Here is a 261100-nt window from a genome sequence, read left to right as displayed (position 1 = left end):
GAAAATTTTGAAACGGAAAATTTTCCGATTCATAAAAACATACTCCACTTATTCCTACATCCTTGTATAGCCGTGATGTGAAGTGGAAAATTTTCTTCTATACTTTTCCGGAAAATTTTCCGTTCTTAACAAATATCAGTGATCAAGTAACAATTCCTCAGTATTCATAAAATTGATTGAATTTATGTATAGAAATGTTAAAAATTGAAAGATCGTTTAAAGAATCTGAAAATGTTCATGGCTCAGACAATTTTCTGTATAACAATGCTTCATAAATCGAAATATTTTGTGTCTTGTATGCAAAAATTGAAGAACTTTTAATGAGTCGGAAAATTTTCATCATTTGGAACAAAAAGTAAAACAACTTTTTGTGAATCGGAAAGTTTTATTTCTCTGTAGAAAAAATGTAAGGAATTTTCATGAATCGGAATATTTTCATCACGATGTAGAAACAAGTGAAAACACTTTTCATAATCCGGACAGTTTTTTATATTATGTATAGTGATGTTAGGTGGAAAATTTTTCACTATATTTAACTGCACATTGAGATATACTATTCCTGTAGAGGAAAATTAGACAGCAACAAATTATAATTTTCCAATTAGATTACGGGAACCAGAAAAGTTTCTAATATTTCAAGTTGGAAAGTAAAAATTTACATAGTGTTTTTCTCTACTTCTTCAATTTTTCCATATGACAGAAAATATTTCGATTCAGAAAAAATTGTTTAACTTGATCCTACATAGTACTTAAAATTGTCTGACCCATGAAAATTTTCAGATTCTTTAAACGATCTTTCACTTTCTTACATTTCTGTACATGAATTCAACCAATTTTATGATTGCTGAAGAATTGTTACTTGATTACTGGTATTTTTTAGAACGGAAAATTTTCCACCTCACATCACTAGTCATGATGTACAGTGTTGCCAACGTTTGAGGATAGGCCTATATGAATCTTGATTGTAGAATAGTACGTACAGTACAAGATTCAAACTAGTTAAAACCAAAATATGAGCCCACCAACAACAATATAATCACTGAAGTACAAACATAAGGGACGAAACACAGTGTCGAGGCAGTTTAGCCCAAGTGAAAAATCAGAATTGTATCAAACACAACACTAACTAACTAACTCTATAGCCTATGGAACCCGCAGGTTCAGTGCCGCGTTCACAAAAGCTCTCCACTGACTTCTATCCTTAGCTAATTGCATTCAGTTTCTACTTTGTATTCCTATCTCTGCGAGATCCATCTTAATATTATCCTCCCATCTGCGCCTAGGTCTTCCTAATGGTCGTTTTCCTATGGGTCTTCCAGTCAAGGCTTTGAAAGCGTTTCTACTTTCTTCCATTCTAGCTACATGACCTGCCCACCTAAGCCTCCTAGACTTGACGACCCTAACAATGTTGGGTAAACCGTATAAACTATGTAGTTCCTCGTTATGAAGTTTCCGCCATTCCCCATTCTCGTTCCTCTTGGGTCCGAATATTCTTCTCAGGATCCTGTTCTCAAATACTTTCAGTCTATGTTCTTCCCTCAGAGTAAGTGACCATGTTTCGCAACCATACAGAACAACAGGCATGATTATCGTTTTATATATTTTAAGCTTCAAATTTTTCGACAGAGTTCGCGACGACAAGAGATTTTGAACCGAATAGTAACACGAATTCCCTGCTTTTAGTCGACATTTAATTTCTTCGTGAATATGATTTTCATCTGTTAATATTGATCCTAAATATTTGAAAGTATCCACTTTATCAAAAGTATTATTTAATATTTTAACGCCCCCACAATTTGCCGTATTACGGTCCCGACGCACTTCCATGTATTTAGTTTTCTCTGCATTTACTTCTAAACCCATGTCCCTGCAAGCGTTTAAGAAGATCTCTGCATTTATTTCTACTGTTCTCCTATCATCCCCTATTAAATTTACATCATCAGCATATGCCATCACCTGGTGAATACCGTTCAACTCTAGGCCCTGGTTGCTATCTTTGATTTTCCTTATAGCGTATTCCAGCACAAAGTTAAATAATAATGGCGACAATGCATCTCCTTGTTTCAGGCCATTTTGGACATGAAAGCTCGTGGACAAAAATTTTCCTACCCGGACTTTACTTCGGGATTCACTTAAGCAATTCTTACCTACTACACATGAAGTTTCTAACAAATTTTCGCAGTGTTAAAGTTTAAATTTGAAATGCATCACAATTGTCTTTAACGTAGCCTATGCTAACTTTATGAGTACGTCGTATTAATGTTAGAACTTCAAAAAGTGCCGGCGTCAGACCAATATAGCGCTGAGTCTGGGGTAAATGCTCCCCTTGGTCCACCCTCGGGACGGCTCTGCCTAGTCAAATTACAGTCTTTCAGAACCTGCAAAACACTATCTACAGATGCAACTTATTTAATATTAGACATCAGAGATTCAAAAGAAATTCGTCAAGAATCACAAACGATTTCATTTGGTGGCAACTTAGAAATAAAGTAGATTCTTTTTAATATAGAAAAATAGTAGAGATTTCTACAGAGTCCTTGATCAGTGTATCAAGAATCAAGTTAACATAGGCGTCCTTGGCAAATGCGCTAAGATTCTAGCACTGCGCGAAAGAGTCAGAACATAGTCTACCGAGTATACAGTATGGATTGGTTTGGTTTAAATTTTAAAAATAAGGGAACAGTAGCTATGTGTCAAAAATATTATTAGTTTATAATTACATAATTAAATTATTCGCGGAGTCTACTGACAAGTATTAAAGAGCACCAGGGAATACCAGTACAAAGTTCACGATCTATTGACGATCTACTGATTTAAACTGAATCACAGCAGCAGCAATGACTGTGGGACTGAAACGTGAAAAAGAACGAAGAAAGATTAAGAACTAACTGGAAGTTCAACTGTTTGGCATAACGTTCGAGTACTTATAAACGAAGGAGAATCAGTGTGGGAATTGAATATTTTCCCTAGGGAGGATGAATTCACCCATATAAGCCCAGTCACCACATATTGTGTACATTTAATACCATTACAAACCACCCCTTCGTGTAGTATACACATGTAACTACTACTTTATAACGTATGGTTGTATTGAAAAAAAAATGAAATCTTTAAGTTTTACGTCCCACGCTTATGCCGGTTAGGCTAAAGGAGACGGTGATGATGAGAAATGAATGAAATGATGAAATGAAGAGAGTGGGAGGAAACGGGAGAACCCCGAAAAACCCACGAGCACGGTGTTTGTCCACCACAAAGTCCACACGGCGCGAGCTGGGATCGAACCAGAGACCCCAAGCACCGGTGTATGGTTGTATTGAGTTTGACGGGCAAACATATACCTACGTATAGTGACAAGTGTAACCACGTGAAGAAGTGGTTTGTGGGTCTTTAATTTTCTCAATTAATATTGAGACCAAAAGTAGTAGTATTTCTACCACTCTGGTTGTAGTAGAGAAAGATTAGACTGAAGAACATATTATTGGGACGCTTCACTAATTGCAGAAAATAACTTCTTGCTATCTATGACCGCTTTTACTCTATAGCGATGACTGTTAAAACCAGAAGTGGACAATTTTCTGCCACAGGAAACCGCTTTACGCCATCTATTACGGGATTTAATTCTATAACGAACAACATTAAACTCGGAAGCAGTTTATATCTGAAACTTCCGATTTCAATAGTGTTAAGACAGAAGATATTTCCTATTCTTAACAAGCTAGCTCGATTTTTAAATAAAACGCTTGTCGCTTACTCTTATCATTTTTGGTCTGTGTAGTGGACTTTTACTGCTTCTAGTATTAGTACAGAGCAAAGAACAGGGGCGGATCCAGGACCGACTTTTGGGGGGGGGGGCGGTGGGTTGTCATACTGCTACTTTTAAGGGCTCCAAACTTCGGGATGGGTTTTATTTATATATATAAAATAAGAAAGTTTCATCTTCTGGGGGGGGGGGCGATCGCCCCGATCGCCCCCCTCTGGATCCGCCCCTGGCAAAGAATATATTTCTAAATGAAATATACTCTTGGGATGTTTAATCGATAGCGGCAAAATCGCTTTTCAATATGCACATGTTACCGCTTTTGGTCTGCAGTGATCAACATACAAACCGGTATTTATTCAGTTTTATTACCGGTTTTGATTATTGCCTATCTAATCGAACTCGATTCCTACCTTTTGCAGCGGCGTAGCATAAGGGAACGCCAGTACGCCAGGCATTCCCTGTTAAAAAAGTACGTATTTCATTATATATAAATTGTTTGCTTGTAATTATCACAAATATTTCCACTGCAATCTTCTGAATGCGCTCTCTCGTTTTACTTTGACAAGCAGAACCTACGCATGCGCGTCACTCAAATGCACATTTATTGTTTCCTCTTGTACGCTATGTTCCTTGGGCATCCAGGCCTACTACAAGCATCGGGGTTTTCGTCTGCTTTCTGTGCAATGCGCATGCTCAACTACTTGCTTTCTCACTCCTCTTCACCCCTCGCAACTCTACATTTTGCTTTAGATATAAGCTGGCATATTCTCAAGTATTTCCAACTCTATCTATTTTGAACTAAGCTATACAGAACGTACGAGTGCGAACTGCAAGGAAATAGAACAAAACAGAAATGGAAAGTTCAATGCCTTTTTGAAGCACGTCGGTTATGTAAATAATAGTAGTCTATAAAAAGAGTTATGCTTTAGTCCTAATTAAATGCATCGTAATGTAATCGTAATTAAACGCAAACTTTTAATCTTCATCACAAATACATAGTATGCCCAGTAGCGTAGCAAGAAACTCTGAGGGATCTCACACACAAGCATAGATATAAAGCATTATGTAGAATCACGGTCACCGATCTGGTAGGTCAAGAGAGCCCCGTTCTTCGCAAAGATTGCTTGGACCCTTCGAGTCTGGATATCTGACAGCAAAATAGACACTCAGAAACAGGCCCCCTGAGTTATTTTAAGTGCTTTCTACATCTTCAAATGATATATGTATACACTGAGTTCCGTCGGAGTTCCGGACCCAAGATGACAAATTTCTAGGGGCGACATATATATATAACGAGATTGAGGGATGGTATGTGAAGAAAGAGAAAGAAGCTTCCCACGAAAAAGGAATGAAGGGAACTAAGTATACTGAAAACAATGTTCATTCAACAATGGGGCAAGTTTTCTTGTCACAACGGTAGTGGCAAGAAGGAGCTGATACAATTGCTTGTTAGCTTCTAACGTAATCCACGCATTTGCTTCTGTATGCCCCACTAGGCTACCAAGTAGGGTAGCCTGGCCCCCTAATTTTTTATAATCCCATATTTCCTCGGTATCGTATATTTCCTTTCGTATTGCTGATTGCAGCAGTATTGTATCGCACAAATGACTAACTTTGGCATCCCCATTTCGGAATACCACGCTACGCTACTGACCTTTTGACTAACTACTTACTAAACAACTTTGGTGGTAATGTATCAAGTAATCCTTAAAATATTGTCATCTTGTGGACGGACGGAGACACGGACTATATAAATAGGCCTATGTAACGGAGTTTTGATAAACCAATCTCCTGAACAAGATTGTTCCTAATTCTAATACATTTGTCAAAAAAAATCTTCCTTGCACCTACAAAATAAAAGTTGTTCCTTGTTTATTTCCTCCTGAAGATTCAAAAGCATTCTAGAAGGTGGAGGGTTAACCGTGTAAGGGATGAAAAGTTTCTTCTTCAATTGGGCACACATTTTTGTCAGTGTGAAATTTCTAGCATTCCCCCGTCAATACGCATACTTGTAAGAATAAACGCTTTAACACTTTAGTAACAATTTAGTAACATCTATGAAACGTAGAAAAAAAATTGCTCAGATTATTCATTTTCTTGGTGTTTAGGAAATCCTCGAATACAAACGATAATCAGTTGGCGACTTTCTAAAGTATGATTTCTTCTGAAGAAATTAGAAGGAAATTAATCTTAAAATCAGAAACTGTAAACAAAGAAGAGCACACAATTTTATTTTTAAAAATAAACAAAAGCACCCAGTGGGATTCGAACCAGGTTCAAAAGTTTTGAGTTCCAATAGAAAGAAAGAACTAAACACCCACGACTACCGAAACACACTCTAAAAGTATCATTCCTTTGTATTAATAGACATGAAACTCCTTAAAAAGCTATTTTTTTCACGATTTTCTTTTCGTCAAAAGCTTGGACGGTTTCTTTAACACAACGACGTTTTCTGCATTTTCCAATGTACTATTTTGTTCTGAAACTAACTTTACATTAAGTAATTAAAAAAAAAAATCTCAACATTTCAAACAGTAAACAAGGAGGTGTGTTGTTAAGGCTTCCCTATTCTTCCTTTCTTCTTACTTCCCCTCCTATAACTTCCAGCACACTGTTGCCAAACTCATAATTTTAAAGGACTCAGAAACATTCACACACGCAAATATACTTTGGAGAAGTGTACATTTTTTTTTTATTTTACACTTACGGTACTTTCTTTCGTTACTACACAAAAACTTTACAACTTCCAACACTGGTCATGATCTCGAAAATATCTACACAGAACACACTTACATTTGTTTCAAGTCTCAGGTCTTTAACGTTCTTGGTCGAAAAGATATACGCAATCAAACTTTGGGTTGAGCAAATTTACGAACACACTGTAGTATGCCATGTACTTTATAATCTCGGTGTTAGAACACAAAAACTGAAAGTAAACTCAATGATAACAGATAAATATACCACACTTTTAAGATCATATTTCAGAAGAATTTCTGCTAAAGCAAGAAAAGAAAAGTTAATTTGAAATAAGCTGTGTGTGTTTTCGATGCGTGAGAATCACTCCTATTAGATATAATGAAGATGGTGAAAGGTAAATGATGAAAATCTCCCATTAAAGTCGTTTTGACGTATGATTAGCGTCATACTAAAAGCCCGGCTACTGTAGCAAACATATATTAGTCAAACTCTTTATTATGGCACTAATCACGCATCAGAACGACTGCATATTGCTCAATAACTCTAGTATTAAAGATTACAGAGCTCTTCTCAGTCAGATGATACACATTCAACTTGGTGATATGTGGTCATTACATTGATTTCTAACGCCATTATACATAGTGATTTTGTTTCACAATCCAGTAAATTTTTACTGAAGTATTCCCGCAGCCGTATTGAAGCACTTGATCGAAAAATCTTATAGACCTACCACCAAATCGAACCTTAGAATACGCACACGTTTGAAGAGGAATATAGAAACCATTAGTCTTCTGATACAATGAAAATATGTTGTCTGTAAGCTCAACATTCGAAATTTCGGTTCGTTTTTTTTTTTTTCTTTTTAAATCCAAATATACAATGTACAAAAACAAATCTGTCAGCGTGTTCTCGAAAGCGTCACTGACAACGTTTCGACACATGGCCAGTTTCAAACTGAACTTATAATATATCAGGACTTGAAAACCATGCACAGTATTAAATGACGCTGGGCATTTTTTCTATCATGAGAACATGTTTCTGAGAACATATTGGTAAGAGAGAATGATATCCTTCTGGTTTTTCTGTAAGAGAACGTTCGCTCTTGACGTTGGTGATGAGAGAGAGTAAAGTGAAGTACTTTGGCAGAAAAGCCCGATCTAAGCTTGTTGTGTAAGAGATTAAATAAAGACCAGACTGTCTTTTGTTTTTGCCAAGTTCTTTCTTTCTTTCTTTCTTTCTCTCTGGTCGTTCCTATCATTCTTCAGACACTACAAGGACTTCAAACGAGGTCAACCAAAGAGGCACAAAACAATACCATTTTAAAATTATGTTCTGCAATTGAAACTGAATTATAGTTTCCGACAGTCTTCACAAGAAACTCAGCCCGCGGCACATGTAACAAGCTAACTCAACTCTCTAACAGAAAAGAAAATTTTAACTATTAATAGTTATGTTTGAACTGTCTCTAGAATACAACTTTTTTATACTACAGTTTAATATACAAATCACCCATGCAGGGGCGGATCCAGGACCGACTTCTGGGGGGCGGTGGGTTGTCATACTGCTACTTTTAAGGGCTCCAATCTTTGGGATGGGTTTTATATATATATATATATATATAAAATAAGAAAGCTTCCTCTTCTGGGGGGGGGCGATCGCCCCCCCCCCCCTGGATCCGCCCCTGCACACATGTACGGTAACATAAACATAGTAGAAAAATATTAATTACTTATGTTTATAATGAAGCAATAATTTTTCAGTTATTGCATAGATGTAAACCACTAATACCCGGTATAATACACCACACACACACACACACACACACACACACATATATATATATATATATATATATATATATATATATATATATATATATATATATATATATATATATATATATATATATATATATATACTAATTCTATCGAGTTCCCTTGTGACTATATGGTTATCGTAGTTTCTTCAACGCGTGAGAACCGGTTCGATATCCGCCAGTAAATCATGTAGTATTTACTCACTGCATACAATTCGGTTATGAATTTCGACGCCAATAAAAAAAAAAACTCCTTTTCAAGAATCTTTAAGTACTCCTTGTAAACGTAGTAGTGACTACAGAAAGATGTCTTGTGGTTCCACAAAAAAAAAAAAAAAAAGTGTTATTGTATATCTCTATGTAAATGTATTCATAACAACTGTCAAAATTTACCTACGTAAGTTTCAAAATTTGTTATTTTTAATTATCACAACGTTAACGACTTATTTCTTATTTCTGTCAATGATTAATATATATGTGTTTTATAATGGTCATGCTATTATCAATTTAATCTCTTAAACAAATAACCCATTTCCAAGTTTGTTTTTTTACCTTTAAAGTGATGGAATCAATAGCTTTTATAATAAAGCTTTAAAAAAATGGCGAGTAATTTCCTCCTTTAACCTCCGGAATTTCATTCTTCAGAGCTTTCTTAATTTAAATCATCAATCAATCTTACAGGTTTTTGAAACGGAATGTAGCCTAGTGCCCGCTCTAGTATATACATTTTATTTTCTAAAATTTTATTGGATTTAAAATCATATTAGATGATTTGTTTACTTTTAAAGCATTAAAAAATAAATTTGAAATTAACATTATTAAGCTTACTCCCCACAAGAATTTTGTTTAAAAAATAATCGCTTAAAGTACGTATTTATTTGATATTTAGGCTTTTAAAGTAAATTTCCACCTCTGTTGCTATATGATAGGAGGAGCCACAGCACAGTAGCTTAGTGGTTGAACGCTCACCTCAGATGTATGGGGTCCCTGGTTCTCTCCCAGTTCGTGCCAAGTGGGCTCTGTGGTGGAGAAACATCGTGTGTGTGGATTTTCCCGGGAATCTCTTGTTTTCTCCCATTTTCTTCGTTCCACAACTTCACTCATTATCTTCATCATCACCGTCCTTCTTAATGTCAGTACATAATCGTGGGACGTAAAATCAGGTCTTCCATTTTATTTTATGAAAAAAGACCAACAAGCTTGCTTAATATGAGATTCAAAAACATGTACTTGCAACTACCAAAACTTGAATCAAAGTCTTTCACACCAGAGACGAGAACCCAAACAATTACGTTAAATCATTAGACACCTTTAATGGATCTTTTTTGTTGCTTTTCGAGTTCGTTCCTAAATGACTTTTCCCAACGTCGAGATCTAATTTAAATTTTTTGAACCCCAAAACGGTCGATTAATCACAGGCAAAGTCGATCCTACGATTTCTAGACCAGAATTCTGAACTCGCTCCAAAATTCAACTTTCCAAAATTGTAACCTGCTTAAATCGGTTTTGTGTACTTGAAAATAATGTATTCATCGCACTTCATGGAAATATTTAGGTAAACTTTCATCTAAATGAATTGAATTATCGATAATCATCCCAAAATAACTATTTCCAAATTTAAACTATCACTATAAATCGGCTTCTCAAAATAGAAAGATATTTACATATATTCATCCTATTTAATGCAAATTAATAGGTAAAAACATCAGCGCTGTATAGTCTGAAATGCACTTTTTCCGAATTTGTTCTTAAATGGCTTTCCGCTAAGTCGGATCTAATTAAATTTCTTTATCGCACCGGAAAAAAAAGATATATTCATATCATTTTATGGAAGTTGTTCGTTAACTAAAATTAGTTAATTTGCTTCCGTTTCACTCCGGTCAATATTTTTATCCCTTCTCCTCCGACTCACAACATCACAAATATTGAATTTCTACAACAAATTGCAAGTGGATATTCTCTAAATATACCATTACATTCACCAACTCAATTAACACCTCGCGAGATGCAATAGACCATCTATCTCCATTTCGTTCTTTTTATCACCTTCTCTAAAAACAGACCCTAAGTGCACGGCTATTCAATATGTTCGCAACGTGTTTTTATGGATCATGCGTACGCTTGGAATACACTGACCATGTATTTAAATGTGGATGGCTAATTACAATGCGCTACAAACGCGAAAGCAATAAAACGTGCAGAATACGTCGGCTCGAGCGTATTTGGTGCGTTTCGGAACAATAGACCTCCTGCTGTTTCGGAATCAGTAAAATATATCCAAAGGAAGGAAAAAAGGAAAGACGTGTTACCAGACATGGAGATTTTAGCAACAAACAGCTGCTTGGAAGATGCTTTGTGCAGAGTATTGGAACTCTGCTATCATTAAGTATGTGCTCTATAACAAATGAAAAATCACAAAAATACAAGGAAATTCCGAAAAATTAGCTAATCATAGAAAAATCTATGTAACATAATAGGGTTATTTCTCGTGGTTCTCACCAATGAGAATAAGGGTGTGGCAGTAAGGCCTGGAAACCCTGACTGGCTCACAGGAAGATTTATAACTATGACGAAAGTAAAATTACCTATTTCGCTTTCGCTGCGGGGGTAACGCATCAGAAACGCATAGCCATAGTTTAAATACTATTAAATGTTGTGGTTACATCCGTTAGATAAGAAGTTGCCTGCGGGTCAAAGACCGCTTCCAATCTACTTCAGGTTAATTTCTTTTTACAGTCTTTATTACTTAGCACCTAAGAGTTACAATATTATATCGAGTGTCATTTCGTTCAGTCAAATGATTTTGAAGATTGTTTGATCAGTTAGTCAGTGTTTTGTTTTATCCCTTATGAATAGGCTTGATGACCAGACGCCCCCTTTTTCCTTCAAACAGTCTTCCGGTTCCGAGATAAATGCAAGCAGAGCACAAAATGTCCCTTTTTCATATAAAGAAAAAGAAAAGGAGGCCTGTTTTTGGCTATAATTACGTGTAATATAATTTTTACAAGTTCTCGAATCCTAATAATTGAGTTTCTATTTGGAAAGATTTCGAAGTTTTGTAAAACAGTTTTATACATTTCAAATAGATAGCTCCACATTAAACTTCATGGTTTATATGCAGAATCGTTCTGACGCGTGATTAGTGCCATACAGGGCCGGATTTAGGGGGGTGTAAAGGTACACGTGCGCCTCCCCACTTCGTTGTAAATATACACTATCTAAAATGAGAAGCTAGCAGTGAAAATAGCAACTCATTCCGAAACTTTTTGCCATCGTGTTTCCGTTTGGGGCTTAAAAGGAAGCAGAGCTTTGCAAAAGTAAGTTTAAGTTGATTTTCTGAAGGTTGAAGCAAAAGGATTCACCAAGCAAAACAATATAACATTTTTTAAAGTAGGAAAGAAAATAGAAGGCAGAAGAAGAGAAGGACATTTTTGTCCTTGCGACCCTCTTTAAAATACCCCCCACTCCGTTGCCAGAGATAAAGAATATTGTCACATGTCACTTTGAAGAGTTTCAGTATGCTTGGTTATTTTGATAGTTATTGGTGCACCCCCCTCAGACAATTCTGGATCCTGCCCTGGTGCCGTACTAAAGAGTTCAACTAACATATGTTTCCTGCAATTAGTCAGGTCTTTAGTATGACGCTAATCTTACGTCAAAACGACTCTGCATAAGGTGGCATATTTCCATAAACATGGATAACCTTACATGAGTCCATCGAAGATTCATCTTCCTTCCTGGCATAAATAACGACATAACGATGACTATACTTAACTGGACTGTCCAATTATTCCCATTTGCCGAGTGTTTTTTTTTTTCTAAATTTAGTCATTCTAGTGAAAGCCTATATTATTAATTACATTAAAAAGTTTTAAACTATAATTAAAGAGATTTATATTTATTGTCGGATGTTTACTGTGTTTACACATAAAGTTTTCACTAATTAAGAGGATTATGTTTTGCTATTCTTCCTTTGTTTGCAAACTTTCCGTGTTCCTAACCAACCAGTTGAAAAAAAATTATTGAATTTACTAAAAAAAATGACTGCAGGAACATTTATACGCCTAACTACCTGGAAAATGTAATTTTCACAAAACAGTTAATTACATATATATTTTCTACTTTTTTAATTTTTCAATTAATATCGTATTAAATGAGTAAGCAATTTCTGTTCCGGTATGATGCATCTTTCCATGATTTATTTGTTGTTTTGAAGTTCACAGGATTTGTTCTAAGGTAAAGTGTGTTAGTAGAATTTTCTTACTTTTTTTGTTTTTGGTTACAAAAGAGCATTAAAGTATCTTAACGACTACTACTTTCTGTCTTAAACAGTTTAAACATTCAGCGGACAGTGGTTGGGAAGCCAACCTTGGAATCCTACTTTCAACTATCAAACTGAAGGTTGGAAGGCACCCTCCTTGCACAAGATTCCATCATGTATTTCAAGTTAACATTTCCAGTTTGAAATGGCTTTGAGTGATAGATCTGGAGTCTTACATATGCTCCAGAAAGCTATCCCCGCATCCAGAATGGAGATTTTTCTTTAAAAAAAAAAGTTTACAATAAATAGATGAGAACCATTACATCTTCATAATATTACTACATACGTAACTATTTACCTGCACTACTTTTTTTCTACTTCTGTATTTGAATTAGACTTATATCTCTTTGCTGTCACCAACTAGAGTTGTCTCCTGTTCCAAATTTTAAGAAAATTTTCAGCGTCCCGAATCACACCTAAGAGGAACGTATTGTATGATCGAACACATAATCATCCAAAACACGAGAATGGCATTTCTAGATTTCGACCTACGACGTGTACCTATGATTATTGAAGTATCGGTACGGCTCTATCGTTAATTTTTTATGTTATTTGCAGTGAATTCCCAATATGCTGACGTCATGAGATCTCTGTTTCATACGCTTCCGAAATCATGTACTGACAGCGAATGATATTAGCGTAAAGGAAGTCACATATACACCATTAAAAAATGAATTTTTCAACAATGTATATACAATGGGTGGGCGAGCAATTTCCTACAGGACGCTGAATTCTCATATATACTCGTACTTAAAAGTGGGTCCAAAGTAAGCTAATAATAATAATAATAATAATAATAATAATAATAATAATAATAATAATAATAATAATAATAATAATAATAATAATAATAATAATAATAATAACAATAACTAGCTGAATCTGTGCTCTCTACACAGCGCATCATTCACATATAAGCATGAATCTTCTTGTCATTCCTCACAACATCTGTATGTCCCTTTCAGAGATGGAGTGGGTCAGTGGGTCGGTGGGTCGTTTTCTGAGTGGGTCAGTGGGTCGTGGGTCAACAGCATGTGACCCATTGCGACCCACCACCCACCATGACCCACTGCGACCCACCACCCACTGCGACTCACCGACTCAGTATGATCTACCGACCCTCTCTGCTCACTGCATTGTAGAGAGTATCTTCTGAAGACTGGTAAATTTGTCTCCGTTTTACTTTCAAGATCATTTCCCTTTCTTTTCCACTTGTTTCTGTCTACTTATCTGAGGTGAGTATATCTAACCAAGTGAAAAAAGAACTTCAAGCACTTTTGGATAGTGATATTTTTAATAGTATTAATAGCAATAGGACTTACACTACTACTTGGCTTTCGAGACCTGTGGGTTTTTAGAGCTAACTACTGAAAAAACTACATTTTTGAATTACTGTACTATATAAATTATTTATAAAATATTAAATGTAACTATGTGCACCTGATCATCACGGTCAAATTGCAAAGTCAAATGAAATTATTTTTGGTATAGTTAGGCCTTAATCCAAATTGGGATGTTATATTGCTTTTATTATAATGCATAATATCCTAAGGAGGTAGTGACGATCCGAATTTTTGCGAAAAAATGAGTATCTCGCAAGCCGTTAAACTTACGGAGCTGACATTCAGTGTAGGCCTATTAACTCTTTATTGAAAATAAGCAGAATGTGTCCTAGCATTTTTTTAAATTCTCCTTTATGTGGGGGGGGGGGGCACTTTCTATATATGGAAAATTGGTAGTGAGTTGGTTTGTAAAAATGATCGAAAACGATCGATGTTATTTAAGAAAAAAAAATCAGAAATAAAAATTACAGTGCTTGGCTTCATATATCCATTACTTTCTGCTATAGTAATTGCTGAAGCTTATGTTTGTTATATGGAGCGCCCACAGCACAGGGCAATCAACCCATAAAGTTGTGAGAAAAATAGGCATAAAATTTGTACTGTAAGCTTAATTACACGGAAATTTGAAGTTTGGATTGTACGCATAATTCTATGGAAAATTTTACTTTTTTTCCTTTACGTTAGTCTACTTACCTTGATTTGGAACTTTCAAATTTCATCCCTTTTTCCACTGAAAAGTATTGATAACTCAACAAGGAAATAATTATACTATGATAATTTAATTGAAATTCATCGTAATTTGGCACATGGCAAACAGCAGTGTGGTAATTGAAGGGGAAGAAGGAGGGAAATTCCCATTCACCTCTGGATACTTTCCAGAAACCTCGTTCCCTTTCGCTTTCTAGACGGGGGAGTGAACTTGGTAATGGTATCAAACCTTACCAAATGGTAATGGTACCAACCTTAATGGTACACAAATTAAATTTATAAACAAATAAGAAATCATCAGTTTATCAGGCTTTAATTGATAATTTATTCACAAGATTCCCTATCAAAGGCGTGATAGATGAAGTTTCTGTTCTACATGAGTCGACATTGCCAACTGACATGGTCGATATGGAAAAGATGTTGTACGGTGATAGAGACATGACACTTCTTGCTGAGTATTTCAAACCTGACCGAGAAAAATCGTTATCAGACTTAAGTCTAACAAGTAGATTTTCGATGAGAAGTTGCAGAAATCGGGTAGAAGTATTATCAATTTCCACTACAGAGTGCGAACGGGGATTTCTCCTTATGAATTTACAGATGACTGATATTAGAAATAGATTAAGTGCTCAAACATTGTCTAACTTGTTGCTCATCAGTGTTAATGGCCCACCGCTAGACAAGCTCAAAGCAGACGAGCTAGGTATTTCTTGGCTGAAGGATGGACATCATTCCATTGCGGATGATTTACCGCCAAAAAGTTACCAACAGGAAATAAATCCGATTTCAGATTTGTTTTAAGGTGGAAAATTACGAGTTACGGAAAATGTAGAAACTTCCTTCTATTACTAATGGCTTATTTATGTTATTCAACTTTGTACCTACTTTTTAGGAAGTCTCTTCTTTGCTTTAGGTAAACTACTTTGAATAAATATTCATAATAATTGCAATTGTGCATATTTGTAACTTCAATTTAATGTGGTGTTTTAGTGATTACACAAATTACAATTATGAGCATACTTTATGGAGATTCTCTCACATAGGGTACCCGAGCACCTTTATACCCTATGAACAACTGATTTTTCAAGTCTTTTGTGAGAAAAATACTGTGAACTGAGAAACCATAACCTTTTCCATATTGTACAGGGGTATTTTCCTGCTTATAGAAGTTTCTTTTGGAATGCGTTCAGAAATTAACACTTGCAAGAATACTCTTAGTACAAGTATATTTTAGCCACACACTAATTTCCCCCACCTCGGACTGTTTCAATTTTCTCACTGACAAACACTTTAGCATTTTATATCGTAAAGGTCAGATCCACCGTTATTGTAACAGAGTGGTGCTTGAGCGATTGACTAGAAATTCAAACTCCGATTAGTGACAATTTCACAGTCTTGTTTTATTACAAGTGTAAACTCTTTAGTCAGTTCAGAAGAGGCCGTGGATCGTGTTCAGAGTTGATGACGATGGATTTTGGTGAGTCAGAGTAGGTCAAAGTGGATGAGAGTGGTTCATGGTGGATGGTGGGTCACAGTGGGTCAGAGTGGGTCACGGTCGGTGGTGGGTCAGAATGTGTCACCGTGGGTGGTGGGTCATGGTGGGTCATGGTGGGTGGTGGGTCAGAGTGGGTCATGGTGGGTGGTGGGTCAGAGTGGGTGGTGGGTCAGAGTGGGTCATGGTGGGTGGTGGGTCAGTGGGTCGTGGGTCACGGTGGGTGGTGGGTCAGTGGGTCGTGGGTCAAGTTTTTGTTGACCCACGCCAACTCTGGTTCCTTTACAGACAAAAGTGGAAGACATCTTGATAAAAATCGGTAAGGGGTATCATAAAGGGGATCTTTTTCGATTATTTTTTAAATATCTCGCACCGTTTGCAAGATTTAAGCCTACTTGCGATTGGAGTTTCTAATTCATGTATGATAAGTGTTTTCTTTGTTCTTGTATGCAGTATTTAATAAGCAAATACATTAGATACACAATTAATTATAATGTTAGTGATATATAGTGTTCATTGGGCAAAACGCTCCAAACAATAAAGATTCATCTTAGACTGGGGGAAGTAGTCATCCATCCTTTTTTATCATTTGGCCATGAAACAAACGCCTGAGATATATACAACCTCTTATACAAATATGTGGTGTCGGAATGTATAACTCGTAGGATATGGTACTTAATTTTTATAAAATTCAACACTTGCAGTGTGCCCGTAAAAAATGTAATAAAGAGATAACGGCCACGTTTTTTTTAAATATTCAATTAAACTTGACAATCCACAGAAAATTTGGAATCGACCAGCGAAAACGGTACGTTTCTAGCACTTATGTTTTTCGAGATCTCATTGTCGAAAGGATTGGAGACAAACATATAAACATTTCTTGACCACAAACATATAAACCTAGCATTTTAATATAAGTAATAATAATAATAATAATAATAATAATAATAATAATAATAATAATAATAATAATAATAATAATAATAATTCATGAGAACAGTGAACATGGACTGCCCCGTCGAGAAAAAGTCGAATATATTAGGGACCCGACACCTCCACGAATTGTTGTGTTCGAAATAACGTGTGCTGCAATGATTTTTTCATGCTTTCGGACAGCCCTAGTTCCGAAATTATGCACTTTTTCCCCACATGCCCACATAATCTTTTGTTTTTCTTATTTTAATGTGAAAAATCACCTTTTAGAGTTTGTCAGTACAATTTATTAACACCTCGTATGCAAAATTTCAGTGTTTTTTTTTTTAATCAGAGTTTAGAAGTTCATAATTAGCATAAATAAAAAAAATCTTCGTTCATAATCTTTTCAGTAACACATAGTTTCGTTTCACAGACTTATGCAATGTATGAATTTTCTCACTGCCAGTTAGTACCTTCGTCTGTTTTCTCCAATTTAAATATTGACAAATTTATCTTGCACAACTGTAGCAAGTGTCACAGGAAAAAATGAAAAAGCCAAATCAATGATACTTCGAGTTTTCAAGAGCTCATTCTTGGCTAAGCGGTTACCGTACGCGCCTTTGGCGTGGAAGATCTGGGTTCGATTCCAGGCGGGAGCTCATATGGTTCGGATTCCACGTTAATCAATAGGTCCACGTGTCATATAGCTTCGCTGTTAAACGGGACGTTAAAAATCAAAATCAACTGAATCAACTTCAAGTTTTCAACCCTTAAAATGTTATTCATTATTCGTGGAGAAAATTTCGGACTAAATACATTGTAGTGAGAGGGGAACAATCCTACAACACTAACGCCAACATGACCCGAGAAATATATATATATTTTCAAAACTGAGAAGTAATTTATTGATTGATTTTACTATTTTCAGTGTGTATATTCTTTGTATCTTGACATCTTTCTGTTTACATAGTACTGAAATTACAGTGTTAGTATCACATCAACATAACTGTATTCCAAGATTTGTAATATATCTTTAATAAATTTGCAATTAGCAAAATAAATATTTTTCTCTAATAGAATATATAACTGGCAAAATAAATATATTTCTGTATTAAAATTTGTAATTGGCAAAATATATAGAACATTTTTATGCAAAATTTATGCAATATACCCTATATTTATGTTAAAAAAAAACGTTTAGACAAAAATAACGCTTGCCACTAACAAGTTTGCAACGAACTGTCACTTGTGAACAACGTTTGTTTTCAAAATGTGACTTGTCCTAGCTTTAGTGTCTTGTCCAAAATATTTTCCTAAACATTTGGGAAATAATTAGTATAACTTTGTCAATTAGATTGAAAATAAACTCTTACTAGTATAAATATATCATACATAAAATATTTCATTATTCCGATAAGTTTTTGAAGCGTTGACAGTTTGTTTTTTCCTTACCAAAAGATTTGTAAACTGGACGCGAGCTGTTTCGAAAATACACTCGACAATTGCACCAGATGAAAAAGCATATAAATTCGAGGTTCAAACAAAATTTACAGATCATTTTTGGATGCACAGGTATTCTTTAGATTTTCAGTTTTCGCAAATTAAAAGCCCAAAATATTTTGGACATTTAAAATGACATGTTACTCCAATCAACCAATTGATGCGTTCAGTTTACAACGGAATCAAGTTCACTTTTTGGCCATTTCATCTTTAAGATCTCTAATCGAAGTTCCTTTGAAATATTTAAAGATTCGTGTCCAGATATTGTAATTTGCTCTTATAAATAAATAAATAATGAATGAATGCTAACAACGGACATCACCCAATTGTCCGACTCCGATTTCAATTTTTCTAGCTGATAGAGGACATATATGTATTATTTGAGATGACAGAAATTTTTTGCTATGGTGCATGTTTTTCATTTTTTATATTTTTTAAGAGTTGTGATGTGGTTATTAGAGATTACTGCAGAAGTCCTTTACTAACCTTTGTAAACGGAGCGTTAATGAAAGAACAACCATGTTGATACATATAAGGCCTAAGGGAAGTTGTATGGTAGGTATGACCTTGACGGAAGCCATCTTGAAATCCGCCATTTTGAATTAAGGTCAAGTTTTTTAAATAGGAACAGGGTAATGTGATACATCATTTCGAGCTAGAATTTAATCAGGAAGACAATGGTGAAGCTAGTTTTGAGATACACTTATTTGGGGAAAAGTTACAGGCATTTAGATAATTGTTCACTTACTACGTGCGAAAGTCCATTACCTTCGCTTCTAACCCGTGTATTAATGATAATAAGTGAAGAAAAGCTTCGGTAATACATATTATGCCTAGAGGGAAGTGATACGATAAGGGTATTCTTGACGGCAGCCATCTTGAAATCCGCCATTTTGAATTAAAGCGAAGTTTGAAAAATGAAAACCATAGCATGTGACACCTGATTTTAATAGCAAATTTTCTCAAAAAGCCAATAGTATGCTTATTTTTGTTCTATAATTAACCAGTGTGAATTTAGGACTGTTTCTAATGTGCACCAAACGTCCATTATTCGATCTTTCAAATTGGCAACACTCCTAATTTTCATCGCATGTTTTAAGATTCCAACTGACACTTTGCAATTGTTGCCATGGCTCATGTTTTCTAAATTTATTACATTTTTTAGGAGTTGTGATTTGTCAGTTCGTGAATATTGTTGGGATAAGCATCCAGCAATCTTTCTGAATTTTGAAGACTTGCAATGTAATTATTTATTTTAAACGAGAATACATGAAGAACCTATGGACCTATGTGACGTAAAGAAATACAAGTGAAATTGTAACAAATTGGTGTTATACGAACACAAAATTATCAGGAAATGTACCCTACATGTTGCGCAAACGACAAACAATAAAATATTTTTAATAAATACAACATTAAAGAAACAGCAGCAATGCTAGAAAATATCAAAGAGGCATTATATGACTGTTCCCACAACATTGTTTGTACCATGAACGTAATATGAAAACAGGTAAGTTGTTTATATAGAGGTGTAACTTAATTGAGTGCCCGATCTATACTGATCATGAATCATCGACAACAATCGCTAGAAAACGAATGATTTTTTTTGTCTGACTAGCTAAAAAAAATTGCCATAGAAAATAAATAAATATACAATAAAGAAATAAATATAAAAAAAACAAAAGACCGTTGATTTACACAACAATCATATTTCGTTTTCCTTTTTGAAGTGAATTTTCATTTGATTTTTCGTCTCATCTACTACACAAGCTACGTTTTTGGTATTACCTGAATGCAAAGTTGGAGTTGTTTCCTTGTGCGATGATTCATGTCAGTAAACGATTTTTTGAAGGGCAGGTATAGGAAAAAAATAATAACATGTGCTGTAGCTGAAACATTACTCAATCTTATAGTACAATATTTATAATATGTAACGTTTCATTGCGCAGTAGTTAAGGGAATGAGCTAAAATGTGTACTGACTTCCGGGTGGTGATCCACCTTAAAGGAGCAGTTCGAGTTAAAAACAAGTTTGGTGCAATAGAAAGAGTAACAAAAAATAAGAGACCCGTATTTTTTTATATCTTGCTAGGCCGTCTCGTTCAGCTACTACAGACATTTGTTTTTGATGAATCGTAAATAGTGACGTCACTGGAGGGATACGCGAGAAACTCAATATGAGTCAGCAGCCACTCCCTTGTATGCAGCTGATAAACCTTTAATAGTGCATTGGATTTAATATATTGTGTTTTGGATTTGTTAGTAGTCTTGCTCTGTGTTGAATTTGTGAGGGAAGTTTTTGTTAGTTTGTTTTTCCTGTAGCGTTACTTTAAAAAAGAGTAGAGAGAGAGCAGTAATTACGTTTGTTGTGCGAAACAGTGTTTCTTCCAGACATGTTTTTAGGGTGGCACTGTCTCCCGGAGCTCTGAGAGAATTCCCCCGGAGGAGACCAAAATAATACGTCTATAATGTAATAAATATAATTGTACTGTGTAAAAATAATTTGCCTCTGCGAATACTAAGTGTCCCTTCCCCCCCCCCCCCCGGATTTTTTTTCTGAAAGAAACACTAGTGTGAAGTAGAAGACACGTGTTAGTACAGCGCGTGCTGTGTCTGTGAAGTGAAGTTGAAATGCCTAACACCTGCTGTGTTTTCGGTTGTAATTCTTGTGCAATTAAAGCTGAGGACGTAAAGTATCTTTTCTTACGTTTCTAAGTCGTGAGAAATCTTCAGATCGATATAAATTATGGCTCAAGAAAATCAATGGGAAAAAAATGTACCAAATAAAATCACTCGTGTTCCAAACATCTTGAAGAGCCTGCCTTCGAGAAGTCAAGTTTACTGAAAGAAAAGTTAATGCCAGTGGCGGATCTAGGCTGGGGCCGGGGTCTAGGCCCCCAGCGTTTGAGTGACAAAATTGATTTAATCTATTGGGTTCTGACTTCCCCCCCCCCTGAGTTTTTACCGTCTAGATCCACTTCTGGCTAATGCCAGGAGAATTATTTACACGCAAACTGAGAAAGAATGCTGTTCCAAGTATATTATTGAAAGGTTTAAAATCCGAGCCATTGAACAAGCACCGATCTATGTCCAGTTACCAACGTACAAATATCGTACAAGACGCAATTGACGGTTGTAGTCAAGACGAGGCATTAGAGGGTAATAGAGACGATGTCACTCATGATTCTGAAGATACCGCTTTAGAAATACGCTATACAATGTGAATTAGGGAGTAAAATACACCGGCTTGTAGAAGGAATCAGTGACGATGACTGTTCCTCAAGACATTGATTCATCGTTTAATTTCTCTGTATCATGTGACAATGATGAAACGGGTGATGAGAGTAGTTCCGAGGACAGCTATGAGAATAAAATAAATTTAATCGGTGAAGTGTTTTTCGTATTCTGGCAAACTTTACAGATGTTATTTCATTTTTGCCTCATATGTTGCGCTCCTGTACATACCTTGAAGCACAAAATTATAGGGTCAGCGTTAGAAATTGCAACAAAACGTGAAAATGAACATACTTATGTTTGGGAATCGGAAGAACGCTTAAAGAAAAGGTACTTAGGTGTTGCAGCAATCTCGTCCGCCATCTATTTACATATTGGTTTCGATTTTTTTTTTGAAACGCTAAACTCATGCTTTATAGGATACGTTTTATAATATTATAAAAACGTTTATACAGCCCACCATCAGATATCATTTTCAACATGTAGATGATATTTGTAAGCCTTTGCAATCAGTTCTAGAAAAGGAAACCGCACTTAGAACGTGCCACCGCACCTGTCACAAACGAAATGCTTGGCACTGTGTAGTGTGTAAGCCTGCTCTCGCTCCTTGCCCACCTATGACGTCATCACAAAATCTTCCTTCCTCTGTTACTCGCTAACGACTGAACGTATCGCGATCAAACAAACACCATTCCTTTTAGAATTTTCAACTCTACAAATGGAAATAAATTGTAAAAAATGTATTTCTAAGTCAAACTGCTCCTTTAATATGCGGGTTAGAAGCGGAGGTAAGGGACTTTCGCACGTAGTAAGTGAACAATTAAATGCCTGTAACTTTTCCCCAAATGGGTGTATCCCAAAACTAGGTTCACCATTGTCTTTCTGATTAAATTCTAGCCCGAAATTATGTATCATATTACCCTATTCCTATTTTTAAAAAAACTTCACCTTAATTCAAAATGGCGGATTTCAAGATGGCTTCCGTCAAGGTCATACCTACCATACAACTTCCCACTAGGCCTTATATGTATCTACATGGTTGTTCTTTCATTAACGCTCCGTTTACAAAGGTTAGTAAGGGACTTCTGCAGTAATCTCTAATAACCCCATCACAACTCTTAAAAATTATAAAAAATGGAAAACATGCATCATGGTAAAAATTTCTGTCATCACAAATAATACATATATGTCGTCTATCAGCTAGAAAAATTTCATTGAAATCGGAGCCGGAAAATTGGGTGATGTCCCTTTAAGTTTTCCATTTACTTCAGCATACTGTACAAATGTTTCTCTTTCTCACAACTATGGCAGTTGGATTTGATTCCCTTGTACTCTGATCGCCCTAATCATTGAATAGTTTTTAGGTATGCTTGCTAGTATTTTGTTTCGGGGTGTGCACTTTACTTTGGAGGTGCTTCATTCCCCTCCCCTCTTAATGGTGGATCTCATTAAAACACTGATTAAATCATAAAAATTCAAATTCCTTTGAAGTCCTTGAATCACAGTTTAATGGTCCACTCGAAACTTTCGTTCTATAAACTGTTTGGTTGTCCACACTAACACACTATGCCTTCTCCTGAACCATCGCCATCTTGTAATCAACTGATTACTTGTTGTTTGTGAGACACTGGCAGCACAATATTGCCAGTTCCAAAATTCTAAATTATTATGCCGATTTTGCAAGTTATTTCATAGTGGCGCGACTCACTTTTTTGAAATCTACAATTTGTTCCAAATGCGACGGCGGTTTAAAACTATCCTGTAGACCAGAGCTGTCCAACTTGGGTGTAACCTGGTAGCATCAAGACTGCCACGAGAATTCTTGTTATAAATTCATACGAAGAACTTGATGAAATACTACTAAATTTTCTTCTTTTCCTTTAGCCTGAACTATGTGATTGAGATGTTGATTTCTACAACAAGTAACGTTCAATTATAGCACTAAATGTCCCTGTTCTTAATGATGGAACGTACAACGTCCTTCCGGCAGGATGTAAAATCCTAAAAGTCCTACTATGTTTGTCTATAAATTAGAGTACTTTGTGTACTTCAGCACGTCAGAAAGTTCTTAGTAGCAGCGCAGAAAAAAAACATGTTGGTCCAACTGACAGGACGGCGACTCTGTACAAAAGTGCTTAAGGGGGCAGACTACTAAATATGTTTCAAAAGTTAACAATTTTTCTTTTGCCCGTTTTCCGTAAGTTAAAATTCGATAATGAAAGGTAACTTACCACAATAACAGATCATGTTATTCTACACCTCAAAATACGAATCAGAAGAATAATCAGTGTTGCCAATCATAGAAATGACAGTGGGGCCAAAATTTGAATTACCCAAAAAAATTTGGTTGTCAGAGACTAGAAAAATAAACTCACTGGTAATTGATGACTTATCATGATATCTGTGTTTCTTGTTAACTACTTTTTAAATATTATTTGTATTTATTTTGTAATAACTTATTTATTTTGTAAAAGCTTACGTAAGTTATTACAAAATAAATACAATTATTATTTAAAAACTACTTAACAAGGAACACAGATATGGTGATAATCATCAATTACCATTGAGTTTATTTTTCTAGTCTCTGTCTTAACCAAGATTTTTGGGTAATTCAAATTTTGGCCACACTGTCATTTCGATGAATGGCAACACTGATTATTCTTCCGATTCATATTTTGAGGTGTAGAATAACATTATCTGTTATTGTGGTAAGTTACCTTTCATTATCTATTTTCACTTACGAAAAACAGGCAAAAGAAAAATTGTTAGCTTATGAAAAATATTTAGTAGTCTGCCCCCTTCAGAAACAGCATTCCTGAAGGACGTAGGTTTGTACGTTCTATCATTGACGTGGAAAGAATAAGAAAGTGAGACTGTATAATGAGAAATATCTACCAAAATAAGGGAAAGATAGGAAAGTACTTCTGTAGAATCTAGAAACAGACTTATTTATTGTAATTTCAAAAAAGACTATCCAACATATTTGGCTTTTATTGTAATTTAGCTGATCGCTAGGTTACCAATAATGAGCAGTAGAATTTGCAAAAAGAGATTAATTAAAATATAGTTCTATATTTACTTAGAATGACTCGAAGCTCTTCAACACCATAACAAAAGCTAATAGAAGAGATTTATTTGCGGTTGTTTGAAAGTTATAATCTACTTATTATATTTTTATGTAATAAATTTGTAACCGTTTCTTTAGAGCTTTAATCGTCGTAACGAATAAATATGACATCATTGCACTGGTATGCACTTGCATACATTATGAGTTACACTTTTTTTATATAATACAGGGTGTCCAATATACAATGCAATCCGGAGTTTGGGATAGTAGAACTTTTGAACCTGAAGCGATACATAAATAATGGTTATGCCAAACTAAAGCTTTGTTCATGTATACATTTTTAAAGTAGGAAGCAACAATTGAAGTACACTAGGAACCACACAGTGTTGCCAGATGTAGCCGAAAGTGTAAAACTATTATTATTATTATTATTATTATTATTATTATTATTATTATTATTATTATTATTATTATTATTATTATTATTATTATTTTCCAAAACATGTAAATTGTCTCACAACTCATACGTAATGGAGATTCTATCGTTAATTTTCAGTTTGTTTAGTTGGAGTAGCTTGGAAACTATGGAGCAGAAAAAAGATTTTTTTTATTTCCATCGATAACTAATCGGGTGAGACCTCTGTAAGGAGGAACTAGGAAAATCGTAGTTTTCATAAATTAACACTCTGAATTGGCAACATTACTGATGTTTCAGTGCATCAAAAGGTGTGTTAAGGATCTGTCTATGTTATGCAATTCCTGAAAACAATGAAAAAGAAACTTTGAAATTACCATGATAAAACTTTTACTTACATGCACCCGGCAACACTGCTATTCATTTCTATGGGGCTACTTAAAGCAACACAAGATCTGGAAACGAGTTTTGCAGTACCATTGAGAATATTAACACTTCTACCCTTCGTAAAGTTGCTACCAACATGGTGAAACGTGTGAAGCAGTGTTTGAATCAAAACAGGGGACACTTCCAGCATCTGCTGTAGAGCTGATAACTCATTGCGTGGTAGTAGCAGTGTTACCGGGTGCATATAAGTAAAAGTTTTATCATGAGAATTTCAAAGCTTGTTTTTAATTGTTTTCAGGAATTGCATAATGTAGACAGATCCTTAACACATTTTTGATGCACTGAAACATCAGCAATGTTGCCAATTCAGAGTGTTAATTTATGAAAACTACGATTTTCCTAGTTCCCCCTTACAGAGGCCTCACCCGATTAATTATCGGTGGAAATGAAAAATCCTTTTTTCTGCTTCATAGTTTCCAAACTACTCCAACTAAACAAACTGAAAATTAATGACAAAACATCCATACGCATGAGTTATGAATCAATTTACATGTTTTGCAAAAAAAAATATTTACACTTTCGGCTACATCTAGCAACACTGTGTGGTTCCTAGTGTACTTCAATCGTTGCTTCCTACTTTAAAAATATATGCATGAACAAAGCTTCATTTTGGTATAACCATTATTTGTGTATCGCTTCAGGTTCAAAAGTTCTACTTACAATTTATTTGCACTTCAACAACTGCAAAAAGTATGCGTTCTAAAATTATCGTATATTCAGCTATTACCGCACGGACATTGTCGTATATAGCATTAAGGCCTAACTTATCATATATCATGATAAATTATCATATTGTTTGGCAAGCCTGCTCAGAACAAATCTGCAAATATTTGCAACGAATATTTTGCATTTTCAAGTATATATATATAAACACCCTTTAACAGTACTTACAGATTTTTTCTATATTGTAAACAACATCGAAGTAGGTTAAAACACTTGATCAGGCATGCACGTGTTTAAAAAAGATAACCAATAACATCAAAGAAACTATAAATCTAAAATTTGATCAATGTGTGTGTCTGTTGAAATGAATTTCTCTCCGATATACCTGGAACCTATCATTCGGTTCCAACTGAGTTGACAAAATGAGAAAAACAATAAAATAGATAAAAAAAAAAAAAATTACACAACAAAACTGCAACAGATTGGAAAATTACGATGCGGTTCATATTGCCTACTAATTCATCGAAGTTTAATGCTAATGAAAGGAGAGAAAAAAGTGAGAGCTGATATTATTGCACGGAACAACATATCCTATTAGATATTTTATATACTTCCTTCTTCAAAGTTAATGGCAATTAATGGCTACTTCAGAAGAAACTTCGTCGGAAATTCTTACGTTCTACTTTATAATTATAAATTCGGTCAACATTGTTTGGATAATATTTCTTTATTTACTATTTGAACTTGAGATGTTACGATATGGCATGTAAAATGTGAAACGCTATTGTATTATTAAATAGATTCTAATTAGTAAGGTGAGCTTTTACAACAAATCTATACTTGAAGAACTGGACTTCCCGGATTTCATATCACGTCCTGTTTCTCGCGTTCGCTGCGGGTATTTGCGAAACACTCATTGACAAGTGAATCTCTTGGCAAATAATATCTTGTACGGAAGAGTTAAAGTAAAAATCCAAGTAGCCAACTTCATATTATTTATGTTACCAAATTATAGATATTAAATATCAAATTTGCTATATACATATAACTGTGGCCTAATATTTTAAATACCAAGCACCAAAGCCAGATGTTTTACTAGACGGCCAGCAAGGCACATTGGCCTATGGAATAACACGTGAAATGTGGATGACATATATGCGAGTGACCCCAGTAATAAACGAAGTGTGAATATGCACATGGTGCTTAAAGTGATAATGATATCAAAGATGATTTCAAAAGATGTGTAGGGGTGGTGGAATCCCCCGTACTTATGAAATTTCTCCTTGGGGGGATTTCGCGATGGAACTCAAGCTAGGTTCCATCTTGAGTTTTATCACCAGGGCGTACCATATTTTTTGTTACTTGATACAAAACAAGTCCTCATAAATAAACCAAACATCTAAAGAAAAAATGAGTGATTGTTGGTTTTCAACTCTCAAAGTACAGAACAACGTTGTAAAAAAAATAAGAAAAACAAAAATTTTGATAATGACCATATTGATTGATTTGAAATGAATTGATCTCATAGAATAATGCAGCTTAAAAGTTAAAAAGAACATACCTAAAAACTTTTGGAACTGCTTCCAAAGGTCTCTCCCGTCCTTTGTTCTTGACATCAGGGCCGCTCACAGGGGAGATGTATGGCGCAAGCTGCGCCATTGAAAAAAAATTTGGGGGGGATTGTACTCTACTTTCGAACTAGCAATTTTACTGTCGGAATAGCGTTAAAACACGATTTTGAGAAGCTAATTTTCAAAAATTTTCCGGGGTGAACCCCAGTACCCCCTGCTTCGATACTCGATGAATGAAGTACCGCGCAAGTAGCCGTATGAAAGGAAAGGTTGGTTCGTTTTAAGAGAGAAGGGCCGCCCACAGGAGGGATGAATGGCGCAAGTTGTGCCATCGAGAAAAAAATTGGGGGGAATAAAAAATTGGGGAAGAATTTTACTCTAATGTCGAATAAGTAATTTTGCTGTCGTCAGAATAACATTGAAACACGATGCGATCTTTTTTTTTAAATCTCGAGAATGAATCCCCCTACCCCCTGCTTAGAAACTCTATGAATGAATTACCGCGCAAGTTGCTATATGAAAGGATGGCGCCAAGTTCTGCTGAACAACAGTTACAAACACTCAAGGAATCACTTTCAAATTTAGATTTGAAACTTGCCTATGTTGTCTGTTGAAAATTATAAAGTAGTTTGAGATAATTGTGAGCTAGTGGTAACCATACAGACAACAGCCAAGTTTCAAATCTAAATTTGAAGTGAGCCAGTGAGTGTTTGTAACTGTTGTCCACCAGAACTTGGCGCCTATTTTTGTGATTTCAATTCTTTTTAAGGCCACTCGTACTTGGCTCTTCTAGAGGAATGTTTTTTGTTGGATATCACTTCTTTTTGTAGGCTAATTTCGAGGATAACGTTTTCTTTTGGTATCAAACTCAATAACTTGTAACTTGTGTCTTATTTTTCATGTACAAGGGAATTATATCAATATTTTGTAAAGAAAAAATCATACTACTAATTGTAAAAAAAGAATACCTGTGCCACACACAGAGTGTAGAAGTTTTTATACCCTTCAATATCCTTATAGAACATATTTAGTATTGTACACTACCAAGACTACTAATAAAAGTAATGCCTTTTTTATAATTACTACTGCCCCTACTACTACTACAAGCATTCTATAATACTACTACAGGAAATAAAAACAACAACAAAAATAACAATTACTAGTACTATAAAAACTACTGCTACACTGGGCAATTGTTTTTAGAGGACTTGAGTTCTGAGGAGGGAAGAGATTATTAGTTTTGGGGGAGAGTGCGCCATCAGCTTTGGGGGGGATGGGCACCCCTGCTTGACATCATCTATCAAACACCTTGCTTTGATCTTCGTTTCTTCTGATTCATGTATATGTACATCAGACTTTGACATTATCTCTTTATCAACAACGAGAATTGTCGCTTTGCACTCTTGCCTGCATTTTCAATGTAACTTCTTTGTCACGCCTGTTAATGCGGTACAGAAAACCACTACAACAAAGCAATTTTCCACCGTTCCACTCAATGCTCCTTCAAACCTGCGTTTTTGAATTGAGGAAACAACTTGGGTAGAAATAACTTTGTAGTTTTTCTGCCTAAATGCAGAAATACTTGTAATATTACAAGTAGAGTAGATAAGTAAGTTCAGAATAGCATTAATGCTGGCTATTAAATTCAATTTTGAATGCTTGAATTCATGTCCAGAGTGGTCGATAAGAATCGAACCAAAGGTAGCAGAGGTGAAGTGAATGGAGTCAGTTCTCTCCCTCGTTCTTTCTACTTGAATAAATTGAGTACGAGTTTCTCTGAATGAAGAAATATAGAAGCTGTTTTGCTTTGACAGTACGTATCTAACACGGCTCTCTAGTAAATGGCGGAATAGGGTGAATGGGAGCTATAATTGCATTTCAAATCTGAATTTCTTTAAACTTTTTAAAATCTAAATTATTATTTTCTATATCAAATTTCTCATGAAGGAATTAGTTTTATAGGATTAATGGGCCGAGCTATGCATTGAGTCAAGGCATAACGTTAAAAGAGAATATGTGATAGTAGACAACGACGGGATTTGAATGTTGGTTAATCAAATTTTAAAATATGGTAACACACACAATTTACCTTAATCATAACCTTTAGAATTTTTTTAAAAAACAAAGTTGAGAAATTTAAGCATATAAATTAGAAACACTTTAGAGAGAAGCCAGACAGGAACCTATATTTTCCGATATTTACACAACTCAATAATTATTTAATTATTTTTTTCAAATGGTTTATTACGTTATTTATTTATTTAATTTAAATCGCTTACTTTAGTTTTATTTTAGCTGGAATTAGCAGGGGTTGTTAAAATGATCACTTTACAAAGTAAACAAATGGAGGATTGTGATTGGCGAAGGGGTAGGGCCTGTGGCCAATAAAATATCATATTGTCCGTTTGCTAGAATCATGTACAGATGCCGACAGAAGTATTCGAATAATATAATACTTTACATATACAACGTAGTATTTATTTAGTAGTGTTGAATTTGTAAACATATAAACGTTACAATTGTGTGTCTCCGAAACTATATTTAAAATATTATAATACATGTATTTAGCACACAATTTATACATACTGTATTTATTTTGAAGTCCCACTTAAAGGACGACTTAAGTTTTCGAACGTACCGAAACGAGTGGTGAGACACATGATTGGATGGATGCTTTATGTCCCCACCACACAGCCATTGTATTTACCCAATGTATACTGCACCTCGCAACAGCAGCTCGCAGTTGTGCTGTACTCGTAAGCGTTTACAAGCACTGTTGCCACACTTGGTACAATTGTACCAAATTCAGACCTTTTTGTCATTCATCGGCCCGTTGGTACCACGCTGGCATTTTCAGCCCCTTCTGTGGAAAAGTTGGTACAATTCTGCCCAATTCAGCACTATTTAACAAATATAAATACACATTTTTATAAATGTCAGTAAGACTTTTCCTACATCTCACGTTGCTCATACTGTGTGTTGGACTCTGAAAAAATGATGTTGAACATTTATTCTTTGAAGTTGCATCGCATAACGCCATGAACTTTGTGTGCGAAATTCGTAATTCGAACTATACCGAGAAACAAGTGATGCTAGATGGGCGCATCCTGATAATTTATTTATATTTTTATATTTTATTATAACGTACTGTTTACACGTGAACTCGGAGGTGATTGATTTGTTCCTCGTTTTATGGATTTTTTTTCGTATATAGCCTTAATACCGTTTAGGTTTATTTGTCACTTTGGAATAGAGGCGCGTTTCTTTTCCTTACAATACATACCGAAGATGATAACTGTTTTCCCTTTTAATTAGCGTCTTCTGTTATACTTCCTACGTATGAGAAAAGCTTCATATACTTCCATGGTTGTTCCGGATCCTCCTATTTGGATGTTTTTATTAAAGTATTTTTTTAAAAAGAGCACTTTCTTTATTTAGACTCTTGGAAGAGGGGATGAGTGTTCTAGAACTTTATTCTTTTAGGACCATTAGTGTAAAGAAATGAATTCAGCCCTTTTTGTTTCAATTTGGTACTATTTTTCAGCCCACTCCAGGGCTAGGACTGTGGCAACACTGTTCACAAGTAAAACGTGGCGTAAAGGTAAAGAGACAACGATGGAAGAGAGAAATGTAATTAATTTGTACAAACAACACAAATCCCTTTCCGAAATTGCCAGTGCAGTCAACAAAAGCAGAACCACTGTGTTATCCTTCATTCAGTGCTTCAAACAGACAAATAGTATTGTGAATAAGATGAGAAATGCTGCTCCTTCTAAACTTATTTCTAAAAACAGGAGGCAAATAATAAAAATGGTGATGCAGAATCCACGGGTGACGACATCGAGATTAGAGGAAGCTTTGAGCACTATTCTGGCAGTGTGGTGCACACAAGAACAGTTGAATGGGTTTTACAAAGTGCTGGTTACAATGCCCGTATTCCTAGAAGGAAACCATATGTCAATCGTGTGAATGAGGAAAAGCGTCTAGAACTTGCTAACCAATATATGGGGAAACCAACAGAATTCTCGGATCATATTCTCTGGTCGGATGAGAGCAAATTCTGCTTATAGAAGGATGATGGACGTATTACACTGTGGAAGACGTACACCAAAGGCGATGGACGTATTACTGTGTAAATTGTACCAAATGCAGAGTGGAAACCTGAGAACATAGTAGCTATAGTGAAACGTGGAGGCGGCAGTGTGGGGCTTCACGGCTTGGCTATGGGTATGGGGCTATGGCTTCATTAGGCGTTGGGGAACTGGTGTTCATAGATGGGATCATGGTCAAGTTTGAATACAAGAGGATTCTTGAAAAGAATCTTAAGAAGAGTGCAGAAAGAGTGGGATTGGAGAATGATTATTACTCTCAGGGAGACAATGATCCTAAGCATTTTGCGGAAATTGTGAGGCTTTGGACCGTGTACAACACTCTCCACACTTTGAAGACACCGCCCCAATCGCCAAATTTAAATCCTATAGAGAACATCAATAAAGAAATCGATGATCGTGTTAGGAAACATTACATCAGACCTAAGGACCATCTGAAAGAACTTCAAACAGAGATTAGAAATTTGGACTCTGCAGTCTCCAAAGAACATGTACAGTCAATGTCCGAAAGACTATCGGAGGTAATTCATAGAAAGTGAATAATAACTAAATAGTAGCTGTTCTCTGTTTGAATACTTATTCCAGATGTTAACAAACTATTTTCGTTCTTTTTAGTAGTGCAAATAAATATCAGTTGCTTTTCATCAGTTTATATGTTTGGTAGAAGACAACTTTATTTTGTACCAGTTATATTTATGTCTACTTTCTTTGCATACCTATAGCAATGATAGAACTAGTAAACATGTTTATATTCGAATACTTATGTCGACCTTTGTATTTGGCTAGAATCACAGTCAATCACGTCAGAGCTGTTGCTGGCATTGAGAAATAAACTTGTTCATAAATCTTTGTAAAATAAAATATGTCAGACAATAAATACCCCTCGTCGAGTGAGTGTAGGCAAAACGGGAATAGGCCAAACGGGAATACCTATTTGGCCTACATCTAAGATGAGATTGAGATAATGATATATATTGCTAGAAGATCCGTAGGCAAAACAGGAATAGGCCAAACGGGAATGAACCAGCAGCTATCGGTGTATTCCGAACAGCAGATCTGAGGCACTTCATCAAACTGCTGTGAAAAATAAATGAATAGGCTGATGAAAGGAGATATATTAAAACAGTGCTTACCCAACCTTCTCGTCTTGACCCAATCTACACGTACAGGACTTGGACGAAACAGTTTAACAATCAGAGAAAGATTTCAATTCTTAAATACCTTTTTTAAAATTATATTTTTAAACATACATTTGCTCTCTTTACCTTCCAAAAGAAAGAGACCAAGGATCATTTCTTTGATCGACTTTATTATTCAAAGGAATCTGTAAATGTGTACTATAATCAACCAATAATAATAATAATAATAATAATAATAATAATAATAATAATAATAATAATAATAATAATAATAATAATAATAATAATAATAATAATAATAATAATAATTTAAAGTTTTGATAATTTGTAAAATGCATAATGGCTTTCATCTAAATAAAATAAAAATTAACAGATCATGAAATTTCAAACGTTCCTTAATCAATGAATCGCCTCTTTCTGTTCTATTACCCTGTTCGGAAACGAGAACGCCCCCTGGGAGGTGTTAATACTCACATTATTAAACATAGAAAGGTTTGTTCCTCCAAATTATATAATATCGGAACACTAGCGCCACTATAAGTAGTATTTTGCATAAACTTTACCAGTATCAATCGTATTTTTAAATTCTGGGAGATATTTTACCGTGTCTGGGAGACCGATACACCGAATTCAATTCCTGAATTATCTCGGGCGGCGCGGTGGCTCAGTGGTAGAGCGTTCACTTCCGGTGCTTGGGGTCCCTGGTTCGATCCCAGTTCGATCCCGTGTGGACTTTGTGTTGGACAAACACCGTGCTCGTGGGTTTTCTCGGAGTTCTCCCGTTTCCTCCCACTTTCTTCGTTCCACCATTTCACTCATCATCACCGTCTCCTTTAGTCTAACCGTCATAACCGTGGGACGTAAAACTTAAAGATTTCATTTCATTTTTTTCTGAATTATCTCATTTGAATGTTGCTTAATTCTAAGTACGCACAGTGGTGCACACAAGCAGCTTTTAGGGCGCAGGTTGCGCCCATGAAATTTTTTGTTTTGGTGGAGAGGGACAATTTTTCATTGAAAACAGCATAATCGAACTTTAATTCTAGCGTAATGATGCTTTTAAGAACGCAAACTGTGGGTGTGAAGGAGAGCTTAGTATGGATAACATTTTATAATAATTAATTGTCTTAGCAAAGAATACATTCTCTTTTGATGGAACTGATATAAACTCTTTCTGCCTTAAAAGAAAGGACAGAAGAGTTATTCCGTACCTAGTGAAACAAGCTCCTATGTGTTTAACTCATACAAATCAATGTAGAAACTCATTCAGTTGATATTGAGTTTAACGTGCCTTTCAGCAGCGAGGCTATATGAGACGGGACCTACTGATTAACGTGGAATCCGAACCACATGAGCTTCCGCCTGGAATCGAACCCAGGTCTTCCACGCCAAAGTGTAGGAACTCATTATCTTTTATTGCGGGGACGGTCTCCTTTGTTACTTTCTTCTTGTATGTGTGTGGGAGGAGGGAAAATAGTAAAATTGGAGGGTTGCACCCAAGCACTTGAGGGTAGCGATGGGCACTATTGAGTACGCCTTAATACATTACTTACGTAAGTAGGCAACAAATTTTGTCAGTAAGCAACACTGTAACTAAACAGTTCTTTTTTCTTCTGTTTGCCACTTACCATTAAAGAAAATACCACTTTTACAATCATTGATTCAAACAAGCCAACCAACATGTTAAGCACAATGACAGCAACGATAATGCGAAACAAAGCGTGGGTGCGAGATGTCCGGAACAAAACGATTGAATAGGTCTCTTTTTATCATAATTACACGATTCGGTAGCTGTATCCTTATCATTCCAGTGACCCTTTCAATCGTCCATCTACCGAGAAGTCATCGAAATGGTCGCTAATTGTTATTCTTTTGAAGAAAAACAAGAGAAACTTGTATAATTCATTTTGATATACGCAACCGATTGTTACAGTTAGGTGAGCAGGAAGAAAACGAGGAAAAAAACTCAAAACATTTTAAACTGTAGATTAGTGTGTGTTATGTAGTTGAAGCGTGCAGTGCCGATATGAAAGTCCGAGTTTCTCTTCTTGCGGCATATGCATCGCTCTTCTGTTCATTATTTCATATTCGGGAGACATCGCAAATCATCCATAGAAGGAGGGCATATGGCGGACAGAATTATAGTAAGTAAACAGTTTTCTTTGTGTATACGTACAGTGTTATTCAAAAAAACATGGTCACCCACAAATCATTGAAAAGTCTTCTACACTTATACTTATCCACAGTTGGCACTGATGGATCTAGCCCGGAGCTGGGGGGCGGGCTAGACACCCCAGTTTTTTGAGTGACAAAAATAATTTAAGCTATTATTTATATATAAGGCAACCCAAAAGCATAAAAAGCATAATGGCATTTTACACATATGGTTGGTACTTTGAACATGGTTGTGGTTGTCTAAGGGTTCAGAAGAAACGAATTTTAAAAGCATAATTTTAGAAAATAAAGCATAATTTAAAATATATAGCACAATTCTTGGAAAATTCTGTTGGAACAATTCTTTGAAAATTCTGTTTAACTGCAAGTTTAACATACTGTATTAATATTTTTAAGGCCAATATTTACAATGCAAAATCTGAAAACATAACAATGCAACAACGAAAAACTTATTTTATTTCTGTAAACTTTTCGGTGTAACCCTTTGAAGTGGAGAAAAGAAAAAAGGAAAAGAAGAAAACTTTTCGCCAACAATGAATAAACAATAGTTTTCTTCTAATTATAACTATGCAGTTATGTACAGTATGATGATTCGAAATGTATAAAAAATGCACAAGAACTCCACGCTATATTGTTATGTGTACCTCTTGAACTTGAGCACTTTCTGTACTTTTTGGTGGCATCTTTTATTTTTTCTTTCTGTATATATACACCTCTAAGGCGCACACAAGTGAGAAAAAAACTGACTCGAATAAAGCATCTCTTTACAGTGCATTGAGTAGAAAGTTCATTAAATATGCAAGAAACTGATTGTATAAAATGTTAATAAATAGATCAAGATATTTAGAATGTTTAATGTATAGTAAATATTATACATTATACACGATTAATGTAAAACGATTGAAATTAACAATAAAGCATAAATAAGCAAAAATAAAGCATAATGTGGGTTGCTCTATTTATATATTTTTGAGAGTTTATAGTAAATTCATGATATAGCTACCTATCATAGTCTGGGTCCTGGCTGCCCCGCCCCCAGTTTTTACGTTCTAGATCCGCCACTGACAGTTGAAATTAAATCCAAGAAATATAGATATTCTTTGTCCAATTGCGATCCTTATTCAGATTATTTAGAATTAGAATTTTCTACGTTCAGTTGCCAGACCATGATCTTCTAAAAGCACGGTGGGTGGCCAATACTTTTTGAACAAGATTGATATTAATAAATAGTATAATGATGCATGCAGAAATCAGTTATCCATATTAGCAGAGCACGGTGGTTCAGAGGTAGAGAGCTTATCTTCGGTGTTAAATGGCCCTGGTTTTTTCCCCAGGTTCCGTGAGTTTGTGGTAAACAACATTGTATTTGTGGGATTTTTAAGGGACTTTCCCGTTTCTTTCCACATTGTTATTCCATTAATTATTTCATAAATAATTAGCATTCAGTTCCATTAATTATTATCAGAGTCATGTGGTATACAGATTAATCATGAGACGTAAAAGTAAAAATTTGATTTCATTTCATTCCATATTAGTAATTTTCAAACTTTCGAAAAGCACTTTTAAGAAATAAAATTTACTACAAACAATAACTGGATAGTGTAACATTTACTGCAGTTCATTACAATTATGTTCTCAGAACACAGTTTGAGTTATTGTTTGTTGAATTTGAGTTATTGTTTGTTGAGTTTGAGTTATTGTTTGTTGAGTTCGGGTTATTGTTTGTTTAGTTTGGGTTATTATTTGTTGAAATTTATCGTTCCTTTTCAGTACCAAAGCTTTATGAGTACGTTGGTACCTACAGTTTAAGCAGAAGCAGAGGGTGGGGAGGGCAGTTGCCCCCTGAGTTTGAAAAGCACATGCTTTTCAATAAATTGAATACTAATATATTAATTTTTTAAAAAACGTGAAACTCATATGACGGTGAACAATCTTGTCCCTCCTGGCAAAATCTGCTAATACTGAGTTTATTGTACAATCCGAATCGCATAAATGCATTCCAATTTCAAAGGACTCCCACCGGAAAGTGAAACCGGGACCCGTAACACAGTTTGGAAAACCTAAATCTATATCGACTTCTGTAGAAGTGGAGAAAAGCTGTATTTAATTAGTTCTATAATAGCGTTGGTGCTAGTTCTATAATAGTTTATTTCTCAGTATGTTGTCTTAAGCCTCATAGCCTACTCTTATGAAGACGCTTGCCTTCGTATATCCTTATACACTAGTATATTCTTACTTTATATAGGGGAGGGAGACCAGGATATTGCCGAACACAGGATAATACCGAACATAATCCCAGTTTTCGTCAAAACATGTTTTTTGAAAATATGACATAGGAGGACTTAGTAACTTATAGCTCACACCTCGGTGACAGTCGTTGGCGATAATTAGATATTTTGTTGTTTTCGCCTGTTGCCTTATAACTTTAAGCTTACACTCTGGTAAACTTAATTTACTTCTATTGTACCTGGAATGTTACAGATCAGACTACACACATAATTTTAACCAAGGTATTTAACCAAGACGTATAGTCTGCACTAACGCCGATTCAATCAGAGGTTACAGTTTCAAAATTTTTCACCGAAGTCTGCAGCACATAGAATATCATTACTGAATTTATATGAATTAACAAATAAAGACTTTCAAGTTTACAAGATAACATAGAACTCTCTGAATAAAGAGCATCATACTAATTAAACTAGATTTTAAACTTAAGAATGGGTTGAGTTTCCGCTATCCAATTTCTTGTTAAAGGTCAAGATTGAATTTTACACTTGAAAGTGAAATTAAATCTTAAGTTTTACGACCCACGATTATGCAGACTTGGCTAAAGGAGGCGGTGATGATGAGAAATGAATGAAACTGTGAAATGAAGAAAGTGGGAGGAAACGGGAAAAACCCGAGAAAACACACACACACACGTTTGTCCACCATAGGGCTCACTTAGCGCGAGCTGGGATCGAACCAAGGACCACAAGCACCAGGGATGAACGCTCTACCACTGAGCCACTGCGGTCCTCTTGAATCTTACACTATTCTACCTATATAATTATACATATTGCTTCCTATATTTTGTTTTTATATTCTTTACAAATGTATTTTTCTCCATCTCACATGTAATTATCTGAGCAAAGGGAATACACGTAACAAGCAATTATAAATATTTAGAGAATAGATTTCCTGAATCCTTAGTTATATAGTATCTCTTAACACTTGACACATTTGTAAAATTTTAGTTAACAAATTCTTGATCTTTTTCTCTATCAAAACATAATGTTCTCCAAGAGTGTTCGTAAGAAATACCAAATATGGCACCGTTCATGCGCTGAGGGGGCGCCATGTTACATTAGAATCATAATAATCATTTACATGTAATATATATGCAATTATAGGGTTACAATCACAACATTGTTTCTCTATCATATTGATTTGATGTATTAATCATATTAATCCAACCGTAGATTCCGCTAAATATCATACTTGAAAACCTCATGTTTTGATTTAAACTTAGAGCAGCAGCTGCTGGTGGGGGTGGATTGCCCCGGCGTTGATACTAAGAGGGCGCCGAACGAGCAAGCGTAAGGAAAAAGCGTTGGAAATGAGTAAACGACGCGTCGCCCCGAAAAAGTATTGGCACCTTATTAAGTCAATATTGTTGTCGGTTTGCAAAGAAGTACATTTAGTAAAAGTTTTCTTGCTCCCTCCGCTTGCAACCCAAACGTTTCAATAAGAGCCACAACAAATTTTCACTTATTACCTAAAGAAAATTATTATATATGATTTCTTAATGAAGATATGATATACAAGTTGCTAATGGTGTACGCAGGAGCGTTTTCAAAATCAGAAACGATCAAAGTCTGAAATACGTATTCGGCGTTTTGATGGTGACGAGTTTGGTTAGTTAATTCTGCTTTTCTATCTAATCGGATTAATAACGATGGTGAGAATGAAGGTATGAAAATGAGAGGAGTGAAGAGACACATGCAAGCTGTTGCTTGCGAGGCAATATTGAAAATGAAGGTAAACAAAGGAAATAATAACATTTTCAAACTTGAAGCACTGTGTAGAACAGAGGCTTAAGGAATCAGAACTTAACCCAACGAATTTCGTCTTTTTGTAAGACTGATCACTACCAGTGATTTGTTTTATTCCAATGACATGGAATATTTCCAATTTGAAGGAATTTATTAGATCATTTCTCCATTAACTACTTGCATCGCCAGAATATTTTTTGTGCATATCTATCTGCATACATACAAAACATATACATACATTATATATATTTGTATGTGTATGTGTGTTAGTGTATTTTAATACGTTAATTAATAATAAATAACCTTAAGTTCATAATTTTCATTAAGAAATTAGTAGGGCCTAATTACTGTAATTTCAAATATATGTAGTAGCCAAACTATATTTTGGATTTTAAATACAAACATTAAACATATATTTCATCTCCATCGATCAATATTGAGAAACTCGCAAGAAGACTCGTTCTGAATTTCCGTTACATTTCACAAATATTTTTTACAGTAAAAGAATCGATATTAAAACGCTATTTGTATGGTCACATACAGAATAAAATTACAAAGGTTTACAATTATTACTGGAAATTAATGCTGTTACCCATTTCAAACATTTTAAAAGCACAAATGATCGCTTTTAACAGTTGCAATGACCTGTCTAAACAGCTTGATAAAAATTCACCGTAGCACAACAAAGGCTGTTTCTCTTATATGAAAAAAACGAAAAACTTGATAAGGGGCGCCGAATTCTGTAGCTACGGCTCTGTTTAACCTATAACTAAGTATACTCGTAAGTTGACAGAGTGAATTTACAGTTTCCCTAGTTGGAATGGCTACAACATTCATTTATAAGGGAATGCAACAATTGCCTGAGAAATTACTCAAAAATATGTGTAGTACTGAGTTTTTATTTAGTTACCTTTTTTTTTTACAATTATGTTTACCTGGTTGTGGATGTGAGCGGTCGGGGTTCGATCCACGCGTCTTAGCAAACGTTTTGGTCTTAAGTACTCCTAAATTGTCTATATATCTTGTCTAGGGATGGCCAATTCCGGAATTTTTACTTTCCGGAATCCGGAAAGTAAAATCGGAAAATTCCGGAATTCGGAAAAAATCCGGATTTCGGAAAAATTCTGGATTTCGGAAAAATTCCGGAATTTGAAAAAAATCCGGAATTCAGAAAAATTCCGGAATTCGAAAAAATTCCGGAATTCAGAAAAAAATCGGATTTCGGAAAAATTCCGGAATTCGGAAAAAATCCGGATTTCGGAAAAATTCCGGAATTCGGAAAAATTATTTCTTTTTGTAATCCTAAGAATTTTGTTCAAATGCAAACGAACAAATTTCCTTTTTGTAATCCTAAGAATATATGATGCAAGTTAAGCTGAAACATCCTAAGTATACACTACTCAATCTTCCCATGGTTAATGAGATGTAGTTCAAAAGTATGATGTACTTCTAATATTTAATTTTTGTTTTACTGTGATATTGTCCAGAGGTAAGACATATATCACACTGAGATAAACAACTTGACATAATGAAGATGTTATCATACGTAGTTTTCCAGAAAATCGTGAGAAACGAATTTTTATGAAGTTAAAATATGCGTCGCTTGTTGCCAGTGTGATGCAATTGATAACTTTTATGCGGGAATATTATTATTATTATTATTATTATTATTATTATTATTATTATTATTATTATTATTATTATTATTATTATTAATCGTTTATTTACTGTAAAAGAAAAATATGAACCGTTAAGTAGTAGATTTTATATGTTGTTTTTTAATATCTTCTAACAGTAATAACAAATTGCTTTTAAATACGCAATGATTATCAAGGACAATGGCATATTATTGTAAGGACTACTCTGCATACTAGCAATAAACAATAAACAATAACAGATAAACAATTGTTGCAAAAAAAAAGTAACTAACTTGGGCACGTCAGGGGACATCCACATTGCGCATTATGTTCGCGAGCATATAGGGACGCATTGGGACTCTAGCAAAGAGCGTGGTGTTATTATTACTCAAAGGGCCGTACGATGGAGGCATTAACGTTAATGTTAATGGCACTAATGAGCACTTACTTGCTCTAACGGTTAACCTCATTTTTGAGATGATTCTTAGAAGTGGGCGTGTTGGCATGCAAATAGAAGACTTATATCTATTATTTAAAAAGCACACGTTAGCTGTGGAGTACTAACGATTTGCGTCACTATCGAACACTAACGTAGCACTAGCGACGTTTAAAGTCGAAATTGGGGTCTGACATAAGTGGCTTGTCAACTTCACGGACATTATATTTTCCTTGAATGAAAGAATTTTGCGCCCGAGAAATTTGCGCCCTACCACAAAAATAGGGGAAAATGCGCTCGCAATATATTTGCACTGGGATGTTTGCGCCCTACCCCAAAAATAGGGGAAAATGAGCCGGCTATATGTTTGCCCTGTGATGTTAGCGCCCTAAAATTCAACTTATTTTTCTATTGTGTAAAGTAACTTCCACTCTCACTTGAACTAGGCTTGCCTCTCATCGTCTCAGTGAGTTACTCCATCCGTTATAATATTCCGAACAAATGAAAAAAAAATACAATTTTAGTTCACTAAAGGGCAATCCATACAAATACAATTTTTTATTATACTACAAAATTTACAGTAAAAATATAAATGACTGATATATAATTATTTATTAATATAATCAAAGAGTATAATGTAATCTACAAAAGGCTGTTTGGCTCTACCCAGATATCTCTGTTCACAATCCTTGCGAGTTGTTTGGCTTTTCAGGACACAAAATATAGAAAAGAAAATGTAAAGTGAATGTAAAATCAGTTCAGTAATATTATAAAGAAAACTATGTACAGTGTGTTTACTTGCTGGAATTACACTTCAAACACACAATTGCGTTCAGTCGTTCTTTCAGAAAAAAATGTTCCGGTGGGCACACTTAGTATTAAGGAGGTGGGTCACTGCTGGTACTATTCTATTTATTATTATATTATAGACGTATTATTTTGGTCTCCTCCGAGGGGACACTCTGAGAGCTCTAGGGAGGCCAGTGTTCCCCCAAAATCATCTCTGGAAGAAGCAGTGATTGCGTTGATCCGTTGTGTTCTTTTGGCTTATATTGAAGATTATTCTCCCCTTATATAGTCACAATGAAAATAAATCACACATAGCATGGCTGTGGGGGAAGATTGTTTATGCTGTAATGTCAGCCACTCCGAGCAAATGCGTAAGCTCGAATAGGTTCTTTTATTTCGCAGGGCTCAAATTTCCCGGTAAAGGTACACCGCCGGCGCAATTTTCCCTGTTCTTGAGGTAGAGCGCAAATTTCCCAGGCGCAAAATTCTTGACACCGTTCGAATGACCTCGGAAGACTATATCTTTTTCAATACTTTTTTATATTCTTTTACTCGAGATTTTTTCATAGCTTCTTATTAAAATACTTACTAACATATCCTCATTTTATTGTCCTAACCAATCAATATGGTTATGTTGTCAGTAAAATATTTAGATTGATCAAGCTCCTGGTGTGTAACCACAGTATTTCATATCATCCCCCCATTAGAAATCTTGGCTAAACGAACCAATATACGTTGCCAATAAAATAGTTTAGAATGATTGAGCCCCTGGTAAATAACCACAGTATTTCGTGACAGACCCCCCCCTTCCTGTTACCATATTCTAGCTACGTGCCTGACTCAGCTAATTCTCTACATTCTTTACCAAGCACATATTTTCTAAAGCGGAAAATGCTCTCTCAATACCTAAGCTCATTATTTTCAGCAGATGCACAAATTGGGTAACATTCTATCTACATGAATGTTATATTTGTCGATTACTGGAATCCGCTTCTCGCTATCTATTACCATATTTACTATATAATGATTAACGTTAAAACCGGAAATGGTTTATTTGTACCGCTTCCGGTTTGAATATTACATTCATCAGGGAACTCGATTCTTAACTATTGACTCTGTACATCATGGCCAAAATTGATGGTAATCCATCAGATAGTTCTTGAGATTGTTTCTTTCACTGACGGACAGAATGAATATATGGCTATAGAGTTTTGATAAACTAAATTCATTAATGAGTGATGATGGAACAAATATAAGAAAGGGAACCAAGAGTACCACCAGGAAAATTTTCGAACACAAAATTAGCCATCGAAAACCCACATGTCCTGGGTTCGAATACCATAGATGAAAACTCTACCACTGAGTCATCAATCACCCGCTTATTAGTTTTATTAATTATTATATTAATACAAATTAATGAATGCCTGCTTATGTTAATTATTGAGCAATTACATTGTATACTTCGTAAAGTCAAAAATTATAAATTTGTATTTACTGTACATAGGTATGTTGATAATAAGCGAATGTTATTAGAATATTTGTTGAGATTTCTTTTCCTTCACTGCCTTTCGTCTGGTTAAAAAGTAGTTTGCAGTGCTTTGTAGCAGCTGCAGGTGGGAACGCGATAATGTTTGAGACATACCGGCGACTTTTTTGTTTGTGAAAATGAGACCTTCCTCATAAAGCAGTAAATAACTGCAGTAGCAATTGTCTACGTAAGTGATAAAGACATATATAACTACAAGAAACTAATACAGTATATATATTCATTATTGTGTTTTTCTTTTAACAGCTACTAGCTAGGGATGGCCAATTCCAGAGTTTTTACTTTCCGGAAGCCGGAAAGTAAAATCGGAAAAATTCCGATTTTTTTTCTAAATTCCGGATTTTTTCCGAATGTAGGAATTTTTCTGAATTCCGGAATTTTTCCGAAATCCGGATTTTTTCCGAATTCCGGATTTTTTTGAATTCCGGATTTTTTCCCGAAATCCAGAATTTTTCTGAATTCCGGAATTTTTCCGATTTCCGGATTTTTCCGAATTCCGGAAAGTAAATTTTCCGATTCCGGAAAATTTTGGCCATCCCTAGTCTTGTCTTTACACTGTTTCTGCCACGTTTATCTTTTTATAATTGTATATAAGAACTACTATTGTGTTTGGGTATACTTAGATTGAGACTGTTATTAACAATGAATTGTATAATGATGAACAGTAGTTCAGATTTGTCGCTGAGTAGTTCAGATTTGATCATTGTTAATGACAAACAATAAACAACAACAAAACTTAACAGAAACAACATTATGTTAACTACAATCTTTTTTCTTGTATCACATTGGATAGGATACATAAAATTTACTTTTATGTAATAGGAACTAAAAATATTTATAATATCCTTTTTATTTTTTGTGAAACGCTTAATTAATATACACACTTCTATTTTTACTTGTGGTTTTATTCTATTTCCTGTGCAGATCAGCTTTCCGCTAATTTATACAGGATTTTTCCTGATTGAAACATCAGATACACATATTGGGTATTTCACAGGAACAAGGATACTACAAGGAAGAGAGAGAGGAAAAGATGATCATAAAAGCTTTTCCTGTTCAATAGCTGTTCAATAGGACATGATAGAACAATAAAATTATTCACTTTCATTACCCATTCGTCTCATTTGGCGTGGGACGATTAAAAAACAAAGAAGTAAGCTATTTTAACAAGCAAACAGCATAATACAGTTTTTTTCTTGATTATAAAAAGGGTTCTGTTTTGAAGTCACATAGTTGCCACAAATCTTCCCTCGAAAAGCTTACGTTTTTTTTAGGTCTTTCTTTGTGCCAACAATACATACCAATCTACTATGGAGGAGACATATGTTATTGGAGTCTGGCTCTAGAATTGGCGACAAAAAAAATCACATTTCATAGCATTCAATCGGCTTTAGAAATGCAAATATCAACTTGTTATATACCGGCGAAAAAAATATTATTTCATATCCATGTAAAGCAATAAAATAAATTAAATAATTTCCATTTCCATTGCTGCCGAAAATGCTATTCTAAAATTATAAATTCGGATGCAAATTTAAAATTGCTATACAAAAAGCAAAATCTATAAGAACTAGTGCTGTCGAATTTTTGAGACATTTGCGGTTTTCGGTTTTTGAGGAAACCGGTTTTCTGAAAAGCAATGCGGTTTTCAAAACCGATATTTCGGTTTTATGAAATTTCACTTTTTTCAAATACCTGTTTTCGGTTTTTTCAAATTCGATTTCGACAACCCCCATATCTATCTATCTATCTATCTATCTATCTATCTATCTATCTATATATATATATATATATATATATATATATATATATATATATATATATACAGTAGAGCGTCGATTATCCGAAGTAATTGGGGGACATGGGTGTTCGGAAAACTGGTTTGCTCGGATAATCGAACTGTACATGTTTATTTGCCCAAAAGAAGTACTGTACAGTAAATTTATTCATAAAAAGAAGTGTGCTGATTGTTGAAACCGGGTGTTCTAAAAATGGCACCCACGAAACATAGAGCACTATTCTACAGGCCAAAATAAAGCAAAAATGTGTGATGGTTTGCCCTCCGAGGCCTCCTTCACCCGCCATGGTTAATCAAAATTTCACAATGTGGCAACGTCGTAGAATAATTTTATAGAATAAGTTCACCAATATCATCACTCTACAAATAAGCTATATCAAGCAGTTAAATCGATTGCTACACTAATAAGTGATGCTACTATCAATCTATATAGACTTTAGCTGCTATCTGGAAAAAAATCGATGCAACTATTTGATAGATTAGTAGATCTATATTTGCGGCGTTGCCACATAGTGCAATTCGTGTCTCCAGGAAAGGACCCTTTTTGCTTTATTATGGGGAGCAGGTCAAAACTCCCACACTCAGAAAATGTCAAAACACCCACACAAATGGTCATAACACCCACACAAATGGACAAATCTCCCAAATTCACGAATGGTCATAACTCACACAGCCAAAACTCCCACACTCAGAAAATGTCAAAACGCCCATACAATCGGTCATAACTCCCACACAAATTGACAAATCTCGCGAAGCGCGAACGGTCATAACTCCCACAGTCCCACACAGATAAGCAGTCATAACCCCCAATTGTCATAATTCCCACACAAATGGACAAAACTCCCACACGTAGCAACGGTCACAATCCCCACACAAATGGACAAAAAAAAAACAACCACACAATCGGACAAATCCCCTACACTTTGAAATGATCCTGGTTGCACGTCTTTTATGTTTCACACGCTGAAAATAAAAAGAAGTCCTAAAAACGCTTATGATCCAAAGTGGACAAGGTGATAGGTGGACAAATTCCTTAGACTTTGGATCAATAGCGCTTTTTGGACTTCTTTTTATTATTTTCATCGTGTGAAACTTACAAGACGTGCAACTAGGATCATTTCAAAATGTGGGAGATTTGTCCGATTGTATGGGAGATTTCTCCATTTGTGTGGCGGTTGTGACAATTTCTGCGTGTGGGAGTTTTGTCCATTTGTGTGGGAGTTTTGTCCATTTATGTGGGGATTGTGACCGTTGCTATGTGTGGGTGTTTTGCCCATTTGTGTGGGAGTTATGACCGATTCTGAGAGTGTTTTGACATTTCTTGAGTGTGGGGGGTTTTAGCTGTGGGAGTTATGACCGTTCGTACATTTGGGAGATTTGTCCGTTAGTGTGGGAGTTATGACCGATTGTGTGGGCGTTTTGACATTTCTTGAGTGTGAGAGTTTTGACCGTTTGTACATTTGGGAGATTCATCCATTTGTGTGGGAATTATGACCGATTTTGTGGGCGTTTTGACATTTCTTGAGTATAAGAGTTTTGGCTGTAGGAGTTTTGACCTAGACCCTTATTATGACTTGTCGAATAGCGCTCTGTGGTCTGTGGGAGTCATTTTTAGAACACCGGATATATATCACCGGAACACACAAAACCTTGAGCTAATTTCTTTTTTACTGATGCACTCATTTTTACTTTCATGGCTGGCAGTTTTCTATTTTGTTTTCCTTTGATTGTAATTACATCTATTGATATTCAATTAAATTTATTATTGTTGGATTTATCGGCTTTTTCTTTAATTAATAAATTTCTGTATTGTGAAAAAAATGTTCTTTATTGATTCCTTTAGCAAATCTTTATTATAGGAACACATTCCATTTATAATATAGGTAATTAACCATTTCATAATTTAATTTTTTCATGCCCCTTGAAAATTTGAGAAAGTCCTAAAACCCAAATTTGATTATCGCGAACTCGGGACTCACAGTCAGAGGTCTGCACAAGAAAATACTTTATATTCGTACTATAGTTCGTAAAGATCTGCTACTGTGCCAAGTTTGACGAAGATGGGATGATAGTATACGATATACACGTACTATTCTTTATTTTTGATCTCTTTATCAAAACTATTCAAACGAACTACGAGATAAAAAGAACTCAAACATTTTAATTTGAAATAATAATAATCATCATTATAGGTATTCTGTCATTATTGACAGGTCACTTCCATGCTCCACTGTCTTCAGCTAATCTCTTCGTCTTCACGTACGATCTTTCTGTTTTGATATCGTCCATTAATTGTAGTCTCCTTCGTCCCCTTCCTCTCTTTCCTACTACCATACCCTCTATCACGTCCCTCATGATACAGTTCTTTCTTATCCAATGTTCCAACCTGTTTCTCTTCCTCTTCTTAATAATATCTAAAATTGTTCTTCACTCCCCTAGCATTTCTAACACCCTCTCATTCGTTTTTCGCTCTACCCAGCTAATTCGCTCCACTCTTCTCCACACCCACATTTCGAAAGTTTCCAGCCGTTTTTAATCGCTTTTGTGTAATATTTAAAATAAAATAAATAAATATTAATATGAAAACTAAAAATCAAAACAATTTTAATTCAAATTTGATTGAATGATGAGTTTAATGGTGATGTGGGTTTAAGTATCTGAACTACTAAAGATGGCACCCTCGTCACGATATGGCCTATTAATAAACAATACGTTGAAAGTAACTTGATCTTTAAAACAATCTATTAAATCAGTGGTGCCCACCCTCCCTCATATCCATGACGAACCCCCCCCCCTCAATTGTCTATCCGTAGGTGTTCTTCTATGAAAAAAAAATCTTTTCGATTAATGTTTACACCCCATCAAACATATTTATATAGATTTTTAACCTCCCCAAATATTTCAATGGCGCAGTTTGCGTCATAGCCCCCTTTTGTGGGCACCCCTGATTAAATCTTAAATTACAAACCTGTAGAATATTATAAATTGTCAACTTTTTGAACCCTAATTTGAAGCTTCCTTGTGGCTATATTATTACTGTACATATCTTGGACGGCAAGTGAGGTTTTGGTTCGATTCGCAGTGGGAGGTCATGTGTTTGAAATCCCACTGTAAGTTGTAAGTTTTCGTATCATACAGTCTCGATGCTGAAAGCAATGCTATACTGCAATCCAACAAGTTCAATCTAATTTTTTACAACGAGCGTGGGAGTTGAAAATTGAATATGAAAGCGACGATTAATCAGCCTTAATATATTCATGGGTTGTCCTCTTTAAAATATTCGGAGCAGATTTGGATGAAATGTGTTTATAAACATTTGAATTTATAATAAACTCACTCATTTCAGGTCCCTAGCCATCTCGAAAGTTCACTTGTAATACACAATGTTTCATATTTGATTCTCGGTCCGAGGTTTTCAATCTAAGCATCATATGGTAACTAGAACGTTGAAATATAAGAAATAAGTAATACTAAACTACATGTGGCTGTTTCTTAAATCAGAATTTACAAAGATGAGTCGTAAGTCTTGCATTGTTTTGGTATACAACATACACCTACTTGTATTTATTACGGTACACATAATGGAAGCAGTTAACATTCAAATATACACCCTTATGCTGGACTATCTGCAGTCACTTTCCTGCCAGTTCCTCGATACCACATCTATACCACACTTTGTTCTTAGAGGCGAAGACGTCAGAAAATCTAATGGACAAAATCTTATGATTGTGAAAAAGAACAAATTCAAAGTCTCACCGAATTTATACATTTTGTACATACCTTCTCATACGTGGAGAAGAGTATTTTCGTTTTCGATATCCGCCTCTCTGTTTCTGTATCCTCCTTATATCGCTTAACCTCAATTATGGTAAAACACGTAAATTTTCAATCAACCAATGACTTGAAAGATCTTCCCTTCCCTAACAAATTTAGTCCTTTTTCCTCTGGGCCTTGCATCTTTCCCGACAATTTCATAGATAACAAAACAAACATTGTTTGTTTTACAATAGCATTTTTCAATGAGCAATGTGTCATTTCTTACTTTTTTTGGGGGGGGGGGGGAAGCAACATTTTTTTCTTTTGTACAAATTGGCGTGTCAAACAGTTGAACATTTAAAGAAATTTGCCATTAATCGCGGTAACACAGAAGCTCTGCAATTGATCCAACAGTTACAAGCAAATTTCGAACAGAAACTGGTGTCCGTAGGACATACACGGCAGATAACTATTACGAACTTTTCCCCAAGAATTCATAATTGGTAAGATTGTTCTCCACATTTTCAGCATAATAATCTTGGTCTTGGTCTAGGTGGTCTTGGTCTTGGTCTTACACATCCAGTCTTGATCTTGGTCTTGCACTGGAATCTTTGGCCTTGGTCTTGGTCTTGCACATCCAGTCTTGGTCTTGGTCTTGCACATCCAGTCTTGGTCTTGGTCTTGGTCTTGCTGCAAGAGTCTTGCAAGTCTTGCTTTTAAGAAATCTTAAGCTTTTCATACGTAAATTTTACTCTGGATAAATTCTACAATGCGCCAATAGTAACGGAAATGCAACGTACGTTTCTGAATGAAATATAGTTTACCTTCGTGTAACTATGATGATAGTATACAACATAGGTGATAACCTTTATTTTTTTTCAATCGGTCCCACGCTTCACTACTTACAAAATAAATTACAATGTTTCGTATTTTTTTTTTTTTTAACAGATTCAATACTCTACTGATTCCCAAATTGGGGACACGCATAAAGAAAATCAATACGGCAGAAATACCATAAATTGCTAAATTATTTTTACACTCTAAAGGCGTCAGATATTTTTTTCTTAATTTTCAACTAAGATTAGTTAATCTTTCTATTGAATAAACTTCCAATTAAATATAGAGATTTTATTTTCCTTATTCCAATATGTACTCTATGGAACAGAAACATGGACATTATGCAAAAGCAATGAAAAAATATTGGATTCTTTCGATAAAAGGAATTAGCTGGGTTGAACGGAAAACGAATAAGAAGGTGCTAAAAATAGTAGCAGTAGGGGAGAAAAGAAGAATTTTAGATGTAATTAATAGGAGGAAAAGGAACTGGTTGGGACACTGGCTGAGGAGGAACTTTATTATGAGGGAAATGCTAGAGAATAACAGGGAGGGGGCACAGGAGACTGTAGTTGAAGGAAGGTGTTAAAACAGAAAATTGCTACGTCAAGACGAAAAGACTAACTGAGTACCACCGTATATCAAAGCTTCTGAGTTGCATCAAGTGATCTGCCAATAATGGAAGAATAGCATCGATTATAATCAAACCTCTTAATATTTTAATATAACTAGAGTAAACTTGAGTCTTTTGTGTAAACTCAACTTATACAAATACTTTTGCCTATATTAGAAATACAAAAACAAAGCATCAAACTCCAAGTTATTTAAAATAACTGTACAAAATCACTCGCACTTGTAAATATGGATTATTTATTGTTGTGTAATGTTATATCGCTCAATCCTCGTGTCCCATATACCTGAGGAAGCTAAAAGTTATATTGATAAAAATATTCAACGTATAAGCACCTGCCCATGAAATCAAACTTACGTCACATACACAAGTTTTTGTCATTTCATGAAAATGTTATTTCGATATTAATTTTTTGAGCACACATTAGAAATTTCTAACGGATGCTTGATCCTTGGAGTCAAGGCCATATCCTTGTAGCCGGTACCTATGGTGTACGGAATTACCGATGTTCAATACTACATTTCTCTTTTGCTTTAGAAGAAGAACACCATTAATATTTTGAAATGATGTAGTATCTAGCTTTATTGCCACGATTATGTACCGAGGCAAAGAGAGATGGTGATGATGAGAAATGAATGAAATGCAATGAAGAAAATAGGAGGAAACGAGAAAACCCCGAGTGAACCTATGCACACGGTCTCTATCCACCAAGAAAGCTCTCATGGTGCAAGCTGGGATCGAACCAGTTATTCCAGCACCAAAGGTGAACGCTTTACCATTGAACCAGTAGTCTTGGTCTTGCAGGTACGGTCTTGGTCTTGGTCTTGGTCTTGCATGCAAGACTCTTGCTAAAACTGCAAGACCAAGGCTCTTGCGCTCATCACTATTTAACAGAAAAAAATTTCTCCTTGATCCCTCCCAATAATTCAAATAGAGTACTAAATAGAGTATTTTCATATTGAATTTTACGTATTTACGCTCATACACAATGTATTTACTGTATATTACTGCATATAATTACTGTTGTGAGAAATTATATTTCTGTAACTTCTTTGTAACGGACAAAAAATCATGTCCCATTGGTGTCCATTATTCAGAGGTTTTACTGTACTTACAGTAACATACTTTCTACATATTTCTCAGAATTCAGTTTCTCTTAAAATTGTATTCTAATCAACGTTCTCTCTTTATAATTATTTCACAACATCCTCCTTTTCCATCTCTGTTCCTTCCGTTTTCTGATATGCACATTTCGAACGTAACCCTCGTTACATTTAGTACGCATACCCTTAGTACATGTGACCTTAGGAGCAATTTCCGATGTAGGCGTTACCATTTTCCTCGTTAATCCAGCATCATGCGATAAATGGGGAAACTACTCGAGTTGAAAAAGTTAGACTTAGAAGGGCAGAAATAATTCAGTTGGACTGACCATACCTCCTCACCTAGTGTTACTTCCTTCATCTGGCAGATCACAGCTGTTTGTCGGGTGTAACGCTAGACGATTTAGTTGGAATTATAGTACTCGCGCTGAGTCGTGAATGAGTTGAGTTGATTTTGAGTTTAACGTCCCGTTCAGCAGCGAGGCTATATGAGACGTGGACCTACTGATTAACATGGAATCCGAACCACATGAGCTCCCGCCGGGAGCTGAGTCGTGAAGCTTGGGCTCTAACCAATCACAGAAATATTTTACTTGAGCTCCGATGCATCGGAAAACTTCAGTACAATTCGTGGAGCCGCTTCCCGAGCGCGCACTTGGGGAAACATCAAACAACTGAAATCCATCAACAATGTTGCCAAACTTTAAAGACATACTAAATGAGTATTTAAAAAAAGTCATTTAAAAATTACCAAAAATAACACTGAATAATAATAACCACTGTAACAGTTATTCTAAAACGGTAACAATAGCACAAATAGTAACAACGAAAACATAATGCAACAAAAAAGAATTAACAAAACGAGAAACTTGACGCCAATCTGACAACACTGTACTCTCGGGAGATGTTTTCCATGTGGCGCGAGAGAAGACACTGACAAAATTTGGTGGGTGCGGGTTGACGACTGGAACACACCCTCGCGTTCTATTGTGTGGTGAAATCGGTAGATCTAGGTCAAGCTTCACGACTCGGCGCGAGTACTATAATTAGTGTTGTCGACGAGGAGAAATTTCTCGTCTCGAGAACAACAAAAAAGTCGAGACGAGAAGTGCGGTTTCAAATTCAAGACGAGACGAGAAGCATGACAAATTCTTGAGTCTCGTGGGCAACATTTGTTCACGCAAGTCTTAGATCTTGAACACTGGTTTAGTGTTACATAATTCATAATAAAAGAAAATTACTATAAATTAATGAAGTGGATTGTACGAACGTAATAATGATCATTTGTCATTCTTTAAAGAGACTCTAGTAAAGACACAATATAGTTCAATAATAAATATGGGTTAAACGTTGTTATACCCAAGGATCTTATAAAATAGAGGATCTGCCACGAGGCTCTTGTTTCTACTCTCTATTTTACTACAAAATCTTGAAGCCATACGTCACAGCTTCGCCACTCCTACTCTGTCCACTCCGCCCAATAGAATCGCAATGTTTTGAGCCAACAATCATGGCGGAAACGAAAGTAGCCAATCAGACGATGGCAGAAACGAGAGCAGCCAATCAGACGTGCCGATGCTCGTTTGCTTTTTGGCTTTACCGATTTAATAGGATGAAGATACATATGGGCAGATCCTCTATTCATAACATCCATGGTTATGTCATAATCTTTGTGGACTTTTCTTAGCGCGGAAGGATTCTTGGAACTTCTAGATGAAATTAAGAAGAAAAATTAGGGCATACACTTTGTACAGTCAACAAGAAAAAGGATTTTTCCGTTTGGTAAAATTTATTTTGGGAATAGCGATGTTACGTACACAGTTTCACCGGGTTTTGAAGGCTGGGATGTACAGAAAATTACATTCCTTTCAATTTACTGAAAACTGTACTCAAATTGTCCTTCCATTCTGAAGTTATTTACTAATATAATTTCATCAAACTGAAAGAACTTTTGTTTATGACTGTACATACATTTATAAAACGAGACGAGAAAGAATACGAAAGTTCTGATTAAACTGGTAATTCATGATGAATAGATAAAAATTTAAGCTCTTGACATATTTGTATGTATTTTATGAACAGTCAAAGCAATTTTTGGGATTTGTTTTTATGTTTTATTATTGAAATAATCCAATCGAGGATATAAAATAAACAAAGTTGATTTCCTAATTCAGAGCCTATAAGTACGTCACATTCAGAGATTCTCTGCTTTTGAACAATGGAAAGTCGTTAGAAAGGAAAATAACTAACAAAGGCTCGGGGAGGGGGGGGGGATTTAACGGGATGGCAATACTCTCTGGCTTAGCAGTAAGAGTAGCATTTTAAGAGTGAACTCTTGTTTTCAACGAACTTAAAAATTCGTTACTGAATTTTCTTTCTTTCTCTCTTTCTCTCTTTGTGTGTGTGTCTATCTGTCTGTCTGTTATTTGCGACTTTTTTAATTTTGAGCAATCCATTCGATAGAGCATCAAAAACTGAAAAGGTGATAGTTTTTTCGCGTCACTCTTACCGTTCCTGAGATACTGGCCAAAAAATCACCGATTTCAGGAGATTTAAGGAGCCATATCTAGGGGACCATAAGTTATAAATAAATGATATTGGTGTTGATCAATTCCTAAGAGGACGATGAATATTTTCGTACCAACCGGTGGCCAATATCCAACTGGCCACTGGTTTGGCCAGCAGCTACCAGTTAATATCGATACCAAAATGTTTACTATCCTCTTAGGTATAGATTAACACCCATATCATCTCTCTATGACTTACCGTTTCCGAGATATTGGCTAAAAGTAGTTTCGATTTCGGGAGATTTAAGGAGCCCTATCTTGGGAACCATAAGTCGTAGAGAGATCATATTGATGTTGATCAATTCCTAAGAGGTTGGTGAACATTTTGGTACCGAACAGTAACCGATGGTCACTGACAAACACCGTTCCCAGATATTGGCCCAAAAAGTTCGAATTTCGGAACATTTAAGGAGCCGTATCTCTGGAACCGGAAGTCATAGAGAGATTATAATATGCGAATTTTTGCAAGAAACAGAAAAAAAGTGCGGTTAAAAAGATTTAGTTTTACATCTAGGAACAATCACAGTTATCCTTCCTGCTCGATCTCTCCATTCTTTTTAACTTCGTTCCGGCAATGCTCTTGGAGCATTCTCAACTGGTTAAGTACTGAATCTTAAATTTACCAAACGTATACACTCACTTATTAATTAATGTAACACAGTCACATGATAACCATTTTCTTTTGCTAATTAGCTGAACCATGCACTAAATTGTTAACCATCTCTAAAAGATGTTATACTTTTTTTGAGAAAGGAAGTAGGCTGAAGAGAAATATCATGCTATGTTACTTCTACTGCAATTTTTGATCTATATCACACATCGGATAATACGTTTTTTTAATAATGCAAATCGCGCTGGTATCAGATATAACCATTGAAATTTGACGGTTTTACTTTCTTTCAACCTGAATAATTTACGTCCCAAATCTTTCTTTCTCGTTTTCCCCCTTTTTGCATGTCTTCCTTCTAATGAGATAATTACTTTTTCATGATTACGATTGTAAAAATGACTTTAATATAACATTTCTGACAATTTAAACAACCACTTTTTCTTTAATATTTCATCTTGCACTATCAACTATCAAAAAAGCTTTCCACAACGTTAATATCACTAATCATATCACAAGAATATGCCAGGCACTTATTTATATTGATTCACTGTGAATAAGTGGTAAGTAGCTATTCTCATCTTCCAGACGAGCGAGATCTCATATAAATTCACTGATGAAAGAGAATATTAAGCTCCAAACAAACAAACACAAAACATTCTAAATTTCACGATAGCTTCGTAAATTGACATAATTACATTTCCTCTTTTAACGCAGTCCTTAATATTACCTCATTTTATATAGGTACTATTTTTCCGTTATGTTACGCCATTAAAGAACCGGCTTTTAATATACATAAGGAAATGTAAAGATTAATTGAAAACTAGAACCACAATATGCTTACCATTTTCAAAAGTATTACACATAACTTCTCGACTCAAACTGATGTTATGGCGTAAATTTCATTCATAAACATCTTTATTGAGCTTTCATTAACTTCTAATTTTCTTTGGTCTGTTTTAACAAAATACAGGCTATAATCAACGCATATTTTCAAATTTTCAGTTTTAATACTCTTAAACTTAGCCTAAATTAAGAAATGCATTTTAGCAGGACAATATGCTTTCAAATACATAATTAAAAGTAGAGGTTGCTCCTGAGGGAAGTTACAAAGTTAAAAAAATAAAGTTTTCTTTCTTCAAAGTAAGGGCAAAAAGTAATCTAATAGACTTAGAAGATGCAGGCCTGAATGGGAACACTATTGTGGAGCTCCAGGTTTCAGAAAAACATGTAAAGAAATCGCGTTAAGACTATATCATCCCGGTATTCACGGAGGTGTCATATCACTTAATAGGCCTATTTTTTCATCAGAAGTTGGAAACGTAAAGAAATAAAGAAACTATTGCAGAATTAACTTTAGAAAATATTGCTTATTTGTTAATACAAACTATTCACTCCCTCAAATTCTAGATAGAGTCCAACAGGCTATACGTTTCCTTGTTTGTCCATTTGTATATGAGATCCCGTACACATGGAATACTTACAGAAAGTATTATAGAACATGCGTTTTCAGCTATACGTTTGTAGTCCAAAAACTACAGGATTTACAAATGTAACATACGATTCCCTGTGGGAAAGTATTGAACGACAGTGGTTCAGATTCCACGTTAAAACTATAAGTCAATGTCTCATATAGCCTCGCTGATGAAAGGGGACGGTGAACGATAATCAATTAATCAATCAACAGTATTTCAAATTTCAGCTGCATAAACAACCTATGACTTGTAGGACTAGTTCATTTTCTTAAAGCAGCTGTTTTAACGAAGTTTAGCATTAATGTGTCAGGTATTTCTATGAGATAAGAAAAAACATTATATTGTAACTAAATGATAGCTCTATCCACATAGATTCTGCAAACAGAAACAATGAAAATCGATATAAAAGTGACTCACATTATTTTAACAAAAATCGATTTAGATAATAGTTTGGGCTGCCGCAAAAATAGGAAAAGTTAAAAAACTCCGATTAATTGTAACAACTCCATTAGGGGTTGAAATTGGAGGGAGCATACGCCATTAATCAGCCCATTAAGGTGTACAAGCTCGCGAGCATGGCTCTTGCGCTCAACTGGGCTCGGGCTCAATAATTGAGCCCGAGCCTCAATGAAACAAGTCAGTGCGAGCCCAACTCAGAGAAGTGAGCCCGAGTGCAATTGAGCTCGAGCCCCAATGAAATACGTGAGCGCGAGCCCAATTGAAGGAACTGAACCCGAGCACGAATGAGCGTGAGCCCAATTGAGAGAAATGAGCCCGAGCGCGAGCGCAGTCGAGAGAAGGGAGCGTGAGCCCAAGTGAGCGCGAGCCTAGTTGAGACAAGTGAGCGCGAGCCCGAGTGAGTGCAAGCCCGATGGAGAGAAGTGAGCGCGAGCCCGAAAGATTGCGAGCCCAGATACGATTAGTGAGTGCGAGCGCGAGTGAGCGCGAGCCCAGTTGGAAGAAGTGATCCTGAGCGCTAGTGATCGCGATTCCAGTTAAGACAGGTGAGCGCGAGCCCAGTTGAGACAGGTGAGCGCGAGCCCAGTGGAAAATAGCCATCTACGTAAGAGACGCATCCAGAGAGTAGGTTCTGAAAGTGCCCGAAGATGGCACGAGTGATCTGAGTGGGATGCACTTGCACAGGATAGGAAGAGGAACACTTGCCCACAAACTTGTCCGAAAGCAGTTTTGTGTGTGCAGTCAGCAGTGAGTGAAATGCAACTGTATGGAGAGTGCAGTTGGCGGCGAGAGAACTGTGGTACGATAATCTTGGCTTTTCGCCGAGTGCGAGGTACGTGTGGTAGTTAGGAATCTGCGCACTAAGGATCTCTCGGCATTAGATATCCACCGGTAGTTGCGTGAAGTATATGTTATGCGAGAAGTGGTCAGAAGATATTGCAAACAATTCACAGTAGGCGTGATCAATCATTCATGATTACGCCTGAATTGGTGAAAGAGTGAAGCAAACAATTCTGCACAACCAACAGTTCACAGTATTCGAACAATCGAACAGCTTTCGCAAATATACCGTTCTCTGCTGCATGAGATCGTCACCCAACGACTGAAATTATGCACACGATGAGTTGCAAAACAACTGACAGCGCTGGACAAGATGGAGCATCTTTCGTCTCCTTTGACCTTCCTGCTGAATAACCACCAGGAAATCGACCAATTCCTCGATCGAATCGTCGCCGGAGACAAAACATGGGTATCCATATAACCTCACCTTGCAGCCTCGACCTCGTTCCCAACGTCTTTCACCTGTTTCTCCGTCTGAAGCGATTTTTGACTGGACAACATTTCGACAGGTGTCATGCAACAAAATTCTTTCACATAGGCATACAAAAGTTGGTGCTGCGTTATGACAAATGTCTCAACAAGGGTGGTGCATATGTTGAAAACTAGATTATACTGTATATCACTAACTACACACTAACAAAATCGTTTCCTTCTTATGTTTGTCTTTGATTTTACAGTCCATCTGGAATTAGCTTTCTGGATGCACGTGTACTAGCTCCCTTATACTCATTGATACTAACAAATGATGAATAGTAGTGATCAATCATTCCATGTTTTAAAATCAACCATGCTCTCTATTACGCATCTCTGATTTAAAGCTTACATCACAAAATTTAGATACAGTATGCAATTTGAAAATATTTGCATTTTTATAATAATAAAAAAAATATGTTTTCATGCTTGGGTGATCATAGTATTGAAAAATATATAATGCAGTAACCCTTGTAAGTATAAGGAAAAACTTACTTTTTTTTCCCCACGGTTCATCTTCATTTGCTGAGGTGCAATTTTTAACAAAGGAACTCATTTTACAAAAAATTTTCTTTTTTAGCACCTGACTAATAAACAACCTGATGTAACATGTTTTTGTTTAGCTTACACGTGCAGTTTCATTATCAATATTTTAGGATCTTTAATGTCTTTACATCTATTCTTCTAGCTTATATGCATTGCTGTAATACTCTTCTTTGAACATGAGCCTAAAAAAGTTGTTTTCTACGGGAGTACTAATTTCCTTCAATGGACAATAATGCTCCAACTGTCATTATGGACAAAACTCCCAACTGTCCTTTTGGACAAATTCCCGAATACGCATCGTCAAATAACTGGATTGTATAGTAAATAGTCATAAGGAAAAAGAAGTATTTATGAAGATCAAGCTAGAAATGCAGAGTAATTAGTGAAAAGAAGTGAAGTTATCTCTCAGTTAAGGAGAAGATTTGAATAGCCAAGTTATTAGGGTCTATAGCAAAACAAAATAAATTGTACATTTTATAAAGATCGGGGAGATGTAAGACGGAAATATTCAATAAATCGTACATGTTTCTATTCAATGATTGTGATAATTTGTAATTGTGTGTGTTGGTTTTGATGAATTCCTAAGTTTTTTTTTTTTTTTTTTTTTTAATGAATGTTGTTATTTGCTGAAATTTAGTGTCCATTTTCTGTGCGAGGTTATATTGTCCATGATGTTCTGAAAAATAATGTTTTTTTCTTTCCCTATTTGGCGGGATCATATTTACCCATGTAATGCTATTGTTATTCCATTCCGACAATCTTTGGCGCGGGAGACCCGGGTTCGATTCCCGGCAGGAGCTCAAATGGTTCGGAGTCCACGTTAATCAGTAGGTTCACGTCTCATATAGCCTCGCTGCTGAACGGGACGTTCAACTCAAAATCAAATCTACTCCATTCCGACAATTTTATGCATTATACCCTATCCTTTGTATACGCAAACAAATAAGTTTATTATTATTATGTTTATAATTGTAGACCGAAGAACTATGAGTTCTGGAAGTTAGTTCCAATTATACTATTCTTTCTATGCTAGACCTAAGAGCGGAATCATGGTATTAAATTAAGGAATATGCCCCCTCTGCTTCTGCTAAATAGGGAAAGAAAAATTAATATATATATATATATATATATATATATATATATATATATATATATATATATATATATATATATATATATATATATATATATATATATATATATATATATATTACTTTTCCCTGCGGCATGGAGAATAAATTCTGCAAGTTTTGTTCCATTATGACAATTCTTTTTGGAATATGATTCTCTGTCTCCTCTTTAGATATGTAAATAGATAGTTTATTTTTTTAATTTTTAATCGTAGGCTGAACAGCTATGGATTCTACAAGCATCGTTCCAATTGTCCCAGTGTTTTTAGGCTACACCCAAGACACGAAACCTAACCAAAATCATTTTGGCGTCAATAGACGGGGTTGGGTACCTAGCGCCTATAAGAGATACCTCAATAACTCTCACTTTCTGTTATCACTGACACTGACGATTAAGACTGGCGCCAATCAGTGGGGCTGAGATGAAAGTTAACATTGTTTTGTGTACAAAAATTTGAAACTATTATGGTGAAATTGGGAAGAGAAGGGGAAATACTGTCTGAACGGACATGAAAGTCGAAGTAATGCATTATTAGCAAATCAGATTTCAACAGCGCAAGGATACAAATATTTTTTTTTCGTTTATAGGCAAGCCAGTACAGATAGTATGAGTGTAATTTCTTTATCACTTGATAATATTCAAATATTTGAAATAAAATTGCAAATTATGTTCATCCTTAAAATTAGATAACAAAGCAGGTAAGGACATCGTACAGCCAACAGCCAATAAACTACATATAACCAAAAGGAGCAATAAAAATTGTTATATTTCTTTCGTCTCCAGTGGCAAGGCTTGAAGGGAGAAAGGGTAGGCAGCGTCTACCCTTTAGGATTTTATACGTATTAAGGTTAGTTCTTTACCTAACTTAAGTATCCGTAGATTTTCTCGGGGTACTCTCGTTTCGTCCCACTTTCTCATTCCACCAATTCTTCCATCATCATTCACTTGCCTTAGTCTTCGTCTCCCTTAGTCTAAAGGGCATAATCGTAGGACGTTAAGCTGAAAAGATTTTTTCCTAACTTAAAATTTTCTATAATTTCTTTTCATGTTTTTAATGTTGAAACTAGATCCTTTTCTAAAACCTTCTTCAATCTAAATAGACATATCGTCCAAGTGGAACCTTGAACATTACCCCTGTGTTGGATCCATATTTCTTGCATCAATCTTATAAGCGTAGGAATATCAGCCGCAGCGAAATGAAGTGCCAAACACTCAGTGTATAGAATTCTTAAAAAGACGTTCGGTATTCTGTCCATTACAGGGTTGCCAAATGATAAACTGCCAAACTTCTATCGTCGTGTCGCCCAGCCAATATAATGAAGCTAATACTCCCTGTTTGGAGAAGCAAACTGATAATATTGCAGAAGAACTGTTGAACTGTATGAGTAGTTGTATAGATGCACCAGTGATGTATTTCTTAGTGCTGCTCACAAAAAGAAACGAGACGAGATATAAAATTTTCTCGTCTCTTCTCGTAAATTTTGTAGAAGTTTCATTTCGTCTCGATTCTCTAAGAATTCTTTCTCGTTTCGTCTCAATTTTCGAAAAAGCTCTTCTCTACTCGTTTTGTTTTGCAAATTTGTGTTCAATTTTCTTTTTGGACATTTTCATCTTGAAGTTATCAGAATCCCCTCCGTGTCACGATAAGTCCAAGTAGGGTGTGATATAACAACATTCAAATCATATTTAATATTTATACAGGGTTTTCATAAAGTATGGACGGATTTAATTCGCTTATAATTTACATAAAAATGCTCATATTGAAATCAAATAAAGTGCAAACGGTAGCGGAAGGATTAAATTTTTACATGTAATCTGCACCAGCTCAGTTCATTCACCGCCACACCACGGTTGTCTGTGGAATTCTGAGTTCCATGGACCGTCTAGGAATCGACTTCTGTGGGCTGTTGATGATGCTTTCCCTTACCCTGCTCACTGTTGCAGGCGATGTTGGCGGCCTCCCACTTCGAGGACGGTCCAGGACGCTTCCTGTCTCCAAGAACTTAGCATGGCACTTTCGGATTGCACTCTCAGTCGGTGCCGGCTTTTTAAACTCTTTGGTGAACTTTCGACACACCAGAATTGGTGATTTTAGCTCTGCGTACCACAGAACACATTGCGCTTTCTCTTTCACCGACGAAATCTTTGATACGGTAAAAAAAATAGTCTTCTCAGAGGAGTTTTTTATTTATTTATTTCTTTAAAAGACACACAAACCAATACAGCTTACAACTTACTTTTAACAGTCAACATTGAAACAACAATGGATGGAATTTGGTAAGAAACTGACCCTTGCCCTCCCTCTCTCAACGTGTTCAGACTTGCCGCTTATCTAACAGTGTTGCCAACTAAAAATTTAATCCTTCCGCTACCGTTTGCACTTTATTTGATTTCATTATGAGCATTTTTATGAAAATTATAAGCAAATTAAATCCGTCCAGACTTTATGAAAACCCTGTATATGCTATGTAATGAATTGCGTATCTTTAAACGTTAATAAATACTCATCAATTTATAGCTTTTATACTACGAACCATGTAACACAAAACAGTGTTTGAGATCTAAGACTAAGACTGACTAATGTTGCTTACGAGACTCTTGGAATTTCTCGTCTCGTCTCGAATTGAAAAAAAAAAGTATTTTTGTTCTCAGTTCTCGCCTCCTTTTTGGTATAAAAATTTCTTTCGTTTCGTGAGTAACACGAGCATGTGCAAAACCATCAATTTCGTTATCCATATCCTTGTTTGCCTTATCCCCTTCCCTCCTTCGTTCTTCTCTGCATTGCTGTTCTGAGCGTCAAGTTATGCTGTGACGTTACACTTCGACCAATTGCAAATGACTGGTATAGATTAGTACTGTTAAAATTATTCGAATAACTTTTGTGCTGTTATTTTAATATCTAGGTATTCTGATATCCGAATATTTGTTTTCAATATTCAAATAATGAATATTGCTCGATTATTCAAATAATTAATATTCGAGGAATCCATTATTCAAATATTCGAATCATGAGTATTATTCAAATATTCAAATAAGGAATATTCGAAGAATGCGTTATTCGAATATTCGAATCATGAATATTGTTCAAATATTCAAATAACAAATATTCGAATATTCGAATCATGAGTATTGTTTGATTACTCAAATAACGAATGTTCGAAGAATCCATTATTCAAATATTCGAATTATGAGTATTGTTTGAATATTCAAATAACAAATATTCGAAGAATAAATTATTCCAACACTCGAATAATCGATTATTCGAATTTTAACATTAGTATAGACAAGTAGCAGTCTATACTATAGTATAGACAAGTAGCATTAGTATAGACATTAGTATTGCGGAGCAGTTTAATTAAACGAAGGCGCGGAATATCCACAATGACAACATGTTCCTAATATTAGATCACTGATGACGATTATGACGTATTTTTTTATATTTAGAATAAAGAAAAGCACTAACGAAGCAGCTTCGCTTCAAATCTAAAAACTGTCGACCATGTCAATATTTGTATTCTTTCTAATATTGCTGTCACGTATGACTCTGATAGTTGCGAATGACTCAATATCTTCTTAGTCATTCTTGACCATCGAACATAAAATCATAGAGATATTTGTGCCTGGGATCGGTACATTTCAAAACTTATCTTTAAACATAAATCTGCCCTTTCCTCTTCATCATTGCAGTATTTTCTTTCAATATTTTAACATTTTTTGAAAACTTAGTATTAACAGTATTTATATAGCCAAAAAAAAAAAAAAAAAAAAAAATCAGTGAATAAATTTTATTGGCTGTTTGGAAATTCAATAAGCAAATTTTGTTCAGTTTTTCAGTCTTAAAATTGTTTTAGAAAAGAAAGAATAAAATGTAATATCGAAAAGCAGTTGGAAAAGCCAACAACACCAGGATATCACGTTTCTTCGATGAAAATGTCATTGACATTGCTTTCGTTTTCTTTATGGAAGTTTTATACATACGTAATGATATGAACTTTCTCTTATTGAATTTTACTTGTGAAAAAAAAATGTTAAACACTGAACAATGGTGACATTGGTAAAGATGAAACGTCGTATACTTCATTCATTGAAAGAAGTTATTAAATGTTTTCTAAATAATTTAACTTCTAACTATAGCATCAACTGAATACATGTTTGTATTTAAGACTAGCTTAAGTGTCCGTTCTTCGTACGAAGAAAATAGGTTTATGGAACTTATTTCAACTTATTCTCCCCTTAGGGTGCTTATGGGCATGAATTTGAACTTAACCGGACTTGGGATGGTCACTATTCATGTCAATAACACGGAAAGGTACGGATTGGACACCAATACCGGTCATTTTCGATTTTTTTTCTATATGTCACCCATTCATGCTCTTATCCCTCACATCTTCATGCCGACGGGGATGAATTTGGACTGGAATGTAAGTAAAAGTCTCAATGCCGAAAAGTATGGATTCGGCACTGTAAATCGTTTTCGAGTATTTATATATGTCTTCCTTCTCTCCTCCTGCCGAAAATATTAAAACCCTAAGTTAGGTTAGGGTCTACTCGTGTATCAAAAATAATCAAAATGGCGTAGTCTAAGAGAAGTTAGCAATCAAACACCGATATTTCCTTTTTATTTAGGCCAATATAGATTCAGTTTATACTTCAGTATGAAATGTGTGTCTAAAGGATAGGGTTATTAATAATGTAATTTGACCTGTTTTTGTTAATCATTACCGATTAACAAGATCATCCACAATCGTAACATTGCAACCACTAATCATCATCATAGGTATTCTGCCATTATTGGCAGGTCACTTGCTGCAACTGACAAGTAACACTTCACATCGTTGCTGCCGGTCTGACGCTAAACTATACATTTTCGGAAAGCACTAGTCCTAAATAGGATAACTACACAGTGCGACGGTCAGACGTTGCCGCGTTCAGGACTTATGGAGCGTCAAACATTAACATGGGGTTTATGAGAGTTACAGGAAACGAAGAAGAACACAAGGTTTGTGACGTTTGAATCGACGTTGTCTGATTGAGCACTTGTTTGCGTAAGTTAAAGGGTACAATCAATGTGCAAATCGTCGAACAGAGCATGAGAGATGCAAAGAGTGCGCTCACAGTGTGCACACTTGACGAACGGTAGTTCGCCGCACGTGAAGCACACGTCACCTTCGTCGAGGGAGTCAAAGCAGTACTCGTGCGGAGAGATCCACATTCCCGGCTCCTCGTCCAGATAGCCAGCCTTGTGGAAAGCGTACCGGATCAGGTTCTTGAATCGGGGTGCGCTGAACTGGTAGAGTGAAAACGACTGTAGTGCCAGGAATCGATCGCGATGCCAGATATCCATGACACTGTCCATGGCCAGTGTGTCGGTCACAAAGCGTACAAAGGACTTGTACTGACGGAAGAAATGCACATCTAAAGGCTGAATCTTTCCAGTGCAACCACCAGGAATCAGTCTCTTGTGCAACGCAACGTCGGCAGGCTTCAGTGCGTTCGATAGATTGTCGTCCTTGTTCAGAGTCCACGAGTCCAATAGCAAAACGATCTTCTTCCGATCATCAGGCATGCTTGGCCAGAACACTTGCTCGTAGAAGTCCTTAAGGTCGTCCCTGTTCATGTTGGACGTTTTGCCAGCAAATGATTTGATGTTCGGTGGATCTGCAGGCTAATACGACTGCTACAACACAAATGTTAGCACAGAGTTCAAATGCAAGACGAATTAGCATGAAATAATACGACTGCTATGGTTACTCTCATAAACCCCATGTTAATGTTTGACGCTCCATAAGTCCTGAACGCGGCAACGTCTGACCGTCGCACTGTGTAGTTATCCTATTTAGGACTAGTGCTTTCCGAAAATGTATAGTTTAGCGTCAGACCGGCAGCAACGATGTGAAGTGTTACTTGTGAGAAGCTTCCGTGCTCCACGGTCTTCCGCTGACCTCTCCGTTTTTACGTATGACTTTTCTGTTTTGATATCGTCCATTAATTGTAGTCTCCCTCACGTCCTCCCTCTTATCCTGCCACCATACCCTATAGCAGTGCTATTCAACCGGGGGTACGCGTACCTCTAGGGGTACGCGAAGATGTTTCTGGGGGTACGTAATCCTTAAATAAGCATATTTCCAATATTTATTGAATGATCATAGTTGGAGATTTTTTCTTTCCAATGGACAATTTTCGAGATGACGTCACGCGCGTCAAATATTTCCAAAGTTCCCAAAATACTTTCCAGAAATCGAGCGATAAGATAAAATACAAGATTTTATAACAAATCCTTTTTAGTACTTCTACATTGAATAATTATAATATTCCTTTGAAGTTAAAAGGAAGGCTGGTGGAAATGTCTGTTGACAGTTCACTGCAAATGAAATTCGATAACTTGTCAATTTGTGACTTTTGTATTTATGCTCGAAAAGAGTAGAATGAAATTAGGGACAATGCTATTTCACAACTTCTTCCATTTCCATCAACATATTTGTGTGAACAGGGTTTCTCTGCATTACCATCATTAAGCTCACAAATTGTTTTAAACCAGAATCGGCCTTGATTCTGGCATTCTCGAAGATTCGACCAATAATGGAGGAGTTGGCATCCGGGAAACAAGCACAATCATCTCATTAACATTCTAGTTCTAAAGTTACTTTCAGTTCTTTAATTTTTAACATTGTCCTCAGTGTGCGTTATAAGTGAGGATGAGAGGAAAATCTGTTCAGTAGAACTGGAAATCTCTCATATGTTTTGAAATTTCCCAAGTTTTTCGGAAACGCACTTTATTCCCTTGTAATTCTTTTGATTGGCCCACTGATTGACCTTTTCTTGGGTTTCTATATGTTTTCCTTTTCAATCAACAGAACATATGTATTATGTTTAATAAGTTCATTTCGATTTAGTTTCTTTCAAACAGGTTCAGGGGTACACAATTGGATGGCGAATTGTGTCTAGGGGTACACGAGAAAAAAAAGGTTGAATAACACTGCCCTATAGCAGGTCACTCATGATACAGTTCCTTCTTAACCAATGTTCCAACAGTTTCTCTTCCTCTTCTTAATAATGTCTAGAATTGTTCTCTTCTCTCCAACCATTTCTAAGACACTCTCATTTGTTTTCCGCTCAACCCAGCTAATACTTTCCATTCTTCTCCACACCTACATTTCGAAAGCTTCCAGTCGGTTTTCATTTTTGCGCAATGTCCACGTTTCCGACCCATACAGAACAATACTCCGCACAAAGCATTTTGCAACTACTAGAAGTTCCCGATATTGTATCTAAGTGTTAATAAATTTAATATTAGGTCTAATGTTAATATAAATATTCCTACGTTAACGCCCATGCATTCTGTGCCCGCTATTTCAGTTTCCGATATGAATGCTTGGCTCGGATGTAAACTCGACTACCAATTTCTATTTCCACTTCAAACGGGTGATTCTGTTTCATATAACTTCTGGCTGAAAAAAAAACAACTTATAAATTGCAATCAACCATTCGAATTATTTAAAAAAATAAAATAATTAGACCAATAACATTAAGTAAGTTTCTTTTCGTTTGCTTACTCGCATCAACTACCTTAACTTGACCTAACATGTTGTTACGACCAAAAAAAAATATATATATATATATAAAACCAACATGACATAGAGTTATATTAATTTATGTTTAGAATCTTTTGGTAAACGTATAAAAGAATACGTTTCAAATTTCAGTATTTTCAGATTATTTTACAAAGTAACTTTTGGTGGTGAAAAATTAATACTAAAATTTACATTGTATTGGGTTCTACTGTATAATAAATATCCTTAATTATAATAGATATTTTCATATTAGAATTTCAATATTTGACTTTCGAGGAGGGTGAAAGTAAATTTTACTTACTTATTTCAAATTTACTTAAATTTTTGACATTAAAAAAATCCAGCAAGCTCTGAACCTGAGGAGTGCCAGATTTTGGATGATTATATGTATTTTGCCTGTACATTCCCTTCAAGAAAGAAAATTACATATTACATGAAAACAAGTGAAATTTTAAAGTTCACCAACCAAATAAAATTGTTCCTAACAATTTTAATTAAAAATGAAGATCCTCCGAATTATAGTTCAATCGGTAGTTTCTCAGTATTTCTCAGTATTTTAAGAAGATCCCCAGAATTTTAATTTAACTAACGTAAGTAAAATAGTTTCTCAGAATTTTAATTCAACTAAATCAAATAGTTCATTAGAATTTTAATGATTACTCTGTACTGTAACCTAAAAAAAAAAAAAAAAAAAAGCTAAATAGCAGATTACCTTTCAAGATCATCATCATCTTCATCAATTACAGTGACAAGTTTTTCACCAATCGACTATAGCGCTATCAAAACATTAACGGCTTGCCATATCCAGAAAACTAGTATGCCAACGCTGTAAATTTGTAAATTAACTTCGAAATTCATGCCGGAAATCTGAAACAATCGGATTATCTAGAGTGGGGCGTTTATTAATACCTATGCATTGATTATAATGTTGCGGTATTTACGTTAGCTTATAGTCAATGAAATGATTTTTTTTGTTTTTTAGTTTATCGTCCCACAGTTAAGCAGTTTCTGCTAAAGGAGACGTATGGTTAATGAAAGTCAATTTGATTTTTTTTGGTGCTCTTTCACCGGAATCTAATTCGCTAACACGTGCACCAAAAATGCACGCAATAGCGACTAGACCCAGCAGATAGGGCTAATATCTTGAAGTAGACTTATTATTATTTGAAGGACTTGAGCCGTGTTAAGCACAGTAGTTCGACTGCTCTTGTTTCTGTAAAATTAAACAAATATATTTCAGCTATAACACTGATCGTTGGGCAAATGTTGGGGAACGGTGAATTCGTAGAAAAAATGATTGTTCCAACATCTGTGCTAATTTGATCTTTACTTGTACTAAAATTAATTTTGTGGTAGGTTCTTTTAATACACACAACATACTATCTGGTCAATATGCAATGTGTGAAAGTTTTGAGTACGGATATAAATACCACATGCTCATTAAATAACACTGTATATTATGTTTTCTTGTGTCAAAGTATGTGTAAATTACTACGTAATACAATTTAAAGGTAATTTCTAACTTATGCAATTATTTATTTTTTTCTTATAAAAAACGATTACATTAATTAAAGAATGAGATGTTTTTAAATACAAGGGTTTGAGGGAGAATTCAGTACTTCTGTATTTGCATTCTTTTCACTTGCGTTAATGTTAATTTCACTTTCGTCATGTATTACTTAACAAAGTAGTTTTCTCTTCAGTGCTGCTGATTCATTGAGGATCTTCTTTCCTTAATTGTCTCCGATATTATTATTTCATTTTGGTTCCGCTCTATATCATTTTCTCTTGCCGCTGGTTCCATATGATCGCAGAACTGTAAAATTATTATTCTTTAAAAAAAAATAATATGTGGTTGTAACGTTCTATAGTGCGTGCAGATATTTACCGGCAAAACGAAATTTAAATGTTAGTTTTTTTCAATGTCATATTACTTTTTTTTAGTAGTTAACAGTCAATTCCAGATGGTACGATTGCTTTATACGATTTTGAGGTAGACGAAAGATATATTACCTTTAGAAAATAAATAAATCATATTTTTATTAAGTATTGTTCAAATTTATGTTTTATTTCTTTTTATTTGTTTAATTGACATTAGACACTGAATTAACTGATATTGAAATTTCTCCTGCTTGGTTATTTTAGTACAGAATTAAACACAAGTAAGTAATCTCCATGATAGTACAACCTCCGAAGAGTTCTAAAGAGTCCTAATAGCTTATTAACCCCTTGCATTCCAAGTACCATTTTCCTATGTGCGTGCTGTAATACCAGGTTTTCATTTACTGTTAAAAGACTGTCTAGACCAGCGTTTCCCAACCGGTGTGCCGCGAATGGACCGCTGGTGTGCCGCGGGGAAATCGAAACAAAATTATTAATTCTATAGCAACCAAATTGCAAGACATAGGAAAAAAATGTATATTTTTGTATTTCACATTACTATGAGTTTCCACCATGGAAAAAATACTGTAATTGTAATATATTATTCTACGTCTATTACTGTGTAGCAGACAGTATTTCGGCTCGTACACATTTCCACGGTTAGCTGCTATGTTACGCTTCAATTGAGAGTGATATTAACACCGAGAAATGGAAGCACTTGTACGGTGCGTGTCAAGTGAACGTTCGTAGAACACTCATTCGCACGTGAATGACAGAACAACACTTTGTTCAACAGGTGTGTTTTAACTTCGACTCATCGCAGGCTGTATGATTGCAATAATATGCACCGGTTTTGGTTAAAACAGCAAAGTTAAAAGTACAATATATTTGTTTGTTCGTTCGTTATTTAGTGATCTTTGTTCTTAGTGAAAGGCTGAATACAGTGTTCGAAAAAGAAAGTGTATTTTTAAAAATCTGAGTCCTATATTTCATTGCAATTGTTTTCTATTTTAAAATTAGAATAAAAAATAATCATAATGAATTAGCATAGGGGAAAAACAGTGATCGAGCTTTCATCTCTGTGAGGAGATCAGTAATCACAGAAACAAAATTACCATTGTATTTTATATTTGCAAATAATAATAATAATATCTATGTGTGTGCCGCGAGAATTCGTTACACCCGTAGTGTGCCGCAAGTTGGAAAAGGTTGGGAAACGCTGGTCTAGACCATTATATAGGGTATAGTTATTTGTATACAGTTCAATGAATATAATTTTTTGTACAATCGCACACACACACACACACACACACACACACACACACACAAAACATATATATATATAATAAAATTGTTTCTTTTTGGATAAATTATACACACCCATACAAACACATACACACACGCATGCGCGAGGAGGGCATTGAGATTACTGATAAGAAAAAATATTTGCATTGCGGAACATTTGGGCTGAAATAGGGAAATTTTGATATTCTGAAGTGATTTTATTCTTTTTCAGGTTAACAACACTGACCGGAGATTAAATACAAAGTTTTTTCTTGTTTTTCTTCTTTTACATGTCGGGCGAGCGGTGGCTCAGCGGTAGAGCTTCACTTCCGGTGCTTGGGGTCCTTGGTTCAATCCCAGTTCGCGCCGTGTGTACTTTGTGGTGGACAAACATCGTGCTCGTGGGTTTTCTGGGGGTTCTCCCGTTTCCTCCCACTTTCTTCATTCCACCATTTCACTCATCTCTCATCATCACCGTCTCCTTTAGCCTAACCGCCATAACCGTGGCAGGTAAAACTTAAAGCTTTAATTTCGTTTTCTTCTTTTCCATGTCGAAATACTACCTCGAAATTGCCAATTGTCAAAATAAACAATGTGTGTGTCGTAATTGTATACTATCTTCGGCCTGCCATCTAATAAGAGAAATATATATATATATATATATATATATATATATATATATATATATATATATATATATATATATATATATATATATATATATATATATATTAATTTCCTGTAAGTAAGATATTGTCACCTAATGAGAAATAGTATGACTAACACGTTCCTTACGTCCGATTAAAAAAAATACGAATTCCAGGATTAATACGATCCCCAATAAAGGATACGTTTTCATGACATGCCAATATATGGAACTGGTATTTTGCAATGAAGTATTTTATGACATTCACTTGGACGTCACTGGGACGCAAGGGTTAATTGCGTTATGTATGGTCAGTACAATCAACTTGAGTCGTCGTTTTCTGGCTTTCCAGATACTAACAAATAGTATGCGCGTAAAGGAGTGTATTTACTACCACCAGGAAAAGTGAAAAAAAGCAACAGATATACAGTCTGTTAGTAAATTGTATAATTTGCTCTCGATACATAGAGTGCATAAACAAATAACTATTTCTTCCATCAAAATAAAAATTGACAATTATTATTGGCAATAAACGAACAATTTTAGCACCACAGGAAGTATTTTTAAAAAGATTTTTGGAAACTTCGCATGAGGATTCATCCACAAGTATGATATTTTATTCAATTTGATGTGACCTCTCGACTGATAAATGTCTAATCTTTAGACAATATTTCGGTTAAACAGAAATTATAATTTAAGAAGTAGTAATACTTTTAGGCTATATCATATATTGTCGTTTTGCTAGTATCACAATTAAGAGCTTATTGAGAAAACACTCCCATATCAATTTCACTTCAACAAATGACATGCTTCTCGTATAACTTCATTTTTTTTTTTTTTTTTACCTTTACAAAGAAATGAATTTTTCTGAATTTTCTCCACAACTACGTAGATATGAGATTTTACACTTATACGTATCAGTTTATTTAGCTGTATGAGATATGTTGATTGGTATATGTTTTATATTTAGACAAAAGTTTTTCTGTTAATCACTAATTACCCCTCATTTGGAAAATTCTACAATTTTACTGGGAATCGAACTCGAGCTGGCATGGTGGTAATTCCCCCCCCCCCGCGCCAAAAGTCCATTTTAATGTCCATGTCATATTGTAAAAAATAATTTTATAGTTCTATTCAGTTTCAAGTTTCAATAGTTAAAACATCCCTATTTTAAGTTCAGTATTTGCGTGCTTTGAGAAGGAAAACTTGAAACGATCGAAACTTATTCATATTGAATAAATTATATCACTATTCATAGGGGATGAAAATAATGAAAATAAATGTTAGAAAGGCAAAAGATATAGTGTCAAAATATAGAACTGGGGAGTGGAAGAAATAGAATAGGTTTACAGGTGACAGTTTTCGATAGTTAGGTAGTATTATTAGTGATTATATGAACTGCGAACTTGAAACAAAAGCAAGGATAGGAATGGTGAAAGAAGCCTTGAGGAGGAAGAAAAATCTATTTTGTGGTATGTTGAATAAAGAGTTAAGAAAAAGACCCATAAAATTGTTCGTGTGAAGTATTGTACTATACGGGGCAGAAACATGAACATCACGCAAAAATGATAAAAAAAAAGAACGACTGGAAGCTTTCAAAATGTGGTTGTGAAGAAGAATGAAGAGAATTAGCTGGGTCGAGCGGAAAACGAATAAGAGGCTGTTTGAAATGGTGGGGAAGAAAGGAACAATTTTACATATTATTTAGAAAAGGAAGATAAACTGTTTGGGACATTGGCTAGAAGGAATTGTATAATGAAAGACGTGCTAGAGGGTATGGTGACAGGAAAGAGAGGGAAGGTTCGAAGGAGGTTATAATTGATGAACAATATCAAACAGAAAAATCGTACGTGAAGATGAAGAGGTTAGCTGAAGACCGAGGAGCATGGAAGCTTCTCAGTTGTGGCAAGTGACTTGCCAGTAATGGCAGAGTTGAGTTTGATTTTGAGTTTAACGTCCCATTCAGCAACGAGGCTATATGAGACTTGGACCTACTGATTAACGTGGAATCCGAACCACATGAGCTACAGCCGGAAATCGAACCCGGGTCTCCCACGCCACTGGCGCATACGCTAACCGCTTAGCCACGAAGGAGCTCTCCAGTAATGGCAGAATACCTATGATGATGATGACTATAATTTATGACTTTAATACACAAACACTTCAAAAATAAATAAAATAAAGATAAAAATTATAAATATAAAAACACAAAAGTTTTGTTAATATTTAACTCTCGCATTGTTACAGTTCTCACATTGTAATTTCTGTTCCGGTGGGGACATGTTTAGGAGTACGTACAAGATATTGACTTAACATGAGCTGTGACACAAGGCTATCAAGCTGGTCCTCTATTTAACCCTAACAAGCAAGGTCCACAATGAGGCACACTCAGATCCGACTCAAACTTCGCCCAGAGGGCACATAATGGAAAAGAAGAAAAAATGCCAAATTGGAGCTGCCCAATACCAGAAACACCGGAGTTATGCTCCCCAACATAACGCACCACGCGGCAATATGATATAAGGTAAACGTCGCAAGATACCCGTTTAGGTCGAAATCGGAAAGGACGGGAAGCACCGAGATGATACCAAGATACCTGATATGGTATAACACAGACGCCATCTTGAAAGCCGTTTTCGTGAATATATCGTAAGGTATTGAAACGTGAAGGATGTCTTGTGAAAGATCGATGTCGGGTAGAATTAGAAACTGAAACCAATGCCCAAACTCTAATAACGTATCGAGCATGGTATTAACGTGAAGAGGAATTCATGCAAGCAGAGTATGGAAAACCAGCTGAAGTTATGTTGTTAACACGATGAAACAGAAACGGCCAAAGGAACCCAGAACACATGGATGATGCGACAAAGAAACATACACGCACACACAGAGAAAAACATATACATTTGAGTTGGAATGCTACATACACACACAGATATACATAAATACAGATATATAAGATTGTACCTATTGTTGAAAATCTCGGCAGTAGTGGTAGTGAGTAAAGAAATGGGTGACACACAGCTCCCGCAAACACCAAGCACATTTGATCACAGAAAGTTCTGGGCACTCGTCTTTACAACATTCACGCTGTCGTAGATTGAAACAAAAGTCAGTTGTGTTGTACTGGAAAGCAACGTCCTCTGCTAATCCAGCTAGTTTCCACCCGCATTGATGTGTCATATGAAATCGTGGACAACAAAATTGGTTGTGTAGCAGTGAATGCAGCTTAAGAACGGTGTCTCGCTGGTGAAGGTTCACGTTGGTATGTCACGCAATGCCTCCGAAATCCGTCGTACCATGTGTTTATACATACGGAAGTAATACAGATCCAACGGTTGGCACTGCGAAGTAGTTTTTTCAGGTATAATATGGATGCGAATATGATCGGCGGTGAAACCACTTTCATGAACTAGCCTTGCAAATGTGTCTCTGTCCTTGTGAAGTCCATATGAATCTAGCAACAGAAGACTTTGTGTATTGGGAGCATCTGCTGCTACTTGTGGTATTACGCATTCTTTGATGAAAACCGAATACGCTTCCCTTGTCATTTTACCAGAAGGCGTCCAGAATACCACTAAATTTGGTGCGGCGAACATATTGTCCTGAACCCTAGTACTTAAAGCTACGGGTTCCTGGAGAATGACAAAGAGTTTATCCGCCACCACCCCTGCTTTCGACAACAACGGCACCACAGTGTACGTATGCGTCGTTGCATGCACAGACTGGACACAGCCCTGAATGTGCGATGATCCTCTTCTGGCTAATGTGCGCCCACTTGTCAACTCTTTCGCAAAACCGGATTCATCAGCATTCCATATATTTGCATTCTCAAACCCCTCCATGATGGTCTTGGTTTCGTCACGCCACCCAGCAATAACCAAATCAATATCCTCCTTGTCGCGTACATACTTCATTGTGACATATGACGTGATTTTAGGGCTCACGATATTGTTTTGTTTTTTGAGTGCCCCAATCCATCCGTGACTGGCATTGAACGTACGGAGACTACACTTCAGAGCCTGCTCCTTTGCCCATAATTTAAGATCACTGTCATGGACAATGTGGTTATCACGTCGCGCAGTTATAAATTGTTGCAGCACATGTTCTGTGATTTCGCGATACACTTCGCGTTTTGTTTTCAATAAGCCTTTGTCGAGTTGTTCTTTCCATTTAAACAGTGTTCTCACCGAGGGACAGTTGCGGAATCTGTGTTTCATCGAGCGATATGAACGATGTGCGAATATTTGACGCCCTTTGCCTTTTACGTCAAGCCAGTAGTGTAACATGTTAACTTTGTCCTCTAGCGTATAATATTTTGTATTACCTTCGTTTCCATTCGGCTCATAGTCACTGTCGGACGAGAACGGTATTGCCTGTGGTTCGGGCGAAGAATCACTCCAAGGCAGCGTGCTGTCACCACTATCCGCGGCATCCTTTTCACCTGTTTGGGCCGGACCGGGTTCGTTTCATCAATGTCGAGAGTCTCATCCACATTTACTTCTGTTACATCGTAGTTGTTCAAAAACTCCAGCATGTGTTCAGCTGCTTTTCGTTCCACCACTGTAGGTTCTGTCGATTGAACGTACCCTTGTTTTGAAAGCTCCCTTTGCATAACTAACACCACATTGAGAGGGTTCATATTGCAGGTCTACACTGGCGTTTTTAGATGAACAATAGTGCGGACACATTCACTATACAGAATATTGCGCGTTTTGACTCGCGTGTGCCACAAACACACTATCACTTCTCACGGGCTAGTATCTGCTGTCACGCTCACTTCGTTCCATCTGTGCCAGTGAAACCCGTAAACACAATTCGAGTGGTCTCACTGTGTGGTAAATTGCAACAACTCATGGAACTCGACTCCGCAGTGCTGCCTTTCACTGATATTGTGATTCTGTTTGGGACCGTCGAAAAATAAAAAAATGAAATGAAATCTTTGAGCTTTACGTCCCACGGTTATGCCGGTTAGGCTAAAGGAGACAGTGATGATGAGAGATCAGTGAAATGGTGGAATGAAGAAAGTGGGAGGAAACGGGAGAACTGCGCGAGCTGGGATCGAACCAGGGACCCCAAGCACCAAAGGTGGACGCTCTACCACAGAGTCACCGCGTCTCCCGTCAAAAAACAGTGTAGCACATTGCGCAAAAGAAAAGAAACATTCGTAAAGAAATGTCAGCGAGAACATGGCTGGGCCTTATCACCCATGCATACTTTGTTTCAAATACTGTTGTTTAAACAAACGTAGGCCGAAATGTCCTTTGTTCTCACGGAACAGCAGGAAAAGTGAATAAGAAATGTACAAAACGTTGCCCAGGAGTGAGTTTCGATCCCAGGTAGATCCTGCTTTTGGTAACCAATCCAATATTATATTACCTACTCTCCCGATCGAGCTGCCTTCATGCTGTTTCACAATAAATAGCCCTTTGTAGTTCCTGTAGTCTTCAAACGAACGCTCGTATCGCGGGTGCAACTGTGGTTTTTACTGTACCAAGCCGGGTCCCAATATCCTTGAAAGACATAATGCGCCAATGCGGAGACACTTCCATGTACAGACACTGTTACGTTTACTTATTGCGTACCATTGCCGTGGCATGTTACTCAATGCCGTGGCGTCGTCTGTCCTTCGCATACACGTTTGTTTTACTCGAGTCTTCTACACTTTCATCATTCCAACATTTCATTCATTTCTCATAATCACCGTCTCCTTTAGCCTGGTCGGCATAACCGCGGGATGTAAAACTAAAAAAATTCATTTTTTCTTCTACACTTCATCACGTCCTCACCATTACACATATGTTTTTCGCAATTACATAATTGATTTTCATTTTGCATTTTACCTTACATTGATATATCACACATCCCACTTCTCATTTCAATACCTTACGCTATATCCAAGATCGTGGCTTTCAAGATGGCCGCCAAAACATTGTTATAACATATCAGGTATCTTTTTGATATCATCCCGGTGCTTCTCGCCCTTTCCGTTTTCGACATAAACAGGTATCTTGCGACGTTTAGCTTAGATCATATTGTTGCGTGGTGCGTTATATTGGGGAGCATAACTCCGGTGTTTCTGGCATTGGGCAGCTCCAATTTGGCATTTTTTCTTCTTTTCCATTATGTGTCCTCTGGGCGAAGTTTGAGTCGGATCTGAGTGTGCCTCGTTGTGGACCTTGCTTGTAAGCCAAGAGTGAGCTTTAATTAAAATACATGTTTGTCATTGCTGAAAGCAGATTGTTTACTGAAAAAGAAATAATTGCGTATGTGTACAGACTAGTGTTGTAAAATTTCCGGAAATTTTGAAACGACTGGTAAAAACAAGTTTTTTTCCGGTTTCTTTCCGGAAAAATTGAATAAAAAAATCTTTGTATTAGGTTAGTTTTACTAGTAATGGAACCATTTTTTTCGAAGGTGTGAGAAATGTAAATTGAGAAGTTTCAATATTGTGAATATTTAAAAAAAGAAGCATTCGAGAATGAAAATTAATAGTCTGCGCTCATTTCCTTTATGTGCCTTCTAGTCGTTTACTCCTGGTTGTGCATTAATTACAGAAATTTTACATACACATCTACCATCATGAAGCCTTTCTGTTGCAACAAATAGGGCTCTTGAATGAAACTGAGTTCTTAATGTGCTCTTTGTTCTGGTGAAATTTTGTTAATTTTAACCAAATTACTTCTTAAAAGAAAGAGCAGTAGGCAAATTTCACTAAGACATATAATTACTATTATTTAATATTCAAATACCGACTTTAATATAAACTTTATGTACAAACTTTTGTATGTAAACAAATACCTGTTTTCTAATGCGAAAATGAATCTACATATATAAAATGAAAGTGGCTATATTTGTAACTTAACAACTCTTGAGCCACCAGATTGATCTCGATAAAAATTTTCAACACAGATAAGGTTCGGGCCTGGGATGGATTTTACCATTTCACTTTAAAAGTGCAACTTGGAGGAAGGAAGTGTGGATATATATTGAAAATAACCGATCTTAGTGTCGAACTCATGGTTTTCGGAGTTGCTGAGATAAACAGTGACATTTCCGATGTTGTTTAAATAAAAATTCAGGCCCGCAACTTAGGGGAGGGGGAAGAACAGATATATAAAAATGATTGAAAATAGCCGATATCAGTGTCGAGTCCATAGTTTCCGGGGTCGCTGAGATGAACAGTGACACATCTAATGCCATTTAAATCCAAATTCAGAGCCGTGATCTAGGGGCAGGGGAGAGGGGAGATATACAAATGATCGAAAATGACCAATAGTAGTGTTGAAATCACAATTTTTGGGGTTGTTGTGATGAACAGTAACACTTCCGATGCCGCTTAGATCCAAATGCAAGCCCGCAACTTGGATAGGAAGAGATATATAAAAATGAATGAAATGGCCAATATTAGTGTCAAATCCATAGTTTCCGGGGTCGCTGAGATGAACAGTGACATTTCCTATTCTGTTTATATCCAAATTCATCCACGCAGCTTGGGGGCGGAGAGATATATAAATACGATCGAAAATGACCGATATTAGTGTCCAATCCATGGTTTTTGGGGTCGCTGATATGAATAGTACCACTTCCGATGCCGTTTAAATCAAAATTCATCCTCGTAACTTTGGGGCGGAGGAGAGGGAAAATATATTAAAAAATGATCGGAAAGACCAATATTAGTGTCCAATCCATGGTTTTTGGGGTCCTGAGATGAACATTTAACATTTCCGATGCTGTTTAAATCCAAAGTCAGTGCCGCAACTTGGGGGAAGGAGGAGTAGTAGATATATAAGAATGATCGAAAATGGTCGATATTAGTGTCGAATCCATAGTTTTCGGGGTGGCTGAGATGAACAGTGATATTTCCGATGCCGTTTAAATCCAAATTCAGCCCCCATTAGTTACTCCTAAAGGGGGAAAGTGACATGTAAAAGTAAATAAAAATGACTGATACTAGTGTCGAATTCATAGTTTTTGGAGTCCGTAAGTTTATTGGTGACAGTTTATGCCCTTTATACCCAAAATGAAACGTATTCTTCCCGTGCAGAGAAGGGGTATTCTGTTAGTCTTTAATAATAACGAACGGAAAATTCACATGTTAAATTCTTTAATATATTTGTCGCTGCTCAAATGTATGCACTTCTGCGGTGTGTGTGTGTATGTAAATAAGATAATCTCTCTTTTTGAATGGTTCGAAAGAAGAGGGATTTTTTGCCAGAAATCAGAAAACTAAAAAGTAAAATTAAAACCTGCTGCTTTAAGTACTTTTCCTGCGAAATACGTTGTATATATGCTGGAGACACGTTACAGCAAATAAGATTAGTATCAGGCGAAGAAATAGTTCTCAAATTATATTTTCCAGATTTTGCCAATATTTCCGAACAAAAGATTTTTCTAATAGGCTCAAAATTTCTAATGGGAAATTTTACACAGCACAAGCACAATACGTATCTCCATAAAATATATACTATATTTGATTTTAACATACTGGTATTAACTAAAATGATTCTGGGCCCGTTATTTAACACTTCCCTGCCATAAAACGGTAACTTTATAAGATTATTTAAGATAATTTAAATGCGTCTATATTAATTAATCTAACTAGGATTATATTTTAGGATCTTTTGTAGTCATAACTCCATACTATCACGGCGCTAACGTTAAAGGAGTGGTACAAATATATTTGTTGCCACAAAATTTGCCTATTCTACTAGAAGAAACATAACTAGTCAATATACTGTATACTGTATACTGTAAACTAGTTTTCATTTTAAAAGCATAGTGTAGTAAAATATTCGAAAATTTCAATTTTTCCCAATATTTCCTGTTTTTATCAAGTTCGGGAAAAAACGGTAAAAAAACTTTTTTTACCCAAAAATTTCGTTTTTTTTTCCGGGCCTTTACAACACTAGTACAGACAAATACAATACATTCATTGGAAGTACAAAATATCTCTTAAAGTGTAAGTTACAGCCTTAGAGATTGCACATGGAAATTCAATATACTTACACTCTCTACTAATTTCTGACCATGACTATATTAAATTCGAAAAATATCCCTTAATGTGTTCTAAGTGTTTGTTTTGTGATATGGGATTACGAAGTATTTGTGTATTGTAGTGCGGCAATTTTATAACTTGTAAACAAATTCTTATTAAGTTTCAATGCACATAATGTTATTTTATTTTACATTTTTCTGTAACATGTAACATAGTAGCATCAAATACAATAGATTATACACAACATGGCCTCGGCCAAAACTATTAATTTTCTTCAAAGGTTAATATCAGCTAAGAAGTAAAACGGTATTTTATTGTTAAGCGAATTTATAAAAACATTTTAAATAATTATTTCTTTTAATAAATATCCATGATGATAACTTGTAGACTCATGCAATTATTTTATTAATTTAGATACACTAAATGAGAGCATCAACACAAACAATATATGGCCTCATGATGGAGAATACAGCTATGGAAATGGAGAGAAAATAGAACCAGGAGCTTCATGCCTTCGAACCTGTGGAGGAAGGCCGAAAGTTTGCTATTTTGAATTTACGTTGGAAAACTATGCCACTTTTACTGAGTAAGTATAACATATTTATTATGTGTACATTAAATGAAAAGTTGAGAACAAACCATCTGCATCTCGTAACAGAAGTTGTGACAATGTTTTGAGAATGAAAGTATATGTCGATAAGTTATGTATCTTCATCAGAATCTTTATTCAGGACGTTGCTTTATCTTGTCCATGTATTATGTTCAAAAGCAGACTCTGGTTTACTGAGCTAACGTAGATAGTTTGTACGTAACACTAAATAAGTTGAGCAGCTGTAACCCCACAGCACAGACAACATGCCCAACAGAGGGAAACAGTAGGTTAGGTAACTACCAACATTGACCCCACAATGTTTTGCGTGATTTGTGGTATATGTGCCAACCAAGTCAATTGCCAACGGTGCCTCTATAAAAGAAGTAAAAATGTGTAATTGGAAGTGAGAGGTTGAAACTCTTGGATAATAAATTGACGTTAAATTATATATACACTTTAAACTATATTGGACAAACCTAATATTAGTCGTATTTTTCAACTTTATTTATTTATTTATTTATTTATTACATTTTCTAATTTTCAAATATGCCGGCTATAATCCTACATAGAACCTATCAAATAAGCTGCTAGGAAAGGTGATTTAGGGTCCCATTCCAAAACGATTTGCTTCAACGCAACGCAAAATCTGCTTTTAGTTGTGATACTACGCATAGAAGTTGTATTTGATTTTACATGTTTTTACGTCACTTTGTGTTGCGTGGTGCTCCACAATTTTTGCGTAGGTTAGTATGGGATGAGCTCCGTAGTTCTTTTTACCTGGAGTCCAAAATTGTACTGTATATGGAAATCTCAATGATGATGGTTTGAAGATAAAGATAGATTGAAAATGAGAATTATATTTATCATGTACACTAAACAAATTATGATCTATTTACAGAGATTTTGATTTACAAGATAGTTATATTCCTCTGATATAATATACGCTGACTTCTAATGGCATCAAGAAATAGTATCTTTCACAAAGACCCTTAAGAACTTATTGAAATATAAGCATTTTAAAATATTCATTGCATTAGAGGAATGTAAACTTTAGCTTTGCTCCTCCTTTCTCATTAATATGGAAATGGCTCACTCCAGGCCCGTATCCAAGGGGGTCTAGGGGGGGCCGGGCCCCCCGTAAATTTTGGCTGGCCCCCCTACAATTTTCACAGTAGGCTTGCAAATGAACTATAATGTGGTAAATAGTTGGATCGGCCCCCCCTAACTTCAGCCGGGCCCCCCCTAAATTTTGGGGCTGGCTACGGGCCTGGCTCACTCTGGATTTTAACATTTTGCATATAGTATGTAACATTATTATTAAGATAGTGGAACTTTTGCTTTATTTTTCCTTTTCTTCTAATTCTAACTTTCGATTTTGTACAGTGATTTAAATTATTGTAGAAATATCTAAAACTTCATCACGTTAAATATATCAGTGAACGGTATATTATTAATTTAAAATGAATGTATAGCTGAATATGCAGATATCTCCTGCAATTATTATACACCAGTGAAGTCTTTGATGCCTTAAAGAATCGCAGTTCAGATATGCACTCAATGCTTACACTCCTCGATTCTCTAAAGACTAGACGTCCCCATTAAACCTCAATCAATCAGTCAGTCAATCTAAAGACTCTAGAGTCCCCATTAAACCTCAATCAATCAGTCAGTCAATCTAAATACTCTAATCCTTCAACGAAAGCATAATCGTGGTCTTAAAATTCGTGTTTTAAGTCAGTGGTTCCCTTAGTCCCATACTATGTGTCACGAAAATTTAGAATTTAAAAATAAATTTTGTCATTCACGAAAGCTCTGAATATACAATATACGATATCATTATTTGGAGCCAGTCACCACCTGCAACAATTCTGAGTTGCTACAGTGAATTTAAGATTTGCAGCTTTATTTCTCTGTAAATAAATAAAATGACAAATTTTCAGTATATTTTTCGTATATTTACTTTCAGTTCTACGCGATAGAATCATTAAATTAAAACTTTTGATCTAAAAAAAAAATATCCATTTTATTGTGAACAGGTCTTCTCGGGCTAGCAGCCAGGTATAAATACTGTTATATCTTACGACGTTTCCATTTTATTATTTTTATTTTGCAAAATTATACTGTATATCAGTTTCCAAATACGGTATTATACTTATTTATTCTTGTAATTTTGATAGTGCTTGCGGAGATTGTCCTTCAAATCGGGCAGATTGCTTCAGACCGCAATGCATCACGGCAGATGGATATGAACGTGCCATAAAAACAGTAAACAGAATGTTGCCAGGTCCTGAAATTCAGGTGAGTTTAATAATCGAATAATGAATGATCAAATTTTTCAAATACAAATAATCATCATGATCATAATACAAATAATTAATTTTATTATTTGTTGTTTGATATATTCAGTTATAAACGACTAACTTAATTGGTAGGATTAAGGTATTTCAATTTCTACTTACTTTGAACTATTGCTACAATTTTCTGATAACTTTTCAGTTCTTTACTGACAGATAAACTACCAAATATTTATCTTTGATTTATTACATGCTATCAGAGATGAGAGATCACAATTTCACTATTTGTCTGAAACTAAACATTTATTAATTTACGAAAAGATCTTAATTTTAACTTTAAAAAATAATATTATAAACCAAGTTAGAAATAAAAATGTCTACCCTTTAGTTTTTTTTTTTGAAAGTCTTATAAGTGTTAAGAAAATTTAATGTTAAAATTGAATTTCTTTTGGATTATATATTTTGCAATTGAGTAAGCATGGACCATGTACTTTCTATCAGTCCCTCCAATATCCATTACCATATATAACATAATTAAGTCGATTTACATCTCCAAGACTTTTACACTTAATTATGCCTAAGCAACTATATAAAGCCAAGCATAATCACATATTTTGATCCGGATATATTTATTGCTGTTTGCCTTCAATTTCCTAGTATTAGTTACCATTTCAATAGTCTACGAATTAATTTACACATACATATTACGTAATTTGTGACATCCCCTCTAAATCTACAAAATGATATAATGAAATCCAAATTACCAAATCATCTTGCTACACATACATTTTATTTTAATTGTTTGCACAGACTATCTCCTAACAAATCATAAACAAAATATAGGCAATATTCATAACACTATGATTCCATATCATATCATAGCTTCATTCCATACAAGACTCATTCCCAACAATAAGTAGATTTTTTTCCTGTAGTACAAACGAATTTGAAAATTAACCATATCTCTCTGTTCACCGAAAATTTTCATCCTTTTTGGAAGCTCTTGATGTAACTTTACCCGTAACAAGAAATTTCAAAGTAATATGAGTACCCAGATTGTTTCTTATCTTGATCGAATGTAGAGGGAAAGAGGGTATAGTGAGCATCCACTTTATTTATTTTTTTTTTTTACATTTCAAAAATTGACTTTTGAGTTTTTTTGTTCAAAATTTTATGAAAACTTTAACCACAATACTGTTAAAATATAAACCATTTTGAGCAACTTTCAGGATTTATAAAGACATTGAAACCAAAGTAAGGGTAGTATTTTATTCATTCGACAGTAGATAACGTGTCTGATGAAGGTGATTTTATATTGCCGAAACTTTACAGAAGTGTTATTAATGTATATTTAGTGCTTTGGTTAGTTTTGTTTTATTAATACTGTCAAAGTAAGCAATTTGCAGGAAAAAGTTTGGTGCTGGCATTATGAGCCCATTAGAAAAATAAATAAAATACCTCTTTTTATAAAGATGTATGATAAAAGACCTCGCAATTTTATCGAAAAATGGCTTCCGTTAAATTTCCTACATGTGTGATATTTCCACTCTGCATGTCTTTTTAAACTTAAGTTATAACGAGCACAACAACCTGAAAGTCCTTATTGAGGCACTATATAAGGTTACTTAAAAACAATCTTTATAACTTCAACATGATAATTTCTAATTAAATATCACTTTAATTTGACACATCAAAAAATTAAGTTGTTTAATATACTTTATTAATAAAATAGTTGGATAATTAAATTATTACATAGCTGGGTATCCAAAGATGGATTTTTAATACACTCATGGTCATTAGGGATATCAAGAGAAAGTGATTCACAAATGAAGACAGAAGATCGATGCAAATACTTTCAAATCTAGGACCAATATCAACAGACGAAAACCATATTCACGAAGAAATTAAATGTCGACTAAAAACAACGAAGTCGTGTTATATTATTCAATTCAAAATCTTTTGTCGCCGCGAATTCTGTCAAGGAATTTGAAGCTTAAAATGTATAAAAGGATAATCATGCCTGTCGTTTTGTATGGTTGCGAAACATGGTCGTTTACTCTGAGGGAAGAACGTAGACAAAGTATTCGAGAACAAGATCCTGAGACAAATATTCGGCTTCAAGAGGGACAGAAGTGGGGAATGTCAGAAACTTCATAAGGAGCTACATAATTTAAAACCGTTTACTAAACATTGTTAGGATCATCAAATCTAGGAGGCTCAGGTGCGAAGATCATGTTATCAGAATGGAAGAAAGTAGGAACGGTTTCAAAGTCTTAACTGATGGATCAATATTAAGATGGATCTCCCAGAAATGGGAATACAAAGTTGAAACTAGACCCAGTTGGCTAACGACATAAGTCAATGGAGAGCTCTCGTGAACGCGGCATGTAACCTCCGTGTTCCATAAGCCATAGAGTTAGTTAGTTAATACATGCGTTACTTAGTGACTTCCCTTATGTACGAAGGAGAAGTGTGAAGGGGGAATGCACTAAAATTCAAATTCGAATTTAAAAATATGGTAAAGTCTCATTTTTGGAATCACTACATGATGTAATATGTAAGAAAGTATGATTTAAATAATATGCGTTAAAAATTCATGTTGCATTTAAGTCAAACTCGAATGTATTCAAATAAAGAAGAATATAGATTGAAATATGATGTCGCATACGTCAATTTGATGACAACGTATTCAATAACTATTACAATGTACTTATTTTTTCTAAACCAATACATCTATAAATTTACAATATTAGTAGTTTGGAAAATATGCTTCTATATGTTTGAAAATGTCATTAATTTAAGATGATTTGTTCAGGTTTGCAGAGGAGATACAATTGTTGTGGATGTAACAAATCATATGAAAGCTGAGGGTACAACAATCCACTGGCACGGAATTCAGCAAAGAACATCACAATACATGGACGGCGTTCCTATGGTTACTCAATGTGATATTCCAGAGGGCTCTACATTCAGATACCAATTTACTCTCAAAGAAGCTGGTACCTTCTTTTATCATTCACACTCAGGTAATGCGTATTATATACAAATATTTTTTTAAAAAATCTCTGCAACATGGACTACCGTAGAAGTGAATAAAATGTTACCGTAGAAGTTTTGAGGTAACATATTAAGTGTATACAAGGGAGCCTATTTCTCATTATCCAAGAGAGACTTTTGGTTCCAAGGCCAAACCCTCTTTTAAACTTTAGAATCACTAAACTGCTTCTTCAGTTGTTTTATCGCTTTGTATGTTTGTTTTATCTCTTTATATCACTCTAAAATTGTTTTCCTTTCGCTGCTTTTCCATCTTTATTTCCCTCAGTAATTGTCCTACTACTCTAATTTTCTACTGCCATTTTCACTTTCCTTTTCATCTTATTTCGGTTGATTTCCAAATATGTTTTTTTTACCCCATTTCCTTACATTTATAATTTATCTATATTTTCACATTTGCTTCTGCACTATGCTTACCTTGTTTTGTTGGTCTCCATTCGTACTTCGTCATTTAATACTATACACGTACTTGTCGATCCTTTTCTCTATCTTCTCAATATGTCTTAAGTAAATCATGTCTTCTCAGACCCTCTATACGCAAGATTAAGCTGATTTCTGTGTGTAATTTTTCTGAATATGAATGTTTTTTTCTATATTTTTAAATGTATGTATCTTACTTCAGCCGACACTAGTTGCAATCTAAATATCTGCAGATTCAAAGAAAATACTCACTTTCTTCAAACTATTTCAAAACTTTTTCTGCATCATGACATTAATATACTTGGTTCTTGTGTTCATTTAGTAGGGACTTTCAGCTAAAATATTTATCATATGCTGGTTGAGCAAAGTACTACAACCCTTTCTTTCCTATTACTACAACCTTTATCCGAAAAGTTTAACACTAGTAAAATAACCACAACAATATTGTACTCACTAATTATTTGTCCTGAATTCCTTCATTGTATTCTCTTCTGGAATTGACACGGATCTTAGAACGTTTCTGCGAGCTCTGGTTGTAGTTAGAGAAAGTCTGTTGCGGAATTTTACTTAACCGCGGAATGATTTGTCGCGGCCTTCTGGAACTACAATGTGACGTTTTTGGATACAGTCGTGCCTAGGACAAATGACTGGTGAGTACAATATTTTCGTAGTCATTATTACCAATCTCGAAACTTTCCGGACTAACGGTCATCTACAAAAAACTCATTTGCCTCTCTCAGTTCTTTCTCCTAAATTTAATTTACGCAGTATATTATCTTCCTAATTTTCCTTCATTTAAATTATGCTCCAATCTTCCATTTAAATTATCTACACAATTCTTTTCTCTGAATCTTATTTCTTTTCCCCCTTTCTCATAGTTTTCTTCCAGTCTTTACGTATGCAATTTTGGAACATGAAGTCCTTCTTCCTCCCTTCAGGTTTAACTAATATGACAATATCCACGAAATGTACTTTCATTGCTTTTTTTTTCAATTGCTTGTTCAGAATCACTGCCATAGTCCAAATCTTTATGATTCAAATATAATCTTTGTAGTTATCTCTTTGTACTTCTCCAACACCTTTCCATCTAATTTCACATATCTCCACCAAATCTAAATTATTTTGCTTATTCTCTTATTTCAGAGTTTCTTAACTTTTCTCTCTTTAAAATTGTACACATATTGCATGTTTTAATTCCTGCTCTGTTTATCTTTCTCTTTCCTTGTAACGTTTCCCTTCTGTGATATTCTTGAACAGTGGTCTTCTCCAAGACATTCCTATACTGAATATCCGAATCGGGAAATATATATATTACCTCCGAAATGTTTTGCTGTAGGAATCATCAATGTATATATATACAAATCTGTTAATAGCATTTTCCATTTTCTTTTGTCGATAGCTGTACATATTTGATTCTCTTTCTATTTTAGCAAAAGAGGGAATATAATGCTATATATATTCATTGCTTTCGACACTATAATGTTTCACTGTAACTATACCTGAATGTAATGTCAGGTAGTCATACCAAAATAATTTCCATCAAGTAGAGTACTGGAAGGAGTGTTGCGTTCTTTCAAATCATTATCATTGTGATAACGTCAGTTAGACTAATTCTTTATGAGCGGTTCTGCTAGTAATACATTGTCCTCAGTTTAGCTGTACAACGATCTTCCCTAGCCAACGCATGAGAGAGTCTGCATATGGTGATGTTTATCAGATACACACAAAATTAATATATTTGCTCTAGTAGAATATTCATGTGTTACTGAGCTTCGGTTCTAGTTAGTCAAATTACAGATACGGTGGAGTAGTAAGAGAAAAATAATATAAATACAGTTCTGGATTCCACAGATGTACTAAATAAGATAGTATCTAATTCGTAAGAGTGTGCTTTTGTGAATTAACGTATTTTCGGTTTACAAAGACTATATACTGTTGTTAATTGATATCTTTTAGGTCTCCAAAGACTTGATGGCATTGATGGTGCTCTAATTGTGAGAGAGCCAAAGAGTGAAGATATACATGGCCATTTGTATGACTATGACTTACCAGAACATTACATTTTGATTCAAGATTGGTTTTATGAGTTGGGAGCAGAGCACTTACCTGGGAGAAGAGTACGGGATATTACTCAGTTACCTCGAAGTATTCTTATCAATGGAAGAGGTCAAGGAAGGGTAAGCATTTTCTATTGAGAGAACTAGGTTTAGCGCAAGCGTGAAATACTTGTCCATTGATTAAAGCAAAACTTTGTTTTGAGCATACAATGCAATAAAGAACTAAACAACATAAGTAATTTTCATACATATAAAAGTTTACTATTTCCCATTGGTAAACAGTCTTCACAGTGAATTGAAAGATAACTTTAGCACAATACGCCTTTTGATTATTTGGATCAATCTGTACATTGCATATGTTTTATATCAGTGAGTTTCAACTGCCGGTCCGCATTACAAAATTTATAGTTTTTACTTATACTATAAAGACATAAGTAAACAGACGCCCCAAGAAATGAACTTATATTATTGCTACGCACTAGTGCGGAAAGGAAATCATTCTGGATCCTGTGGTTAGCACTTGGTGAACCCATTTCTTGCTGCAGTTGATGATGCAATCCTACACTGTCCAGTAAGTCATTCATAACATCCTGTGACAGATGGTACCATTCGCTGTCATATAGCACCTCAACTAACTATTGTATGGTCTATGTTTGTTTGCAAAATTGCAGTTGTAGGGGGTGCCAAACTTTTTCTTTAGCATTTATGCCCGTGTATTCTCTAGGCCACGGTGAAATTTAAACTCCATTTTGACTCTTCCAGCTAGTAGTCAGCTTTACCTTATGACATGGTGCTACGTTATCAATGAATTGCATGGTGTTCCTTGACCATACCCAGGGCCAGAACGGTTAATTTCAAAGTGCGGCATTAAAAAAAAAAAAAATCGAGATTGAGTTATAGTATGAGGCGAAAACAGGTTGTCCACGAGATAAAAAATTAATGTCTGCTAATCTCACCCTATTTTATTTAAATTTTACTAAGACAATGAAGAACATGAAAAAAATAGGAAGTAAGCCAGATAATGTCTAAAAATGTTATTTAATAAATTAATAACAAATTTCCAAACTTTGTATTATAGACCAAAAATTTGACTGTACAGTTTATGACGCAATTTTGTTGGGCACCCGAATTTCTGCATGGCTACTGGCACCAGAAGGAGCTGAGGTTATTGTTCATTTCCTCTCAGCGTAATACAAATAAATAATGGGGGAAGGGTGCAAAATTTTCATAGGTCCACAAGTGTAAAATACCTGAATACGAGCCTCGCCTGCTTCAAAAAATAATTTTAAAAAAGGTAACAGCATATCTTGCAATATAAAATTGTATTTCCCAGTATTGGTGTGCTCATTCCAAAACAAAAAGAGATTACAATTATCTCTTTTTTTAAATAATACCCTGCACCATGACATTTATGCCACCGTACTTGACTGCAGTATGGTGAATTGTGGCGAAATACAATATGCCGGTCGGTCATACATCAGTGCATTCCTACAGTAGAAATACGATGCATACTAATCTGGCTGCAATGTCATTTGGATAGTTGAGCCCTTGCAATAAGTCCGCGTGCCATTGGTCCCAGTTGATCCGATCTTGAGTCTACTCACGTCTTTCTATCCTATTTGAACTTCACTATATTATTGTTAGGAGTTACTAAATACACGTTATAACTTTAATTTAACTTTGCATGTCCTTGTCTAATATTTTGGAGGTGGGATAGAATGAGGGGTGACATAAGACCTACCTTCATACCATATTTGTATCTTACTGTGGTACGTACAAAGACAAAATATGTATTGAAACTGTTTTCAAAAAAGTGGGTACTTTCTGAAGAGTGATTCTAACTTTGTTCATACTAAGACCTTCTAGGTATTGTAAATTGACGCAACGTTTCTCACTAGTACTATATCACTTGTTTAAGATATTATTATTATTGTTGTTGTATTGTCAGCCCTTGACTGTAAGAACTTGTATTAAAAGAACTTGATTGATGCACCTACTATTGGATTACTAAGTCGCATAAATCAATTTTGTAAAAGATTCTCTCACAATCTTTCATTGTCTAAAATCTGAAGCACTAGTTATATGATCCAAGTGAATCACATGATACTGATCATACTGTATAACATTGCTTTGATCTTGACATATTTCAATGTGTTTATTATTTTGTTTATTGTGCTTAGATTAAGTGTTACTCTAGTCAAAAGCAAAGCGAAAACGATACTTTCAATTTAACATACCATTCCATTGAGCATAAAAGGATGATTTTAAATTTTAAAAAAACGAACGAATACAAAAGAATACGAATAAATATGATGGGAAGGAATAGGAGAATAAAAGAAAGGAGTAAATCACCATGCGGTTCACTACAATTTGGGATTGAAGCAGGAATCCTTCATATCAAAGGTAAAGTTTTACAGAAGGGAAAATTGTATTGTGTTGCTTGGCAGGATCCAGTACTACAAATCGTTATTTTTGTTGCCTTTTTGAATGAGAAAATATACTATCCACAATTATTTGTCCCTGAATAAGTATAGCATGATAAAGATATTCAGAGGTCAACATTTTAAATTATATGACCGTCAAAGGCAAATATTTAGGCTTAATTGGAGGAATGAATATCAATTTGGTATACATACCATATTTTCAATAATTTATACACTGTACTGAGCTAACCTAGTTTCAAACATCCTGCTTTACATCTTAAAAATATAATTTTCAATACTCTTCACGTATCTTATAAATATAAGCTTGTCACCATTCGAGGATCCTATAAATATTTTTAAGCTTGTTACTATTTCTTCATTCTTATAGGATTTGAGAACAGGTGAAATATTCGATTCCCCTCACCATGAATTTATTGTGGAGCCCAACAGAAGATACAAGTTTCGACTTATCAATGCAGGATCTTTGTCTTGCCCTCAACAATTACAAATTCAAGGTCATCGACTGTTGATCATTGCCAGTGATGCAGATCCAATAGAACCTATATATGTGGACACACTAATCTCCTTCTCAGGTAAATTTGATTTTGTTCACTAGGAAATCAGAGTTCTATGTAGTTTGAATATACCATATGAAAATAGTCAGGGCCAGAGGAGATGGTACAAACAAGGTAATACAAGAGTTAATTGCTTCCTGAGAATTTTACTCCGTCACAATGTTGCTCTTCATAAGCTGGAGATATATTTCTTGTAATTATATTAGTTCTCATTTATGTAATTATCCTAGGACTCTTTTTCTTGCTTCTCTTTTGTGTACTAAAATAACCTGACGTGAGAATTAGTCAAAACATCATTTAGGAGCTGCTGAATAGTTGGCAGATTGGCATTCAGCTGTCTGTGAGCGTGATCCTAGGTTTGATTCGAATTCTACATTCAAATTCGAAGTTTCTTGTAAATCTCCATGCCCAAAAGATAATTAAACAAAGGCATAGTTCGTTATTTTAAATTGTGAAAATCAAATAAGAGGTTTTAAGCTCTCTTTGTGATAATTTACTATTTATCTTACGTTTATTCATATACTATCGTGTGATGAAAACGGACCTCACAGTCGATATTTACCTACCAACTGAATCAATATTTTCTTACTGAATAGCACATACCCCAAATGTGTGTTATGAACGCAACAACGTTATGAAAAATATTTCTCTGCCTTTTTCTTTTCGAGATACTGCAGAATATAAAGTACTTTCTTGCAATCAAAGCTACATATTATCGTCATAAACTGATAAAGAAATAAATAATTTGCTTTATACTAATGCTTCTAATATTATTCGCATGTATAAAAATTTAGTATGACGCATGATATTTATTTATTTATTTATTGCGCAAGTCACCAATTACCCTTGCTATTGTCCATCTATAGAAAATAACACTCTTTAAATTTGAAAAACATCTAAATGCGGCCTTGTTTGAACTGAAACTCGTTAAGGAGTTCGATTAGTTTTGAGTACTTTTATTTTATATATATATATATATATATATAAAGTCTATATAAAATCATTTTATTAGTTTCTTTTATATCATTTAAAAATAAATCAATTAGAAAATAATCTTTAAGTTTTCAAATGAAGAAACTAATAGCTTTAGAGTTTTATTATTATATTGTTGCAAAAGAAAGTGTGGTTAGAGTATATTTTATATGTGAAATCTATATATAATTATGTTCCAAACAGATATTGTATTGTTAAAAGAAACCTGATTCGATGATCTGAAGCTTCATAAATTACCTTTAACAGAAGCAAGAATAGCATTCTCATGCATTTCATAAGTACGCTAAAAATGAAAACGATTTTATGTTTTATATATAAAGGTTTTTAAGGAAACAAAGTTGAACTATACTTAAGAGCAAACTTCTAAAATACAACTTGAAAATGCATTGTGTGTAGTATTAATATTATTTTATATTGTAACATGGTGTTAATTACACCTGGATTCATATTAATTGTATACTTGCACTATCAGGTTATCTTGTAATGTTCGAAATGAAATGTAGTATCATATATGTTGGAACTCAATATTACTATCAGTAATTTCTAGGGGCATCTGGTAATAAATAGAATAGTAAATATTTAAGATAGGGTAAGGTAGTGGATAATAATACTTGATGTAATTTCTGAAATTCTAGAACTTACCAATGATAGAGGAATTTTCTGAAAATCGTATATTCTTTACTTTTCTTTATTTAAGAATAGCAATTAAAACACTATTTACTTAAATTGTAGGAGAAAGATATGACTTCGTTCTAGAAGCCAAACCTGAGCCAGGGTCATTTTGGATTCAACTTAAAGGGTTAGCCGAGTGCGAAAATATAACAAGGCCTCAACAACTTGCCATGTTAAATTATGCAGGAGCAAATCGAAACTCGATTTCACAACAACCTACCTACGATACTAATTTCGAACAAGGAGTGGTATGTACTCTATGTATTTAGATTAGAAAAAATATATATATTTCATTTCGCACCGAAAAGGGGAAAAATCAAGATTTGAGGTCTTATTTGGATTTATTCTGATTTAATGAAAGCTGCATAGAGCATTGGAAAGAAAAAAAATATTATTTTTAATTCCATAATTACATTTCATTTTAATAATTATGAACCAATCCTTAACGAGGGAAGAAAATATTGGGAGACAGAACTTTCAAATTTTAAAATGTATTCTCAATATATCACTAATATTGTAAAACAATATCTTGGTAATATATGAAGAACCCACTTTGAAAATGTGATCCTTCATACAAATTTTACAGAGATCATAGAAAATATTATTTTTAAAAAAGTACAGTTGAATATATCTATTATTACCACCGTTTGTTGTATTGAGAATGATACAAGATAATAAAAAAAAAATATTCTCCTATTCATAACATCACACTTCTGTAATTGAAGAACGTAGTAGAACTCAGTGGAAAGGTGCCTATAAAACTTCCATTTTACATTCATATAATCTCAATGGTATCATTGATTTTTGGTTGGCTCAGTGGCACAAGCATTTCGTTGTCGTGTCTTTGGAACGTTTTATATCGCGGTAATACGCATAGCCTTCACGTAGCGTATACAAAACCGTTCTCCCATTACACTCACAAATCACCCTCGCCCAACAGAACACCATTATACAAAATATCTTCTGTACCTCGGTCATTATTTTTGTTGTTGTTGTTGTTGTTGTTGTTGTTGTTGTTGTTGCATAGGCGCATGCGTCAATTACTAGTGCATTACACGAAATAAAACTCATTTCGTTTAGGTACAAGAGTTAGTCATAAGTCTTGAAATATTTCCACAATTCAAAGAGCAGGCGCTTGTATACGTCGTGATTTACTGTAAGTACAAGATCAAACTGGCCCAAGAGGTTGTGTGGCAAGTGGACTATATACCACGAAGGCCGCCATTCCGTCAGTACCTTCAGAAAGCCTTCAGTGGCAGTGACGATAAGTGCTCAACAACGTCTGATACGTGAACTGTTACTATGTGTGTGCGAAGTCTGGCATAAGGCTGCAGCAGCAACTCAAAACATCTCTCATGCGAAAGGGGAAGATGCAGGAAACCATAGCACAGCAACTCTTTGGTTCCAGAAATTTCGTGTAGGTTGAAAAAATGTTAAAGATCACACAAGGTCTGGCCATTCCAGTGGGTACAAAACCTCGCAGCCACAACGCTGCGGGCCATAATTTCCTGTGGCCAAAATTTCTCCGCCCAAAACCTCACGGGCCAAAATCTCGCAGGACGAATCTCGCCTAGCTAGAAACTAGCGAAACGAAATCTCGCCATCCAGAATATCACGGGACAGAATTTGACCACAGCGATTTCTTCAGTGTAGAATGTTCAACCTTATACAATTAAGCCTCCATTAACAAACATTTCCATAATTGGGACAGACTTTTGTCCCCATAAGAATTATTAAGGGACAGATCTTATTTTTATGGACGCTCTCAAATATGGATACGAACAGTCTTCTTGCCCCCAGCAACATGTTACTGTCATATTATTTACATCCTCACAATTAAAAGGGAACCATTCTCAATTCAAACGTATTTAACACAGATAACTTCACCTTTCTGCACTTTAAAAATAAATCTGAATTCAGTACAGTAGACAGAAAATTCATTTCATATGATTCAACTATTGTTAAGCAATGATGGCACTGACAACGTCAATTTAAATGTTGTCTGTGCTATCATTACTTAACAACAGTTGAATCATTTGAAATGAATTTTCTGTCTACTGTACTGAAGACGTTTCCACTAATTTTTAATGAGAAATTTATATACTGAGTTTCCTCTTCTTAACTTAAAGGATTTCTTATATGAGATGTTTTAAATTTTTTTGAACGCCCGGTGGGATTCGCAGTTTACTCTCAATAAAAAAATGATGAATAAAATATCTGCTAATTTGGGATTATTTTACGGTCATATAGCCTTTCATTTTGAACCGCCAATTTTTTTTGTCTCTAGTGTATTATGTTCTGTCTGTATGAGATTTCTTCTTGCGAAGTTTTGGGCGGCGAGATTTTAGCCACGAGAGATTTCGGCCAGATGAGATTTTAGGCGGCCATGTCTCGACCACAAGATTTTGTCCGTATACCCCTCCATCAGCGCACGACGATTGTCAAACCAATTTGGCATGCCACAGTCCACTGTAGTGCGTCATCTTCACAAACTCAGGAAAACTATCCAGAGCTGCCGCATTATGTCACATGAATTGGCTTCAGTTCAAGCATAGAGGGGAGAGGACGTGTTCCGGTAACTACTGCGAAATTCACCTGATGTGCGTTTCCCAAAACGGATTGTCACATGCGACGAAAAGTGGGTTGCTTTTCCGAACTCCGAATGTGCAGAAACAGTTTTTGAGCAAGGGCCAACTTCCAGAACCGATCACCACACAGTGTTGTTTCGAGCATAAAGTCATGCTATGTGTGTGGTGGAACGACTCTGGGGTAACTTACTTCGAGTTCATTCCTAACAATCATACCATCAATATCGAACTTTATTCTGAACAAATGGAATGGATGCCTGTTGCACTGTACCATAAATATCTTACATTGGTGAACTGAAAGCATGCCCTCCTGCAACAGGATAACGTAGAACCACACTCGGTTATAAAAACGTAAAAAGAAAAAAATGCAGGAAATTGATGGCATCGAACTTATATCACATTCTACACATAGTCCTGACTTTTCCCCTTCGGATTATTACCTGCTCCGGTCCATGATGCATTTCCTAAAATTACGATGCTTCATCAAGCAGCAGCGACTGACTTCTTTATCTGTAAGGACAACACGTGGTATTAACGTGAAATCCGGGAACTGACAGGAAGGTAACTGGAGATACTATATTTTAACACGAGGAGCTATGTTTTAATTTTTGACATACTTTCATTGTACTGTAATAAATGAATCCATTTTTTTTGTTAAAAGGGCGTATGTGCAATAAAAAAAGTTGTCGGGAAACAACAAAAACTGTTTTCTTACGAGACGGTTTGGTTTATGAAAAAAGAAAAGTACCTTATATTTATAACACGTTTCAACAAACACACGTCCTTTTAACACAAATTGTTACACTCTAAAGTTACACAATCTACCTCTAAAGTATTCATTTTTTTTTAAAAAAAAAGTTAAAATTGTGAAAATGTTACATACGCCCTTTTAACAGAAAGCAATTCAAATATAAGTATTGTATATTAGTATAATGCACGGCTAATGACTCAACCTTGAAACATATATTACTTTATTATTAACCATTAGCATGAAATCACTTCTAAACAAAACAGCATCAGATTATGTAAAGAGATCTTAAACATTTTTCATTTAAAAGGACAATATTTCAAGTATCCAACAATAATTGTTTAGAGGACATGTAATTTTTCGAAAGTGTAGCTCTATATTTCTTCATGTTTTCTATTGAAAACCTTCCAAAAATAGTTGCAAAATGTATACATGACTGAGGGTAGGTATCTATTACTGACAAAGGTATTTCACAAGTGTGAAATAGGTATACAAAAACTTGTATTTAGTAGATCCCTTGAAGGAAGTAGAACTTTTGGCAAAGTTGTAGCTGCTAATGAATAAGTACGGTAGATTATGCACAACGTAATTTACGGATCGTAAATATAGACAATAATATTTGCAAAAGAAATAAAAATCTCAGAACAAAGCAAATTTTAATTGATATGATACAATACCCAGGTATTTTACTGTGTCTGATGAACTTAAGATGTTTAGTTTGCTGACGAGACTGTTACACAATTATAATTTTTAACTAAAACTTGTTTTGTTCAGAGACTTATTTCTTTTGTGAAGTTCTCAAGTAAAGCAAAGCTAACATGAACCAGATAATAATATTTGGTTTTAGATAAATACAAATATCTTCAAATGCATATTGATGAGAAACTTTTGTAATATAGCGTATTTTACAGAGTATGTGCACAAGCGTTATTACAAATGTCGTAACTAATGCGGCCATCAGAAACTTGTTCATTTTCAAATGGTCTTATATGTAATTATTAGGCTATATATCCAGAATACTTACAGAGGAGTAAACAAAATATACGTGTGTCAGAAGAAGCACTACTGTGAACTTTAGAGCTGATCTCCAGAGTGCAAAATATATGAGAAAACTAGTTCATCTTTATCGAAATAGTTTCGAACAGGTTCACCCTAAGTTAAAAAGTCTCTCTTCTTTTTAAGTTTTACGTCCCACGGTTATGCCGGTTAGGCTAAAGGAGATGGTGAATATGAGAAATGAATGACATGGTGGAATGAAGAAAGTGGGAGGAAACGCGAAAACCCCGAGAAAACCCACGCATACGGTGTTTGTCCACTACAAAGTTCACTTGGCGGGAGCAGAGTTTGAACCCGGGACCCCAAGCACCAGAGGTGAACGCTCTACCACTGAGCCACCGCGGCCCAAGTTAAAAAGTGTATGAAGTGAATAAATAGCGTAACTAGAAAGTATAACTATCCTTCACTAAATTCCGTAAATAATTATTCCAGCTCACGCTTCACGTTCATCGTATCAACTTCATGTTATATGCTACTGGATTAGAGAAAGTAATTATCAACGAGTTAGGTCATAAAACAATAAAAGATTTTTCTACGTTATATATTAATATTTTATATGTATATAATTCTTCATTTGAAAACAAAACGATTAAATAGCATAGAAAGTCTAAAGATACTCTCGTACCTATTTCGCAACATTATATACGATATACTGATACCGCTTGTGAATAGTCTGTATAGTGTAAGTACACTGTTTTACCAAAACTTCTTATTGATTCCTCATATGTATTTGAATATTACCGTTAAGAAAAACAATTCTCGAAACTAAATAAATATAAAACTACAAATTGGTGAGATTATTATTATTATTATTATTATTATTATTATTATTATTATTATTATTATTATTATTATTATTATTATTATTATTATTATTATTATTATTATTATTATTATTATTATTATTATTATAGATTTAAGAATTCAACACTGCCTCTGTAACACTTCATGGGATCTACTAAACTTGCTCTTTGATCCCTTTAACTGACTATGACCCTACTACAACTAAGGGAATGCCAGTCACGAAGTTGGTGATATACGTGGTTATCTGAATTTACGTAAAACATGTTAAATTTAGTTATTTTAATTTTTAACACTAGTTCTTACAGAACATTATTCCACATTGGTAGTGATGAAATTTACTAAAATACTGTTTCTGTTGCTCTTCCAAAATATGTAGCTCCTAAACCCACTGGAAGGTGATTGTGGACAAAACAGAACCCCATCGATGTACTGCGTAGCAGATTTGAAGAGTAAAATATCAACTGATTATATCTTGCGTCGTGATCCAGACTTTAAAATGTACATTCCATTTGGATTCTACCAATTTAATACTACAGAGCTATTTTCTTCTGGGAGATATGACGGCTATTTTAGTAAGTAGAAATACAATATACAGTTCAATAATGTGACTTTTCATTAATATGTAGCATCACAATTGCATAAAGAAGTATAGAAAAGCGACGCTTTATTTTGACATATTTTTTTTAAAAAATGAAAGACAACCCAATAGTATCCGTACATACAAAATATCAGCTTAAAATAGAAATGTCACGAGGTTCTCAATTTAACAGTCTTAGACTGGAAGATACAAGTGAAAATGAGTTGATCCAGTTCCAACGAACACGCACCAGATATTTTTCATGATAGCACCCTTCGACAATACATGTTTGAAGATGATTCAAGTTTGGAATCTTCTTCTGGTAGATCAGTGACTTAAATGACTGTCGAGGTAAAAAATCAGGAGTTGTGAGTTCTGGTAAACAGGATGGTCATTCGACAGATCTCGATGGTTTGGAAACTGATTTACAGTCGTTTACGCATTGAACGAGAGTAATGGAACTTGTCCTGCTCACCACAGAATCATTTTATTTTCTGCCATGAGAGCTTGAATATGTATTTTCCATTTAATAATATGCCAATTATTATAGGCTCAATTGTCCCTTTCGTCACCACAAGCTACAACCAACTAACCGACACCTCTGATTTCCTACTCCACTTTAATTTCTCTTGTTTCAAATTCCTCTATCGAATGTTCAGTTAGTAAAGATCTCTGATGTGTAAACATGAAGCTAGTCGGAGAAGAGTACACTAACATCAAAACAAGTATGGACAAATTTACCGTACATCCATTCCGTAAATTCGATACGTTTATCGTAATAATGTACAGTCAGCTTCTGCATTTGTAGGGATGCCACTTGTTCATTTTTACTATTCAGTTTCAGATAACTACTTTGGCTATCTCCGAGCTTGATACATAGCCATATTACTTTTTTTTTTTGGCTTCTCAACGAAGGAATAAGTTGTCATAATTTTATCGCTAGTAGTCAATCAGCGCTGATCTCCACAGCTCCGGCCGGAGCTCTAAAACTTTACGTTGACTTTGGTTATATTTATGTAGCTTCGTTTTGAGAACGCTTGGGCATCATAACTACTGCTGTCTGACCGTCCAAGAAGAAGATCTTGATGTACTAGTGAAGAGCCAATTGTAGTTTGGGTTTTGGCGTATATGAAGACAGTATTTTTAAGATGATTTCAAACAAACGCACAAATCTTCATACAAACCTAACAGAATGCGAGGTGAGCTCCATCATGATACAGTCCTATGCAATTCCCTGCTACCGAATAAGTACCGACTAAGGTAGCAGATATCTTTTAGTTTTGTCCTATTATATAACTCCCTAATGCATCTGATAACACCAGCGGAAAGTTTATGCATCGTAAACAAATACAATTTGATTTTCAAAAATGGGAATAGGTCAAAGATCGTACCTCGTGGATGCAAAAATATTAATTGTTTCATTGTCGACTGGATTTTCCTTAAACTTTTTCGATTTTAATTACGTAGTCTTGGTTTCGCCACCCAATGGAATGAGATTTCAGTTCTGGCTAAACTCGTCAATGACACACTATTGTTTAAAATGCGTCCGTTTCTTCTCTATATTTTTGAGAGACTTCTTTGCAATGTTAACATTTCTGCACGTTACATCATATAAACAATCTTGTACAACTGCTGTAAAAGTAGATAATCTAGCACCGTACGTTTAGTGGTCTTCCTAGGTTGTGTTAATCATAATTATTTAGAGTGCATGTTTTGAAAGTAAAAGGAAAATAAGCTAGAATTTATTTCAATTTCCTTGTTAATCGATATCCATAATTATTAAACAGTATACGATGTATCATCCACCAGAACAAAAGTCTGGTTACTATACTGATCATATCCAAAAACGTTTACATACATTACTGTTGTTCCTAGGTAACACATGGGTTTCTTTGTCATGTAAACATTGAGAGGGACGACTAAAACAAATAATACTTGTACCCAACTAAATTTTCGTTAAGACTCAACTAAAGTTTCGTTAAAATCGCGAATTGAATGCAATGATACTTGATTAAGAGCAAATGGGATCCGATTTCTACCTCTACCAGTACAATTAACCGTATTTGTTTCTATCACTAGTAGGTCACTTGCTAATGATCTTTAGGAAATTTTTCTTGAAGTAGGAAATAGTGAACGTGACACTAAATATTGATTATTGAAGATTGTTCTACCATTTTGCGTTTCTTCCACACGATTATTTATGACACCTGCTTATCGCCAAGAAAGTTTTCGGTTATATCACGAGAGACTGCAGCGGGAAGGAAAATGAAGAGTGGTGGTACTGATTGATGAGAATAGTTTCTATTTTATATACTGTGATGGTTCTGTGCTTCTATGTAAGTTAGCAATTGAGAGGAAAATTCCAGCTTGTTTTCACTGGTCATATAGGACTCAAATTTGACTTTGTTATTTGATAAAGGAGGAGGAAACGCCTCTGGTCCTTATTCAGGGGTGTATTACTAAGTATGTCGTGCATTCGTGATGTCGTCAATCTAGTCCTCGGACTTCATACGAACAAGCAGAATATCATGCATCACCATACCGCCAGGTGGAGCGGAAAGCGTGCCAGGTGCACATTTTCTACACTAGAGCCTGCAAGGTCTCCGCATCTAAGCCTTGTCGAAAACGTGTGGGGTATGGTGGGACTGGGTCTGATCATCAGCCAGCTCCGACAATGACAATTTCGTAGACCTAATCTATAGCATTTGGCAGGCTACACGATGCAAACAGTTGTTCTGCCGTTTGAAGAAGTTACATTTTTAATGAAGATAAGTACTTTATATTCTGTGACTTGCTCAGGATGTGCTAAGGGTGCCATGTTGGTAACAGTATTATCTATCATTGCCTTCTTGTTGATTGGGTCGATTCGTGAATTCCTACAGTGTGTTTCTCAAGGCTCTTCGCTATGCTAACCCCTGCTCTTTTCAATTTTAGCTATCAAATTAAAGACAATTAAAAATATCAAAAATGTAGAAAATAATCAAGATAGTATCTACGAAAACGCTATTATGTAAACTGATAATTGTTTCTAAATCCTTTCATATAATGTTTTCATGTGGGTACCTGAAGGAAGGAGCGCCTATTCTGAGGGAAGAACGCAGACTAAAAGTATTTTTGAATAAAATCCTGAGTGAGAGGCCGAAGAGTAACGGGAGTGATGAATGGCGGAAACCTCGAGAAACTGCATAATTTATACCGTTGTTAGGGTAATCGATCTAAGAGCCTCAGATGCGCAGGTCATATGTAGCCAGAATGGAAGTAGGAAAGCTTTCAAAGTCTTATCTGGAAGAAAAATCGAAAAACGACCATTAGGAAGACCTAGGCGCAGATGTGAGGGCAATATTAAGATGGATCTCGCAGAAATAGGAATACAAGGTACAAACTGGATCCAATTGGCTAAGGACAGAAAAAAGAAATGAAATCTTTAGTTTTACGTCCCACGGTTATGCCGGTTAGGCTAAAGGAGACGGTGATGATGAGAAATGAATGAAATGGTGGAATGAAGAAAGTAGGAGGAAACGGGAGAACCCCGAGAAAACCCACGAGCACGGTGTTTGTCTACCACAAAGTCCACACGGCGCGAGCTGGGATCGAACCAGGGACCCCAAGCACCGGAGGTGAACGCTCTATCACTGAGCCACCGCTGTCATTGTCTGTAAGTTATTTAGTAAAATTCAAGAAAGTAGTGTGAGCTTATCAAGGAGTTTCAAATGCGTTCCGCAGTCCTCATATATTTTATTTTTGTTTATTTATTTTTTAGCTAATGAAATCATAACTCTCTATATGGCAACTTTTTGATCGTTTGATTACTAACTTCAAATATTTCTTTTTTTACCCTCCTACTTCTTAATAAACGCAATAGGTATGTCTACAATTCCATTCTTCGTTTTCCTGTCTCTTCTTGAACTTGTCTCTTAGTATCGCAAATTGTCTGCCATTCTCGTTTACTTTGTTTTATTTTCTAAAATCAAAAATACAGCACAAAGTTTATTCATTCTGTTTGGCAACTTGGTGTATCCTTTATATGTGTCTCAAGGTACTTTTTTGCTCATATACTTTCTTCAATATAACTTTGTTTTCATACTTTTATCTCCATATTTTCAGAAGTTTCTTCTGTAACCCATGATTCTTACGTGTTCTACCTTCATGATTGCGTACCTTACTCACTTACTTCAAAATACCTCCACAAGCTAGTTTTAGTGTTATCTTCTCCCTCTCAACTCAAATACTTTCCTTTGAGATTTCAAACTAATTTGTTCTTACTTCCCCATCTTTAAACCTTCCAATATCAAACTTACGATCTCTTACTTTTCTTCCTGGCTATGCTTTTCAGTGGGACTAAAGTTTGGTCAAGATTGTGATTTGACAACTTTTGCGCTTTTCTTCTCACTATTACCATTCAACATAATTTTCTACCCTACTAGTAAGTAACTCACTACGAATTTAGGAGTTTCTTCCCACAAAGGTAATTAGAGACCGTAGCCTCTCTTTGTCTTGACATAGCAATTATATGCTTTAGCACTATCCATTAATTTTAATCTTTCTGTACCTTTCTTGTTTCAGTTCTATCGTAACACCGCATTCGGAAGGCAATTCCTATTCAGAAGACAAGTTTCATATAACTAGATACACAATGTAATATTACTACTTAACAACAGATATAACATTCATTTTTGCCTCCCATTTCTTTACTTCTTCCATATAAGTACTTAGCCTTCAGCCATTTCTCCTATGCAAAAGTTTGGAAGGAAAGTGTCCTCCCGCCCATGGTAACACACCAAAAAAGAATAGAGGAATGCGTCCAAACTCAAATGATTGGAAATGCAGAATATGACGTAAAAGATTTCCAGCAGCTCCCTCAGTGTAGTACCGGGGATTGTATGGACAGTTTAAGCACCTGTTTGGTCAGGAATACTTGTTGAGTAAGCACCTCTACATCTTGTCAACATCAAAAGGCGCAATATAAACATGGGACTGCGTCGGAACGAGTCCCCATGTTCAGCCTACTTGAAGGCAGTTTCTCGTACCGAGGAATTGGTACGTTTATATGGCATGCTAAAATAACAGTCATGTAAAAGCAATTGAGAAGAGAGAATAGTACAAAACGACAGTTGGGCAGTGAACCGCACAATGATATTACACCGGATAAGATTATATATAGGGTGGCCCAAAAGTAGGTGTGCAGTACCATACTGATCAGCCCATTGCATTTGATATCATTTCTTATTGTTATCCCATCAAGTAGACTTAGTTTCTTTACTATTTGTTTTTAATGTGTTTTTACTTACATCTTAAGCTCGGAAGAGCCGAAGCAAGTAAACCCATAAACTAGAATGTTATACTTTATCAATGCAGGGGTGTGTACCTACTTTTAGGCCACGCTGTAGTTACTGTAGTCCGCAAGGTCGTGATGGATTGTATATCGTCGTTTACAGTGTTTACTCGACTCTAAAGCACGGTAATAGGTGTAGATGTATCTGCATCAAGGGTATCTTCTGAACGATGAATTGGGGACAGCGATACCTTGCTCTATTAACCTACCTGCACCTATTAACCTTCCTGCATCGGCCTCTATTAACCTACAACCACAAGCACCTCAGGTTGCAATGGACGCGTAAACACCATTGCTGACAGATTGAGATGCAGATGTCCGAGAATCTGTCATATAATGATGGTCTCGTGTGCGTTAGACGTGATGAGATCAATCTTTCAGAGTGCAGTGTAGAGTGGTATAGCAGCCTAACGCAGATGTGATGGTGGCATTGCTTAATACTGCACGTGATTGTTACTGCTACGCATTGAGAGAATTCTTACTAATATCCACTAGATCAGCAAAGTCAGGCTGGGATCTTATTCTTCTTTCAGATAGCTCCAGACCCTATATTTCAGCAAGACTGTACCCAATAACATAAGTTTCGAATTTTGCCATCCTTGTTCTTGGGAAGACGAATGCACTTCCTTCCATGGCCTGCACGGTTGCCTGACATGTTGCCGAGCGGATTTGGTTGGTTTTCGTTATCCAGTAGATGGTATGTATGTCTTATGAACTGTCAGATAAACAGCGACGATTCATCAGGAATACATCTAACATCTGTTTAATTCGATGTCATGACATACACGAACTGATTGCAGCAATAGAGGCTCTACGCCATTGTGTTTTACCGGCATTAGAGGTGTTATACAGTTCTCTAATTGTAATCATTACTGTATAATAGTGTAACCATCTAATTTGTAATATAAATTTCATTTCACTCAGCTTTTTCTCTTAATGTCGAAATGTTTAATAAAGGAGTGCATGTACTAGTTGTTATTATACAATATAATATTTCCAATGAAACATTTTAGATACTTAAATGCTAAGTTTTTAAACATTTGAGAGCGAAAACATGTATAGGTTACCTGCCCCTTCCCTTGAAAGTGAAAAATCACATGTGGGCACATACAATTCATCCATAGAGATTGACATTTGTAGCTTCGTAGTTAACATAAGCGATTCAAGAGAAGGGAGGTTTTTTCTTTGAAGGTATACAATCTGGTCCATAATTTCGTGTATGACGTTTGACTGACTGTAGTATTTGTAATTCTGGGCAGAAGTTTCGATGTGGCAACACTGTGTAGCCTGATAATAGGAACAACGGTCACTGGATTTAGAACCGTTATTGTATGCCAGGCAGGATGGAGAAACGGTTGTCTCTGGCACAGCGTGTGCGTTATGTACGTTTGTATTCCGCAACAAACAATTACACAAAGGTGAGACAGAGCATGGTAGTCGAGATTGGAGGAGTTCTTATGGGATGTTTTAAAGGACAAAGCGTATCAACATCCGTACGCAATTTGGCCAGTACGAGTCTGTCCTCAGAATACCAGTACATCCACAGGATACCAGTACGTCTGTCAAGCTGCTTGTGACAACGGTACTCTTCGTGTCCAGGCACGTATCGATTTCGATGGTGCATTAGTGGACAATGCCATGGAGAACAGAGATTAAAATTCTTGTAAGGAAAAGTATGATAGTAATGTGTTTATATTCAATTTTATGTTCGTACGCGCCTTTGGCGTGGGAGACCCGGGTTCAATTCTCGGCGGGAGCTCATGTGGTTCGGATTCCACGTTAATCAGTAGGTCCATGTCTCATATAGCCTCGCTGCTGAACGGGACGCTAAACTAAAATCACCTCACCTCACCTCAATTTTATGTTCAAGTTATGTTGCTAGTTTCTTTACCGCAGTCTTTGAAACATAATTATGGGCCACGTGTACAGTTGTTTTTTATGTACAATTGGTTGAGTTGGGGCTTAGCGTCCCTTTCAGCACCGAGGGCATATGAGAACGTGGATCTACACCTTAACGTTAAAGCCGAACTACGTGAGTGTATGCCTAGAATCGAACCTAGGTCTTCGCTCCGAAGATGCGTACGCTAACCACAAAATCAAGAAGCTCCTTTTTTTGTATCAATGCAAAGTTTAAACTACTTTTGACAACTATAAGTTGCTATAGTATTTATAAGCAAAACTTGCGGAAGAAAGAAAGGAATCAAAGCTTACAAAATTCAGATTATAAGGTTAAAGAAGTACTTTTTTTTTTGTATTCCATGACACTGAAGCTAGAAAATTTTTAACCAGGTATTTCATTAATTCCCTGACACTTGGCGGAATTTTGAACAATACGAAGTTCACTCTATTTAAAATTGTGTTATTTAGTATGATTTCTGAAGTTTAAGTACGGAGCTTTTCCTCTCTCTTGCCTCTCCGTACTCACAACAATGATAGGTGCAAGAGCTCGAAATATACGTTGAGTGTGCAATGCTGTTCAATGTATATTTGTCAATCTGATCGCATAATCGTCTTACTAGACAGACTCGTATAGTCGCCTGTTTAATATATAGAATACGCAAACATATAGGAAATATAGGCTTGCAAATCCGTGGTAAACTTATTAAGTTATGATGCCTCTGTAAAAAAAAAAAAAAAAAAAAAAAATCTTTTGTACATGTCTGGTTTGGAGGAGATATTTTTATCGTCCCCAAACCAGGAGGTAAACGCCTTCCAACGAAGACTACCTTAGCCTTTGTCCTCGTTGTTGAAGAAGTTCTGGAATTAGCATCTGATGGATGTCAAAGAAGATTGATATGCTCTTCAAATCATCATATTTCGTCAACTATACCGAATTATTTTTCGACACAAATAACCTTGAATGTTCTTCTAAGTTGAATTTACAAGCTTAGCAAACAGTGATGAGTCACGGGCCACTGGGTCACTTAAGTCACAACTTTTGTCCAGGTCATCCGCATTTGGGTTTCGGTTCTCTGATCCAACTTAACCTTGAGACCTATACAGACCCGTTGACATCTATTGACCTGAACAGACCAGGCGACCAGGAAGCAGCCGAACTATCTATCATCTCTGCAGCATCACTACAGAATGTTATAGTTGATTAATGATGGTCATTTGTCGAGCATGAACATTCATTTATTTGATTCCCCGTATGACCTTTCATAATCAAGGTACTGTGTCTTGAATATTTCAAATATATTTCCATGTTTATTCGTCTTCCCATAATGAAAAATAATACAGTATGTTTTGAACATAGACTATACAAAAAGATTTAACAAAACACTCTTTGAGCTCAGCTTTTATATACCAAACGGTACGTTTTACAGCTTCGTACGATTAAACTTCGACGATTCCTCATAAGAGAAACATGTAGCTTATTTATTTCTGTGATTGTCACGCTTTTGTGCTATGCTAAATCTTGTAGTTATCTTTCATTGTAATGTTTTGTTTCATTGTAATACAAACGAAAACAGCAAGCAAGAAAAAAATTATAGATTTATTGAGAAGACAGAGAGAGGATTGTTAGAATTGCATTAGCATCCTCATGTGTATAACAATGTTCAGGCGTGTTCGAGTCATACCGGATCTGCCCGGGCCATGGATCTGTCCGGGTCATTCAGGATCATGAAGCAATCCAGGTCATGAGTCTGACTGCTTCTGAGTCATCCGAGTGGCGGGTCACGAAATTCCTGATCCATTCTATCATTGTTAGCAACGCATCATTCTCTGTACGAACAAGTGACTACAAATAATTATTCTAACAAAATCGTTGATTCAGTAAGGTAGCTTTGAACTGAAAATTATATCGTGTATGATAAAACTACGCGACTTTTGTCTATTAGCCTCCTGTGTCATACACAGTAATTCCTATGTTGATTGAATTATCAATATTAACTAATGGCAATGGGTTTAGGTTCTCTCCGTTAATTCTCAGAAAATTTAGGATATAGGATGATAAGAGGTTGCATATAGTATGTACATATGTCATTATACTTTGTCCTTTTCGTTCAATGATGTGAGAAACCCTTCATTCGAACCCATCAACTGCTTCTGCATTTTATCACCAATGGATTGTAGCAATGATTGAATCCTAATGAGTATTATTCCACAAGTTACGCTTATGGTGCAGAGAGGTAGTAGAGCGATGAACAATTCGTTCCAAAAACCTACAATCTTTTGAGTCATCCTGGTGGTGATATCCTTAACAGGTTTATCAACTAACTAACGGTTCTCTCCTTTGTAGATCCTGCTATAGGAAGACCAGAAGAAAGACTTCCATTAACATCAGTGCTGATGAGTAATCTGTCATTTTCAAGTCCACCGTCACCTCTGCTAAGTCAATGGTCCGATATAGAAAAGGAACAATTTTGCATAAATGATCGGAGGCCTCAAAGGTGCGGCAATGAAGGACCATGTTACTGCACGAACATTGTCACCATTCCCTACAGATCAGTTGTAGAGATAGTGTTGGTAGACACAGGTAAGTTCAATACAGTACTTGGCTTATATGCTTCAACTTGCGAATTAGTAATATCAATGCTACTTGCCTATACTTTGAATAGTAATGATTGTTTTCGGACTAATAACTAGATTCGGAGAATAGCTTTCATTGTTCTTTAAAAAATCACAGTATTAGTAATCCTGGATAGAGGTAAACATAACATAGTCAACGTTACTGCATTATCTAATTTAATAATGTTCGAACTATTTAAACCAAAAGTTTAATTCTTATTTGACAGTAACTCTCAACGAAATCTATTTACAATTCGCAGATCTCAAGGTCACCCAAGTTATAAAATGACGCTTTAAAATAAAGCAATAAGAAGTTTTGAATTCATTACTTATGGTTGTACAGAATATGGGGTGAAAACAAAAGCCATGTAGACCAAGGGCCACGTAGCTTGGGACTCCCTATCATCCCCTAGGAATTTTTTCACTTATGTATCCTTATGCAGGATAGTCTAAAAATGCATTGTTAGTTGTTTGCCCAAAAATAAGTTGCACGTTAATGTAAGAGACAAACTTGAATGGAGATTTTTTAATTTTCGACAATAGAATTATTAAATATTACATACGAAGTTTTCCAACATAAGTAAAGGCTATATTTTATATTTTCTCTTCTTTACAATGAAAGTTCAATAAAATGCTTAAAATAGGTTTCGTGAGACATAAAACATCATATATGTGCATATACACACTATCTGACAAAAAATACCGGACATTTTAAAATATATTTTCCACACTGAATAATACAAATGTAATATTTTTAGCATATTAAAATTTACACATTAATTGAGTAACTGACGTAACATTAATTGACGATTAAAATGACGTAATACACATGAAATATTAGTTTAAGAAGTGTTTTAGCGACAGCTTAAATCTGCAATCAATGTAAGTTTTATTTGCGTATGCATATGAATGCAAATTAATTTACATATGTAGCCAATTAACTGACATTTTCTACGTGCATACTGATATATAAAGTCAAACACATGAAAGGCTCTTTTTGGCTCGTAAAATTCTTATAGTAAAAAAAAAAAAAAACTATATTATGTTGGTTTACACACTGTAGATATTAATAGGCACGTAAAAGGAACACAGAACACATCATCTGAATTCAACTTTAAAATAAAATATTTTAGTCAAAGTCTGTGTCTAATATTAAATCTGCATGCTCTTCGGCAAAACATTATCACCGTTATAAGTATCGCTGTCAGAATTATCAAGATTTTTCTCAAAATTTTCAGGAAGTATATCAATAACTTCCTTGGCACAATATCATTTGTCCACATTATTTCTAACTGATTATCTCCCAACTTCCAGCCATGTCCAATAGGGCTTGGTATATTGGAATTTCTAGTATTAACCTTCTTCCAAATTAACGATTGATAGTTAGCACGAAGAACATGCAAATTAAGAATTGACTTACAAGGCGGTATCAGGCTAAGATCAGTGCCGTCTGTTGGAATTAAGAGTCCGACTTCTCGAGAGCTATATCTTTCCATAAACATATTGTATCTCAATTTGTTGATATCATTACAAAAACGTTCTACATACAAAGCACAACTAAATTCTTCGGTCAAATCATATTGCTCTTCCGATAAATTCTCATTATTTTCCAGTTCTTGAAATAACTTGACGAATTCTGGTTTCTTCTCCATAATATCTTTAGGTTTGACTTTTCCCTTGCTAACAAACGCACCTGTTGACTTCCTGTGAAAGCATGAAATCCCAAAAAAGCTTTACAGATATCTTCTCCATTCTTTTCAATCACAGTGTTTATATTTATCAACCGACTTTTGTTTCACGTGCCTGTGTCAAAATAAATTCTCTTTTCCGGTAAGTTAAAACTATGATGAAGCAATAAGAGGAACATGTCAGTGTCGGGAGATCTTACAACAATATTAGATTCTGATTCTCTTATAGAATGATAACAATGAAGAATCAACCTTGAATCAGCTACTTCCTGAGTAGAATGTAGTTCTTCAAAGAAGTAACAGATGTTCTCACTCCATCTAAACTGGTTAAGCTCATGCACGATTCTTCAAGAACAAAAAGCAATTTACGACCTTTCAATTATGGAGCGTACATATTCTGTTTCCACTTGGAAAATAATAACTTCAGAAAGTTCAACTTATTGCTATCATTGGAAAGAAATGATTTCCAATTCTTAGGAACTTTCGTGGTAGATCCTTTCTCAATGTATGGAGCACTTTTTCCTCCACTTGCTCGTTCACATGACTTTGTAGACAGTTTCAAGTAGTTATTTGTAACAAAATCTGCTCTTTTTAGCTTTGGGAAGGAGACTGAATATCTTTTGAGGTACTTCTCCAAATGTATTTGGTAGCTGTGTCAAAGTATGTATTACAGAATTCCCATCAATTATATGAACTGAATCTGACTCTGACTCAATTTCCGTGCAAACTGCTCCATTTTCTAGTTGATGAAGAAGTTTTGATTTGTCAGTTTTTACTGGAAAGCCATCTGGGGTTCCCAAACTAAATGGGACAGTACTTAATGGATAAGATAGTACTTCCTGCAAATTTACATTATTACTTTCACAAAGAACGAGTTGACAAAATACATTTCTTTGAGCTGATAACTGTACAAGTTTATTTTCAGTTGAGGTTATTTTCTTTACTTTCGTAAATTCAGCGAATGTTTTCTTATTTAACTTTTTGATAGGAGCATGGAAGTCTTTTTCTTTTCTTTGTAATCTTTGCTCCACAAATTTTTCAAAGACAGTCTTTCCTTTTGTATCTGCATTGAGCAAACCATTTTCAATTTCCCGTGTAGCAGTGACGCCAGAAAAATTGAGAATAAGGTATTTTTCTCATCAACGTCAAAGGGGTTAATGAAATGTTTTATTGAACGTTTTGTTCGCTATGCGTGATGGAAGATATATGGCAGTCTTTGTGACCATCGGAAGAGTCGTCCATGTCAGAAATTTCCATCAAGGCAGTGGTATAGTTTGCTCTTTCATGTTGTGTTGAACACCATCGAAAATATGCTAGAAAGTTTCTGCTAAATTCAATAACTCCTCCTCTTGTTTTCGCATGACGATTTATTGTTTGCTCTCTATTGTCATATCCGCAGGTATTCTGCATTCTTTAATTGTTGATCTCGATACGCTGAATATTTCATTTCTCATTAATTCTTTTGCTCCAGGATGAGTCTAATCTAAATTTTGTAGTACTGATATATAAACAGATAAATGTCTTGCATAGTTTTGATGGACAGCAGCAAAAATACAGGACACATAGCAGTTAAGCTGGTAAGGTAAAGATCAAAATCACATTGATTCATTGATCTCAATAACTTCAATAAACACGCTACTCTATCCATGTATTGAACCCAAAATTGAGTTTTCCCCAGTGCTCCATTTCGCATTTTATCTTTGAAATTCTTATATCTCTCAAACATAACTTTTACTTTGTTCTCGTTGTGAAGTTCATCTAATGCTCCAATAATTTCAGAATTACGAAGTTCATTAATTCGTTCATAACAAGAAAGCTGTTCGTCATTAGTTTCTTTCTCAACAAATTTCTTCAACGAGAGTCTTTCTAACGCCTTATAGAAAGTCTTACGATTTCTAACTGATCTGTTATAATGTTTTCCATTGATAACATTTTCAATAGAACCACTTGCACATATTGCAGATTCAATTATTACTTCAGAAAAAGCACTTCCATTTAAAAATTTTCCAATGCATCCTAAATAGGAACATATTATATGAAAGGAACCAAGGAAAGTTGACTGATGTTGCCACACAACAGAATATGCAATCCTGGCAGCAGCTAAATCAAGAGTAACAAATGTATAATCTTGCCCCAACTCAGAGGACACTTGTGATATTTTAAGTATATGTTGATCAGTTTTATTGTCAGTGATCGAGTTTGATATGGGTGGCAAATAAGATATCGTTGATGGTAAGACTTGTGTATTCAGGACTTTGTCCCTCGTTTTACTGATCCAACCAGACCAACTTGGAACACACTGCTTATTAGAAAACTTCATCCGTGCAAGTTTCCAGAGAAAATCTGATATTTCAGATATGTTCACGGATTCTGATGTGATGTTAATTGTTGACCCCATCTGCAAACAAATATCACCTTTGGATTTCAGGAAACATGGTTCTAAATCGGATTGTTTAGGAGAGACAGATCGTTTTATTTTTTATTTTTTTTTGTTCGTTCTTTTGTTGTTTTGCATTCACTACCTTCTGAAGAACTAAAAAGAGTTTATTTTCTCCTGAATAAGGATTCCACGTGTCGAGTGAGTTGTTCCACTTTCTGTTGGTGTTTCCTCATTAATATCAAAATTATCCCAAGCAAAATTCGTAATTAGATTTGAATCTGATCTTATTTCAGAAGGCACAAGCCAGTTTCTGTCGATTATTTTTTTCACATATAGTAGTTTCTAGTTCGAAAAAAGTAGAATAAGAAACACAATGTCTTAAACGATTTAGCAAGCAAATCATTTCTGCACTTCCTGTAATGTGTCGAACTGACATTCCTAGTAGCAAATGTTTTGGCATCTTCCATTGTCCATTGGTTAATGCATAACATATATCTTCAGCGATCGAGTGTATCAGAACTTTCTTTCTATCAGATATTCCATCATCTGCATTACTGACTATCATATGTTGAAGAAATGTGATTAGGATGTTTAGAACTTTCACGGATTCAGATGTAAGAAACTTTGCAGAAGGTGGCCATGACAATTCGTAGGAACTGCTAAACACGTCGATTAAATGTCTGCGCAATATAGATGCTGCTTCTTGTAAGCTTCTATTATCAGACGATGCAAGTATGAAGGTAGATTCTATAGCCTGTCCGTTGGGAACTTCTTCAGAATAAACAAGTTCACTTCTGTACTTTGGTTGCCAAAAACATACTCTTTTTCCAAAATGATTGCTTAATCTGTCTTTTAATTTGTCTGTTTTATAATTTGGATTACAAAATGTTAGGGAATGTGTTTGTATATACGATAAATATTTCTTCAACATTGTCAAACTCTCTACCACACAATCACCAATCTATTCGTCTCTACATAATCACAAATATATTTGAATGCTTGCTCATGATGGTGTTGACTCAGGATGGGATGGGTTTCTGTCTTCTGATCGCGTATAATCTCGCCTGCAGGTTTTATGATAATGTGTCTCTCTTGCTATGAAATCAACGTCACAAATTTCACGAAGAATATTTTAGTAATTTTTAAGTAACGCAGCGTTTCGAATTGATTTCTGGGCTGATAGGGTAACACACTTAGTTAATGGTTCTAAAACATGAGTTCTCTTTTGTTTCTACTGTACCCACTTTTTATCTTTTCCACAAATTATGCACACATTAGAAGGAAATAGTAAAGTATTCGACTTCTTTTCTCGAGAAATTCTCTGCTTCTTCGATGTTGATGGCTTTTCTTGTCTATGTAGGGAACGCTTTAGGTATTTCACATTTGTGAATAGTTGGTAACATTCTCGATGGAATCCGTGAAACTTAGCGTCTAACGTTTCCGGAATTAACTTGCAAATCTCATCCAGACTTAAAGATGCGCTCGATTGTTTCTTGCGAAGTTTACGCACTTCTATTTTAATTCGAGTCGCTGGAGTCAGTGGTCTCACTTCACTATTTGCTCCAATTCTTGATAAGTGTATAATACATACAGTGTACTCACATTGTCTTTAGGCAACACCTTTCGCCTAAGTTTTTGCGTATATTTTAATTGTACAGGATATTCGTCAGTCATTTTAGCATACTACATTATACTCTGTAATGATAGAAGTTGATGGTACGCATCAGTATCATGTCCGATGATAAAATTATTATTATTACTAAGCAAAATATAATTTCGTAACAATAAATAATGAATCATTAGTTAGTAATTATAAATATGTTATCAATTGCTATCAATATTTTCCCCAATTTAAAAACAAATTTAAAACATGAGCTAAGAACTTCCTTGAAAAATTTCGCTAAAACTACCTGGAATTTCCCTTTTCTTCGACTAGAAAGTCAAATTGAAGACCAAATATTCTAAAAATAAAATATATATCATAAGAAGACCAAAGAACTTCATTTCAAGAATGAATCACAAGACTAGAGTTTGAAACTTACTCCCCGAAATACCCCGAAATTCCCGGAAAATTACCTTTATTTTGTCTGAAAAGTCAAATTGTACAGCAGAAGTCACAAATTAATTTTATTTCTAAATAATAAATCACTATTAAGAAATTCGTTTCATATTTCATTTAGAAAATGTATTTTCAGACAAGAATGTTATAACTATCTGGGAAATGCCTATAAATTTTCCTTCTTCTTGCCAGGGACGTCATATTGAACAACGAGTGCTATAAATAAATATAAAAATTCCATAACCTCAAGACAGTAAAGAAATCATCAATTATAATGATATAAAGACAAAACTTTTCAGGGCGTTCAAAAAGAAATAAAAAGTTGATATCTGGCAACACTGGCACGTCTAGTAACTTAACGTGCAAGACTGTGGAAGACAAACAAGTTGTATCGCTTTTCAAATTAAGTAAAGTAACTGAAAAATCCAGTTTAAGAAATTCCCTAGGCGGGAGACATTTTGCCCCCCCCCCCCCCTAGCTCATCGCCTAATGGTAATTGGAACGAAACGGTCAGTGTCAAATATAGAAGTAGGAGAAGAGAAAATAGAACAAGTGACTAGTTTTCGTTGTCTGAATAGTATTATTAGTGATGATATTAAGTGTGAACGTGAAATAAAAGCAAGGGTAGGAATATCGAATGAAGCCTCTAGGAGGTAGAAAATACTGTTTTGTAGGACCTTGAATAAAGAGTTGAGAAAAAGACTTATAAAATGCTTCGTATAGAGTATTGTACTGTATGGGTCAGAAACATGGACATTATGGGGTGAGCTTTCGAAATGTGGGTATGGAGAAGAATGGAGAGAATTAGCTGAGAAGAGCGGAAAACGAATGAGAGGGTGCTAGAAATGGTAGGGGAGAAAATAATTTTAGATATTATTGAGAACAGAAATAGAAACTGGTTGGGATGTAGACTAAGAAGGAACTATATCATGAGGGACGTGCTAGGGGGTATGGTGGCAGGAAAGAGAGGGAGAGGCTAAAGAGGCTACAATTGATAGACGGTATCAAAAGAGAAAAATCGTACGTGAAAACGAAGAGGTTAGTTGAAGACTGGATCATCGAAGCTTCTCAATGTTAGCAAGTGACGTATCAACAATGGCAGAATACCTATGACAGTATAATGACGATTATGATAAAGGTAATACCTTGAACAAGTTCCAATTTGTGCTTTGGTGGGGTGCTGAGAAGAAGTCACAATTTCTCCTAAATACAAGTCCATCATACTTTAAAATATTCTTTAAAAATGAAGATTTTTCAGTGGTTCTAAATCTGTAACACTATTTTGTGAACTTCGAACTCATGTAGCTTCATTCGGTCAAATTTGATTTACACAGGATGATTTAATGGTAACTTTTGGTACGTAAATGTTTTCCATATCATTATTATGATCGATTCCTTTGATTAATAAACTGACTCATTTATTTATTTTTATTTATTCATAGTGCAAGGAGCCAATCTTATTCACCCATTTCATCTGCATGGTTACAAGTTCCTAGTTCTATGCCAAGGGAGGAAAATGGACGGCATGATGACGTTAGAAGAAGCCATGAACATGGATAATGCAGGTGGAATCGTTAGACACTTGGATTCTCCTCCGTTCAAAGATACAGTCCCCGTGCCAAGTAACGGATATACAGTCATCAGATTTGTTGCTAATAATCCAGGTTCGTTAAAATTCAATACATATTTAGGTCTGTCGATTGAAAGAAAAATGCCACCTTCTATGATAGATTAAACGAGGACTATATAAACTGATTGTCATGAAGTGTGATCTTACTATCTTAGTGTTCCAATGGATAGAGTGCCTTACTTTTCAAAAAGATTGCTTTTAGGTCAAGCCATCATTTAATCTCGAGTGAACATGAAGTGAAATTTTAATGGAAATGAATAATTGTGGTATTCATTTGCGTTTTCTTTCTCACTGTGCAAGAGTCACTTTATGCCTCTTGCTTGTATATATTTTAAAAAAACTTAATATCGTAGGTATATATATATCATTAGTATTATTATTATATGTTTAAAAAATAAGATGGGGATCCCAGGCCTGGGTAGCATATAATTCATATATTCTGATTAGCATATAAGAATTTATTAATAATATTATTATTGTATATATGTTTGAATATTCCATGTATTTTTTCTTAGAGATTCTTAAAGAATTATTAACAAAACTGTTTTGTCTTGGAGTGTCAATGGATTGTTTCTAAGGGAGGTCAAAGGGTCCCTTTGGGTAGTTCCCTATAAATACGAGGAGGAGCTGTCCTCCTCATCTTCATTTTTGGCTAGACTTTACGATCGATGCCTCGAAGATCATTTTTGTCACAGCTTATCCTGGCTTTTTCTGCCTTAGTGATGGCATTTTAGGTTATGTTAGGTTCCTTAGAAGTTTAGCTCTTTTTCGAGACTCAGATGAGTGATTTTGAGACAGGAAGTTTCTCAGCTCTTTAAATGAGAGGCTGTGTTCCTGTGTAGGATAGATTTGGTAGGGTAGCCCTTGGTTAGGATTTTCTTTCTTTTCTGAATTATAAGGAAGTTTAGTTAGAAGTTATTATGTTATTATATGTGGTTTTAATCCTACTCCTATTTTGGAAATTGGATTTTTCTTAAAGTTTCTCTGAGGCTTTCTGAGCTCTCAGTTACGTCTGGTTTCTACTTGAGGGCCAGCAGCAGGTTAACTTGGTACTTACGGATCCTATGGTTTTTGGGTTCGATTCCCCTTTTTGAAGGCAGGTGTCATAATCGGCCTGCCGGATAGAGTTTATAGGTCTTACTCTTGAGCGATAGAGATTATGGGCCTATATCGTTTCGTTAAACATCTTACAATTTAACCAGTTCCGTAGTGAGGGACATATTTATTTCCTACTTGAGGAAATATTACCTTACCTTTAACCCTAACCAATCCTTGTAAATTGATTAGATAGAATCCTTATTTTCTAGTACTGCCTCTGACAGGCTGTACTGCGAGTAGTGATGAGCAAATGCAAGACCAAGACCCGGATGGTCTTGGTCTTGCACACCCAGTCTTGGTCTTGGTCTTAGTCTTGCTGCAAGAGTCTTACAAGTTTTGCTTTTAAGAAATCTTATGCTTTTTATACGTAAATTTTACTCTGGATAATTTCTACAATGCGCCAACACTAACGAAAATACAATGTATGTTTCTAAATGAAATATATTTTACCTCCGTGTAAGTATGATGATAGTATAGAACATAGGTGATAACCTTTATTTTTTTTTCATTGGATCCCCACGCTTCACTACTTATAAGATAAATTACAACGTTTCGTAATCTTTTTATATTTTTTTAACAGATTCAATACTCCACTGGTTCCCAAATTGGGGAGACGCATAAAAGAAAATCAAGATGGCACAGCTTACTGAAATACCATAAATTAGTAAATTATTTTTACACTCTAAAGGCGTCAGATATTTTTTAATTTTCAATCAAGATTATCTAATATTTGTATTGAACAAACTTTCAATTAAATACTGAGATTTTATTTTACTGATTACAATATGTACTCTATGGAACAGAAACATGGACATTACGCAAGTGATGAAAAAAATATTGGAGGCTTTCGATAAAAGGAGAGAATTAGCTGGGTTGAACGGAAAACGAATGAGAAGGTGTTAGAAATAGTAGCAGTAGGGGAGAAAAGAAGAATTTTAGATGTAATTAAGAGGAGGAAAAGGAACTGGTTGGGACATTCACTGAGGAGGAACTTTATTGTAAGGGACATGGTAGAGGATATGGTGGAGAAAAAGAGAGGGAGGGGGCAAAGGAGGCTGTAGTTTAAGGAAGGTATTAAAACAGTAAATTGCTACGTCAAGACGACGAGACTAGCTGAGGACCACCGTATATCGCAGCTTCTGAGTTGCAACAAGTGACCTGCCAATAATGGCAGAATAGCTATGTTGATGATATGTTAGGAATATTGGCCAAAAAATAAAGAGAAAAATTAAAATAATAACGATTATAATCAACCTCTTAATATTTTAATATAATTTGAGTAAAAACTGAAAACGACTCAACTGTCCATGTCTTTTGTGTAATCTCAATTTATAAAAATACTTTTGACCTAAATACCCTATTAAAAATACAAAAACACAGCATCAAACTCCAAGTTATTTGAAATAACAGTACAAAATCACTCTCACTTGTGAATATGGATTATTTATTGTTATATAATGTTATATCGCTCAATCCTCTTGTGCCATATACCTGAGGAGGCTAAACGTTATATTGATAAACAATTATTCAACGTATAAGCACCCGCCCATGACATCAAACTTCCGGTCACATACACAAGTTTTTGTCAATGTCGTAAAATGTTATTTTGATATTAATTTTTTGAGCACACATTAAAAATTTCTAACGGATGCTTGATCCTTGAAGCCAAGACCATACCCTTGTACTCTGCACCTATGGTGTACGGAATTACCGGTGTTCAATACTACATTTCGGTTTAGTTATAGAAAAAGAACAACTCTAATATGTTTTGAAATGATGTAGTATCTAGCTTTACCGCCACGATTATGCACCGAGGCTAAGAGAGATGGTGATGGTGACGAATGAATGAAATGGTGAAATGAAGAAAGTAGGGGGAAACGGGAAAACCTCGAGAAAACCTAAGCACATGGTCTCTATTCACCAAAAAAGCTCACATGGTGCAAGCTGGGATCGAAGCAGGAACCCCAGCATCAAAGGTGAACGCTTTACCACTGAGTCGGTACTTGTGCAATACTCTTGCGCAAGTCTTGGTCTTGGTCTTGCAGGTATGGTCTTGGTCTTGGTTTTGGTCTTGCACCCCTTAGTCATGGTCTTGGTCTTGCATCGGGATTCCTGGTCTTGATCTTGGTCTTGGTCTTGCATGCAAGACTCTTGCAAACATTGCTAGACCAAGACTCTTGCGCTCATCACTAACTACGAGTTAGGCCAGGTTTCTGAACGAGTGCTGAAGGAACCTTTGAAAATTAAGGGCTCACTGGAAGGCGTGTAAGTGAATGCAAAGAAGGTGAGTCCGTAGGCCCCAAGATTTAGAGTAACTTTAGTTAAATTAAGGTTTCGTTTAATGTTCTTTAAAGAGATATCAGAGTAGGAGCTATATCTCGAATACGGGCTGTAGTTTGGAATATAGTTTTCCGAGAGCCAACTTGTGGACTCGATAACTCTTTTCGGATTAGATTGATTCAAAGTTAAGCCCAAAGATTTTCTTTCATAAATAAAGCATAGAGAGGAAAACATTTAAGACTTTTATTAACAGGGTGTGTTCCCGTATGTAATTTCATTGGATTAAATTTATACTTCTACACAGCCGGAAACTGATATCCTTTGGGTTAACAGGATATTTGAATTTGTATAATATCTTTATTATATATCTTTTAAAATATGCAAGAGATTTGGAACATTTATTCTTAAGATTTCGAGTTAATTAATTGAGGTTGTAAGGCGGGTTGCCTAACATAATTACAATCTCCCGAGCGAGGTACGGTCAGTACCCCATTATTATAATATATACACACAGAAAAGATTTAATACATACACACTCCTCTCTATCTTTTCTTTTCTTTTCTTTTCTTTTCTTTTCTTTTATTAGTCTTGCAACTGGTAATCAAATCCGGGACACGTGCACCAAGGGTACACAGTCTAACCTCTATACTAGTAGGAGGGTATCATTTAATATACAGGGTGACCGCGTGACTATGTTACAAAATTTAAGGGATGATTCCTGACACGGAAACAAGAAAAAAAGTTCAAATACACTTTTGTCCAACGTACATCATTTCGGAGCTACAAGGTGCCGAAAGCGTGGGAAAATGACATTCAAAGCTCTATAGCTCGAATATGGTGAATGATAGAGCTAATGCGGCATGGTCACGTCAAAGACACCGAAGCTGCTGTATTCAGAAATGCTTAGGTCGAGATCGTGCAATTCGTGCACAAGGGATTCCCCAAAGGAGCGTAGGGATTCCCGGATAATCTGTCAAGAAAGATGGGTCGAAAAGGATACGGATGAATAGCTGTCCCAACTGCTAGCAATAATGCGTCTGTACTAAGTCGATATCTCGCACAAGCACAAAATGGCGAACAGTTTTATACGTGCCATGTGTGGTTGCATAACGCGCACTAAATAAGAGTGGGAAACATGAAAGAAAAATGTGAATAATTTGGTACAAATGGTAAATACACGATATTACGCTGTCCTATCATTGAACAGACGCTTTTAATAAAAGGGAATAATCATGAAACGTACTAAAATCTTGTAAAAGAATCACACTATTAAAGTCTGTCTTTCATGTATTGTTGTCATTGAAAACAAATAAACAAAACTGAACGAAACAACCATAATGCAAAAGAGGTTGTTTTCTAAAAACAAAAGTCACAAGAATGGGAATAATGTCTTCAATCAACATTTTACAGCAGGATTGAATGCAGCCAAGAACATCATCAATTACCTGTAAACGAGACAAATCTCCCAATTATCCTACAATAGGTGATGGACATGGCGTCCCTCTACTTCAACACAGGCGTTACAGCGTCGCAGTAAGTTCTGACGCATCCGCTGTAACAACCAAGGAGCTGTTCTTATAGTATCACAGGCAGCGAGTATTCGTGCTAATAGTTCTTCTGCGTTGTCTATAAGCGTTTCATACACAAGTGTTTTGACATGAGCCCACAAGAAAAAAATCAAGTGCATTCAAATCTGGGGAACGTGGAGGCCAATTACAAGGGCCACCTCTTCCAATCCATCTGTCACAAAACGTTTGATTCAAATACTCTCGAGCACTAGCTGAAAAGTGGGCTTGGGCGCCATCATGTTGAAACCACATCCGTTGACGAACACCGAGAGGGACACCCTCTAATAACTCTGGAAGTATGTCTCGCAGGAATCTCGTATACACTGGTGCAGTTAATCGTGGTGTTAGTAAATATGGACCTATTATCTGATCACTGATAATACCCGCCCACATATTTATGGCGAATCGGTCTTGGTGGCCCCTTTCCACAATTGCATAAGGATTTTCGTCTGCTCATACATGACTATTGTGACTATTAAATATCCCGTCTTTCGTAAAACAAGCTTCGTCGGTGAAAAGCACGTAGGAAGCAAACTGCGTATCAATTACAGAGCGTTGAAGAAAAAACTCACAAAACCGAACGCGAGGTTGAAAGTCAGTTGGACGTAAGGCCTGAACCCTCTGCGGATGATAGGGGTATAACTGTTGCTCGTGTACTACTTTCCAAACAGTATATTGTGCTACTCCCCTTTCACGTGCTATCCGGGTACTTACTGTTGTGTCTTGGGCGAAACGATCAAGCACTTGTTCTTCAAAGTCTGGAGTCCTTGTGGTTCTTCATCTTCCTTGGTCGTAGTATTGAGGTTGTAAATCCCCCGTGTCTCGTAAGCGTTGCAAAAGTCTGGCAAACATAGTATGGGCTGGATGTCTTCTTTGTGGATACTTCAGTCGATATAACCTATCAGCTTCTCGACTGTTGCCATTTGCTTGACCGTATACAAATATCATATCCGCAAGTTCTGCTATCGAATACTCCATTTGATCTCACATTCGAACAAGCAAAGCACAAACTGCACTAAGGAACTCGTACGCTACGAACAAACCACATGAAGAATGACCTTCCACCTTCCACAACGCCTTCTAGTAGGGTTGTCTTATACTTTCCTTACCTTCGATTGTTTTTTACGACAGAAGGAAGAACAAATGCTTGTGATCGAACCTGCAAACTGTGGCGTACTTAAGGTGATAACACCGTCTGTGAAAACAAAATATCTTCTAAACCAGCGTTTCCCAACCGGTGTGCCGCGGCACAGTGGTGTGCCGCGAACGGTTCGCTGGTGTGCCGCGAGGAAATCGAAACAAAATTATTAAATCTATAGCAATCAAATTGCAAGACATAGAGAAAAAAAGTATATTTGTATTTCACATTACTACTATGAATCTAAAATTTAAAGTTTCATACTGTGTTACTTTTCTGTAGAACATTTTTCTGTACATTTCTAATTTTGAAAAAAGTATTTGTTTTCATTGTTATGACCATTATTGCTTCTTTATTGTTGCAGACTATTTCGTAACTTGAAATTTTAAAATATTATTCAATCCTTCCGGCAAAGTAAACATGCATACGAATTGCTTACATTTGTGTTTTAAAAGTAAAAGAGGTTTGTTTGTTCGTTCGTTATTTAGTGATCATCGTTCTTAATGGAAGGTTGGATACAGTTTTCGAAAAAGAAAATGTATTTTTAACAACTTAAGCCCTATATCTGATTGCAATTGTTTTCTATTTTTAAATTAAAAAGAAAAATAAGCACAATGATTTACCACGAGGAAAAACCAATGATCGAGCTTTCTTCTCTGTGAGAAGGATGTCAGTAATCAGAAAAAAAATACTACAGTATTTTATATTTTTAAATAATAATAATAAGAAATAATAATATGTGTGCCGCGAGAATTCAAGTTACCCTGAAGTGTGCCGCAAGTTGAAAAAGATTGGGAAACGCTGTTCTAAACGATATCAATATGACGACATGTTAAGCATTCTAGACAAAATCTCGGAATCAGTCCTGCAAAACATCGGAAGCAGCGACTAAAACAAACGTCCTGATAAAGTGTTTTTCCTTGTTCTTTTTCAATGTTCGGGTAACGCACATTACGGCTAATGATAAGAAACGGATATTTGACTGTTGTTCTCTGGCAGTGGTCACATTAACATGGGATGGCGGAACAATCCCCCTCTCGTAAAAAGTATCCTCGGCTCGTATCATCAAATAAAATAAGATTTCTGTCTGGAAGAAAGCACCCATATCCCCCGGTTCTTCCCCTTAGTTTTACTTGCTTTCAAGAACAAAACTACATGGAAGAAAACAATGTTAGTGTGATGTTTGTACAACATTTTAGTACGTTTCATGATTATTCCCTTTATTAAACGCGTCTATACGTACAATGAACAGGACAGTGTACTATCATGTATTTACCATTTGTACCAATTTATTCACATTTTCCTTTCATATTTTACCACTATTATTTAGTGCGCGTTATGCAACCACACATGGCACGTATAAAACTGTTCGCCATTTTGTGCTTGTGCGAGATATCGACTTAGTACAGACGCATTATTGCTAGCAGTTGGGACAGCTATTCATCCGTATCCTTTTCGACCTATCTTTCTTGACAGATTATCCGGGAATCCCTACGCTCCTTTGGGGAATCCCTTGTGTCCGAATTGCACGATCTCGACCTAAGCATTTCTGAATACAGCAGCTTCGGTGTCTTTGACGTGACCATGCCGCATTAGCTCTATCATTCACCATATTCGAGCTATAGAGCTTTGAATGTCATTTTCCCACGCTTTCGGCACCTTGTAGCTCCGAAATGATGTACGTTGGACAAAAGTGTATTTGAACTTTTTTTCTTGTTTCCGTGTCAGGAATCATCCCTTAAATTTTGTAACATAGTCACGCGGTCACCCTGTATAGAGTCATAGAGTAGCTCAATTTTAAATGATGGATGCAAGATAGTTTCCCTTTTCTTCCTTCTTTTCATTTTTTATTAATAAACACACACAGAGAAAAATCCGTTCTCCAGGCAGCGGTATATTGTACAAATATACGGTATCCTCGTGCTTACTATAGAAATCAGTACGGAGCATACGTTATCCGTATGCTACATAGGCACTGCCCTTAGATGTTACATCATGCCGTTGCAGGATGTCTATAACATCTAACAGTTTTCCGTACATCACATGCATATACTTATGTTACCTTCGTCAGCTATATGTTATATACGTCTATTTGTATGTGAGATCCTGACCGCCTATGTCGTTTAAAACGGAAAGTACGTATAGATGGAACACTTATACAGAAAGTATTATAAAGCATGCGTTTTCAGTTATACGTCTGCTGTACGTTAAGTCCAAAAACTACAGGAATTACACATGTAACCTATCTTTTTAAGTACGTCACCTACATTTTTTTTCTCAGTGCACTAAAGCTTTTTTGAGAAGTAGGGCGTAATGCACGACATGTCATACTATTTAACTATCGCATTAAAATTGTATTGTTTAAGTGCTTTGGTGCCCAAACTCTGAGTGTGTGTGAGTGCAAAATTTCATGAAGAAATTGATGAATATCAAAGAATGGTCACAATTTAGAAATGGTCATAAGTTTGCTTACGTTGAGAGCGTGAAGTGATATTTAAACTCTTAACAAAAAAATGTAAGATAATAGGCCTCAGCGTTAACGAAAATTCCGCTCCCAGAAAGGAAATGGAGGAGCTATTTCTTACTAAAATTTCCGATTCGTTTATTTATTTATTTATTTAAAGAAAATGCCCAATGTAAGGATTCTCTTAAGTTGGGGCTGTGAACTTCTCCGCCCCCCTAATAAAATCTAATTTAAAATAAAGGGCTTTTTCAGAGTATTCGAATATTCCGCTATTACAGGAGGGAAGAAGACAATTCCTATAACTTTTAATTTCCACTTCTTTATGCAGAAAAAGCCTGATGTAATGATTTGTTTCAGTTGAAAGTGCGAAATTCACTATTTACATTCTTAAATGCAAACAATTGCATACACGTTGTAACGTTTTCAAAAATTCTACTCCTCAAAGGGAAAAAAAGATTTTTTAATAATGTTAAAATTCTCCATTCTTTATGAAGAAAATTATGAATTGGGAATTCGCTTATCTAAGAGATGTGAAATTCGGTGTATAAGCCCTTAATTAAAAATGAATGAGTTTCAAATTTACGGTATTTTATTAATGAAACCTTATTCGAAGCACGTGGAGAATAGGTATTTCTGTTGATATTTTCCCTCAAAATTCCGTATCATCCACAACGCTTGTAGTTGAAACCGGTCAATAATCAAGGAATGAATTTAGCCTCTCTACCGAAATAAATAAATTGGTAAAACTTCTCCGATTTTTGTCTCAGTGTGAGGTTTCTTTGAAATTCAGAGGGAAGGGGTTGAATTTGCACTCCTTATAAAAACATGTTAATCAGTGTGTATAGTGCCACTTAGCTTAGGCTCTAGCTTTTGTGAATAGCCGCTAAGACTTTGGGCACTAAGATTTTGTAAAGGGCCGATAAACCAGGGGCCAAGAAGTTGTAAATGACCACCATACAGGGTGCCAAGATTTATGTAAAGACCCTTAATATATAAGGTCATTAATTATGCTGATAAGCAGAAGATTGTAATAAAAAGGAAGTGTTAAGGGAGTGCATGAGAAATTATCAAACGTAGATTTAAAAAATGTCTTCTTTTGAAATATTAACTCTGAAATTAATTATATATATAAGTAAAGTTTTACTACCTTCCTTAATTTACCTCCTGCTTAGCATAATTACAGAGTCGTGGGTAGAATTTTTTTCATTCTTTACCCCTTGGAGATGTGCCATAGATACAATATTTATGACAGAAACATATAGGCACAGGCACATTAATTGTTCCTGGAAGAAAACCCATGTACACTCATGTCCAAAATGATTGTCGCATATCTATAACTGTCTTCTTGTAAGAATATAATTTGATAATGATTTTGCAGGGTACTTTCAATACTGATGCTATGTGTATAATCGGGAAATGTATATTTGTAGTAAATTTCATAGGAAAAGAGTTATACATACGAAAATTAGAATGAGTAAAATAAAATGTTACTAAATGGACAAGAAAGTTCTGTTTTCGATTTATTCAATTGCTCTTTTGACATAAAATTTGCCACATACATGTCTTTGCCGATTAATAGACTTACTAACATTATAACAAATACCGAGCGAATTCGTTATCAAATTATATTCTTACAACAAGAATATTTATAGTCACGCGACAATAATTTTGGACATGAGTATGCAGTCACTGTGGACTTACTTTTGCTGGTTAAAGACAGGAACACTGAACACCCAATTAGCAGGATACTCCTCAACATTTATTTATTTTCCAATGTAGACGCGATATGATCTAAACAAATCATGGGAAAATGGACGAATTTACCTATTTTTTAGTTTAACGTCCCACGATTATGCACCGAAACAAAAAGAAAAGTTGATGATGAGATTTATGATAATGGTGTAATGAAGCAAGTGGGAAGAAACGGGACAACCCACACACACATTGTGTTTGTCTACCACAAAACCCTCTTGGCGGAATGTGAGATCCAACCAGGAATCCCACATACCAGAAGTTAGCGCTCTACCATTGAACCACCGCAACCCTTTACCTATTTTAGGAAATTAAAATTCGCTTAAGAATGAGAAGTGAATTTATTTCATTAAAACACATATGTTCCACGAAAAAAATTTCTACCGTTTTTGATTCTTTTGCTTGCTTCTACAGCACTGGTGTGGATCATTATATCAAGTATTCTCGGATAAGCAAGATACAACACTTATGTGGGAAACACGTACGAGATATATGTTTACAAGGGTCCAGTTGGCGTAGTTTTGGATAAGGGATCTTTGGGTAGGCATAGAAGAACGAAAAGCATTATAAAACGACCCTTGTCACAGAAAGTTTCGATTGGATTTGTTGGCACAAGATAACATTCAATTTTCGTACTTTAGTTTCTACAATAATGAATATCGAGGTTCATTAAGCCACAGAGTCACTTAGACTTCAAACTGTTTAGATGTTTATAATGCGGATTATGTCAGTCTAGATTCTATTGCTTTCTACAAGAATGAATTCCCTTTTCTTTCTGCAAGGATAAACTTAGGATTCATTCCCCTATAAAGCAAATTCTTGTCTGTTACACCAGGAAGAAATCACTGCATAGTTTCTAAATTGAAGTACTAATATAATGGATTTTAATTACAGATAATTGGTTTTAATAAAAATTCAAATAACATTATTCTTTCAAAAATACTCATTCTTCTTTTGTTTAGGTTAAGTTCGCTTAGTTCGGAGTTTCTTCCGGAAGTCCAACTTTACGCTTCTGCATTCTTTTATGGTTGGTTATAGATATGGTAAAATTTAAGGGAATAAACTAGTAAATAAACAAGAAATAACTTAAATTTGCAACAACAGTACCGGTAGCGTACTTAGGAAGTAAAGGAAGAATATGAGTTGCTAATACTTATAGGCCTTATCAGTTATATTACAAAGTTTCACTATTACAGCACTTTCACTTTAAGGCATCTCAGCAGCAAGAAGAATGTTTACGAAAATAGAGGCTGGCGGTTACTTTTGCGGAGTATTATAATTATTTTCCATCGCTTGCAGCAAATTTAGAAGCTCCTTGCACTTAAAGTTCACAATTAACCAGTATTTTACTAGCAGACTGATATTTTTGTTAGGCCCAAATATATGTTTCAAAGTTGAAAATATAATTATTCTTCGCCTATGTGAAGTTGGCCCTCCAAAAGTTTGGGCTACACGAGATCTTTATTGGGCCAGAGAGTACTTTATTTGGGCTGTTTGGGCTAGCAACTTTTAGCGTTGGGCTACTCTGAAAACAAAGCTAAAGCTTCACAAAGTCTGAGGGGCCAACTTCTCGTTAGCCCCCCAAGTGTTTGAGGCAGACGAGATTTTTATTGGGCTGGATAGTACTTCGTTTGGGTTGATTGGGTCAGCAACTTTTAGCGTTTGGGCTATAATAGTGTCCGAAATATGGGCTATTAAACTCTTTGAAAAGTGATTTTCTTGCTTTTTTTGTCGGGGTCAACTTCACTAATATGACATTTCTGACAAATACGATTAGTAGAATTGGCAATACTTTGTGTTGACTAGCAGTTTAGGAAGTTTCAAGATTTGGGCTGTATTTGAAACAGAATTAGAGCTTCACAAATTTTTGGGGGGTCAACTTCACATTAGGCCCCAAGTGATTGGGCCAGACAAGATTTTTATTGGGCTGGATAGTACTTTGTTTGTGCTGATTGGATCAGCAACTTTCAGTGTTTGGGCTATTATAGTACATATTCAATTATGTATGAAAAGGAAGAAGAAAGAAATAGAAAAAAATAATAAGGAAAATAAGGATAATTAGAGGACAGAGTGTATCCAGAAAAAAAGTAAACTTTTAATCGGACACGTGTGCAGCTAAAAAGTGAAAGTGAAAGCCACACAACTGTTACTTTTTAATGAAGTGGCGGAGCCTAATTAAAAGTTGATCTCCGGATAGTATATAAGTGTTGTGGATAGCGTGGTGGCCTCTAATAAGCCCCTACGCTGGGTGGCCACGTTGTGGATAGACGAGTGAGCCTCAGGCTCGGGTGCCAAATGTAAAATAACCTCTCAATCACAGGTGTGCTGAAATTTGCATATGACATGAAGTGTCAAACATGTAAATTAGGCTGAGGCTCTGTAGAGAGAAGAAGAAGGCGTACCAGTGATGGTGAGGTGTGTCTCTCTCTCTACATTTGACAGCAGTCTTACATCACACCTGGGGAGACTGTCTGTCATCGTGGGTCCCATGAACTATGAACTTTTTAGTTGCGGTAGAGACTGAATAAAAAAAATTGTTGAGACTCTTTAAAAACAAAAATTTAATTTAGATAAAATATCCAAAAATGCCCCTATGTAGATCTATGCTACTTTTAAAATTAAAAAGAAAAAACCCGATTTTGAGATCTACACAGGTCTCATAGTTCATGTTACCTACCCTGATTTTACGCTCTCGAAGTGACTCATGGGCTACACAAATAGTAGCGGCTCATGCAACATGAGACTGAGTCGAATGATTACCAACAGAATACACATAAACAAGGAATACTATTTGCAGTACGTTAAATGAAGTCGCCGAACGAAGTCCACCTGAAAAAACAGAAGTTACAAAACATTTTATATATATATATTTGTACTCACCAGGCAGCAAGTAACCCTTCAGGATTCGTACGGGAATTGTAGTATAAAACGGACGTAGAAATAAATTTTCATAAAGGTTTAATAGATCCTCGGCGGAATTGAATTGAACTATGTACACTAGGTTTCACAAAAAGCACTGTACACGAAAAAAAAATACTTATTTTTCAGTAGCTACAGGGTTTACTTATACCAATAGTTCTAGTCCACGCGTGTTTTAGTTTGTTGTCTTCACAGAAATGTCCTGCATGATTCCAGTCTTCACTGCAGTCTGGTTCCTCCAATCTGCACGCATTCTTCCGTATATGCGTGATGTACTTCTATTCCACATAGTACGGTTTTTGACGATCAGTCTTGAAGATCACGCTGTCTCCGTTGATTTCTGCATTGGGATCTCTCTCTCTTAAATGTCGAGAGTAACTGTCATCACTATCACAGTAAAGGTGACATAGGCTCGTCACGCCTTACTGTATTTGGTGCTCTGTGGTGCAAAAAGTCCCACTACTTAAACTTTCACAGGTTAAAAAAAAATATTGTTCGTGGTGCACTAATTGGCGATGCACAGGTTAAAAAAAATAAATGTTTCTGCTGATGACAGATTTTCTAACATGTCTGTGTATTTTAAAAAAAAACAGACTGGTTGGAAGTGTGCTCATTGTATAGGTGAGCCACACGGTGAGTCCACCAACACACGTTAATGATCTCGTTTGAGTACGTACATGTTCTTCAGTTAATAGTTGGTCTTGGTGTACCACTAACACCCCTAACTATATGTACGCAAATGTAACTACAGAAAGTTACTTAAAAAAAAATCACTCCCGATGGGGTCATATATAGAAGATATTTCCCCTTTTTCTATCTAAGCACTATGTTATACTCTTCATCGTTGCTGCTATTACACTAGCAAAGACTTGATAATAGAATGTCACTAAATGAAGTGTTCTATGAACTCAGAACTCAAGCGAAATGAAGTATCACTGAGCGACGTGTAGCGTCTCCTGACATGGAACGAAGTGTGTTTTTGACTAAAAACGAAGTGTTCTATGAACAGACCCGAAGGGTCTCGTCTCTCTGAGCGAAGTGTCCTCACTGAGCGAAATGTCTTGTTTCGATGCTCTCAACGAAGTGTCTTATGAACAGACCCGAAGGGTCTCGTCTCTCTGAGCGAAGTGTCTCACTGAGCGAAATGTCTTGTTTCGATGCTCTCAACGAAGTGTCTCGTGACCTCTCTCGCGACCGTAGATATCAGGCTCGCTGGAACTAGAAAAACCTAGACTCACCTTTGGTCTACCGGTTTTCTTATGGTCAACGTTCTCTCTCTCTTGTGGTAACTACTGAATTCCTAAATAGGTCACCACTTTTTATGCCGTAATATAACATTTATATACACGCTCTGGTGAGTTTCAGATAGTTTACATGATTCTTTGATCTTTTACGAAGATTTTTATATATAACACTACATATGTTATGCCTCGGAAGACTGTTAAAACAATTAAGAAAACAAAACATATTGAAAAAAATACATGTTCCCCCTTCCATCAAGCACTCACGTGACAGGTAGTGACATCTATAAACAAACACTGTCTGCAGCGGGGTGTAATCTCAATACAAACTTTTACTTAATTTCACTCATCCCTGCTTATTGAACATATATGCTGCAAAATTAAACCTTATATTAATAACATTATACAATTTACTTGATAAATATACTATAATACATGACTGTCATTACCTTAGGGGTGGTTAATTAATATATTTGTCTTCCGGATGCATTGGTAGGCAGAAAGCCTCTTCCATCTTTGCAGACGAACACCGTCCAACGGGTTCAAACAACTGCCTGTAAATAGTACTGTTCAAACGTACTGAAAGAGTACGTGATACTGTCGGACATGTGACATACCGTGTTAAATAAACATAATTTATAATCGGTTGCATCCAAGAACCTTTTAAATTTGAATAAAATCAAATTTCTCAAAACCAACTCACAATTTTAAAAACATATTACTCCGCGGCGTTGCTGGTGGTAGCTTCGTTTTTATCGGTAGCGGGGGAGGCGGGTAAGGTGACAAAAAACGTCATCGAGTTCGTTTGTAACACCTTATTGTTCCCAAAAACCAACACCAATGTGTGACTAGTATACAATAGCAATGTTCACGACTGAACGGCGCTATATTGGAGAGTAGCCAACCCATCTCTCATCCACTAGTCCTTGACATACAGTTGTAGTTCTGCGTACAACTATCTCTGAATAGTCCAAACTCTAGTCTAGAAAATCATAGTAAGCTGGAAACAGTGTTACTATGTCAGATGCTGTTCGTGTGTGTTCCGCTGGAGGCTATGAGTTCGCTGAACTTCAGGTTGAAAATTTAGAAATGCTCTCCAGAAAAAAAAACTTAGTACTCGAAGTTCTTCCATCTCTTCTCGTGAAAATAATATGAATACAATATAAAGCATATACATATTGTTGGTTTTTAACATTTAATTATGCATGATTAAATATTTAAATGATTTGATATAAAATATATGTGGTTACATATTTACATATAATTTCCATTTTGATATGCAAAGATTTTGATATGACATTTGCATATCAAAACTTAAATGACGTACGCACTAGGTCTTTACAAATTCCCACCTTTCGATATGTTTTGAGAGTAAAGATACTTTAGCTATCAAAGCTTATCGAAACACATCATTACATACAAGTATATACAATAAGTGCGGACGTAATAGAAAATACTTTAACACAACAATACTGGTTAATACATAATAAAAACATTAAAGAAAAACTTGTTCCCATAATCTAATGCCATAATACATACACAAAAAGGTTAAACTATTAATGTTACACGTAAAAAAAAATTTACATGAATATAACACGAAGAGCTCAGTTCTTCTTCGTTGTTTCAGCGTTCTCTTCTTCAGTTGCTGTAATTTTTCTCTGACTTTCAGGTTCTCTTTCTCTATACCGCTTAAGCAAGTAAGCGTTTCTTTTCATCACTGCCACTTTAGTCTGTGGGTCAGCGAGAGTATACACATTCTTGTCAGTTTTAGAGAGGATCAACCAGGGTCCAGAATACATTAGTAATATCTTTTTCGAAATTCCGGCCAAAGCATCAGATTTCGGAAATACACGTGCTAGCACCAACTGTCCTACATCATATTCTACTAAAGTATGATGAGAATCGATGTATTTCTTCCTGGCTGCTGCATTCTTCTTCAAATTCTTGTGTGCTACTTCCACGAAGTACTCCTTATCTACTGGCCGTTCAACTTCGGGTATTTCAAATATTCTGGCAACGTCAGCAGTGGACGAAACTCCCAGATGCAGCTCATAAGTTGAAAACCCTGTACTTAGATGTTTAGCACTATTCAAGCATCTTTCTACTTTACTTAAATGTCTTGGCCAATAACGTTGATTGTTATGGCAATACTTTGTCAACATCCTGGTTGTACTCTTCACTACTGTCTCTGCAGGTTCCGCTTGAGGGTAATAGGCAGTAGACATGTAATGTTTCAGTCCTAAGGCCTGAATCTCTCTCTTCCACTGATTACTACAGAATTGAGAACCGTGGTCCGTCAATAGAATTTCAGCTCGCGGACACAGTTTGAGAAACTGTTTCAATTTCTGTAAGGCCGTGTGTGTGGTTGCGCGACGACATGCAAAAAGACCAATTAATTTGGAGAAAATGTCAACAAATACAAGTATGTATTGGACACCACCAATACCTCGCACTAGTGGTCCACAGAAATCAGCTGCAATGAACACACCAGGCTTTTTAGGAATAATTGAGTTTAGTGGCCCACACATGTAGGTGTGTGGGGCAGTAGCCTTCTGACAAATGACACATGACCCGCAGTATTTCCTTATCTGCTCTCTCATCTTGGGCCAAGTGTATGTTTCTACAAGCTGTGGTATCAGCTTCGAAGCGGATAGGTGCCCACTTTCATCGTGGTGGTACTGCAGAAGTGGTCGAACCAATACTTCTGGTATACAAATCTTTACACCATCCTTATCTCTCTTACATAACCTTCCACTAAACAAAATATATTCGTGATGCTGACTCTTGATTTTCTTTGAAGTTTCGGCACTCTGTGTCGCCTTCTTCAGAGGACCGTAAAAGGCATCTGACGATTGCAGTTCTGGCAACACTGCAATTAACTTTCGAAGTTCACACGGAACTTCCTCTAACAATGACATTAATGTCTCGCGTAACATAGGCTTACTGTCAAAATTTGTCACGGTACTAGTCTGCGCTGGGTAGCGTGAATGATAATCCGCTTTATTGTCTCTTGAGCGAACAAATTCGAATGAAAAATCTAAATTCGCGAGCCCCAAGGCCCAACGTGTGATACGTTGATTCGTCAATCGACAATGTAAAATGAACTTTAATGATAAGTGATCGCTGCGAACTCTAAATTTCCTTCCTATCAAATAATATTTGAATTTAACGACACCTTCTACTAAGCTCAAAAGTTCCTTCTCTGTTATCGAGTACGCCCTTTGGGCACTATTGAAGACTTTTGAAGACATTCCAATGATCCTGTCTTCACCATTATCGTCTATCTGATATAGGATACTATTACAACTCCTATCACTTGCATCCACTTCTAAAATGAACTCTTTATCTGGAAGTGGTTTCTTTAAAACGATTTCTTCTTGAAAAATCTCTTTTATTTTTACCAAGGCATCATCATGCACTTTTCCCCATTTAAATTTCGTATTCTTCTTCAGAAGATCAAATAGTGGAATTAGTACCTCAGAATACCGATTACTAAAAGGACGATAATGTTGGAGGAAACCTATCAACTGTCTAACTTCCTTCACCGTCTTTGGAGGTCTAAAATTTACTACTTTCTCCATCTTTTCCCTGTCTTTTCTGATTCCTTCAGCAGACAACTCAAAACCTAAAAGTTTGACATGTGTGCGTGCAAAAACACATTTCTTTAATCTAAGCGTTATTCCGCCAGTTTCCAGCCTAGTGAAAACTTGGTCTAGATGGTCTAAATGCTGTGTAAAATTGTATGAGCCTACCGCTAGGTCATCGACGTATGTTTGACAAAAGCTCTTTACATCATCTCCTAGTACTAAATCAAGTGCCCTTATACAGGAAGACAGAGACGTCTTTGTACCAAATGGTAGTCTGACGAAGCAATATGAAATGCCTTCGTGCACAAATCCTAGATACTTCTGAAATTCCTCTTTTACACGTACTTGAAAGAAAAAATCGACTGCATCGAAAACAGAAAAAATATTTTTGTCGCTCAACTCTTGTAAAACATCAATGGCGGGGATTGGTTGGTCTGTTTCTGCTAAAGTGACCCGCGAAAGAGGGCGTCCGTCGATACATAGGCGTAACTTCCCATTCTTCTTCGGTACTACCACTAGTGAATTGCTATAAGGCGTGGCAGCCTTTTTCACTATTCCCCATGCTAGAAAACGATTAATCTCATTCCTGACCTGATTCTGATAACAATGTGCAAACGGGAACATTTTTGAACGAATCGGTTTTGTGTCGGTTAGATGTATCTCATGTTCATAACCTCTAATGCAACCGGGTTTCTCATCAAACAGCTGTTTATGTCTTATGAGGAGGGAGGTGAGTTCTGCTCTCTGATAATCAGTGAGATCAGTGTAGCCATCTACGTGCTCTTTAATATCACGCTCACTCGCGCGTGTTTGAAAACATTTCCACTCTTCTGGTGAAAATACGGTTCTGGCTAATTCTGTGGGCGTCGGGTATCCTCTAACCTGCGACTTTACGGGTGGGTTGCTCTCAATTAGCCTATTCTTCCCTATCTCCGTACCCATTTCATGATTGCCAACTTGTCTACCTCTTACAAGTGAGTAACCGTTACTTGGATCTCCGCCTTCGAGATCGTCAAAACTAAAAATCTCCTCAATATTTCTTAGCACTAGATCTTCATTTGATATTTCGACGTCTTTGAAACTTACATCTACTTCTACTGGCTTCTTCAAACTGAACACCCCTCTCCCATAGTCTAACACAGCGTCAGTCTCAGCAAAGAACTGAGAATCAAGAATCAACTTTCTATTCAACCCTTGCACTACTAATGACACAGTTTCAAACTCTTCTCCATTGATCGTTACTTGCAATAAAATTTGACCAAGAATCTTAGCCACACTACTTCCGAATGCTGAAGTTACTTTCATATTATTTGTTCTAAGGAACGCAGGTCTGGGGTTACTATTCTGTACTGTTTGCCAAAATTCACTACTGATCGCGTTGATACTCGAACCTGAGTCCAACAAGCCAAGTACCGGTTGAGCGAACACGATAACTTCAATTTCAGGTAAAGTTATCACATTATTTCTAACAACTAGGTCATCACTAGTATCTAATAAACTATCAAAAATAGCATTTGCTTGATCATATTCTGTTCGATTCAACAGTATTAAGTTTCCATTTCTCAATCTCAATTCTAATTTCTCACTATTTGTATCAAAATTAACTAAATTTTCCTTAAAATGATTTTTCTCAATAATTTCCTGGCACTGATTACAATTATCACTAGCATTTACATTTACTTCTTTGACCAATGTCTCATTTTCATCTATTTCATTTCTCGAAATTTCCAGCACACATTCAGTTACATCTTTTGACCTCATTGGTGTGTAATCGCTATCCTGAGATTCCACGCTAATGGGATTCCAAATGTGTGCCGAATGTCCTCAGTTACGAGAAACATTCAGGACACGCCCATTGTTGTCGGACTGTACTTGTCTCGAAGTACTTGTCCGAGTCTCGTCTCGTGTATCGTACACTTCAAGAACTTGTATCTGTTCATCTCTGCTGTTTCTCATCTGGTGGTTAGGCCTATTCCTATTGCCTCTGTTGCTACCTCTTGTACCTCGGTACGAACTAGTTCCGTTACCTCTGAACCGATTTTGTCGGGATTCATTTCGAGGATTACTACTAGGCTCACTATTCTCATTAGACCGTTCTAGCCTGCCCCTACTATTTCTAGTATACGGCCCCTGCTGTGCTCTGTTACGTCTCGTGTTACGTTTGAAGTTCCCCCCTGCTGATTGATTGTTTTCTACCACTTCAATCATGTTTATGTTTCGACGCTGCTGGTTATTACCGTTCTCCCTGTGCGTTAACTGTACTTCATTTACTAACGCGAGCAGCTCTGAGATGCTTTGTGGCTTCGCACTAATCAAACACCTACAGATCCACTGAGGGAGCTGTCTCGGTAGTAATTTCAAAAGATTTTGTTCGGACAAGGGAGGGTCCAAAACAGCATTTCTCTGCAGCTGAGTGAGAAGGTACTCACTAGGCTGTCTGAAAATTCGAGGGTCATAATGACTCATTAGCAGGGTTGCACGCAAGGATGCTAAACGATCCGAGCTTAAGTAGTTTTTCTTAAACTCCTCTATGAAACTAGTATAATTGGTGATCTTGTGTTGCATCACTTTGTACCATTGCAGACTGATTCCTCTTAACGAGCGTGTTAAGAAGCTCAGTCTATGCTCTGGCGCTACTCCAGTTAATTCGAAATAATTATCTAAATCGACTAGATAATTATGGGTAGCTGATTCGTCCTCATTTCCATTGTATGTCGGTAGTTTCAGGTCTCTGTGCAAGAACGAGTTCATTGCAGTGGCAGTTGGGCAGCTTCGCCACTACTTTGAACTGTGTGAACGCTTCCGTGTCCTCCCACACGCGATGTTGATGGCACAGGTTCCCTACTATTACTCGACAACAGGACAGGCGGGGCTAACAAATAGCTCGTGCTGGGACCATTTTCGACAACTACTCTTTCCTCAGTTTGTTGTGTCTCGTTCTCGCTAGAACGAGACGACAACCCGTCTCGTGCAGTTAGTAGTGTCTCTATCTCGAGTCGTGAACTCTGTTTTACCTTTTGTATCTCACGAGACATTTCGTCTCGGAGGTCCTTTATTTTGTCTCCCACCTGTGCTGTGGATTCAGATCTCAGTGCAAAGTGAATTTGCACTGTCTCAAGTTCAGCTCTAATTTCGGCCTGACTGCCTACAATGTCATCTATACTACGGTTGACTCTCTCCATTCGCAAGTGCATGCTCTCTACTGCATGATCGATGTCTGTTTGTTTGGTGGAGAGGTCGCCTAACCTATCACCGAGGTCCTTCGATCGATTCTCTACATCGCTTATTTGAACTGTCAGTGAACTTTGAGCATCTTTCACTGACTGTTCAACTTTTCGGATCTCACTACTACATGATGCAATAGAGACTTCATTAGACTGTACCCTGTCACTAACTTGTTCTAATGAAGCCTGTATCCTTTGACTTGTACACACTAGCTGTGTCTGCAGCTCCAAGTTGGAGGTGTCAAGTCTCCGATTGACTGAAGCAATTGACTCGTTCAATTGTTCAAACTTCCTATTGTTCTCTTCTACAAAAGAATCTATTTTCGCCGTAAACGATTTCTCTAGCCTTTCATTGGCCGACTCCACTTTCGCTGAAATAGATTCCAGAAACCCGTTCAAAAGCCTGGATAAGTCTACAGCCGTGACGAATTGAGCTCCGGACTGCCCACTTCCGGTCTCTACGACTCCACTTCCGGTAGGTACTACATCGCTTTCCCTGGGTGTTGCCTCAGCTGTGTTTTCCCGGACAGGTTGGCCACACTGTCCATCAGCTGGGTCACTGTTTTCTCTCTCAGTGACGTCACCGGAACGGAGGTGACTGTCACCGGTTCCTGAACCTTCTACATCTTCAGTGATTCTTTCTACGCGCGTTTCACTATGCAAATTATCTATTTCATTTTCATTCTCTGTGCTATTGACGGTAACATTAGTACTAGTTCTATCTTCATCCAGCTCAATACGCTGAGCGTACACGTCAGATCTAAATTCAACGCGTCTGAGCTCTCGTTACCGGCATTTAATCAAAAACAAAACAAACTCTAATTTGCCTATTGGTTCTTAAACACAAAATCTTTCCCCCCTAATTTTATGCAAATACACATAAAAAAAGTTTCTACTCATAATAAACACTTTCAAAAACAAATATATCACACTGTAACAAGGTTCTTGGATACCATGGGGACTGTGTTTCAAACTATCACGCGGCATAAGAGATAATAATAAAAAATAAAAAGTTACTGCTCTACCCTTGTACTTCTGTTGGTGTATCAAGGTAGGTACCCTTTTCGGCTTACGCTACAAGCGTATGCTTAGCCCCTAAAGCTCGGGCGCCACGGTGTGGATAGCGTGGTGGCCTCTAATAAGCCCCTACGCTGGGTGGCCATGTTGTGGATAGCGTGGTGGCCTCTAATAAGCCCCTACGCTGGGTGGCCACGTTGTGGATAGACGAGTGAGCCTCAGGCTCGGGTGCCAAATGTAAAATAACCTCTCAATCACAGGTGTGCTGAAATTTGCATATGACATGAAGTGTCAAACATGTAAATTAGGCTGAGGCTCTGTAGAGAGAAGAAGAAGGCGTACCAGTGATGGTGAGGTGTGTCTCTCTCTCTACATTTGACAGCAGTCTTACATCACACCTGGGGAGACTGTCTGTCATCGTGGGTCCCATGAACTATGAACTTTTTAGTTGCGGTAGAGACTGAATAAAAAAAAATTGTTGAGACTCTTTAAAAACAAAAATTTAATTTAGATAGAATATCCAAAAATGCCCCTATGTAGATCTATGCTACTTTTAAAATTAAAAAGAAAAAACCCGATTTTGAGATCTACACAGGTCTCATAGTTCATGTTACCTACCCTGATTTTACGCTCTCGAAGTGACTCATGGGCTACACAAATAGTAGCGGCTCATGCAACATGAGACTGAGTCGAATGATTACCAACAGAATACACATAAACAAGGAATACTATTTGCAGTACGTTAAATGAAGTCGCCGAACGAAGTCCACCTGAAAAAACAGAAGTTACAAAACATTTTATATATATATATTTGTACTCACCAGGCAGCAAGTAACCCTTCAGGATTCGTACGGGAATTGTAGTATAAAACGGACGTAGAAATAAATTTTCATAAAGGTTTAATAGATCCTCGGCGGAATTGAATTGAACTATGTACACTAGGTTTCACAAAAAACACTGTACACGAAAAAAAAAATACTTATTTTTCAGTAGCTACAGGGTTTACTTATACCAATAGTTCTAGTCCACGCGTGTTTTAGTTTGTTGTCTTCACAGAAATGTCCTGCATGATTCCAGTCTTCACTGCAGTCTGGTTCCTCCAATCTGCACGTATTCTTCCGTATATGCGTGATGTACTTCTATTCCACATAGTACGGTTTTTGACGATCAGTCTTGAAGATCACGCTGTCTCCGTTGATTTCTGCATTGGGATCTCTCTCTCTTAAATGTCGAGAGTAATTGTCATCACTATCACAGTAAAGGTGACATAGGCTCGTCACGCCTTACTGTATTTGGTGCTCTGTGGTGCAAAAAGTCCCACTACTTAAACTTTCACAGGTTAAAAAAAAATATTGTTCGTGGTGCACTAATTGGCGATGCACAGGTTAAAAAAAATAAATGTTTCTGCTGATGACAGATTTTCTAACATGTCTGTGTATTTTAAAAAAAAACAGACTGGTTGGAAGTGTGCTCATTGTATAGGTGAGCCACACGGTGAGTCCACCAACACACGTTAATGATCTCGTTTGAGTACGTACATGTTCTTCAGTTAATAGTTGGTCTTGGTGTACCACTAACACCCCTAACTATATGTACGCAAATGTAACTACAGAAAGTTACTTAAAAAAAAATCACTCCCGATGGGGTCATATATAGAAGATATTTCCCCCTTTTCTATCTAAGCACTATGTTATACTCTTCATCGTTGCTGCTATTACACTAGCAAAGACTTGATAATAGAATGTCACTAAATAAAGTGTTCTATGAACTCAGAACTCAAGCGAAGTGAAGTATCACTGAGCGACGTGTAGCGTCTCCTGACATGGAACGAAGTGTGTTTTTGACTAAAAACGAAGTGTTCTATGAACAGACCCGAAGGGTCTCGTCTCTCTGAGCGAAGTGTCCTCACTGAGCGAAATGTCTTGTTTCGATGCTCTCAACGAAGTGTCTTATGAACAGACCCGAAGGGTCTCGTCTCTCTGAGCGAAGTGTCTCACTGAGCGAAATGTCTTGTTTCGATGCTCTCAACGAAGTGTCTCGTGACCTCTCTCGCGACCGTAGATATCAGGCTCGCTGGAACTAGAAAAACCTAGACTCACCTTTGGTCTACCGGTTTTCTTATGGTCAACGTTCTCTCTCTCTTGTGGTAACTACTGAATTTATATATAACACTACATATGTTATGCCTCGGAAGACTGTTAAAACAATTAAGAAAACAAAACATATTGAAAAAAATACATGTTCCCCCTTCCATCAAGCACTCACGTGACAGGTAGTGACATCTATAAACAAACACTGTCTGCAGCGGGGTGTAATCTCAATACAAACTTTTACTTAATTTCACTCATCCCTGCTTATTGAACATATATGCTGCAAAATTAAACCTTATATTAATAACATTATACAATTTACTTGATAAATATACTATAATACATGACTGTCATTACCTTAGGGGTGGTTAATTAATATATTTGTCTTCCGGATGCATTGGTAGGCAGAAAGCCTCTTCCATCTTTGCAGACGAACACCGTCCAACGGGTTCAAACAACTGCCTGTAAATAGTACTGTTCAAACGTACTGTCGGACATGTGACATACCGTGTTAAATAAACATAATTTATAATCGGTTGCATCCAAGAACCTTTTAAATTTGAATAAAATCAAATTTCTCAAAACCAACTCACAATTTTAAAAACATATTACTCCGCGGCGTTGCTGGTGGTAGCTTCGTTTTTATCGGTAGCGGGGGAGGCGGGTAAGGTGACAAAAAACGTCATCGAGTTCGTTTGTAACACCTTATTGTTCCCAAAAACCAACACCAATGTGTGACTAGTATACAATAGCAATGTTCACGACTGAACGGCGCTATATTGGAGAGTAGCCAACCCATCTCTCATCCACTAGTTCTTGACATACAGTTGTAGTTCTGCGTACAACTATCTCTGAATAGTCCAAACTCTAGTCTAGAAAATCATAGTAAGCTGGAAACAGTGTTACTATGTCAGATGCTGTTCGTGTGTGTTCCGCTGGAGGCTATGAGTTCGCTGAACTTCAGGTTGAAAATTTAGAAATGCTCTCCAGAAAAAAAAAAAAAACTTAGTACTCGAAGTTCTTCCATCTCTTCTCGTGAAAATAATATAAATACAATATAAAGCATATACATATTGTTGGTTTTTAACATTTAATTATGCATGATTAAATATTTAAATGATTTGATATAAAATATATATGGTTACATATTTACATATAATTTCCATTTTGATATGCAGAAAATTTTGATATGACATTTGCATATCAAAATTTAAATGACGTACGCACTAGGTCTTTACAGTGTTGACCAACTCCCAAGCAGCCAGAATAAGTGGAACTCTGATGAAGACACAGTTATTGTGTTGAAACTGTTACGTGATAGTGTATCTTACATATTATCACATAACCTTGCTCAGTGTGTTATTGTGTATTAGTACAAAATGGAAACAAGGCCTGATAGAATAGTGATATTTTGGTCATGTTAAATACACCACGTTACAATGGTAAAAATAAAATTTCCCTCATACGTGAATGTGAACTTTTTCATGTAAATTTTTTCGTGGTCGCTATCTCTGTGTCTTAAATTATCTGATAACAAAATGAGAACTACTACCTGTATCTACACGTACAGAAGTTTTTGAATCCTAATCAATAATCAAATCAGGTCGATTTCAGAAGATTTCTCCCGGGAGGAATATCAATACACTGGGGGTAAAAACTAGTACTATGTAAACACTAGAAAATCCACATTAAGGAATCCCGGCCAACACCCAAAAATAATTACTGATCCTAATAGTTGCAGATGTATCAACTCACAATTCTCTCGGTAGACACTGGAGCTTTCCCTGCGAGTGGGAGCTGATGTGATTGGAATCCCCATTAAAGCTGTAGATTCACGTCTTATATAGCCTCGGTTCTGAAAGGGACGTTAGACTTCAACTCACTAACTAATCTCGGTAGATTCTAGATGAAATAGTAGGGGGCAATGGTTCAGTAGATAGTCCTTCTGCTAGTCTAGTGAGTTTCGCAGGTGCCTTTAACGTAGTTAGTCCGAGGTTCGATTCTCAGTGGAGACCCTTTGGAATTTTAAATGTCCTCGATATTTCTGTGTACGTGTTCCCGTAGTGTTCGATAGCCCTAAACAGTTGATAAACAATAAAATAAGAGCCAGGAAGTTGATTTTTAAAATAAAAAGTGGTAGAGCTCTTACCTTAGGTGTGGAATCCCTGGTTCAATCCCAGCTCGCGCCAAGTAGTCCTTGTGGTGAATACTGCATTTGTAGCTTTTCTTGGAGTTCTCTCGTTGCCTCCCACTCTATTCATTCCATCATTTGCATCATTATCATTTCCATTTTCTATAGCCTCGAAGTATAGACGTGGACGTTATTTTTTCTAAAGTAAAGAAAAAAAAATAAACATGCTGTACATAAAAGCTGTGATTACTTTAAATGATGCTTAGAACTCCGGGAATTACTGTGCACTAAACATATGATAATTGTATCAGTGGCGTAGGGAAGAGGGGCCCAGAGGGCCCCCCCAAAGAGGTCCGACAATGTTTGGTATTTTGATGTTTGTAATTTTTTATATATTTTTATGTTTATATATTTTTTTGTTTGTAATTTTTCTATGTGTACTTATAACACCACTTGGCCCCCCCAAACACACATCCTGGCAACGCTACTGAATTGTATATTACTATTTTACAGGTTTCTGGTTGCTCCATTGTCATCTTTCGATCCACGAATCAACAGGAATGATGATGGTAGCCTATGTAGATGGCTTTATTCCACCCGTACCTGAAAATTTCCCCACTTGTAATAGCTTCAAGCCACCTATTGGGAACAAATTTACCTCATATGGATAGGAGAAAGAAGACATTTTCTCTGTAACTATTAGAAATAATGTATTTACTCAAGATAATTTTTTAAATTTAATGAATGTGTAAATTTAAGTAAATATTAAATAATTTCAAATTGATGTATCATTCTTTTAATTTTTTTTCTTGTTGCTGAGTTTAAAGCATTTTACATACGTACATAATTGTATAACTATACAGTATATGTGCCAGGCAATATTATGCCAGGCAATATTATAAATCCCTCTGGACATAATCTCCCCCGGACATAATCCCCCTTGACTGAACATAATTTCCCTTACATTTACTAGATTAACAATAAATCTTACTTGGACTAAACCTGAGCATAGCGCAAATACACTAATTGCAAGAAATGGTTTTACATAATTTATTATATAAGCAAATGACAAAAATATGAAATTCAATTACGTTATTTCGCTTACCTTAAAAGTCGAAGACAGAAGTAACTTTCTTTTAGATGAGGAATATCAGGCATCCTGATATACCAGAAATCTTAGAGCTTTTAAAAATATCTGACCATTTTTGAAACAGATTAAATTAATTTTCAGAGCCTGTCAAATAAATACTCAGGTATTCACGTATTACTTTTATTTCACCATTAGTCCACTCTACTCGCCATCCAAATCTACTCATCGTCCAAGTCTACTCGTCATTAATCACGTCAATATATATATATATATATATATATATATATATATATATATATATATATATATATATATATATATATATATATATTTACAATAACCCACCATTAATCCTGTAAACAGAGATCACAATCTGAACGTTCATACTTAACACATTTTCTTACAAGCAAATTCTACAGACTGCAACAATCAGCTTTCATTACACTAAAAAGATGTTTAGAATTTTACATTTAAAAATATCTCATATAATGGGTACAATACACCTAGTTTACAATACGAATACATATATATATTATATGAACAGACTAGCATAACACAGTTCATTACATAATACCAGAACTAACTTTCTTAATCTGTTATGATTTGAAGCCGGGATACATATTCGAAGTCAAACATAGAGCAAAGTAAACCTATATTAAACCCAAATCTATTCGTCATTAATCACACCAATACTTAATACATACTTTTTAAATATCCGATCATTCATCCTCTAAACAAAAATCACAATCTGAACGTTCATACTCACCACATACGTTTCTTACATGCGAATTCTACAGACTGTAACAATCAGTATCCGTTACACTAAAGAAATATTTAGAAATGTACATTTAAAAAGGTTCTATACCTTGTATATTTTTGGTAGATCATGAATAATGAGTTAATTAGCTAATTAGTTGCTTTACAGTTTTGATAACATAAAAAGCAAAACATTCAGTCATCATCACGATACAACATAAGCTGACACACTATCTCAAAAATTCCCGACAATATGGCCTACAGCTTTGAGAAACTCGTTTACACCAATCTCTTTACGCCTATAACTGTTGCAAACTTCGACTAACTGCCGTTGATAAGGAAGTTCCTTCTGTACAGCAGCATTCCTTGCACAGTTGTTTTGATAGCAAACTACGGAAGCAGCCTCTGCGTCGCATAGGAGCGCATCAATTAATCTCCATATACTGGGCTGAGAATACCCAATTGTCTTCTTTATTTCATTATTCCAGCCTTCGCCGATGTTGTTTGTCCTGCTTTTCCCGTTGATTGTAGAATCATACACATTCCATATACATGGAGGGAACTTTGGAGATATCCTCTGCAATCGGATAGTATCATCTGTTGGGATGTGGCGGAACGATCCAGTTACGTACGTTACATCAAAACATTGTAGTAGCTCTTGTCCCTCTTCTGGAGAAGTTTCGATCAAGTGTCGCATTCCAAACCCAACATCATCCTCTGGCAGAAACGCAAGGGAACCGACTTTCCCAACAAACAACTTAAACTCCGGACCATTCTTATAATGGTTCACCAATCCTAATTCTTGCACTTTGCGCCAAGTAGATTGTCGTAAATGAAAAAAGCACCCATGAATTCTTACGTTTTCACCAAACACTTCGGCAACAGCGTTCATTGTAGCAATTTAAAAGTCCATAACAACTATCGAAGGAGATAACTCCAGGCCTTGCCGAGAACAGTGATTCAAAAGTTCACTAAATAATTCGCGATATGTCTCCTGATTCTTTTTCTGCAAAAGAGCATATACTACTGGAATAGGCTTTTCATTGACTTTAATATGGATGGTATATAACTGTCGGAATCCTTTTGGTGCCACTTGAAAAGTCCCATATACATACCAAGTACTGTGCTTACTTAATTCTACCAGTATACCTTGTTGTGCAAACATTATCACCGTATCCTCACTTTCAGTCCCATTATCATAAATAAGAAAAGGTTCCTCTTCAACTGTTCCAGTTGTTTTCCACCGCCCTTCAATATGGAGGTCCTTCAAACATGCTGGTTCTTGTGGATATTTCTTACATCGTCTACGTCTTAAGGTACGCTTTATAGTCTCCTCAGCAGGCAAGGAAGATTTCGCAGAGCTAGACAATCCTCGCACACTTTCGGATATACGACAGACGGAGTATCTCGAGAAATAGTAACACGGTCCTTGATAACTTGCAGGGTTTTGCAGACCTAAAAATATATTTAAGAAAATAAGAAAACCATTAAGGAAGTACTAATATAAAAGTACTTTAAATTACTTTAATTAAGTACAACCTAGTTAAAATAAAAACACACGTTCAAGGATAATTATGATTTAGCGTTAATCTAGAAAATAGGTTATTCACATTCGACATAAATCTAATGGGAAACATGTTGGATATACATACAAAAGTATCACTCACCTCAATTTTTGTATCCTCTGATCTATGTTTATGGAGGACTGTCTTCAACACACGCGTTATTTCCTGATTCGTTGTTAAGAGATCCTCTGCAGTGTTCTTTTCGTTTTCGAACGCATGTCCAACGAATGTTGCCATTATTTGCTTCTTTTTTCTTGGTGAATAAAAACCTTTTATCATTTTCACGTTCCTTCCACTTATAACTTATGATGACTAGTACACTATTACCTTATGACATTCAACACACAACACTCCCTTTAAATAATAAACTATTAGCTTGCATTCACGTTTCAGAAACCACAAATTACAGCGAAACACTCTGTTCTTTTCTTTTTTTTAAGAAAGAAAAAATAATGCGCCGAAGAACTTTGACAACAGATATTTAAATTCTTGAAAAGTGAAAGGCCACGCCCCCACCGTCTCCCATTGGTTCTAAAGAGCCAATCAGGAGCTGAACAACAGACATAAACTATTTCTACAAATAAACTTTTAATTGTTCCCAAATACCTTTCACTTTCCCTCGTTCAATATACCCAACAACAAAATTTAAGTATTTAAAATAAAAGAAACAATCCGCTCCAGTAATTTTGACTGTCAGGCAGTCTTGGGAAGTAACGTAACGCTAGTAAGCGTTACTTGTAACGCGTTACTTTTTAAGTAACGTTTCCTAGTAACGCGTTACATTTTTCTCAGAGTAACTGTAACGGTAACGCGTTACAAATTTTTTAGTAACGTAACTGGTTTGCGTTACTTTTCTTGCGTTACATTTCAGAAGAGTAACTACAATATAGGTATATTTTTTTCGGAAACAAATGTTTCTTTTCTGCAAGTGAATTTCTCAGAATAGATCAATGGAGCATGAACTACGTAGGGTAAAGTAAGGTATGTTCGTGGTATAAGTAATTTCGTGATATTTTTTTAAGCAACTGTAGTAAAGAAACTTATCCCAGTAAGATTTCCACTTCTTGCCACAAGATCGAGCATGGATCCAGTTTCATGTGTTGGCCGGCGCCGCTGGGTCATGTGCACAAATAGGTTTGAAAGGAAACAAACAAGACAGAGGAAGGAGTATTGTTTACATTGTGCGGAAGATTGTGTCACGTCTGTTATTTTCATGAGATAACAACGAAAGTAAAACGAGGCACGTAAATATTGGTGTTTGGTTTCATAACTGATATATTAATTTAATTTTCTGCGGTAGTAGTGTGTCTGTGTGTCGCTTTTTAAACATTTTAGACTCTAAGGGTGGCGAGCACCAAACTAGTGTAAATTACTCTTGTAGTAACTCTTACTTCTTTAGTCTGGACTACTTTAGTAAAGTACTTCCGAAGTAATATACTCTTTTAGTAACTGTTGGAGAGCTCAATTTCTATTTACTTCTTTAGTTATAACTAAAGTATTTTTTGGTCTAGGAATTAATTCGTGCGGGTGGACAAGAGATGGCGCAACGATCGGAGCGTCCCACAGTTCCGTGTATCCACACATGTGTTGCAAACCCCTGTCATCGCGTATCGTTCGTAGTATAGGGCAGTGGCTTAAAGCGTCAACAACACCAATTTGTAGTTAAGTGAACATGGCGCAATTTGTGCCTGATAAAGTGTTTTTGCGGGGTGTCCTGCTGCATTACTTTAACATGCAGAAAAGTGCGACTGAAAGTCATCGTATTTTGGTGGAAGTGTATGGTGACCATGCTCTAGCTGAGCGAACGTGTCAGAAGTGGTTTGCACGGTTTAGAAGTGGTGATTTCGGCTCGGCAGACCAAGAGCGAGCTTGACAGCCAAAAAAATTTCAAGACGAAGAATTGACAGCATTGCTCGAGCAGGATTCGTGTCAAACGCAGGAACAACTTGCAGCAGCATTAGGCGTTGATCAAACAACAGTCTCCAAACGCTTGAAAGCCATGGGAATGATTCAAAAGATGTCACATTGGGTTCCACATGAATTGAAAGACAGAGACGTTGAAAGACGAAAAACCATTTGCGAATTGCTGCTTCAACGACAGAGCAAAAAGGGGTTTCTGCATCGAATTATTACGAGTGATGAGAAGTGGATCCATTACGAGAACCCTAAACGAAAAAAGGCCTGAGTGAAACCAGGTGAACCAGGTCCATCACAACCAAAACGAGATATTCACTGTGCAAAGGTTATGCTGTGCATATGGTGGGATATGAAAGGTGTGGTGTACTATGAGCTGCTGCAACCGGGTGAAACTATGAATGGAGAACGTTATCGACGACAATTAATGCGTTTGAAGCAAGCTCTGGCCAGAACACGACCAGAATGGGAGAACAGACATGATAAACTTATTGTTCAACATGATAACGCTCGCCCACATGTCGCAAAACCGGTCAAAACCTATTTAGAAAATGTCGGATGGGAAATTTTACCCCACCAGACGTTGCTCCTTCGGACTACTACTTGTTCGATTGCATGAACAACGATTTGATTGGACAGCGGTTTACTTCTTCAGAAGATATCGAAACATGGGTCTCTGACTGGATCGCTTCCAAGGATGAGGACTTCTTTCGCCACGGAATCCGTACATTGCCTGACAGATGGGCGAAAGTGGTGGCTAGCGATGGACAATATTTTTCTTAATGTATTTATGTATTTTGTGTTTGTACTACAGCTTCAATGTGTGCGTACCAACCGCACGAATTAATTCCTAGACCAAATAGTAACGCCTTTTTACTAAAGAAGTAAGCTATTTCTGCACTGCTGGCACGTGCATTTCGTTTTCTATCGGCAGCTGAAGCTTATCGGAAGATACACCTATGAAGAAAGGCAGAGAATATGGGGTTGTAGTGAAGAGCACGAAGTCGTTGGAAAAAGCAAACTAGCTTCATTCGTTAAAAATGCGTTTAATACGAGAGGAATATAATGCAAAAATGTTGTTAATTGAAAGACAAAGACAAATCATAGAAGAAGAGCATAACCTTAAATGGAAAGTTCAAGAATGAAATGGAGCAAACTTCAGGTTCCGGTTCTTCAGGCAATATGTTCGAGAAGTTTATGTTTTTTGTAAATAAATATGTTTGATATGTATAAAACATATTTTATTTGCTTGATATTTTTCTAGTGGTTTATGCGTTTTTGTTTTCCACATGACATAATATTTGTGTATATTATTTCAGTATTAGTACATTTAATTTTTCTAATTACCACATTCTAATATTAATTTGTGTTAGCAAAAGTATAAAAGTAGACATTTTGTTTTTCTTAGAAATTATCAAAACACCTTTATTGTATAACTTTGTGTACTGAAGTAAGAAATAATATGAAAAATATTAATTCCCTAATTGCAAAAAAGAAAAAAGAAAAGAAAAAAGTGAGAAACGTTACTATAAAAGAAATAAAAGAAGTGCCTTATTTATTCATTTAAGAAGGAAGTCTTTACACTAACTTGTTATTTTACTAGAAAATTAGGTAAAATTTTAATTAAAAACAATTAAGTATAATACACCTTCTGATAGATTGCCTTGTAGCATCTGCTTCTGTATGAAATGCATATTGGTTGATGCCATTCGAATCCATAGCATTAAGGTGAAACACGCCTTCAGTTCTATTCCAAAGTAGTGTAGAACTGCAGCAGCCACAATAACATTCCCACACGTGTTCTGTTTATATCGCATTGTTTTAGTAAGAATTTGGAAACGTTTCTTCCAACACCGAATGTACACATTTTGTAGCAATACGAGCTATAGTCTAGCGCCCTTCGGCTCCTATGTGGGGTAGAAATACAGAAGTCATAAGATGTTTGGAGAGAGCATGTCCACTGTCTCCTTAACCCTCTACTATTATCCCAAATGCGTGCATCATGTGTGGAACCCAGCCAACGGCTTACCATGTTCAAAAATTTCATATAGACATCACAAATGATGTGTGTATTGATAGAAAAGAAATGTTTGCTATTTCTATATAGTTCTACTTGTGCTCCAGAAGGACAAAGTATGGGTTGTAACGATTACTCGTTAAATAATAATATAAAAAAGAGAGAGATTAAAGAGCATGTATGCGGAGAGGTATTTATTTAATTTCTGCGTATAATATATTGTTTATTTTTGACTTATCAGGAGGCTAGCGCGCTATCAATTTTTAATACTACTTAGAGCGCCACTTGTAAGAGGTGGTGGAATGCCGAACTAGGCTGAAAGGAAGAAGCGCGCTGGAGTTTGCCCGGCCATACAAGTGTGAAATTGGGAACGGCTAACACTTCGCCTATGAGCTCGGATAAGATTATAGTTACATTGAAGTGAACCCCGAGTTTATTAAAAGTTATGGAAGTAAATCGTATTGGGGCAATGATTACCGATATAAAGATATAGTGCAATCCGAAATCTAAATGGTGTTAAATTACACTATAATGGATTGTCCGTGGAAGTACTTTCTTAAATTATTTGGTTAGTTCATCAATATTTCCATTTTGACAATCTATTGATTGGATTGAATTTTTCCGTGAGTGGACTGTTCGTGTTGGTGAACAAGTGAAATCAGTAATTATACCGATTATCTGAGAGTGTTTTTCGTTAATATTGCTATTTCCGCAATCTACGAGTTAAGTATGGAATTACTCTCCCACTTCGGCAAACTATTATGCTATTTAAAGATGTACCTAGGCATAAATGTGGAGTCCTATGTAACGAAGAATTGCTGTTCGTAACTTAGCCTATACAATCTATTAGGTAAGTTAAAGACTTACTTTCTAATATTGTATTTAATCTTCTCAATAAGTGCAATTCTGACTACTAGTTGTTTCAAATAATGAGGTTATATAGCATAAGATAGATATCATTGTATGTGGTTAGTTCACATTCTAATTATTGAAATTACTTTCAGAAGTATAACTGAAATAGTTGTTTTGCAATAACATTACTTATACCTTAATAATATATCTATATTATTGAGAAATTGTATATATCTATTTTGTATTCAATTGATACGATTCTTTATTATAAAGAAGGTTCGTTTAAATTCCTAAAAATTTTATTTTTGTCTAGTATAACCCACGTCATTTCATTAGATTGAGAAAAATTAGTGGTAGGAAGTCATTCGAATTGCATTACATGTATGGAAATTAGTATTTTAATATGAAATATAAACAACGTGTGTGAGATAAGATATTGGACCGGAGTTCCTCCAACATCCGCATTTCACCTTTATTTGTAATACTAAAAATTATACCCGAGGGTAGGATGTTATGTTTATGTCGTCAAGGTTCCATTACGTCATTTTATATATTTACTTATTATTGATCAAGTGGTTGAACGAACATAAAGAGAAGTAGTTTTCTCTTTTGTTTATAAGGATTAAAATTACACACATTAACTGATGAAATGAAATGAAATCTTTGATTTTTACGTCCCACGGTTATGCCGGTTAGGCTAAAGGAGACGGTGATGATGAGAGATGAGTGAAATGGTGGAATGAAGAAAGTGGGAGGAAACGGGAGAACCCCGAGAAAACCCACGAGCACGGTGTTTGTCCACCACAAAGTTCACTTGGCGGGGGCTGGGATCGAACCCGGGACCCCAAGCACCAGAGGTGAACGCTCTACCACTGAGCCACCGCGCCCCCGCACACATTAACTGATGACATTTGTTGTATTCCTAGTTTATATATTTGCTAGTTTAGTAGAAATTACCATGAACAGCAATTCTTCGACATTTTTTGCCTATCCTGGTCAGCTTTGCTTGGGGGACTTTACAAACGGAGACCATGGTATATTTATAAGGTCTCCTAGTGAAACACTGATTAGTGATTTTTCGAGGCTTTCATTGTCAGAATTGTCCTTGCCGGACCTGGGTATAGGTAGCCAAGTAGGGATTTCCGGTCGAGATCAGGTCCCCGGTTTTAATCCCCGTGGGGCTCAACAAGCTTGGGTTTCAAACGATGTAGTGGACCTGAATTTGGAAGTAGCTCAACCGTTACATTCGACATTAGATCATGTTAATGAGGTCCTGGGTTCAGGCCCGCCTGTCGGCTGTAATGAGAAGGAATTGAATAATAAGCAAGATTTGCACGTTGAACATGCCCAGTCGGTACCTCCAGTTAGAAATAATACAAATCCTTTTCTGAATGACATAAATGTACAGATGGGTGTAAGTGATAATGTTACACATACAGGTGAATGGGTACCACCAATACCCTATGTTATGCAGGAGAAAAAATCCATTTTGTCATGATATGAGTACTCAAGCAGAATTAAGTGATAATTTGATAAAGGTTAAGGAAGCTTGTATGGTTTGTTTGGATGCAGGGACTTTTGTCAAACAGCCATATATAACTTCGAATAACCCGAATTTACAAATTTCGAGAGAAAATGGGTTATTAAACGTAGCTAAACCCTTTAGTACAGACTTAAGTAAACTTACAGTAGGAATTGCTACAAGTAACTTGACTGGTTTAAATAGAAATATTCCTTTTGCGGATGGAAGTGACGATCTAGTGACGTTTGCATTTTTGTTAAGCGTGTATAAGATAGTTAAATCTAATGTTTATCCCCGTGAAGCAATTTTAATGGCTTCTATCGGAAAGAGTTCCCAAGCATTGCATGATCAGATTTTAGCCTGTTTAGAATATACACAGGATTGGGTACTGATATCATACAGGGTGTTTGAAAATGTCATCACCTCTATTGGGAAAAAATTAATATTTGATCAGTACGTATATTGTATTCAAGATCCAAATGAGTCTTTGATAGACTATGTAAATAAAGTGATGGACAGTTATTGTTTAACACATGGGAGATTAGAGGATCATAGAGTGAAGGACATTATCATGAGAGGATTGAACCCACAAGTACGTTTTGAAATTTTTAGACACTCAGTGCCGTAGAATTTGTCTACACTAGTGACTGAACTCAAAGTATATGCGTTACACCGTAGAAATGTTGATATGTATACTGCTGCAGTCAAAAATACCAGCCAAAAGACTCGACTAGTGTCAAGCGTTTCTCGTAACTTCTCAGGTGGAAGGCCACGGTTCGATTCCGGTCGTGTGTCTGTATCAAACTATGTTTCAAATACTTCCTCCAATAAGGCACAGAGGAGTCAAAGTGGTTTGAGTCGACAAAATAGAAACTTAAAATATATAAATAATAGTACTCTTGTCGTTGGGGAACCGTAATCGAGTCCAAGTCTAAGGGGGTCTCAGGTTCAAACTCCGTTTATGCAAAATGACAGTCAGGTGCGTTCAAAATGTGATAAGACACTATCTACAGGATCTGAAGAACTTAAATCTTTAGTTGCAGCTTTTGTTAAAGTGTATATTTTAGGACAAGATATTATTGGTGCTATTGATTCCTGTGCGAGTTGTTCATTAATTAATCTGGAGTGTTTCACGTTGTGGAACAAATCCCTCAAGAAAGCAGTAGAAGTTAAAACTGATAATTTTTCTGGAGTTGGTGTTGGCAATTTTAAAATACAATTGTCACAGTCAGTCATTCTTCCGTTAAGGTTCAAACAGAGAGTCTATCGTTTAAAATTTTATTTAGTGCCTGATTTAAAACCAATTTTCATTATTGGTGTAAATCACTTAAAATATTTACACGTTCAGATAGATATTACTAATAATTTTCTGTATCTTGGCCTGGAAAAGGTAAGGGTGCCGTTGTATTATAATAATCCCACGTCAATAGATTCCTATCGGGATTTAAGGTCGCAAAAGGGGATAGAGTCATCAAGGATATCATGTTATCCTCAAGATTCGGTTGCCATATCGAATCTCTTTTTGAGTGATGGAGTTATTTCCGGTCAAGAAAAGATTTTTCAACCAGTTGCTGATGCTGGGTTAGTTTCTTCTCAAAGGGAGAATTGTCTTAATACCACACCTTCGACTCTAACCAATGGATTTCGTGCTCCTACGTCCAAGGGAACAGCTGGTCCTGAGTATCTCATAGGAGATGGAGGTTCTGAAACGTCTACACACAGTGTTGCCATTGGTAATAAAATTCCAACAAATAGAAAAAACTCTCTTATCACAAATAAATACGCTATTTCGAGTAATTCTTCGAACATTCCGAAGTTTTCTGAAAGTTTAGGTGGACTTAGTGTATATTCACAATACCAGGAGATCGGTGTTGCCACTTCCCATAATAATCTAAAAGCATCCCATAAATGCAAGGGAAAAGAACTTAGCCAGGATTTCAATTCGTTACCAAACCACACCAGATCTAACCCTCCTAAAAACAAGTATTGTACATTGGGTAGGTGCTATGTTGCCAATTTTCATAGTTTTCCCAAAGATGATTGTAATGAAAATAATAATGTTTCTTTTCAATCTTTGGACTCGCAACCAAACTTCATAGTTTTAGACAAACAAGTTCAAGGAGGTTCGAACTCACGATTATCCAGTGTTGCCAATTCTATTAAAATAATTGATGATACATTATCTGGTGCGAATCAGTCTGATTTAAAACCTTTAACGGGAAGTGTAACGACCCAGGGTCTAAATAAACTCCAACCTAATAATAGTTGTTCTCAGCTGTCCAGTGTTGCCAGTTCATCCTCATCATTGATAAATAGTGCATCAAATGAACTCGGTTGTTCCATTAAAACCTCAGATGGAAACAAGGATTTCCCTAGGCCAAAATCATCTAGCCATGGTGAACTTTTGGAATCTAGCAGTGGTGCTAACTCACATGTTAGTAAGAGTGGTGATGAATTACATGAGAAGTGTCGTCCTAAATTAGACTATAACAGTGGTGCCAGTTCATTTGAATTTAATCAACCACTGGCTAATGATCAATCTTTTAATTTTCGTGCCTTGGTTGATTCATCGGACAAGTTTCGGTTTATGGAAAATAAGTCAGATGGTTTTAGACATAATGAGTTTAGTAGTCATATTAATCAGTCTGGGGAGTTTTGCAGATCACAATTGAAGACTGAAGTGTTTGAATCAGAGAAAGCTGATGAAGGGTGTCCCAACATCGAGATGGATGGTGATACAGGTGTCCAAGGACAATCAGATAATGGATTACCTTGTCAAAAAAAAATATACAGAATTTTTTTTCCGAAGTGGGGGATGTGTGTAACGATTACTCGTTAAATAATAATATAAAAAAGAGAGAGATTAAAGAGCATGTATGCGGAGAGGTATTTATTTAATTTCTGCGTATAATATATTGTTTATTTTTGACTTATCAGGAGGCTAGCGCGCTATCAATTTTTAATACTACTTAGAGCGCCACTTGTAAGAGGTGGTGGAATGCCGAACTAGGCTGAAAGGAAGAAGCGCGCTGGAGTTTGCCCGGCCATACAAGTGTGAAATTGGGAACGGCTAACACTTCGCCTATGAGCTCGGATAAGATTATAGTTACATTGAAGTGAACCCCGAGTTTATTAAAAGTTATGGAAGTAAATCGTATTGGGGCAATGATTACCGATATAAAGATATAGTGCAATCCGAAATCTAAATGGTGTTAAATTACACTATAATGGATTGTCCGTGGAAGTACTTTCTTAAATTATTTGGTTAGTTCATCAATATTTCCATTTTGACAATCTATTGATTGGATTGAATTTTTCCGTGAGTGGACTGTTCGTGTTGGTGATCAAGTGAAATCAGTAATTATACCGATTATCTGAGAGTGTTTTTCGTTAATATTGCTATTTCCGCAATCTACGAGTTAAGTATGGAATTACTCTCCCACTTCGGCAAACTATTATGCTATTTAAAGATGTACCTAGGCATAAATGTGGAATCCTATGTAACGAAGAATTGCTGTTCGTAACTTAGCCTATACAATCTATTAGGTAAGTTAAAGACTTACTTTCTAATATTGTATTTAATCTTCTCAATAAGTGCAATTCTGACTACTAGTTGTTTCAAATAATGAGGTTATATAGCATAAGATAGATATCATTGTATGTGGTTAGTTCACATTCTAATTATTGAAATTACTTTCAGAAGTATAACTGAAATAGTTGTTTTGCAATAACATTACTTATACCTTAATAATATATCTATATTATTGAGAAATTGTATATATCTATTTTGTATTCAATTGATACGATTCTTTATTATAAAGAAGGTTCGTTTAAATTCCTAAAAATTTTATTTTTGTCTAGTATAACCCACGTCATTTCATTAGATTGAGAAAAATTAGTGGTAGGAAGTCATTCGAATTGCATTACATGTATGGAAATTAGTATTTTAATATGAAATATAAACAACGTATGTGAGATAAGATATTGGACCGGAGTTCCTCCAACATCCGCATTTCATCTTTATTTGTAATACTAAAAATTATACCCGAGAGTATTAAATAAGATTGTGTAGTGGGCATTTGAGTATTTTATTATTCTAAGCTCACTGGCCGATTCAGAATTCGTCCCTTGATGAATTTTGTTACAGGGTATATATATACATAATCTATGACCCCTATGGCATTTGGGAATCCACCAATTCGATAGAATTCCCTTTTGTTCATTGATATATATTTTCTTGGTTCTGTGGAATGGATACATACAGTGGCTTTAAGGCAATAGAACTCTCTATCACTCTCTTAAAAGCTCTTCCAGCAGTTAGTGAGATCCCCTGCTACAATTTGATAAGTATATACCAGTGCGAAATATTTGCAAGCCACAAAAGAAGTTGCAACTAGGAGACAAAGCACGGTTCCTGTCAGCATACGAAATAACGCAACGACTCGAAAGATTTCGAAAGAAAACCCAAACCGCTCTTTGAAATCGTTGTCGCTATACATCGCAAATGGATCTCTTCTCTCCATTAAAAGCCTCATTCTTTGTATGTGTACCTCTTCTGCCATCTCCTTATATTCTTCATAGACCAGGTAATCCATAGAATTCGATATTTAACACACAGAAACCAAAGAACTTATCTTACTCTCTAACTTTACTCCTACTACTGCCTAGGAGTAAATTTTGGCCTTATTTACTCCTAAAGTTACTAATGTAGTAGTGTACTCTTCTATGGTGCTCTCCACCACTTGTGGAGTAAATAAATTTACTACAGTAGTAAATGAAAATTTTACTTCTGTAGTAATTTACCCTTCAGTTCAGTACCCTCTCGACTGGAAGTCACCGATTTCCTTCTCTCTTAGTAAGTTACTACTTTAGTTTCACTTACTCTTGGTTGGTGCTCGCCACAAGAACACATGTAAAATTCTTAATTAACATTTGCATCTACGGACAAGTTGCAAAGTAGCTTGAAATCAGGGCTTCATTTCTGCTAAGAAGGTCAAATTTTCGTAGTTATCGTGTTACAGGATAGTAGTCTAATAAATATCACGTGTAATTATCAGTTTGATTCTTGTGTAGAGGCTATCACGAAATTACCTTACTGTAACGAAATTACCTGTTCTTTATGACAATAAAAATACCTCGTCCACAGTATTCCCACATTAAATTAACTGCGCACGCAATTGAAAACTCCATCAACGATAAATAATTGCCTAAAGCTTAGATCAGTGGCGGATCCGGGGGGAGGGCGATCGTCCCAATTGCCCTCCCCCCAGAAGAGGGAAGCTTTTTAAATATATATATATATATATATATATATATATATATATATATATATATATATATTGTTACGTGCGGAAATTTTATCCACACTTTAAAAAAAACTTGGAGTGTATTGCCTGAGGAGTATGCAGCCCGAAATAAAGATGTATTTTTTTAGCGCCTCTGGCGGAAAGTGGTTAATTACGTACCTACGACGGTGCTTGAAGAGGATGGCTTAGCCATTCGATTGCTACTGTTACAACGACTCACCAAAGGTAGTCATCAACCTGGTTCGGCTAATAATATAAGTAGATCTTGAGTGGTAGTATTTGTTTACACATTAAAATATCTTCTGTGATTACATTTACTAGTATTCTCACCTTTTATATTGAAATTACAAAACGATGATACGTTTTAAACAATTTTATTCGTTGATTCTCTTTGAACGAATATGTACATAGACTGTATTGCAATCGTACATGTTTGTTAGGTATCTATCAACAACAACATAGCAACTAATTATACAATAATGTATGTTTCTTACATATATTAAAAACATTCTTCTTTTGTTATTATTAAATTAACATTATATCTGGTATAGTGCTTATGTAGAAGCACTTTCTGCCCAAAAATACAAGTAATTATCAATTTATACAAAGTATCTCGTTGTATAAAATGTCGCCCGACGATGGGACTGAATATAAAAGTTACAAGGGAGCTTGGTTTTTATATTTAAGAACCACTGGTCCGTTTATAATAACAATATTCCATTAATTATGTCCTATACATTTTGATCGACCCTCGCATATATATAACATTATTTATTTTCATTCATATAAATATATTTATAATAAATCTTTCATTTCATTATCATTTATCCTTTATTACATTAATATATATATTTTATTATTAAAACGTCGTCGCTTATTTATATAATTAACGAAGGGTACGAATTCAAAATAGTAAGAAGCAATTACATTTTAAAACATGAGTCACTATGATCAAGGGCGCATTATATAGTAACTACTTTAGATGATATTCTACAGTATGCATTGTATCAATTAAGCGTCAGAATATAGAAGAATCTTATTCAAGTAACATATAAGATGGTGCATGAAGACAGTCGTCGAATAATTAGCTTAATAGAATGAATCATATACTTAACATAATCCTTGACAATTAAGTTTCAACACAAATCAAATATACTATAAATAACCTTTGCTTTTAATGAATCGAACTATAATTCTTCATATTAACGAGAAAGAATTAAAATCATTTGAAAATTATCATTTGTTGAAACAAATGTGATAAAATATTTATGAGTCCATTAACTAATCCTATCAAGTATAGTGCTTGTATATCGAAGTCATAAGAATTGTTTTCATTATTGATATTAACACATAAACTTAAAAATAAATGTTCACAAGAATCTATAGCTGGTATGGGTTTAACCCTTACTTCATTAACTAGAGTCAGTTTAAATTTGTACTAGCATATGATTCTAATAAAGTACATTGTACTGCACAATCATGATTAGGTTCCGTACTATTTTGTACATGTATTGCGTCGTGATTCTGATTTTGATACGAAGTGCCATCTCTTGAACAACGATTATGTCTATACATAGGATTTGTAGCATTTCTAGAGTTTCGCCATGTATTTCGATTGTTTTTGTGTCTACTTCGGTTGAGTGATCTGACATAATTATTGTCATGATTGGTTAGGTTAGGTTGATTCCCAACATAGCTTTGCCTATTTTGCTCGTGCTGATTGCTTGAATTTACTCGATTTAAGTTTTGTTCCGTATCGTTCACACTACGGATATTTAGATTTCGAACAGGTACAAAATAATCTGAATTGTTTTTAATTTTATCTACTCCCGCTTGATGATTCGGTGGGAATAATAAATGAGGGATTAGTTTCATATATTGCGATCTATCTATACACATTATATTGCACTCGTCCTGAAATTTTTCTAGGAAAGAAGTAGCATTTTCGTTACATTTACCAATGCATTTACTCATAACACGTACAGTATTTCAGTCATATTTACGCTTAACTTTACCTTCCTTTTATCATTCCGTGTTCTTGTTGAGTGACCATTCCTATCTACGGCATGATGTGTAGATCCACTGTCTCTTTTCCGCTCAATTGTATTCTTCGGATGGATTTCTTCCAAAATAATGTCCTCATCAGATACGGGTGAAGGCGAGGTCATCTCTTGTGAACAAGGAACTTCCACACAATCATTAACCATGTTGTTATGACATGCATAATCTTTAATCAGCAACGTCTTAATTTCTTCATACTGTCGGCTGGATTCCTTGGATTTCTGCTGTATCATCTGCTTTAATTCCTGCTTCATGGCTTCCATATCGTCTTTTAGGCTTTGTTCATGCCGCTGTAAAGCTAGTATGATTCTGTCTTCTAATGTCATTTCTGGTGTTGGATTTTGTTCACCGCTACCACTGTCACTGATTTTTTTCTCCATTGCCTCACCGTTCATTTTTCTTGTGATTATTCTACCACTTTTAAGTCTTGTCAAGTTCGTAGTCATTAACCTTATTACAGAAGTAAATTCACCCTTACTTTACTTCGGGATATGAATTTACAAGAATCCCGGGTGAGGTAAACCAAAATTTTTACAACGACTCACCAAAGGTAGTCATCAACCTGGTTCGGCTAATAATATAAGTAGATCTTGAGTGGTAGTATTTGTTTACACATTAAAATATCTTCTGTGATTACATTTACTAGTATTCTCACCTTTTATATTGAAATTACAAAACGATGATACGTTTTAAACAATTTTATTCGTTGATTCTCTTTGAACGAATATGTACATAGACTGTATTGCAATCGTACATGTTTGTTAGGTATCTATCAACAACAACATAGCAACTAATTATACAGTAATGTATGTTTCTTACATATATTAAAAACATTCTTCTTTTGTTATTATTAAATTAACATTATATCTGGTATAGTGCTTATGTAGAAGCACTTTCTGCCCAAAAATACAAGTAATTATCAATTTATACAAAGTATCTCGTTGTACTGTGCAAGTGGGCACTATCTGTTCTGCTATATTCAACTGTGTATAAGGTTATTATATATATCACGCGTTTCAGAATTAGTGAATTTTACAGTTTATTCCTGAAAAAGAAATTTATATTCAGATATTTTCTAAAGTATTGGTATCTAATTTCCGAAAAGTGTTATTTCGGTTTGGCGATATTGTGTGGATGAAAAGTTCTGTACTGTGACACCAACTTAATTAAATCGGGAGTGAATGGAATTATATATCACTTTTGTAAATGGGTGAGTTGTTATATTAATGTGTTATCTTCTCTGATTTAAGGTATTACATTAGTTAGGAGTAAATATATTTTATATCTATTTGAATTATTTAACAGCGTGTTATTGAAACAATTTTGAATATAATTTTTTTAAAGAAAATTAATGCTATGGAATTGTGGTAGGGTAGATGTTGCTACTCTATTAGACTCCTTAAATATACTTACAGTAAAAACAGTTTTTTCCAGTATAAAAATATATATATCAGGATATAAATTTACATATGTAGAAACTACTATTCTTGTTCAAATCCATTGAAAGTATATATTGCTTGATTGAATTATTGTTATAAAGTTTTCAATTCACATATATAACCTTTTATTTCAATATCCTAACAGCATATTTTTGATTAGTTATATCATGTTTTTTTTGTTTTGCTAAGCTGAAACACGTAGAAATCCTATAAATGAGAATTCATATAGAAAATATAGTTAAGATTTGCACTAGGAGGATCTCACATAATTTCCCTCATTTAACAATTATTATTGTAGGGCATGTTTCCCTTTATAGATATTTGTCCTGGTCATTAACGGCCGGTGGCCCACGACGGAGTCATACCTAAGGCACGTTACAATATATATATAAAACCCATCCCAGAGTTTGAAGCTCTAGGTAACAGTATTACAACCCACCGTCCCCTCAGAAGTCTGTCCTAGATCCGCCCCTGGCTTAGATAGGCTATGCCCCTATCAAATAACCTCGACTGTGGTCCATTTTCCTTCCAATATGTCTATAGACCAACGTCCTGCTTATCTTGACCTTTTCGCTCCTAGTAAATATCCATGATCCCATTTTGTCAATATTGTGTTTACATTTATTCATAGTGAATAGCTAGACCTATTTAGGTTGTTTCAGATACCACCCACGAAAGGAAAATACCGAACATGTGAGCAGAAATACTTTGTGAGGGCAGCTAAAATGGTGATATTTCATTCCCATGTTCAATCAGCATTATTATATTGTACTAATTACAGTGTTATCACGAATATACCTACCCACTATCACGAACTTTCCTTACCTCTCACGAAATTACCTATGCATGTATTCATTTTATAAACTAAATTGATACACATTACAGATTGTATGCAGAATATACAATACAGCGGAACAGTATAAAGCAATGTACGCACTATCTATATGCAGCCTTCCTATTTGCTTAGGTTTTAACTTTTAGTAGAAATATCGACTTTATAGTGATTTATCACGAACATACCTTACTTTACCCTATATCAGTGACCGACACTCAGAGAAACAGATAAGATCACAGTGCCACTTGCTGTTTTTGAAAATGAAGACAGCCTCAGCGAAATCAGGTGTACTGATTGCAAGCACCTGAAAGATTTTGTCATAGATTTTGACAGCTCCAAATCAATACATTCAGTGAGTAAATTAGGATTGCAATGGTACCGGTAGTCTATTTTACTTTGCTTGGTGTTGTTTTTATAAAGATGGAGAACGAAAATATTTTATCGTTCGAACGTTTGAAAGAATACTTTTTGTTAAAAGCTTAGGATGATGGTGGACAGAATTTAAAAGTGAAGTGTCTGAAGTGCCCCGGCGGGAAATATTTATCATAACTAGGGTGCTTTGATTAAAGATAGGCCTATACAGTAAGGGGTTAATATGAATAAACTGTGTTCTGATGAGCAGGCCTACTTTATTGATGTAATGTTTGTGGTATGTAATATTGGATTTCTTTCAGATCAGTTTGCGTATCTTAGAGTCCCGTTGACTATAGAATTTGGAACAACTAACTACCTTTAGAAATCATGTAGGGAGTTACTGGCAAGTTTTGATTCACCCGCAGTTCATGTGTTCTCATTTTATTAGTTGTAGTGCAATGCTTCTCTATATTCTGTATTTTTAATTTTACATAACATTGTTATTATATAATTAGTTTAGCAGAATAATAATAAGCAACTATTTTTTCTTATACGAGTCAAGCTAAAACTCGACTCGACTCGAATTCAAGTCGAGTTTCGAATCGAGTCAAAGGTAATATTCTCGAGTCGAGTTCCGAGCCGATTCACTGTTTTTGACGTCGAGTTTGGAGTCGAGTCGAGTTTGATAAATAGCTCGCTTGTTCAGCTCGTTTTGAAATCATGGCTTGATTACACTGGAAAGCGAAAGCCATGAGAAATGTAAGCAGTAATATGAAATACTTTTAATGTTGCTCACGAGAGAGGACACTGCTTGCATTTCGTCTCGTCTCGATAACGAGACCACAAGAGATTTTTCTTTATAGCGAGCTTAGTTGCTCGAGTCGACTCGCTTGGGGTGAACTACCGGATCGAGCAGGCTTGGTTGGGATGAGCCATCTGCTCGGTTCGTCTCAACTGAGCCGAGGGCTCCAGGCGGCTCGGTTCGGTGAGCTGTTGACTTGGCTCACTTCTCGATTTGGATCGATAATGAATGAGCTGTGAGCGAGCTGTTCGAGTCGTTGACAATTCTAAACCCGGGACGAGAAGTGTTGAAGGTATTTGGCCAGCGCCCTATAACTTTTAAGAATGTTTGGCTCGGGCCCGAATACTCAACCTAGACCCTGAGCCCAAATTCAGAAGCTTGTGAACAATGTCCTTGACTCCTATACTTCGCGGCTACCGACGTTGGCAATCAACTAGTTTTTTAGTACTAAGATGCAAACCACTTATCTCATGTTTATACACAGTATTGTTATAATTAATATTTTATTATTAATATTAGTAAGAATAATAATAAATGTAGTAGTATCACTGATAATAATTATGTTGTCTATGTAGGATACTTGAAGAGAGTACTCGAAACTACACACAGGATTTGACGCGATTGATTGAAACTTGACCCAAATTCAAGTCGAGTTGGAGGAAATTTTTCGAGCTGTTCTCGGGTCGAGCTCAAAGATATCTGTTTCTAGTCGAGTCGAGTTTCAAAGGAAACTTGCTCGAAGTCGCTCGTGGCCATCCCTACGAGTAACGCAGTATGGCATGTTCATATAGCTGTCAAGTAAGAATTTGTTCTTACATCTACATAAAGCGATTCAGAATGTGCAATAATAATAATAATAATAATAATAATAATAATAATAATAATAATAATAATAATAATAATAATAATAATAATAATAATAATAATAATAGTAGTAGTAGTAGTACGGAAAATTGAAGTAATATGATTTTTTTCACATATTCAGAGGTTCGGACCTAAAAGTAACGCGTTAGTAACGCGTTACTTTCGAAGTAGGGTAACAGTTACTTTTTTGGGGGCAAGTAACGCGTTAGTAATGTGTTACATTTTAAGAGAAAGTAAAGTAACTTGTAACGCGTTATATTTTTACAAGTAACTTACCCAACCCTGCTGTCAGGGGGGGGATAATGTCCTAGTACAATTTTCTGGTAGGAAGATTATGTCCTACAAAGATTTTTTGTAGGGGGTTTTGTCCGAATACCCGTGAATTGGTACAAAAAGAATATATTTTTATATTTAATAAATGCTTAAATTAAGTAAATATTAAATAATTTCAAATTGATTGGTCATTCTTTTAATTTTTTCTTGTTGTTGAGCGTGAAGAATTTTACATATGTACACTCATGTCCAAAATTATTGTCGCATGTCTATAAATATGTTGTTGTGGGAATATAATTTGATAACGAATTCGCCCGGTATTTCTTGTAATGTTAGTAAAAACTTACATGTATAATCGGCAAAGACATGTATGTGGCATATTTCATGCCAAAAGAGCAGCGAGTAAAAACAATAAAACCAAAATAAAACTTCCTTGTCCATTTACCATCATTTTGTTTTACTCATTCTAATTTTTGTATTTATAATTCTTTTCCTATGAAATTTACCACAAATATACATTTCTCGATTATACATATAGTATCAGTATGAAAAGAAACCTGCAAAATCATTATCAAATTATATTCTTGCAAGAAGACAGTTATAGATATGCGACAATCATTTTGGACATGAGTGTACATAATTGTATAACTATACAGTAAATGTACCAGACGATGTATGTATATTTGATTAGGGATAGAGTAGTTCTATATTGTGAATTGATATAAAAAGAATTCACTGGACAAATCGCATGGGATTCATTGAAATTTATCGGAAAATAGTCCTTTGGAAGGGCTAAAAAGGTGAGAGGATAGTATAAACATGGATCTTAGGGAGGTAAGTAAGAATTGTAAATGAATAGGAGTTGCTCATGTCAAAATCTACCTGCAATCTCTTATTTCGATATGCAGAAACTAACATTACTGGGACAATCCAAATAAAATAGACCAATTTTAGGAGGTGGAAGGACCATAAATATTCTCTTGAAGTAAGGAAACGGCATCCTCCTACGTTCCCTCACACTCTTTATCCCCTGACTTTGATTCTAAACCAGTGGAAAGTGTCGAGAGATCAAAATGCAGGACTGGATATTCAACCCCTTAATTCTCACGAACACTCTCAGCCCACACAGATGTAACAGTGAGCTTTTCTTACAATGACGTAGATTAGGAAGTAAATAAATGAATTGCACGAATGTCATGGCTCTCGCACTAAATCATAATCAAAGTATGTAAAAGATTCAGATGAATTGTTTTATAGAAGTGACTTTGTCAGTATGCTGTACTGAAGACCACATGCTTCATAATTGTAACCTTGGAGAAAAAAATTGTTTCGTACGTTTGTCCTCTAAAGCAATGTGTGTTATAAACGTATTTATTAAAACCAACTAGATTGTAATATTTAAAACTGATTACTTCCGCTTTTTTTTAACCATGGAGACGCGTCTTATGCAGGTATCAGATTTTCTGTCAGTTTTAACAAGTTTGAATGTTTGAAAGAAGAACAAGTTAACGAAGTCACTGTTGAAGTAGAATCATTTTAATCTCAACTAGAAATCCAATCAGAAAAACACACTAGGAAGAACTAGAACATGGGAGAAGAATATTTAAGATGGATCTAGCAGAAATAGGAATACAAAGTAGAAACTGGATCGAAGTTGTAAGAACAGAAGTCAATAGAGAGCTGCTTTTGTGAATGCGGCATTGAACCTTCAAGTTCCATAGGCCATAGAGTTAGTTGGTTATTTCATATTATACGTTTTACTAGCTGAAATGCTCTTTCTTCGTATAGGAAGAATTCATTTACGGAAAATATTTCAAATATACAGGGTATTTCAAAACAACACCGACCTTGGGAGGTGCTTCCTGACACCAAGATAAAACAAAAAGTATAGACCAACCTGAGTGCACAAATGCTTCCTTTCAGAGTTGTAAGCTGCCGAAAACATGGAACTATGAACCTCAGAGATCCATAGCTCCAAAACTATGGGACCTACCATAATCGGGTCAAGACTTCACTTAGGAACTAGTATGTGCATTATCCAAAAATACATGTTCCAGAATCATGCTGTACTCACACATCAATTTGTTTGAGTTTGGCTACGGGCATATAATTTGAAGCATTCACCAACTACCTCTATAAAAATAGTTGCGAAATTACCGCAGGATTATGAAGCTTGGGATATTTGGATAGGGCACATACTAGATCCTATGTGAAGTTTTGACTCGACTACAGTAGGTCCCATAGTTTTGGAGCTATGAGCCTTTAAATGTTCATTTTTTCACGTTTTCGGCAGCCTATAATTCCGAAAAAGGAAGCATTTGTGCATCCAGGTTGGTCTATACTCTTCGTCTTATTTTGGTGTCAGGAATCATCTCTTAAACGTTGTCGGTATTGTTTTGAAACACCCTGTATAATTGAATCCTCTTAGGGTGATGTATTTGAATCGAACTGAAGTGACAGAAACCCAATTTGACCCAAGTGGTATGTTCAAAAATTAATTAATTCCAAATAGTTCATGGTTATTCTTTGCTTAAAATCTAACCTCTATCCCCCTTTGGGATACGCATTTCAATCCAAGTATAATGACAAAATCTGAGGTTAATCTAAGTATAATGACAAAATCTGAAGTCAAACCAAGTGAATACTATACCTATACTAGGTATTCAAATAATCCGTTTCAAACGGTTCAATCGTTTTCTAACTTTAACCATTTTATAAATACAAAACGGGAAATTAAGATATTATACACTTCAAATTGCCCTCTTCTTTGCCTCAGTGCGAAATTTTTGAAATCACTGAAATACGCGTCCACTTACTTAATATCTATCTACAAGAGATAGTAAAAGAGCCTACAAAAATTATATATATATATATATATATGATATGGCGCTTGTTGTGGAATCTGAAGAGAAGAAAACTTTAAGAGTTGTGGAGAATATGGGATGAAAATAAATGGTAGAAAGACAAAAGCCATGGTGATTGGACGAAAGAGTCAGTGTCAAATACAGAAGGGGAGAAAATAGAAGAGCTGACTATTCCATATTTGGGTAGTTTTCCATATCTGGGTAGTATTATTAGTAATCATATGAAGTGTGAACGTGAAATATAAGCAACGATAAGAATGACACAAGAAGACTTTATGGAGTTGTCTATTTTGTGGGACCTTGAATAAAAAGTTTCGGAAAAGATTCATAAAATATTTCGTGTGGACTATTGTTCTGTATGAATGAGAAACATGGATATTACGTAAATTATTAAAAACAACTGGGAGCTTTCGAAATGTGGGCGTGGAGAAGAATGAAGAGAATTAGCTGAGTCGAGCGGAAAACGAATGAGAGGATGTTAGAAATGGAGGTGGGAAAATGAACAATTTTACACATTATTGAGAAGAGGAACTGTATCCTGAGAGACGTGTTAGATGGTATGGTGGTAGGAAAGAGAGGGAGGGAGCAATTGGGACTACAATTAATGGACGGTATCATAACAGGAAAATCGTACATGAAAATGAAGAGGTTAGCAGAAGACCGTGGAGCATGGAGGCTTCTCAGTTGCTGCAAATCACTTGCCGACATTGGCAGAGAAAGTAAATATTTCCCGAAAGAAGATAAATGTGTGTGGAATTGATAATTCTGAAATAATGTGAAAAAGTAGTATCCCCAATTCAAAACTTAATAAAAGCAATATGCTTAATAATGTCGTTGGAAATTCCTTATATGCTTGTTCTAAATGTAATCAACTTGCAATTGGGGCGCAGATCTTTCCGACTCCAGGACGAGAAAGAGGATCTTGAATCAATGATAACAGGTAGTATATTTGAGTTAACTTTTACTTTAAGTAGTAACTTATTTTTCGAAGACGTTTAAGTCAGCATATTCTTCTGTATTGCTGGTCGAAACGTAGGATCTCACTAAATTGATTTGTCTATCCGTGCATGGATGTTCATTCCTTGGTTGTTTATCCACGGTGCCCCACAATGAATTTTCAAGCCTGCCAAGATTAGACCTTGGGGAAGACCTTATGTGAGTTTTCTCTTTTTTGCTGATTTACCCAGCAGGATGATGCACCATGACCTTGATCGAGGCAAATTGCAGATAGTGATCCTCTTTCCTAATGTTTTTCATATATTGTCATTCTTGTTGTTTCTATATTTATTATTAGGGACCGGATTTTAAGGTGCAAAAATGTGGTAGAAAAACGGGAATAAAAGGCGCTGAAAAGTCATTCAACAAAGTGCAAAAAAGGTGCTAATAAAATATCTTTATTAAATGTTATAGTACACAGTTACGTGAACATTCTTTATTCATTACACTAGCAAATATTGTTAAAAATTTGACTTTAAACATCTGACATAAATTGCAAAATTGTTTTATTTAATATAAAATGTGTATAACATACAACATTCTTTAAACAAAAGAGACACTGACCAAAGCTTAATATCCACTTTATTTTAAATTATAACTTGTAACTGTTTCGGATATCGGTCATCGGAAGAAATGATGGAGGACGAAGAGGAAGGAAGGAAGGAGAGCATACAGAAATTCTACAGACAGTTAGAGAAGAACGGTTACAGCAAGAAAGAGTTAGAGAAGGAAGAAGAACGCAGGAAGAGGAAGAGAGGGAGAAAGAAGAATGAAGAGGATGAGAGTGGAAAATGGCATGGAATAGAAAGTATGGGAGAAGAAACGGAGAAACTGAAGAATTTATTGAAGAAAGGAGGGGTCAGAACTTATAGAAAGAGTGGAGAAACTTTATTAAGATCAATAAAGAAGAAGAATAGAAAAGGAACTAAAAAGATTAATGAAGAGGAAGAAGGGGTCATCTACAGGGTATGGTGTGAGGACTGCGATATGTCATATATAGGAGAGACAGGAAAGAGAATGAAAGAAAGGATAAAACAACATGAAGATGATGTTAGGAGGAAGAAAGATACCAATGCCATATTTAAACATGTTAAGGAGACGAATCACGGAATTAATTGGGATAAGACGGAAGTATTGGAGATGGAGAAAAGAATGATAATAAGGAAGTGGAAAGAAGCGGATTGGATAAAGAAGGTAGGAAGAGATAAACTGATGAACTGGACAGGGGGCTTACCAATTAATGAATTATGGCAAGGAAGTTTGAATAGCATAGAGAAAAAGAAAATTGAGAAGAAAAAAAAAGGCCCTTATAAGAACCAAAAATGAAGGAACGTGATTAATTGGAAAGTGAACACGAAGACTTATAGGATTGGCTGACGGCCTCAGTAAATAAGAGAAAAAAAAGAGAAAAAAAGAAAAAGAGAAAAAAATAAAAATAAAAAAGTACAACAATGACTATATTTATATGTCTGTTAAAAGAATTTAAACTTTTTTATAACAATGACTATATATATGACGGTTAAAGAATTTAAACTTTGTTATAACAACATTTATATATATATGTCTGTATTTTCATTAATTTCGATAGTATCTGAAGAAGGATATGCTAGATATCCGAAACAGTTACAAGTTATAATTTAAAATAAAGTTGATATTAAGCTTTGGTCAGTGTCGCTTTTGTTAAAACAATCAATCCAAAGCCATGAATAGTCTTACAACATTCTTGTAATAAAATTGTGGTTAAAACTAACTCAGTGTTCAAAAAACATTAATTTAGCAATATTGTGGCTTGAGAAACCATCATATATTACTGGGTTTTTGGAAACTGGTTATTCTTGATTATTTCTATGGTTTCGAATGTCAATTTCTGTCGTTTGGAGTTCAGGTGATCCTTAAACATTGCACGACATCAATGGAAACCAGTGGTGCATATCTTGTAAGCACATGTACAGAAAGTTCAGTTGACGTTGCAAAGGTTTCTACGTCCGGATTGTTTCTCAAATTCAGTTCAAATTTGTTACTAACAAATCAGTGAAGATTGCGTATAAATTTATGGAATATAATGTGTAAACCAGATTGAAAATAAAACATATTGTTCTGTCCAAATTTAAAAATAAATAGAAAAAAGGGACAATAAAGGTGCTGAAGGCTAAAATAAGTAAAAAAAAAAAATGTGGGGAAATTTTATTAATTTAGCAAAAAAGGTGCAACATTCACGAAAAAGGTGCAACGAAGTGCGTTCATTTCAGTTCGTTTTATGCCCGGAAATACATATTTTGAACTTTAGTTGTTAAAACAACTACATTTTTAGAAAAGGTGCTGCACCTTAAAATCCGCTCTCTATTTAATATTATTACTTGTAGTGTTATTTCTAGTATTACTCCTTGATTTTTGTACGTTTCGTTTTTGTGGCGTGGAGTTATGTGCGATCATCAAAGGAAGTTCGGCCATCTGAAGATATCCCGAAGATATCACGATAAAATTACATTATTATTTAGTTTTAATAACTATGTTAAAACTATTTTGTTTATTACAACCTCAATATAACTATTATTTAAAAAGCAATTCAAGGAAACCAAAACAACATGATATACAGTACAACCCCTCAAATCTGAACCCCAAAAATCCAAAAACCCGGCAAATCCGAACACGTTCTCAGGAGAAAAAAAAATAACTATAGCTGGAAAATGAAAAAAAAATACATTTAATCTCACAAATTTAGTTTTTTTTTAAGGTTTTAACATTTTTAGACTTAAGGCTTATTCAAAATCATTATTTAAGTATATTCTTCCAAAAAGACAGTTATAGATATGCGACAATCATTTTGGACATGAGTGTACACCCGCCAGTCAAGGTCACTGCCCTTTCGACCACTGGGCCACCCTATCTAACCTCAGCCGTTGTTTTACCGCAAATTCAGTGACGAAATAAGTACGTAATATTATTTCCCGGATAATCCGAACCCCCCGGAATCCGAACAGGCTTCAGCCCTAATTAGTTCGGATTTGAGGGGTTGTACTGTATAATCAAATGCAGATTAATTCGTTCCTCTAGTCGCTGCCTTAACTTAGATTTTTTGGGAAAATGTTATTCTGGCAACACTGTAACTTCTATCAATGGCATCACTGAAAATTCTTCAGGTTCATATTTGCTGTTGTAGAATAGCATTATCTATGATTGTATTAAGTTGCACTTCATTATCTCCTTTCATTTGTGAGTAAAGAAGCAACAGAGAATAGGTAAATTTTGTATTACTTTTAGGAAGGCAAGCTCTTATTGAAATTTTTGTTTTAACTGTTCGTATATTAAGGTGACCAATTGGTTTTGGTTTTTTAATTGAAGTAATAGATTTGAGGCCACTTCTCAAGGATGTTATAAATAGAGGATCTTCCCATATGTATCTTCATCCTATTATATCGGTGAAGCCAAAAAGCAACCGAGCATCGGCACGTCTGATTCGCTACTTTCCTTTCCGCCATGATTGTTGGCTCAAAACATTGCGATCCTATTGGGCGGAGTGGGCAGAGTAGGGGTGGCGAAACTGTGACGTATGGCTTCAAGATTTTGTTGTAAGGGCAGATCCTTTATTTTATAAGATCCTTGGCACTTCTTGAAGATACTTCGGTAATACATCCTTCTTCTTCTCTGCTGCCCATGATTATAATGTAGCCAGATGATCAAAGAGCATGAAAAAGTTGGTGGGGGTCCTCATTTATGCGGCAAGAATATCTCGTTAAATGCAGCATATCAAACGAAATCTTAGGTCCTGACTCAATCACGTTGTCTGTATTATCTATTTCGCCCTGACAAGTATTCTTCCCTGTAATGAACCAAATTTACTAGCCAAAAATGTGCCTAGTAATTTTTTTTAAAGCCATGGCTTTAAACTATTTAAAAAAAACGTCCCGTAGAAAATTCACTGCCCAACCGACTCGATCATCATGTAATATATGGTAGATTTAGGATTTGTTGGTTAGGAACGACCCTGCCCGATGCAGCGCAAAGATTGTGAGGAAACCTCTTTCAGAGCAGTTAAGAGCTAAGCAGATCAGAGGTAAGGATAGAGGAGTCTCTCCAGCCAAATGCGGCTTCGAGAGATAGGTAGCATGTGAATAGTTAATAATTCTTCTTCTTCCTTCAAGTGTATATTTTTATAACCAGTCTTTAGAGGCGGAGAGTGTGTAGGTGTTGAATGGGTTCTCTTCGTATTTCTCTGTGTCTTTTTCGTGTTACCTCGTGATGATATCCGTCGCTCGCTTCCAGGTGCTTGTGCTGAAACACGTGATTTTATATACTAACACGATGGATATTGCTATACAGGGTGTTAATGAACTATATCCCCACAAACTGAAACAGCTGATTTCTTACATCAAAATAAGAGAAAAAGTTCATATTAACCTGTGGGGAAAAGTGTATAGTTTCAGAGCTAGGGCTGTCCAAAATCGCGAAAAGGCCAAATTTCAAGACCTAGTTCGAATTCCAGTAACTATAAATGGTGGTTCGTATCAGCGTAAAGGAAGTCACGCATGCCCAATTCAAAAATGCATATTTCATTAATGTTCAATTGGTGTACAGAGTATTCTCTGCAGGGTGAAATACCCAGACAGAATTTTGAGATATTCTCTGACTTTATGAATGGTCCACAGTAGGCAAATAATAAGAGTTGACAGCAATGAACACAGACACCTTCGGCGGGATGTCGAAAGTGTTAAGGATCGTCAGCAGCACGGTCCCTCTTACTCGGGAAAACGTATGCTGCGATGTTTCTTTCACGCTTATTAGTGAAGAAAACGTGAAATATACCGTGACGAAATACATGGCAGCACAAGCTATGCCGAATATGAAAATACATGGAACTGCCGGTTCCTAACAATTCCAACTTCCTCCGCATAATTGGTTGTCCACAATTCCTGTGGCATGCATTGTGGCAACAGTGTACCGGTGGGGGAGATTGGTTCGAGGGGGAGCTTGGAAACAAACTTCTATTTCGAATGTCCTATTCAGGTTCAACCTCTCGTGAGTGTGAGTTTGAATACCCTTCAGGACAACAACCTACTGGCGGAGGTGAGCCCTTGGGTATCCTCTGAAATGGGCGACTAACTCGTGCCATTGGATCTGGGAGAGTACGTGTGACCCTATCACGTTCTCAGTGGGGGAGGTAGTTCGGCTGCCGTACCTACCGGCGGGGGTGAGCCTCTGGGTATTCCCCGAAATGGGCAACTAGACCGTGCCCTTGGGTCCGGAGGATAACGTTTCGTGGTACCCCAACACGCTAAAAAGAGTGGGTAGCTGGTGTGTCCAAGAGTGTGGGCGGATCCAGCTCCCTACCGGGAGGATGATGTAGGTACTGCCATCAAAGAGAGTGTAATGCATTCTCTTGGGTTCGGGATGGGATACTTAGTATCCTAACGCATACTCGTACCTCAGGAGCGCTGAGAAAGTGGATCACTCCTTCGTCCCAGGTTTTCTGCGTTCTACTGGGTGCAGGAGCCACGACTCTACCAGGGGAGCCGCCGCTCCCAAACGGCCATTGTCTTTAAAGGTAGACAGTCTACGTCAGTCATTGGGTCTGGTAATGTACGGTTGACCTCTCACGTAAGAAGATGTAGTTCCGTATTGTTTGAACGGCCCTACCGAGGAAGGGTGTGGGTGTCCCTTCTAATGGTGGTTTACACGTACCATTGGGTTTCGGACAAGTAGGTTAGCTACAATGTATACGTGGTACCTAAACACGTTAAAGATAGGTAGCCCCGTATTGTTTGGGCGGGCCTGCCAGGGAAGACACGGCTCCCAAATGACAATGTCTGCCTTTGAGCAAACGGTCTACATCAGTCATTGGCTCTGGTAATGTACGGTGTACCTCTACCGTAATTAGAGGAAGTCCCGTATTGTTTGGACAACCCTACCGCGGGGGGAGTGTTGGATTCCTGCCTGCAGGGGGACCAAACGGAGGTGGGGAAGGGGCCAATCCCAGGAATCTGGGTAACGGTTCTGATCCTGCTAAAGGGAGGAAACTCTGTGGAATATGGGCCGGCACCAAACTCAAATGGTGACTTAACACGTACCATTGGATCCGGGATGAGATACGGGAGTATCTCGACGTGTGCGTGGTACCTCTACACGACAAGGCGGTTGCCAGTTGAACGATAGAGATAGGCAGGGTTGGGATCGAACAAGCCACCTCGGGCATTGCGTGGGACCCCGGATTTGGGTTGGACTTTGCCGGGCTGTGGTCATACCGTGGGATTCGGTAGCTTGTGGGAGCCAATCCCAAGAATCTGGGTAACGGTGAACACGAGCGGGAGGTGAGCTTGCGTTATAACGCTCGGGCGCCATGCCTGCAGAGCATGGTAGGACTGGCTCGCTAGCAGCCTGCCTCAACCAGTAGGTCTACTGGTAGGCACTCAGGACTTCGGTTGGCCGTGCAGTAAGTGTATCCCACTCCCTCAGATAATGGGGGTTACATCGCTTACGCGAGTCAGAATTAAGGGGAAAATTCTGACGGTGCACTTGTGCACGAGTAATCAATAGCGTATTGAGGAACTACGGCGGGGTGCATTACATTCTTGCGGAACCCGTCCATTAAATAGACCGAACGGTCGCGGGCATGCTCCCCATGCATGCAACCAAGCATGGAACAGTAGACTAATAGTATCAACGTGTTGTTAAGTCTAACCTCCTGCCTACTTTCTACCCTCCTTAAAATCAGACTATATCAGAAAACTCTATTGAGAGCTTATCTGAGAATTACATCCTGTGGGGAATACTCTATATACCTATTGAAAATGGATGAAATATATACTTTTGGATTGTGTAAGAATGACTTCCTTTACGCTAATAAGGACCACCATCCACAGCTTCTGGAATGCGAAATAGGGCCTCTGGAAATTATGCTTTTTCGCGGATTTGGACAGCACTAATTCTGAGGCTATGCACTTTTCGCCATAGGTCCCTATGAAGTTTTTCTGTTATTTTGATGTGAGGAATCACCTCCTACAGTTTGTCGGTATAGTTCATTAACACCCTGTATATCTATATCAATATATATATATATATATAAAATTCAAAATATTATAGTAAAATATATTCCGTTCCTTTAAAACCTTAATGCTTTCCATTGTTCCTCTTTATAAATCAACATGATTTTATTTAAAGGTATTTTCCACTTTTGTGCTTCATATAAAATTCTTTTTTTTAAAGAAAACACTGTAACTTCATATAACAAATGCAACTACAAAGTTTAACAGTCGAAAGAAGTTATAAATTACAAAACAGTTTCTTTTCACCTTTTCCAGAATTTGGAGTCTATTTTGATTCGTGAATTAGCAACTTTTATCTACAGTACCGTGCTTGTTACAACTTAGAGCAATTCAACCTAGAAAGTAGTTCAGTTTTTTTTATTCATCATGTATACGATTCTTTTGGCATGTAGGTTACGTCATTATGAATTTTTCTCGCATACCATTAATCATTAATACCCTGTTCCTTTATCATACTTTTTTCCAAAACAAAACAAAAATCTTTCGCTGGTCGTTGAGAGGGTTCGAACCACTGACCTTGAGTTGTATAAGGGACGATCAATTAAAACCCGTTTGTTCCATGTATTATTGGTATATAGTGTAGGGGGATATTATTGAATAGCGTGTAATGGATAGCGTGAATAGCGTGGTCGGCCCTGTCTGTTGGGTGTAGGAATGCTGTTGATACGTGTTTCCGTTTTGCAATTATAACGAGTGAAAGATGGTGTTCAAGATCCCCAATCCGTCCAAACATGACCAGCGTGCCGTCCGTCGTCAAGAACCAGCTGAAGTGTTCCGGTATATGAAAGACGTGTATGGTGATGCATGCGTCTTCCAAAACAACAGTGGTGGACTGAGCCAGAATCTTTCGGAAGGGGCGTGAACAAACCACTAATTATCCTCGTTCTGGTCAAGCCCATGTTGTTGCCACAGAAGACACGCGTGAAAAGGTGAACTATAACTGCGGCTATAACTGCGAATAGACGCATTAGTATTCAATCCATAGCTGTGACTTTCACATCTGGGCCTCTAAAGAAGGCATTGAAAGATCAGATATTTCAAAATGATAGTGAGGTTCAGGACGCTGTGCGTGATTGGTTTGATAGCCGTCCAAATTTTACATGGATGGCATTTGTAAGTTAGCGACACAGTGTGAAAACTGTCTCAACGCTCATGGTGACTCCTTCTGAACAATATTGTAAAATTCTTTCAGTTTATAAGGGAAGAGCAATTAATGTACTCGTGAGTTTGGACTTTCCCTTCACCTTTTATTATAAAGAGTCTTCTTCAAATACAAAAAATATAATAAGTAGTTCCTCTAATATATTGGGTAAAATTACGATAGGAACCCGGTGACTAAGCGTCGTGGGTTTTTGCAGTTGAGGTTTCTCTCGGTGACCAAGCGTCGTGAGAGGGGTTAAGATGAGGTCTCTCTCTCTCGGTGACCAGGCGTCGTGAGAGAGGGTAGGAACCCGGTGACCAAGAGTTGTGGGCTTAAGGAAAGTACCTCTCGGTGACAAAGCGTCGTGAGAGGGGTTTTAGGGGTTCGATCAACCGGGGCAGATTAATGATCGATGGTCCGTGCTGTTCTTTTTTTATCCTGGATTGTCGGCACCCATCGATGATCTTCGTTTTGCCGAGTACTGGCGAATGTGGGCGACTCCTCTTCGGGTCCGTCGTCTGCGATGTTTTTTGTTTACCATTAGCACGTGTTAGTACACATGGTTATCGCATGTTATGAGAACATGCGGAAACCTTCACCCCCGGGGCGTGAAAAAATAAGCCACAAGGTTATTTTTTGCCATTATGTAGAATCTGCATATTGGTAGCAGTATACACTTGAAATGCACTAAAACACTAAAACACAAAAGCAAAATTAAAAGCAATGGTCACTGATATAACACTGTATGAGACACTATCACACAAATAAAGGTTAAAGTTAAGTTGAAGTTGGAGCACTAACAGTTTGTCCTCTAATCCAAGCAGGATCCATATATTACGTCATCTCCCTGAAACGAGAGGCTATCGAAGCTCTGGTGTTAATAAATATTAATTACAACTACGTCACTGATGGTAATATCCGTAGCATATTGCTGTGAAGTTCCCACGTCATAGGGTGCTATTATAAAAGGTTTCTAATATCGATCTAGTTCTTACTAGTCGTAGCAAATGTATGGCAGAACACACTCATATAATGGGTAAAGTCACTACGATGGTGAACGAAGTCACGCCGGAAGAAAGTTTGTCAAATGAAAATCCTGAATTTCTGAACATATTGGTTATTATGTTAGTGACAATTACATGATTCGCGGCGGAGAAACGAGAAAAAATGTTTCTGCGGCCTTGTAAAGTTCATTCGCTGGAGGCGTAGAGAGAAATGCAGGCTTGCAATTTTGTTCATAGGAAATTGTACGTGTGCAGGCCGTTGGAATGGCAGAATGCAGGAAGGTGAGGAATTATATGAGTGAAAAAAGATAAGGGATCTATTGCAATGTGAATATTAAGGTATGTACTAAATTTGGCCACTTCAAATATTTAGGCTTATCATATTTCATATCTTGTTTACTGGTACTCCGTGTGTTGTTTCTTTCCTTTTTTTGCCACCAAAACGTAAAGAGTGCTCGTCGCTTATGGCCGGTTCGTATCTGCTGGAATCATGTTATTCTTGTTTTCATCTCTTCTTATCTCTTCTAATCTTCTTCCTAGCTGTTACATTCGTCATCATTATCCGCGTATATGTTCTTCGGCGTCATAATATGGTTTAATTCTGTCGATGGAAATATTCTGTTCTGTTTCCCTGAAATTCCTGGGCATGCGAACTTGGTAGAGATTGTTATTTAGCTTTGAAAGTATTGTGGCCGCTCCGCAGTACCTATCGGTCCATTGTGACGACTCCCCGACCCTTCGAAAGGAAAAATAAATTAATACTTATCTCCATTGTGGAAGGTTTCTTGCTTATGTTTTTTGTCAAAATGCTTCTTTTGCTGTTCATGTGCCTTTAGTAAATTCTGCCGTATTTTTCTCTTAGTTTTACTAGTTGGTCTCGTTCCAGCTATAGCTGAGGAGTCTCTAATTGGCAATCGCTGATTGACCTAGGTTCGTACCCGTACATTAAAAACAAACTTGATTTCTTCGTTCCTAATTGGACGAAACTGTTTAAACCAAAAGTGATGTGAGGTAATAGCTTTGGCCATGTTTCATGATTTTGTTGGACGAAAAATTTTAAAGAATTATATATAGCCTTATTCAACTAATCCTATATCCTGGTGATTAAAAGCAGGCCAGAGTTTAAATTCAAAATTGTATATTTCTGCTAGTTTTTGAAGTTTCTTCCCTCTGTGGACTGGGTGTTTGTCCAGATGAAGGAAACGAAAGGCGCCAAATTTTAAAATAATTTATTCCAGTAAGAATTGTTCAATTGTATCTGCCGTGATGCTATTAACAGCTTTCGTCACTATATAACGAGTGCTTGTTTCAATGGCAACTAAAACGTATTTTGATTTCCCTTTTTCGTGTGGACAAGGTCCTAAACCGTCAAACATCCATCGTTCTCCTATGAGGCCTGGCGGGTGGCGAAGGAGTTCTCCTTCTGGCTTTTTCGGGAGTTTCTTTAGTAGTTGACACTCTCTGCAGTTCTTGGTTCTAAATGTTAAGTATGATTTCATGTTTTGCAGTAGTACTTATTGAGGACGGTCTTATATGTCTTCGAAAACTCGAAATGAGGCGCTGACGGGTCTTTGTGAATAGATTCGAACCACATCCTGCCAAACTTTTTGGGATACAATAAAAGATAAATTAACCCAAGTTCTGGATTATTTTGTGTACGATACAATATGGTGTCTTTTAATCGAAAATACTTAGCTGCTCTCATGGTAGAAGTTTTTGTTGGTTCTTTCCCTTCCAAAACTGCTATTATATCAGCGTATGCGTCATCTTTGCGTTGTTTTTCCCGTAAGTTCTTCATAGATCCTGGGTGTTGTATTTGGAAAATGGGTTCTTTTAGAGAATTGGATCTGTATGCATGCAAATCCTCGGTTGCCTGATATAGTCAGTTAAGAAATTCTATAGCGTGTGTATTTTCCTACCTTGTCCGGGTGTGTACGCAGAGAAGTTAGACATTTTGCGTCTGTAAACAATTTAAATTTACGGCTAAGTAGGAAATATCTGAATTTGCGTAAAACATATATAATAGCGTATAGTTCTTATTTCCAGACGGAATTTTTAGACTCGCTAGATGTAAGGCGACATGTGCAGTAGAAAAAATCGTTTCTTTGTTTGTTTTGGGGTTATAACAAGCTAATAAGCTTCCCAACTGATGTGAGAACGCATCTGTCTAAAGCCTTATCTCTAGGTTTTCGTCGAAATGGTAGAGAAATGGGGCACTCAAAATGTCTTCTTTCAGCTTCTCAAATAATTCATCGTGTTTTCGGTCCATTTAAATTTAGCATTTTAGTAAGGAGCTGTTGAAACGGTTCTACCTTGATCGTGAAGTCCTTAATATGACTCCGAAGATAAGAGCAAATCCCTATAAAGCTCTTAAGTATTCGTTTAGTGGTCGGCTTCTTAAAATTCTTGATCTTATTTGCTACTGGTATTTTCGGTGTGATGCTTATCTGTTCTCCGGACACAAGAAATCCTAAAACTCGGAGTTCTCTATGTAACAAGTGCGTCTTCTTGGGATTGGCTCTAAAGACATACTTCCGTGATTTTTGAAATAAAAGTTCCAAATCTGAGAGTTGTTGTTCCCACATATATGAACCAATCACGATGTCATCTGCAAAATTGGTAATGCGTTTTGGTAAGCCGTGTAATAGCATTTTAATGACAATAGTCAAAGATTGGGAGCTAGAGGAATGGCCCATTACGCCTCTAAGAAATTTATAGCTTTTGCGTGTATGATTCACCTCAAAAGTCATATATTTAGTGCTTTTTGGATGCAATAATATTTGGAAGTAGGATTGGGAAATATCCAGGTCTGTAATTAGGGTTTTCCCTTTTAAAACCTGGAAGACGTCTTCTGTAGACTGAAACGGTATGCTTAAATATTTGGTATAACTATTATATTCCTGTAGATTCAACACAAGTCTGAATTCTGAACTATTTGGCTTTTTGATCGCAATTAGAGGCGAAGAGTAATTATTCGTCTGTGTCTCAGTTATGATTTTGGCATCTAACATTTGTTGTATCTGCCTATCAATTTGATTTCTTATTCTTAATGGAATAGGCGGGGAAAGGTAATGGAATAGGTGGGGAAAGGTGATGGAATGATGCACTTTTATCTATGCGTATTTTATGCTCGTATCCCCTAAAATAACCTATATCCTCTGGATCATATGAAAAACATCCCTGTATTTGTATAATAAGCTGCTTACAGCTATTCGCTGGTATTCCGGTAAATCAGGATTTATATTAAAAAGGTCAATGTTAAAAGTTTCAGCGGTTTGTCTTAATCTTTCCTGTATCACTTCTTGTGTTCTGAATTGATGTCTTTTCGTGTCGTCTTCTTCTATTTTGAAAGAAAATTCTTTCGCGTCGTCCTCTGAATACGCCACTGGCGTGGCTTTATTTACAGTTATTATTCGTGCTGTAGGATTTGTGATTAATAACGTAAGGTCCTTACTTGGTATTTTCATGGTCATTACCTCCAATCCATATCGTTCTAACAATGATTGCAGTGGAGTAATTATGTAAAATGCTGCGTCATGATTTTTCTTCGGAATTGAAACAGGAAAGTAGAAATGTGATTTTGCTGGGATCGTGATTTTACTAGCTGTGATTACATTTGCGTTTCTCTGCAAGTACAAAGAACGGGTAGTTACTTTCGCCATTTCCTCCGTTTCTTTTTTCCTTAGGGAAAGCAGACTTCCTAAGTTTTCTATATAACAATATGAAATTATTTTCCAGGTCTACTTGAGAAAAAAAGTCTAATGAGAATGTCGTTCCCAAAAATTGGACTGAAGTCCACATCTATAATGCGAAAATAATGTGAAAAAATTGTGATGTCAATTCTAAATTTAATTAGAGCTATTTCCTTCAAAGTCAGAACTTTGTTAGCGATGCCCATTAGTTTGAAATGGTACTAATTGGCAATTTGGAGGTACGTCTCTAACCATAAACTAAGATTAGATCCTATATCTATTATTATTGGTAGACTGCTTGAATTTACTGTAATATTAAGTAGTCGTTTATTATTTTCTGTCGCCAGCTTAACATGTTCTCGGTGATCGTTGTACGTTGCCTGAGTGAAAAATTGTTCTCCGTATCACTAAAAGTGTCCGTTATTGCCTGCTCAGTTTGAATGTGTTGGTGCTTTGATTGTGGTGGTTTTTTTGTGGCCCGCGCCGACTTTTCTGAAATGGCCCGCGAGACTTGACTTTTGCCTGCGAGCCCATCTATGCGTTTACCTGGTTGGAATTTTTTGATTATTCCAACACGTAAATGCACCGTGGTTCTTCTTATATGGAGCATAAAGATATTTTATCGCCTTTTTTAAAAAATAGTTTTTCTGCCACCGTTATTACTTTTGTTATTCCTTGCGCCCGCCTTTTTCTCCGTTATTACGTCTATAATTAGTCTTCATGGCATTCTGTGCTACCATTAGTGATAATTCGGCCATTTGGTCGGCTAGTTTAGTGAGATCCGAGTGAGAAGGTTGTGAGGGCAGGTTTTGACTTTGTTGGGGGTGCGGATTTGAAACTTCAGGTGGAGAGGAAGTTGACTGTGGAGGGGAAATATTCTGCGATGGCGGTGCAGAAGATAGGGATTGTGAATAATAAGGAGCAGATTGGGTGTGATGCACGGTAAAAGTTGATTGTTGTACATAGGTTAGCAAATATGAATTATGATTCGTTTGATTATGATAATCGTAAAAAGGGAATGTTGAAAGGCGGTTAGGTTGGCCGATTAAAGAATTAATTACCTGTGACAATTCCACATAATTCCTCTTCTGCATGAGATCCTGAGCCTTTTCCAATTCATGAAGTCGATTCTGCAGCCGCTGGACTGTTTGAAAGGATTCCAACGCTATCTTCTGTAGTAAATTTCTCTGTACCCCAATGAAAGAAAATGGATCTTCTGTTCCTCCGAAGCTTCTGGCACTAGCTGTCTAATGTCTCTAAGAATTTTTTTCTCTAAGAAATATGAATCGACCGACTCATTTTCGTTTTGCTGAATATGGAAAATTTCTAATTCCGCATTCTATGCTGGTAAATTTGGACGATACAAAGAGATTAATTTGGCTTAAGTTGATCATAATTTATGGTGTCAAATTTATTCTAATTTTGTAATTGTAAGACAAAATCGAGAGCTACATCCTGTAAATATATCGGGAGAATTTCTTTCTTCTTTTCGGGGGTCCATGCCTGGAGTAAAGCCAAATGATTAAATAAGATGAAAAATCGATCCGGCTCGTCTGTACTGCGGCCAGAATATCTAGTTAGATTAGGAATATTAACAGGTATACGGGAGCCTGATTCTACCATATTATTGTTACATTTTATACGTATTATTTCCAAATCTAATTGTCGGCATAAATACCTGCCAGCCTATAACGAATCAATTTACCGCTAAGAGTAATCAAAGTGCATATAACAATACGGATATTTGCTTTATATGATCCTGCTTAGTAACACTAACACTAATATATTGTACTTTTAAAGGTTTCTAAGTCCTTTTCCATTAATAAAAAGAGCATCCCGTAGGAAAGTGCTTTTAATGTCTGTAAATAGACGACGACGCATCAACCATGTAACATTCTTTCAGTTTATAAGAGTAGAGCAATTAATGCACTCGGGATTTTGGACTTTCTGTTCACCTTTTATTATGAAAAGGTGACCACCCGGTGACCAAGCGTCGCGGGATTAAGGAAAAGTACCTCTCGGTGACCAAGCGTCGTGAGAGAGGTTTTATTGGTTCGACCAACCTGGGCGGATTTATGATCGATGGTGCGTGCTGTTCTCTTTTATCCTGGAGTGTCGGCTGCTATCGGTGATCTCCGTCTTGCCGACTGCTGGCGAATGTGGGCGACTCCTATTCGGGTCCATCGCCTGCGATGTTTTTTTTTACCGTTAGCACGTGTTAGTACACATGGTTATCGCATAATATGAGGACATGCGAAAACTTAAACAATATTTTTACTGCACGCTAACCATAGACGCCTCTAGATTGTGTACAAGTTTCCGCTCGAAATAAAATTTATTTCATGAATTATGACCACTGAACGGGTTTCAGTTGATCGCCCCTTATATATTTTTTGTATTTTCAACGTAGTCTACCATTCGACTATTTTATCACTGGACATTTCTCTCTCCTCGCTAGTTCAGAAGGATCAGAGTGAAGTATATACTTCGCGTTTTTAAAAGCTATTTTCGAAGGTTTACTCCAGAAATATGCAAATCCATGTTATGATATTGTTATTACACGTTGCACTATCGTGTCTAACTGTAAGTTAATTTCAGGGCAAAAAATAAATGCTAAAGACTTTATGAAAGAATGCTTAAAAGTAAAGTCCGGGTGATCCCAGGTTTGGAAATTGCTTTGGATTCATATAAGGTTATGTATTGGATCAAATTGTGCAATATAAAGAAAATATGATGTAGATATATCACTCTCAAACAAATGAGGAAGCAGCTGTTAAGTTAAACAAGAATACGATTATGGATTTCATTTTAATATTAGTCTACCACAGAAAAGCAAAGGAAAGAATAGTAAACATACATTTCTTATTTGTTTTTATCGCCGCAAGTGGTATCGTCATTAAATGCGAAATGACGTAAATATACATAAAGAAATGGATGGGATGATAAGAATCCTACTTTCTTGCAGTCATCGAATACTATGAATTTAAAATGCGTAAGGGGCATTTTCACATAATGTAACATCAGCATTATTTTTGCATTTTAAATTACCTTGTCAAAAGATAAAATTGTAATGGAGTTCAGCTTAAAATCGTTTAGAGTTTGCTCTATAAAAGTAATCAAGAAAGTTCTGTCACTTTTTGTAAAGGTCTGTGTGCAATAGGACCTCAAACCGTTAGTTGAATGCGAATGGATATAAGGCGAAGGTCAGTTATTCGCTCTGGATACTGTCTGGTTGCGGCAGTTCAGTTACACAGTGAATTTGCGTAAGGAAAGCAGGAACACGGGACCTACACAGAGCGTCATCAGGGCGTGTATGATGTACAAGTTTAAACTAGAGTCAAACACAGCTGCAGCGGGGCGGAAGATATGCCAGGCATTGTGTGAGGGTGTCGTAATTACGTCTCCAGTGCAGTGGTGGTTTAATAAATTTGCGGACGGTGACGAAACACTCGAAGACGCGCCAGTTACCGGAAGACCAACACATGTACAAAATGAAGATTTACAGGCAGCAGTTAAGGCGAGCAGTGGCCAGATATGTGAAGAACACTGACTACAACTCAGTGTGAGTGGAGAAACCATTCGGCAGCACCTCTATCAACTTGGGAGCACTACAAATTGGGTCAATGGGTCCCACATGATTTGACTTCGGGTCAGGAGGCAACGTGAGCAGACACCTGTGTTTCTTTGTTGTCTCCTCTGAGGAAAGAGACATTTCTGGATAGGGTGTCAACATGTGATGAAAAGTGGGCACTGTACGAAGCTCCTCTGCGAAGCTCACCATTGCTTAGCAACCCATAAACCGGTTCCGAGTCGAAACCAGTACTGTACCAGAAAAGGTCCTCCCGTATGTTTGGTGGACTGGTCGCTGCATCATGCATCGGGAACTGCTACCAGCTGATCAGAGCATCAATGTAATTGTGTACTGTCAGCAGTTAAGCCGTATTCAATAAAACCTCAAAACTCTAAAGCCAGCACTTCTGAATCGCAAAGGAGTCTTTCTGTTACAGGACAACGATATGTAGTGGCCACGTGGCTAGGATGACCCGAGATACCATTGTACACCTTCCATGGGAAGTACTCTTTCATCCGCCATACTCCTCGGACATTGCACCATCCGATTATCACCTGTTCCATTTGTTGGACAATCACCATAGAGGATGCCAGTTCTAATCCCTGGTAGAGATGCAAAATGCACTTGATGCCTTTTTCGCTTCACGGCCCACCAAGTTCTACCGCGATGGAATTCATGACCTTCCGGAACGGTGGCAGAAGGTCATCGATGCTGATGGGAACTATTATTGATCTTCGAGGTAGTCTTAGGTGTCATATCGATATTCGAATGTGGTGGGTGAAAAAGCGACAGAACTTACTTGGTTACCTTTGTAGAATAGAATAATATTTTTATTAGTTTTGTGTCCCACATTTATGCACCGAAGCTAAATGAGACGGCGATAATGAGATGGAACATAGTAGTAGTAAGATGAAAGTGGGAGGTATCGAGGAGGAACTCCGAAAACATCCACAATCATGAAATCCACCAAAAAATCCAGGAAGCCGACGCACCAGAGATGGAAGTAATAAGCAAATCACTTATTGTAGATTTTCATATTTTTAAAGATACTCCACACCGTTTTCGTATGATTATCTTTAATAATAGTTGTTACATTATACTAAAGTGTGGTCGTAGAATTTGGAACATCCTATATGTATTCGCAAATTTTTGTCTTGTAGAGATTTATATATATATATATATATATATATATATATATATATATATATATATATATATATATATATATATATATATATATATATATATATATATATATGTATGTATATATATATATATATCAACTTATTGTATAATTATAGGAGTAAGTCGCAAAATTTTCATAAATTTTTCCCAAAACAATAATATTTAATTATAGATTCCATAAAATATATAGGCAGTATTATCATTTCAGAATTTCGCTTATTTAATCGAAAATATTGCATTATTTTAGGAAATAAGAGTATATTTGGTAGTTTTAGGGGGGTTTTAGTGCATTTCCAATAATATCTTGGAGTAGGGAATCTTCTTAAGAAAATCAAAATTTTTATTTCGTAAATTCTTCAAAATTCTTCGTTCAGAAAAGTCAACCTTAATGTCTTCTTGATTCATCTTTTTGTTTCAGTCAGAATTATCTATCATTGGATCATCCGGAATCACAGCTGCGTTTGAGATTGTGTGGTTCTTTTGATGTGCTGTAGAAAAAAAGTAGCGTCCTATAGTTACGTCATCGAAAATATCCAATTAGGGATCTTCTTCCTATTATCTTTGTCTTTTACCGGAAGCAGTGCTAGAAGTTAGACGTGAAGTTATTCTCGTCTGTAAAAAGAAATAGTGTTGAGAATTTTAACTAGTGTCCACGAGTAAAATTATAATTTGGACTGTCGCAGACACAAATGGTTGCAGTATAACAGTGAGTAACGTTGCGTTGCTGAACGGACATTGGTTTTACTGAGTGCGAGCAAGTCCTTCCACATCACAACGCGAGTGGTTGGGAATAAGCCATCTTGCGCATCTTCGAAGTGCGTTGCATGGAAGCCAAGGCCATGAAAATTTGTTTTGTGTACACCTAAGTAGCCATTCAGTTGGGAATGGTGGTGTAGTTTCTTCATTTAGGAAGTCCCATATATTGACTGATGTGAACAGTAATCAGAATTATTCTTTTTTTCAAGAGGATTAAAAAGTAAGTGTAGTAGAGACAAGAAGTTTAAACGTTTTCATGTGCACCAGGCGAAAGTTGTGAAGAAGTCTGAGATAACGACGAAACAACCGACAAAAGATACTTCGTCACAAACTGAAAATGACGAAAGGAAAAAGAATGGAAAAGGAGAAAGGATTGAAAGATTCTCCAGAAACAGAGGCCGTAGAAGAAATTTCCAGTCGCGGAAATCTTGCCAAATAATGGAAAACAGAATTGGGGAAGAGAAGACCATGGAAATCGGTGTGCTCCGTACGGTTCAAACCAATGATTTCAACCGGGAGCTATGAACTTTGGATAGCATCGAGGTGCATCCCAGTCGTGTGCGCCGAACCCGATGAACTTAGCGAGAGCGTAAGCTTATCCAGTTTACGCGCCGAATTTGCCTCCTGGAGTGGAGTGGCAACTCGCACGTTCACTCCTTCCTCCGCGGTGAACATTGCTATGTCCAATGGTCAGGGTTTGCCCAAGTGGGCCCAGCCCGAAAAAAAACACCTGGTTTTTTCGGGTTGGACCCACCTGAAAAAACCCACCTAGGTTTTTGAGCTTTTTGTTAATACATTATTGCTACAACTAAGTTTATCACATTGAAAGTGATTTTTATCAAATTTTGGACTTTCCTCGGGCGAAGTTTGCTTTCACGTTAAGGTATACAACAACATTCTACATAAGACCTTTATAAAGTTCTAAATGCACTGAATAAATGAAAAAACCTTACCTTAGCTTGAGATAATTATATAACAAATTAATGTATTGATTATGCTTATAGCCTATTTGAAAAAAATGCAATTTTATATTTTAGAAAATACTTTCCGTAAATAGTGTGCTCGCCGACTCGGCTATGCCGAGGGACGTTATCCCTCATAGGGGAGACCGGGACACATTGTCACAATTTTCACGTTTTATTTTCTTCGGATGCTCGTGTAAGGCCAAAAATTATAATTTTTAGTATACACATACTTTGTTATCTTGTGCATAACATATATTTCTCTGTCCAATGTAACTCGCTCTGAACTGGACTTATGTACTATCTTTTATGATCAATACAGTTGTGACAATGTACCCCATATTCGGGGTAAGTTGTCACAATATATGGGGCAAATTGTCACATGTTATTCTTGTGGCACTTTCCAGAAATTGGTAGATATTATTAATGCAACTATTACTAATGCAAAAAGACTGTAAATGTTACCAGCATTAAATACTTAGCGTCTGAAATAGAATCAAAACATAATTAAATGAAAGGGGAAACTATATTAGTTAAATAGGAAAGAAAGTAGGGGGATCTGTAGCTTATATTTTCTCAACCTAAGAGATTTATTGTTACATCAAGCTTTGTAGGAAAACCAAAACTGCCATGAAACAAAACTAACCCATAGCTAAGGAATCAAAACTACAAACTGAAAGGTCATAACAAAATGATGAAATTATCAAATCATAGCCTACATCTCCAATAGGCCTACACAAAATTAGCCAATTGAATTTAAGTTGTTTCTGATTGTAGTTTATGAATTGCAAAGAATTCCTCTGATAGGACTACTGTATAGCTAGAAGAGGAGTAAATATTATTATTAAGTTTAGTTGCGTTTTATTAGTACGCACCGCAAACTAGTTTGAAAATGTTTATCCTTTTGCTTCTACAAAGTACCATACCTGGAGGTCATCGTCAAAGCCACAGTTAATACACACGTAAAACAAGTTCTGCTTCCCTCAGTTTTCGTACGCCGATTCCGTACATCGAATGCACTGAATCCACTTCTCGCTACATGTACTCGCACTGTATGGATCGCCATAAACTAAACACAATGTATCGTCGTCCTCTGAGGAAGAATCGTAATCTTCTTTGGACCTTCGTTGACATTGCTTATAGGTGCAAAACTATTTGCTTGGGGAGTTCTTATAGCAAGATAAACCATGTCTTTTCAGAAACCGGATACCAATCTGGGCCAGCAAACGACTCTGGCCATTTCATTTCACGACTCTGGACATTTCAATCCTAGCGCTTTTGCATAGTTGTAAGCCAAATCGCGAACCTCTTTTGTAGTGAGTCCAAATTATATGTGCGAAGCTTGTTTTGGTATGATACTAGTAATTCTTCCTAGTATTAGTATTACGAAGAGTAACCTAATGTAAATAAGCATTGGCCGAACTGTAGTTCCCCATCTGTAAAACGTGCACAAAATCTTGCCATTGTTCTGTTGTGGACATGAAATTCTTTAGCAGCTTTAGGCCTACGTATTGATATGGGGTTGTTATTTCTTTTCATAGCTCTTGCTGCAACCAGTAGATCTTCCATTGGTGGTGCTTTCCTCTCTCTTTCTTTTGTATATTCTCATCGTCTGCGAAACCGAGATAACCCTATCGTTTGTATTATACATAACACACAGTGGGGTACATTGTCACAGTGACAATATGCCCCGTCTTATTTGTGACAACTTGCCCCACGCGTCGCCATTACTCTTTTTACAAAATATCTATGCCAAACGACAAGATTAGGCGCATTCAAAGTAGCACATTATGAAGCTCTATTTGGAGCCTACATAACACACACAGAAATATTTGCTTCTACCGCTTTCACGAACACACAAAATAGCAATTTCAGGACTCGTAAAATTTACATTTCGGCACTGAAAACACACAAAGTTCAGCTGACGCAGCACCGTTGTTCCAGCGCATCTCCAAACGAGTACAGTTAGTAGTGACATCTAGTAAGTAAACAAGAAAGCGGCACCGGCGCGCAAATGTTTTCGCTTTTTTCAGAATTGCTACTGTGACAACGTGCCCCGGTCTCCCCTACGTTTGACGAGTTTAAAGCCATATGTGCCGGTACTACCAGTAAATATGTAGTGCATTAGTAAAACTATTAGTATTATTTCTTACCTTTGATGGTAGCACAAGTATTCTTCAGTAAAATTTAGTTTTCCAACAATAACAGTTTAGTTCAGTTATTTGTTGGTACTCTTCAAATAAGCATTCTTTAACAACAGCGTAAACATTCTTGTCAAATTTAAGAAGCTTAATGCTCAGAGCTCCGAAAACTACGTAACACTTACTACTTCAAGTGCTGAATTCAAACTTCCGTACTAATGGAAGTTTCGATGTACAGTAAAGAAAGCTGCATTTTCGAGGTGAAAAAAAAACGCGAAAAAATGGTCGGGAAATTCCCGCAATTGAACGCACGAAGCATCGGAACTGAATACTTCAACAGTAAAACTATTTATTTTACGCTGGAAGATATTTAATTTCATTTAAGACATTTTGAAACATTTACTTTATAAAATATGAATTATATCTTTGTTAATTGTTTTAAATTAATTTTCTAGAAAGAAACGGGGTCCAGTTAGTTGTAGTGCGACATCTTCAAATTCGAATTTTAAGTAGCTCAGAATTTTGTCCAATTTTTCTCCATTTTTGTCCACCCAAGAAAAAATTTTGTACCATTAAAATAAACGAGGGAGGGCCATTTCAAAATTTGGGGCACTTCGATCACCTGTAGTGCGACATCTTCAAATTCGAATTTTAAGTAGCTCAGAATTTTGTCCAATTTTTGTCCATTTTTGTCCACCCAAGAAAAAATTTTGTACCATTAAAATAAACGAGGGAGGGCCATTTCAAAATTTGGGGCACTTCGATCACCTGTAGTGCGACATCTTCAAATTCGAATCTTAAGTAGCTCAGAATTTTGTCCAAATTTTGTCCATTTTTGTCCACCCAAGAAAAAAATTTGTACCATTAAAATAAACGAGGGAGGGCCATTACAAAATTTGGCCGAACCATTAAGCTGTAGTGCGACACCTTCAATTTCAAATTTTAACTAGCTCAGAATTTTGTCCAATTTTTGTCCATTTTTGTCCACCCAAGAAAAAATTTTGTACCATTAAAATAAACGAGGGAGGGCCATTTAAAAATTCGGCCCAACCATTTAGCTGTAGTGCGACATCTTCAATTTCGAATTTTAACTAGCTCAGAATTTTGTCCAATTTTTGTCCACCAAAGAAAATATTTTGTACCATTCAAATAAACGAGGAGGTTCATTCTGTAACTTGGGACACTTCGATCACCTGTAGTGCCACATCTTCAAATTTGAATTAAGTAGGGCAGAATTTTTTCCCATTTTTTTCCACCCAAGAAAATATTTTTTACCATTGAAATAAACGAGGGAGGGCAATCTCAAAATTCGGCCACATCAGTCACCTGTAATGCCAATCGTCAATTTCGAATATTAATTATTCACAATTTTTCTAGCTTTTGTACATTTTTGTACCAGCAACAAAAAAAAATCCAATGAAATAAAGAAGGAGGGTATTTAAAATTTGTTCACTTCCAACAGCTGTTGAGTGACATCTTCATATTACAATTCGAACTAGCTCAGAATTTCGTAAAAAATTTTTACCATCAAGAAAAAATGTACCATTAAAGTAAGCAAGAGAGCGTCACTTGAAAATTTTCCCAATTCGATTACCTGTAGTGCAACAATATTCAAATTCGTAATTTCAGTAACTAATCTTTTTTTCCGAATTTTGTACGTTTTTTGTACCATTTAAATAAGCTAAGGTAGGCTATTTTAATTCTTAGCCACATCGATCATCTGTAGTGCGACGTCTTCAAAATCGAATTCTAACAAGCTTAGAATTCTATAAATTTTTGTACATTCTTGTATCACCAGCAAAACATTTTATAGCATTCAAATAAACAACGTGGAGTTATTTCAAAATTTGGCAGCTTCGAGCACCTATAGTGCGACATCTGTAGTGCAACTTAATTAACTGAAAATTTTTCCGGTTTTGTACATTTTTATATTACGTAGTAAAAATTTTGTACCTTTCAATTAAACCACGGACAGTTAAAATTACGGATGGTATCGAGACGAGACGAGACGAGACTTTATACAGTCTCGGTCTTGTCTCGGTTGATAAGTAGCGTCTCGGTCTCGATCTCGTCGCCAGTCAAAAATCGCCGTCTCGCTCTCGGTCTCGTCTCGGTCAACAGATGCTTGTCTCGATCTCGGTCTCGTCTCGAAAGTCTCGAAATAAATAGTTTGAAATTAAAATTGTGAAAGTATTATTATCGTACAGTCTGTCGTTTCCGCTTCTTATTTTTTGCCTTCATTCTTCACTTAGAATTATGGTGTGATGTGCCTCTTCGTAGCTAATTTGCTAGCGCTAATGATTTCCATGTGTGTGTTCCAGCTTCAATCATCAGTCAGTATAACATACCTGGGATAAAGCAATAATAGTAACCCATATTTCACTTTCAGCAATAGACTTTGTGTCAAATAGCGTCAGTGCTGTCTATACAATTAAACTCTATTAAATTAACTCCAGTATTATACAGTAGTTTATTTCCTTCCTTTGAATCAAAATTGTTCAATACCTCCTAACGGATAACGCAACACATAGGAGTACGAATGTATTTAATCGCGCCGAAATTGAAATTTACAATTTCTCATTTATTATCCAATACATTCTGCTTTGACCGTCATTTTAAAAATAGAATATAACGTTCATTATCTTAACAAATAGAGTAAATAATTACTACATTATATTTTGTTTCAAATTGACCAAATGCTTTATTACCGTTTCACATATCAGTATTTAATTGACTCTTTAAAACAGGAACTTCTTTAACTTTGTGGTGGGAGCTACGGCACTCATGTTGCTATCTGTGGTCTCGAGTTGGATCACCAAAGAAGTTAGATTCAAAGTCCGATGTTTCGTATAGTTCACGTCTCACTTTAAGTACTTTAAGTCACTTTTTGTCGAAATTGAGTTAACAATACTTTTTTAATATACTATGTTCTTTCTAGTGGTGTAATAATGTTGTCTAAAAGCATCCTATTACTCTGTAACTACTTAGTATAGTTCGAAAAACAGTACTTTAGGTCTTACTTAAGGAACCGGTTTTTCGCTTCTCCTGTAAAATTAAGAAATTATGACTTGGTTTAGTTTATCACTGAGGTCCAGATATAATAAAATCATGACCATAATTATAATCAACCATTATTAGCCCACTGCTGGATTAAGATCCTTCCAAGTCTTCACTACAACTATCTACCTTGACCAATTCTTTTTCAGGTTACTCCCCAGTTGTCCTTGATGTCGTTAAACCTTCTTGTACAAAGACGTTTTCTAGGCTGTTTTTATCTCGTGGTATCCTGTCTAGAATTGTTTTTGTTCATCGATCATAATTTCTTGCAATATGTCCAGCACATTTTCCAGTCCATGTTAAAAATCATTTCATTAGTACCAGTCATTAGTTGCCAAATAATTCATTTCTACTATATATACTTGGCCTACAAATAGTTCAAATACACTACTTTTGGAGCACAGATACGCTAGACTTTGATCTTCGAATTTGACAACACTGACTCAATGATTTAAATCGACAGAATGTGAGGACTCCATTTAGTCTAGTGGCTAGCACGCTTGACTTCGGTTCTCGTGGTCCCGACTTCGATTTCCGGTGGGAGTACAGTTGAACGACCGAAGTGGTTCTGATTCCATTATAATCATTAGCTCCACATCTCCTTTAGACGCCGTAGCATAATCGTGGGACATTAAACTAAAACAAACCAAACCAAAAATCAACACAATGTGTATTACTAACTGTAAGTCCTTGAATAACTGCATACAGGTGGGGTATGGATCGAGTTTGCGGTGGTCGGTGGTCAAACTAAAACAAGCGAAATGTAACTAGGGTGTAATTAGAACTTTTAATTAACCATGGTTTTGTGTACATCAGGATTAGGAGGTGCATTAACTTGGAACGCCACCATCCCAAAATTCATTCTTTTATATCTCATCGTTTTGCACCGATTTTGCACCGTTTTGCACCTTGATTGAAACATTTTGTACCCTCACCATTACTGAGAAATTCGAAATTCAAAATGGTGTTCCAAGTTAATGGTATTTCAGCCACTAACCCATTTTTAAGATTTAACAGTACCATCATCATCTCCTAGTTTTGCACCGTTTTGCATCCTCTTTCAAAAATTTTGTACCGTCACCCAAACGTCGAAAATAACAATTGAAAAATCAAAATTCAAAATTCAAAATTTGCCACAAAAGCGAAATTTAAGTTTTAACCTGCCATAAGGTAGAGCACGCTTTGCACCCTCAGAAAATACCAATATTTCATTTTGTACGCTCACAGTTACCAAGAAATTTAAAATTCAAAATGTCGAATTACCATTAACTTGGAACGCCACCAACTCCTTTCGAAGAATTAACAATATCAGTGTCATCTACGAGTTTTGCACCCTCACAAAATGTCGATATTTCATTTTGTACCCTCACAGTTAATGAGAAATCTAAAATCACAAAATGTCGAACTACCATTAACTTGGAACGCCACCAATTCGTATTAAAGAATTAAGAACATCAGCGTTTCCTACGAGTTTTGCACCCTCCGAAAATGTCGATATTTCATTTTGTACCCTCACAGTTAATGAGAAATTCCGAATTCAAAATGCCGAATTACCATTAACTTGGAACGCCACTATTTCGTACTGAAGAATTAAGAACATCAGCGTCTTCCACGAGTTTTGCACCCTCCGAAGATGTCTATATTTCATTTTGAACCCTCCCAGTATATGAGAAAATTAAAATTCAAAATGCCGAATTGCCATTAACTTGGAAAGCCACCAATTTGTATTGAAGAATAAAGAACACCAATGTCTTCTACGAGTTTTGCACCCGCAGAAATGTCGATATGTAGTTTTGTACCTGACAGTTAATGAGAAATTCCGAATTCAAAATGCCGAATTACCATTAACTTGGAATGCCACCAATTCGTATTAAAGAATTAAGAACAACAGCGTCCTCTACGAGTTTTTTACCCTCAGAAAATGTCGATATTTCGTTTTGTACCCCGATAGTTAATGAGAAATTCCGTATTCAAAATGCCGAATTACCATTATTTTGGAACGCCATTAATTTGTACTGAAGAATTAAAAACACCAGCGTCTTCTACAAGTTTTGCACCCTTACAAAATGTCGATAATTTATTTTGTACTCTCACAGTTAATGAGAAATTCAAAATTCAAAATGCCGAATTACCATTAACTTGGAACGCCACCATCTCATTTTGAAGAATTAAGAACACCAGCTTATTCTACGAGTTTTGCACATCGAAATAACTTCCAGCAAACAATCGGGTGTAAAAGTGAGGGGGAACGCAAGTGGACGCCGTTACCCCGCTTCCAAAAACTATCTATGGCGTTAAAAGTTAATGACAATATCTATGGCATTCTCTACTTCCTAAAAGAAAAAAAAAATACAATTGACAAAGATAGACACAGGGAACAGCGAGATCTCATGTGTCCTCTTGCTTTTCAGATCCACTTTTACCTATGCTAATAAAAAAATAATGTACTTTATCAGTATACTTAGCCATATTTTAACGTAATTAATTGAATTATCTTGTAACATAATATCTATGTATTAGTACAGTTTAATTAATTATTCATTACTAAACTATCCTTTTGCTAAAAATATGTTGTTTTACTATAGACAAAATGTGATTTGTGGCATGTTGAATTTGAAGTCCTCGTTAACTGGCAAGACACAAAACGAATTATCGGCATTTTCTGACGGAGCAGGACTCATAGGAAACGCTTATCTTATTTCTTCAAAATGAGTTCGTGCTGTTTCAAATTAATGATAATTAGGCACTTTAAATTGAAAATTTCTCATTAACTGTAAGGGTAGAAAATGAAATATCGACAGTTTCAGAGAATATAAAACTCGTAGAACACGTAGAAATGTTCTTAGTTCTGCAATACGAATTGGTGGCACTCCAAATTAATGATTATTCGGCATTTTGAACTTTAAATTTCTCATTATCCACATTTTCTGAAAATGCTAAAACGGTAGAAGACTCTAATGTTGTTATTTCTTCGAAATGTGTTGTTGGTTTTCCAGGTTAATGTTATTTCGGCATTTTGAGTTTGGAATTTCTCATTAACTGTGAGGTTACAAAATGAAATATCGACATTTTCTGTGTGTGCAAAACTCGTAGAAGACGCTGGTGTCCTTAATTCTTCAGTACAAAATAGTAGCGTTCGAAGTTAATAGTAATTCGGCATTTGGAATTAGGAATTTATCATTAGCAGTGAGGGTACAAAATGAAATAGCGACATTTTCTGAGGGTGCAAAACTCGTAGAAGACGCTGGTGTTCTTAATTCTTCAGTATAAAATAGAGGTGTTCCAAGTTAATGGTACTTCGGAATTTCTCATTAACTGCGAGGGTACAAAATGAAATATCGACATTTTCGGAGGGTGCAAAACTCGTAGAAGGCGCTGGTGGTGTTCCAAGTTAATGATAATTCCGCATTTTGAATTAGGAATTTCTCATTAACGGCGAGGGTACAAAATAAAATATCTACATTTTCTGAAGGTGCAAAACTCGTAGAGGACGCTGTTGTTCTTAATTCTTTAATACGAATTGGTGGCATTCCAAGTTAATGGTAATTCGGCATCTTGAATTCGGAATTTGAAGATGGTCACACTACAGGTGATCTAATTGGCCAAATATGAAATGACTCTTCCTCGTTTATTTGAATTTTACAAAAGTTTTGTTGTTAGTAAAAATTCACTAAGTTCTGAGCTACATAAAATTCGAATATGATAGTGTTGTGAGCGGCTCGGCTCACAGCTAAGTCACTACCGAGCCGAACCGAGAATTGAGCCGAGCCAACAGATCTCAAAACCGAGCCGGTCCGAGCCGATGTCTCACATGAGCTGAGCCGATCCGAGTAAAAGAGAGCTGATGGCTCACCTGAGACGAGCCGAACTGAGCCGGTTCGAGCTGATGACTCAATTCCGCCGAATCAAACCGAGCCCATGGCTCACGTGAGCCGAACCGACCCAAGCCGTGGCTAACCTGAGTCGAGCCGATGGGTCGCTTGAGCTGAGCCGATGGCTTATCGCAACCGAGATGGCTCCAGCCGAGCCGAACAGGTTGATATCACTATGAAGATGTCACACTACAGGTGTTCGAATAGGCCAAACTTTGAAATGACCCCTTGATGTTTATCTAAATTGTAGAAAATATTTTACTGGTGATAGAAGAAAGTACAAAATTTAGACAAAATTGTAAGCTTGTTAAAAGCTTTAATTTAAAGATGTTACACTACAAATAATTCATTTGGCTAAATTAAAAAAAAAAAACCTAATTCGTTCTTTTAAATATTACAAAATTATTTTTGGTTCTACAACAACGTACACGCATCGGTTAAAATTATGAGTTAATTAAAATTAGGATTTAAATATTGTCGCACTACAAGACATCGAATTGGCCAAATCTTGAAAAACCCTCCGTCGTTTATTTGAATAGTACAAAGTTCTTCGTGGTAAAAGAAATGTACTTAGTCCACAGTTAGTAAAAATTCGAATAAAAAGATATCGCACTACAGGTGATCAAACTGGCTACTATTTGTAATTGCCCTCCATTGTTAAATTGAATGGTACAAAATTTTATCATAGTGTTGCAAAAATGAACAAAAGCTAGACTAAATTTTGAATAATTAAAATTAGAATTTGAACTTTATCACTACAAGTGAAGCAATTGGAAAAATTTTGAAACGGCACCAGAGACAAAAATTGGACGAAATTCTGAGTTAATTAAAATTCGAATTCGAAGATGTCGCACTAAAGGTGATCGAAGTGCCCCAAACTTTGAAATGTCCCTCGCTCGTTTATTTTAATGGTACAAAATTTTTTCTTAGGTAGACAAAAAAGGACAAAAATTGGACTAAATTCTGAGCTAGTTAAAATTCGAAATTGAAGATGACGCACTACAGGTCATCGAAGTGCCCCAAATTTTGAAATAGCCCTCCCTTGCTTATTTTAATGGTACAAATTTTTTTCTTGGGTGGACAAAAATGGACAAAAATTGGACAATATTCTGAGCTACTTAAAATTCGAAATTGAAGATTGCACTACAGATGATCGAAGTGCCTCGAATTTTGAAATGACAATCCCTCGTTTATTTTAATGGTACAAAATTTTTTCTTGGGTGGACAAAGATGGACAAAAATTGGACAAAATTCTGAGCTAGTTACAATTTGAAATTGAAGATGTCGCACTACAGCTAAATGGTTGGGCCAAATTTTCAAATGGCCCTTCCTCGTTTATTTTAATGGTGCAAAATTTTTTCTCGGGTAGACAAAAATGGACAAAAATTGGACAAAATTCTGAGCTACTTAAAACTCGAAATTGGAGATGTCGCACTACAGCTAAATAGTTCGGCCAAATTTTGACACGGCCCTCCCTCGTTTATTTTAATGGTACAAAATTTTTTCTTAGGTGGACAAAAATGGAAAAAATTTGGACAAAATTCTGAGCTACTTAAAATTCGAATTTGAAGATGTCGCACTACAGGTGATCGAGGTGCCCAAATTTTGAAATGGCCCTCCCTCGTTTATTTTAATGGTACAAAATTTTTTCTTGGGTGGACAAAAATGGACAAAAATTGGACAAAATTCTGAGCTAGTTAAAATTCGAAATTGGAGATGTCGCACTACAGCTAAATGTTTGGGCCAAATTTTGAAATGGCCCTCCCTCGCTTATTTTACAGGTACAAAATTTTTTCTTGGGTGGACAAAAATGGACAAAATTTGGACAAAATTCTGAGCTACTTAAAATTCGAATTTGAAGATGTCGAACTACAGGTGATCGAAGTACCCAAATTTTGAAATGGCCCTCCCTCGTTTATTTTAATGGTACAAAATTTTTTCTTGGGTGGACAAAAATGGACAAAAATTGGACAAAATTCTGAGCTAGTTAAAATTCGAAATTGAAGATGTCGCACTACAGCTTAATGGTTGGGCCGAATTTTTAAATGGCCCTCCCTCGTTTATTTTAATGGAACAAAATTTTTTCTTGGGTGGACAAAAATGGACAAAATTTGGACAAAATTCTGAGCTACTTAAAATTCGAATTTGAAGATGTCGCACTACAGCTAAATGGTTGGGCCGAATTTTTAAATGGCCCTCCCTCGTTTATTTTAATGGTATAAATTTTTTTCTTGGGTGGACAAAAATGGACAAAAATTGGACAAAATTCTGAGCTACTTAAAATTCGAAATTGGAGACGTCGCACTACAGTTAAATGGTTGGGCCAAATTTTGAAATGGCCCTCCCTCGTTTATTTTAATGGTACAAAATTTTTTCTTGGGTGGACAAAAATTGACAAAATTTGGACAAAATTCTAAGCTACTTAAAATTCGAATTTGAAGATGTCGCACTAAAGGTGATCGAAGTGCCCAAATTTTGAAATGGCCCTCCCTCGTTTATTTTAATGGTACAAAATTTTCTCTTGGGTGGACAAAAATGGACAAAAATTGGACAAAATTCTGAGCTAGTTAAAATTCGAAATTGAAGATGTCGCACTACAGCTAAATGGTTGGGCCGAATTTTTAAATGGCCCTCCCTCGTTTATTTTAATGGTACAAAATTTTTTCTTAGGTGGACAAAAATGGACAAAATTTGGACAAAATTCTGAGCTAGTTAAAATTCGAAATTAAAGATGTCGCACTACAGCTAAATAGTTCGGCCAAATTTTGAAATGGCCCTCCCTCGTTTATTTTAATATTACAAAATTTTTTCTTGGGTGGACAAAAGTGGACAAAATTTGGACAAAATTCTGAGCTAGTTAAAATTCGAAATTGAAGATGTCGCACTACAGCTAAATGGTTCGGCCAAATTTTGAAATGGCCCTCCCTCGCTTATTTTAATGGTACAAAATTTTTTCTTGGGTGGACCAAAATGGACAAAATTTGGACAAAATTCTGAGCTACTTAAAATTCGAAATTGAAAGTGTCGCACTACAGCTAAATGGTTGGGCCAAATTTTGAAATGGCCCTCCCTCGTTTATTTTAATAGTACAAAATTTTTTCTTGGGTGGACAAAAGTGGACAAAATTTGGTCAAAATTCTGAGCTAGTTAAAATTCGAAATTGAAGATGTCGCACTACAGCTAAATGGTTCGGTCAAATTTTGAAAGGGCCCTCCCTCGTTTATTTTAATGGTACAAAAATTTTTTCTTGGGTGGACAAAAATGGACAAAAATTGGACAAAATTCTGAGCTACTTAAAATTCGAATTTGAAGATGTCGCACTAAAGGTGATCGAAGTGCCCAAATTTTGAAATGGCCCTCCCTCGTTTATTTTAATGGTACAAAATTTTTTCTTGGGTGGACAAAAATGGACAAAATTTGGACAAAATTCTGAGCTACTTAAAATTCGAATTTGAAGATGTCGCACTACAGCTAAATGGTTGGGCCGAATTTTAAAATGGCCCTCCCTCGTTTATTTTAATGGTATAAATTTTTTTCTTGGGTGGACAAAAATGGACAAAAATTGGACAAAATTCTGAGCTACTTAAAATTCGAAATTGGAGACGTCGCACTACAGTTAAATGGTTGGGCCAAATTTTGAAATGGCACTCCCTCGTTTATTTTAATAGTACAAAATTTTTTCTTGGGTGGACAAAAGTGGACAAAATTTGGTCAAAATTCTGAGCTAGTTAAAATTCGAAATTGAAGATGTCGCACTACAGCTAAATGGTTCGGTCAAATTTTGAAAGGGCCCTCCCTCGTTTATTTTAATGGTACAAAATTTTTTCTTGGGTGGACAAAAATGGACAAAATTTGGACAAAATTCTGAGCTACTTAAAATTCGAAATTGAAAGTGTCGCACTACAGCTAAATGGTTGGGCCAAATTTTGAAATGGCCCTCCCTCGTTTATTTTAATAGTACAAAATTTTTTCTTGGGTGGACAAAAGTGGACAAAATTTGGTCAAAATTCTGAGCTAGTTAAAATTCGAAATTGAAGATGTCGCACTACAGCTAAATGGTTCGGTCAAATTTTGAAAGGGCCCTCCCTCGTTTATTTTAATGGTACAAAAATTTTTTCTTGGGTGGACAAAAATGGACAAAAATTGGACAAAATTCTGAGCTACTTAAAATTCGAATTTGAAGATGTCGCACTAAAGGTGATCGAAGTGCCCAAATTTTGAAATGGCCCTCCCTCGTTTATTTTAATGGTACAAAATTTTTTCTTGGGTGGACAAAAATGGACAAAAATTGGACAAAATTCTGAGCTAGTTAAAATTCGAAATTGAAGATGTCGCACTACAGCTAAGTGGTTGGGCCGAATTTTTAAATGGCCCTCCCTCGTTTATTTTAATGGTACAAAATTTTTTCTTGGGTGGACAAAAATGGACAAAATTTGGACAAAATTCTGAGCTACTTAAAATTCGAATTTGAAGATGTCGCACTACAGCTAAATGGTTGGGCCGAATTTTAAAATGGCCCTCCCTCGTTTATTTTAATGGTATAAATTTTTTTCTTGGGTGGACAAAAATGGACAAAAATTGGACAAAATTCTGAGCTAGTTAAAATTCGAAATTGGAGACGTCGCACTACAGTTAAATGGTTGGGCAAAATTTTGAAATGGCACTCCCTCGTTTATTTTAATGGTACAAAATTTTTTCTTGGGTGGACAAAAATTGACAAAATTTGGACAAAATTCTAAGCTACTTAAAATTCGAATTTGAAGATGTCGCACTAAAGGTGATCGAAGTGCCCAAATTTTGAAATGGCCCTCTCTCGTTTATTTTAATGGTACAAAATTTTTTCTTGGGTGGACAAAAATGGACAAAAATTGGACAAAATTCTGAGCTAGTTAAAATTCTTAATTGAAGATGTCGCACTACAGCTAAATGGTTCGGCCAAATTTTGAAATGGCCCTCCCTCGCTTATTTTAATGGTACAAAATTTTTTCTTGGGTGGACAAAAATGGACAAAAATTGGACAAAATTCTGAGCTAGTTAAAATTCGAAATTGGAGATGTCGCACTACAGCTAAATGGTTGGGCCAAATTTTGAAATGGCCCTCCCTCGCTTATTTTACTGGTACAAAATTTTTTCTTGGGTGGACAAAAATGGACAAAATTTGGACAAAATTCTGAGCTACTTAAAATTCGAATTTGAAGATGTCGAACTACAGGTGATCGAAGTGCCCAAATTTTGAAATGGCCCTCCCTCGTTTATTTTAATGGTACAAATTTTTTTCTTGGGTGGACAAAAATGGACAAAAATTGGACAAAATTCTGAGCTAGTTAAAATTCGAAATTGAAGATGTCGCACTACAGCTAAATGGTTGGGCCGAATTTTTAAATGGCCTTCCCTCGTTTATTTTAATGGTACAAAATTTTTTCTTAGGTAGACAAAAATGGACAAAATTTGGACAAAATTCTGAGCTAGTTAAAATTCGAAATTAAAGATGTCGCACTACAGCTAAATAGTTCGGCCAAATTTTGAAATGGCCCTCCCTCGTTTATTTTAATATTACAAAATTTTTTCTTGGGTGGACAAAAGTGGACAAAATTTGGACAAAATTCTGAGCTAGTTAAAATTCGAAATTGAAGATGTCGCACTACAGCTAAATGGTTCGGCCAAATTTTGAAATGGCCCTCCCTCGCTTATTTTAATGGTACAAAATTTTTTCTTGGGTGGACAAAAATGGACAAAAATTGGACAAAATTCTGAGCTACTTAAAATTCGAAATTGAAAGTGTCGCACTACAGCTAAATGGTTGGGCCAAATTTTGAAATGGCCCTCCCTCGTTTATTTTAATAGTACAAAATTTTTTCTTGGGTGGACAAAAGTGGACAAAATTTGGTCAAAATTCTGAGCTAGTTAAACTTCGAAATTGAAGATGTCGCACTACAGCTAAATGGTTCGGTCAAATTTTGAAAGGGCCCTCCCTCGTTTATTTTAATGGTACAAAAATTTTTTCTTGGGTGGAAAAAATGGACAAAAATTGGACAAAATTCTGAGCTACTTAAAATTCGAAATTGGAGACGTCGCACTACAGTTAAATGGTTGAGCCAAATTTTGAAATGGCCCTCCCTCGTTTATTTTAATGGTACAAAATTTTTTCTTGGGTGGACAAAAATGGACAAAATTTGGACAAAATTCTGAGCTAGTTAAAATTCGAATTTGAAGATGTCGCACTAAAGGTGATCGAAGTGCCCAAATTTTGAAATGGCCCTCCCTCGTTTATTTTAATGGTACAAAATTTTTCTTGGGTGGACAAAAATGGACAAAAATTGGACAAAATTCTGAGCTAGTTAAAATTCGAAATTGAAGATCTCGCACTACAGCTAAGTGGTTCGGCCAAATTTTGAAATGGCCCTCCCTCGCTTCTTTTAATGGTACAAATTTTTTTCTTTTGTGGACAAAAATGGACAAAAATTGGACAAAATTCTGAGCTAGTTAAAATTCGAAATTGGAGATGTCGCACTACAACTAAATGGTTGGTGCAAATTTTGAAATGGCCCTCCCTCGTTTATTTTAATGGTACAAAATTTTTTTGGGTGGACAAAAATGGACAAAATTTGGACAAAATTCTGAGCTACTTAAAATTCGAATTTGAAGATGTCGAACTACAGGTGATCGAAGTACCCAAATTTTGAAATGGTCCTTCCTCGTTTATTTTAATAGTACAAAATTTTTTCTTGGGTGGACAAAAATGGACAAAAATTGGACAAAATTCTGAGCTAGTTAAAATTCGAAATTGAAGATGTCGCACTACAGCTAAATGGTTGGGCCAAATTTTGAAATGGCCCTCCCTCGTTTATTTTAATGGTACAAAATTTTTTCTTGGGTGGACAAAAATGGACAAAAATTGGACAAAATTCTGAGCTAGTTAAAATTCGAAATTGGAGATGTCGCACTACAGCTAAATGGTTGGGCCAAATTTTGAAATGGCCCTCCCTCGTTTATTTTAATGGTACAAAATTTTTTCTTAGGTGGACAAAAATGGACAAAATTTGGACAAAATTCTGAGGTAGTTAAAATTCGAAATTGGAGATGTCGCACTACAGCTAAATGGTTGGGCCAAATTTTGAAATGGCCCTCCCCCGTTTATTTTAATGGTACAAAATTTTTTGGGGTGGACAAAATGGACAAAATTTGGACAAAATTCTGAGCTACTTAAAATTCGAATTTGAAGATGTCGAACTACAGGTGATCGAAGTACCCAAATTTTGAAATGGTCCTTCCTCGTTTATTTTAATGGTACAAAATTTTTTCTTGGGTGGACAAAAATGAACAAAAATTGGACAAAATTCTTAGCTACTTAAAATTCGAATTTGAAGATGTCGCACTACAGCTAAATGGTTGGGCCGAATTTTTAAATGGCCCTCCCTCGTTTATTTTAATGGTATAAATTTTTTTCTTGGGTGGACAAAAATGGACAAAAATTGGACAAAATTCTGAGCTACTTAAAATTCGAAATTGGAGACGTCGCACTACAGTTAAATGGTTGGGCCAAATTTTGAAATGGCCCTCCCTCGTTTATTTTAATGGTACAAAATTTTTCTTGGGTGGACAAAAATGGACAAAAATTGGACAAAATTCTGAGCTAGTTAAAATTCGAAATTGAAGATGTCGCACTACAGCTAAATGGTTGGGCCGAATTTTTAAATGGCCCTCCCTCGTTTATTTTAATGGTACAAAATTTTTTCTTAGGTGGACAAAAATGGACAAAATTTGGACAAAATTCTGAGCTAGTTAAAATTCGAAATTAAAGATGTCGCACTACAGCTAAATAGTTCGGCCAAATTTTGAAATGGCCCTCCCTCGTTTATTTTAATATTACAAAATTTTTTCTTGGGTGGACAAAAGTGGACAAAATTTGGACAAAATTCTGAGCTAGTTAAAATTCGAAATTGAAGATGTCGCACTACAGCTAAATGGTTCGGCCAAATTTTGAAATGGCCCTCCCTCGCTTATTTTAATGGTACATAATTTTTTCTTGGGTGGACAAAAATGGACAAAATTTGGACAAAATTCTGAGCTACTTAAAATTCGAAATTGAAAGTGTCGCACTACAGCTAAATGGTTGGGCCAAATTTTGAAATGGCCCTCCCTCGTTTATTTTAATAGTACAAAATTTTTTCTTGGGTGGACAAAAGTGGACAAAATTTGGTCAAAATTCTGAGCTAGTTAAACTTCGAAATTGAAGATGTCGCACTACAGCTAAATGGTTCGGTCAAATTTTGAAAGGGCCCTCCCTCGTTTATTTTAATGGTACAAAAATTTTTTCTTGGGTGGACAAAAATGGACAAAAATTGGACAAAATTCTGAGCTACTTAAAATTCGAAATTGGAGACGTCGCACTACAGTTAAATGGTTGAGCCAAATTTTGAAATGGCCCTCCCTCGTTTATTTTAATGGTACAAAATTTTTTCTTGGGTGGACAAAAATGGACAAAATTTGGACAAAATTCTGAGCTAGTTAAAATTCGAATTTGAAGATGTCGCACTAAAGGTGATCGAAGTGCCCAAATTTTGAAATGGCCCTCCCTCGTTTATTTTAATGGTACAAAATTTTTTCTTGGGTGGACAAAAATGGACAAAAATTGGACAAAATTCTGAGCTAGTTAAAATTCGAAATTGAAGATGTCGCACTACAGCTAAGTGGTTCGGCCAAATTTTGAAATGGCCCTCCCTCGCTTATTTTAATGGTACAAATTTTTTTCTTTTGTGGACAAAAATGGACAAAAATTGGACAAAATTCTGAGCTAGTTAAAATTCGAAATTGGAGATGTAGCACTACAGCTAAATGGTTGGTGCAAATTTTGAAATGGCCCTCCCTCGTTTATTTTAATGGTACAAAAATTTTTTGGGTGGACAAAAATGGACAAAATTTGGACAAAATTCTGAGCTACTTAAAATTCGAATTTGAAGATGTCGCACTAAAGGTGATCGAAGTGCCCAAATTTTGAAATGGCCCTCCCTCGTTTATTTTAATGTTACAAAATTTTTTCTTGGGTGGACAAAAATGGACAAAAATTGGACAAAATTCTGAGCTAGTTAAAATTCGAAATTGAAGATTTCGCACTACAGCTAAGTGGTTCGGCCAAATTTTGAAATGGCCCTCCCTCGCTTATTTTAATGGTACCAATTTTTTTCTTTTGTGGACAAAAATGGAAAAAATTGGACAAAATTCTGAGCTAGTTAAAATTCGAAATTGAAGATGTCGCACTACAGCTAAATGGTTCGGCCAAATTTTGAAATGGCCCTCCCTCGCTTATTTTAATGGTACAAAATTTTTTCTTGGGTGGACAAAAATGGACAAAATTTGGACAAAATTCTGAGCTACTTAAAATTCGAAATTGAAAGTGTCGCACTACAGCTAAATGGTTGGGCCAAATTTTGAAATGGCCCTCCCTCGTTTATTTTAATAGTACAAAATTTTTTCTTGGGTGGACAAAAGTGGACAAAATTTGGTCAAAATTCTGAGCTAGTTAAACTTCGAAATTGAAGATGTCGCACTACAGCTAAATGGTTCGGTCAAATTTTGAAAGGGCCCTCCCTCGTTTATTTTAATGGTACAAAAATTTTTTCTTGGGTGAACAAAAATGGACAAAAATTGGACAAAATTCTGAGCTACTTAAAATTCGAAATTGGAGACGTCGCACTACAGTTAAATGGTTGAGCCAAATTTTGAAATGGCCCTCCCTCGTTTATTTTAATGGTACAAAATTTTTTCTTGGGTGGACAAAAATGGACAAAATTTGGACAAAATTCTGAGCTACTTAAAATTCGAATTTGAAGATATCGCACTAAAGGTGATCGAAGTGCCCAAATTTTGAAATGGCCCTCCCTCGTTTATTTTAATGGTACAAAATTTTTTCTTGGGTGCACAAAAATGGACAAAAATTGGACAAAATTCTGAGCTAGTTAAAATTCGAAATTGAAGATGTCGCACTACAGCTAAGTGGTTCGTCCAAATTTTGAAATGGCCCTCCCTCGCTTATTTTAATGGTACAAATTTTTTTCTTTTGTGGACAAAAATGGACAAAAATTGGACAAAATTCTGAGCTAGTTAAAATTCGAAATTGGAGATGTCGCACTACAGCTAAATGGTTGGTGCAAATTTTGAAATGGCCCTCCCTCGTTTATTTTAATGGTACAAAATTTTTTTGGGTGGACAAAAATGGACAAAATTTGGACAAAATTCTGAGCTACTTAAAATTCGAATTTGAAGATGTCGAACTACAGGTGATCGAAGTACCCAAATTTTGAAATGGTCCTTCCTCGTTTATTTTAATTTTACAAAATTTTTTCTTGGGTGGACAAAAATGGACAAAAATTGGACAAAATTCTGAGCTAGTTAAAATTCGAAATTGAAGATGTCGCACTACAGCTAAATGGTTCGGCGAAATTTTGAAATGGCCCTCCGTCGTTTATTTTAATGGTACAAATTTTTTCTTGGGTGGACAAAAGTGGACAAAATTTGGACAAAATTCTGAGCTAGTTAAAATTCGAAATTGAAGATGTCGCACTACAGCTAAATGGTTGGGCCAAATTTTGAAATGGCCCTCCCTCGTTTATTTTAATGGTACAAAATTTTTTCTTGGGTGGACAAAAATGGACAAAAATTGGATAAAATTCTGAGCTTGTTAAAATTCGAAATTGGAGATGTCGCACTACAGCTAAATGGTTGGGCCAAATTTTGAAATGGCCCTCCCTCGTTTATTTTAATGGTACAAAATTTTTTCTTAGGTGGACAAAAATGGACAAAATTTGGACAAAATTCTGAGGTAGTTAAAATTCGAAATTGGAGATGTCGCACTACAGCTAAATGGTTGGGCCAAATTTTGAAATGGCCCTCCCCCGTTTATTTTAATGGTACAAAATTTTTTTGGGTGGACAAAATGGACAAAATTTGGACAAAATTCTGAGCTACTTAAAATTCGAATTTGAAGATGTCGAACTACAGGTGATCGAAGTACCCAAATTTTGAAATGGTCCTTCCTCGTTTATTTTAATGGTACAAAATTTTTTCTTGGGTAGACAAAAATGGACAAAAATTGGACAAAATTCTGAGCTACTTAAAATTCGAATTTGAAGATGTCGCACTACAGCTAAATGGTTGGGCCGAATTTTTAAATGACCCTCCCTCGTTTATTTTAATGGTATAGATTTTTTTCTTGGGTGGACAAAAATGGACAAAAATTGGACAAAATTCTAAGCTACTTAAAATTCGAAATTGGAGACGTCGCACTACAGTTAAATGGTTGGGCCAAATTTTGAAATGGCCCTCCCTCGTTTATTTTAATGGTACAAAATTTTTTCTTGGGTGGACAAAAATTGACAAAATTTGGACAAAATTCTAAGCTACTTAAAATTCGAATTTGAAGATGTCGCACTAAAGGTGATCGAAGTGCCCAAATTTTGAAATGGCCCTCCCTCGTTTATTTTAATGGTACAAAATTTTTTCTTGGGTGGACAAAAATTGGACAAAAATTGGACAAAATTCTGAGCTAGTTAAAATTCGAAATTGAAGATGTCGCACTACAGCTAAATGGTTCGGCCAAATTTTGAAATGGCCCTCCCTCGCTTATTTTAATGGTACAAAATTTTTTCTTGGGTGGACAAAAATGGACAAAAATTGGACAAAATTCTGAGCTAGTTAAAATTCGAAATTGGAGATGTCGCACTACAGCTAAATGGTTGGGCCAAATTTTGAAATGGCCCTCCCTCGCTTATTTTACTGGTACAAAATTTTTTCTTGGGTGGACAAAAATGGACAAAATTTGGACAAAATTCTGAGCTACTTAAAATTCGAATTTGAAGATGTCGAACTACAGGTGATCGAAGTACCCAAATTTTGAAATGGCCCTCCCTCGTTTATTTTAATGGTACAAAATTTTTTCTTGGGTGGACAAAAATGGACAAAAATTGGACAAAATTCTGAGCTAGTTAAAATTCGAAATTGAAGATGTCGCACTACAGCTAAATGGTTGGGCCGAATTTTTAAATGGCCCTCCGTCGTTTATTTTAATGGTACAAAATTTTTTCTTAGGTGGACAAAAATGGACAAAATTTGGACAAAATTCTGAGCTAGTTAAAATTCGAAATTAAAGATGTCGCACTACAGCTAAATAGTTCGGCCAAATTTTGAAATGGCCCTCCCTCGTTTATTTTAATATTACAAAATTTTTTCTTGGGTGGACAAAAGTGGACAAAATTTGGACAAAATTCTGAGCTAGTTAAAATTCGAAATTGAAAATGTCGCACTACAGCTAAATGGTTCGGCCAAATTTTGAAATGGCCCTCCCTCGCTTATTTTAATGGTACAAAATTTTCTCTTGGGTGGACAAAAATGGACAAAATTTGGACAAAATTCTGAGCTACTTAAAATTCGAAATTGAAAGTGTCGCACTACAGCTAAATGGTTGGGCCAAATTTTGAAATGGCCCTCCCTCGTTTATTTTAATAGTACAAAATTTTTTCTTGGGTGGACAAAAGTGGACAAAATTTGGTCAAAATTCTGAGCTAGTTAAACTTCGAAATTGAAGATGTCGCACTACAGCTAAATGGTTCGGTCAAATTTTGAAAGGGCCCTCCCTCGTTTATTTTAATGGTACAAAAATTTTTTCTTGGGTGGACAAAAATGGACAAAAATTGGACAAAATTCTGAGCTACTTAAAATTCGAAATTGGAGACGTCGCACTACAGTTAAATGGTTGAGCCAAATTTTGAAATGGCCCTCCCTCGTTTATTTTAATGGTACAAAATTTTTTCTTGGGTGGACAAAAATGGACAAAATTTGGACAAAATTCTGAGCTACTTAAAATTCGAATTTGAAGATGTCGCACTAAAGGTGATCGAAGTGCCCAAATTTTGAAATGGCCCTCCCTCGTTTATTTTAATGGTACAAAATTTTTTCTTGGGTGGACAAAAATGGACAAAAATTGGACAAAATTCTGAGCTAGTTAAAATTCGAAATTGAAGATGTCGCACTACAGCTAAGTGGTTCGTCCAAATTTTGAAATGGCCCTCCCTCGCTTATTTTAATGGTACAAATTTTTTTCTTTTGTGGACAAAAATGGACAAAAATTGGACAAAATTCTGAGCTAGTTAAAATTCGAAATTGGAGATGTCGCACTACAGCTAAATGGTTGGTACAAGTTTTGAAATGGCCCTCCCTCGTTTATTTTAATGGTACAAAATTTTTTTGGGTGGACAAAAATGGACAAAATTTGGACAAAATTCTGAGCTACTTAAAATTCGAATTTGAAGATGTCGAACTACAGGTGATCGAAGTACCCAAATTTTGAAATGGTCCTTCCTCGTTTATTTTAATGGTACAAAATTTTTTCTTGGGTGGACAAAAATGGACAAAAATTGGACAAAATTCTGAGCTAGTTAAAATTCGAAATTGAAGATGTCGCACTACAGCTAAATGGTTCGGCGAAATTTTCAAATGGCCCTCCGTCGTTTATTTTAATGGTACAAATTTTTTTCTTGGGTGGACAAAAGTGGACAAAATTCTGAGCTAGTTAAAATTCGAAATTGAAGATGTCGCACTACAGCTAAATGGTTGGGCCAAATTTTGAAATGGCCCTCCCTCGTTTATTTTAATGGTACAAAATTTTTTCTTGGGTGGACAAAAATGGACAAAAATTGGTCAAAATTCTGAGCTAGTTAAAATTCGAAATTGGAGATGTCGCACTACAGCTAAATGGTTGGGCCAAATTTTGAAATGGCCCTCCCTCGTTTATTTTAATGGTACAAAATTTTTTCTTGGGTGGACAAAAATGGACAAAATTTGGACAAAATTCTGAGGTAGTTAAAATTCGAAATTGGAGATGTCGCACTACAGCTAAATGGTTGGGCCAAATTTTGAAATGGCCCTCCCCCGTTTATTTTAATGGTACAAAATTTTTTTGGGTGGACAAAATGGACAAAATTTGGACAAAATTCTGAGCTACTTAAAATTCGAATTTGAAGATGTCGAACTACAGGTGATCGAAGTACCCAAATTTTGAAATGGTCCTTCCTCGTTTATTTTAATGGTACAAAATTTTTTCTTGGGTGGACAAAAATGGACAAAAATTGGACAAAATTCTGAGCTAGTTAAAATTCGAAATTGAAGATGTCGCACTACAGCTAAATGGTTCGGCCAAATTTTGAAATGGCCCTCCCTCGTTTATTTTAATGGTACAAAATTTTTTCTTGGGTGGACAAAAGTGGACAAAATTTGGACAAAATTCTGAGCTAGTTAAAATTCGAAATTGAAGATGTCGCACTACAGCTAAAAGGTTCGTCCAAATTTTGAAATGGCCCTCCCTCGTTTATTTTAATGGTACAAAATTTTTTCTTGGGTAGACAAAAATGGACAAAAATTGGACAAAATTCTGAGCTAGTTAAAATTTGAAATTGGAGATGTCGCACTACAGCTAAATGGTTGGGCCAAATTTTGAAATGGCCCTCCCTCGTTTATTTTAATGGTACAAAATTTTTTCTTAGGTGGACAAAAATGGACAAAATTTTGACAAAATTCTGAGCTACTTAAAATTCGAATTTGAAGATGTCGCACTACAGGTGATCGAAGTGCCCCAAATTTTGAAATGGCCTTCCCTCGTTTATTTTAATGGTACAAAATTTTTTCTTGGGTGGACGAAAATGGACAAAAATTGGACAAAATTCTGAGTTAGTTAAAATTCGAAATTGAAGATGTCGCACTACAACTAAATGGACCCAAAGAAACGTCTTGGAACAAATGCTCGGGAATTTCACCTAATTGAACGCACAAAATATCGAAAGTGACCTTCAAATAAAATCATTTATATTACGCTGTTAAATACGCTGTTATTTGGTGTTCATATTTGGCAAACGTCACTGAGGCTTCTGGGATGATTCAATCTACATTTGTTCTTTCGTCTGCCCAGGGAGTAATCTGCACCCCCCAACACCCCCTATCACCCCTCCAAATTTATTTACACACACCCCTGGATGGAAAAGGAATGCTCCCCCAAATCCAATTGTATCAATCAGTATCACATATCTTATTTATTACATCAAGTTAAAAAAGGTTTAGCGTTTAGGAAAGAAGGCAATATTCTTATTTATTTTATGTCACTTCAAAATAGTATGAAGCGACCTCATTTCCACGTACGGCTTCGAGAACCACATGACCTCATTGTTTCAGGCGGTTTTTCGATCGAAACAATTGACAAAACAGACGCTGATATCTATCCTTCTGGGCTCCGCGGTCGTTTCCGAGAAAAGAGATTGATGGATAGATGCAGATGACTGAAATTTGCAACGTCTTGAGGGGTCATTCACCTACCTCCTCCTCAATAAGGAAAAATGTGACAATATAGTAATAAGCCTATACCAGATTCAGTTGGTATGTTCTACTCTGCAACAGCTCGCAACCAGAGGGGGGCTAGGGTGGGCCTGGCCCTCCCTAAATTTTTCATGTCCCTTCCAGACTTCAATACAAAATGCACAATTTAGATATTTGTAAGAGAATTTTTAATGACTTGGCCGCTCCTAACATATTCATTGTCCCCCAAAGCTGTGTGGCTGGTTCCGAGCCTGCTCTGCAAGTGGTGTATCAACGGACAGACGTTAGAAGGATGTAGTCAAAACGTGTTTAGAAATGAAGAGATCGGTCGAATTAAGAATTATATATACTTTAGACAGTCTAGTGTTATGCAGGAACGGATTTGGCGCTAGCTTAATGTTTTGTAAAGTATATTTTTATTCACGTAAATTCAAGGGCTCATAGCGAGTCACTTTTTTTAAAACTAAAATTTACTTTTTTTCAAGTTGGTCACCAAAAGTTACTTTTTTGAGAGGTAAAGTGACTTTATCGTGTGATTTATGTTTTGCATTGACAGTTTTCTCAGAGAAATATACAAACAAATGGAAAAAGGCAGAAACTTGTTACTCATTACTCTTCTGAAAGCTTCAGTACTTGCTGCCACATGTGAATCAATCAGCTTTATTCTCACTTCAGCTTTTATTCTTTCTAAAGCACAGTGGACGGTTGGTGGGTGTTTAAGCTCTCAAGCTGGGGATGAGAACCCTTCTGTGTCTATTCTTTCTTCCATCATAATAATCTTTTAGTTTTCTCGCGTAATAGTTAACGCTCCGTTGAACGTTGTGTATGTGTGTCTGTGTGGTTCATCATGTTCGTCTTGTGTTATGCTTCTTGTATGTTCTTTTTAAGAGTAGGTGATGAATTTGAATATTTCACGTTTTTGAGAACTCTTAATGCGAAGTTAAATATAATGTCTGGGATGAAGAAATTCGGAAATAGGGCAGAACTGGTTCCACTTACTCAGAAGCTTTTTACATCTGCTAAGTCTGCTTACCGTAACTACAAAGCATACTTTAAAAACCTAAGAAAGGAGGAAGCTCAAAAAGAAGTAAAGAAGAAACAAAACAACAAACGAAGAGAGAGGTGATGGATAAATAGACAAAGGAAAAAAAGGGTCATGATGAGATTTCAGTCACTTTTTCGTGTGCTTTTGGCCATTTTTGGTCACTTTTCGACTATTTACAAGAGACCAAACCACTATGAGCCCTGGGATTATTAAAATTAGGGTATATTAAAGAAGACAAAACAGAAAGATACAAAATATTTGTAAATTGAAAAACTAGATTTCTTGAGAACAACTAAATCAATGAATAATTTTCTTATGAAAGATATTCAGAACGAAAAACGTAGCCACGAAGGGGCAGGAACGGAGATTAAGAGGTCAAATAATATTACAACAATTAACGTTAATAACAGGGTTAAAATATTAAGATAATGAAATTGGAACTATGTACAGTATTAATTACTAAATGAATGTGATTTCAGCATGGGACGAGGGAATTTTTTCCCAATTAATATTTTAGAAAAAATCGCCCACTAAAACTTTCTGGGGGTGAACAAATTGAAATAATAGCAGAATTTTGCAAAATAATTACAATAATTTGTATGTAATCAATTCACATGTAATTACTGGGTAAAATAGTGGAGGATAATTCCTACAGTGAAACATCTCTTAACGGGCATCTTTCAATAGTGGACATCTTTATAAGAGGACAAACTTTCTTATTCTTCCATGCCGTAAATATGTGTGGTGTGGTGTTATGAGAGAGAACCCTTTCTTTTAGGGACACCTCTCATTTACGGACAAATAATCGGTTCCACCGATGTCCGTTTTGAGAGTTAATAATAATAATAAATGCCCAAATGTGTGAAATTACTTTATTGAACCTACCACTGCGAAGAGCTGATATTATTATTATTAGTAGTAGTAGTATTAGTATTAGTACTAGTAGTAGTAGTAGTGGTGGTGGTGGTAGTAGTACTGCAATAGTTGCGTAACAAAATATACTGTTTTCTTGTTTGAGTTTGCTTAAAAATTATATCTCTATTCTGAGAGCACCCCCCTTTTATTTTGAACACCCCCCCCAAGTAAAAATTTCTGGCGTACTTACTGCGTCTGCCTGTACCACACATACTACAGGGTACCACCTTCGATGTTTTAAGTTTAAATTTTCAGGGTACAAGCACGAGACACATTAAATTTCCAGTATAGATTTTGGCGGTATACCAACGTACAATTTCAAAATGGTGGCTTTAATAAATAGCGGTTTTCCACGCTACAAAGTGCAATTTTCGGTCTGTTAAGTTGAAATTTTTAGAATATAAGCACGAGACACACTAAAGTAGCTGTATATATTTTGGCGGCGATCTAACGTAAAATTTCAAAATGGTGGCCATTTTTTTCAAAACAGCAGTGAATAGAAAGTTGTTGCAAGTTGTGACAATGATAATCTTGAAATATAAATCACATTTTAACACTTTTACCCCAAAGACATTGAAATATTTAAAAAAAAACAATTAAGCCCGAAAATACCCGAAAAAACTCACATGGGCCCAGGTGGGTTGGGCTTTTTTAAGAAAACGTATTTTTTCAAACCCTGCCACTGGTTGACCTCCGCAATATCCGACGTCTATACCACCGATAGTAAAGCCGCCGGAATCAAATGGGAATAGTATGGGAAATGCATATCGCAGCCCTCATTAGGGAAGAGTGTGGACTGCGAGATGGATTCCTCAACTCCCCGGAAAGAACAAAGTAAATTATCGGGAAGTCAAAATTATAGTTCGGCCAGAACCTCATTAAAACTTTACCCAGAACCTCAAAATTCTAAATCAGTTGTTTCGGCCAATGCCGAAAATCAGAACAAATCGGACACGCGTCTGTTCTCGATTCGTTTCGTGATAGCCGAGAAGGAGTGTGACTCCAGTGCGGATAAAGGTATTCTTTTGTCTTATCCATCACCCACAAGGACTTGTTCAGTTGGGGGATTAACCTTAGTTTGTATCTTGGATTCAGGAGCTGATACGAATTTGTTGTTGAGAGACGTGTGGAAAAGAATCAATGAAATTTATCCATCAGCTAAGCTTCGTCCAAAATCTAATCTTTCACTTTGAGGTTTTGCAGGAGATGAAACGTTTCAAATAAAAGGTTTTCCGATCCTAAACTTCACTATCCAAGATTATATATTTGAAGTTCCAATATATGTGGTACAAAAGCTAAAAGCAGATTGTATCTTAGGCTTTCCCTTTTTCATTAGGTATAACGTCTTTCTAAATTGTAAATCCAGAAAAACCTCCTTCTTTTGAAACCAATTCAGGACAGACTATATCAGTTGACGTGGGACAACAGCATTGTTGCCAAGTAACGGTTGCAGAACTGTCATCAGAGAAAGAGGAAGACACGTTATATCAGCCGTCCGTTACAAAGCAAGAAATTCAAGATTTCGTTTCACAGAGAACTGATCTTGATTCAGATTCTCGGGATCGATTATTCTAGTTGTTATTCAGATATCGCTCTCTCTTCACAGAAAATCCAAAAGTTGTGAAGGTTGAGCCGTATAGAATACAGCTTTCTGACGACGTCCCTGTGGTAGGAAAGTTGTATCCTGTGCAGTTCATCTTCAGAAAGAGTTCGAGCAAGTGCTGGATACATGGTTAAGACTTGGGATAATAATAGAAGGCCCTTCTCCTTACCGATGCCCTGTGCCTGTGGTATGGAAGGCGTCTGGAGATCTGAGACCGGTGATGGATTTGCGTGGTATTAATAAAAAGGAAATAAGTCCAAAGATTCAGGTCGAACCGATCACTGATCTGGTGCTACCATCTTTTCTTCGTTAGACTGTACGCAGTCCTATCACAGTGTCCCGATTCATCCGGACTCCTATAAATATGTAAATTTCATCTATAAAGAACGTCAGTATCAAATGACTCGTCTAACCATGGGTTTGAAATCATCACCAGCAGTGTTTCAATCAGTGATGCACACTTTTTCGGCTTAGAATCCTTCAAAAATTTTCTTATAGTGCACCTAGATGACGTTTTATGTTTTTCTTCTTTAACTGACTACCATTTTCAACATTTTGAAAAGGTTTTTGAAACTCTTTGTTCGACTAATCTTACTCTAAATTTCCAAAAGTGTAACTTCCTTCAATTTGAAATTCCTTTTCTGGGACACATCATTTCGGGATCATCAGTCAAAATTAATCCGAAAAGTAATGAGGCTATCCGTCACTTTCCTCTTCCACGGACCAAGAAGGCTTTATGAAGGGTTGTCGGTCTCGTGGGATGGCGAAAGCGACATTTTCCTGATTTTGCTGGTTTAACGGCTTTATTTTTTGATCTCCTTAAGAAGTATCGAAAGATTGAATACTCTCCGGACTCACTTGAGAAATTTGATCATTTACGAGAGCTTTTAAGCAGTCCTTCCGCACTTACGCAACCGGATTTTAATCTTGATTTTCATTTGTTCAGTGATGCCTCTGCGGAGTCATTGGCTGGTTACGCGGCGCAATATCCACCGGGACAAGATGATCCGGAGGTTATTGCGTATGCAATTCTGCGAATAAAACTACTTGAGGCTTCTTTATCGGTTTTTCAACTAGAATTGGCAACTGTCCTTTTTCTTTGTGAAAAGTTTTCATATTTCATTTTGGGTCGACGGACTACGGTCCATTGTGACAATGAAGCCGTTACATATGCTTTTAGTCTTCGTAATTTAGATGCCAGAATCACTCGTCTTCTGCTAAAGTTACAGCGTTTTGATCTTCAATTTGTGCACATCCGAGGCTCCGACAATGAAATTGCAGATTTATTGAGTCGCTATCCTCCAGAAATTCCGCAAGCAGAAGAGGACCATTTTATAAATTTTATTACTGCGGAGGACGCTTACTTCTTGAATGTCGCGGAACTGAGGCGAGAACAGCGGAAGGATCCGTATTGCAGAAAGCTACATACTATTTGGAAGGGTTTTCAAAACATTAATAGGGTACGTGTGGATAGAGATGCAAGGGCTCGGGAAAAAACCGGCTTTTTTGGAAAAAAACTCGGTTTTTTCTGCTTCGCTTTTCTGCTTGGGAAATTTTGGGCTTCTTTTGAAAATTCTGCTTTAAATTGATAAACCAGATATTGTTTCGCTTCTCTACAACACAAAAAGTCATTTAATTAGTGGTTGATGCCGATAATAATATAAAACCTCGAAAATAAACCATGAATTTCGAAAAGATATTTCAAACAGTTTTACTTCTCAACATATTTACATTATGAATTCCAAAGGATTAATCAATGTATATAATAATATTTTTTAACCTCCTACATACAAAAGTAAGCAGGGTTGGCAAGAGCCATGGTTGTTTTTGAAAATGCCAAAAACCCGTTTTTTGGGGGGAGTTTAAACTAGGCTTTTTTGGTTTAAACCAGTTTTTTTGGGGGTTTAGATATTTTGCTTTATGTATTTATATTACATATTGACAGAAATAAGTTTGTTTCGCCTTGGTGTTATTATGCAACAACGGGGTTATGCTGGAAAAAGTCGCATAAGCTTAAAGAAGTCCGGTCAGTAAATTTCTTAAATTGAAAAACTCCCGCCCTAGCCATCGGGAAAATCCCGTCATTACTCTAAATGTAAAACAATAACGGAAAAAATCCTGTTATTGCTTTGCATGTAAAATTTAAAGGTCAACGTATAATAATCAGTACGCTAAAACTGAGGTATTAAATTACAAATTTAGTGCGTACATATCATTGAAAATACAATCCAAGCTAATGTTGCAAGCTACGTAGGCAATCGATAAATTTTGTCAATTTATATCAGTATATTTAAGCAACCTTGGCTTCTTTATCAAACAACAGGCATTCAGGCATGCAGAAATATACAATTTTTTTTAGTTTCGTTTCGTATGTTCAGACTTAACATTCTTACGTAATACCGAGGTTATCAAGGAGAAGACTTTCGCTTAAAGTGACATTCGAACCGCTACTTTGTTTACGCATGAAAGAAGGGTTGTGGTTCGACCGAGAATTGAACATGGGACACCTTGATTAAAAGGTGAAAAGGAAATAAAACTAATGCAGATGGTTTGATGTATGGAAACGTCACCATAAAGTTCACACGATTCGCATTTTTCGTACCTTTTATTTTTTTCGGTTTAAACCAGTTGTTTATTTAAAAAAAGAAGAAAAACAGCTGGTGTAAACCAGCCAACCCTAAAAGTAAATACTTCTTTTAAAAAAATACTCAAATAAGTAGAAAAATTCTATGTAGTATTTTTACTTCAAAATATTCCATACCCTCTTTTTGGAACAAAATAAAATTAAAATAAAACATAAGAAAAATACTTAGATTTATATGATACACTTAAAGGCTGCACACCTAGAGCTTTTGGTTTTGTATATTCTTGAAATTCTACAGTTTTATATAAGCACCATCATGGTTTATTCAGTCCTCAAGTTTTCTGTATTTTTAACAAGAGGGCTTGAACATGAATGGTGTGAGATAAGAACATGGTTACCCCTTAATTTTACTATTTTAAGAAATTAGAAATTTTCTGCTGCACAATCCATTTTGAAAGCAGGAAAGCTGATTTTTCACATAAGTCTATACATGAGGGATTAAACGAAGCGGTATGCGTTGCTGCCTATCTGATGCTGCGTAACTCAGCAATTGAAAATTTGTTAGTTACCACGTTCTTGGCTCACACCCTTCATATCATTATGGAGCTCTCCCCACCCCACCAACACACACACAAAAAAAGGACTACGGAATATATTTAAGTTAAGATAAATACAACTGCACAACAAACATGATTGACTGGAGCTTTTGCGCTTCTATCGAGAAGTCCGGTATTCAACTCAGCATTCGACCATTCTGACAAAACTTTTCTTCATTCCATCTATGAAGTAGAAATAGTGCGTGTACTATGAGTTGGCTGACTTCATTTCTTATTGTTTTTAAATCGTTATTATTACTAATTACCAGCAGTGACGGTTTTGCGAGGGTTAGGGGGGGCGGTCTTTCGGACTGAAGCCTGTTCCCCAAAATTACGGAATGTCTAAAACAAACGAAATATCTATTAGTTATGCCTTTACTCATAAACTTTAAGCTGCCGTCAAATAAAAATTACGAATGTTCAGAAAAATTAAACATTAGTAAGAAAAAAAACCTCCCAAAATACTTTTCTAAATCCGCCACTGATTCTCAGTATAAAATGATCTTCAAGGTTGTGTCCGGAAGATTATCGCTAAATATATAAACGAAACGAAATACAGTATTAGTTATGCCTGTACTCATAAACTTCAAGCTCCTCCCAAATAAAATTAGATTTTAGAAAATGAAACAATCAGAGAAACCAGTCCCAAAGTACGTTTCTAAATCCGCTACTGATTATTTGTATAAATTAGTATTCAAGGTTATATCCGGAAAATTATTGCTAAATCGTTGCACAGCTACAGTATAACAGAAATGTGGAAGTACGGTTAGACGGATATATTGAAACCATGGGACGTAAAACTCAAAGATTTCATTTCATTTTTTTACGGATATATTGAAAAACGTACGCTTTGACGGATATATAGAAAAACGTAAGTTTAACTTCTGCGTTAGAAGCTAGAGTACTAAGCTCTTAGAAATGAAACAGACGACAAACTGAAATGATATCGAGAAGAAAAAATATCGATAACTCAAAAGTTAAAATAAAGTTAAATAGCCTCTAAAATTGCCCTCAAATACTACATTCTTCATGTTAGCTTTAATTCGTAAAACATGTGCTCCATCCATCTTGATGGTGAATTTTAGAGCGAAATATGGCATTTAGGTCATGGAATTCTTATCTAAGTATAGAATATACTATAAGAAAGCTATTTAGATAGAAAAATCATGAAAATGAAAAAAGCCAAAATTTTCAAAATTCTCGTTTTTTTCCAAAAAGCTGGCTTTTTATGTGAAAAAAACATCGATTCAAAAAAGGCGGCTTTTTTGCATCTCTACGTGTGGAGAATAATTTGGCTTACGTAAGAAATCCACAAAATTCCCTCTGGTTGCTGGTTATTCCTGCCAACTTAGTGAAAGCCATAATTTCGGCAATTCACGACAAAGGCCATTTTGGGGTGAAGCGATGTTTGTCGTTCGCTAAGGCCATGTTTCAATGGAAGGGTATGAGTGAGACATTTACTAAATATATAAAGGAATCTCTTCTTTGTTCGCGTACTAAGTATTCCTACAGGGTGATTAGAAAGGAGCCCTGCCAATTTGAGGAGTTTTCTCCCTTTGAGAAGCAATGCCTGGATATGGTTGGACCCCTTCCTAAGAGCCAAGGTTATAAGTATATTTTATCCATCTTGGACGTACACAGTCGCTTTGTACGTTACTTCCCACTACGGACGGCACACACAAGGGAGACTGTGGCAGTCCTTAAGAAAATATATTATTATAATCTGCCATACCCTAGATACTTAGTGAGTGACCAAGGTCCACAGTTCTTATCGAGAGTTTGGCGAGAATTTTGTCAAAAAACATAGTATCAAACATATACTTACTTTACCATACCATCCTGCCGCTCATGGCATTATTGAACGAACACATCGTGACCTTCATCGGTTTCTCCGCCTTTATTGCAATGAGAACCAGTCCAAATGCAGTAACTTTCTCAAAGCCACCCAAGATTAGTGTAATCGTTCTTGGTGTGATGCACTTGGATGTACTCCAGCAGAAAGTTTCCTATCGTATTCATCATCCAAATATTTCAAGGATAATTTTATCTGGCCAAAGGAGTCTTCACAGGTAAGTGAAGAAAAGCAGTTTGTAATATCCGTTCCAGCAGTGGTACCCAAGAAGGTAAGAAAGCAACAGAAACAGTAGGATACAATAACCGAAGAATCGTTGCTCATGGTAAAAACACATCACATTTCTTCAATACTCAAGAAAGTATTTGATTAGTTCACGGACACCTATATCGGACCATATTTGGTAACGCCGTTATCTAAAAATTCAGCTAGGCTACGTACACTCAAAGATGAAGACATTTTATTCCAAAGTTTCGACAATTTGAAATTATTTCGATGCTCCGACCAGAAGAGACAAGAATTATTAAAAGAATAGATAGAAGAGATTCTTTTGAAAAAAAAACTAGAACTAAAGAAAGAAATTCATGTTAGATTAGGTTTAGATTAGGATGTTAGCATACTACAATGTAGGGTATTCATATATTCATGTTTAGAATTTAGTTAAAAATAATATTTAGTTCCCTTTCCTTTTTTGTTTTCTTCATTTTTATATTTTGTATAACATCTAAAATGATTTGTAGTTGTGATGTTAAGAAAAAAGTCAATTTATAGAGAACTCATTAGTTCAGATGTTTTTTTCATCCGAAGCTCCCGGAGGATGTTACCTTATACTTTAGTATAATGTAACCTGGTCCGAGAATTTGAAACATCCTATATATATTCGCCAAATTTTCGTTTAGTAGAGATTTAATATATATATATATATATATATATATATATATATATATATATATAAATTTATTGTATAATTATAGGGGTAAGTCGCTAAATTTTCATAAATTTCGCCCAAAACAATAATATTCAATTACGAGATTCCACTTATTTAATCGAAAATATTGCATTATTTTAGAAAATAAGAGTATATTTGGTAGTTTTAGGGGGTTTTAGTGCATTTCCAATAATATCTTGGAGTAAGGAATCTTTTTACGAAAATCAAAATTTTTATTTCGTAAATTCTTCAAAATTCTTTGTTCAGAAAAGTCAACCTTAATGTCTTCTTGATTCATCTTTTTGTTTCAGTCAGAATTATCTATCATTGGATCATCCGCAATCACAGCTGCGTTTGAGATTGTGCGATTCTTTTGATGTGCTGTAGAAAAAAAGTAGCGTCCTATAGTTACGTCATCGAAAATATCCAATTAGGGATCTTCTTCCTATTATCTTTGTCTTTTACCGGAAGCAGTGCTAGAAGTTAGACGTGAAGTTATTCTCGTCTGTAAAAAGAAATAGTGTTGAGAATTTTAACTAGTGTCCACGAGTAAAATTATATTTTGGACTGTCGCAGACACAAATGGTTGCAGTATAACAGTGGGTAACGTTGCGTTGCTCAACGGACATTGGTTTTACTGAGTGCGAGCAAGTCCTTCCACATCAGAACGCGAGTGGTTGGGGGTAAACCATCTTGCGCATCTTCGAAGTGCGTTGCATGGAAGCCAAGGCCATGAAAATTTGTTTTGTGTACACCTAAGTAGCCATTCAGTTGGGAATGGTGGTGTAGTTTCTTCATTTAGGAAGTAACATATATTGACTGATGTGAACGGTAATCAGAATTATTCTTTTTTTCAAGAGGATTAAACAAATAAGTGACGTAGAGATAGCCCAACCAAAATTCCGTCTGGCACTTAAACTTCCAAAATTGTGGTGTTTTTGACAGTGAAAAATGGTGTTCGTTATGGAAGAAATGAACGTAATTGTGTTGCACTAAGCTCAGTAGTTTCCCTCGAAATTATCCATATACGGATTCATAATGTGAGTATCAGAGCACATTCAATGAAGGGGGGGAGAGAATTGTCATAGCGTCAGTAGCGATTGTCATAAGAATAACAAATGTATGCACAAATCTGTACATATGTTTAAGTTTAAGAAATTTTAGACTGGTAGAAATTATTTTTTAAAATAAACTTTGAAAATACTGCTCGTGGTGTAATTCAAATTTTTTCTTTGCCTAAAGTAAATAACCTATATGGAATGAGACTGTTCAAACCAAAGAAATCTTTTACAGTAATTTGTGAATTGAATTCTGATGGGTATACTGATTTATATTAGTTTTTTTTTTTTTTTACAATTGAATATATGGATAGAATATTTGATTTTCTTTCAAACAAAGAGAGCATTCTATTTAAATTTAAGTATTGAGAATAGAGTCTTATGTAATGTGTATGAAATATTGATGAGGTTCAGAGCAGTATATGAACAATACTCTCTCTAGTAAAATTGAATAGTACAGCTGTGAGGAAAACAAAAGAGATGGAAGAGGATCTGAAATCATATTCTTTGGGGCAAATTTGAGTTCTATTTTCCGGAGACAACTGGCTTGGTGAATGGACCAGTGATTGTTGGAGGCATGCCTACAAGGAACCCAGTAGATTCGCGGCTACCAGTCGGTGATACATTTGCACAATCCGGGGTCCTAAGGAAAGTGAACATCATAAAGAAATTAGATTATTAGATCAAACAAAAATCACACTACATTCATCAATTTTATTTTCATTATTTTATTTTATTTTTTATATACAAAATTAATTTAATTTTTTCTAAAATAAATAATTGTAAAATGTCAGTTGGTCAAGAACTTAATATTCTACACAAATGTGGAGAAGAGGTGAGCTGCTACGCCATTACATCGTGGTAATCTTCTTGGACGCTAGTAGATTTGGTTTTTGTGTCCACTAGTTAAATCTCTTGATGAGATTTGGTGGAAGATAAGATTTTATTTTACACTCCTCTGACTCTTACAGTCTATCGACCGTCGTGGGATGTATTCCAAGCAGTGTTGGGAAGTAACGTAACGCAAGTAACGCGTTACATTTTAAGTAACGTTTCCTAGTAACGCGTTACATCTTTTCCAAAGTAACTGTAACGGTAACGCGTTACAAATTTTTAAGTAACATACCTAGTTTGCGTTACTTTTTCCGCGTTACATTTCGGATGAGTAACTACAATATGTTTATTTTATTCGGAAACAAATGTTTCTTTCCTGTAAGTGAATTTCTCAGAATGAAACAATCGAGCATGAACTACGTATGTCAGTGACGACAGTCACAGACACACAGAGAAAAAGATAAGTTCGTAGTGCCACTTGCTGTTTTTTGAAGATGAGGACAGCCTTAGGGAAATCACGTGTACTGATTGAAAGCACCTGGAAGATTTTGTCGTAGATTTTGACAGCTCCAAATCAAACATTCAGTGAGTGAACTAGGAGTGCAATGATACCGGTAGTCTATTTTACTTTGATTGGTGTTGTTTTTATAAAGGTGGAGAACGAAAATATTTTACCGTTCGAACATTTGAAAGAATACTTTTTCTTAAGAGCTGAGGATGATGATGAACAGAATTTAAAAGTAAAGTGTCTGAAGTGCCCCGGCGGAAAATATTTATCAACAACTAGGGTGCCATAATTAACGATATAGAGTAAGGGGTTAATATGAATAAACTGTGTTCTGATGAGCAGGCCTCTTTATTACTAGAAAATAGTTTGCTGATGGTATGTAATATTGGATTCTTTCAGATCAGTTTCAAGTCGAGTTTCGAGTCAAATCAAGGGTAATATCCTCGAGTCGAGTTCCGAGCCGATTCAGTTTTTCCCGTCGAGTTTCGAGTCCAGTCGAGTTTGATAAATGGCTCGTTCGTTTTAAGTCGTCTTGAAATCATGGCCTGATTACACTGGAAAACGAAAGCCATGAGAAATGTAAGCCAGTTTTGAAGATATTTTTTTGAAGATAACAATACAATATCGTGTGTAATTACGCTTGGCGTGCGAGAGGTTATATTATAAATTCGTGATAGACACATACTTTTAAATGAGTCATTTATTGTCAAGAATTGATGATGATTTATGTGTATCGTGTATGTTTATGAATCGTTAGTTAATTGTTTGATCACATCAGATAGACTGTTGGTTATTCACTCATTTGAGAGCAACTTGAGATGTAATAACACATACCTGACGTTGATGGAATCGAACTAGTGGACTCTGAGTTCGTCTGGATGTTGAACCACAGCGGAAGGGTTCACAGTGGTGTTGATCCTCTGAAACTGATCCTAAGAACTGATCCTCCTACGGGTCTCCAGGAACTGATCCTGATTCTCTTTGACATTACCTTTTTATGTCATCTTCTAGACGATGATCTTGTGGTTTCTTTTCTTACCAAATTTTGATGTTATTACATCTCTTTGCTGAAACCGTAGTTTCTACATTGTCTCTCAATGATCAAATTTCCAACCAGTCTACGTTTGCGATTTCCACAATTTTACCCAACTTTCAGAATGTGTTGGTGTTAACATAAATTTACAAAGTTTTACATTTTCATCTTGCCTCAATGTTTGTTTACATTGTGATGACATGTGCAGACTCGTGTCTGTATCGATACTTCATTCAAAACAAACAACCATAAGCATAATGTAATTTTATTTGTTAACTAGTCTGTCTGCATGATTTCTCTTTTCTGAATGTAAGCCAATTTTACAATATACTTTAATTTTAATCTTCAGCCAAATAAATGAAATTAACATAGAGAATTTATATCCAAATTTAACGTTCCTTGACAGTAGGGATGAGTCATTTGCTCGGTTCGGCTCAACTGAGTCGAGGGTTCTAGCCGAGTCGGTTGGGTAAGCTGTTGGCTCGGCACACTTCTTGGTTCGGGTCGATAGTGAATGAGCTGTGAGCCGAGTTGCTCGAGTCGTTGACAATTCTAACCTCGGGCCGAGCAGTTTTAAAGATATTTGGCCAGTGCCCTATAACGTTTAACAGTGTTTGGCTCGAGCCCGAATACTCAACCTAGACCCTCAACCCAAATTCAGAAGCTCGTAAACAATGTCCTTCTTCTCCTAGACTTCACGACTACCGAGGTTGGTAATTAACTAGTTTTTTAGTATTCAAATACAAACCGCCCATCTTTCATTTTTATATACAGTGTTGTTATAATAAATAAATAAATAAATAAATAATAATTAAAGTAGTAGTAGTAGTAGTAGTGTCATTAATAATAATTATACTGTCTATGTAATATACTTGAAGAAAAAATGAAATGAAATCTTTGAGTTTTACGTCCCACGCTTATGGCGGTTAGGCTAAAGGAGACGGTGATGATGAGTAATGAATGAAATGGTGGAATGAAGAAAGTGGGAGGAAACGGGAGAACCCCGAGAAAATCCACACACACGGTGTTTGTCCACCACAAAGCTCACTTGGCAGGGGCTGGGATCGAACCCGGGACCCCAAACACCAGAGGTGAACACTCTACCACTGAGCCACCGCTGCCTCCTATACTTGAAGAATTACTCGAAACTACACACCGGATTTGGCTCGAATCGACTCGAAACTCGACCCCAATTCGAGTCGAGTTGGAGGAAATTTTTCGAGCCTAGTTCTCAGTTCGAGCTCAAAGATGTCTGTTTCTAGTCGAATCGAGTTTCAAAGAAAACTCGCACGTGTCCATCCCTACGAGTAACGCAGTATGGCATTTTATCAATGTTACATTATATTGAAATGTTCATATATCAAGTAAAAATTTGTCCTTGCATTTACATAAAGCGATTCAGAACGTGCAATAATAATAATAATAATAATAATAATAATAATAATAATAATAATAATAATAATAGCGGTAGTAATAGTAGTACGGAAAATTGAAGACATATTTTTTTCACATTTTTAAAGTTTCGGACCTAAAAGTAACGCGTTAGTAACGCGTTACTTTCTAAGTAAAGTAACAGTTACTTTTTTGGGGCAAGTAGTGCGTTACTAACGCGTTATATTTTAATCGAAAGTAAAGTAACTTGTAATGCGTTACATTTTTACAAGTAACTTACCCAACACTGATTCCAAGTAAGTGAGAAGTGAGAGAAACAGAAAATCTTGTTTGGGTAATTTAACCTCGAAATTCACTGTTTTGTGGCATGATAGTAAGGAAATATGGTTTTCTGTGCAAGTAGTGGATATTAAAATGATGTGCTAATTTTCCAAGTTTTTGCCCGAAATTGCTTACATATAGATTCGAAATGTGATTTTTCGAGTACACTCCATTGGGGGAAAAGTTAGATTCAACATTACGAAGACGATTGTCATAATAATATGTTAAAAATACAATTTAAAAATACATCTGCTTGAAATTTCAGTATTTAAGTAGAGAAAAAAATTGAAGCGACACAGTAATTATAGTCTACAGTAAAACCATTTTATTTTATTAGAGATAATGCCTGAAATATTCAGCTACAATGGCCGCTTGGAGGACTCCAACAACATACACATATATTTTCCTGATTACAATCACACTCATAACACGAACAGCAACTAACACACGTTAGGCTACTTTCCCGAGATGATTCATCACTCGAGGTCAACTGTGTCTGCACCTTCTCATCGCTGAAGAAATACTGCCCCTCTTCAAAAATGATTTCCTTCTTTTCCAGAAGAATCTCCAATGCTACTTCCAGGTCCTTTTCGAATAAATTGGGGTGCACGCCCTGTACTGATGTTTTAATTTTATTTTTGGTAGCGCCAGCTTTTCTATATGTCTTTATGAATTTTAAAATCGCCTTAATTAATTCAATTAGTGCTTCTATCAAAGTGGAATCATCGTCTTCGCTTTCGGAGGCGCTGCCAGAAGTTGAACCAGGACTATTTGCTCGGTGATGTCGTTTTGACCAATCATCGGAATTATTTTGATCGTCCTGCTCCATTTCCGTTGCGCTAGAATTACATGAGAAACGAAACAGTAATTTTGTATATAATTTCAGTCAGTACGATATAGAATAATACTAATGTAAAATAACTCATACATTCAATAATAACGTATCTCTTTAGGCGAGACGAGACACAATTTTCATGACGAGATACGAGGCGACACATGGGTATTCCAATAGAAAAGAAATATACTTGTCGAGACGAGAAAAACTTCGATGACATTTATTACAGGTAGGAAAAATATTCTTTTTGAGACTACAAATCAATTAAATGACATTTTCGAGACGAGAAAGGTATCTTATAGAAAAGATACACTTTCCGAAACAAGAAAGAAATAAACTATAAAGAAAATTTTAGAGACAAGAAAAATATCTTATTAAAACGATACACTTTCCGAAACAAGAAAAAAGTAAACTCTAAAGAAAATTTTCGAGACGAGAAAGATATTTTATTGAAAACATACACTTTCCGAAACAAGAAAGAAGTACCAGTAGACTCTAAAGAAAATTTTCGAGACGAGAAAGCACTTGCATGACATCTTTTCGAGAGGAGAGTTCTTCCTACACTTTTTAGACGACAAATCACGTCGATGTCTTTTCCAGACAAGATGGAGGTAAACTTATAGTAAACTCACTTTTATATATACATACCGGGTGAGGCATTTAAAACTGTTTTTAGGAATATCTGGAAAACCAAAAATCGGATTTTGAAAAAGTTGTAACAAAAGTTGTTTGTCTCGAAGGGAGATATCCAATGATACCACACTCGACCTCCTACCCCCACCCTCCGGGGTCGGGAGGGGTCAACTTGGAAATATTAAATAGTAACTCCGTTTTTTATTCCTGGTTCCCATTTTCCATGTAAAAACACAACTTTTGTATTATTTTTTTTTCGTTGCGTGATAGATAGCGCAGTGATCTACAAAAAATTAAAATGGGTAAAAACTGTTAGGAATGGGCTGAGTCGAACTATGAGTTCTGAGCCAAGTCATTGTTTATGAACTCGAGTTTCGAGTCGAATCGAATTTGATAAATAGCTTACTCAGTCAGCTCGTTTCACTCGTTTTGAAATGGTGGCCTGATGAGACTGCAAAGTGAAAGTCATGTAAAATGTAAGCAGTAATGTGCAATAGTTTTTGTGCTGCTAACGAGAGCGGACACTGGTCGTCTCTAGTCTCGTCTCGATAACAAGACGACAAGCGATTTTTATAACGACCTTAGTTCGCCTCGGCTCAACTGAGCAGATGTCTCGAACCAGTTCGCTGGAGGTGAGCCATCGAATCGGTTGGGATGAGCCATTTCCTCTGTTTTGTTGAATTGAGTCTAGAGCTCGAGCAGGGTCGGTTGGGTGAACTGTTAGCTCGGCTTGTTGTTCGGTTCGGCTCGTTAGTGAATGAGATGTGAGCCGAGCTGTTCGAGCGGTTGATACGCCTAAGCCCGGGCCGAGCAGTTTTGAACTTGTTTAGCCGGCGCCTTATAACTTTTAAGTTTTTTTCTCGAGCCGGAATACTTCCTCCTCTGGATCTCAAACCCAGAACCTCCTGAACGATGTCCTTGGCTCCTAAGATTCACGACTACCGACGTTTAAGTGCGGCCGCTTGGGCGCGAAATGTTTGGACACAAAACCTTTTATACAAATAGGTTTCCTACCTACATATACTGTATTTCATAACTAGAATCCGGATGTTTAGGCACTAAAATATCAAAATAGGTACTGGAAATTTCAAAAAACTTCCACAGCGATTTTGCAACGGCCTGCTCCGTACTATGCGACTTAATTTTGGAAGAATATTTCTTTTTAATAAATTAAGATATATATGTAATAAGGACATGTAATTTGTGTTAAAAAAAGTTTTTTTCTTAACGTTTAGTTATTTTAAAAATGTGACTTAAAATGTGTACAATACTACACATATTTTCATTTTTGCATTTTCTTTTTCTATAATAAATTATTAAAACGAATGTTACAAAACATAGAAAATGTTTATTAAGTACTGGTCTGTACCAAGAGGTCAGAAAAATGAATAAGAGCTGTTTTTAGAATAAAAATTGAGTTTTTAATGATATTTGTGGGTGTTTCAGGAAGTGAGTATTTATTTAATGCTGTTTTGTTATTCGATCTGCCCATTAGGCCGGATAGTTGAGACTATTCTATTAACAGAAAGTTATTTCAAATTTCATAAAAATAGGCACTAGCTATTCATTGAAATAGGAGTGGTTCAAATAAAATTTACTGTAGGCAGCCTGTGACACCCCAAACTAAACTTCTATCCTTTATAATATATCTAACATAAAGGAACGATTTTGATCGAGTTGGCAGTTTATTGATGCACTTTGAGACAGAAAAAATCAGAACTTAGTGTACGAGGCAATGCTTCTAGAAGAAACCCTCCCATGCAAAGAAGAAAATATATTCGGGCAGATGAAAAATTCGTACTGTTGTACAGAAATTTTGAAACTGTTGATATTGTAGAATACCGTAAGACGGGGCTACTTTGCACATCAGGGGTTACTTTGCACAAAATATGAAGAGTTTCACAGTTCTCTGTCGGCAAAACCATGAACAGAAAACAGGGAGTTTCAACTGGTACCGTAAGACAGAACATCTAACTGTATTTTGGCTATAATGTTGGCGGTTAACATCAGTTCTAATTACCGAGAGGGTTCATTGTTGTAGAGGTATGGAAAGCAATCACTGTAAAGGACGCCAAAATTTGAAAGATATCACGTACATGATTTTCCGTCAAAGTTAAGTCAGTTTCGCAGAATACCACTGTGTATAATGGAACTTTGATGCAATAGTTGAAATTGAAATGTGAAGCGTTTTAAAGTCATAAAAAAAAGTAAAACTGGGAGAAGGCAGTTTCAGTCTGTACTCGGGGTTACTTTGCACCGGCCCAAAATACCGCTTAGATAGGAAATTATTACTACTGGAACCTCCTGCATTCTAAATTTAGGTAAATTTCCTATTTAGAAAGATGCTGGAATGAATTTCTTATTGTAAAATAAATTATGAACAGTGGCGGATCCAGAAAAGTAGTTTGAGAGAGGCTTCACTCACAAAGACTTCATTTTTTTTAGAAATGACTAGACTTGGGGGGGTTTCAGCTTATACACATAGGAATGACTAACATTAGATTTTTTAAATAAGAAATCGTGCAATTTGGGTGGGTTTCGCCTGAAAGTTCCAAATCCCGTAAATCTCCCACTAATTACGGTTGGGATTATATTGTTGGACATAACAAATAACTGAGGGAAATCAGTTCACGGGGATTTTTTTTCTGTTCCTGAGTTGGCATTTTTGTGGGACATCTGCTAAACTATTAGAATGTGGTTCCTGTGCCGGTAGCAGAAAATACATAACTTCTTTACAAATATCGATAATTCAAACTAAGTACTGATACCAGTACCATCATTCTAATATAAATATTTGTAGACTGCATGCAGGTTTGTGTAGAAAGTAAAATGTATAAATACTGAAGGGAAAACATTGCACAAAAAAAAAAAAATATGTTCCTATGTCGAACATACTTTTTTGTATGTTGTGCAAAGTAACTCCAGCTATGGAGTTACTTTGCACCAAAGTTTATATTTCAATAACTACGGTTATACTGAATGAATTTGCACTAATGTTTTCATTATATATCTAGCTATTATATGTTTAAAATACAGTGTTCTAAATCATTACGTTTGTAAGTTACATGCGATTTTTTTTAAAATGGCTTAAATCTGTGCAAAGTAACCCCGTCTTACGGTACTTGCTGGGTTTGGCCCATACTTCCGTCATGTAATGATAATGTCATGGTAAATGTAATATAAGTTTTTTTTCTTTTGCATTAGGCATATATAAAAATTTACTAGAACAAAACTAGGCCTAAGCATTTAATGCAACTGAGACTTTCAGTGACTGTTTACCATAGGACATACTGTAATAAAGTAACAAAAATTTAGTTTTTGAAGATTTGTTTTTTAGAAAATTGATGTCGAATTTCATCTTTCTGAATTTCTTAAGTTGTGCAGTTATTTTTTTATGACAGAGTATTTGTGATATTAGTGCCTATTTTCGAGGCTTTTAGTGCGAAAACATCCGGGTTCTCGTTATGAAATACATTATAATTATAACCCATTTAAATAGATTAACATATTTAGATATACGGCCTTGCGCCCAAACATCTCGCGCCGAAACGGCCTTGCGCCCAAACATCCTACTCCGAATGGTGAGAGGCAAGGGAATTCACATTAAAAAAGCATCCCGAAGGGAAGAAATTATTACTACATCCACGTCGTTGTTCATGAGAAACGCTAGCCAACGTAATCATTTGAATAATGTGACAGAAAATGTGTCAACGTTTTCTAAGTTTTTGATCTGCAATTGTAATCCGATCTACGGATTAAGATTTTCAGAGAACGCATAAATTTTTAATATAACCACCGTACAGTAAATGTAATGATCAAAACTTGAATATCTAGAGAAGGTGGTATTTTAATCATTTTGAGAATTGATACCTACTTTCTGTTCCGTGTACTCCTCACATATCTGTCGCGAAGGCTTGATTTGCCGAGTTCCCGATTCACGTGATGGTGGGACCACACTATAATTTGAGTCATTTCGTTCAACACTTTTCACTATTTTAGTTATGTCAAGTACGTCACAACATAATACATCTATTCTATTCTGAAAATGTTGAGCCAGCAAGCCGCTGATCGTTTCTGGAAATAATGTGCCTCCTCTATGCGCAATTTATCAGGAGGTACATTATTCACAAAATGTCTAACAATATTTGTATAATGTACAATGTTATAATGTACAATATATAATGTACAATTACATATTGTACAATGTTAATGCCACTTCTATAACGATGTTAACTACGCGAGAGTGTAGCCCCATTTAAAAGAATGTTGATCCAAGACACTACTTGTCGCTCAATTTCAGAATGAAATCTGCCTTCCCCGCTCAGCCATTATATTTGAAAGTCATGCAAGGAACGTACCAGTTACAATCGCTTCAAGTTACTCGAACATTTAAGCTTTAACGGTAAGAAGTTCCAGTGTTTATTCTAAGTAAGGTGGCGGTAGTGACGGTATTGCTTCGGTCGGATTGCGACAGTGTAGTATACATAGTGTAAGTAGAACTATCGCTGTTTTATCCAAAAGCAATATCCTAGGCAGATTTCTTCGGTTTAGGGACTTATCATTTTAGAGGATTTGTAGGACAATTGATAGAATCCATAAAATCGATTAGATATGTAATCTGTTACAGATAGTAAACTGGTGCATGGTCCGATTCCACCGCGTTCCTAATTGTTACAGTAGTTGTTTTGTGGTTGCCTTTAGTTCTGCAATCTAGATGTGAATTTTTATATTTTCGATAGAAGAACCAACAGAGTGACCCCGTAACAGGTATCTCAATATGCAATGTCCGGCCAAAAGTTTGTCTTATAATTGCAGATCGAAAACAGAAAACGTTGACACATTTTCTGTCACATTATTCAAATGATTACGTTGGTTAGCAACAAACTCCATTGTTGGAATAACAATACACCATAATTGTAATTAACAATACGTTTACTACTGTATTGACATTTGGCGTCTATATGAAACTTTCTGTTTAAAAAAGACTCATAATTACTAGTGTGACCTTTACTTTTTATAATCCATGTATTGTATCCTATATTGAAACCCGAGTATTAATATAAAATTAGGCTATGTTGTCATATTTTCATTCGCTTCCAAGTTGACCGTGGAAGGCAATACTTCTCTGTGACTGGAGACATTTTAAAGTTTATGGAGCGTTTAATGTCTAGAAAGGTTGCAGACTGTATAATATAGCAGGAAAACGCAAGGTGTGTCCATCTTGCAGCTAGTGTCTGTATGAAGAACAGAGAGCAAATCAATTCCCTCTGTATCAATTTGTGGGAATTGTGATGAATGTTAACTCACTTATTTTTAGACTTAAGTCTCTGAACAAGTTTCCAATTTTATGTGAACAGGGGTGTACCAACTTCATTTGCGGTTCTAATAAATACTCTTCTATTCATTGACTGATATGCGCTTGAAAGGAATATTACATCATTTGCGTCCTCTTAACGTACGCTGGGATTTGTTGCATACGTTCCGTACACCTATCTGGCATTTTTTCCGAATTAATTGTACATGTATTCATAATGGTAATCTCAACAAAAATATCCTTTAGTAGCGAAAATTACTTGCATTGTTTACCTTTATGGCGGACATGGAAAGGCAGAAATTTTGGCAACAGTAGTTTTCACTCAGTAATTTTCGCACTAAATTTTGATACCAAAAACGAAGTTAACCAAAGTACAAAAAAATATATGTACCGAGTATAACAGAAATTTACGTTCACGTTTTATAAACTAGAACTGTTCCAGCACGAAGAATCAAATCAGTGACGAATATACAAAGGATCTCTACAGTGCCCCGCAGCAGGCTAAGCAGAGGGGAGTCAGGGACCCAATGCTCCGTAGCAAGCAGAGAAGGGTTAAGTGGCCAAGAGAGCCCCATAGCAGGCTAAGCGGCTGTGGCTAGGATTCCCAGACAGAACTCCGTATCAGGCTAAGCCAGGAGATAAGGTAGGCGTAGTTTCGTAGCAGACTAGAGGCCTGGAGTTAGATTACTCCTAATGTTCAGTGGCAAACAGTAGGAGGGCCGCCAGGAAATTGGTACAGAATTGCCGTCGACAAGCAAATTTAAGGGTTCCTTGGGTGGCGGTGGTGCTGCTGCTCCGTTGTTGTCTTCTGCTCCGTGGGAGGGACTAGAAGTCCATCGTCTGCTGGTGATTGTATATCCATCTGGTGTGGAATGCTCTTGCCAAACTACGTGGTGGTCTTTGTAAACACTGGCGTGTACAATTGTTTATTCAATACATCACTTGGGACATTACATCCCCTGGCTTGTTTAAAAAATAAGCCGATATGTTATGTTTCTACTTGTGAGGGTTGGCAGGACTGGCGGATCACACACATAAAATCACTAAAAACACTAATAATACTGGGAACACTGAAAAATTTCACTTTTCGGAGCACTATTAAGGTAGTGGAAGAAGCAATAAACAGTTATCCCCTAATTACATGTAGGGTTGGTTCATTTTATATCACTTCATTTCCCTCGCGGTAGGACTCTTTTTAGCTTTGGCGTTAATATACACTATGTGATGAAAAGTATCCGGACACCTGGCTGAAAATGTTGTTCGTGGCACCCTCAATCGGCTAAAATTCAATATGGTGTTGGCCCACCCTTAGCCTTGACGACAGCTTCCACTCTTACAGGCATACTTTCAATCAGATGCTGGAAGATTTTTGGGGGAATGGCAGTCTATTCTTCACGGAGTGCTGAACTTAGGAGAGGTATCGATGTAGGTCGGTGAGGCCTGGCACGAAGTCGGCGTTCCAAAACATCCCAAAGGTGTTCTATAGGATTCAAGTCAGGACTGGGTGCAAGAAAGTCCAATACTGGGATGTTACGGTCGTGTAACCACTGCGTCACAGGCCGAGCAGTATGAACAGGTGCTCGATCGTATTGAAAGATGCAATCGCCATCGCCAAATTGCTTTTTAACAGGGGGAGCAAGACGGTGCTTAAAACATGAATGTAGGCCTGCGCTGTGAGAGTGTCACGCAAAACAACAAGGGGTGTAAGCCCCCTCCAGGGAAATACGACAACACAATAACACCACCACCTCCGAATTTTACTGTTGGCACTACACACGCTGACAGATAACGTTAACCGGGCCTTCGCCATACCCACACCCTACCATCGGATCGTCAGATTGTGTACCGTGATTCGTCACTTCACACAACGTTTTTCCACTGCTCAATCATCCTATGCTTACGCTCCTTACACCAAGCGAGGCGTCGTTTCGCATTTACCTGCATGATGTGGGCTTATGAGCAGCCGCTCGACCATGAAATCCAAGTTTTCTCACCTCACGCCTAACTATCATAGTACTTGGAGTGGAACCTCGTGCATTTTGGAATTCCTGTATGATGGGTTGAATAGATTTCTGCCTATTACACTGTACGACCCTCTTAAATTGTCGGCGGTCTCTGTCAGTCAACAGAGGAGGTCGTACTGTACGCTTTTGTGCTGTATGTGTCCCTTCACGTTTCCACTTCACGATAACATCAGACTTAGTGGACATAGGGATGCTTAGAAGTGTGGAAAACTCGTGTACAGATTTCTGACACAAGTGACACCCAATCAGCTGACCCCGTTCGAAATCCGTGAGTTCCGCGAAGCGCTCCACTCTGCTTTCTCACTATGTCGCATGACTACTGAGGTCACTGATAATGAGTACCTGGCAGTATGTGCCAGCACATTGCACCTAATATGAAAACGTGTGTTTTGGGGGATTTGAGGGTACTTTTGATCACATAGTGTACATATATTAGTTCACTTATGGTGAGAGGTGTTGGATTCTGTGAAATTGGTTGCTCTTTTGTCCAATGAATAGTATTAAATTTGTCCATGGGAATTGGAGGAGATATCTAAACGAGGTCTTATGGATGTTTTTGGTACCGAGTGAAGGCGGAGATATAGTATGTATAAAATAATAAGAGTTGCAAATACTAAAAATGTTGCGATTTTTACAGGGGTATAAAGATAGTTTATATTGGAAAGTTTGTGATGCGAACTGCGTGATTTTTTGGTCATCCAGTATAAGGTATAAATTTTCTAAAATATTTGCACTAAAGATATGATACTTCAACAAAATAATCCAATTTTTAATGCCAATGATGATGATAATGATGGTCCTGATTTCCTGGACATCCTGTATAATGTAAGAGGAATCATGTTTTTCGAATTTCCTGTATAATATTTATGTGGACCATCTGTGTGGACCATCTTCTTGGCCATCTGTGTTCGAGAAGTTATCAACTTGATTTTTTGTCCCTCTGTATGTCTTGCTTTTCTTCTAAGCGAATAAAATATCTGTTGGATGTTGTTGACTTTTAATGTGGTGAATTTTAAAATTATAATCTGCTAAGAATATCTTGTAGCGAGTAAATTTTAAGACTTTGTCAGGCTGGCTGTTGAGTGAAGTCAAGCCTTTAGCTCTATAAATATCTTAAATTTTCTATTGTCAGAAATATCGAAATTTTCGATGGATATATATCAATACATAAAGTTTTTTTCTGCCATGTTGAGGCTCGTCTTTCGCTTTTGGTAAAACGACGACTACAGTGGGAAACAAGACGTTCCTGATTAGTTTTAGTTTTGTAACATGCCAAAATTCCACCTGCTGAGGTTGAGGACGCATCTAAATATGCTCGGATTTCCAATAATTGATCGAAATGAAAAAGATGGTGCCTGAATATCCATTTTAAGTTTCTCGAAACGCTCGTCATACTGAGTTGTCCATTTAAATTTAGAATTGTACAAAAGAATTTGAAGTGGTTCTATCTTTTCCGTAAAATTTTTGATATGCGCTCTGAAATAAGAAGAGAGTTCGAGAAAACTCTTCAAGGTCCGTTTAGAGGTTGGTTTCTTAAAATTTCTTATTTTATTAGCAATTTTGGGTGAAATTTTGATCTTTTTGTCACTAACTGTGAAACCTAAAACATCCAATTCCGAGTATAATAGATGAGTCTTATTCGAGCTTGCTCTAAAGTCGTGTTTTCTTAGTCCTTTGAAGAGCAATTCCAAGTCCGATAGTTGTTTTCATTTTTTCCTTCCTATCACAAGGTCATCCGCAAACGCAGTTATACGACGTGGTAAAGCCTCTTAAAGCTTGTATACCGCTATAGTTAGCGCAGCTGCTGAGGTGGAATGACCCATGATGCAGCGTTGAAATTTATACGCCTTCCTAATATGCTTAAATTCAAAAGTCAGGTATTTTTTACTTTTAGAATGCAATAATAGCTGGAAATAACTAGACTTTGTATCGATAGTCGAGATGCAAGACTTGCCTCTTAGTACATGCAAAATGTCTTCTGCGGATTGGAATGGCATGCTCAAATATTTTGTGAACTTATTGCGTGCTTGTAGATTCAAAACTAGGCGGAATTCTGAAGTATTTGGTTTCCTAACTGTGAGAAGTGGCGACGAGAAGGAACTGTCACTGGTCTCTTTAATAATATTAGCTTCTAAACGCTTTTTAATTTGCAAATCAGTTTGCGGTCTTACTGCCAAAGGAATGGAAGGTGACCTTCGATGGAACGAGACTCCTTAATCTATCGTTATCTTGTGTAAATAACCACGAAAGTAGCCTATATCTGTTGGTGTATATGAAAAGACATCCCTCTATTTAGAAAGCAGATCATGTACAGCTTTTTTCTGTTCATTCGTTAAATCCGGGTTTATGTCGAATAATTTATTATCAAAAAGTGATTTGGTTTTATCTAGCCTATTCTGAATTTCCTGTTCAGTTCTATTGAATGTGTCATCATTTTGGTCGTCTGTTCGGTAATCACCGTCTATATCTACTTCTTGATCGTCCTCTTCAACATTTGCGATTGGTGTGTTCTTACTAGGTTACTCGCCTATTAGTTGGATTTGATATTAATAGTGTGAAATTATTCTTAGGTACGTTAGTAGGCAAAGTCTATAGCTCGTACTTGTCCAATAAATTCTCAAATGGAATAACAAAATACTCAGTATCCATTTTCCAATTCTTGACATTTATGAGTAAAAAGAAATGTGATCTGGCTGTTATAGTAACCTTTCGGGTAGTAAATACTTCAGCCGATTGATGCTGTTTTATTGTATGAATTGCGCTTGCAGAAACCTTTTCTTGAGTATCAACTTCAATTGGATACGGCGGTGGTCATGGCTTCTTACACACTGATAATGTATTATTTTACAAATCAATTTTGGCCTGTAAACGACATATCTCCAAATAAAGTCAAAAACTCTCCTTGCTCAAAAATAAAGTTGTTGAGCCAATTCCGAATTTAATTAAAGCTATATAACGCAAATTTACGATGGAATCATCAATTCCTCTCAGATTGGTGTTAAATGGAATCAATTTTGTATTTGGAGGAATCCAAGATTTGGACCATAAGCTCAACGAGCTACCTGTGTCCAGAGATGGATTGGGTCAGTGGGTCAAGTTTTCTGAATGGGTCAGTGGGTTGTGGGTCAACAGCATGTGACCCACTGTGACCCACCATCCACCGTGACCCAATGCGACCCACCACGACCCACTGCGATCCACCGACTCAGTATAATCTACCAACCCACTCTGCTCACTGCATTGTAGACAGTATCATCTGAAGACTGGTAAATTTGTCTTCGTTTCATTTTCAAGGCCTTCATTTCCCTTCCTTTTCCCTTTGTTTCTGTCTACTTACCTGAGGTGAGTGTATCTAACCAAGTGAAAAAAAGAACTTCAGGCACTTTTGGATATTGATATTTTTAAATGTAATAATAGCAATAGGACTTATATTACTACTTGGATTTCGAGACCTGTGAGTTTTTAGAGGAGCTAACTACTGGAACAACTACATTTTTGAATCACTGTAATATATAAATTATTATATACAAAAATGAATGTAAATATGTGTCTGATCATCACGGTCAAATTGCATAGCCAAATGAAATTACTTTTGGTATATAGTTAGCAGGGCCGGATTTCCCAACAGGCCCAGTAGGCCCGGGCCTATGGGCGCAAGCTCCCAGGGGCGCATGGCCGAGAGAAAAAGAATTTAAAAAATATCTAGAAATAAAAATAAATAGCCATAACTTAACATATTTTTTGAATTGATTTTAAAAAATCAGGCTAGTAAAGCATTCTGATTTTGAAGTTCATTGGAACAAATAATTGTTGGTAAAGTTAAACTATTTTTCAACATTATGCATCAACTTCGTTAGAACATTGATCTCAAACACGGGAGAACTGGCTGCTTGTTTAATTATTTACTTATTTTTTTACTACAGAGTTTTTTTTATTTATTTGTCCAAAAGGCTAAATTGAACAAAACCAAAGTTATTCACCAATCTTTTGTTAACACATTAACGGTATTTTGTTAAGCCCAGAACAAAGTAAATTCCTCAAAAAACTTCAATGATAAAATTGCATCGTGGAGTGGTGTTTAGGAAGCAATTAACATATAGGCCTGATATAATTTTTTAATAAAGGCTTTTAGAAAAGTAACTTTAACCAGACTAGGGGGACGGAAAAAATTATTGGGCCTAGGGGCGCTAAAATGCTAAATCCGGCCTTGATAGTTAGGCCTTAATCCAAACTGGGATGTTATACTGCTTTCATTATAATGCATAATATCCTAAGGAGGTAGTGAGGATCCGAATTTTTGCGGAAAAAAAATAGTACATCGCACGCCGTTAAACTTATGGAGCTGAAATTCAGTGTATTAACTCTTTATCGAAAATAAACAGAATGTGTCCTAGCATTTTTAAAATTCTCCTTTATGGGCAAGGGGGCACTTTCTATATATGGAAAATTGGTAGTGAGTTGGTTTTAAAAATGATCGAAAACGATCAATGTTATTTAAGAAAAAAATTAGAAACACAAAATAAAGTGCTTGGCTTCATATATTCATTGCTTTCTACTATAATAATTGCTGAAGCTTATGTTTATTATATGGAGCGCTTATAGCACAAGGCAATCAACCCATAAAGTTGTGAGAAAAATAGGCATAAAATTTGTACAGTAAGCTTAATTACACGGAAATTTTAAGTTTGGATTGTATGCATAATTGTATGGAAAATTTTACACTTTTTTCCCTTTACGTTGATCTCCTTACCTTGATTTGGAACTTTTAAATTTCATCCTTTTTTCCATTGAAAAGTATCGATAATTCAGAAAGGAAATAATTATACTATGATAATTTAATTGAAATTCCTCGTAATTTGGCACATGGTAAACATCGGTGTGGTAATTGAAGTTGAAGAAGGAGGGAAATTTCCATTCATCTCTGAACACTTTCCAGGAAACTCGTTCCCTTTCGCTTTCTAGACGGGGGAGGGAACTTGGTAATGGCATCAAACCTTCATCTGTAATTACAAAAATTAAATTTATAAACAAATAAGAAATCATCAATTTATCAGGCTTTAATTGATAATTTATGCACAAGATTCCATATCGACGGTAGATGAAGTTTCTGTTCTCCATGAGTTGACATTGCCAACTGACATGGTCGATATGGAAAAGATGTATGGTGATAGAGAGATGATACTTCTTGCTGAGTATTTCAAAACTGACCAAGAAAAATCGTTATCAGACTTAAGTCTAACAAGCAGATTGTCGATGAGAAGTTGCAGAAACCGGGTAGTAGTATTATCAATTTCCACGACAGAGTGCGAACGGGGCGGCCCCTTATGAATTTACAGAAGACTGATATTAGAAATAGACTAAGTGCTCAACCATTGTCTAACTTGTTGTTCATCAATATTAATGGCTCACCGCTAGAGAAGCTCAAAGTAGACGAGCTTGTTATTTCTTGGCTGAAGGATGGACATCATTCCGCTGCCGATGATTTACCACGAAAAAGTTACCAACAGAAAAATAAACCGGATTTCAGATGGCTTATTTGTGTTATTCAATTTTGTACTTAATTTTTAGTAAGTCTCTTCTTTGCTTTAGGTAAACTACTTTGAATCAATATTCATAATAATTGCAATTATGCATATTTGTAACTTAAATTTAACGTGGTGTTTTAGTGGTTACACAAATTACAATTATGAGCATACTTTATGGAGATGCTCTCACATAGGGTACCCGAACACCTTTATACACTATGAAAAACTGATTTTTCAAGTCTTTAGTGAGAAAAATACTCTGAACTGATAAACCATAACCTTTTCCATATTGTACAGGGATATTTTCCTGCGAATAGAAGTTTCTTTTGGAATGTGTTCAGAAATTAACACTTGGAAGAATTCTCTCTTAGTACAAGTATATTTTAGGCACCCACTAATTTCCCCCACCACGGACTGTTTCAATTTCCTCACTGACAAACACTTTAAAATTTGATACTGTAAAGGTCAGGTCCACCGTTATTGTAACAGAGTGGTGCTTGAGCGATTGACTAGAAATTCAAACTCCGATTAGTGACAATTTCACAGTCTTATTTTATTACAAGTGTAAACTCTTTAGTCAGTACAGAAAAGGCAGTGGATCGTGTTCAGAGTTGATGACGATGGATTTTGGTGAGTCAGAGTAGGTCACAGTCGATGAGAGTGGTTCATGGTGGGTGGTGGGTCAGAGTGGGTCGTGGTGGGTCAGAGTGGGTCATGGTGGGTGGTGGGTAAGAGTGGGTCATGGTGGATGGTGGGTCGTGGGTCACGGTGGGTGGTGGGTCGTGGGTCATGGTGGGTGGTGGGTCAGTGGGTCGTGGGTCAAGTTTTCATTGACCCACGTCAACTCTGCTAGTGTCAATGATTACGGGATACTTTTCTTTGTTAATTGTTATATTAATTAACAATTTATGTTCTTGATTTCACAATTTAATGTGTTCTCTTCTGTCGGTGACTGGAGCCACAATATAAAGTGATGTCATTAACTGTCTATTAGGGCTAGTACTTGCAACTTTTTGATGCTCCTTAACTTCATGATTTTTAGCCCTCAGAACATGTTAAAGGATTTGTGCTGCGGCCCATCTAGGCGTATCTCTGCTTATTATTCTTATAACATGTGCTGGAGGAATGACTTTTTTATACCAAGCGCCGTAAACTGACTGTTTCTGGCCTAGGAGTACTATTATTTTTATTATTTTTCAATTTTTTTTGTGCTATTTGTTACGGCCGCCCCGTCTAAATTGTGAATTCTTAATAGCATTTTGGGCTTCTAGAAGAGATAAACGACCATTTGATTAGTTAATTTAGTGACGTCTAATGAATTATTTGCGATAGAAGTACCAGATGTGCTCGGCATGGGGGAATCGGGAGGGGAATTTGTATTACCCACTTGGGGAATAGGATTTGAGGTAATTGATTATGTGATGCACCCTGTAGCTGTAGTGGTGAAGGTACAGGAAATACTGGGGAAGGTTGTTGGTATTGATTCCGATTATGTAGGGGATTACATAACGGATAAGTTAGTTGTTGATAATGTGTAGGGAAGGAAGCGCTAGCAACTGCTGATGTATTTAAACTGCTGACAGGTGAATTTTGATCGTAAAGCAAATAAATTGCTTGTTGTAACTCTACATAATCACGTTTTTTCATTACGTAAATCATGCACCTTTTCCAGGTTATGTAAGTACGTCTGTAAAGATTGAATTGTTGTGAATGTTTCTAACGCGATCTTTTATAAAAAGTTTTTCCTTAATCCTAATGATAATTTATTTTCTGTTTCTCGGTGGCCTGAGGCAGAACTTATTCCGAGAAACAACAATATCAACTCAATTAGAACTCTCAAACTCTCAATTTTCTTAGAAAATATGCATCAGTTGGCTCATTTTCGTCCTGTTGAACCTGAAAATTTTCAAACTCAGCCCTATAGGCAGGTAATTTTGGTCTACTCAAGTCGACTAATTTAGCTTTTAATTGTTCGTAATAAGAGAATCCAATTGGTTGTGAGCTTTTAACTGCAACACTAAATCTAGGGCCATATCTTGTAAATACATGGGTAATAGTTCTTTCTTTTTCTCTGCATTCCAAGAATGCAATAGCGCAAGATGATCAAATAGCATAAAAAGTTATCGGGGTCCTCCGTAACGTGTCCCGAATATTTAGTGAGATGTGGTATATTGAAAGTATAGGGCAAAAATTCTTATCCATGTTTGCACCGTCCTCCGGAAAAGTGTTTTTCCTGATCTAGTATGAGGCGTGCATTAAAATAAAGTCCAATCCGAGTCACTAATTTCACATCACTTCCAGTTAATAAAATTACTGTACGGTAGGGGAGTACTCAGACCAAAACTGACCTCGACCATGTCACACTTTTGTCCCATATAGGCATAGTTAAAGCGTTAATAAAAAGAGTGTCCGGAATCGACTCAAACTACAGATTTCTATTATAAATGTTTCACTATAAAAGTATTTTTACAAAATACTGTACAAATAGTCTCTCTAGTATACAAGGTTAGTTAAAGGTAGTCTTTGACCGTAAGGACGCAGACAGAATCTCTACAGAGCACCGTAGCATGCTAAGCAGAGGAGAGTTAGGGACCCAATGCTCCGTAGCAAGCAGAGGAGTGTTAAGTGGCCAACAGAGCGCCGTAGCAGGCTAAGTGGCTGTGGTTAGGATTCCCGGACAAAGCCCCGTATCAGGCTAAGCCACGACATAGGATAGGCGTAGTCCCGTAGCAGATTAGAGGCCTGGGTTTAGGTTACTCCTAATGTTCAGTGTCAAACAGTAGGAGGGTCACCAGAAAACTAGTACAGAATTGCCTTTCTTCCAGCAAATTTATAGGGTTTCTTGGGTGGCGGTGGCGCTGCTGATCCGTGGGAGGGGAAAGAAGCCCGTCGTCTGCAAGTGATTGTAGATCCATCTGGTGTGGAATCCCTTTGTCAAACCACGTGGTGGTGTTTGTAAACTCTGGAGTGTAGAATTGTTTATTCACTACATCACATGGGACATTACAATATAAACTCTTTGGGTTCCGATGCTCTACTAAGTGTCCATTCCCTTGAAAAAACAAAGGAAATGACAACTGTTGGTACACCATTATTGGAATAGGTTATAATTGAAATGACTTCCTTTAATCACTATTACTAATCTCAACCAATTTAACATGATCCTCTAAATTTACTTGTAGTTAGTTTCAATGGGGATATTAGTAATGAACAACCAAAGGTTTATATTTAATGAACATTACGGCCGACGTGACTATCAAAATCGCTTTTTATCAATACTGTTAACTAGTTTTTTCTCTCCTACGAACGAAACAAAGGACACATAAAATAGAATTAACCTGCAACTAGCTTTATTTTCTAACATAGGAATACTAAAAAGAAACAAAAAATATTATTCAATTAGAAAATCTCTCTGTTTGCAGAATATACCTACTGTACGTAAAGAAACAAAATTCAGAAGCAAATTTTATTGGAGAGGAAATAAAAGTTTCCTGGACGTATCTTCAATAACCAAACTTCGAAGATCCATTTCATCCAGAGAAAATTTCTTCCTTCTCTGTTTCGTCATTGTTCCTTTACATGCTTCTGACTTTGACAAAATTGCACGGATACTTTTCGTTATCATGTCACAACCGCAGCGAAAACGTGAGGGACTTCCTTCATTAAGAAGGCATCTCTTCTTCATTTTTTGTTGGCTAACAACAACCTTCACTGCGTCTTCGTTACCGAAATGATTATGTTCGTGAACCAACACTCTATTACATTTATTCAAATCACTATTCAAAATTCCTGGACACTAAAGACTAACTCTTTTACAACATCTTTCGAAATAATCATGAGATGAGAGACAGAGTCTCGGTGTAGGGAAATTCCGTTGTAGCCAATATTATATTTTACTGTTGTTTATATATTTATCGATGGTTCGATTCCTAGGTCTATTTTATTCAGTGTATATTATCTTTCTATAGTCTCTATTCTTCGTTTTTTGGTGACAAAATATGCGTCTGTTTCATTTCTTGGTGCCAAAATTACCGCACCTCGCGGACATGTACGTGCATTGAAATAAACGTATTTTATCATGAGCATCATTAGAAGGTAGAGGGGTGGGACATGTCTTACCCAATGAATTTCTTTGTTATGTCTAAGGTTGCCAGTTGAGAGGTATTTTATTGATGGGGATAGATATATTTCAGGTAGTTTGATTAGGGCGGTGGAATTTGTGACGGGTTACCACCAATTTAATTTTTGAAAGTTAGCTACCTTAGTGATATCTCATAAGTATTATTTTACTCTATGTTGATAAATATTATCTAAGTTGCGGTATTAAAACTTGAAACAGACCTAACAGTACTTCACCGTAAAATGCGTTACTCTGCGTAAGTACCTCTATATTGAGATATACTAGCTCATTTGTCATATTTTTGTTGCGTTGCTTCCTTGCAATATCTGATTAATTATTACATTGCGATGCTGAGGGCAAGTTCTCAACATTTCTCAATTTAATGTAAATGCATATGAATGCACTAACAGTTCAATCTTGCTTTCGCAAATAATCAGGAGCAAATTTTGTTTCTATTAATATGCAGTACTCCTCAAGTTGTAAACAAAGTTAACCACTTACTTGATTGAAATGAAATAAATCATATTCATAAATCTGAAATATTGATATATGACATATTCAAAAATAATTGAAACTCATATTCGTATAATGGCCAGTGAGAAAACAAATTAACATAGATGGCTACCGTTTGGTCTTTGCGTAATCCTTTCGCCCTGATCCTTTTCTTCTCCTTGGTGTGTTCTGTTGAGATGCTAAACCGATGGCAAAAGTGCTCGATGGCTGAAGAATGCAATAGAAAATTAGATACTGGAATCTTCAATAAAAGAGTGTGGGTTTTAAAGCCTTACTTTGTTTCTAAAGCGTCTGTACATAATTGTTGTGGTTTCTGCTGTCACTGATTGAATTGTATCATCTGTTTCCCGCATTCTTAAAAAGGTACGTGTAGAAAATCAGAGATTCTCTATTCGAAAACGATATATATTAGTTTTCAAACGTACTGATATTTTGACCTTACTAACTGTAACAGTATCTTAACCTACAGTTTATTAGCTTGTGAAAAATGTACACGGTAACTCAAACTCCACAGAAGTAGTAATTGCATAGGATAACATAAAATGAATTCCTCAAATTTTGTTATGGAATCAGAGCTTTAAATATTACTAACCTCATAAATATTATTTGAATGAGCTCGCGTTACTGCGTACTTCTGTGTACTTTTATGTTCAGCATTAAAATGGTTTCCGGTATGATCTTATTTAAAGACCGGAAACAGATTTTATATGTAGAGTTCGAATTATGTTTTGAACTATGAATACATTTTCTACAATTTGTCTGTAGACATACAGGAGAGAAAATAAGTGTACATTTATCAGGATTTTCAAAGATTACTACCAGAGCTTGCTCATGAAAGCAGCCACCCCAGTACAAATTAATGTTTCTCACTCGAAACTAAAAGAAAGAAACTTTCTTATTGTATTAATTGAGATGCCTAGTATCAAACTCCGCACACATCCATTTCATTTAGTTTCGAGTAATCTCGCAAAAGCTCCATATAAACGCGTACAAAGTCTCATATTTGAACTAGTTTTATAGTATGAAATATTAAGCTTTTAAACAAAATTCATGGAATTCCTTTATATCTAACATATAACAAGCGATATATAACTTATTTTCGGTAAAAAAAAAAAAAAATGGATTTGGCACCTTTTGATACTAGGCGCCTCAATTGTTGTATGCAACAACTAGTACATTAGATAACATTTACTCTCTCACTTTTATGCGATAAAACTTTTTTACCTGTGTGACTTTCCTCACGAGCCATCTCTGGTTACAATGAAAACAAGTTAATAAACTAGACAAAATATTTGATGATTACATCTCCCAAGTAGCATTTTGGGTTGGCAAATGGTTGGGCCAACCGACCATAGTTGATTGGCCAACGGTCATTTTGGCGGTACTGCAAATCGTTATGTCGGCAATTATTTGCAACGTTGGGCCAACAGAAGATTGTGTATAGTTGGCCAACCAACCAATGGACGACAGTGTGCCAACCATGAAGGTGTTTGGCCAACGAAATTCTAACAAAATGCCATCGAGAAAATCATAGTTGGCCAACGATCGTTATCTACCAACTATGGTGTGGTTGGGCCAATGAAATGCCAACAAAACACCAACGTGAAAAAAACAGCTAACGATCGTTATCCTACGTAACGTCAACATTGTGACATGCACCTACGTTGAACCACTGTTTTGTTTTCGCTTGTTGGCTTCAATGGGCGATGGATTATCGAATTTGCCGTTGGTATTTTGATAGTGGCGTTGCCAACGATCCCTACAAATAGACAACGGTTGGCACACAGTTTGACAACAAAAATGTTACTTGGGCTGTCAGGAAATATGTACACCATAAGAATAAAACATTGCATCTTGGTTACAATTTATGCAAAATGGGTTGTTATATGCTATAACAAAGTATGCCTCGTACTTTTCTTGCTCCATTACTTTATTTTTATAAGAATAAAACGGAATATAGATATTTGATAGAGACCTAACATTTAAGCACTCTTGTTTTATAAGCTGGTTTCCAATTTTACTTAAAATGCTTATAACCCACTGGGAGGTGTGGGATCAAGAGGGAATATTAGCTAGCAGATAATGGCGAGTAGAGCAAAGGTTAGTATGCTGAATGCCTAGTGCAATTTTGGTCACTGCCACTTACAGTAAAGTACAGTAGTGAATTAGAGTATCTTGTTTGTGTATAGTAGATGCAAGAGCTAAGCTTATGAAACAATTGAGGCAATGACTATAGGTGAATGGTCCTTTATGTAGCCGGATAAATATTTTCCATTCCTTAAGTCATGTAATTGTTGTAATTACATCTACTAAAAGCTATTGTTGTAATGCTATAAAAGAGAGGGAAAATAACAATCATTTTAAATATTTTCCACAAATACGCCATTTTCAGCAGTGTTGCGAACTTTACCAATGTGTATCGTATCTCCGGAACGGTTTGAGATATCAAAGTGCTGTAAACGGCAAAATCGTTTGTTTGCCAATTGAATACGACACGAGTACCTAGATAGTGCAGTAGATATGAACCAAATAATGTGAAAATATTTCATGACTGCCTACAAGGAGGAAATTTTTCAGCATAAAAGTACACTTATAGCAAGTCTGAAAAACACCGGGACACAAGCTGGTAGTGACGTCGCATGGCCGCAGTGAGGTCACAAACATAGCCGACCACCTGAAATTTTAAATTGTCATAACTCTGCAATCATTGATCCTACGGAATTGATTCAGGCACTATTGGAACTGGAATCACAAGCTCTACAAACCATTATACCAGAGTCATATTGGTAAAATAATATTATGGAGAAATTTCAATATTTTCATATTTTGCATCCATTTTAGTTCATTTTTTTTTCATTTTAACATACAACGGACTCACAAATCAGAATATCTTAGAAATCTTCAATTACGAACACTTCAAAAAAAATCCAAAACAACAAGAAAAATATAAATAGAATATGAAAGGGGAACAAATATTTAGATCAGGGATTGAGTATAGCCCGCTCCCCCCAGTGATTTTTAACGAATCATAATGATTCTAACGATTCATACTAGTTCATAATGAATCGGAACCGCATGTTATAAAGATTTAAGATGTAAATTCTGTGGTAAGGAAGTTTTAGTATAAATAGTAGTAGTAGTAGTAGTAGTAGTAGTAGTAGTAGCGGTAGTAGTAGTAGTAGTGGTAGTTAGTAGCAATAGTAGTAGTAGTAGTAGTAGGAACGGGTTAGAAGCCCCGCAGGGGTTGGTTGGGTTCTGTTCTCAATATAAGTAGTAGTAGTGACTCTTCCAGTTCCGGTGACAAAGAACTGGGGGGAGCGGGCTATACACAAGCCTAGATCAGTTCTTTAGCATAACAATATTTTCAGAGCAACATTTGCATATCTTGATTTCAGCATGCATGCTTATGCTAAACAGTGATTACTTTAACGCTTAAGATAAACGTGGAACAGTATGTGGATCTAAAATTGTTTTGTTTCGTTACGCTAACAGTTTTCTTATTTATTTACATGTAAATATTCTTTTAAATAGAAGTATGATTACTTTGTTTTTATCAAGTACACTACTCAGGGACAAACACACGTACAAGTACACTACTCAGGGACAGGTACAAGTACACTACTCAAGGTTCGTATATACACTACAGGTTGCGCCAGCCCAATCGTTGGATGTGTGACGTCACCGGGTAAGCAGACGCGAGTATTTTCTTGCAGCAAAATTCCCGTCCAAAGCCACAAAATTTCCCGATGTGATGCAAAATTTCCCGCTAACGTAAATAGATATAGTTTACATCTAGTAGTAAACAATTTTAAAAAATACCGCTTTAGACAGACTATGATGTACAATGGAATCCATTCTCGTAGTATAAAAAGGTATTATTTATAGTTATGCATGATAAGGTAAAAAACAATTTTTTTAAAAATACTGTGTACACTTTTTTGTAACGAACACTATGTTTGTTTCTAGAACCACTATTGTGGTTGTAAATAGTAGTTGCTGCAGCCATAAGCCATGTCAGCTATTACACTATAAATTGTCAAAAAGTTTCAAATTGTTTTAAGCACATTGATATGCACTATAGTTTGGAGAAAATGGCGCAGACATAATGCCCGAAATCGCCCGTGTTAAACTAATTGTTCTTCAGCTATGAACGTTGTACAATTAATATTAGTATCATTAAAAATGTCCACACTAAGAAAAAATTCGTAACACACTGCAAAAGAACTAAAAACGAACATTTGTATAAGGATAAAATTGAATTAAACAGGAGTTCGAGATGGCTGTTCCTACATCGAACGCCATTTAATCTCGAACCCCAACACTATGTTATGTGTATCACTTTTCAGTGTGTATATCACTTGTCTTCTTCCTTCTTTTAGGAATTGCAGTTTAATTTAAGGTGCAGATATCTGTCCCTGTCGTCTGTCACCAATTATCTAAACGATATCAATCAATGAAAATGATCATAATTTAAACATAAATAAATGATTTAAAACAATAAACATTTCTGCTTTTCGAATATTTTTATTAGTTTTGAAGATATTATAGAAAAACTAAAATTAGCGGTAGTTTAATTTCGCTGAAGTGAAGACCCTTAAAGAAAGTCCTCGTAAAGTGAATCTGCACTAATGAATGCAACTCCTACCCTGAGAAACAATTTTTAAGGCATTACGAATTAATTTCGTGAAGAAATAACTACATATAACAAGATAGCACATGATCGTTCCATACACATCATATACAGGCATATTGTCAATCTGTACGCAATAATCTGAGCATGCGCCAAAGTAATAACATGCCAGAACGTCTTAATCTTTTAAATCAAGAAAAGTGAAAAAAATGTTTGCTTTTTTTTAAAAAAAAAGTCACGGAATATTCTCAATCTATGCCAATTTTGGGAAGTCGCCTGTAGTACTTAGCACTAATATTCTTTAATTTTATAGTTATACAAAACAGATTACTGCTAGTATGCATCAAAATAATGTCAATTGCTTTCCGTGTCCACATACTCAATTTTAGTGCCACCGCATAGCGATTTTCGTTTGTTTTATTTGATATAATGTTGGATAGAAATAGAACAAGTTCTAATTTAGAGCTGTTGTGTCAAATGTAACCAACCAAAAGTTGCATACAACTTGGTATCATAAATGTTCAAATTCCACTTTGATGAAATATTTGATACAATATATGATGGAATATTTGTTCGTCTATAGCGTATTTAAAAAAGTTGAGAATGTCTCCATTTCCCGTTTCCAGCCTATTTTAAAGAAAAATTCCCGCATTCCCGCCAGTGCTCAGAATTTCGCATTTTACGGGAAATTTCCCACAAACTGGCATCACTGGCTTGGCTGTGCTTACCACATGACGTCACACGTGTTCGGCATAGTTCGTAATCTCAGTTTGCGGCGCCCCCCTGGACAAACGTCTACAGATTGCTTTGTTTCCGTATAATACCCATTACCATATTTGATACAATGGAGAAAAAAGAGCATCAGTTATCCTAGAGCACTAAGCATCGCATGCACAGAAGGCTGTACAATTGAGAGAATGCGTAACACACTTGCAATTTGATGGCCAATGTTTCTTACAACCGCACGATATGAGTTCTTGACAGGACCGCGACGCCTCAGGAATACTGGGCCAGAAAGGTTGATATTCAGAAATTGCCTTCTACAGCCACACTGAAGAGGATCTTTTTATTTAGGGCTGCAGATTTAATTTAGGATTCCACTGTCTCCATATAACCCTTAAACCTGCTGAATCAGAGCTGCTTCGGTTGGTGGAATATACTCTACTGACCTTGTTGTCTTCGTAAACAACACTCCTCGCAAATCGTTAACTTTGTTACAGATACTAGTTTTATCATACATTAGAACCGTAACCTGTGAACGCCCTGAAAATGATTATGTTTATTGAAACCAGTGTTGCCAGACACGGCAAGCAAAATTACACACACCTTCCGTCCAAATTGCACAATTTTACACAGAAGCTGGAAGACAGTGCACACAACATTACACAATACATACCTACCTATCTATATGAATATTATGTCTGAAGGCGTACATACCTATACGTACACTCATGTCCAAAATGATTGTCGCATATCTATAACAGGCTTGTGCGAATATATTTGGATAATGATATCGCAGGGTACATTTAACACTCTTACTATGTGTATAATCGGCAGAGACATGTATGTGGTAAATTTCATGTCAAAAGATTTGTAAATAAGAACAATATAACGAAATAAACTTTTCTTGTCCATTTAGCAACATTTTGATGTACTCATTCTAATTTTCGAATTTATAATTTTTTTTCTATGGAATTTAGCACAAATAAACATTTCCCGATTATACACATAGTAACAGTACTAGAAGTACCTTGCGAGTTTATTATCCAATTATATTCGCACAACACGACCGTTATAGATATGCGACAATCATTTTGGACATGAGTGTACATTGACCAACCATTGTTCAAGGATTCAGCGTTTGATTTATTATTATTATTATTATTATTGTTGTTGTTGTTGTAAAACCGTCACTTTCCCGCCCATTGTTACTTTCATTTTACTTTCAACCATGCGCGCCGACTACGTGGGTGCTCCAGGGCTCCGACACCCACATAAATAATCTTGTAGGTGCGCCGCACCCACAAGATTTTTAGCTTGAACCCGGGTTTGAACCAGTTTCTCTTGCGTTTTAAATCAGTCGTGTTACCGACTGAGCTAGGGCAGCCACAATTTATCCTTATAGTACCGATATATTTTACTTTCTCACAGCACAGGCCTTTATGACAATGTTCATAAAGTATTTTAACTAAAAGTAAATCAAACATCGAGGCTTCCCTGAAAACATATAGGCTAATATGACCCGCCATTGGTATGCACCCACATAAATCTTGGAAAGTCTGCGCCATTGCTTTCAACGTACTTAATGCTTTTAATTGGACATCGGCCACTCTGTCGTTCATCTGTTTGCAAAATGTCATTTACTTCTCAAGTGGTGAGAAGACAAGACTTCTTACCACCTCTGCCTCATGTTTTGGCCAACATCGAGGGTCAACATCCATTCCCATTGTTTGCTTGAACAAAGCGTCTTTGCTTGGGGATGTCATGACACCCACCTCTGAAAGACGTAAAAGAACTGTTTTTTTTTACCCAAAATGTCCGTTTTTCCCAGGCCTTCACAATACTAGTCTGAACACATAGTGCACCGAACACTCCTAACAATGGGCCTCCGCAGCCGACGACCCATTCATGTGCGAATGTTAACACCACGATATCGGCAACTACGACTGAAATGAATACGTGACCATCGCCACTGGACCTTGGTATAGTGGCAAGCGTTGCATTGTCTGATGAAGTCCGATAACTTCTTCATCATGACGATGGGAGGGTGCGAATCCGTCATATTCCAAGGGAACAGCTACTTGACACCTGTACTGCGGGACAGAGACAAGCTTGAAAACGGCTTGGGCGTGATAACTAACATCGTGGTTGAAGGAGGAGTCGCCTGAACTTAGCAAAAGAGTGATAATGAAATATCTACTACTAATTGAAACTATAAATGAGGAACGCTAAAAAGGATCAGAAAGTCGCTGTATGTATTGATTCTATATTTGATAGATGCAAACCATGCGCCTGAGGCTGCAACTAGACGCTTCTCTACTATCTGTAGGCGTTCTCTGTCAGTTAACCGATACATTTCCAGATACTGCTGTAGTCTTCGTAGGAAGACACGAGGCAATCCATTAGCGATATTTCCGTCGAACGTAGGAAAACCGGCAGAAGAGTAATTTAAAGGAATGAAAGCATTATCTTGGATAAACAGAGTAGTCACCGGATTCGCCACTGACGACGTTGTAGCAGTGCTATATGTACCTCTGTAACTAAAGGGGACTCTGTTGGTCGAGTCGACTATGTGGGGTTCTATCTTCGGACCAACCGCGTTCGTGAGCAACGACTCAGCACGGCACCCTTCCCCTCTTCCCGGCAACACACTATATGACGGTATACCTCCCAGTACAGAGGGCGCATTAACACTAGTGACAGTAGTTATCACAACACTTGTCTGAGCAGGCATGTTATGGCTTTCTAACCAAGGTTTTAACCTTGACTGATGCGGAGGATAGTGCATTGCAGTACCCCATGCATCAGCTGACACTTGATTTTCATTCTCAGTACTAAATGTGATTGTTCTCCCGGGTAATGTATTCGGAGAATCGTTACCGGGGAAAGGGTAGGATACATCTAATTTTTCCCGTCTCGGCCTCCCTATGTCCTTTTGCATATTAGCTATTTCATCCTGAATTTCAGTAATTTTTTGATCTGCCACTTCCATTTTGGTTTCCAATGATAAATGAGACAAAGTTGACTTCAAATCATTAATTTCGGCCTGCTGTAATTCCAGTTTCTGATCTACTTCTTGAAATTTGGTGTTTACCTTTCCTAACTCTGAATCTATTTTACTAAATTTACCCTCAGTTTCCTGTTGGAGTTGCTCTACTGTTTGTTGAGCCTCGCATCTAACCCGATCGATTTCTGTAGTCGTTTGCTCCCTCAATTTGTTTATTGAGGAAGCAAAGTCTACACATATATTGTCCATTTTGTGAGTTAATACCTCAAATCGAGCTTCTGTTTCTCGGTACGAGGCGTCTATTTTTTCACTCATTTGTTGTATAAGATTTTGATTCATTTGCGTCATATTTTTATTTATTTGTTCAGCGAACTGCTGAAATAAGACAAACATATCAGACCCGCCCGATGATGCAATATCCTTTGGGTTTGTTGTCTGATCACGATTCAAATTACTTTGAGAATCACCAATGTGATCCCTATTCTTTTCGTCATCATCGAGGTCAGATATCTCTAATGGAGATATTTGGCCTCGGTCTTTCGGAGTACTATACCCACATTTCTCATCTGAGTCTGGGTGTTCAATTTCTTTAGAATAGGTTGGATTCATTATTTCCCGAGACTGGCAGTTTCCCTTCACATTCATCACAATATTTGATTATCTCCCCAGTACGGATCTTTTCTTCATTCTCAACTGAGTTGTCTAAATTGATACAGGTAAAATGAATCCATTTTAGCCCGCACCCGTGACACCTCACTAATCTACGAGGGACGCGAGCCTTTTTCTCCTTATCATTTAGTGTACATTTGTACACGAAACTTCAACCTTGTCTTGTGTGACGATTACTCTCTTATTGGTTGCCATAGTTTTTTACATACGACATATACGATACAAATACACATGCAATATAACACTTACAAACTAACAAAATAGACTTGTTCTACAGATACTATTCATAAATTAAAGGACTCCCATTTTTTCCCTCCTTGAACCAGCTTCCAGCATTTTTTTTATTTAGAAAATTTTGTTGTTCCTTCCATTTTTTCCCCTTTCTACAGAGAGAAGCAAAAATAACGGAAAAGCCGACGACTATAATTGTCTAACTTCACAATGACTTTTCTATTAATTGCATTCTTGCGGCCAATTCCATATGTGCTCGATCTCAATAAATGCTCAATAAATAATTTTAAATCTGTTACCAGGGAAAACAATTGTCTCCATAGTGACTGTCTTGAATCATCAGTCGCGTTATAATACCGAAAATAAACTATTTGCCATTTCTGAGATCCGTTGTCATAGAAACAACCGTTTCCATGACAAAAAAATCCTTGTCACGTGTCGCCACTTCTGAAAACGGCTTGGGCGTGATAACTAACATCGTGGTTGAAGGAGGAGTCGCCTGAACTTAGCAAAAGAGTGATAATGAAATATCTACTACTAATTGAAACTATAAATATTTTCTAGTAAAGTAAATTTTGAATAAATTATATTATTATTCTTAGTCTTTCTGTATATATTCATTTTAGAGGTAATTATCCCACATCGGACTTCCGAAGAAACTTATCGAAACAAATTTATTGACCGTGCTGATAGCGACTACTCCCAATCACGACCCCGTTTTCAGTTTTGTTAGAAATAAGAAATGAAAAAGTGAGAAGGAAAAGGAGGGGAAGGAAGTAGGAAGAAGAAGAAAAGAAAAGAAAAGGAAAAGGAAAGATTGAGGATTTTAAAGGAGAATGGATTACTGGATGATTTAGGAGATATAGTAATGAACTCGAATGGTTATTAACCGGTAAATCATTCCAAATACTATTAGTGGAGAATCCATTTTGAAGTGAGTTGGAAGAGACACATGTTCATACATACAACCTCGACCTGGATCCAAGCAACCGCTCCGATCGGTTGCCCAAACCCAGTTCAGATGTGGAGAAAAATGGAATTTAATCCTTTGTAATTTAATCTCAAACAATAATTGATAACTATCCAGTATCTGAACTCCATAATCTGCGATCGACCCCACATATGAATTAGCCGAAGAAGAAAAGAAAAAAAAATCAAAGTTATCAACTCAATATATTTATATATTGCATCAATAGGAGTTTCAATTTCTCTGAAAGAAAAACGTCGTTTTCAGGCTCATCCCGTTATTTTGGTTTCACTCCTAGAGCCGACTTGAAATTTGTTAGTAGCGGTCTTTTATGACCTCGGTTATTTACCTTAACACACATATTAAATCATGACACATATGTTATAAACGTTAATACGACAAGACAGTATAACTTAAAATAAATTCTATCATACATTCACACGCTCACTCACACAGGACAGTGTATATATCGTTAAAGAAAACCATCTAGCTACGATTTTACATAATATTTATTACATTAATGGAGGAAAAGAATAAAGAATAAACAAAATAATATTGAAAGAACAATTTCTTAGTTATGTGTCAACGGAATACATAAAGTTATACCTTCATAAGTCATTTCTTGGAATTTAGCTTCATATATTTAATTACATTGACGAAAGAAAGAAAAAAAAAAGTTAATATAATTACATATACCACTTTTTAGGCATGCTAAATCAAATTTATACTTCACAACATAAACGAAGAAGACATTCATATTTATATTTAAAAAAATTGAACAAAGAGGAAAGCAAAAAAAAAAAAAAAAACTTTTATATATAATCAAAATCTTTATGAGTCTCTATCTCATGTCGAGACATTAAAAAAAATATATCCTTTGAGTTTTACGTCCCACGGTTATGCCGGTTAGGCTAAAGGAGACGGTGATGATGAGTAAGGAAGAAAATGGTGGAATGAAGAAAGTGGGAGGAAACGGGAGAACAAGACATATCATGCTAATACATACTAATCATCACTACCATTAATTTTATTATCTATATAACACAAATAAAACTCATCAGAGTTTACCATTTTTTGGTTAAATCGGCTCTAGTTGATGTAGAGGAAGGAAATGGACAGTGAAAACTGAACCAATTGGTCCTGATTAACTCATAATATTCTGTCAGATACTGGTCAAAACGTGTCCCAGGGGAACATACCCAAGCTATTAATTGAGAGGTTCCCCTCCCTAAAAGGGAAGGAAACCTAGATAATTAAATATTTAACCCATCCCTACTGGAAGCTATCCCAATTCGGGATTAAAACAGGAGCCCTTAAAGTTGACCTAAGCGATCATTCTAATGTTACAGAGACTGCTAAACTTAGAATACCGCCATGTGGGTTAGTAAAAAAAAAAAAAAAAAAAAAAAAAAATCACTTACTATCTATATCAACAAATTGCTACACGGACAGGTCTTGACTGTATATGATATTGGGAGGGGTGAAAAGGATAATCACTGTATTGAAATTTCTTAGTCAAAGCAAGTGAAAAGTTTATCACACGAAATTTAATGCACCTAAATGCCGAACCTGTCCACACTAATTGTTTACGTCGAGCATGGCGTCCTGTGTTGACAGCTACATTTCACTGAATTTTAGTCTATTTACACTATTGAGATTTACTAAATTTTAGCTCCTGTGCTTCCGGGTAGTGTAGTTTCGAACTTGAGATACAATTTACCTGGTTTACTCTGCTTTTCAGCTAAAAATCCTCCCAATCCACTGATCAAACACGCATCTTTATTCTGGTGGGCGATGTAGAGTGAAGACGATCGCGCCTTAACATGTAGCGTGGGTAACTGCACCAATCAAAGTAAAGCTTTTTTGGCGGTGGAGTATTTAAAACGAATAAAAAATGGTAAAATTTGGATTGAACCGGATCTTTAGATGAACATTGGTACCAAAAGAGGGGTGAGGAGAGTCTAAAATATTGTGCCAAAATTTAGATTGGTTAATTATTCTAAAACTTCCAATGGTGGGCCTATATTTCCGAATAGCACTGACACCGTGAGATTTGTAATCGTCCATTTAAAATATGCATATATGAGATTTGTAATTAGTTAATATATAAATAAAGATATGAAATGAAATGAAATGAAATTTTGAGTTTTACGTCCCACGGTGATGCCGGTTAGGCTAAAGGAGACGGTGATAATGAGTAATGAATGAAATGGTGGAATGAAGAAAGTGGGAGGAAACGGGAGAACCCCGAGAAAACCCACGCACACGGTGTTTGTCCACCACAAAGTTCACTTGGCGGGAGCAGGGTTTGAACCCGAGACCCCTAGCACCAGAGGTGAACGCTCTACCATTGAGCCACCGCGGCCCCTAAATAAAGATATGAATCCCCAAAAATATGATTTCTAAAGAATTTTTTACCGTCTTCCATGTTAATTTGGAATAAAATAACGAACAATTAAATAACTTATATGGACCAAAAGAAATTTTTTGCTAAATAGAAAGTACAGTCGGTGTAAAAATTTCTGGGACCCTCCCATCAAAAATATCATTACATTAAATTGTAATGTTACATTACAAGCTGGCTACGGCTTAATTATTATATGGGGAACATTCGCGTGAGCCTCCATGTGTCTAGTGGAGCTCGAGCAAGGCATCATGATGGCCGAGTGTATCACACACTGCTTGCAGACTACGCACACCCCTTCATGACGACCAACGGTAATATCATTTCTCGACAAAATAATGCACCATGCCACCAGGCCAGGAGTGTGATGGGGTGGTTTAAGGAGCGCAGAAGCGAGTTCCAAGTGATGTTCTGGGCCCCCAACTCGCCGGATCTAAACCCAATCGAACACATCTGGGATGTGATTGAACGTGACGTCAGGGCGCATCAACCTCCTCCCCGGAATTTACGGGAATTAGGTGACCTGTGTGTGCATATGTGGTGTCAACTCTCTCCAGCGACCTACCAAGGATCATTGCGTGCATGCCAAGACGTGTCGCCGTTGTTATCCGTGCCAAAGGTCGACATACTGACAATTAGGTAGGTAGTCATAATTGTCTGCCTGATGCAGGGTGCGAAATCCCGGGGGGATGGGAGGGATTTCCCCCACCACCAAAAATTTTATACTTGCGTTTCCCCCCACCAAAATTTGTAAGGGAGGACACCTTAATATGAAAATATAAGTAGGTCTATAATGAAAATTTTCAAACAAACAATAATTTTGAATGCATGCCTGTTTCAAAAAACGTAGTTTAGTTGTAAAGGGATCAGGTGTTTAACTTTGTCGGTTTCATTGTGACGAGATGGAGACCTTTATTCTCTAGCGTACCAGTTGCGTGCAAAATTGTAAAATTTCTTAAACAGATTGTTTCTCAATTACAGTTGACGAATCTACAAACAGATTTGCGGATAAGCACTTGCTGTTATATGTAACATATGTGGACGAAGAAAATAACCCTTGTTGTTGTTTTTATAAATTAGGGCCTGTAGAAAATGCCAATGCAAAATCCCTTGAAGAGAAAATTATTCAAGCGTTTTCCGAAGATGGCATAGATATTTTTAATCTTAAAGAAAACTTGTTGGTTTTGGTTCGGACGGGGATGTAGTGTTTACTGGGAGAAACAAGGTGTTGTTGCTCAAATTAGAAGAAATGTCGACCAGTACCTAGTTAGCATACACTGCATGGTACATCGAACGGACCTTGTATCCGAAACAGTTTTTGGTGTTGTGAATGCTATTCACAACTTTGATTGTTTGTTAGGCGAACTTCACAAGGTGTTCAGTAATTCATCTACAGCTGCAAAACTTAAACGTATCGCGACAGTCACAGATGTCGCAGGACAGCTGAAAATCAGAAGATTGTTTCACATACGTTGAGTTTCAAATGAGAAGGATGCATTATTTGCAGTCTTTACATATTTTTCTTGTATAATGCAATTCCTATTTTTGGAATATGAAAATACTGACCATTTCAACAGAGGTAAACTGACACGTGAGTAGTTTTTACCAAAAAAAAAAAAAAACTGTTGGAGAAAAAGAACATTTTATTGCTCGGTTTCCTTCTGGATATTGCATCGATTCTGTCTAATATTAGTAAAACGATGCAAAAGGAAGTAGTTTCCAACAATGAAATAGAGCAAAAATTGAATGTTTAACCCAAGCTCTGAGAGAAATGCATATGAAAAATGATGTCTACCAAAGTCTTTGTATTAGTGCACTGCAGACAAGCGTCTGATACAGGGAGTGATGATAGTGAGTTTGATCAAATAACGGAGCAAGTAATCCAGGGTTTAGTAGACGAAGTGGAAACAAGGTTTCCTTCTAATGATGTGCTAAAGTGCTTTTCAGTGTTTGAAAATAAAGATCGTAATAGCATGAGTGGTTTATACGGTAACGTAGAAGTATATAAAGCAGCTCAATTGTTTGGATTGAATCCTGATAGTGCAGTGTCAGAATGGTTTGGTTTGATTTAGTTTAACGTCCCACGATTATGCCTGCTACGCTAAAAGAGACCTGGACCTACTGATTATAATGGAATCCGAACCACTTTGGTCATTCAACTGTACTCCACCGGGAAT

General features: G+C 36.1%; 1 protein-coding gene across 1 annotated transcript; it reads left to right on the top strand.

Moving 5' to 3' along the window:
* Positions 1-34881: 34881 nt before the first annotated feature.
* On the top strand, positions 34882-144148 carry LOC145694875 (multicopper oxidase 3-like). Its single transcript, XM_081771582.1, has 11 exons — positions 34882-35340; positions 80826-80997; positions 83181-83301; positions 86113-86323; positions 88728-88948; positions 91640-91844; positions 93552-93739; positions 99064-99259; positions 108840-109076; positions 116678-116899; positions 143888-144148. Exons 1-11 carry the CDS (start codon positions 35223-35225, stop codon positions 144043-144045), a joined length of 2049 nt encoding a protein of 682 aa, XP_081627708.1. The 5' UTR covers positions 34882-35222; the 3' UTR covers positions 144046-144148.
* Positions 144149-261100: the final 116952 nt, after the last annotated feature.

The sequence above is a fragment of the Thermobia domestica genome, chromosome 9 (genome assembly GCF_964235325.1).
Source record: "Thermobia domestica chromosome 9, izTheDome1.hap1.1, whole genome shotgun sequence".
Taxonomy (NCBI): domain Eukaryota; kingdom Metazoa; phylum Arthropoda; class Insecta; order Zygentoma; family Lepismatidae; genus Thermobia; species Thermobia domestica.
Note: the sequence above shows the minus strand (reverse complement) of the source record. Positions and strands in the feature narration are given on the sequence as shown.

Coding starts and splice junctions, on each gene's coding strand:
- LOC145694875 (XM_081771582.1), top strand. CDS start 35,223: ATGAAAGTCCGAGTTTCTCTTCTTGCGGCATATGCATCGCTCTTCTGT. Junction 35,341..80,825: donor ATATGGCGGACAGAATTATA/GTAAGTAAACAG, acceptor TTATTAATTTAG/ATACACTAAATGAGAGCATC. Junction 80,998..83,180: donor AACTATGCCACTTTTACTGA/GTAAGTATAACA, acceptor TAATTTTGATAG/TGCTTGCGGAGATTGTCCTT.